The sequence below is a fragment of the Enhydra lutris genome, unplaced genomic scaffold (genome assembly GCF_002288905.1).
Source record: "Enhydra lutris kenyoni isolate GAN:26980312 unplaced genomic scaffold, ASM228890v2 scaffoldscaffold29, whole genome shotgun sequence".
Classification (NCBI taxonomy): Eukaryota; Metazoa; Chordata; class Mammalia; order Carnivora; family Mustelidae; genus Enhydra; species Enhydra lutris.
In genome coordinates, this window is record NW_019154113.1 from 2680672 (window position 1) to 2969029 (window position 288358).

At 46.7% G+C, this 288358-nt stretch overlaps 2 protein-coding genes across 2 annotated transcripts in view; one reads left to right on the forward strand and one right to left on the reverse strand.

Annotated features, from left to right (window-relative positions):
• The first annotated feature begins 3757 nt into the window (after window positions 1-3757).
• On the forward strand, window positions 3758-197643 carry LOC111152635 (amyloid beta precursor protein binding family A member 2). Its single transcript, XM_022511172.1, has 14 exons — window positions 3758-3823; window positions 72568-72621; window positions 128923-129928; window positions 151242-151322; window positions 152412-152448; window positions 174940-175085; window positions 175688-175723; window positions 178752-178838; window positions 181231-181416; window positions 184630-184809; window positions 185619-185831; window positions 187341-187460; window positions 194771-194911; window positions 197415-197643. Exons 3-14 carry the CDS (start codon window positions 128963-128965, stop codon window positions 197484-197486), a joined length of 2265 nt encoding a protein of 754 aa, XP_022366880.1. The 5' UTR covers window positions 3758-3823; window positions 72568-72621; window positions 128923-128962; the 3' UTR covers window positions 197487-197643.
• Window positions 197644-202604: 4961 nt separating this feature from the next.
• The window catches only part of LOC111152595 (family with sequence similarity 189 member A1), a 519244-nt gene continuing 433490 nt past the window's right edge, over window positions 202605-288358 (reverse strand). Inside the window, exons 4-11 of the mRNA XM_022511106.1 lie at window positions 270512-270646; window positions 228073-228180; window positions 218544-218704; window positions 217821-217956; window positions 210558-210633; window positions 205627-205833; window positions 204026-204100; window positions 202605-202927 (exon numbers count right to left, since the gene is read on the reverse strand). Coding sequence (XP_022366814.1) covers window positions 202605-202927; window positions 204026-204100; window positions 205627-205833; window positions 210558-210633; window positions 217821-217956; window positions 218544-218704; window positions 228073-228180; window positions 270512-270646 — 1221 coding nt within the window. The remainder of the gene's footprint in view (window positions 202928-204025; window positions 204101-205626; window positions 205834-210557; window positions 210634-217820; window positions 217957-218543; window positions 218705-228072; window positions 228181-270511; window positions 270647-288358) is intronic.

Genomic DNA, 288358 nt, shown 5'->3' on the forward strand with positions numbered 1-288358 from the left:
ACTGAGCCACCCAGGTGCCCGCCATCTCTGTGTTTTCTGTCTCAGATTCTTTAGGGACCAGGTAGAGAAAGGCCTCACTGAGCTCACCTGGGTGGTTGAGACTGGGGAGCGGACGCAGTGGGACTTTCCTCTGACTGAGAGGACAGCGGCTTCTGTGCGTCGTGCGCTGTGGGAGTGTGAGCAAGGGGCAGGACAGGGACGGACAGCCCAGCTGCAGCACACAGAGGGCCTCAGGCAAGAAGTGACTCTAGCAGGTTACAAAGGTTGGAGCTTCCCCTGACCCTGGGGGCAGGCCTGACCCTGTGAGTGCTGCCTTCCAGAGCTTGGCCATTCTTCTGCTGTCCAGTGTCAGTGTGGACGTGGTGGAAGTGGGTGTGACATTGCCAGCACCATGTCCCTCTCAACAGACCAGGCTGTCCTCTGACAGTGTCCCTATGCCAGTGCAGCCCTGGCTGGGCTGTTCACCGCTGGGTCACTTCTTCCCAGTGCCCACCCGTGTGCCTCCTCGTATTCTTTCTGGGGTTGGGAAGGAGCAGTGGAGGGCAGCAGCTGGGGGCTGTGCATTACTCCCTGTCCATTCATGACTAGGGATTTATGAGTTGCTGATGTGTTTGCCATTTCCTTGTGAGCCTTTTCTGGGTGAGCCGTGTGTGTGGCTGAGTACAGGGCGGTGGGAGTGGGGTGGGGAGGGACACAGTGTCAGCTGGTGCTGCCAGGGAGGTTCATGGCAGCAGACGGAGAGCTGAGGTCCTCAGCCTGGCACAGAGTTGGTTGGCCCCACAGATGGCTTTTGAATGGAGGATGGATGCTCAGCCAAGGAAGACTCCCTGGTTCCCAGCCAGCCACCCCTCTGCCCCCATGGAAGGCCCCTGGAGGACAAGTGTTGCTGGGAAGCTGGCTGTATTTTTAGCCTCGGGGACATGCTATATGTGGCAGCCTGTGGCTCATGGCAGTTACCAAGCAGGTTGATTAAAGGCAGCTTTGCAGAGTAATTATGCAGCTTTGGGGACTGGCAGGAGGCTTCCCATACTGAGTGCAGGGCCGGGGGTCACGGGGAGCAGGGAGAAGCCAGGGAGGAGCTTTTCTGTGTTGTGAACTCCTTCTGAATAGCACCATCAACATAGCCTTTGGGGGGGCTCAGTGTAGTGTCGAGCCTCTTTCTTCTCCCCAAGGGACTGTGCATTCCTTCTGGAGGCTCCTGGATGAGCCCCACACCTCCCAGGTTGTCTTGCCCCTAACCCCCTTCTACAGTCAGAAGCTTTTGATGGTCCCATTTGCCTGTGACTTATCATGGGCCTCTGAGCTTGGTGGTGGGTGCTTGCTCAGTATGGTCTTCAGTAGCCTGTTTTCTTACTTCCCTTCTGCTGCAGCTGGTGTCTGTGACCCCAGCTCAGCACTCCTGTTCAGAGTCCTTTCCCTGTCTATGTAGTTTCTTACGTTAACCCTCCCCTTTCTTTAAGCTTATGTTTGAGGCCCGGGTCCTTTGTTTGCAGTCTCTGGAATGCCCCCTTCCGGAGGCCAGGTGGGCTCCTGGAGGGATCAGGGGATAGGGTTGGGAATGAAAACTTCAGCAACAGGTCAAGCCGAGAAGAGTGTTCTTACCGCTGAAGCTCAGGGATACCTTTCCCTATTGGGTTTTGAAGAATGAATAGGAGTTTGTCAGTACGATTCTGGAGGAACCAAAAATGGAATGACTCGAACACTGGCATGAAAGGGGTGAAGTACCAGTGGCAGGGGGGCTTGGGGCATGATGAGGGCTCAGGCCTGGGAGCTTGGCTGCCTTGCGTGCCGCAGTCCAGAATCAGTGCCGTGTCCTGGAGTACCATACCTCCACGCACCCCATTGGTGTCCCTGGCTGTAGCTGGCTGCTAGTGCAGGAGTGGTTGGGCCAGCGTGTTATCTGCACAGACAGTGGTGCTCTTGTCCACTGGTATTGGAGTGGGCCCATGGTGGGGGGTGCGGGATCTGTGTTAAGACTTAGGAGGCTTCAGCTGGGTGGCCTGTTTCATGGGCAGGGAACACGGCAGGTGCCATCAACATTAAAGCTTAAGGCATGGGGGTCAGTGCCTTCATTCGACATGGAAGGGAGACCAAGGTGCTGGTGCTGGAGGTGGGGCCTGAAGCCCAATATCTCAGTGCTCCCATCCTCCTCCAAAATAGGGAAACTGAGGCACGGGTGGGTTTCCTTAGTCCTTCCAGGCTGTATGGGACAGAGTTAGGATATGAGTCAGGATGTCTCTCCATACTCGGGCTCCACGCAGAGATCCAGACAACGGCCCATGCCGTGTTGGCCCTGGTGTGCAGGCCGCCGGCTGAGCGCTGGCATCCCCAGGGCGTCAGGGAGGAAATGACGCCACTTGCACAGGGAATGGCTTGCACTGTGCACCCACGCGTCCATACGGTCGCCTTTCTTTGAAAAGGCTTGGGTTAGTGTATTTTGTTGAATGTCCCCCTATGTGTGTCACACACCATTGTAAGATGAATAATGCAAATGACACCGAGCTCTGTATCTTCTATCACATTTTGTGTCTTGGGAAAACAAATTGGGAACAGAACCTTGAAGAATGTACTTCATTTCCTGTTAGAGCAAGTGAAACCTGCAATATTAATACCACAGGGTTTCCCATACCTTCCTCCAAAAGGATTAGAGAAATACATTCCCTGCTCTCTCCAGCGGAGGCCTGGCTGCTGGTGGCCTCAAGTCATTAGCTCTCTGTGCTTGCTGACCTTGGGGAATGAACAGGAGGCATCACTTGGAAACCTGGAGAGGCTCATGATCTACTCGCAACTCTGATTTTCAGAGTGTTTGGCTGTTCTGCAGAACCCCAGAGTTCTGACCCTGCAGTTCTGAGCCGCTTTTAAAAAATTCTTTTATTTTTTCTTTTTTCCTTTCTTTCTTTTATTTTTTCAGTGTTCCAAGATTCATTGTTCATGCATCGCACCCAGTGCTCCATGCAATACGTGCCCTCCTTATTACCCATCACCAGGCTCTCCCAACCCTCCACCCACCTTCTCTCTAAAACCTGTTTGTTGCTCAGAGTCCACAATCTCTCATGGTTCGTCTCTCCTTCCAATTTCCCCTAATTCACTTTTCCTTTCCCTCTCCCCTTGTCCTCCATGCTATTTGTTATGCTCCACAAGTAAGTGAAACCATATGATAATTGATTCTCTCTGCTTGACTTACTTCACTCAGCATAATCTCCTCCAGTCCTGTCCATGTTGATACAAGAGTTGGGTATTCATCCTTTCTGATGGAGGCATAATACTCCATAGTGTATATGGACCACATCTTCCTTATCCATTCGTCCATTGAAGAGCATCTTGGTTCTTTCCACAGTTTGGCGACCGTGGCCATTGCTGCTATAAACATTGGGGTACAGATGGCCCTTCTTTTCACTACATCTGTATCTTTGGGGTAAATACCCAGTAGTGCAATTGCAGGATCATAGGGAAGCTCTATTTTTAATTTCTTAAGGAATCTCCACACTGTTTTCCAAAGTGGCTGCACCAACTTGCATTCCCACCAACAACGTAAGAGGGTTTCCCTTTCTCCACATCCTCTCCATCTGAGCCGCTTTTAACGCTTCGATGCAGGGTGCTGTTAGCCTCTCTTTTTAACGTGTGGCCTGTCGCTCAGCTAGAACGCCCGTGTGTTCATCGATGAGCAGCCTGCCCGCAGCCCACTGATGCCCTGCTTGTGCTCTCTTTCGTTCCAGTCTCCAGAAGCTTGAAGCTTTGCTGAATCCCGGGTGGGCACGCCAGCCTCTGAGGCCAGGACTGTCCTGCGGATGGCTGAGAGTCCTCTGGGGCCTGGCAACTCTGAGTGAGTAGGACCTGTGGTTGTCACTGCTGTGCTGCCCCCACCCCCCTGAGCTGTTGGCATAGACACCTCGGCTCATGTGCTGAATGGGAGCTGGGAAAACAGCGATGTGTCCTGTTACCCCCACCTCTGCGTAATGAAAGCTTAAGTGTGGTGACACGAAAATTTTTCATTGTTTTCCTTTTTTTTTTCAAATTTACCTTCATTTAAAAAAAAAAAAATTAAAGGTTTTGTTTGTTTATTTGAGAGAGAGAACATGCAAGAGAGAGCACAAGCAGGGGGAGCAGCAGGCCGAGGCAGAAGAGAAGCAAGCTCCCCGCTGAACCGGGAGTCCAACATGGCTGGATCCCAGGATCCCGGGATCATGACCTGAGCCGAAGGCAGATGCTTAACCAACACAGCCACCCAGGCACCCCATAAGTTTACCTTCATTTTGTGGAGAAAGATGGGAAGGAGTGCAGGACATGCCTAGAAATACAGTAGACTGTATTTCCTATGACTCTGTCCATTTCCTCTCAGACCTGCCAGGTCCCTTTCTGCTGCCTTTGTGTTCTGGGTGGTACTGTGTTACCTCTGAGGCAGCCCCCATTCCTGTCAGGGGAGTGGCTCTCCCTGCGAGTGCAGCCATCAGGGTCCCAGGATGTTTGAATACATGTTTCCGGTTCTTTTGTGTATAAACCTAGGACTGGAATTGCTAGATCATATGGTAATTTTGAAAACCAAACTGTTTTCCACAACTACTGTCTTATTTTACATTCTCACCAGCAGTATTTGAGGGTTCCAGTTTTCCTCATCCTTACCAACATTTGTTCTTCTCTTTCTTTCTTATTTTTTTTTTTTTTTTAAGTTATGGCCAACCATATGGGTGTGAAGTGGTACCTTGCTGTGGCTTTGACTTGCATTTCCCTTTGTCAAGCTAAGGATAGTCTCTATCACTAATGTGGTGAATGTTTCTTTTTAAATCGAGAATTGGTATTGGATTTTTGTCAGATGCTTTTTCTGCATCAATTAATACAATTGTGTATTTTTTTCTTCTTTAGTCTGTGTGTGATGGTTTACATTAATTGCTTTTCTCATGTTGAACCAACATTGCATTCCAGGAAGACATGTCACTTGGTTGTGGTGTATAATTCTTCACATACATTGTTGGATCCTATTTGCTAATATTTTGGTGAGGATTTTTAAGGGTGTTCATGAGAGATACTGGTCCATAGTTTTCTTGTAATTATCTGGTTTTGATGTTAGGGTCATACTGGCTTCATAATTTAGGAAGTATTCCTTTATTTTCTTTTTTCCTTTTTTTTTTTTTTTTTTTTTTTTTTAGAGAGAGAGAGAGAGAGAGCCAGTGAGTACCCATGTGTGCATGCAAGGTGGGGAGCGGGGGTTGGGGCACAGGGAGAGAATCTTAGGCAGACTCCCCGCAGAACAAAGAGCCTGACATGGGGCTTGATCTTACAACCCTGAGATCATGACCTGAGCCAACACAAAGAGTTGGACACTTAACCAGCTGAGCTACCCAGACACCCCATCCCTTCCTTTTCTAATTTCTGAAGTAGATTATAGAAAATTGATATCCTACCTTCCTTAAATATTTGATAGACTTCATGAGAGAAGTCATCTGGGCCCAGTGATTTTTTTAGAGAAGGTTCTTCTTGTTTTTTTTTTTTTTTTTAAGATTTTATTTATTTTTTTGACAGACAGAGATCACAAGTAGGAAGAGAGTCAGGCAGAGAGAGGGGGGAAGCAGGTTCCTTGCCGAGCAGAGAGTCCAATGCGGGGCTCGATCCCAGGACCCTGGGATCACGACCTGAGCCGAAGGCAGAGGCTTTAACCACTGAGCCACCCAGGTGCCCCTAGAGAAGGTTCTTAATTATTGATTTAATTTCTTTAATACAAATAATTGTTCACTTTGTCTTTCTCTTTGTTTGAATTTGGTAGTTTATATCTTTTAAGAAATTGGCACATTTTATCTAAATTACCAAATTTGGGAGCATAGAGTTCTTTGTTGTATTCTTTCATTATCCCTTTAATGTCCATGGGATCAGTATTTCTTTCATTTCTCATATTAGTAATTTGTGTCTTCTCTCCTTTTTCTTGTTCAGCTTGGTCAGAACCCCCCAGAATTTTGGTGTGTTGATTTTTTTTTTTCTATCATCTTCCTATTTTTGGTTTCATTGATTTACGCTCTTTTGCTGTATTTCTTGTGCTTAATTTAGGCTTACACTTGTTCTTCATCTTGTTGCCTAAGGTAGAAGCTTAGGTTACTGAATTTAGATCTTCTTTTCTAACAGATACATTTAATGTGATACATTTTTTTTCTCTAAACACTACTTTTGCTACATTCTACAAATTTTGACCAATCCTATTTTCATTTAGTTCAAAAAAAATTCTAAAAATTTATTGATACTTCTTCATTGACCCATGTGTTATTTAGAATTGTGTTGCTAGATTTTTGAGTTATTTGGGGGTTTCGTCTATCCTCCTGTTGATTTTTTTTTTAAGATTTTTATTTATTTATTTGACAGAGAGATAGATCACAAGTAGGCAGAGAGGCAGGCAGAGAGAGAGGAGGAAGCAGGCTCCCTGCTGAGCAGAGAGCCCGATGCGGGCCTCGATCCCAGGACCCTGGGATCATGCCCTGAGTCGAAGGCAGAGGCTTTAACCCACTGAGCCACCCAGGCGCCCCTATGATTCCTATTAAAAAAAAATATATTAAAGTGTGTTTTATGGCCCCAAGTGTGGTCTGTTTCAGTGCTCTGATCATAATGTTTGTATCTGCCCTCCCCTCCCCCCGCCCCCAGCAAGCCCCTTGCAAAGTCCTTTGTTGAAGTCCTACCCTGCAAGGTGATGGCATTGGGGCCGGAGGTTGGGACCTTTGGGAGGTGATTAGGCAGAGCCTTCATGGTAGTGTAAGTACCCTTATAGAAGAGACCTCACAGAGCTCTGCCATATGAGGATACACCGAGAAATCTGAGCCCCAGAGAGGAACCCGCCTCTGACCATGCTGGCTCCCTGGTCTAGGACTTTCAGCTCCTAGAACTGGGAGAAATAAAAGATTATTGTGTGTAAGCCTCCTAGTCTGTGGTATTTTGTTATAGCAGCCTAAGGATTAAGACACTTGGGTGAATGTTCCATGCAAGCTTGAGAAGAATGTGTATTTTGCTGTCGTTAGAATATTCTATAAATGTCAATTAGATGCAGTTGATTGATGGTGCTGTTCAAGTGAACTATCCTTGTTGGTTTTCTGCCTACTTGTTATATCAGTTACTGACAGAGGATGGTGACATCTCCAATTATAATAGTGGATTTGTCTCTCTCTTCAGTTCTGTCAGTTTTTGCCTCATATATTTTAATACTCTGTTGTTAGGTGCATAGCAGTTTACGATGGTAATATCTCCTTTTTGAAATTCAAATTCAAGTTAGTTAACATATAATGCAGTATTGGTTTTAGGAGTAGAATTTAGCGATTCGTCACTTACATAGAACACCTAGTGCTCATCACAACAAGTACCCTCCTTCATGCCCATCTCCCATTTAACCCATCCTCCCACCCACATTACCTCCGTCAACCCTCAGTTTGTTCTCTGTACTTAGAGGAGTCTCTTATGGTTTGCCTCCCTCTCTGTTTTTATATTATTTTATTTTAGGATTATCATATATCCCTGAAGAATTGAATAGAATTATATATCATTATGTAATTGCCCCCGTCTCTATCCATGATGATTTTCCTTGTTCTAAAGTCTGCTGTGTCTGAAATTAATATTGGCACTCCCAATTTTTTTTAATTGGCATTAGCATGGTGTATCTTTCTCCATTTCTTGACTTTTAACCTAGCAGAATCTTTATATTTAAAATGGGTTTCTTGTAGACATCATATAGTTGGGTCTGAGGTTTTTATCAGCTCTGATGCGGTTTCATGAGGAGAAGTCTGCTGTTCCTCTATAGATAAAGTATTTTCCCACTTTCTTCTGGCTTCTTTCATGATTTCCTCTCTCTCTCTCTCTCTCTCTTTTTTTGCAGTTTGCTTAGGTATTTTTTTTGTTTTGTTTTGGTTTTGGTTCTTTTTCTTTTCCTTTTTTAAGTATTTATTCTGTTTGGTGTTTTCTGAGCCTCCTGGATATGTGGCTTGCTGTTAGTAATTTAGGAAAAATTTTGAGAAAATATTTCGCAAATTTTTTCCTTCTCCATTATTTCTTTTGACTCCATTTGATATTCTAGGTACACATATGTTATATCTCTTGATAGTGTCCCACAGTTCTTGGATGCTACTCCTAACCCCCGTTCCTTTTTTCTCTTTGCACTTCATTTGAAAACGTTTCTAATGATCTCTCTTCAAGCTCACTGATTTGTTCCTCAGCCATCTTGAATCTGCTGATGAGTATTCTTCATTTTCAAGGGCATTCTTCATTTCTATTACAGGTTCTTTTCTTTTTTTTTTTTTTCTTAAAGATTTTATTTATTTATTTGACAGAGGGAGAGAGATCACAAGTAGGCAGATAGAGAGGGGGAAGCAGGATCCCCGCTGAGCAGAGAGACGGATGCGGGGCTCGATCCCAGGATCCTGAAATCATGACCTGAGCGGAAGGCAGAGGCTTTAACCCACTGAGTCATCCAGGTGCCCCCCACTTTTTTAAGAGTTTATTTATTTATTCCAGAGAAAACAAGGGGAGGAGTAGAGGGAGACAGCTAAGTAGACTCCCAGTGGAGCATGTAGCCTGATGCAAGGCTCCATCTCAGGAATCTGAGATCATGCCCTGAGCTAAAACCAAGAGTCAGATGCTCAACTGACAGAGCCACCCACGTGCTTCTACAGGTTCTTTTAAAAAAAAAAAAATTTCTGGCGTCTGGGCGCCTGGGTGGCTCAGTCAGTTAAGTGTCTGGCTCTTGATTTTAGCTCAGGTCATGATCTCAGTGTCGTGAGATTAAGCCCTGAAGTGGGCTCTGCACTGGGCATGGAGCCTGCTTAAGATTCTCCCTTTCCCTCTCCCTTTTCTTCCTTTCTCTCTCTCCCCTTCTCTAAAATAAGTAAATAAATAAAATCTAGCATCTCTTGATTCTTAGACTTTCCATCCTTCTGTTTACATTACCAGCCTGTTCTTCCCTGTTGCCTGTTTTTCCCACTGGAACCCTTAACATATTAATCACTGTTATTTTAATTTCCCGGTGTGATAACTTCAGAACCTGTGTCATATCTGAATTTGGTCATAATGCTTGCTTTATTGGTTTTAAATGTGAGTTTGAAAAAATAGATCTAGTTATATTTATATTCATATTTATTGATTGATTGATTTGGTTTTCATCATGCGTTATAATTTGTTGAAAGCCAGGCATTTTCTGTTGGAAAACATGAACTGAGGTCCTAAGCCTTTCGTGTGAGGGTTATGTAAATCTCATTAGGGGCCGGGATGTCATGTCTCCTGCAACTGTAGGTGCTGGAGGTATCAGAATCCTCCTTGGTTTTGTCTCCTCCCCCTTGACTTTGGCCTTCCCTTGGCCCTGCTGGGCAGGGACTCCGCAGCTCCTTGAGCCGTCACCCACTGGTGTCCTACTGGAGCCTTGTGGTGTGGTGGAGAGGTTTGGGGCAGAGGAAGCATTCTGTAATCCCAGGATAAACTCTCCATCTTTAGGTGGGCCTGTGCGCCTTCAGGTCTGGGAGTTTCTTCTCACTTTGCTCTTCCAGCCCCCTCAGGTGAGACAGGGAGGTCAGGGGACTGCCGTGAGTGGACCACCTTTCCACAGTGGCTCTGACACAAGGTTCTGCCTGAGTCTATCCCCCTGGACAGCAGACCTTTGTCACGGAGAACGTTCTGGGTGTGTTTCATCATGGTTACTTCCTCCTCCCTCTGCCAGAGCCAAGAGATGTTTCTTGGTCCTTCAGATTTCAGGGGGCAGGCTGCAAGCTCCGTTCACTGAGGGGTCCAAGAAAAGTCATTGGTGTTCAGTTCTTCCAACTCTTTCTTACTGTAAAGATGCAGTGACCACTTCTAAGCTCTTTACATATTGGAGCTGAAACCCAGCCCTTCCCCAGCTTCCGTTTTCCTCATGACTCTTGTCACCACCTGGAATTACATATTTTATGTGATAGTTCACTCATTTTTTTGCCTGTCTTCCTCATGAGAACATAAAACCTGGAAGATCAGTACTTAGTCAGTCTGTTCCCTCTCATCCCCAAACCTAGAAGAGTGGCTCTTTGCAAGAGCTCTCATGGTGGCGCTGGGAGCTAGGCTACCTGGGCAACCAGGGAGCACAGAAGCAGGTGGTTTTTCTCCCATCACTTCTAAATGGCCAGCTGTTTTGCCCTCTCACTCTGGATGAATCTCGCACCCCACCCTTTCCCCCTACATTCCCAGTACTTTGTTTTTGGGGTTGCCATTGTGGGAAAAACTGCCCCCGTGCTCCACATCTTGCGGACGATCTGGCCATCAGCATCGGTTCTCACAAACCGATTTTTAAACCATCGCCATCTGTTCTGCTCTTCATGCCGAATGTAAGAAACATTGTTTTCCTGATTCCATCGGGGAAGGGGGAGAATACAGATTCCTAAAGACCGGGCTCTTGTAGAGTGCCAGTGTGGCCCTGCCACTCACTCACTCCAGATAAGGTTGCTCCTGCTCCCCGTTAAGACATTCGCAGTAAAGTTAATTTACTGAAAGGATAGTATCGGCCACTGACTTCTGGATAAAAGGAAGTTAGGAGAAGGACGGATGTAACCAAGTTGGTGCTGTCAAGAAAAAAATTCCAGCGGAGTACGTTAGAACAATCTGACTGTCTTCATGAAATTATTCTTGAATCGGGCAGCATGCGTCCTGTCGAGCAAGGAGAGGGGAGCTCTGAGGAGTTGTACAAAATTCAGGGTTTTTATAGGAAGGAGGGCGGGGCAAGGAGAGAAGGGATTTTCTCTGGCCTGTCACCTTCCCTTAAGGGGAAGAGTAGGGGACCTTATCATGCAGGTGATCTTATTTTCTTTGGGGGTGGAGAGGACCCTGTGACAGATGACTTCACAGATGCCAATCAGAACATCCTTCACGGGGATGACTGGGTGGCTCAGTCATTAAGCAGCTGCCTTCTGCTCAGGTCATGATCCTAGGGTCCTGGGATTGAGTCTTATATCAGGCTCATTGCTCGGTGGGGAGTCTGCTTCTCCCTCTGTCTGCCTCTCCCCCTGCTTGTGCATGCTCTCTCTCTGAAAAATAAATAAATAAAATTAAAAAAAAAAAAAAGAACATTCCTCACAGACCGGGTAAGACTCCCATTCTTGCAGGAGGTGTAAACTGCCATTAGGTTAGATATTAAACCCCTGTTTGTTGACTTAGCCTAAGTGATGCCATTTTGGGCCTGCGGTTTTCTTTTTACACAATGCAGAGGCCCAGAAGCCATGTCCTTCCATCTCTCTGGGGTCTCAGTCCCCTGGGATACAGGGTGGGAATGACTGGCAGTGATACATTGTGGCCTCTGCTGCTGTTGGGGATGTTTCCAGAAGAAGTCTACACTTGTGAGGTTGGCCCAGGCCAAGTGCCGAGCTGGTAGGGCCAACCGCCACGCTGTAGCACTGGGTGGGCCACGTCTGTGCCCGTGGTAGACGTGGGCGTCCTGCCCCACAAAGGGACAGGGGCATCATTTTCAGTGGTTCTCCATGGGGTTTGAACCAAACCCTTTCAAAGTATGGATGTGTCCCGCCCATGTGGAGTTTTCTGCTGGAGGACACCGGGGGAATTTCATTGGGGAAGGGTATGTTCAGGTCTCCTACCCAATGTGTGATAATGCTGGTGTCCACCTGGGACATCAGATCCGGATGCCTCTACGCCCACCACGTTGAGTCGCCTGCCTTGGGTAAGAAACGAATGAGATGTTGCTTTATATTTACCCCACTGTCTCTCCGAACCCGCCACTGAACATGCAGGGAACATGCAGGGAAGTCCTAGAGCTTTCTGTTGTTCTAAGGCAATAAAATGTTCCTCTGGTCACTTTCAGCCCCAGGAATCTCATTTCAATCATCAAATGAGAAATGAGTTTCGTCCATGTGGCTGCAGCAGCCTGACCTGTCTTGGAAGTCGGCAGTGGAAGGAGGGCCGTGTTTGTGTGTGTGTTTGTGTGTGTGTGTATGCGCACGTGTGTGCTCTGCTCTCTTCTCTTGCTCTGTCCCTGCTAGCCAGGGTTAGGCCCCGAAGGGTGCAGTATCTGGGCAGTCTGACCTAAGAGAGGCTGTTGGGCACACTCGGGGCCCAGCAGATGTTGAACTCTGAGCTGTCCTCTTGAGGGGCACTTGTGTGGCTTTCCCGAGATGCTGCTGCTGGGAACTCATAACTCATGCCTGCGAAGCCTCGTTGGGCTGGTGCCTGGGACTGCTCCACCTGCTCCTGGCATTTGTGCCCCCATCCCTCACTACCCCTGGCTCCTTGGGCAGTGCCCTGGACTGGCCGTGCCCCACACCCACGGGCAGCTGGCTGCTCTTCCTGAAGCAGCTTCTCTTCCTGCCCTGGGGGGACAACTCTGGCCATGGCCTCCTGCCTATGGATTTTCATAAGACTTATGTGCCAGCCCCCCAGATGCTGGGGACACAGAAAAGTCCTTCCGAGGGTCTAGAAGCCCTGCTCCAGAGGTAAACAGAGCCCCCTGCCCCTCCTGACGATGCGAAGCCCTCCAGTAAAAGCTCTCCGCCGCCACCCCAACTTTCTCCGGGTCTCTTGTGGGCCAGAGCATTGGGAAAACTGGCTTGGGGATGGGGTCAGGGGGCATCTCTCAATGGTGGTTGTGGCCATGCTTGTCACCTCTGCCAGTGCTCCCACAGCTGGTGGCCTCCCAGGACAGAGAGCCCCAAATCTGTCATCCGGAACTCCTGGACTTTTGGGGGGGGCTGCCAATGGGAGGTTATGGTGAGGACAGAGAGTTAAAGAGCACCGTGAGTCAGAGGGCATCTCCTGCCTCCACTCAATAAAGCAGGATGGACGAGGAGTAGTCTTGTGCCCTTGTCCCCTGGCCACCGAGACCTGGTGCTGCAGCCTTAGGTTCAAGCCATTGCCACACTGTGAGCAGGGCGCTGCTGCTCCTTCAGTAGGTGGCTGGAGAAACACTCTGATTTTGCAAAGCTGAAAGAAGGACTATTCCTAGAGTTTGTGGAGGGGCTCCACCTGTTTTCAGGAACGGCTTAACTCTATGATGAGGGTTCCAGAGGGGCTGTTTCCAGGAGTTGGGTGGCGTCTAAGGGTTAATTGCGATGTTGTTGTCTGCATTTGGCTTGGAGATGGGAAAGCTTTATGTTTATTCAAATAGCAGTTAATTTAAAATTACAATTTTAGTCTTAATTGTATGTATTTGGGGATCCCATTTAAGTCTCTGGAAATAATTGCAGAGTAATATTTTGAGAAGTTATATTAAAATGCACAGATGTTCGAGGAAAGAGAGGTCCCGGTGGGTGAGCCTCAGCCCTGACAGAGACGGTGGCCAGGACAGCTTCCGCAGCAGGGGAAGAGGTGACTCCCACCCGAGTCCTCGGTCTGCCTCTGGGCAAGGCTGTGGGTGAAGCCCCTTCAGACACAGCATCAGCCAAATCCAGCCCTCCTTCTTCAATTTGGTGCTGTCAGATTGCACGAAGCAAAGGCTGTAGGGTCAGTGTCTCTGCTTCTGGGGAGGCATCTGGGGGAAGGAAGGGGAGCAACCAAGGCGGGGAGAACAGGAAGGGTAAAAGATGTGGGGCAGATGCTTAAAACCCTGAGGGGGGTGTGCGAGGCCAGGCTTTAGACGTGGTGCAGGCAGAGGGGGCTTCAGGTTCACCAGGACCTTCTCTAAGCCCTGGGGACCCCCCCAAGCCCCCCTGGAGAGCCTGGTGGTGGGTCTGCACAGTGCGGGGTTGCTGGCTCCTGGGCCCAGGAGTCACACGCATGGGGAGCCACTGACCCATGGTAGAGGGGTTGAAAATCTGAGGACAGCCCTCCCCAGAGGACGTCCCAGAGGAGCTCCAAGGGTTTCTCCTCTGCTCCTGCACAGGATGTGGGTGCTGGCTGGCTATGAGGCAGTCATGAGGGTGAGCTGCTCCTGCGACCGGTGCTCTGGGGACTTGCCGACCTAGAGGGAGTGTCCCGGGGGGGGGCCTCCCCTTTGTCCTTGTTGACTTTCAGGTATCAGTCCTGGGGTGGTCCCTGAAGTCGCCCTTCACTCTGTGCCATCCTACAGAGCAGCTGAGCAGGGGCACGCTTTCCAGTTAGGACCTACTGGGTCCTGCCGGCGTCTCTGTGCCCCTGGAGGCCTCTGCTGTGAGACCTCTGGGCTTGACTCCCGGTGACAATGACAAATGCTGGTTAGCAGCCCTTCCTGGCACAGGATTTACTCCGCACAGGAAGGAACCATATCCCCCAAGATCCCATCAATATCAACTGGACGGGTTTCTGTGGCTCCTCAGGAGCTTCTGGAACCCAGGCCGGGCTGGGCTGGGCCATAGTGTGTGGCATCTCATGAACCTTGCCAAAGGCCATGGGGATGGGCTGTGACCCCAGAGGGGCCGGAAGCTGCACTTCCTATAGGGATGGGTGTGGGGAGACCCTCTTCCTTGCCTCTGGCAGTTGTGAGAGCAGGAAGCCCCTTCCACAGAGGATCGCAGGCCCATGAGGGGAGACTGGTGGGTGGATGGTGCAGTCATGCAGAAAACGTGCCCACATGCCGAGCTGGGGGGTCTTCGGGGCGGGGTGTGTCCTTGGCACTTGACCTGCCACTGGACCACAAAGGGGCACTGGAGTTTCCCCACATGCTCGTTATCCCTCAGGACAGGAAATGAAATGCCTCAGCTTCTCACAGGCCCCTTTGGCAGGATGGCGGGCTTTCTGGTGGCAGAGATGGAGGGCCCTCTGAAGGGGGGGTTGGTCCTGGCTTGCCGGCAGAAGGGACCACAGCCTCAGTGGCCAGGCTCCCGATTTCAGTACTGGGCGGGTGAAAGCCAGGTCTCTCCCAGCCTGCAAAGGGAATGAAAACGAAGGCCCTTCCCACAATGGTTCTGCCTCCTGAAAGAGAAAGATTAACAGTCGCTAAAGTGAGTACCAGCCCTGAACCCAACTTCAGGTGTTAGGATCTTACTGTTGGAAGCCACGTCTGCGAGCCTGCAGCTTACTGGTCTGAAGTCACAGCTGTGTGGTCAGCCCCTGCAGCTGGCTGTGTCCTCCAGGGCATCCTCTCCCCTGTGCGTGGGCCAGTTCGGCTCTGTGTGGAACGGGGAGTAGGGACAGACACAGCTCTGGCCCTCAAGGAGCTCACAGTCTGGGATATGATGCTGGAGCCCGAGGAGGGGTGGCCCATGGTAGGCTGGAGCAAAGGGCACTGGGGAAGTTTCCAGGAAGAAGTGATGATTCTCTGAGGCTGGTAGGAGAAGATGGGTCCAGGAGAAGGAGAGATGGGATGGCTTCCAGACAGAGAAAGCTGCCCATGTGCTTGGACAAGACAGGGAGTGCACAGCTGTTGACAGCTGGTCCATAAAATGGAGGGAAGACAGTTCTGGATCGAAGAGACTGGGGCAGAGGTGAGGGGAACAGGCAGCTGGCCAGACCCCTGCAGCCTTGGAAACAGTTAAGGTTCTCGGATGGTGCCCCAGGGCAGTGGGGCCATTGTGGGGGAGGGGGTGGAGACCAGACCGAGCTTGCCCTTTGCGACTCTGAATGTGGGAATAGATGTGGCGGTGGCAGTTGCCTCTAGAAGCTGTGTACACCTTTCCACAGTGGGGGGACAGGGATCAGTGATTGGCTCTGATTGTGCAAAACGGGACTGCCTGCTGTGTGGACCTTATTCAGGAGGGCTAACAGCAATGCTAGTCTTTGTGAGATAACAAAGAGGGAAAAACGTCATCGTCATTGGAGGCAAAGTGAAGGCTGACCGTGACCTGTGAAGTCCCCAGGGCCCAGGTGGGTGTGGTTTCTCAGGCGCCTGTGAGGGCTCTGCCTTGGCTGTGGGCTTCTTTATTGCTGGGGCTGCTGGTGGCTCAGGGCTTTCACTTGTCCACCTCAGTGCTTTATCCTCAGAGCCATCTTCATTGCCATAGATGTTCGTAATTCTAGAAGGACTACCGGTCCTACACCTGATGGCTTGGCCACTCAGGGCTGTTGGCTCAGAGCTTTACTGTCAGAGAGTGAGGCCAGAAAAAGGAAAAACTATGTTTACTCAAAGTGCACTGACCTGCCAGACCTACCCTGTGAAATAGTAGCTTTCTCCTGTAACGTCGGTTAGGACTAAGTTTGGCTGCATAAAACCGAAAAGGCAACGTAATAGTATCTTCAACAAGAAAGAAGTTAATGTTTCTCTCACTTAAAAGAAGCCCATAGGTGTGCAGCTTCATGGGAGGGGACATGATGGACTCCTGTGTCTTTTTGTTCTACTATCTTCACACATGGATTTCGCTGCAAAGCATCTCATGGTCCAAGGTGGTTGCAGGAGCTCCAGCCATCAGGTTTGTGTTCCAAGCAGCAGAAGGAGGAAGGTTGAGCAGAAGGGGCCCCTTCCAAGCTGAGTAAACTGCCTTTTAAGGATATTTCCTAGTAGTCCCTGTTGCATTTCTTTATCTTTTTGGCCGGTCACTAGTTAACGTGGCCCCAACTAGCTAAATGGAAGGCTGTGCAGTTCCGCTTAAAATCCAAGTTTTGTTGCCAAAGAAGAGAGAGTGGAGGTGGTTGCTGGGGAGGCCGTTCCCCCAGTCCCAGCCCCTTCCAGAAGCCTCTGCCCTAAGGCATTGTTCTGCTCCAAAGCCAGACAGCCTGTTTGCTCGCCTTCTCTCTGCCTTGCCTTTCTCTGGCTCCTCTTTCTCAAGTGCTAGCTGGTGTCCACCAGGTGCTAGGCATTGGTGGCCAGAGAGGAATATGTCAGAGAGGAATCATGGGCCTTGTGGGCTCAGCTTTCGCCTGCCTTGCTGCCCAGCTGCTGCTGCGGTAGGGTTCTGCAGGTGGCAGGGGAGGCGGGCTTCTGAATGGGATGGGAGCTGAAGATCTGGGCAGAATTCCGTCTGTACAGCTTACCTCAGCTGTGTGCTCATAAAGTGAGGGCAGGACTTTGGTCCTCCTGGGGCATGGTGAGCACAGAACGGACAGCAGTGCGCTGCATCCCACACGGGTCCTGGTGCACTTGATAGAGCCATTATTGTTCTTAGAAAAGACAAAAGCAGGGATTTTCCATTTGTCCCCCAGAGGCTGAACTAGAAGTGGGAGAGGTAGTTCTCCTATACCATTTTTCTTTGAATTTTTATTTGGTTGATAATTCCCGAAATCACAGGTCTCCTTAAAACAGAGCGAGAGCCCTGCACAGTGGCGGGAACCCTCAGGACCCCCTTCCATTGTCTCATGGCCCTGCTGTCCTCTGAGCCCTGCCTTCCTTCACCTGCCTGCATGCAGCGTGAGGAGGGTGTACAGCTCTGCCCGTTCGTTTGGTAATGCGCAGTCAGGGTGGGAATGGGGCCTTAGAACCTGCAGCGTAGGGTCCGAGTAAGTGGCTTTTAAATCATCGCTGGGGGATTCTAGGGCCAGAGCATCAGCCCCTCTGGGCACAGGCAGAGGTCGTCCGAGCGTTAGAGACAGAGGGGTCAGCAGTGGGGGCAGTGGACAGTGGGGGCCGACGTTCAAGCTTGCTGTGCAGATCACAGTTGGGCAGAGTGCTGGCTGGAGGACCAGAGTTGGCGGGGCCTTCTCCTAGCCTCTGAAGTCTGTCTGGCTCAGGAGAGATGTAAAGTCTGCCCGAGGGGCAGCCCACACAGCGAGACTCAGACGGTCTCATCGAGCACGCTTGTTCCTGGTGAGGGACCCCTACTTATCTAAGAGAAGAAGAGGCTTGTTCATTTCTGTTTTGCTTAGTGTGAGGCTGTGTCAGTTCACATGGTTTGTTCACCATTTGTCATTGCTGCAGAGCCTGTCTCCGTTAACCGGGATACAGGACTCGGCAGAACTGCTGTTCCCAAGCCTGAATGTGCAACAGAGAGTTCCGAGGAGTTCTGTTCCGAGGAGTTTCTGACGTCCTGATTTTGTCTTGTTGCCTGCTGATTTGATTCCTTGTAGAGGAATGAAGGTTTGTGGCCTACCAGAAATTTCTTCCTCCGGAGATGTGTTTCAATCTGGTTGAAAATAGATACAGAATTTGGTTTTGCAGTGATCCTGGTGTCTCCAGTAGCTGCAGGGCTGGGTCTGTCGGAGGTGTGGGGAGCCTCCCGGGGTGTGCGACGTTTGATCATTTTGCATTTGCTCCTCCAGCTTTGCTCTCTGGCTCTCTTTCTGCCAGGCCTCGTATACATTTTATTTTTCGAGGAGGAGGTTTTGTGCAGAAGCTGTAGGGCTCACGGTCTCCTGCCTGCTGCCATGTGACCTTGAAAACCAGCTCTACTGGGACTTGTGGGCTCCCTGCCCACCCCAGGACATAACCCCGTAGGCAGGAAAGCATCCTCGCGGAGCGTGTGTGGACAGGGTGAGTGGCCAGCTCCACGCAGGAGGCCAGCTTATACCCCGGGAGTCTTTGACAGCTCCAGTGGAGAGATCATGACGCCCATGCATTAGGCACTGGCTGGGTGCCTGGTTTCTCTGTGTTCCTCTCCATGCCTCAGATCCCCCACAGAGGACAGAGGGGGCTCAGACAGTGGGCTGGAAATGGCCCCTGGCTGGGGCCCCTGGGCTCTCTTACTGGGCCGTGCCACCCAGGGATGGACAGTTAGACCCTAAAGAAAGTGAAAGGGAAGCAGAGGGTCCTGGACAGGACGCAAGTTGGGAGATCTGGTGAAGATGGGTGGGAGCAGGTGTTGGGGGGACAGGGGTCCCGAGAGAGCAGACAGGGAACACGGGGGCCAGAATTAGAGATGGGGCTTGACTCATCCTTTCGGTGACTGTGGTGCCCCCCGGGAATCCCATGCCTCTTTGAGCCTCAGTGTCCCCTCCTTCAATCTGTGAGATGAGCACAGTGGACATCTGCTTATGCAGGGAGAGAAAGCAGTCGACAAACAGCACAGCACTGTTCAGATCTTCCTGGCTCTACCTCCACAGGCATGTACCCCTGCTCCTGTATAATACCCAGGCCTGCCTTGTCCTGGGGGGACAGTGTCCTGCCAGCAGGGGCAGCAGAGGCTTTGCCACAGCGAGGGGCTCTGGGGGTGGCCTGGGACGCTGGGCACTTCCTGTCTCCTTCCCCATCCGTGTGGGCTTGGGCGTGTCCAAGGATGTGTGGTCATGTTAGGTGCTTTTCTCCCCGGGAGAGCAACCCCTCCTGGCGATTTTGCCCTGGCTGAATTCACGCATCACTGCATGTGCTCGGAGTGTGGCCATGGTCATAGCAGGCAGGGTCAGATGGAGGGTGGCTGCTCTGGGAGGACAGGGCCCAGAGGTCAGAGGCAGGGGGGCTCACTCTCCGACCCCGCTTCTTCCTGGCAGTGTGAAATACCCCGTCACTGAATCGCGTTTGCCCCTTCCTACAGCACACACAGCCTACTGCTGTCATTTCTCGTACTTTCCATCTCAGATCTTTTATTGGGAACTTACCCAAACCTGTATTTCTTGTCTTTGGTTCTGTGCCTTATAAAAGGTGTTGGATGTTACTGTTGTTTTCTGTGATTTTTATTCTGTTGTTTTTCTTGTAAGGAGCTGTGTTAGGTGTCCTCTGAGAGCTGGACGCCAAGGCAGGATTAAATATGTGTGGATTTTATTGGGAGCCTGGGTGGGCAGGGGGAGCCATCAGACATGAAAGAGAGGTGGGTGGGTGGAAGCTTCCAGGCATCCGTCCAAGGAGGGCAGAACTACCTGGATTCACTTTGCATGGGCAGTGCTGCTGTGGGAGTCCTGTGCCTCCTGGGGCGGGGTCTGCATGAGTGGCCTCACTGTGCTCAGCCTCTCAGAGGAGGAGTGGGGGGGCCTGTGCAGACACTGCTGTGGCGTCTCAAGGTTACGGAGCCGGTCCCTGAAATGCTGCAGATTTTGACGGATAGCCATTTTGCTTTGCAGTTTGCTTTGTCTTCTTGTGGGAGGCAGTGTGGTGCAGTGGTTAGGAGCAGGGCTCTGGAGCCACATGGCCAGGGTTCAGATCCTGACAGTGTGCCCCTATTGGCGGTATCCCCCCTACCAGGGCAAGTTATGTGGCTATGCTGTGCCTCAGTTTCTTCATCTGTGGAATGGACGTGGACCTGGGACAGGGAGGATGCCTGATTGCACAGCACTGCAGTGAAGGTGGTTCCGGAGCGGGGCCCCCCCCAGATGGCATCCCGGGCGGCTCAGGAATCATTCCTCAGATGCCTTGGTTGTAAGGCCTTTTGGCCATCCTTATGCAGATTCATGGGAGGAGCATGAATAAACTGGTATTTCCTGGGGTGGTGGCCGGTCCTGGAGCCAGTCCAGAGTTTCCCTTCTGTCTTTGTCTCTCCTCCTCCTGTCCCCAGTCAGACCCCTGATGCCTGTGGCTCCTCCTCTAGTAAGTGACTTGAGAGGTGACCTCACCCCCAAGACCGGCATGATCTTCTGGTGAAGAGACCCGATGTGCAGACCAGAAGGACAGGTCCACGTGTGCAGCCGCTCCCTCGGCCCAGCGTCCATCATCCGTGGAGCTCTTGTGGGGCAGCCCGCGGGCGACCACGCTGCCAACTGGGGCTTCTGTCGGAGCATCTCTGCGATGTTTTCCACCGTCTAATTTGTAAATGCTGTGACTCACCCAAAATTACAGAGCCGAGCTAATATGGAATCAAGACTTTCTAGATTTCCTTTTCCCTCATGCAGTCCCTTGAGTCTGGGGAAAGTTCAGCTCAGAACGAGAGGGTCCTCTAAGCAAGGCGTCAGGCATGTTTGAGGCCTTGCCTGTTTCTGCCTGGTCGGGTAGGCGAGCCCTCGGGGCCTTACACCGGAGGCCTGTTTCCTCTCCCTGTGCATCAGGTTCTGGGCCTGGCAGCCCCTCCTGCTCCGAGGTGGAGGTGGTCCTAGAGCCATGGTGGCGGGAGTGGGGGCCGAGCCTTCTGGAGCTTACTTGCCGCGGTCTGGTCCAGTGACCTCGGGGGGCTGGACAGGTGGGGGGCTGCACAAACTATTTGATGAGCAGCAGCTGTCCGTGGCACCCCCGTTCGTGCACAGCCCCTTCAGACTCCAAGAGAGCATTAGTCTTGCAAACGCTCACAAGATCTTCTTGGCATAGGTGGTCTCGTCTGTTGGGTGAGGGGACGGAGACTCAGCGTGGGGCTCTCAGTGCCGTCTTGGGAGGTGAGAGCTCAGAGCTGCAAATACCCGAAGAGTGTCTGTCGGACAGAGGTAGGCTTGTCGCTCAGCACTCCTGTGAGGCTGCCACTGACCTGAGTCTGAGCCAGGGGCTCCTTCTCTGCAGGGCACCTCCTTCACCCCCACTGTAGTGGTTAGGGACGCCCTGAGCTCCACTCACCCCTCACTTCCCATTCTAGACCCAAACGCCCATGGGCTCTTTAGGGATCCCAGACAGCCCCCTTCTAAGTTGGCCTCAGAGTGCTGCCTGGGGAGGTACGGGGGTGGCCCCTGAGGGTACGCAGCTGGGAGTACCCCTCTGCTCCCTCCGTCTGCAGCCAGGGCTCCCCCTCCCCACCATCTCCACCGCTTCTCCAGGACGTCCAGACCAGCCTCCTCCCCTAACCCTTCCATGCTTCCCCGTCCGACCCGCTCTCCACCCTGCAGCCAAGCGATCTTTTCAGTAAGCATCGCTGACCGCTGCCCTCAGCTGACCGCTGCCCTCAGGATCAAGGGCAAACCCTTTGTCAACAGTGTGCAAGAGCCTGGCTCCCCTCCTCACCCTACCTCTTGCCACCCTCCTCCGTCTAGACCTCAGCCCGAGCAGGAGGTTTTCTCTGGTCCTCCTCGAATTTCCCTGCAGGCCCTCCCCAAGCTGTGCCTTCCGCCTGGGATGCCTCCCCACGTCCTCATCACTGGTCTTTCTCTTCCGTATGCAGCATCTACTCCTTCCTGGGAGGCCTTCCCAGCTTTGAGGATCTGGGGGTACGTTATGAAAATCCCACCTTGCAGAATAAAGGGAGATAGGGACGTTTTCAGTGTGTGTTTATGGACGCCAGTGGCTAGAAATCTTAAAGTAATGATCTGTACTCATGGATTTTTGTTGTGTTGCTTTCCCAAGAAGATTGATGGAGGCAGAGAGTGTGCCCAAGAGGGCGGCCTTTTATTTACAGGCCGTCTTAAATAGAGCTGTGATCAAGGGAAGGATTCTGGCCCTATGGTGTGAGAGGTGGGAGAGGTTTTCACCTAACAAGGCTGTTGGGCTGTTGGGGCCACACTTGGTGTGGTTTGTTGAAGCCTGTAGATAATGAGTTTATCACTGTGATGCAAATGGAGAGACTCACTTCACAGGGTGCCTGCCTGCGTTTCCTCCTCAAGAGCTTTGCTTGTTAAGGAAAAGCCACTGAAGATCTTGGTTTTGTTGCAAATAGGATTCTAGTTGGAAGGGAGTGTGCTGGTCCCTTAAAGACATCTACACCCTAGTCCTGAACGCCTGTCCGTTTGTCACTTTACATGGCAAAAGGGACTTCACGGATGTGATAGATACCAGGAGGGATCCTGGCTTATCCAGGGAGGCCCGATGCTATCACGGGGTCCTTGTTTGAGAGGCTAGAAGAGTCAGAGGAGAGGTGATGGGGTGATGGGATGGTGGTCACAGAGATTGGGGTGATGGGCTTCAGAGATGGAAGAAGGGGCCACAAGCCGAGGAGTGCAGACCCTTCTAGAAGCTGGAAAAGGCAAAGGAACAGAGTCTCCCTGTGGCTTCCACCTGGTGAGACCCTTGTGAGACCGCAGGTTTGTGTCATTTTTTTTTTTAAAGATTTTATTTATTTATTTGACAGAGAGAGATCACAAGTAGACAGAGAGGCAGGCAGAGAGAGAGAGAGAGAGGGAAGCAGGCTCCCCGCTGAGCAGAGAGCCCGACGCGGGACTCGATCCCAGGACCCCGAGATCACGACCCGAGCCGAAGGCAGCGGCCCAACCCACTGAGCCACCCAGGCGCCCCGGTTTGTGTCATTTTAAGTTACTCAATTTGCGATACTCCATTACAGCAGCCACAGGAAACTAAGAAAGACCCCTGGCTGAGCTTTAAAGAGGTGTCAAGGTTGGCCAGTTGTCCTGTCCCTGTGGTGGGCTCTCATTTTGCTGAAGTCCTGACAACCTTGTCCTGCTGTTTTTAAGTGACCAGAGCCTATTTGGGGCACCAGATCTTCCTTGCCCTGCCTGGGAACACTCGTACCTTTTGGGAGGTCAGTGTTCTTCCTGCTGCTCTTTCTGGAACTACCCACACTGGGCCATTCGTGGGAAACGGCTGGTGAAATGAAAGGCAGCTCCCTGCAGGGATGATGAGCAAGGCCAGAACCTGAGCTCTGCTTACCTCTGGGTATCTGAGGTGTGTGTATCGACTGCATGCCCCCCGTGTCCGACTGTCCGTCCTCGTGGGCACAGCCAGGTGTGTGTGCAGGTAGGAACAGCTCGGTTCTCAGGGGGCAGTGCCTTCTCTCTGCTTATTCTGGAGGCAGAGCTATCAGGAGGTGGTCATCACTCTCCTGTCCTGGCCTGCCACCAGCCCCGCGTCTCTTGGGCTGCCTCTCAGCTCGGGGGTGTGGTGGCTGCCCTCAGCCTGGGCTCTGCAGGCTTCTTTGTTTCTTCTGACCAGCTCCACGACTGTGGCTGCTGAGCGAGGGGCCTGGTAGCCTGGGCCCTGGCCATCAAGTTTGGAAAGTCTTGGCTGCACAGCTGCCGTGCGACCAGACCCCCAGCCCCGTGTCATCATCGAATGAGCCTTAAAACCAGAGCTGCTTGAGCCTCAAACGTGTGCCTCCAGAGATTAAGAAAGCTCCATGGTAAATACTGCTCAGAGCTAATGATGGATTTATTATTCGGTAACTAGGATTGTACTCTAGTCTGTTTATGGGTTTTTCCTCTAAATTGCTGATGTTTGAAGTGGAAATGTTCGATGCTGATTAACGTTCGATGCTTCTGTTTCCAGATTTGCTTTCAGGCAACTTATTTATAAATATCGTAGCTTTTCAGGGCTCACGCGCAAATTTCAAGGATGATTAGTATGATGAGATGCATGGCCAAACCGGGGTGCTGGAGAGCCCCATTCTCTGTATAGGGGCATGAAATCTGGGTCCTTGCACCATCGCGAAAGGGGACATTTGCATATGTGGATTCATATGATTTTTCAGAACAGCCCGTGAGGGAGTAGTTTGTACAGAAGAGGAGAGCCCAGGGCTCACAGAGTTCAGTTTTTTCGGGGACCCCACTCGAAAGAGGGGGTGCTGGCCCTTGTGCTGAGGCTGGTGCTCCTTCCGTCTTTCCAACTCTTCCAGTATGTACGTCTCATTTCTTTGCCATCCTAGCTACTTCTCCTTCCTCCCATCTCCCCGAGATCCCTGTTCCTTTTGACCCGTGGGGATTCTGAGTAGTTTTGAAAAAAGCACTAACATTTTTGGACCCTAAGAGTGAAGAAAAGCCCCCCCGACTTTTTCTTTTCTAAGGGTTTTGGTGTGATGTTCATGCTTCCTGCCCTATGTACCTTCAGCATTGGACAGAGGAGAGGAAACTGTCTGTCGGAGAGCAGGGGGTTCCCGATTTTGTCCTTCCAGACTCCTAACGGCCAGCAGTCCCACTTGAATCAGTTTACCAGCAGCTGCTTCCACCGACGCCCATGCCCAGGGAGAGTGAACAACCATTTCCCTTTTCTCATTTCTGTCCCGTGTCCCTGTGCCATGGTCTTACTGCTCCTCTTCTCTTATTAGAGGTAGGGTGTGGTAATGGCGCCTACAGGCTGTAGCCTGTGTTCTTGGTTCTTGGAGGGGCTCACGGCACATCTGAGGATGTTCACTTCAAACCGGCAGAGGGTGGAACGATAGGAGAATGACCCAAGTTACGGGAGGGTCCCGAGTCCCCTCTGTGTTGTGCAGTTGCTGGCACGCAGCAGGTGCTTAGTAAATACTGGGGGAGGTACGGCGGGGTGGGCGTGAGGTTGGCATGGGCAGGGGCGGATAAGGTCCCAGGCTGCGGAAAGCATGTGTCACCTGGGGGTAGCCAGCAAGTCTACTTTTTAACGCTGTCGCCCAAAGTCTCTGCCTGCAAGATGGCACGGATTTGGCTTTTGTCTGTCTTGCGAGTTTGGTTTCTTGTTCAAGTGAGGAGAACAGAGGGAGAAGGGAAGAGAGGGAGTGTAGGCTGAGCGGCGTGCAGGCCAGTAAAGCTGCCCTCCTTTGCATGGCTGCGTACAGACCACCGTGTCCGGGAACCCTTCCCAGAGCTGCCACACCCACAAAGTAGCATGGGCCTGGTCGGTGTGTGCCTGTGTGTGCCTGTGTGTACGCCAGGCACAGAGAATGGAGAAAGGAATGCTTGCAAGGAGAAGAGCTTCTAGAAGACAAACATTCGGTGGAGGCAGCTGGTCAGAGAGCTGGGACAGCTTCAGGAATAAAAGCCCCCTGAGTTTCTGCAGAAGTCTTGGGGGCGGGGCTTGCACGGTTTGTGGAAGGGTGTGTGTGGCACCCAGCAGCCGCCTCTCCTGCTGCTTTTTGTTGTTGTTGACAAACTTCGACTTTTAGAACTGTTTTCATTTTGTAGAAAAGTTGCATAAATAGTCCAAAGTGCACCCAAGTATCCCTTGCCCCACTGCCCTTCTTCTAATTATTATAAACTTATTTGTTTGCTTTTAAGTAGGCTCTGTGCTCAACTGGGGCTTGAACTCACAACCCTGAGATCAAGGGTCGCACACTCTACTAACTGAGCCAATGGGGCGCCCCACAATTTCCCTTCTTGTTCACATCTTGCATCAGTGTGATACATTTGGCCCAACTAGGGAACCCACACTGGCCCATTACTACTAACTAAACTCCACACTTTATTCTGATTTCCTTGGTTTTTACCTAGTGTCCTTTTTTTTTTTTTTTTTTTTTTAGATTTTTAAATTTATTTACTTTGAGAGTGAGCAAGAGAGAGAGAGAGATGGACTGAGAGGAGGGGCAGAGGGAGATGCAGACACCACGCTGAGCAGAGAGCCCGATATGGGGCTCGATCCCAGGACCCTGAGATCATGACCTGAGCCCAAGGCAGATGCTCAACCAGCTGAGCCCCCTGGGTATCCCCCTAATGTCCTCTCTGTTTTTCCAGGATCCCGTGCAGGAGACCACATCATATTTAGTTACTGTGTTTCCTTAGCCTCCTCTGGTGTATGGCAGATTTTGGATGGTTTTGAGAAGTACAGGTCTGATGCTCTGTAGAGTGTCCCAATTTGGGCTTATCTGATGTTTTCCTCATGGTTAGACTTCATTACGGGTTTTCAGAAAGAAGAGAACTGTTCTCAACAAATCATCTCAGAGGTGCATCTATCAACAAGATTTATCACTACTGACCTTGGTTGACCTTGCTCACCAGGCTGAGGTGGTGTTTTCTCAGTTTCTCTGATGTAAAGTCATCCTGACCCCTTTCCAGAATCCTCTTGGGAAGGAAGCCACTACGCACAGTCCACATTTAGGGAGTGGGGAGTTAGGTTCCCCCTTACGGACAGGAGAGTGTCTACATAAATTATTTGGAATTTTTGTGTCGGAGACTTTCTGTTCTCCCCCACTTATTTATTTAAACATTTCTTTGTATCAATATTGACTCATGGGTATTTAAATTATTGTCCTACACTATTTTGTTGTGTGGATGATTCTAGCTTTGACCGGTGATGGCTTTTCCAGGTTGTCTCCTGTCTCTGACATGTCCCCATCCTCTCATGGCTCAGTCAGTAGAGTGTGAGTGCTTCCTGGCCTGTCTCAACACGAGTCTCCAAGCTCATCTTGCATTTTCCATGTCCCAGCCCTAGAATCAGCAGTTTCTCCAAGGGTCCCTGGGTCCTTTTATTAGTTCCTTTTATGGGAGAGTGCCACTAGAAACCAAGGTCGGAGTGTGGAGAGGGCTTGTTTCTACTGAGGTCCCACTGCTCCAAGCTCCCATTGTTGGACAGGTATAGGAAATAGAGTGTGGAGTGTGCATGCTAACCTGTGTACACCTACGTGTCTCCCTTTGCTTTTTGAGTGCAATGGCCCCACTGATAGCCAAGCCCTGGATCCAGTGTCCCGATCACCTATGAGAGCCATCCCTTCATATCCCAGAGTAGAAAGGAAATGCCTAGACTGGTGGCTGAATGGAGTAGGAACAGACAAAAGACTTGGAAGGCTGCAAGAATATTTTTGAGGTCTGCAAAAGACACAGAGAATAATAAGAGGAACATCTGGGTACTTTCTACCCAGTGTAAGAAATAAGGTATGTGCCGTTCAAGCTGCTGTGAAGGCCCTTCCCCATCACCCCCTGGGAAACCTACAAAAACAAAGCCACTTTTTAGTATTTGGGGCACATTTTTATATTTTTGTATAATATATATTTCTGTAAATTGTGTAATAATATATTTCCGTGCATACGCTTAAATGATATCTCTTATTGTTACGTATGTTGTCAGACTCCATAAAGATGATATTTTACTGTGTTTCTGCAACTTGAATTTTCATCAACTGAGAACTTTTATACATCTTTTTTCTTCTCGGCAGTCCTGAGAAACACAAGAGTATCTCTGTGGTTCTGACAGAAATAGAACTTAGGGCAACGATACGATTTTTTTTTTTTTTTTTTTGCCAACTTCAAGCAGCTAATAAAAATGGGCTCCAATTGTTATCTTCAGAGGCCAAAAGTCTGTGCTCTTGATGCCACAGAACTGTTGAAACTCATCAGCAAAGGGAAGACGGAACTGGTCTCTGTGGTCAGTTTGTGACTCAGTCCCTCCCTTTGGCCTGGAGGACCGAACATCTCCCTTTACCTGGAATCTCAGCTTCCCTCCGGGTTTTGCAGGCTCCAGAAATTTTGATGAAATAGGGCTTTCATTATGGTTGGCTCAGACCCCCACCCCCTCATCACATCCTTCCCTGCCAGCATCTGTGCCGGTATCCTTCACGCTCCTCCCGAGACTGGAAATAATGTATCCGGCTCAAAGCCACCCCCTCTCCATGTTCGCGCCAGATGCCGCCCCTGGAACTTCTCTCTGCCCCCAGCACCATTCCCTGCTCTCTATTGGATCCTTTTCTGTACGTTCACACATGCTGCTTCTCTCTCCCATCTGAGAAAAGAGAAAAAAGTCTCTTGCTCCCACTTCCTCCTCCCGCTACTGTCCTATTTTTCTGCTTTGTTTTGCTGTAGAACTTCTGGAAAGAGTTATCTCTGCTGGCTTTCTGCAGCTTGTTGTCTCCCATTCTCTGCTAAACCCAGTCAGGTCAGACGTTTGCCCCTTCTGCCGATACTTGTACCAATCCTACCAAAACTGTGCCTGTCCAAGTCACTAAACATCTCTGAGTCACCACATCCAGCTGTCACTTCTCTCTCCTCTTCTTGCTTGTCCTGTCACAGCATCTGTCCTTTCCCTTCCCCAGGAAATGCTTCATGCCTTGCCTTTCTAAGTGCCCTGTGCCTGGGATTCTCCTCACTTCACTCAGTTCCTCATCCCCCCCCCCCATCAGGGATGTTGGGGTATTCTTGGGACCCAAACCACGGACCTCTTTCCTGCTTGATCCTTACTCACACCCTTGTTGGTCTCATCCAGTCTTGTCACATTAAATCCATCCATATGCTAAAGAATTCTAAATTTATATCTTAGCTCTGACTTTTCTCCTGAGTGCCGGACTTATAACCCAAGCCCACATGGTGCTTCCCCCCTGGAGGTCTGACGGACATCCCAGCAGAACAGGTGTCATTTGTCCCCCATCATCCCTCCCAATGCTATTTCCCATCTCAGTAAAGGACGCTCTGTCCTTCCAGAGGCTTGGACCGTAGACTCTTAAGTCAACCTTGACCCCCATCTTCCTCTCAAGCCCTACATTTCAGCTGTTCTAGAATCCCATCCCCAGGCACCACCTGCACTGCCCCAGTCATGTCCTGGCTGGATTGTTGCACTAGCCTCCAGATTCGTCTTTCTACCCTGACCTCACGGCTTCCTGGCCAGGTCTGTCTCCATGCCACAGCTTTGAAACTGAAATCAGGGTGATTGCTTTAAAACTTATATCATGATCCTCCTCAATCCAGAGCCCTCCAAATGCCCTGTCTCACTCAGAGTGAAAGGTGGTGGCCCCCCTCAACTGTTTCCTCTCTGACTTATTTACTCAAGCTCTTCCCTGCAAGAACCTAGCTGGCTAACTTTATCACCTTCTTCACGTGCTGCGTCAGACATTTTCTTCTCCGTGAGGCCTCTGCGGACCAGTCCTGGTTGCCCCCTCACAAGGTGTGACTGAGCACCTCCCATATTAACTCTGTAACTTCTTAATTATTGCCTGCACCCCCTCCCAAGTGAACGTCTGGAAGCTCAGAGGTTTGGCGGGCCTCATCTCGCCCCAGGCCTGACACATGATGTAAGGGGCAGTCCCTGGCTGGCTGCTTCAATGACGGTCTACACTCAAGAACAAGGGCCTGCTTAATTCAGCCTTACAGACTGGGTACCTCACTCGCCTCCCCCGGTCCTGACCCTGCCTGGAGCAAAGTCAGGCAGCTCCGTGCCCCATTTGCCCCAGCGTCCACAAAACCCCAGAACCAGCCTTTCGTGGCTGTTTGGCCTCTGTCCATTCAGGGAGTGTCCCTCACCCTGGCCACCATGGTGGTATCCATGTGGACACTGACTGGTGGGCTTGGTTTCCTCCAAAGAGGACCGGGCCAGAGGCACAACCACTCTAACCTACATGCATGTCACCCACAGGGTGACTCAGTCCCTGGGCCTTCCCAGCAGCACTTCTCTAGGTCTAGGTCATCTGTACATTACAGATCTCAAATAGAAGTAAGTTTCAGGAAACAATTTTTTTACACTCATTAGAGGTGATGTATTCCATATAGTACTCTACTTTGTTTGGAAAATTCCCAACACTCTGTAAGCCAAGGCTCTTTCCCCCATGCTGCTTATCTTACAGATGACATATCTCAGCCCTGAAGAGCTATGGGTCTAACGAAGGTCATATCCTTTAATTTGCCAAAGAGCCAAGACTAGAACCCCATCCTCAGATTCCCATCCTGTGACTTTTTTTAGGCTCTTATAATTAATTTTAATGATTGTGCCAATGCGGTTTATTTAAATTACTCCAGGAGGGACATCAGCCCTATTAGAGGAACTTTATTGTAGCTGCCCACCTGCTCTATTCAGGGAAATGGCATCTATTGTGGGATTTCTTCTGGGTAATTAACAGAGTCTAAGAACCTGGTTTTATAGTCATTGATTTAACTGTAGATAACAATGAAGTTAAATAAGAAAGTTGGTTTCATCTACAGGAGCATAGGAGTGATTTGAATTAGAAAGGGGGTTCACCAAAGCAGGGCTCAGGTGCCTAGGGAGGCAGACCAGCCCTTGCAGGACTCTGGACCAGCTCCCACATGGTGTCCCAGGGCAGGGCTGTGATGTTGGGTAGGGGTCACAGCCCCATTCTGTGAGGTGTCCTTGGGACAGTAACTAGTCCCTGTTGGAGGTGTTAATGTTGACTTGTGACTGTTGTTAGACCCAGCCAGGAGCTGTGAGAAATGCAGTCTTGGGCCCTACCCCAGTTCTGTTGACCTGGAGTCTATGTGTTAACAAGGCCCAGGGTTTATACGCACATTATGGTTGGAACAGCTGTGGTCTGAGGATTTGAATTTTGGGTTTACAGCTGTTTATCATCCATTTGGTCATCTTCAACAACTAAGTTACTAGGGTTTGGTTCCCCATTCAGGGTACCATGCTAGGTGCTAGGATAAGAAAGAGTTATGGCAGAGCTCTCCCTGCCCTCTGGGGACTTGCTGTTGGGTGGGAATGAAGGACAAGGCACACAGTCATTAATCATGGTGTTTTCAAAGTGGGAGTGCTGTGTGCTCCCCAAGGCAGGCAGGATATGGATGCAGGAGGGAGAACAGGAGGGGAGGGCATCCCCAGCAGGGAGAACTGGGCGAAGGAAAGTATGGAATCTCTACTGCCCTGAGTGCAGTCAGGGCACACCAGTGGAGGCAGGTGATAGCCGGATTTTGGAAGGCTTCATCTTAATTCAAGATACTTGGACTTTATCCAGTGGGTCATGGGAGCCACTGTAAAAATTTTTTTTAATTAAAATTTTTTTTTCAAATTTTTATAAATTATAGTACGTCTTAGTCCATGGGAGCTGCTCTAACAAAATACTATAGATTGAGTGACTTAGGAAAAACAAACATTTATTTCTTATGCTTATGGAGGTTGGGAATCAGGATTGTGGTGCCAGCCGATTTGGTGTTTAGTGGGGGCTCCCTGGTTCATAGATGGTGCCTTCTCCCTGTGTCCTCACATGGCGGAAGGAGTGAGGGAGCTCTCTGGGGCCTCTTTTATAAGGATCCAAAGTCCATTCATGAGAGCTCCACCCACATGACCTAATCACCTCTCAGAAGTTCCCCACTTCCCAATACCATCACACCGAGGATTAGATTTTCAACAGATAAAGTTTGGGGGACACAAACCTTCCTTCAGACCATATCATATGGTCAAATAAATGAAACATGAAATTGTCCATTCAGCCACTTTCAAGTCTATGATGAATCCAGCAGCATAAATCACATTCACATTGTTGCACTGTCATCTCCTCCATTCAACTCCAGAACTCTTTTCCTTTGCAAAACTGAAACTCTGTGCCCATTACAAAAGAACTCCCCATACCCTGCCTTCTCCAGCCCCTGGCAGCCACTACTATGCACCTTGTCCCTATGAATTTCACTGTTTTAGGAAATTCATTTAAATGGAATCACAAAATTATCTTTCTGTGACTTAATATGGTACGACGTCCTCCAGGCTCCTCCATGTTATAGCATGTGTCAGAATTTTCCTCCTTTTTAAGGCTGAATAATATTCCATTTTATGAATACACCACTTTTTGTTTATCTGTTCATCTGTCAGTGGACACCTGGGTTGCTTCACCCTTTTGGCTGTCGTGAATAATGCTACTGCGGACATAAGTGTACAAGTATCTCTTCAGGCTCCTGAAGAGATACTTAGGGTATCTCTTAGGGTAAATACTCAGAATTCGAGTTGCTGGATGATCATATGCTAGTTCTATTTTTAATTTCTTGGGGAATTTCTGTACTGTTTTTCATTAGTTGTACCATTTTACATTTCCAAAGTACACAAGGGTTCCAATTTCTCCATATCTTTGCCAACACTTGTTGCTTTCTGTTTTTTGTTTGTTTCTTTGTTTTTGGTAATCGCCATTCTAGTGGGAGTGAAGCGATAGCTCAGTGAGGCTTTGATTGCATTTTCCAGATTATCAGGATATGGAGCATCCTCTTACATGGGGAGCACTGTGGGAACTTTGAGCAGTTCCGTGGTGGGGAGGTGTAGGGTGCTGGTGATACTGTACCCCTTGCACCTGCAGATCAAGCTTCCTACATGCTATTTTGGTGGGAAGTTGCTGTGTCCAGGAGGCTGTTCCCAAGCCAGGAGGGAGCACTATTTGTTTATGTATTTTATTATTTTTGAAGATTTATTTATTTGGAGAGAGAGTATGCGCGTGGGTGGGGAGGGGCACAGGGAGAGGGACACTCTCAAGCAGACTCCACATTGAGCGTGGAGCCCAACGTGCAGCTTGATCTTGCTACCCTGAGACCACAACCTGAGCTGAAACTGAGAGACACCTAACCAACTGTGTCACCCAAGTGCCCGGGGAGCATTATTTATTTTGACAGGTGGTCTGCACCAAATCCACTACCAAATCCACTTTCCTCTAGGGCTGTGTTCTCACTATTACTGGGATGAAGGCAGAGGAGCTGAGACAGGTGGGGGAGCATTTGAAGGTCATATGTGTGGCTGTGGGTGTCTTTGTGGGAGTGGTAGGCTTTAGTGCCCAGCACCATCAGGTATTTTTGCTGCCGCTCCTCCTGGGTGCATGGGAGCATTGTGCTTCCCCACTTCCTCAGAGTTAGAGATGACCATGTGACTTGCCTCAGCCAATGAAATTGGAGCAGAAGTGATGGGCAGGTCAGAGCTTTAAGAGGCTTTCCAGGCCCTCTCTTCCTCAGTCACTTCGGTCCTAGAAGCATATGTTGTGAAAGTCTTGCCATAATATGGTCTCTGCCTGGGAGTGGAAACAAGACCTGCAGTAGACATTGAGTGAACAAGACAGAAACAATTACTAAGCTAGGACACTGTGATTTAGGAGTTCTTTGTTAATGCAGCATAGCCTAGCCTGTACTGACTGATGGAGGAGGAACGGCAAAGTGTTTTACATGCAAAGGCAGGTTAAGATGAAAATGTAGCCTTTGGGGTAATTCCATATGCTTCTTAATACATTGAGGTAATGAGCCCCTCAGATGTAGCAGATATTTTGAGACAGCTAATGGGCTGCAGTTTCCTGTAGGTAAGTCTCTTGCTGAAGAGTTCATTATCAGACATTAATGGTTTCATTTTGCCAGCAGCACACAGCTCTGGCCTGCGATGGCCTGCAACCTGCCCCAGGTGGGGCTGGGAGATGTTGGGAGCTCACTTGGGAGCACTCCACCTGTGTTTAATGACTTCTGTGTTTTCTGGTGCTTAGCAAATCCAGAGCCAATTTAAATTTTAGGAGATAACCCCAAACTCTGTGGGCCTCATTATACTTCCAAAGCAGGAGGGTCATTTTTTTTTTTGTAATTATTCCCAACTGTTTTTGAAAGTGGGAATGCCTTTTTAATATCAAACATGTTCTAGACCTCTCCCACTTGGCCATAGTCATGTTTTTAGTACTATTTTGGTTGTTCAGTAACTATTCATTGAATGAATCTTTTTAACTTTTTATTATAGAACTTTTCAAATACCTACAAAAGCAAAGAGAATTATATTCATCTGTTCCTGTTATGGGATGAACTGTGTCCCCCTGCCTCTGAATTCATATGTTGAAGTCCTATCCCCCCAGTATCTCAGAATATGACTATACTGGGAGACAGGGTCTTTAAAGAGGTATGTATGTCACTAAGAGGTTATTAGAATGGGCCCCAATCCAATCTGACAGGTCTTTCCTTATAAGAAGAGGAGATAAAGACACAGACACTCACAGAGGGAGGATGATAACAAGACACAGGGAGAAGGCCATCTGTAAGCTGAGGAAAGAGGCCTCAGAAGAGACAAGCCTTGCCGACACCTTGATCAGAAACTTTCAGCCTCCAGAATTGTGAGAAGATAAATTTCTTTTGTTTAAGCCACCCAGACTCTGGGTAGTACTCTCATACTTTGCAATGGCAGCCTTAGCAGACCTCTGTGGTCCTCATGCAACATACATCAGCTTCAGCATGTTCAGTATGTAAATTATCTTCTTGGGCTGCCTCTGATGTGGCAGGAGCATGGGGCATACAGCTGAGAGTCCAAGATAGCACTTGCTCTTAGGAAGCTTACTGCCTATAGGAACTGGAAAAATTCACGAGGAAAAGTCGTAATTAAGAGCACTTAGAATTTTCCATAATTACACAACATCTGTACACCTCAGAAACCATTGCCAGAACACAGAATGCAGCCAGTCTTCCAGCAGCACTGGGGATGCAGATGAATTCTTGGAAGCTTTCAACTATGGTGCACTCCTGGGGTCAACATTTAGGGAACAAGGCTTCAGATATTAGATAGGTTTATGGTGTAAATTGGATGAAAATGGAGGAAGTCTGGCCCAAGCAGCTTTGCCCCTGTCAAGCCAAACCTGTCCTATGGATTGAGACTCAGGCTACTTCTCGGAGCAAGCTGGCCCCAAGAGGAGCCAAGATACAAACACCATTCTTATACAATAAAGAAATGAGAGAATGAAGAGTCATACTGAGAAGTGATTCATTTGCTTACAGATGGATTCTCCAGAATTCCTTTAAATACCAAATCCCCTTGTACATTTAAAAATACCCAAGTTCACTCAAAAACATTATACTGAGTGAAAGATGCCAGACACAAAAGTCTACGTACTGCACAGTTCCATTTATATGATGCTTCTAGAAGAGGCCTAATTATAGGGAGAGAAAGAAGATTGGTGGTAGCCTAGGCCTGGGGATGTAGGTGGGATTGGCTGCAATCAGACATGGGGATGAGGGGAACATTCTAAAACTACATTATGATAGTTGAGCAACTGAATATATCCACTAAAATCATTATCACTTATAATAGGTGGATTGTGTGGTATACAAATTATACACCCATGAAGCTATAAAAAAAATACACAGTTCAGCTCTGTGGAAAATCAAGGGAGTCTTCTTGAAGGAAGTAGGCTCTGAGCTGGATGTGAAGGATTGAGTGTCTTTCAGTGAGGAAGGATGGCTGGAGGGGATTTCAGATGGAAGAGCACCATTCTGGGGGAGATGACAGGCAGATGTGATTGAGGTAGAAGAAAGGAGAAGCTTGTTGCAGGTGAGAAAATCAGGGAATTGAAGGGATACTCAGAAATCTCAACTCTGTTTGCACATTCCAGCCAGCTGGAAAGCCAGTCACCCGGGCGCCATTCCTGGGGGATTTGGATCTAATTGTTCTGGGATAGATCTTAGACATTAGTTCTTTGTTTTTGTTTTATCAGATGTTAGTATTTTAAAAATATTTTTTGAGTGAAATAATATTCTAATTATAGCATTTCTTTTTCACATATTAGCCGGAATGATTCTGTAGACACTTCTCTCACCTCTGAGCTTACTCAGGGGATAATTCATAGAGAAAAGGCAGGGTGAATACATGATTCTTCCATTTCATTTACCAGTTTCAAAGACGATGAATGTGTTCCCCATAATCTTTCAAAGGTGATCAGTTCGTTTTTTAAAACTATCATCATGAACTTATGGACTTGAACATATTTGTAGGTTTCAAACCATTGTACTCATTAATCCATACTGAAATTCAGATTGTTCTATCTTTGACCAATGGGGCATCTTTGACTTGGCCCTTGAGACCTTTTGATACAATCCCAGTCCTCTTTGATAGCTTCCTTGCATTTTTTTTAAATGAAATAGTTTTATTTTTCCATCCTCTCCCACCAGCTTCTTAGGTATGCGTTCTTTTACTGTTCTTTTGGTGGTTGTCCTAGAGGTTGTGACATGCAGCCTTACTTCTAGATTCTAGTGATTATGGAGTCTTCTTTCAATCACTACTTTAACTATTTCCTGGACAATACTAAGACTTTTCATACAGACATCAGTATTTTTTGAGAGCTGGGCAGATCTCTGTGGTATTCAGGGTTGAATGGGTGGGGTGTTAGATGGAGAGTAGGTGTATTGAGGAAGTCGACAGCATGTAGGGGTAGAGAAGAAGACAGGCTGAAAGTCTTCAGTGAATAAGTACCCGTGTGAATTCCTTAGCTGGTTATCAGGTTCATATATTAAGAAGTGTTTTTCCATTTTGTTTGGTGTGGCCTGATATGATGATGTGGCATTTTCAATGTATAGGTTCTTTTAGGGCTGAGAAAAAGGAATACCCTATTGTTAGAGATGCTGCTGCCATTCGGGTGCTATAGGAAATTATACAGCCCAGAGCTGGCAGGGGGATGTATTTAAGAGTCTCAGCATGAGAGTTTGAGTGCTCACAGGCACCAACTCCTCCCTAGATGGGGGGTCCTCCCCTGTACCTGATGCATTATTGAGGGCCTTACCTGTGAGGTCAGTTAGTTCTCTCAGTATCTGACAGATGAGGATGTGGAGGATTCACAAGAGCTCCCAGACACGTACTCAAAGTCATACAGCTGGCAGGTGGCACAGCTGGGAAGTGAACTTAGGTCTGTCCAACTTCTGTTTCCAGCTGGAAGGAGTGAGAAACTCTGCTTCCACTTCCAAGGGTCTGGCTGAGACCAAGTTTTCACTGACAACACATTCTGACCAAATAGGCTTGTTTTAGAATATAGCTTGGAAGGAAGCATTGTCTTTACTGTTATCCTATTTTGGGGGTGAGTTGATATACTTTACTTAATTTACTTTTTAATTTTGAAATAATTTTAGATTTACAGGAAGGTGCAAAGAAATGTTCAGGGAGGTCCCATACACCCTTCACCTCGTCTTTCCCAGTGTTAACATCTTGCATAACTAACTACAGCAGGGTAATAGTGAAACCAGGAAATTGACATTGGTATAAGCAATAGAACTTACTCAGAATTCACCAGTTCTGCATGAGCAAATGTATGTATGTGTGTATTTGTATAGTCTGATGCAATCAAATGTATAACTAGCTTCTTGTGACTACCACCATAATCAAGATATTTAACTGTATCATCACCCAAAGACTCCATCCAGCAACCCCTTTGTAGCTAAACACACACACACACACACACACACACACACACACACACACACTACACACACACCCTCTTTCATTGTTCCTAACCCCTGGCAACCTCTAATTTGCTTTGTCCTTCACATCTGTATTATTTCATAAAAGTCATGTAAAAGGAGTCTTGAAGTATATTTATCTTTTTAAGGTTGACTTTTAGCCCTCAGCAGAATTTCTTTGAGGTTTATCCATATTATGTGTGTCAATCATTCATTCCTTTTTATTTCGAGTAGTATTCTGTGGTATGGATGTACCATAGTTTAACTCTTCTCCTATCAAAAGACATTTGGGAAGTTTCTAGTTTGAGGCTATTATGAATAAAGTGCTGTGAGCATTCATGTACAAGTTTCTGTAGGAAAATAAGTTTTCTTTTTGAGATAAATGCCCAAGTATCTGCAATAGCTGAGTCATATGGTAAATCTACTTTTAGTTTTTAAAGATGTTGCCAAACTATTTTCCAGAGTGGCTGTACCATTTTATATTTCCAACAGCAATGTATGAATGATCCAGTTTCTCAGCATCCTTGCCAGGCGTTGTTACTGTTTTTTATTTTAGCCATTTGGATACGTGTGTAGTGATCTCTCATTGTTTTCTTTACGTTTTTCTAATGCCTAATTATGTTGGACATTTTTTCATGTGATTATTTGCCATCTGTTTATCTTCTTAGGTGAAGTGTCTTTCATGTCTTTTGTCCATTTTCTGATTATATTTTTCTGTTGGGTTTTGTGGGTTCTTCATATATTCTAAATTCAAGACCTTTGTTGGATATATGATTTGCATACATTTTCTCCTAGGCTGTAATTTGTCTCTTCATTCTCTTAACATGAACTTTGGCAGGCAGAAGTTTTAAATTTTGATGAGGCCCAGTTGATCAACTTTCGTTTTATGGATACTGCCTGTAGTGTCGTCTAAGAACTCTGCCAAATCTTAGGTCTCACAGTTCTCTCCAGTGGTTTTCTTTCTAGAAGTTGCATGGTTTTATGTTTTAGATTTAAGTCCACAACACATTGTGAGTTGATTTTGTATAATCTGTGAGGTGTAGGTAAGAAAAAATTGGACAATTCTACATGTCCAAATGCTCCAGCACCATTTACTGTAGCAATCTCTCATCCACTGAATTGCTTTCACTTTTTTTCCAAAAATTAGTTGGGCATATTGGAGTGGATCATTTTTTTCTGGGTTCTATATTCAGTTCCATTGATTTATTTGCCTAGCCCTCTGTCCAATACCAAACAGTTATAGCTCTACAGTAAGCCTTAATATTGAGTAGAATGATCTCTCCCACTTTATTCTTCTTTTTTGAAAATATTTAGCTATTCAAGGGTTTTTTTCTTTCCAAATAAATTTTAGAATAAGTTTATCTGTATCAACAAAAAACCATGCTGAGGTTTTCATAGGACTTTGTAAATCTATAGACCAGCTTAGGGCAGAATGGACTTTTTTTGTTTTTCTCTTAATGTTGAGTTTTCCATTCCATGAACATAGTATATCTCTCCAATTAGTTAGATCTTCCTTGATTTCTTTCACCAGCATTTTAAAATTTTCATCATAAAGATTCAGTACATTTCAAAACATTCATTCATAGATATCTCATTATCTTTGGAGCAGTTATAAGTGTTATTGCATTTAAAATTTTGATTTCTATTTGTTTGTTGTCATTATATAGACACAAAATTGATGTTCACGTATTGATCTTGTATCTTGCCGCCTCTTAGTGAATATGTTTTTCTCTCAGCACTGTGAGGTGTATCCCACAAATTTGGTATGCTGTGGGTTTTAAAAAATCCATTTCTCTGTATTTTGAATTTTTCTTTGAGATTTCCATTTTGGCCTATGGATTATGTAGAAGTGTGTCATTTAGTTTCCAAGTATTTGGAGATTTTTCTGTAATCTTTCTGCTACTGATTTCTAGTTTGATTCTGTTTTGGTCAGAGAAGATATTCTAAATTTCAATTCCTTTGAATTTATTAAGGTTTATTTTGTGACCTACAATATGATCTGTCTTAGTGCATGTTTCATAGCACTTGAAAAGAAAGTGTTCATGCTGTAGTTGGACAGAGCTGTCTGTACATGTCAATTAGATCCTAATGGTTGATGGTATTGTTCGGTTCTTCTATAACCTTGCTGATTTCCTGTCTAGTAGTTCTTTCAGTTTCTGAGAGTTGAGGCTGAAGTCCCCAAATGTCATTGTAAATTTGTCTTTTTTCCTTTTGGCTAGATCATTTTTTCCTTCATATATTTTGAGGCTCTGCTGTTTGATAAGTATAAATTTAGGATTGCTTTCTGTTCTTGAAAGGTTTATACTTTTATAATTATGTAATATACTTCTTTGTCTTTATTAATTTTCTTTACTCTGAAGTCTATTTTTATGTGATATTATTGTAGCCACTTTTGTTTTCTCATGACTAATGTTTACATGACATATCTTTTTACCATCTCTTTATTTTCAGTCTACCAATGTTGTATATTAAGTGAATTTCTTATAGATAGCATGAGTGGGTTAGGTTTTTTAAAATCACACTTCCAATGACTTTCTTTTATTTGGTATTGTTAGGCCATTAAGCCTAACAGTATTTATTATATTTGAAGTGATTATTGATAGGTTAGGACTTATGTCTGTATTTTACAATTTGTTTTTTGTTTGTTCCCTCTTTTCATTCCTTTGTTTCATTTTCCTTCCCTTCCTGTGGGTTACCTAAACATATTTTAGCATCCCATTGGTCATATTTATAACATGTCTGAGTATTCCACTCTGCATGCTTTTCTTTGTGGTTGCTGTAGATATTTTCACGACATTCTGGTACCAGAGTTTTGCCATTTTGAGCAAAGTAGTGAAACATTTTTTACTTTTTACTTCCACTTGAGTCCCTTAACCCTCACCATTTTTAACATAACTATCTTAAGTATTTCCTCTACATTCATTGTGTACCACATCAGATGAAGCTGTGACTTTTGCTTCAGCTTTAAAAGAAGATTAAAGAAACTCCTGAAAACCTAGGATAGTTCTGGTGTTCTTCTGTTACCATTTTTTTTCTGTTTGGAACACTTCCTTTAGCCATTTTCAAAAGATGGGTCTGCTAATAACAAATTCTCTTAGTTTTTATTTATTTATTTTTGAGTATGTTTTTATTTCCCCCTCATCCCATTCCTGGGGAAATGGCTTTATGGAGATGTAATTCACATACCCTGGAATTCATGGTTTTCAGTATATTCACGGAGTTGTGATCCATCACCACAATCTAATTTTAGAACATGTAATAAGTTTTTAAGTCTGAATTTTTGTATAACATAGAGAGGAGAAAGAAAAGTAATTTACACAGTCTTGTTTCTGAACCAGAAGTTAATGTACCTTTTTAAGTCTTTTGTAAAAAGAGGTTCCTCTCTCTTTTTCTTTACTTTTTAATTTATTTTAATTAAAACTTTTAAAAGCTGTGAAATATTTATAACCTAAAATTTATTATCTTAACCATTAAGTGTACAGTTCAGTACACTTAATGTCAAGTACATTCACATCATTGTGCCTCTAATTTCCAGAACTCTTTTCTCTTGCAAGACTGAAACTCTACCTATTAAACCACAACTCCCCAGTCCCTGCCTCTGCAGACTTTGGCAACCACTATTCTACTTTATGACTGTGAATTTAATTATTCCATGTACCTCATATAAATAGAATCATTACGCTGTTTGTCCTTTGGTAACTGGCTTATTTTACTTAGTGTCATGTCTTTATAATGTTGTAGCAGAAATCAGGATTACCTTTCTTTTTAAAGCAGAATAGTATTTCATCTTATGGATGCATCATTACCATTACTGATTTTGTTAATGGACACCTGGTTTTTTTTCCATCTTTCAGCTATTGTCAATACTGGTGCCATGAACATGAGTAAACAAATATCTCTTTGATACGCTGCTTTCAATTCTTTTGGGTATATACTCAAGTGGGATTGCTGGATCATATGTTAATTCTATTTTCAATATTTTGAGGAACTGCCATATTATCTGTCCTCTTCTTTTCCCTACAAAATATCTACTGAGGATTTTGGGATATTTGACCTATAGAATGTCCCACAGTCTTATTTTGGATGGTTACACCCATGACGCAATTCACTGTGTCCCGTCATCTTCTTTCTTCTGAACATTGGCAGCTGGATCCATTGCCTGTGTCAGACTTAGATTTCATCTCTTTAACAAGGTTAATAAGCACATAATTTCTGTGAGTGTAGCAACTGTTGGTGCTCAACACCACTGTTCTAGGTTGATTTATATCCCCCTAAAATCCATATGTTGAAGTCCTAACCCCTGGTGTCTCAGAATGTGATTTTATTTGGATGAATAGTCTTCACAGAGTTGATCAAGGGTGGGCCCCAAATCTAATACAATGGTGTCCTTATAAGAAGAGGAAATACATACAGAAGAAAGAAGATGTCAAGATATAAGAATGCAATATGAAGATGAAGATGGCCATCTCCAAGCCAAGGAGAGAGGCCTGGAGCAGATCTTTTCCTCACAGCCTTCAGAAGGAACCAGACCTGCCAGCTCCTTGATCTCAAACTTGTAGACTCCAGAACTGTGAGACAATACATTTCTGTTGTTTAAGCCACTTAGTTTTAGGTGCTTTGTCATGGCAGCTCTAGCAAACTAATATAGTCACTGGTTCTTATGTCAGTGCCTTGCTGGTCATTTTGATTTTCTGATGCTTGCCTTCCAATAGGTCAGGAAGACCTCATGGGATGGAAATCATTATGTCTTTGCATTTTGGAATCAGTTTCTTTTGTCCTTCATACTTGAAAGGCAGTTTTTCCTGGATAGTAGATCCTTGAGTGTCTTAAGTATTCTGGAAGTAATCATAGTTGTCCAAAAGTCTGATAGTTATCTAGTTTACTTTCTCTTATGTGTCCTCTTTTATTTTGATATGCTCAATGGATAGTGTGTGTGTGTGTGTGTGTGTGTGTGTGTGTGTAGTAATTTTATTAGGGTATGTCTTGATGTTGGTCATGCTGGGTCAGCATTCTCAAGTACATGGTGGGCTTTTTCAATATGTAATTTCACTTTTTTTAATAATTTTTTTTTTCTGAGAGGGAGAAAACAGTAAGAGAGAGCATGAGCAGTGGAGAGGAGCAGAGGGAGAGGAAGAAGCAGGTTCCTTACTCCCTGCTCCCCACACAAGGCTCAATCCCAGGACCCTGAGATCATGATCTGAGCCAGATGCAGAGGCTTAACTGACTGAGCCACCCAAGTGCCCCACTTTTCTGTTTTCAATTTCAAGAAAGTTTCTTGAGGTTTTCAGTATTTGTTCCCCCCCCTCCCCCGCTTTGGTTTTTTTCTTTATGAACTCTGGTTATGGATGTGCTAGATCTTCTTTGCTCACCTTCAGTAGCTGCCACTTGCTCTGCAATTCTTTTTTTTTTTTTTTACCTCATTTTTGGCTTTCAACACTTTTCCTCCTCTTCATCTTGTATTTTGTAATGGGATTGTCTGTTCTTTTTCTTTGCTCTTGCATTCCTTCTAGTTTAGTCTTAATTTCTGGAATAATTGCTTTCTTTTAATGAAAACACATCTAATTCTTTCCTGAGCATCTGATTTCTGAGTATTTCTAATTTTGATTCATGTTGTTTCATGTTTTTTCTTAATTTCTTTCAGTTCAGTTTGGAACAATTTTTATGTTTTTGATTTGTGCAGGCATACATTTTTGGCATGCTTTTATTACTGGAAGGGATGTTATTTTGCTCCTCGTTCTCTCCCCCCAGCTCCTTTTTTTCTTATCAGGGTCTCATGTAATGGTATTTGATCTTAATTTTCTGTTGTTGTTGTTCTTTTTAATGTGAAATTCATTTTCGTGAACTTTTGGAAAGAGATGTGGTTTAGGAGAGCTTTTCTATGCACGTATAGTTTTGTCTTCTGGTATTTATATACCGTGTTACATAAAAGTATGACCTCCTGAGATTCACTATTTCCTTTCCCCACTTGTACCTGGACCTTCTCTTTCCTTCATCTCTGCAGTCAACGTTCTGTTTAATTTTGATGGCACTACCAGTGGGGATCCTCCATGTGGGTCCTGAATTGGAAGGGAGCCCTGGTTTCCTTTTGGAGAGCTCAGAACGCGTTGGTACCGACTGTGAACTCTTTATCCCACTACTGCTGTGGACAACACCCTTCCCAGAGTCTCTGTTGGGTTTTCCTGTGAATGTCTGTTGGATATTCTGGGTCTCCCCTGTTGTCAGGTTTCTTAGACACCCTGCTGCTTTCTTGGTTGGTTCTGCCCATGTCAAGACCCACACAGGTCTTGAGGCTGTTGGTAGTCTCTTCCCACCTGCTTGTATTTTGGGGTTTATTGGGAAACATTGTTACCTAGTTGTGTTGTAAATATTGTCTTTGGTTTTTGGGTTTTAATCTACAGTTGCTATATTTGTTTTACGTGGGCATTTTAGGAGATTTCAAAACCATGCCGCTGACAACATCGCCATCTCCCCATGCCCTGCCTCTAGGTTTTGCTTATTGCCTGTGCTCTTGATAGGATGCTGCTAATTATCTGAGCCCTTGGAGCACATCTGTTCTTTTCTGTGGTTCTGCCAAGGCACTAGTTCAGATCCAAACAGCACCAGAAGGTAGATTTGGAAGGGAAGAGTGGCCTCTGTCAGTTGTTGGTGGGAGAACACCTTGTGGGGAGCAAGATCCTGCAACTTTCCCCTATTTGTGTCACAGAAGAATATGATTTGGGCCAAAAAAAAAAAAAGGGCAGCAGGGGGAGAAGAGTAAGCAACATTTATGTCTATGTGGAGTGCACTGTTAAGATGCCAAGTGGCCAGTTTAGACATGATAGCAAAGGAGAGGCTGTGCTGGGATGCTGGTGGGCACAGGCCCTGGGAAACTTGTCTACCCTTGTTCTAGCCAGTTCCATGAATTCCTAGAGGTAACTGTGGTGAGTGGTGGTGTGGACCCGCTTGTCACCAGGCACTGCCTTGTGGCTCTGGGCAGTGTTGAATGTCTTCAGTTGTGTGGGTGAATGACCCGCCTGAGACCTTACTCACTTTCCTGGTAATGGCCATCCTAAGGACTGTTACTTTGTGATTGGCCCCTTTTATTAAGCCTTTGTCTCCAACAGACTTTCTTTTACATATGAGATGGAAATAGACACAGAGAACTACAGAATGGCACCATATTAGTCAGTCATGGCCACTATCACAAAGTACCATAGACCAGGGGGCTTAAGCAACAGAAATGTGTTGTTGCATGGTCTGAAGGCTGGACGTCTAAGAACTTCACACAGGAAAGAAGCATAGGATACGGGGGAGGTCTGCATGGCATGGAGTTTTGTCAACGTGGGTGCTGTGGCATGAACTCTTGGCAGGTCCTCACAAACTTGGGGGGTAATTATAGTTCATTCTGAGTCATGAATTGGACTGGGTCTGAAGCATAAATGGAGAGCTGTCACTGGGACCAGGGAGTGTCTGCTGGTCGAGGAGGTGGGCAGCTGTCACCTGTGTCGGTCTGAGCCCAACTGTTGGTGACTCCATGTTGGCTGTGGAACACAGGTAGCCTAGTAGTATGAGTGACAAGGATGAGTGTGTGTTTGTGTGCGCACGGGCGCATGTATTCACACACACAGGTAGCAGTGACAGGCAAAAGAAGTAAGACAGGTCATTTAAGTTTGGGTTCTGTCTTCGTAGGGAATAGGAAAACTTGGAAGGTTTGTGTGCCTGGCCTCATATGGTAAGATTGATTTTAGGACTGGACAGCTATGGTATTCATATTGAATCTATATATGTTCTGATTAGTTCCAATGAGACCTGATGACTAGATGGACAGCCCCGTGGTGCTCCCTTTGATAGTTCTGATTATAACAAGTCAGTCCTAACTGGCAAGCTGGACCAGACAGAATCGAAGCAGGTTTTTAGGCAGTAAAGCAATTTTGACTTCATTTAAAAAATAAAAATGAAATAACTGAATATTCTTTGGGGGCCCTGAGTGTAGAGACAGAAGGGAACACAGAGTAGGGTTTGAAACCTTTACATCACAGATCAAGCTACATTCTGGCAAGCAAGGTACCAGTCATTAGTCTCCTGAGCCCTGGACTGTCCAGAGAGGGATTTGAGGGGGAGTCCAGAGACGGAAGGTGGCCCCTAGTTTACACAACACCCAAAGGGTAGATTTCCCATGTGACTGAAATGAAAAGACTAAAAATGGAAAGGAATGAACGGAGCCAAAGCTTACGATATTCCAGGTGGGGATGATGACAAACGCCGGTCTGAATCATTTTGTAGTTCCTGGAACCTTCCCACGTAGGTGTCTAAGCCAGAACTGGAGAGAGTGCAGCACTTCCTCCCAAGGCTTGTCTGAGGTGTTGTGTCTGCCAAGGAAACACCAGTATCTCTCAAGTGAGGCAAGAGTTGAGGAACCTCCTAACAGCCTGCCCAGCTTTGAAAATTCACGTGTCTCAGAAACGCATTAGAGCTTTTCCCTGCTTGTTCAAGTTGAAATGTGAGTTTTGAGACAGGGTGACTTTGCATCTTGTCTCTTCTCACATTTTCCTGTACGAGGCAGAATAATATAAAACCATTCCCATTATTCTGCAAAAATCAAGATCATACAAGGCACACTTCACAGTCTGATGTGACGCCACACGTGCCGGCGGTCTTGAAAGTAAACCACAGAGACTCATGCGTTTTCTGATGGCTGTGATTATTAACACTACTACTGTTTTTAAAGGAACATTTTGGAAGCGCACTTCATTTTTTCTGTGTAGCAAAGTCCAAGCCTACAGCTTGTCGTATTTAAAGTAACCTGTAAAATCCATCCTAATGTCTTGTAGATCACAGTCAGCAGGAAGCCTGCATTCAGAAAACTTCATACAGGATGAGAGAGAGAGAGAGAAAGAGAGAGTGGGAGGGAGGGAGGGAAGGAGAGATCACCCTACCCTCAGTGGGGAGATGCCAAGAGTAGCTCTAAGATCTAGTAAATCAAGTATTGGCTATTGAGGGAGTGAAAAAGAGGGGCTTGGAAAGTGCATGGGGTCAGAGGTTCTTCTGGGAGAGGGATACAACTTGAGAAGCATAATCCCTCCTGGAGATATAAAAGGAGGAGGGAACCAGATGGAGGTAAGGAATTTAGTGAAACAAAGCATCAAAGAATGAGAATGAGAAAGACCAAATTGGGGGTGAGTAGGAGGGAGTAAAGTTTGAGGAGGGGGGTGGGGAAGGGCAAGGTGGGGAGGGGAAGAGGAGGAGGGGAGGAGGAGGGGAAGGAGGAGAAAAAGGAGGAAGAGAAAGAGGAAGAGAGGGGAGGGGAAGGGGAGAGGAAAGGAAAAGAGGGAGAGAAAGAAAACCTCTATTATTTATTAAAGAAACTATGCTTAAGAGTTGTAAGAAACGAAGATAAAACTAAACCAGGTTCCTAAGCAAGCCACAAAAATCCCACTTACTTACTGCACCCAACCCCCTCCCCTGCCAGGTCCATCTCCTGAGATTGCTGGTCCAGGCAAACTGGAGAGACTAACTAAAATAAATATAAATTTAAATAAACCTAGAATCCATACAATGTTACTGTAAGAAAAAAAAAGAAATGAGTCACAAAATATTTAGGCATATGGAGAGTCAAGAAACAAAGAGACAGAAATGCATTATAATTAACAAGTTTTTGCTTGCAAAAGTAAAAAAATAAAACACCATGAGTCAAGAAATTTAAAAAAAATAGACTGGAAATGGACAAGCACTAGGGGATATGAAGTGGAAGTTTATTAAACTAAGGAAAAAAAATCTTTTTTTCTCTTTCTTTCTTTCTTTCTTTCTTACTAAGGAAAGGAATGGAAGAAAAAATAAAATTATCTCTGAAATTAGTGGTATATTGAGGTGTCCAAGGGGACAGTAGATGCCACTGAAAGTACAGTAAGGATAGAAATGTATCCAAGATGTCCAAGGGGACAGTAGATGCCACTGAAAGTACAGTAAGGATAGAAATGTATAGAATCAAGAAAATGAAAAGAGATGGAAAGAAATGGAGAAGAGATGGAAAGTCCCCAAACATACAGACAGTTGGAAAAAGATCCAACATACCTATAGTTGGAGACCCTGAGGAAGAAAAGAGAAGCAATGGAATAGAACTAAAATTAAATCTGCAATTCAAGAATAAATTCCTGAAACATTATCTGAATCTGCCCAGAAATACAACTGGCCCTTGAACCACATGGGTTTGAACTGCATGGGTCCACTTCTTTGTGGATTTTTTTTTTTTTTGAGAAGTATAGTACAATACTATAAATATTAAAATTTAAATCTTAAAATTTTCTTAACATTTTCTTTTCTCTAGCTTACTTTGTTGTAAGAACACAGTAGATAATACAGAGAACATACAGAGTATGTGTTAATCTAAACTGCTTATGTTATTTGTAAGGCTTCCCATCAGTGGTAGGCTGTTAGTCATTTAGTTTTTGGGAACTCAGAAGTTACATGTGGATTTTTAGCTATGTGGGGATCAGCACCCCTAATGTCCTCATTGTTCAGCGACCACCTGTAGTCTACGATCATTTGGGAATGGTCAACTCAAAATTATGCTTTAAAGCTATTAGACTTTAAAGATAAATGTACCATAAATATAAGTAAAGATAAATGCACCATCAGCTGTGCCTCCAGACAAAATGACCAAGTTACTTACAAAGGAAAGAAAACCAGGTAGGCGTCCGACTTTGTGACAAGGACAACAGTGGCACAATATTTTCAAGAAACTCAAGGAAGAAAAGGGAGCTAAAGGTTTTGTATCCAGCCAACTCTTCTTGAAGTATCAAGGTTTTAGAAAAACAGTTAAAAGATGCAAGAAATAGAAGAATATTGTACCCACCAGCCCTATTTAAAAAATCCATCAGAATTTGTGGTGTGCTGGGGACAGCAGAAGTGGTCTTCCCTGGATGCAGGCAATGAGTCGCTTCATCTGCAGATAATTTAAAAACACTGATAAAACTGACTAAAAGTTGGTCTGCTTTTTATTATCACTGCATTCCAGCACTGTTAAAGAATGTTAGTGTGAAATGCCCCTCCTGAAGAAAAAAATCTCTTTTTGGTATAATTTCTAAGCAATTTTTCCTGTTATTGGCATTTTAGTAAGGTGCACAGGGTTCAAATGAGCACATCTGTATTACTTATGGTTTAATAAACATTGTTTTCTACATGGCACTGAATTTAGAGAACTCCCCCCCTTAGTCACCCTCTGACATACGTAGACTCAGGTATGCATGGATATTTTGAGAGTCAAGTTATAACCATTCAGAATCACTCAAGTTCTTTTCATGGACAGGCTTCTTCTGTGGAACTGCACATTCCCGCATTTGAACAGTAAATGTAGAAATAAACAATGCTAGTCCAGTAATTGTGAAGACAAAGAAACAGAATTTGCGTTTCTCCAATTCTGTCATTTTGTGTGACCATGCAGCATCTTTGTGTTTATTTTTTTTTAAGATTTTATTTATTTATTTGACTGACAGAGATCACAAGTAGGCAGAGAGGCAGGCAGAGAGAGGGGAGGGAAGCAGGCTCCCCGCTGAGCTGAGAGCCTGATGTGGAGCTGGATCCCAGGACCCTGAGATCATGACCTGAGCCGAAGGCAGAGGCTTAACCCACTGAGCCACCCAGGCGCCCCTTTCTTTGTGTTTAAAGTTGAAACAGTAAAACAGAGCATAGACTATGAAGTGTAATACTTCTGTTTGTTAACAAAATAGTCAATACAGGAAATACTGTACTGAATTTGAATCATATCTTTAAAATAGAAATTTTAAAAAATTGTTTGTTACAGATCAAGCCAAGCAAATAATGACAATTACTAGTTATTATTGTGATAACTCCTGCAAATATTGTTGTCGTATAGAGGATGGAGGTGTTAAAAACAACCCCACTCTGTGTCAAATATATGTATGCTGTGCAATAGAGGACAGATTTTATTCAGTGAAAAGATAGTTGGGGCAGCCTTGGCAAAAGGACTGGTAGTGAGTATTAATATGGTTTTTAATTGCATGTGTAAGAACTAAAGCAAGGGTAGGGGTAGATGTGGAAGAGTAGATAGAAATGTATGAAAATTGATGAAATGGAAATAAGGTGGACTAAGGAGAAAGGCAAGTTAGAAAAAGCTCATGGATTGCCTGCCAGTAGGAAAGTCAGAATATCGACTTTCCTAAATACCCAAATGGGAAAAAAGAACCTAAGGGAATGAAGAAAATAGACTACAAAGTGAAATACACATGGTAACTACAACACAAAAGAACATGACAGAGCCGAAATCAAACACACTGAGAAATATAAGTGGATTTATTTTTTTTAATCTATTTAAAGAGTATTTATATATTTATTTGTTTTTGCTTCTGCTTATGAGTTTTTTAACGTTTACATCTTTTTTTTCTAAGTTTTAATTAAGATTCCAGTTAGTTAATATACAGTGTAATATTAGTTTGAGGTATACATATAGTGATTCAACAAGTCCACACATCACCCAGTGCTCATCACACAAATGCTGTCCTTAATCCCCATCACCTGTTTAACCCACCTCCCACCCACCTATCCTCTGGTAACCACTAGTTCTCTGTAGTTAAGAGTCTGTTTCTTGGTTTACCTCTCTTTCTCTCTCTTTTCCTCTTTGCTCATACGTTTTATTTCTTCAGTTCCACATGAGTGAAATCAGATGGTATTTGTCTTTATCTGACTGACTTAATTTCATTTAGCATAATACTCTCTAGCTCTATCCATGTTGTTGCAAATAGCAAGACTTCATTCTTTTGGATGGCTGAGTAATATCCCATTGTGTGTGTGTGTGTGTGTATCTCCTCATCTTTATGCACTCATCAGTTGATGGACATTTGGGCTCTTTCCATAATTTGGCTACCATTGATAATGCTGCTGTAAACATCAGGGTGCATGTATCCCTTCAAATTAGTATTGTTGTATCTTTTGGGTGAATACCTGGTAGTTTAATTGCTGGTAGGTCTATTTTTTTTTTTTTTTTGAAAGATTTTATTTATTTGACAGAGAGTTAGGGAGAGAGCACAAGTAGGCAGGGCAGCAGGCAGAGAGAGAAACAGGCTTTCCACTGAGCAGGGAGCCCAGTGCGGGGCTCGATCCCAACCGGAGCCAAAGGCAGACGATTAACCAGCTGAGCCACCCGCCCCCCCCCCCCCCCGGGTAGGTCTATTTTTAACTTTTTGAGGAACTCCCATACTGTTTTCCAGGGTGCTGCACCAGTTTGCATTGCCACCAAGAGTGTAGGAGGGTTCCCCTTTCTACACATTCTAACCAACACCTGTTGTTTCTTGTGTTTTTGAATTAGCCATTTTGACTTGTAGGAGGTGATATCTCATGGTAGTTTTGATTGGCATTTCCCTGATGGTATGTGGTGATGAGCATCTTTTCATGTGTCTGTTGGGCATCTGGAAGTCTTCTTTGGAGAAATATCTTTTTCATGTCTTCTGCCCACTTTTTAAACCGGATTTTTTTTTTTTTTTTTGGTGTGTTTTGAATTTTGTAAGTTCTTTATATATTTTGAATACCAACCCTTTATCAGAGATGCAGTTTGCTAATATCTTTTCCCATTCAGTAGGGTGCCTTTTAGTTTTGTTGATTGTTTCCTTCACTGGGTAGGTAGATTTAATCCCGCAAGTAAAAGACTTTCAGACTGGTTCATGCAGTGGTGCCCAACTCTGCTGTTTAAGGAAGTCATACCTAAAACAAAGTAACTATAAAGGCTGGAAAGAATGAGAGGGTGTACAGAAATGAAGCCAGCAGAAAGAAAAAGAAATTAGGGGTTTTAATCCTGATTTCAACTGTGAAAATAAATAAAGGAAACCTGAAACAAATAACACATTATATGTTAAAACAAAACAAAACAAAGCCAGGAAGCACCAAAGGCGGAGCTCTTACATAGTACTGCCCAAATCCCTGCTGGAGGAGACTTACTCTCTGTACCTCAGCAAGAGGAAGGAAGAATTTCTCCTTGCCCAGCAATAGCCGAGCCAACGAGAAACTGCCAATCCTAGCCAATAAGAAGCTGTTGTCACTCTCAACTCTGTGAAATGGCCCCTCCCAACTTCCTCCTTTCCCCTTAAATGCAAGCCCTTCTCTGCTCTTCTCTGGATTTGCCTATGGTTTGACCTAGTTTGCTTGTCCTGCATCGTAATTCCTTTGCTATTCCTGAATAAACTCATTTTGCTGGTAAAATGGCTGGCTCTTTTTTGGGTTTTGTTTTCAAAGTCAACATTACCAAGGTAGAATTCATGCCAAAGACATGAAATGAAACAGAGGGATACAGTATAACAAAAGGCTGCAATTCACAGAGCAGATATTATAATTGTGGCTATGAGTGCCACAGTGAACATCGAAGAACCTCCTTGAAGCACCTGTGAAGTAGGAGATATGGACAGAAGCATACTCATTCTGGAGACCATGACAGCCACTTGCTATCCAAGATGTGTGAAGGAGACAAAAGACTATACCCCCAGCATACTGGAGTGAGTTTGTACCCCGATAATAGAGAATACAACTTTGTTTCCAGAACACATGGAACATTTGTGACAGTTGACATCTGTTAGGTTACAAAAAAAAAAACTTCAGTACGTACTTGTAACATAAAAATGATCCATACAAGGTTCTGTCATCACAATGCAATAAAACTAAAAGTTAATCATAAGATAAAAAACGAAAAGGCCTTTCAGCTTGGAAAATCACATGATTAAACTCTATAAATACTTCAGTCTATGAGGTGCACATAAAGTTGTGCCTTAAAATAAAAAAATAAATGAATGAAAGAACATCAAACTCACAATGTTAAAGCAACCAAATAACTGAGTGAGAGCAGAATGGAAAATAAGAGTAAAGTTGGAAACTAATGAATTAGAACAGAGAAAAGTATAAAAGTAATAAACAACAAAGTGCCAATTTTTAGGGGAGAAATCAGATGAACAAGCCAGTATCTAACCGAATTATGGGGGGAACAAATACATAAAATAAGAAATGACAATAGGGAAATAATCAACAAAATAGAACATGTTAAAAAAAACATTAAAATTTACTCTTTATAGGGGCGCCTGGGTGGCTCAGTGGGTTAAGCCGCTGCCTTCGGCTCAGGTCGTGATCTCGGAGTCCTGGGATCGAGCCCCGCATCGGGCTCTCTGCTCTCTAGGGGAGCCTGCTTCCTCCTCTCTCTCTCTGCCTGCCTCTCTACCTGCTTGTGATCTCTCTGTCAAATAAATAAATAAAATCTTTAAAAAAAAAAAAAAAAAAAAAAAAAATTTACTCTTTATAATACTGTGCAAATAAATGTGAAGTCCTGGAAAAAAGAGTACTTCTCTAGGAAAATGGAATTACCCAAATGGACCCCAGTAGACACATAACGTTTAAACAAACTGATTTTCCTTGGGGAAAGAAAATATAGAAAAACCTTCAGACCTATATAGTGTCACATGAGAAGTCCATCAAATCTTCAGATAATGGATTATCTCAGTTCTACTTAAATCATTCTAGAGCATAGAAAAAATTGGGAACCTCAAGATTATTTTGTAAAAGAAGTCAACACACCAGTCTCACTTAGAAATATTGATGTAAAATTCCTAAATAAAATGTTAGCAGAGGGAACCTTTTACAAAAATAGTTTTGGGATGACTGGATTGCTGAATGGGGAAAATTGAGTCTTTTCTCTTGAGTAGGAAAAAACGCAGCCTCCTCTCCCCCTGCCATGTGTTTCCTTTGTAGTCACACTTCTGACACCAGGTGTGTGGGGTTGTTCCACACCAAGCAACTCTCTGTAACACCAGCTGTGTGTCCTGTACTTTAACTCAGTTTTGACATTCTCTTCCTAGAGGTTGTGTCAGATCCCACAGGTTAAGAACTCAGCCCCATGAGACTGTTCCCACTCCCCTTCAGATGCCAGATATAAGTCCAGGTAATTGACTGGCTATAAATCTGAGGTTCCCCTGACCTCCTCCTTGAATTAATTCATTAATCAATTAATTTGCTAGAGTGGCTCAGGGAACTCAGGGAAACACTCACTTATGTTTACCAGTTTATCACAGGGTATGATAAAGGATACAGAGGTACATAGGGCAAGGTCTGGCAGGGTCCTGAGTGCAGGACCTTCTGTCCTGGTGGAGTTGGGGTGTGTCACCCTACTGGTGTAGTTGTGTTTACTAATGTGGAGGCTCTCTGAACCCCATACTTTTGCCTCATGTGGGCATGATGAATCACTAATTCCATTTCTAGCCCCTCTCCCTTCTCAAGAGAATGAGAATCATACCTTATACTTTTATACTTTTTGGTGACCAGCCCCCCACCCCATCCAAGAACCATCCAGGAACCCACCAAGATTTCTCTCATTAGAACAAAGACACTCCAGTCACCCAGGAGATTATGAGGGTTTCAGGAACCCTGTGTTAGGAACTGAGGTCAGAGATCAAATGATAACAAAAGATGTTCCTGGCACTCCTATCACTTAGGAAATGAGAAAGGTTAGGAGTCCCTGTGCCAGGAACTGGGGCAGAGACCAATATATATTTTCATTATCTAACAATAGCTATTTGGATAAAGATAAAATTTAATTGATATCTTTTATCATCTACCAGCATATATTTCAGATGGTTCTAGATGGATAGATAGCTACCACAAGTACTGGAAGAAAATGCAGATGAGAGAAATTATGACTCAAAATCCAAAATAACATAAAAAAGATTGATAAATTCAGTTGCATTAGGGATAAAAGTCTTTCCACTGGGGGAGGGGGATATCATAGGCAAAGTAAAAAAAATCAAATAATAAGCCACAAAAAACAATTGCAAGTTAGATCATGAAGAAAGCTTATTTTCCTAAAATATAAGGAATTAATACAAATTAAAAGGAATAGACCAAAGCCCAAATAGGAAATAGGTAAAAATATGTGAACAGATGGTTTACAGAGAAATAAATACAAATGGTCTTTTAAATGTATAAAAAGATGTTCAGCTTCTCTTGTAAGAGAAATGTAAGTTAAAATTATCCTGAGATATCATTTCTCATGGCTTAGATTGGCAAAAGTCCAAGTTTGCACTCTTTGTTGGTCAGGTTGTGGAGAAGTACAAAGTGCTCCAGGTCCTGAAGAGATGGACATTCTGGACCCCAGTGGATCTGCCTTGACCCTGACTCAGACATCCCCCCCTTCATTTGGAAGACAACACCCCAAATAAAAATATATACTTATAGCATATGGAGACCTAATTTTAATAGGTCTTTTATGTCTTTCAATAAATCAAGAGGTATTTTCCTTAAAGGTCTTGTATTTTTACATTAGATTTCTTGCTGGGCTTCTATTTGTGGTTACTGTCCACGTGGCATCTCTTTCGAAAGGACCTTTTGTGATAGTTGTTGAGTGGGTGTGTTGATCTGTTTTTCAGCAACCTTGCTGAGTGGTTTGTAGACTCTTGGATTTTCTCCATGGATGTCATGGCCCCCACAAATAACTCCAGGTGGATCTCATCCAATCCAATCCTCATTCTTTGATTTTTTTTTTCTTATTTCTTTGGTTAGGAGTGGTGGGACATTGTTAAGAAGATGCAGTGAAGCTTTGCGTTCTCGTCTTTTCCTTATTCCTGTGGGGGCCATAGCTAATGATCCACCATCAGACTGGGTGTTTGCTGTGGGCTTAGGTGCACACTCTGTTCAAGAACGCCCCTCATGGCGCCTGGGTGGTTCAGTTGGCTAAGCCGCTGCCTTCGGCTCAGGTCATGATCCCAGGGTCCTGGGATCGAGTCCCACATCAGGCTCCTTGCTCAGGGGGAGCCTGCTTCTCTCTCTGCCTCTGCCTGCCGCTTTGCCTGCTTGTGCTCTCTCTCTCTCTGACAAATAAATAAATAAAATCTTAAAAAAAAAAAAAAAGAACGCCCCTCATTTGGCTCCTCATTTGCTAAGAGGTTTTTTTTTTTCTGTCTTTAATTATGAATGCATGTTGAATTTTATGAAATGGTTTTTCTGTGTGACTGAGATGATCTTTTTTTCATGGGATGACTTATGTGATTGCATTAACAGCTTTTCTAACATTACACCAACTTGGCATTCCTGGGATAAACCTGTATTTTATCATAATGTGTTTGTTTCCTTAGAAATTGCCAGGTGCACTCAGCTAAGGTTTCATTTCAGAGTTTTGCATCTATGTTTATAAGGCCAAAATTTACCATTCTTATTCTGTCTTCCTTTGCCTTTAGTACAGAGGTTCTTTCGGACCCGTAACGTTCCGTTTTCTGAACAGTGGTTTGTATAAGACAGATGATCTGTTCCTTGATGGTCTTGTTAAAGCTCACCTGTAAGACCTTGTAGCCCTGGTGGGTTGCTAGTGGGTGGGTTTCTGACTTTAATAAAGTCTATGCAGAATGCAGAAGTAAATCTCGCCTCACTGGTCAGGTTCCTCTGACACTACTGTTTTTCTTCTTCTTTGTTAGTGTGTGACCCCACCCAGGATCCTCCCTAACTGAATGCTCAGTTTGGATGCTCAAAGTGGGAGCTTCCTGATTGCATCCACTGGGATTCAGCCTCCTGCTAACCTGTGAAGGCGGTGAATGAGGAGACCCTGCTTCATTCAGAAAACAAGCTTAGGGCACACTCAGCTGCTGGGGTGCTGGGGGCTGCCTTCAGGTTCTCTGGGTGGCTTCTGTCCAGCACATCGGCCCCCTGAAGTCTTCTGGAATTGGGGAAAGTGAGAAATCTTCCAGACAGGCTCCTGTATCAGCTTCCTTTCTGCTCTTGTCTGTGTCAGGCACATACTCTTTCTAGAAGATGCCTTGATCCTTAGCACAGAAATGCTAAGCAGCACACAAAGAATGTTACTCGCTGGCTGCCACGTGACTGCCAAATAATCAGAAACTGGGGCCATTGGACCACTTACCTGTCTGTCCCATCCCTAGTGAAGAGGAAGTAAGGTCTCAGGCAGACCTCCGTTCAAATCCCAGCTCTGACACACAGGGGCTAGATAACTGCTCTGAGCCACATTGTCCAAAGCTGACACACAAGGAAAACAAAACAAAACAGGTCTGTCTCACAAGAATATGGTGAGGCCAAGCTGTGGAGGCCTTTGGCAAGGGCTGGTGTGCTTGGTGGGCTAGGGTCTTTCTCCCTCCCTTTGCCCCCTTTCCCTCTCACTCAAAGGGGAGAGCCCTGTCCCTCTTGAGTATTTGCCAAAGGAAAGTGCAGATATGCTACCCGCTTGCTCATGCCACTAACCCAGCTTGTGTTTGCCATGCTGCAGTGTGGGACTTGTAAGCAGTCTTCTTCACTGTCACAGAGAACAAGAAGACACCTGTGGCCACCTTTGTTCAGGCTGGCCTTGGGTTCTGAGCTCTGGAGTCTTCTGGAAACATGGCTGAGTGTCTGAACTGTGGGAAAGGGGACACCATCTGAAGTTACTGGGGCCAGGGACAGCGATGGGGCTTTCTGTGCCCACTCGATGAGTAGCACTCACTTCCTAGAGGATTTTAGTGAGGGGCCCCTCCAGTCCGGTTCTTGGGCCATGAAGCCCACTCTGAGCCCACCCAAGGGAGCCACAATTGCTAATGTTCTCTAAGAGAGAGTCTGCCTTCCCACCTTCCTTTAAATCATAAAGGATTGTTGGCATCTTGTGAGATGTAACAGCATCAGCTGTGAGGATCTCTGTGGTCTCCATGGGAGGTTCGTCTTCCTTTGTGAGGGTCAGCAGGCCTGTCCCATGGAATGGAGCAGCCTGTGGTTTCCATCTCTACAACCTGAAATGCAGCGGGTGGTGGAGAGTTTTCTGGTCCCAGCAGGAGCTGGATGGAAAACACCTTGAGCCTTAGGCCTGAACTGCTTAATGGTCCAGAGCATTCTATGAGAGCAAAGGGCTCTTCACCTGCCACATCCGGGGATGTTAAGATCCTAAAATCCTACAGGTCTGACCCCACTGACCTGCAGGTCCACCCACGGTGGCTTCACTATGCCTGGTGTTGCAGCAGTAGCTGCAGCCTGCTCAGCTTTCTAGAAGTTCGAGAGGAGAGCTCTGAGCACCTGCCACGGTGCACTGCCCTCATCTCCTGCCTGGCCCCACCCCATTTCCAGACCAGGCCTCTGGATCCCCTCATACCTGCCTCTCCTCTCCTGATTGCTTCTTGGCTCTTCCTTGGTGGGTCCTGTCTGGGCCCCAGTTTTCTTTCTGCTGTTCCTCTTCTGTCACTGGCCATGCTGCTCTGCCCCCCACTCCTTATCCTTCAGCAGCAAGTGGCCCTCCCAAACCCTGGTCCATTCCTCTTAACGTTGAGAACAAACAGTGTCTCATTGAATTTCCTTTGGGCCTTGGTTCCATCTGTTTGGAGTCTGTCAGCCCCTGCCCGGCCGAGTGTGTGATCTTCCCAGCATCATTTGATTTGCCCACCTGGTCCTTTACTGCCCGCCCAGGGGTTACAGAGCCCTGCAGCTTTGCAGGACCACCAGACCTTCTCAGGGAAGCAGGGTGAGGAAGGGAGCACTCTTCTCCTGTGGGGGAGCCTCCTGACACCCCCTGTCGTCCCCATGGACAGATGACTGCATCAAGTGTCGGTCCTCCCTTGGCAGTCTTGGGCACAATCCTGGCTTACCATGTGCGCCCTTCCCTGGATGTCCTCTTAGAGAAGGTCTTGTGTTGTTGGTTCTGTGCATTTTTCCATCGAACACCAGTGGGTGGGTATGTGCTCTGTGTGTCAGGGTGGCCAACCCCGGCCTCACGCCCAGACCCCCGGTTCCCCCCAGCCAGGCCCCCTGAGGTCCCCTGGGCTACTGCTGAACAAATGTAGCATCTACACTGCCTCGGCATCCAGGAGGCCTGGGCCAGGCTCCAGTGTGGCACAAGCTGGAGAGACCTTGGCAGGGCTCACCCTCACTCCTCAGGGTGGTGAGATGTTTGCTTTTTGTTTTGGGGGAGGGGGACCCCTTCTGCTTTTCAGCAGCCAGCACCACCTTCTGCACAGCCAAGAAAGCGAGTGGCCTGCTTGTCTCGGAAATAGGATGAGCATGTCGTGAAGGCCACGCCAGGGAAAAGCTGGGACACGGAAGGGGGAGTCATACCCTGTCCTCGTTCCACCCACTGACATGGTGCAGAGCCATGGGGACAGTGGGTGACTATACTGGGTGACCCAGGAGGGCGGCACAGGCTTCCAGGCAGGAGAGGGGTGAGGCTAGAGTGGGGGGGTGGGCAGAAATGGGGCCAGAGTTGGGCCAGACCCCACCAGCCAGTTTGGACACGTGGAAGGGCTAGTGTGGTAGAGGGACCAAGTGGGTGCAGGGGGAGATCTGAGGGCAGAGAGCAGCAGGGCCCTCTGATGGAGGCTGACTCCAGAGACTTCGGGGCACAGCTAGCTCCCCAAAGTTGCTTGTGACTCTTGTGGGTTTCCAGAACCTTCAGCCTTGCTGCTGGTGGGGGGAAAAGGAGAAAGCTCTTCTGGAGCACCTTCCTCTTCCCTGGATGCTGCACATGTCTCAGGTGTGCGTTCCTCTCCATGCGGACGGCTGCTCTGTGGAGGCATGTGGTGACCACAGGCAGCTGGAAGCTTCTGCTTCCCTAATGTCATCCAGGTCCTGGGCAGAGCTCAGACTTGCCTTTGTTCATCAGGCTTGGCTGAGCAGATGGCATTCTCTGTGGCACAGTTTTCTGGGGAGGGAGGCTCAGTGCAGGGTGAAATGAACCCAGGTCTCTGACCTTGTACATTTGGCCCCAGGCTGTGACTCTGAGAAAGTCGCTTACCTCTGGACCCTTGGGTCTAAAACACACAGACAGTGAGGTTGAGACATGATATTGCTAATCCGTCCTTGGGCCTTTGTATCAGAAAGAAAGATAAAGAAAGAACCGGAGAGAGAGAGACAGAGAAGGAAGGAAGGAGGGAAGGAAGACCAATACAAACGTAGCCAACTGATCACTAGAGCCGTGTCTATTTATGAGGCTAATTAAGAGAACATTTCTGTCTGAAAGCTGCCTTGACGTTTTCTGTGAGCAGAAAAGTGTGGATCAGGGTCAGAGTTATCTTTGAGAGAGGGAGGTGCTGCAGAAATGTTGGATGTACATTGTGCTGTTTCTCTTGTATGTTTGATAGAATCCCCTCTGACCAATTAGGCTTGTCCTGTGGCTTTTAGAGAAGTACCAAAGATGTGGTCGAGTTAAATATACTTTCTGCTAGATTTTGGTTGTGTAAGGCTTGGATATCTGACCTGTCTTCACACTTGTAAAGAACTAAGGGTTTTGGGTAAATCACAATGAACACAGCCCTAGGATTTTTGACACAAGACAGGACTTAATGCAACATAACTGAGCTTGCATTCCGTTGCTCTCTGGGCTGGCAAAGTCATGTTACCTCTCTGGGCCTCAGTTTCCTCATCCATGAAGACACTTGATCTAACAGAAAACTCATCTCACCATAATATAAACTTTCTCATATTGTTGGAACGCATGGTTTCAGGCAAGGCTTGATCCAGCAGCTTGACCTTATCATGGGTCCAGTTTCTTTCTCTCAGCCCTCTCTTCTATTCTATCAGCTTCCTCTCAAGGCTGGGTCAGTAAGAATATTCTGATTGTGTATATTTCTGCTTTGGTAGTAGAGGATTTATATTTGGTTCTCCCAGGAGTCCTGTCTTAAAGAACAGTCTTGGGAAAATAAATTGGACCTAAACAAAACAGCAAATTACTATGATAAAATGAGGCTATCAAGAGGCCCTTGACAACCACCACCATCTGAAGGGCACATTGATGATGTATTGAGAGCAAGCTTCCTTACCAGGCTGTCTGAGAACATTGTATGCCTGCCTGTAGGGCCAGCATCCAGCCTGCTCCACAGAAGCAGAATTAGAGACCACCGGCCTTGGTGATGAGTCCAGGTTGTAGTAATCTTTAGGTAAAAATGAAATGGTAATGGAATGTATCATTGAACCAAAGGAGGCCTTGCAGGTGGGTTAAGGTCCTGGCACCTCAAAAGTCATGGGTTTATCAGAGTTGGGGGGAGATTGGTGAAGCAGGAAGTCATTGCATGTGCACCACCCATGTCTCCACTCTGAAAGCTGGCTGGGGATTCACAGGTATGGACCCCGGAGTGACCACACTGTTTCCCTCTTCCAGTGGGCTTGGGTTACCTGCCAGAAGTCTGAGGTCTGGGGGTGGAAACATTTCTGCAGACTTTTCCAGTCAGCCACCATCTCCCTGTATGTTTCCCCAGCCCCTGCATGGGGAGAGATACACAGGGCAATCCTTGCTTGAGGAGAGCCCTGTTCTGAAAGTGAAATTCACCTCCTTGCCTTTCTTTTCTAGATGAGAGGCTGCATATTTGTTGGTGGTGTGTGTGTGGTGAGGAGCTGGTTTCAGTGTTGACACAGATGACCCTGCCAAGGATCTTTGTCTGATACTCAGTTTGGGGACGCATGCCTGACAATTTCGGTTCCTTTCAGCTTTTGCTGATATATTATTTTCGAGAGTCTCTTCTAGAAAACTTAACCCAAGCTCACCTTTGAATTTTGTCATAGAGGCTGGTGTATCATAGATGCTGAAGCCCCCTGGGTACGTGATACAGTGAACAGGTGACCTTCAGGAGGAGTGTCACCCCGGTGTCATCCCTTTCCACCAGCAGCGAGTGAGGGAGCGAGCCAGGATGGGTTGGAGGGCCCTGGCCTGGGGGTGGCTCCAAGGCGGCTGAGCTCTTTACCCACCAGGGGGAGGACCCCCTCTAGACTCCCAAGACAGATTCCTGTCTTCTGGGAAACCTATCACTGTGGAAGGTGTGCGCCCAGGGGATGTGTTGGGAGGGGTTTCAGAATAGTTTAGAGGGACTTTGTGACCCAAAGCACCCAGGCCACTCTGCAGCCACCACCCTGGGCCAGGGTCCTGCTGACGTATATGCAGTGGCCCCGACCTCCCCCAGGACCCTGCCTCCCTCTGGCTTAGTGGCTTCCTCTCTGAAAATGCTGCATTCTAGGACGGCACCCAGGACTCTAGGACCCATTCTAGGACCCGCATTCTAGGACTCTCAGGCTCTGGTGTGAGGTGCACTGCCAGCTCTGAAAGAGTGTCTGCTGGGGGCTGCAGAGGTGGCCTGGGTTGGGGTTCTGGAATCAGGGAGTGGGACCTTGTCTATGTGCCGGGTGCTGTGAGTGCAGACCTGGGTATGGGGTCCCCTCTGAGGGGCTCACGGTGGGTGCTAAACAAGTAGCTGATGCATTCCTTCTTGGGGTGCTGGGGGATGAGGGGGAGAGAGAGTAGGGCCAGCCCCAGGGCAGCAGGAATCGCATGGCTTTATGAGAGCCAGCCTGTGTTTCTCACGAGTATCTGCTGGCAGGCACCTCTGGGAGCCACATGGCAATCCTGTGAGGGAGGTTTGTAGGAGACTCATTATCCCCATTTCACAGCGGAGGACACTGAGGCTCAGAGTCACAGAGCTATTGAGTCCTGGGCCAGCACTGACCCCCCCCCCCCCCCCGAGACCCTGAGCTGGCCTCTGATTGATTTCCTCTCGAGGTGGGCTGACTGTTGTCCTGAAGGCCAAGGAAGGACTGAGGGAGCTTTAGGATTCTGCTCTGTTTATTTTTCAGATTTTTTTTCTTTGTTTGAGAGAGAGACAGAAAGAGCACAAGCAGCAGGGAGCAGCAGGGGGAGATGGAGAAACAGACTCCCCACTGAGCAGGGAAACCAGGTGAACATGGACGTGAGGGGATCTTAGGACCGTGGGATCATGATCTGAGCTGAACACGCAGATGCTTAACCGACTGAGCCATCCAGGAACCTCTCCCCTCCCCCCCACCACCCCACCTTCTCTGCTTCTGAGGCAGAGCCTGAGTCTCAGAGTGCTGGGGAGGAACATGTTGTGGTTGCAGCTCTTAGGCAAAGGCAGGATGTGAAGTTGGGCCTTGGACTCAGAAGTCTGGCTATCTCCCTGTCTCCTGCCATCTCTGGGCGGTGGGAGAACAGCCTGGGATGCTGTGCAGCTCAGGGCTGAGCTGGTGGTGGTGGCCGGGAAGCTTGGGGGCATCGTGCCATGTGGGCTCATGTCTGAGTCGGGCCTTCACTGACTGGGAACAGAGGGAGGGCCTGGGCTGTCCTGGTCCCGAGTGGCTGAGCCTGGCTCCATTTGATCTGTGCCCACCCTTCGAGGGGACAGCTGACCATCACCGGGCATGGGAGCGTCTGTCTCTCCTGTGCCATCTCTGATGCTTTCCTGGCACCTCCAGCATGGCCCACACTTCCCCTCGCTCCTTCCAGTTCTCACCACATCTTCTTCCTCCTTTTGTCCACTGGGGCCAGCCACAGAGAGGTGAGGAATGAACGAGCACAGATGCATCCGAGTTCTCAGTGGCCATCTTCCCAACAAGTCAGGCTCAAAAGGACAGCACCGAAAGCATGGCTAGCGTTCTGTCATCTCAACAGTGCTTTGTTGTTGTTGTTTTAAAAGCAAGCGAGTGCAGAATATATTATGGGTATTGCTGTTTCAGCTGTCACTTCCTAGTGAGAAAAGTGGTTGTTTCAATTAGAGTAGATTTTGGACATAGTTCTTTGAATGAGTAAATTGCAGAACATAGCACCAGTTGTGAGATGGTGAATTTAGGCCCTTAAAGAGGATTGACAGTAAGAGTTGTGGAATAGTTACGGTGGTTCCTCGGGAATCCCAACACAGGTTGGGTCCGTCAGATTTAATGGGTTCTCACCACATTGACTGGATCGGTTGACCCTGACCAGCTCAGCGACTGGAACCTGAAGGAGAGAGGGAGACAGACACACAGAGAGAGAGACACACACACACACATGATGGTGTCCAGATCCTGGCTTCTGGGGAACCCCACCCTTCTCTGATGGCCTCAAGACTGGGGAGGCGTCGTTGAGGAGGAGGGCCACCTGGTGCTACCAGACATCCCCCTGTCCCTGCTGGCCAGCCTCAAAGGCTCAGACACACCCTCTTAGCCTAAAAGGACTCCCTGTTTTAAATATGTTGATAGAGCAAATCCTTCTGCCTCCTCTTCTGCCCACAGCTTCTCATGACTCTGCACCTTAGATGGGGTTTTTCTAAGTTCCCTATGCCCCTCAGGAGAGAAGCCATTCTCTGATCACCCAGAAGGATGAAGCGCCTGCCTGTCCCACTTCCCTGTCTTTTACTATCCACTATTTCTGACTTTTGACCTGTGTGGACCTAACTCAAGACTTTTAGATTCAATTTTTATTATGAAATATTTGACATGCGAAAAGGGAAAAAGAATTATGTGCTGAACCCCTGTGTACCCACCACTCACTGAAAGTAGAGAATACTGCTATGTTGGTTATTGCCTTCTCTGTAACCAGTTATGCCAAAACTCAGCGGCGTCAAACAGTAAACATTTACTCATGCATAGAGTCCGTGGGTCAGAATAGGGGAGCAGCTCGGCTGGATGACTCTGTCTCACGGTCCAGATGTGGGCGAGGGCCATGGTCATCTGAAGGCTTGGCTGGGGCTGGAGGATCCACTTCTGAGGTGACTTCCTGTGGCTGTTGGCGGGAAATCTTCCTTCTTTTGCCTGGAGACTTTCCACAGTCCTGCTTGGGGGTCCTCACAATATGGTGGGTAGCTTCTTGCAGAGTGAGTGATCCAAGAGAGTCCTCTTCTTCTTCTTCTTTTTTTTTTTTTTCCGAGAGAGTCTTGAGAACACTGCAGTGCCTTTTATGATCTGGTCTCCTTAGCCACACAGTGTCCCCTCTGCCTTATTCTAGACCTATGTCACTAAGCCCAGCCTGCATTCTAGGAGAGGGAAGTAGGCTCCACCTTTTGAAAGGAGTAGAAAAGAATTATTTATTTCTTTTATTAGGCTTTTTTTAATGTTATGTTAGTCACCATACAGTACATCATTAATTTTTTATGTAGTGTTCCATGATTCATTGCTCATGTATAACACCCAGTGCTCCATGCAGTCCGTGCCCTCCTTAATACCCATCACCAGGCTCACCCATCCTCCCATCCCCTCCCCTCTGAAACTCTCAGTTTGGACCCACAGTCTCTCATGATTCATCTCCCCCTCGGATTTCCCCCAATTCACTTTTCCCTTTTTCTCCTAATGTTCTCCATGTTATCCCTTATGTTTCACAAGTAAGTGAAACCATATGATAATTGACTCTCTCTGCTTGACTTATTTCACTCAGCATAATCTCCTCCAGTCTCGTCCATGTTGATGCAAAAGTTGCGTATTCATCCTTTCTGATGGAGGCATAATATTCTATTGTATATATGGACCACATCTTCTTTATCCAGTCGTCTGCGGAAGGGCATCTTGACTCTTTGGTGGACATATTTTAAACCATCATAATTAACCAGTAGAGCTAGAGCATCCCCTTGTTTCCCACCCAGAAGTAACTACTATTAGAGTTTGGTATGTTTTTTAATTTACTGCTTTAGTCAATATACTAAGCCTGTGATTTCTGCATGTCTCTGAGCATTGTGTAAACAATATCAAATTGTATGTTTTTCTTTCTGTAGCTTGCCTTTGTTTTGCTTTACTTTATATGTTCCCATTTCATCCATGTGAAAATGTGGTAGCTGTCCTTTATACCTTTTCACTGCCGTGTAGCCTTTCATTGTAAGAACATAACATGCTCTGTTCTTCATTGGTGGATGTTCAGATGGTTTCCAGTTTCTTGCTGCTACAGACAAGGCTGTTATGAATACTCATGTGTGTGTCTCTATGTGACCACGAGCTAGATTTGTTTAGAATACTTAGCAAGGATTGGAATTGCTGCGGGATAAATGTATGAATCTTTTTTTAAATTAACATATAAGGAATTATTTTCCCCAGGGTACCGGTCTGTGAATCATTAGTCTTACAAAATTCACAGCACTCACCATAGCACATACCGACCCCAATGTCCATTACCCAGCCACCCTAAATGTATGAATCTTTACATTTTCTAGAAGTGGCCACGTTGTTTTCCCAAGTGGGTCTACTGATGAGTGTTTCCACCAGCAGTGTGTGGGTACCCCTTCCCCCTTTTCCCCTGATTCCACTTGGTATTGTCAGATGTTTTAAATTTTTGTTAGTCTGATGGGTGAAAGTGGTCTCTACCTGGGGGGTCTCTGCATTTCTCTGCCTGCCAGTAATGTTTATTTCATATATTTATGTATATTTATTTCATTTTTGATTATTCTTTGAATTACTGGTTCATACCTCTTGCCCCTTTTTTGAATTTTCTTATTGATCATTGAATCCTTCATTTAATTTATATATTATAAATATCTTCTTTCCCCATTTCTTCCTCCCAACGAAATTTCTTGGGCCACACTGCCAGGATTAAGTCCCAGCTCCAGAACTTCCCTTTTTTTTTTTTTTCTTTAAGATTTATGTATTTATTTTTGGAGAGAGAGAATGAGTGGCAGGGGCAGAGGGAGAGGGAGAAGCAGACTTCCCCGCTGTTCAGGGAGCCCCTTGTGGGACTCAGTCCCAGGACCCTGCGATCATGACCTGAGCTGAAGGCAGACGCTGAACCTACTGAGCCATCCAGGCGCCCCTCATCTCCGGAACTTCTTGTGTGACCTCAGGCATACCACTTAATAACTTTTCTGTGCCTTAGTTTCCTCATCTATAAAAGGGGTGACAACAACCCCACTACCTCGCAGCACTGCTGTGAGGATTAAAAGGTGCACCTCTGTGAAATAGTGTCATCGCAGTGAGTGTGACATGGGCCCGAAGGACCCTGATGTCCCCTGAATGGTCATATCAGACCACATACATACGTCAACAACTTGTCCGGAGCTTTCTTGAGCATCCTGTCCTCATTTGAAAAGATTGGCAGGCGCTGCTTCTCTCTGGCTCTCAGCCATCTGGATGACCCTCCCTTCTGCATCCCTGAGCTGCCTGAAGAGAACATGAAATCCCCGCCTCCCTCCAGGGGACGCGGGGGAATTGGAAGGCATCAGACTCCTCGCAGCAAAAATAGAAACTTCATTTGCCTGGGAGAGAATAATAATGAAAGCCCGGCAGATGTAGGCTTGGAAGGCTCCTCTGAACTCTCCCCTCCATCCCTGGGGCCGGCGCGGACCTGCCTGAGCCCGCCCCGCCAGCGGCCCCCTTTGCCCTTCACCCCGCCTCTTACGACATCACTTCTGGCTGCAACGTGGACAGCCCTGGCACCGTGTTCTGACTTTCATCCCTCAGCGTTGCACTGTCCTTTCATTCCCCAGAGCCAGGTGAGAACTCCAAACACACACAAGACTGGTTTAATTTTGAGAATCATCATAAAATATGTCAGATGTTGCAGTGTAAACACTCGGCTAAGAAGAGCCCTGGGAGCTGGGATTCTGTCCACGGAGCTCTCAAGGACAGATCTATTGAAAATAAAGCGAGGCTGGGTCAGGGCACCTTTAGTTTCAAACCCGGCATTGATAAATTAGCTCAACACTGCTGTAAGGAACTCTCTGGCTTGTTTGGTAGGGCCTCAGAGGATTTTACATAAAAGCAAATGCAGAAAAAGTAAGTTGACGATATTGGATGTTAGAGCCAGTTGGGTTTAGAGCAAATTTTTAGTTTTTGAAATGGATCGAGATGATCCGTGTCTCTACCCCCAAATCTGCTGTCGGTGTGGCTTCACAGGCCCTATGGAAGGAAAGTCCCCATTCAGGAAACTAATTGTGGATAGAGAGTGTCTGCCTCAGAGTCTGGAGCCAGGAATGAGGATCTTCCCCAACCAAGGAGTCTGGTGGGAGAATGTGACACGTCCTCCTTGGCCGGTCACTTCCACACTTGGAAAGATCAGCTTCCAAGAATGGGGAGTTTTGACCATGCCACCAGTCACAATTTGTGTGCTTCTCTTAATAATGATGTATGTTAATAGCCTTTGTAGAAGTCCCCTTCTCAGGGGCGCCTGGGTGGCTCAGTCGGTTAAAGCCTCTGCCTTCGACTCAGGTCATGATCCCAGGGTTCTGGGATCGAGCCCTGCATTGGGCTCTCTGCTCAGCGGGGAGCCTGCTTCCCCCCCCCCCCCGCCTGCCTCTCTGCCTACTTGTGATCTCTGTCTGTCAAATAAATAAATAAAATCTTAAAAAAAAAAAGAAGTCCCTTTCTCAAACGAGACCATTGTTTTTGAAACTTTGAGACCATTGAAGACGGATTTTTAAAATCCAGTGTGTTCCCAAAACGTTTGTTCACATGAGAATTTCAAGGTTTGAGCTCTTTATTCTAAAGATGCAGCTTTCTTCCCAGGAGGAGAAAAGTAATACATACTGGTGTTTATAAATAGAGTTATTAACATTTGAAGACTCCACTTGCAGCTAGCTAGGGGACTGAGTTATCGAGAATTTTGAGATTTTTACTTGTAAAGAGCCCATTGGTGTCCACTCAAGCTGGAAGATTCCCCAGCTTTCCCATCACTGCTCCCCCAGCCCCCTTCCCACCATAACCTGAGCTGCAGCCTTTCTGTTTATCTGGCTCTGAAGACCTGGGCCCCCTTTCTGAGCCCAGCCCCTGTTTCCCTACTACAATTGGTCTGTGGCCAGTATTTGAAGTGGTTCCTAAGGGCCCTCTTACTTTCTCTTGGAATGATCCTGCTGTGCCTAACTGAGCACTGTCCTGGTGAGTCCTTCCCATCAGGAAGCAGCAGACCCACAGTAAACTTGGGGAACATTCACACACCCACAAAATCCTCCCTTGTGGTTCCAGCCACACCTGTGGGGACACTGGGCTAGTTCATGCTCCATCCCCCTGGGGCAGCTTGGCGGAGCTGTAGTACTGGCTCCCAGGAATTCTCTTCATGCAGCAGCTTCTCTGCCAGATGCTGACCTCTGTCAACTGCCCGTTCCCCTCTGGGAGACAGCCCAGTGCAGATGAGCCCCATGCCCCCCGGGCTGGCCCATGAAGGCCACAGGAGTGTGAACTCCTGTTCCAAGCTCTACATCATGCAGAGGTACTGACAATCCCATGAGCTCCTGGCTTTCAGTGTGGGCTGTAGCCACCGGGCTGGTCCTAGAAAGAACCACACCCGAGCTGGCTGCAGGGTGCCACTCATGGGCCCTGCCTTTGATGCATCCTGACTGTTCCCCCATCATTCTGGCCACTGTTCTCTGCGCAGACCCTTCCCAGCCCTGTCCCCAGACCCTCTGCTCAGTGTGGCCAGAGCCTTTCATCAGCAAGCATTTCACTGAATCTGGGTCATTATGGCTCATCAAATTCTTCTACTTATTCTACAATCCAGTTGCAGCCCCAAACCCCCGTGCCCAGGGCCCAGCCTCTTATAAAGCACAGGGCTGCCTCTTTGGTTCAAGGAAACGTGCTTCCCGCTGTGCAGGTCCCCGGCCACTTTGTAAGGCTGTGAGATCAGCCTTCTGGCCTCCAGGCAGACTTCCTGCCTGGGCTCTGGTCGCGTCCATCTCTGTCCACCTCTGTGCCAGGCTTCCTCCCAGGACAGCTTGCAGGGCTGGGAGCCCATCGAACTGCAAGTGTTGCATTCACTTTGCCAAGAAAATGCTTATAAATTCTGGTTGTGACCCCCACGTCCCCTGGCACCGCACCGTCCGTGCTGCAGGGTCCCCCTCTCGCGGTCTGGGTGGAGGCTTGCTTGAGCTGCTCTCTCAGAGCCCATGTAGGTTCTCTTCACCTCTGGGGTTTCCTGTCTCGGGGGCCCCCTCCTCAATCATGTGGGCCGCTAATGGGGCCCCGAGGATGGCTCTTGGAGTTGGGGCCTCCCAACGTGTCCCCTGACCTAATACCAAAGGGAAGCAGCAAATTTATGAACCGTCCACTTGAAGCCATGTTTAGGATTTCTGTTTACCTCCCAAGTGTCTGGAAAGGCGGCCTTTCAAAGGCCCTGTGTGAGCAGAGCTCCAACTGATTTGCCAGAAATGTGCATGTCGAATAACAGAGAATCTACAATGGCAGTTGCAGTGGGCATCATGCGGGAGAGTTAATTAATCCTGACACCAGATACCGACGCCGCGGCAACAACAGTCGTAAGCGAGCTGAACCGTGTGGTGTTTCAAGTCAGGCAGCTGGAGGGCTGTTCCCTGGCAGGATTCTCTGGGCCTGAATTCTGCTGTGGATTCAGTGCCCCCGCGAGGGCCTGCCCTCCCTTCTGTACTGGTTCCAAAGGCAGTGGGGGAGGGGAGCTCTCCGGACTCCGGGGAATCCAGTCCTCAACATGCTGGCAGAAGGAGCCTTCGTGGAATCTTCCAGGCTCCTGGGGCTCTGTATTTCCCGCCTCCCCTGGGAAGCTGCAATACAGGACAAGCTACCCTCCTTCTTCCCCAGATAACTTGTGGGTGGGCCAGCAACTTGGAAAGCAGAGGGTTTAAGTCTTATGGGGACACTTGTCTACTTCATTGTGTACCAATCCTGGGGCTTGGTAAGGACGAGGAGGTTATTCCAAAAAGGGCTGTGTAGGGGTGCCGGGGTGGCTCAGTCATTAAGTGTCTGCCTTCGGCTCAGGTCATGATCCCAGGGTCCTGGAATCGAGCCCCGCATCAGGCTCCCTGTTCTGCCGGAGCCCTGCTTCTCCCTCTGCCACTCCCCCTGCTTCTGTTCCCTCTCTCGCTGTGTCTCTCTGTGTCAAATAAATAAAAATCTTTAAAAACAAAAAACCAAAAAGGGCTGTGTGTTACCAGAAGAGCAGGTGCTGGGATTTCTGTCACAAGTGGCCATGAGAAACAGGGGAAGTGACCTGGCCCTCGATGCCTCCAGAGAGGGCAGAAAGAGGAGGGGGACATGTGTGTGGCAGAAATAGGAACAGCCAGGCCATACCTGGCTGAGAAGAGAAGTCTGGTTGTTCCAAAGTATAGGTGATTCTGTGTTCGTTCGAGCTGCTGGAACGGGAGCGGGCCCTCCCTGGATGTCCGTGGCTAGGTTGGGGGACTCAGGGCCAACAAGAACCAGCTGACCCCCAGGGGCCTTCCCAGGTCTCTGTGCTCCATGACTTTGTTGGTTTTTTTGAAGGTGAACTGTCTGTCCAGAGGCACAGTTCACCAAAAATAACACAACCCTGCTTTTGCCAACGCGAGTGAGGGGCCCCGAGAGGGCGGAGAGAGGGCACTGCTGCATGGCCAAGAAAATTCATATTTTTCTTTGGAGGAAATGGAAAGTGGTGCTGGGTCTAAGTGGTAGGTGACCTTGCTATTGAGTTAAAATGCTGCTGGGGAAATTAGAGAAGACAAACATGAAAAGAATGCTAATGAGTAGTGGTGGACCAGAGCCCGGAGCCCTGATTCCTTCACCATCCACGAGGGGTACTTGTGTGCTGCCTATAAATAGACACTTAAAAACCGATTCTAAATTGAGTTAAGATGTGGGCCCGTTTCCTCCTATGGAAAAGCATTATGTAAAGTGCAGAGCTCTGCCCTTTCTCCCAAGGCAGCGTGACGATTCTGTGCCTCTGTGGGGAATCTGTACGGGGCATGTTAGGGACACTCAGGCTACAGATGAATGAGACTCTTGTCCTTTCAAGAGACTCGCAGACTGAGGGCAGGGAGAAGAAGAGCTGTGGCTCCTTCCTCCAGATGGAGCAACAGGGCAGGCCTCCCCTCCAGGGCGGGGAAGCCCAGCTGAGCCTGTAGACTAGCTCTGAGTTTCCCTCGGGTGCTTCTGGTTTGGGAGGAAGTGGGAGAAGCTAGATCTGTGGGCACGTGGTCATTTCCTTGGGCCCACCGTGGCTCTGGGTGATGCGGGTGGCTGTGGACCTGAGAGAGGAGGGGAGAACACAGGGGACAAGTGGGGAGAATTCTAGCCTATGCTGGCAGTCCAAGGCTTCTGGGCTCTTCCCTGCAGCCCCCTTGGTCAAAATTGCCCAGAGCTGGAGTAGGGGATTCTGGGAGAGGACAGAGGTCCTTCTCACTAACCTGCTTGAGTTCATAAGAGTAAGGAATCGAGGCCCTGTCTTAGGACCACCAGGGAGGGGTTCTTGCCTCTGGACATAGCATTTAGGGTGTGTGCCGACCCTGACATCACTTCTTTTTGGAGGTCCTGGGATGGTGGGGTTTGGGGATAAAATTTGGGGATAAAGAAGGAAATACTGTTTGATGCTAGTGAGTTCCCAGGCAGTGTTTTGGAGGCCTTGTGGCATTCACCTTCCCAACCAACTTTGAGAATGATCTTCTTGTCCATGCTTTACATGTGATAAAACTGGGGCCAGTGGTGTAAAGGGATTGGAAAGGCAACAGAAGCACCGCACCTTTGGAAGAAATTGAACAGCTATGTGGATGGATGTCAGTTTGCCCCTGAGCAGAGGCAAGCAGATTACACATATACAAAAGGCTTGGTCAGGATGGAAGCATCTTCAACCTTCTAAGGGAGAGCCAATCTTTTTTTTTTTTCCCCCCAATCTTTTTTTAATTATCTGGACTAGAGGTGTCTGTAGCGGGCCAGTTTGGGGTGGCAGGAAACTCCCCCAAATTCCCTGATTAAAACCCACTGTTAGCAATGTCTATCTAGGGAAATGAGAGCGACTGTCAGGTTTCGTTAAAAAAAAGTGTCAACACTGGGTTCAGGAGAGACCTGTGTGATAAAGTAGAAACCTTTGTCTGCCTGTGCCAATAGCAAGACCATATTACCTTCCCCCCAAGAATGATGTCATTCCCTGTGATTTCAGACCCCAGGACCAGACTGAAAATGAACTGTCCAACCAGCACAGCTATTCATGAAATGCTCTTAGACCTTCTGTTCCCAGTAGCTGAGGCCCCTGGGAGGAGGCCGCCATTGGTGTGGTTCTGAAAAGAACAAAGACATTCCTTTATAATGCCTTGTGTCTTTGGCCAAATTGGAGGGAGAAAGGAATTTTTTTTTAAATTTAAATTCTATAGTTAACATACTGTTTTATATTGGGGAAAAAGAGGAATTTGGATGTGATGTTTAAGACCAATAAATCCCCCTCCTCTTCACCACCCCAGGCTTCCCGCTCTCTGGCCATCGGCTGCCCCACCTCGAATTCCTGATCTAACCCAGGGTCTCACCTTGAGCCCTGGAACATAGAATATAAGGGACTTCCTCTTCACTTTTCATCTGCAAAGCTTTTGCTGTCCAAGTGGAGTACGAAGCCTGATGGCCTCTTTTCTGTTCTCTTTGTGAAGCCCCCTTGCCCAAGAGGAAGGGTGAGAACGGTGAACTTGGGCAGAGGAAATGCACGGTGGCCCGGTTTTCTTTCTCTTTGCTTTAATCTCTCTTCACCCCCCTCCAGCTCCCACAAGCACACCCACCTCCTTCTGAAAGTGTCCCAGAATACCGGCTCTGCACACTGGTGGGGTCAAGCTTTGTTGTGGGGAAATACATATTCATGAGGGCTTTGAGGAGCTTCATTAAAATGCGGAGAGTCTCTCCTTCCGGAGGGATACACAAGCCATGGCTTTATTTGCCCAACACCACACTCTTAAGGCAATCATTATGTGAGGAATGGCTAAAGAAACATTTTAATTATTTGTTTCTGGTAATTTGTGATCATCTCATTAGAATTATAATTGGTTCACTTTTCCAGGTAATTCAAAACCTCTCACTCCTTCAGATGTCTGTATTTGAAAGGGCTCTGTATGAACACCCATGTGTTTCCGGAAACCCAAGTAATTTCTTCTCTTTCCTTCTGTTTTATTCCAGAAAGATTTCGTCACCAGAAGGTTTGGGGGGACATTACGAAACCACTTGTTTTCGGTAAGAAATCTTACCTTGCATGGAGTGAGGTTTTGCTTCGGACATGTGTGAAATGGAATTGTTTTACTCGAGGGACGTGACCTTTCAGGTGGAACTGGGCATTTGCCACAGTTCCTTATTTTCTGGGAAGCTGTGGATGTGTAATTCAGCGCTCGTCTGCCCACAGGGGGCCTGAGGCTGGGACTTGATTCTCAGCCAAGGAACCCGTGAGCACGGGGCTGTCTGCGGGCACTGATGTTGCCTGGAACGGGCACCTTTCCCCGCCGCCACCCCCAAGACAATGGCAACATCCCCCTCTCCCGTACGTGCCCTCCTCTCTATACTAGTGCTTGTGAAAACCGTAGTCCTCACCGGATTCAGGCACTTGTTTGTGTAACTCCTACCTTGATTCCGATTTATACCAAAAGTAGCTAGATATCACCAACAATAAATGCCGTGCACAACCCACCTTGCAGTATTAAACTGGGGGAATGTTTTGAGCCTAACTAGAAGTGCACCCCCGTGAGATACCAGGACACTGAGAGGAAGAATTTAACTTGGATCAGAAAGAACCCTCCGAAGCTGCTCAGGGAGGAGGGACAGCCGGTGTTGCTGTTGCCCCCCGGGGGAAGCTAGATTGCAGTCCTGATCGAACTGGCCCACGGTAGGCACTCAGCTTGCTCTTGTGAGTAGGACCTACAGCAGCAGATCTGCATGGGTCTTTGTAGCCCAGGTGTCCCCTGAGTGTCTGCGATGAGGGACGCTTGCAGGAGGCGTGTTCTGATTGAAAATGAGTAGGTGCTCTTTCTCCTGGGCTAAAGAGCCCCATTGGCTTGGTTGTGGGGTCACTGGTGTTAGGAGATGGGGTATGTTTGGAGAATGGCGTGGAGGGTAGACTCTTGTTGGAGGTGAGGAAGCCGGGCCAGGAGTGGTCTCTGTGTCTCCATGCCAGAGCAGATCTGAGCTTCTGATGGATTCCCTGGGTATATGCGTTTGTGGGAGGGAGTGCTGCTGGCCTTGGCTAGGCCTGCTCTGGGAGTCAGCAGTCCAGAGCATCACAGATAGGAAAGTGGCTTGGGGACTTCCAAAGGAAAGGAAGATTTGGGGTTTCCCAGTGGGGAAGCTCTGTGCCAATTCTGAGGGTAAAGATGAAGACTAGCAGGGGCAGGGTTGGGATACCAGAGCGTCAAAACCTGGGTCTCAAACCGCTGTCTTGCCTCTGGGGTGGCAGAGGGGTCCCAGAAGTAGTTGGGACTGCTGTTTGGGCTTCCTGCAAGAGGCTTCTTTGGTAAGTCGATGCAAATGCATTGATCTCAATTTCTAAAGCAGCCTCTGTCCTACCTGTAGGTCCCCGCCCATGAGCACGCTGCTGTGCATGGGCAGGAATTCACCTGCCATCGTACTGGGGGGTGTTCTTGTCACAGATGTCCTGGATGCATTCTGCAGTGGGTTTACGGGTAGGGAAGAGGACGCATTCCTAAGACATTTAAGAGTTGGAACAATCAGCCCCTCTCCAAGGAAGCAGAGGGTGAAATGTCAGTGGAGTTGCTTGACTGTTAATGTGTTTGGGCATAGGAATAAAGGAGCAGTTTTCTGAACTTGTCCTCGGCTGTTGGTCTTTAAAGTTCATGAATTTACTTCGGTGCCCTCAACGAGGCCTTTTCCATCCTGTTTAATTTTAGACTCGTAAACATTCGTCGGCCTCAAATAGAGGAGGTGCGTCACCTGCCTTCAGCTGTGACAATGCTGAAGAGTTTGGGGGGATTCTGGGAAGGGAGGAGATTTCGTGGGTAACCAGCAGTAAGGATAGCTTGTAAAGAGGGAGGTTCTTATGGGGAAGGGGTCTCACAACTGCAGTGAAATTCCCATCTTCTGGGAGCCCCCAGTCAAAGGGCTGGTGCAGTCCGTAGGTCCTCTAGGAGCTGTCCACCGTGAAATTGGCTTCTTGAAGTTTATCTAAATGAAATTGGCATTGTCGTGGCTTTCTGATGGAGCCACGGGGCAATTCTGTGTTGTGCCTCTAAGGTATAAGGTATTTTTTTCCTCTGAGCCCAGAAAAGACCTAGTGGGATCTTTATGTATCCTGAAATACTATTAGAGTATCAAAATCAGCTGCAGTAGGCAAGCCGTCTCACTCTCTTTCCGGTTGCGCTCACCCGTCTACGGTGTAATGGGACTGCCGTTTAAGTGAATGTACTCATCATAATTCTCACCAGCTTCCCTGCAGAAGAGCATATTTCTTCTGTGAGAGAAAAGTGGCAATGAGATGGATATTTTTAAATGTCAATTATGCTAGAATGGATCTGTGTGAGGAGAGCTGCAGAGAGAAGAGACCCGGGTTTATTAATTTATTTTTTCTACTGCAAAAGAACTATTCTGTAACATCAGAATACCAATACCCAGAGTCTGTGCCTGGCATTTCCTCATAGAAGAACTTGGGGAGTATGCTTCCACCCTCGGGAAAAGTTTGGGACTGTGTTCTATTCCCCCCACCCCAGGAGAATTAAATCCTTCGCCTCACTATTGTATGGTATCAATCCTACAGGATGTGTGACTTGGAATTACAGTCGACCCTTGAACAATGGGAGGTTAGGGGTACTGACCCTCACATAGGTGGAAATTTGATTCTACAGAAACTTCACTATGAATCCCCTACTGGTGACTGGAAGCCTTTGTGATAACTGAAACATTCGATTAACAGATATTTTTTATGTTATATGTGCTATATACTATATCCTTATTATAAGCTAGATAAAAGAAAATGTTACTAAGAAAATCATAAGGAAGAGAAAGTACGTTTACAGCACTGTGGTATATGTATTTTTTAAAAACTACGCATGTGAGTGGTCTCCCATGTTGTTCAAGGGCCAACTATATATAAATTTAGTGATTTCCTGAAGAAATGGTGGGAGAATTAATAAGCTATGTTTAAATCATGGGACGTCTCAGAAAATATGTTAAGTTAGAAGACATTGCGTTCATGGAAATGGCTCCCTGATATGTCAGCATGCTCTTACACGGAAAAGTGCTATGTAAAATCTGACCAAGAGTCATCCTAAAGTATAAGATCCAAAGAAGGCAGTGAAATTCCCAGCTACTAGACCTTAAAAGAAAACACAATGCTGGAATGTTAAGGGGAAGCTGGCATAAGGGTGAGACAATGAGATTCCTGATGGATGTTATTTGTGTAGGGTGGTATTTGTGGTATTTGTGTAGGGAGGACAGAGGGATGGGTGGGACAGGATAGTGAGCCTAATAAACTCGCACATGCAGGACATGGGAGGTGGCAGAGATGTGTTATTGATCCAGTGGGGAATGATGGAGGACGAATGGTTGTCCACATGGGAAGAGAGAAAATGAGATCCCTACCTCACATCATACACACAAGTAAATGCCAACAGAATTAATGACAACGAAGGACAAGATAGTAAAATGTATAGAAGAGATTTTCTGTATGCCCTTGAGGTAGGACAAGGTAAGGCACCCACACAGAGGTACAGAAAAGGCTGATTAACTAAACACCAATATTAGCAACTTCTTTAAGAGCAGACACACTATGCAACGTTAAAAGGGAAGTATTACCTGAAGTAAATATCTGAGATAACTTTACTATACGGGATTAGCATTCTGTCTGTATAAGGAACTCTTTCAAATCCATTAGAAAAGAGACAATGTAATTTTAAAAATGAGCAAATAATATGAAGAAGAAGGAGGTGGGATGATAATGATGGGGAAGCCCGAAGGGTGTATCCATGGATGTTAAGTTACTGCCTACGCTTGCTCCTGTGTACTTGAAAAAACTGATAAAGAAGAGGGTCTGTGACCCACCTCGCTCTGTGCCCACACAAACCTCTCTGCTCTTGTGTTGTGTGTCCCTCTGGCAAGGGTGATCCTGCTCCTACTTACTAGCTAATCCTCTAACTCAACTGGAGTTACTGGCTTCCTAGGCTCACCTTTTTATAGATGGTTCTGCATTCGTGTCATTGAAATGGTTAAGACTTCTTTTTTTCTTCCCAGCTTTATTGAGGTAAAACCAGTAAGCAAAAAAACCACATCGTGTACACAGTTTGTTGAGTTTAGACATAGGCGTACATTCATGTTACTATCACCACGATTCAGGTAATGAACTTATGCATCACCTCCAGAAGCTCCCTTGTGCCCCTTTGTTTTTTGTTTATTTTGCAGTAAGAGCACCTAACCTGAGATCTGCCTTCTTAAACATTTTCTGAAGTACAGTCCTGTACTATAACTGTAGGCATTACAGTTCGCAGAGGTTCTCTAGAACTTAGTCATCTTGCCTAATGGAGACTTCCCACCCATTCAGCAGCTCCGCACTCCCCCCTCCCCTCAGCCCCTGGCAGCCACCATTCTACGTCTACTTCTGTTCCTTTGAGGACTTCAGATATAAGAGGAATCACGCAGTATTTGTCCTTCTGTGATGGGCTTACTTCACGTAGCATAATGTCCTCCATGTCCATCTGTGGTGTTGCAAATGGCAGAATTTCCTTCATTTTAAAGGCTGAATACTATTTCCTTGTGCATATATACCTCATTTTCTTTATCTGTTCATCTGTTGATGGACATTTGGGATTTTTCTGTATCTTGGCTGAACGAGGCAGGGTTTGTACACTGGTCTGCCCTGTTGTTTCAACAGAAGTGTATCCATGGGTCCTTTTTTTGGCTCTGTGTGGCCAATTGCTCTTCTGTGTGCTTCTCCCCATCTTGACAGACAAGGCTTATGGGCCACCTGCTTTGGGGTCTTCGTTGGACATTGAAGCCCCATATGCGCCTGCTCTGTGCTTTCCAGCTGTGCTGCTGATCTCTCTGTGGACTTGCAAGCCCGCTTGTTCTGCATCCTTCACGATGTCCTGCCCAGTGCCTAGTGGGTAGTAGATGTTGTGGAAGGCTGTGATCATCATATAGCTCTAGTTTCGTAAACTTCCAGAAGCTCCTTGTCCTAACTGTACCCATGGTTTTCGGGGGTGGTTGTGAGAATGAACCACATCACGGGTGGAGAGCACATGGCCTGTAATAGCTCCCCAATATTGTTGGTGTACCTCCCTGGAGGAGGCAAAGGGAGGGTCTGGAGCTGGTCATTATTTGCTTTCAGGCTTGGTATGTGTGTTTTCAAATACTTGAAAATGCCTGCTCTGACACCTAACTTTTTTTTTTTTTTAAGTTACACGTTAAGAGAGAAAAAATTTCATCAACACCTTTTTTAAAAGATGAAAAATGTGTTAAGAAAATAGCAGGATGAGCTGCTGCTAGGTTGAGCCCAACATAATTAGTGTGATTAAATTGAAGGAAGTTAGCCATTACTGTATGTAACTTTTTATTAATGACATTCAGATCTAATTAATTAGACCCAGTTCCAATTATAATTACATGAGTATGTAAGCTGGCGTTCTCAAACTGTGTTCTGTGGACTCCCCTGAATGTTCCTGAAAATAGTAATCTGCATTCAGATCAGGCTGGGGACGCGCTGTGTGTACTGCCCCCTCTTGGAGAGTCCCAGAGCGCCATCATAAAGCCTTTTGAAGTCCTGCAAGCAAAGAGCTTACTTAATTCTGCTTAACTCATCATTTTCCAAACTGATTTGGACCACAGGTGTTTCTAGATACACAAGGAAGTGCTAGTTGAAGTCAGAACAATTTTTATACCATAGCTTGTGCTTGGACTGGTTGAAAAACAATATCTATGTTTATGGAATGGTTCCCTAAGTCTTCCAGAGGAGCCCTGCGGGGGTCTCCTCTATTGTGGCTGAGCAGGGTGCCACGAGTGTTGCTTTCATAGAGTCTGGAACCACCAGAGATTCACCTCCTTTCTTGGACAACTCACTTAATGTCCTTTGGTCAGTCTGCAGGGAAATATGGTGGTGGCCCACTAGTCCTTCAAGGTGGCTGTCAAGGTGAAAGTTAGCAATTAGAAGTGCCTGGCTTGGCTCCTGGGCTGTGGAAGGGCTCCTGTGGTTGTTAGCAGCCTTGGCAGAGACCCTCACTTATGAGGAAGGCCATGTCATTGGCCATACCCTGGTCTCAGGGGTCAGGGAGGAAGCACCACTCATGCCCTGGCAAGGTGTTTATAGGAGATTTGAGAGTGTTCATTTTCTCTGACCCCCACCTGCACCGTGTGGTTGAAAATCTGTGTATAACTTTTGACTCTCCAAAAATTTACCTATTAGTAGCCTACTGTTGACTAGAAGTCTTACTGGTAACATAAATAGTTGATTAATGCATATTCTGTATATGTACTATGTACTGTATTCTTACAATAAAAAGGCTAGAGAAAAGAAAATGTTATTAGGAAAATCATAAAGAATGGAAAGTACATTAACAGTACTGTACTGTATTTATTGAAAAAAAGTCTACACATAAATGGACCCATTCAGTTCAAACCCATGTTGTTCAAGGGCCAACAGCAGTTTGACTGGCTTGACAGAGGAGCCAAAGGATGAGGTAGCAGAGGCCAGACTGTCCTGTTCAGATGGCCACAGAGAACTCTGACAGGACTTCTCCAGAGGGCTGACACATAGGTGTCTGTGGAAGGCAAGGGGAAGGGCGAAGGCTCGGGTGCTAGAGGCTCCTCATATGGTTCCTGAGGAGAGATGAGGTATTTTGAGGAAAGGCTGGTAGGGTGTGGAGGAAGAGCTGGCAGAGCCATGTGGTGGGAGCAAGAGGTGGGAATTCAGAGGGAAAGAAGACCATATTTGAGGTGGAAAAAGAATGGTTGAATTACTACTTCAGGGAGGGCCACAGAGCTTTTGAGGGGGTGGGGGTGAGGCTGAGGAGTCCTGCCCTTAGCCAGGCTGGCTGAGGCCACGGGTGGGGGTGACCTCCATGAGGAGTGGAGGACTGCAGAGGGGAGTGAGGAGCCTGAGAAGAATGGCGGAAAAGTGGGTGGGAACCAGGAGGGAAGGGTGTTGAGGATTTTCAGTGATGAGGTGGGAGTCGCTGGACCACAAGGATTTTTAAAAAATGGAGAAATTGGCTGTGGATTTTTCTTTTGCATGAACACGGACAAAGGAGGGGAGAAGGGAAAGGGGTGGGCACGGAAGGGAGCAAGGTATTTTTCTGTGGAGATGGAAAATTGTTGAGTGCATTTCACGGATCAGGAGAGAACAGATGCAGCATATAACAGACAAGCGAGGAGGGAGAATGGAGCCTGGGTGCCCATGAAAATAGCTGCTTTCTGGAGGGAGCTAATGGAGGAGAAGACTCTGAGGCCTTTCTGGCCATGACCTCTGTTCTCTTTGGGAGGTGGGAGTCAAGTCTGTGAGGAGCAGAAAGGAGTCACCACAATGGATGTATGGTAAGCACCTGCGTTCGTCTTTGAACAAATGTCTCCAATAGTGGCAAATATACTTTGGGAGGCTGGATTTGACTCATCCGGCTTCTGAAAGCAGTTCCCAAAGACAACCGACCTCCACCACCATTTTGAGACCCGAAAATGTGGACTATCTGTGTGGCCTCCGCAGGTCCTGCCTGAGGAAAACGACACTTGTCAGGGTGTTTGTCTGGCTTTTTTGTCTATACCCGGCCTTGACAGTCTTGACTTCGGGTCCGGTAGCGACGTGGGGACGTAGTGTGACAAGAGCTCTGGGATGTTGTTCCAGGCCGAGAGACTTGTCCGTTGCCAAGGAAAATCAGCTCCTGCGCGCGACACAGTGAGACTTCATGTCAGAAAATCCATCAGCTCTGGCGAGCGATTAGCTTTGAGATAAATCATAGCTTCCTTCCCTTCCTCAGGCTTCTGTGGGGATGGGATGGGGTGTAAGCTGGAGTTCACCAACCTTAGCTGTGCCCATATTCATTGCTCTGTGGGCGGCTTATTGAACCCAGGGATTCTTTTAGGCTCTGCAGCCACCAGGCTGCCTCTGTTTTCTCTGGGAGGTCCTGTGTTGGCACCGGGCAGCCCCCTGCATGGAAGGTACCTTGCAGATGGTTTCACTTCTTCTGCCTGCACACTCCTTCCCCGTCTACCTCAGACCCAGAGGCAACAGGAGCGGCCTGTGATTGAGCACAGTGGTGTGCCAGACATAGAATCAGGCTTCATCAGAGCTCCTTAAACTGTGTAAGCGGATGCGGTGATTTCCATCTTACAGAGAAGAGAGGCTTCTGGGCGCGATGTCTTAGGCAAGGCTGGACAGTATGCCGCTGAGCTGGGTGCTGTGGGGCACAACAATGAGTGAAGCATTCGGCTCACCCCTCCTCACCCTCCCCTGCAGACTTGGAGGCGCCTGCCTGCCTCCTGCCCTTGGTGCCCACAATCTTGGTTACCGCCCCTCCGCAGGGGGAGGACACCCAGATGGCCCCGGAGCCCAGCCCTGCTTTGATGGGAAGGTTGCTTTGTGACCTGATGCCTCTTTGTTTTCTCATGCAGCAGAGGACTTGGGGAGGGGTGAAGGGGGAGTGTAATGCAGAGAGGGCAGATTTCCCAGAGAAATGGGTTCTGGGGATGGATGGGAGTGGTGGACCCATGACAGTGTGAATGTGCTTAATGCCACTGAACCGGACCCCTAAAAATGGCCTAGATGGTAAATTTTATGTTCTGTTTATCTTACTGCATTTTGAATAACAGAAGGAACGCAGCACTATATTAGTGAATGTTATTAAAAGCACAGGGCTGGTCACAGAGACACTTAACACATGGGGAGGTTCTATCTACAATTAGTCTTCACGGTCCTGAGTGCCTGCCTTCCCATCTTTGTGGGACTTGGTGTTCTGTCTCTCCTCTTTCCTGTCACTCAGCTCCACATGTCATCAAGACCATGTCTCTGTCCTTCTCCTGCCTGGCCCAGGTGGGAAGCTGTTCTCTGTGGTACTTTCATCAGGATGGAATGTGTGTGAGAGTGTATATAAGTCTTTGGGTGAGTGTATGTGTCTGTGTGTGTCTGTTGTGTGTTTATGTGAGTGAGTCTCTGTGTGAGTGCGTACAAGTTGAGCATGTGTCTGTATGTAAGTGTATATGAGGTTTGTGTGACTGTATGTATGTGTGTGAGTGTGTATGAGTCTGTGTGTGTATGCGTCTGTGTCTGAGAGTGTGTGAATCTGTAAGTGTGAGTCTCTCTCTGTGTGTAGAAGTCTGTGCATGTTTTGTATGTGAGTATAAGTCTGTGTGAGTATGTATGAGTCCGATTATGTGTCTGTGTCTGAGTATATGTGAGTGTCTCTGTGAGTGCATGTGAGTCTATGAGTGTAAGTCTATGTGCACATGTATGTGAGTGTGACTCTCTCTGTGTGTATAAGTCTGTGTGAGTATGTGTGTGCATATGAGTGAGTATAAGTGTATGTGAATGTGTATGAGTCCGATTATGTGTCCGAGTGTATGTGAGAGTCTCTGTGTGAGAATGTGTGAGTTTGTGAGTGTGAGTGTGCATGCATGTATGTGGGTGTGAGTCTCTGGGTGTGTGTGTGTATGTCTGTGTGTGTAGGGGAAGTAGGCTGGAGCTTCCTTCCAGATGCTGGACTATCAGAAGTAAGACTAGCCTGGGTGCCCTCTCCAGGGGCCTTACCCCTATGGAGCACCAGGGCCTCAGAGAGAAGGCTCCAGGAAGCCTGACTCACAGAAATGAGGGCAGTGTTTACACAGTGTTTACACCTGCCTGGACATCAGGCACTGGTGGCTCAGAATGGAATCTGAAGGAAAACCTTAAAAGATGAGCCCCTGCCCATAATATGGTGGCTTCTCTAGTCTCATCTGAATTGCATTCCTCTTCCTTCCCTATAACAGTCCACACCCCATAATGACCACTTGGACTTACTAAGAAAGTTGACAGAAAGCAGGAGGCGGTGCTGGAGACTCACCTTGTCAGAGCCTCTGTTGATTGCCTAGTGCGCAGGACCAGCAATAGAGACCATATTATTTTTTTCAAATATGTTTTTCAACTTGGTTAAATGAACAGAAAGTATAAAAATCCTGTGTTTATTACCGTGAATTTTTTCAAAGTGAATACATCTGTGTAACTATCATCCCATGAAGAAAGGAAAGCATCTCTAGAAACCAAGAATCCCCCCTCGCCTTCTGTCCTTACCCCCTCGCCGTATTCCCACTTACCCAAAAGTAACCAGAATCTTATCACCAAATACTATTTTTGCTAATTTTTGAATTTTTGAGTAAATGAATTTCTACAGCTTGTACCCTTTTGTCGTAGCTTCTTTCACTTAATGAGAATCGTGCCTGGTGTTGAGTGGGCAGTAGCTGATGGCTTTTCACTGTCATGAAGTTGTATATTGTGTAAATATACCGGAATTTACCCACTCTACTTTTGATGGAAATGTGGATCTTTTCCAGTTTTTGGTCATTATTGCTGCTGGGAACATTCTTATATGTTTGGTGCACAAGGGTGATGGCATTTCTGTTGCTCTACTTAGGGGTGGAGTTGGTGGGTCATAGGGCATGGGTATGTTTATATTTTAGTGAACACTACCGATCAGTTTTCTGAAGTGGTTTTAATAAATTTCACCCACATGTAAGTGTAAGAGTTTTAGTTGTTCCACATCCCCATGGGTTGCCATTTTGACATTGATTCTGGTGGATGCAGAGTGGGATCCTGTGGTTCTAATTTGCATTTCACTGAAAACTAATGATGTAGAGTATGTTTTTTAAAAAATATTTTTGTAGTTCCTCTGGGTGTCTTCTTTTGTAAAGACTCACCTTCCTGTATGAGTCCTTGGCTCGTTTCTCTGTTGGGTTTTCTTTCTCTTTGTGCTTTGTAGGATTTCTTTGCACGCTCAGTGCCTGATGACGTTGTTCGATGCCAGCATTCCATATATTTTCTTCGTCTCCCTTTCCCACTTTTAGTGGTATCTTTTGGTGAAGAGAAAGCCTAGCTTGTGAATCATTTCCTTTAAGGTAATTTCTTCTTGTGCCTTGTTTAGGAAATTTATGCATACCCAAGAACATGAAAACATTCTTCTCCTTCTAGAAGCTTTATTGTTTGAACTTTCACTTTAGATCTAAGTCCACTTGGAGTTGATTTTTTCATATGGTGTGAAGTAGACATCGAGATTCAGTTTTCTTCCAGTGGAATAAAGGTCTGACTCTGCCTTTTGGTGTTTGACTGCTGGCTGCTTTCAAACCCCACCTCCTACTTTTCTTTCTGCCCACCTGTGGGAAAGCTAGTAAGAAAGCTGGCATATAATCTTGAGTGGTTATGGTGGGAAGTTTAGACAACATCATCCTAAGCCTCTGTATGCACACTCCTCTGTGGCCTAACCACCATGGCCACTCAAGACATTTTTGGACTGGCTTTTGTGCCTGCCATATTCTCCCCAGAAAGACCAATCTGTGAGTAATTCATCTCTTCATACCCTTTTGATAACTGCTGAATCACCAATCTCAACACCCAAACCAATTTTGTATGGGAAGGTAGATCCCATGCTCCGTGTTGTGATCACAACACACTACAATATTCCAAATTGTGTGTGTGTGACTCTGTTCAGCTCTGCAGGTCTGTTGGTCTATCCTTGTACCAGTACCACCAATACCACAATATCTTAATTACTGTGATTTTATAATAAGTATTTACTTCGCTCCTTCAGTTTTTTTTTCTAGATGATCTTGTTGTATTGGGCCCTTTGCATTCCTGTATAAAATTTAGAACCAACCATTCCATCAATTTCTATACAGACATTTGCTCACAAAATCCGACTGAGATTTTGATGTGAGCCCTTTGAATTATAGATTCTTTAAGAGGAAGTTGATACCCTTATAATGTTGTCTTCCAAACTGTGAACCTGTCATTTATTTCTCTTTGAGTTTACATTTTCCTGATACATTATATAGTTTTATATGTACAACATCACAACATCTTCTGTTAGATTTCTTCCAAGGTATTTGGGTATTGTTTTGTTTGCTGTTGTTATTTCTGTCAAAAGTGTTTTTTTTTTTAATTCTGTATTATAATTGCTTTCCACAGGTGTTTATAAATGTGATTGTTTCTTATGTGTTTCCCTTATATTTAGCAACTCTGTTAAATTCATTTATTAGTTGTAATAATTTATTTGTAAGTTCTTTTAGATTTTCTAATGTATAATCATGTTGCCTCTGAATAATGAGAGGTTTTTGTTTGTTTGTTTTGTTTTTTTCCTTTTTGTACTGATTACAAGCCCCTGTTCAATAATTCCCCTCTTAGGGGAAAATCTTTCAGTATGTCACTTTGAATTAAACTGGTTTCTCTCAATTTTTTTGTGAATAGTATTTACAAGGGTAAGAAAGTTTCCTTTTATTTCTAGCTTGCTACGGATTTATCATGAATGGGGTTTGAATTTTATCAAATACTTTTTCTGCATCTAACAAAATCTACAAATATTTTCCCTTTAATTAATGTGGTGAATTATCTGATTGATTTTTGAATATTAAACCAACCTTGCATTTCTGGACTAAATCCCACTGATTTCTGTTATCATAAAATTTTTATGTATAAGTCTTTTTGATTTAATAATTTCTAATAGTTTTTTTTTTGCAGCTGTGTTTAACAGGGATTTTCTTGTAATTTTATTTTCATATAATGTCAAGGTCAGGTTTTGGTGTCAAGATAATGATGACTTTATGAAGTGAGTTGGGCAGTATTTCCTCCTTTTATGTTCCCTGGAATATTGAGGGGCAATATTAATGTTTTCCTTCCTTTCTTCCTTTCCCTTTCTTCCTTTCCATTTCTCCCTCCCTTCCTTTCCTTCCTTTCCTCCTTTCTTCCTTCCTCTCTTTCTTTCTTTCACATTTTTAAATTTATTCATTTGAGAGAGCGCTCCAGCACACAAACAAAGGGAAGGGTCAGAGGGAGAAACAGACTCCCCTCTGAGCACAGAGCCCCTCATGGGCCCTGATTCCAAGACTCTGAGATCATCACTCGAGCCGAAGGCAGACACCCAATTGACTGAGCCACCCAGGGGCCCTCTTTTCTTTCCTTCCTTCCTTCCCTTCCTTTCCTTTCCCTTCCCCTTTCTTCCTTTTCCTTCCTCCCTTCCTCCCTCCCTTCCTTCCTTCCTTCCTTTCTTATTTCCTTTCTTCCTTCCCTTTGAATTTTTTTTTTTTCATCTGGTGTCAGTTTTGCTAAGTTGTGTTTCAGGAAGCTGTACTTCCTGAATGTATAAACATTGTCACAATTGTTTGTGTAATTTATAATGTCCGTCATTATCTTTTACAAATGATAGCTACCTTTTCATTTCTGATATTGTGATTTGTGCATGCTCTCTCTTCCTACCTTCCATTCCCACTTTTATCAGTCTTGCTAGGGATTTATAAATTTAATATTCCCATGGGGCACCTGGGTGGCTCAATTTGTTGGGTGCCCAACTCTTGGTCTTGGCTCAGGGCTTGATCTCATGGTCCAGAACCCCACCTCAGCCTCCATTCTCAGTGAGGAGTCTGCTTGAGATTCTCTCCCTCTTCCTCTGTCCCTCCCCCCACCTGAGCTTACACTGTCTTTCTTAAATAAATGGATTTTTTTAAAAAAGAAAGTAAATGGATTATCTAGATTATTTATGTTTACATCTTTTTCATTTTCTAATAAAGGAATTGGAAGTTACAAATTTCCCTGTAAACCTGCTTTAGCTACAATCTACTACTTTTAATTATTATGGTTAAAAAACACATAAGAAAGAATTTGTCATTTTTAAGTGTATAGTTCAATAGTATTAGCTATTCACATTGTTGTGAAACTTATCCCTAGGACTTGTTTTATCCCTTAAATCTGAAATTCTGCACCCATTAAATAGTAATTTTTCCCCTTGTCCCCAGCCCTGGCAACCCCCATTCTACTTTCTCTATCTATGAATTTGACTATTCTAAGTGCTCCCCATATAAGTGGAATCATTCAATATTTATCTTTTTTACTTGCTTTTTTTTAGCTTAGCATAACATTTCATACATGCTGTACCATATGTCAAAATTTCCTTCCACTTTAAGGCTAAATAATATTTCATTGTATGTAAATGTCACATTTTCTTTATCCGTTCATCCACTGATGGACATTTGGATGGCTTCCGCCTTTGGTTGTTATGAAAAGTATAGCTATGAATATGAGTATGTAACAATATTTTTTGATATGTTGTATTTTCATTAATCTGTTCAAATGTTTTTAAATTTTTTTAAAGATTCTATTTACTTATTAGAGAGTGAGAGAGCATGGTGGGTGAGCTAGGAGTAGCAGAGGGAGAAGGAGAAGCAGGCTCCCTGATAAGCAGGGAGCCTGATGCTGGGCTCCATCCCAGGACCCTGGGCTCATGACTAAAGGCAGATGCTTAGCTGGCTGAACTACCCAGGCATCCTAAATATTTTTAATTTTTATAACTGTTTTATTCTTTGATATGTGAGTTATTTCAAAGTGGTTTATTTCCAAATGTCTGCATATTTTCTAGGCACACTTTTATTGTTTATTTCTTGCTTAATTATACTGTAGCCAGAAACATATCCTTTATGATTTTTAACATTTAAATTTTGCTTAGACTCATTTTAGATTTGCCCACCATATGATTAATTTTGATAAAATTTTCTGTGTGTACTCGTGTGTAGTTTCTTGGTGCAATAATTTACATACATCAACAAGGAAAATCTTGGTAATTATGATGTTCACATCTATTTCCATTCTGACTCTTTTCTGCTTGTTATATCATTTACTGAGAGAAGTGTGTTAAAGTATCCCACTGTGATTTTAGATTTGTCTTTTTATAGTTCTGTCAATTTTCCCCTTTATACATTTTGAGAGCATATGACTAAATACATATAAATTTAGAATTTAAATTTGGAATTTATTCCTAGGAGGTTACCCTATGTTTTATTATGAATTACTTCTTTTTCCCTTAGAGATGTCTTTTTCCTAAAGTCTACTTCGTCTGTCATTATAACTACACCAACTTTCTTTAAACTATTTTTTTAACTTTAGAATAGTTTTAGATTTACAGAGAAATTGGATAGATAGTAGGGGGAATTCCTATGTATCCTATACGCACTGTTCCCTCTTGTTAACATCTTATACTAAAAGGGTACATGGCAAGCAATAAACCAGTATTAATACATTATTATTAACTACAGTTTGTCCTTCATTCAGGTTTTCTTAGTTTTTACCTAACATCCCTTTTCTGTTCCAAGTTTTCCATTTAGGATACCACATTGAATTTAATCTTCATGTCTCCTTAGGCACTTTTAGATTGTGATAGCTTCTTAGACTTGGCTTTTTTCTGATGACCTTGACAGTTTTGAGGAGTACTAGTCAGGTATAGAATATGCTGCAATTTAGGTTTGTCTAGTTTTTTCCTAATGGTTATACAGGAGTTGGGGCTGTTGGTCAAAAGAGTGCCTAGGGAAAAGCAGCCTTTTCATCATATCAAATCAAGGGCACATAATGTATCACTCTTATTAACCTTGATCACCTGGAAGTTATTTTGCATCTCCATGAGGGACAGTAGCTAACAAATTATGTGGAATTATTACACACAGATTGGTCTCTTCTCCCTTTCTCATTGATATGTTCATTTATTTAATTTGTCTGTAACAGAACCTACGTTATGTTTCCTAACATATCCAACATATCCAAATATCAGACTCCTTTTTCTTTTCCCCCTTCTCTCCAGGAGTTTGCTTCCTCAGGTTCTCATTGTGTTAGTAGCCCTAAACTACAATTTCTTGTATCCCCAACCTTGTAAGATTGCCAAAAGTTCTGTTTAGTCCTTTCGCTTCTTAACCACCACTTCCTGCTCAGTTTTTAAGTCTTTTGGCTCCTACCAGTTATGAATCCACAAAAATGCCTTGGTGAGAAGAGCTGCACAAAATGCCGAGATTAGTTCAGTTATATTTTCTTGCTTGTCATGGGGCACCTGGGTGGCTCATTTGGTTAAGCGGCCAACCCTTGATCTCAGCTCAGGTCTTGCTCTCAGGGCTGTGAGTTCAAGCCCCACATTGGACTCCACACTGGGCATGGAGCCTAACTTAAAAAAATTTTTTTTCTTGCTTGTCAGGATCTCAGCCCCTCAAGTCCTAGTTGTCTTGGCATCTCTCTGATGTTTCCATAGAGATTTTTTTAAATGTCATCAAGAGTTTCTGGTTTTGCTTGGTGAGTGAATTAGTCTGGCACAAGCTGGTGCATCATAGACAGAAGTAGGATTGATCAGGCATCATGCTTTTTGCTTTATCCACTATGTCATGGTTAATGATGCCTCATAATATTTGAAGATCTGGTGCTTTGCTCCCAGCCATCAAATATCCTAAGTAATGCAGATTTTATATGTCACGTAGGAAAATGAATCATTCTGTACATATCCTTTATCTATACCCTTAGTCACAAGGGCTATCAAAAAGGATGTCTGCTGACTTCTTCTCAAAGTAAGGGGGGGAAATAATGACCTTGGAAGAAGATAGATTTCATCATAGAAGTTTATGGTGAAAGGAACAGATGGGGAGAGCTGTGTGAAATGAACTTTCAGTCTTGGGGACCTAGCAACAGTGCAATTACTGATGCAAATTTTTGGTTTAATCTTAAAGACATTAAGCCTCTCTGTATGATTAAGAATGGATTAGTGTGCGGACATCACTTCCAAGATGAAGTCTGTGCCTCACATTAGGGTATCTGGCAATGACAGTGTATGTTTCACTAGATGAATCTTCACTATGTGAGATATTCCATGTATGCTCTTGCCAAGCCTTGCCTCTGCCACCCCTGTACTTGGGCTGGATATTTTCCCACCCTTTCAGTTTTGCATATTCTGCGGTTCTGAAGAGCAGCTGTGTTCCTTATTTTCACCCACAATGGAATACAACCAAATCATTGAAAAAGTCTCCACAGATTGAGTTATCCACGAACTGATGCCGTTGTAGTATGATCATTCAGTTAGGCACAAATCCATCTCACTTTGTCACATCCAATATAACATAGTTCGGTTTGACCCACAAGAATGTTGGGAAGGACCTGTCATGTATCTTGTTGAAACCCAGGTGCATTCTCTTTTCAGGATCTTCTTTGCGTATGTCTCTATCAGAGAGAGAAATGGGACTTATTTCACAAGCAAATGGTTAGCTCTCGCAATGGCTACTTTTCTTAAAGGTAATCACAAACCAACCCTTTAATAAGTGCATTTTAGAACTTCGCTGTCCAGTATGGCAGCCACTAGCCACATGTGGCTATTTCTATTTAATTTAAATTAATTAAAATGAAGCAAGTTAAAACATCAATTTCTCAATGAACTAGCCACCTTTCAAGTGCTCAAAGCCTACTGTATTGGGCAGCACAGATAAAACACTTCTATCATTGCAGAAAGTTTTATTGAACAGCTGTTCTAAATCTTGATTCTAGAATCAGATTCAAGTCCACCAGCCTACACATTGCCCTGTCAGGATTTGATAGTGTCACAGACAACTGCATGGTACTTTCCTGTAGACACTCTTTCTCACTGGTCTTCTTTCTCACATTTCCTCCAAAACTCACCATCAACAGTAACTCTGTTCCTCTGTTGCCCAGATCTGTCTAGCAGGCGGGACTTGGATAGCTATGGACAACCTTTTTGGCTTTCAAGGAAGTTGCATAAAAAAATGAAAGTAAGTCATGTCTGATATTCAAGGATATGTGCCTGATTTGTGTCCTGCTGGTGTTTATGTGACTGTCACTCTTGTTAATAACTATATATTACTTGTCCAGGATGCCTATTTCTAATCAAAGAGAGGGGAGATGCATGCTCTTGGAGAAATCAGCCACGTTGTCTTATTCTGTACATAGATGCCATCGAGGGCAGGTACAGAGGACCCTGTAAAGTGAGTATCTGGGGTTCCTCAGTTATGTCTTCTACAGCGTCCTTAGTAAAAGTGATTTTCCTGTTTTAAAAGGCAAAATGTCACCAACTGTCTTGGGGCAAGGACCTCAACTGCTAGTGGGTAGCGCCTCTCCTGTCCTGTGCCTCGCTGCCACCCCAGGATCGGCACTCACCAGTTTGGTTTGCTAGTGGATGGTAAGGAGGAGAGGGGCGGATGGAAATATCTCAGGACCCAGACCCTGGACAGCATTGTTAGTGGTAGAACTTATTTTCATATCAGGAAGAAGAAAAACTTTCTTAATTGAGAGAATACATTTTTTTTTTTAAAGGAGTCATCAGGCAAGCTCAGGAAGATCCACCCACTGTTTGGAAGACTTGCTTGCTCGGTGATGTCTGCACCCAAGTAGCAGATCGTGAGTCAGAGATGTGAGGGGACAAGGGTGTAGGAAGACCTGGAAGGAGAAGCTCTGGGCTGGGAGGCAGGGACACCCATGGTGTGACCTTAGGCAGGTCATTGCAGTGCAGAGTCTCGATTTCCTCCCTCACCCCTTCTATTTTCACAGAGTTATTGTGACGACAGGGAGCACTGTCAGACATCTTACCCGTATCTCTCTGATCCTCAGAATACACATGTAAGCTCATATTAGCCTTCATTCTAGACGAGTCACCTGGAACATAGAAAGCATGACTGTCAGCGTGAACTCTTAGTAGACATTCATGCCTGTTCTTTTTTATGGGATGATCCCTTGGTTCCTGGGTCCAGACTTTTCCTCCATAGGATCTTAGATGGGTGGGGAAGGTCTCTTAGCCTGTAGCACTTCCCAGTGATGTGGAGATGGCAATTCCAGCTTCTAACCTGAAGGTGGCGCATGAGCACGTGATGCCAGTGGCAGTGTGCCCTGCAGAGGACTGGTTGGATTAGTATGATCGCAGCTCCAGGAAAAGTATCCGTGGAAAACCGGGAACCACTGAAATGCATTTCCACTCTATGGTGGACACTGTGGCTCAGGTCGTGGGTTTGGTGGCAGAGAGAAGTGGCTCTTCTTTCTGTCCATGGGGTCCCCATCCCCCAATGTGCTGTTGGGTTTCAGTGTCTCCTCTTACCCTCCCTGGACTTCTGTCCCTCCCTGGTTTCCTCTTTGCCTGTGTCTCCTCATTCTCTGTTTCTCTCTCCATGCGTTCTATCTCCCTGTCTTTCTCCCACTTCCCTCACCCTTCAGACTTCAACAAGTTCCTTTCTCCAGGTTATGCTTACTAAATAAATCCAGTGGTTCATATACTTAGGTTTCTTTCCAAGAAAGACAATCTAAAGGTCTGTAAATTCTGACTACAAGAAGAGGATAAGGAACCCAGGCACACAGCACTTCTGAGGAAGGAGGGTTGGGTCCTGGAGCAAACGGTTTGGGTGGTGTGTTTGCGCAGCGTGGTGTCTTACCTGCCTACAACTGAGAAACCTGGGAATTCGATGCTCTGGCTCCCTGAGCTGGGGCATCTCAGTGGCTGAGCTAGAAAGAGAATCAGAGCCCAGAGCGGACTCACCCAGCCCTCGGTTAGGTTCTGAGAAACTTCCTTTTATTTTCTAGTTGATAATTTCCTTCTCTCATTTCTCCCTTTCTGGAATTCCCATTTCGCTGATGTTGGACCTCCTAATTTCATCCTATGGATCTTTGTCTTTTGTAGTTTTCCGTCTCCTTTCTGTTCTGTTTTTTGGGCTATTTCTGACTTTATCTTTAAATTCCTGTAGTGAGATTTTTATACTCTCTCCTACTTTTAATTGGAAATTAAAGAGGTCTTTCTGCTCTGTCATCATTTCTTTTTTGTAGCACCCCACTGTAAGTTTTGGGGAGCAGTATCTTCTTATATTTGTTGATGGCATTAATTACTATTTTTTTCTTTTTTCTTTAGAGAGGGGGAAGGAGAGACAGAGGGAGAGGAGACTCTCAAGCAGACTCCCTGCTGAGTGTGAAGCCTGACTCCAGGCTCGATCTCATGACCCGAGATCATGCCCTGAGCTAAAATCAGACACTCAACCAACTGCACCACCCAAATGCCCTTATTTATTTATCTTTGGCAGTTTCTCCTGTTTGCTGCTTTCTCATTGTTTCATTTGGTTTCCTTGCACTTGCTTATCTGGATTTTTCTTTTCCTGTGTGAAGCCTTCCTCCCAAATCTGTGATCCTTGATCCCCAAAAGTGGATTGGAATCTCTGTTTGCACCCGTGGCTTCACATTATAAGCCAGGGAGCATTAAAAAGCACCGGTCCAGCGGTGGGGGCGGGGGGGTCCTGTCCCAGGCCAGTTGGCTCAAGATCTCATGGAGTGGGGTATTGATAGATTGATGGATAGAGATATACAGATGAAGACATAGATTTCAACTCACCAGTCATTCTGATGTTCAGCCAGAGCCAAGAACCGCTACTTCACTGGATGCCCTTTGGGGTGAAAGTGCTGGTTCTTTCAAGAGTTAGCTCATTTACCACGTGTTCAAACCAGTCTAGAGCTTTTTAACGCACTGGGTGCCTAGGAGACTCTGATGGCATCCACATGATTTTCCGTCTTTCTGCACCTTTGGCAGATTTCAGAGTGGGACTGCTCAGTGCTTTAAGTTTCAGGGACCTGTGGGCAAGGAGGATAAGCTCCCGTGTCTGGGGCAGGGGACAGGCAGTCCCTCTGCCAGACATGTCTGTACAACTGCAGTAGGAAATACGGGAAGGAAGCAGGTCAGTCCAGCTGGGAAGAGTGGGATATAGGTAGGGTGATCTGAGGCTGATGTGGCCGGGGCATGGACCAGGATCTGTGAGGGAGGCTTCTGCAGAAGCCAGAAGTTTTGGTCTTTAGGCTCTGGTGGGACGAATCCTCCCTGTCCTCAGTGCTGGGAGAAGAGTGGAGGCCAGGAGTAGCGGGATATGGTATATCAATGTCAATTTATCTACATCAGGAGTAAAAAGATGCCATGGTTTGAGAGTGAAGACACAATGGAAGACTGGACTGTGGAGGATTGGTAAGATAGGTGGCCAGGCCTTGGGCCACCATCCCTCACTGTCTTGGGACCTGGCCTCAGCCATGCCTCTTCTTGGAGCCTGGGCTGCTTCATCTGGGAAGAGAGGGTCTCCTGATGGTCCCTGCCTTTGCAAGAGAGTAAATGGGCTGGTGCATGTTGGGGGATAGGGTTATAGGCTGGGATGCGGCTACAGATGAGGCTGGATCACAAGAAGTTAGTTGGTGTTTTTTGTTATCTCAGTGTTTGTGGTATAACCCTCCGTCATGCAGTAGAGATCAAGTTTGCTCTTGAACTTGCAGACTGGATGAGGCCTGAAGATGGAGGGGAGAAGGAATAAGCAGAAGACAGGGCGCTCTTAAGGCTGCCCTCTTACTCACGGTGAATTGGGCAGGGGGATGCTAGGTCCTTGGTGAGAGGGCCCCAGGGTGTCCCCTGCCTTATCCTCCTCTCTCCCTTTACCTGTATGGTTCTCCTGGGGGTGGGGGTTATGTCGTTCTCTAAGGAAGAAGGTGGTCTCCTGCATTTCCTTTTGGCTCAGGACAACTTATTTTTGGTTTAAGGATATTATAGAAAGGCCAAAATTACTGGTATTTTCTTTGTAAGACACTTGAAGATCTGCACAACACAGAGGTACATTCTTCAACACAACGGAGATGTCACAGATAAAGCCAGACGCTCCCTTGGCGTATTCTCCCTTGTGTATTTGGACGAGCATGTGGCTGTATTTTGTTTTTACACGAATGGAGGGGATCTCAGAGTCTGTGCATTGTTCTGCTACTTGACTGTCTCACTGCTCCCTATTTCAGAGAACTTACATACAGCGCCTCCAAGGAGAGCTACCTGCTTTGGTTTAACCACCGTGTAGGGTTCCAGTGACCCAGTGACTACATGTACTGCATAGTGTTGCATGGACCCTCTCCTGCGATGAACGTGTGGGTCGTTTTCTAACATTTGCTCTGCAAGTGGTAACGTTCATGGGCTCATGTTTCTCTAGAGTGCGTGGCAAGAGGTGGGATGGCAGGGTGATAGTTGCTATGAGGTTTCTTTTCAAAGTGGCTACAGTGTGGTTTTGTCCCTACAGTGAAATCAGCTCTTGATACTACAATTTTGCAGATATAATGGGAGGAAGATCACAGTCTTACTTTGTCATTTCCCTGATGATTTGTGAGGCTAAGGATATTTATATTGTCCCCTGGGTCAATTCCCATTTGTCATTTTTGCTCTTTGTCTCCTCCTGGGTTACTTGTCTTTTTCTTATCGGTATGTAGGATATGTTTCGGTATTGGTGTGAGTGTTTGGATCTGTGGTGTACAAGCAAATGTTGTAACACATCCTGTATACGAATCTTTTGTCTCATATACTCCCACTATCTGTTCCAGTTAATTTGTCTTCTTTGTTTTAGGTGGTTTCTTTTTTTTTCCTCCTGTGGGTTTAAAATTCTGATTTAGGAAAAAGGTTACTAGTCTTGATGATTTTTTGTTATGTCTTACTTAAGAAACCTTCCTTGCATGGACTGTCCACTACTGTAGAGTCATCTCCTTTATACTGAGATCATGAATCCATCTAGAATTTATTTTCATAAGAGGTGTGAGGCAGGGATGTCTTGTTTCCTAAATGGGTTGCAATGATTATAGCCCATTTCCCCCCCAATGATTTGAAATGTTACCGTCATTGCATATTATGTCATTATAGATGTTGGGCTGTTCCAGACACTCATCGTTCCTTTTGGTTCATGTATATATTCCTATGCCAATAAAAAAAAATCACTATTTTATTTTTATATCTTTCATTGTTCTACAGGGTTTCTACAGTCGTTTCTTCTGCCACCTGGATTTTATTATTCTTATTGAGGTTCTGCTGGAATTGTGTAGATTTTATAAATTGATTTGGAGCAAATAAAAATATTTGTAACACTGTTATAATATATAAGTATTATCATATTATATATGCATATGCTTATATATTTATGTTTATGCTATATATAATTTTATATTATTATATTACCATATTTACAATCTTATCTGTTGTCTCCATAATATGTTTCTCATAAAAGTTTTATACATTTTTGTTAGGTTCTTTTCTTAGATGCTTCAATTTCATTGCTGTTGTGTCTGAAGTCTTGCTCATTATTATATTTTCTCAGTCGTTATTGCTAATGTTTAGGAAAGCTATTGAGTTTTATATGTTGAACTTGCACATAGTCACCTCACTGACCTTTCCTTTTAGTTCTAGTAATTGAGCTAGAAAAACGTGTTTCACCCAAAGATAACCATATTGCCAGCAAAAATGCCTCTTCTCAGCTTCCCACCTCTTAAGATTTTTTCTTGTGTTTGTAGCTCTGTCTGGGATTATCAGTACATGATGGAACAGTGACAGTGATAGCACACATCCTCCTTTTGTTCCTCAGGCCAGAGGGAATGCGTTGGTTGTTTTGTCATAAAATGTTCACTGCTAAACATCTATTATCAAGTTAAAGAAATCTGCCTCTTCATCTGCTTCTTAAGGTGATTTTCAATCAAGAATGATTCATTGGATTTCATCAAGCTCTTTTTCTTTTTCTTTTTTTTGGGGGGGATCATGATCATATGACATCATTTAGCATTGATAAATTTGGGGAGGAAGTGATGGTAGTGGAAGTTTTATTATATGACTGTCATAATACTTTTTTCACTGAACTAAGGATTTTATAATTCACAGAAGGAGAGAAAAACCATAATAAACAGGCATATCCATTGCCGTATTTGCTTAGTTTTTATTTTTGATGATTGGTCACATTTGCCCTCCCCCCTTTTCTTTGCTGAAGTTTTTAAACTAAAATAAATGATGATAGCCATCATTATTTTCCCATAAAAAGTCAGTATATACTTTAAAAATAAGCACATCTTCCTATCTTCCACAATACCACTATTATGTTAATAACATCAGCATTAATTCCTTAATATCGCCTCACCCCATCTATATTAAACATTCAGTCATCCCCAGAATGTCTTCGAGAGTTGGTCTTTTTACTGGGACTCAAACAAGGACCCAAACTGTGCTTCCAGTTGTAAAGGTTCTTAAATCTCCTCTTTAAACTAGGATACTTCCCCTGCTTTTTTTTTTTTTTTCCATTATATTTACCAATTGTAAAGACTGAACTGGACCAGTTGCTGTGTATCGAGTCTCATCTTCAGCCTTTGACTGCTTTCTTGTCGTATCATGTAACTTTCTCTCCATCTCCTGTGGTTCTCGTAAACTGGAACTTAGGTCCAAAGACTGGTGTATTAGTCAGTTTGTGCTACATAACGACAATGACAGAATCTAACTGACATGTATCTGTGAGCATTTTTCTTTATGTTCACAGGCTGTGGGACAGCTGGGGCAGGTACAGGTTAAAGGTCTGCTGAGGTGGCTCTGTCTTTCACCTGCTTATGCTGAGAGCCAGGCTGGTCTGAGACAGCCTGGTTATTCTGAGACCCAGACCCCAGGGGCTGCCTAGGGCATGCATGGCTCATGGTAGATCCTGGGAACAAAGAGCAGTGCATGGAAAGACGGGATAGCCCTCAAGGCATCGTCTTGGAAATTTTGCATATTGTCATTTTGTCCACATTCCATTGGCAAGTCACATTGCCAAACCCAGTATTAATGGAGTGGGAGGTACCCTTCTCCCAGGGAGGAAGGCATAGATTGTCAGTGATAAAGCTAATTTACCAAAGCATACTTAGATTCAGATGAAAATTTCTTGGCAGGAATATTTTATCAGAGAATGCTGTGTGTTTCATATTGCATCGTATCACAGTTCACACATGGTATCTGGATGTCTCATGGTTGCTAATTCATCTGACGAGTTATGATTAATCCCTGTGTTAAGATGGCGACAGCTTGGTCATCTGTTGCAAAGCTGTGTGTTCCCCTTGAGACTTACACGTGATCTATGAAGAGCTCTTTGGTGCTGTGTATATTGGGTGCTCAGTTAACTTGGCATGATCCGTGGACGATCCTGGCCTGAATCAATTAATCCGTTAGTTGCTATAAATTGGGTTTCATAATTCTCTCATACCATTTGGGTTCGTTACCTGGCATTCTCTGGAAAAACATTGGTTTCTCCCATCAACTGGACCATGCTGTAGTATAATTTCTACTGTTTTTTAATTATTTTTTAAATTATTTATTTATTTATTTATTTTTAAAAAGATTTTATTTATTTATTTGACAGACAGAGATCACAAGTAGCCAGAGAGAGAGGAAGAAGCAGGCTCCCTGCTGAGCCGAGAGCCCGATGCGGGGCTTGATCCCAGGACGCTGAGATCATGACCTGAGCTGAAGGCAGAGGCTTTAACCCACTGAGCCACCCAGGCGCCCCTATTTTTTAATTTTTTATTTAGAGAAGAGAGCACATGCTAGCAGGGAGGAGGGGCAGGGTGAAAGGGGGAGAGAGAATGTAAGCAGGCTCTATGAAACAGGGCTTGATCTCATGACTCCAAGATCATAACCTGAGCCCAAACCAAGAGTCAACTTAAATGACTGAGCCACTCAGGCACTCCTAATTTCTATTGTGAAAACAGAATAAAAGCTTGACTGTTTCCCTTCAATTATTAATTTTCAGAATAAGAAGTTGGTGTAATAGCCAATTTTATCGATATGGTAGATTTTCTGAGGCCAAACCATTTTCCCTTTTATGAAATAAACTGTTTTTGGTCATAGTGTATTAGTCTTTTAATACTCATACTGTACATATTTGTTAAAGTTTTATTTAGAGTTTTTGCGTCCCTGTTCATACTGGAGACGGAATTTGTTTTCATAAAAGGAGTTGCTTTAGGGAGGCCTGGGTGGCTCAGTCAGTTAAGCTTCTGCCTTTGGCTCAGGTCATGATCCTAGGGTCCTGGGATCGAGTCCTGCATCGGGCTCCCTGTTCAGCGGGAAGCCTGCTTCTCCCTCTGCCTGCCACTCCCCCTGCTTGTGCTGTTTTTCTCTCTGACAAATAAATAAATAAAATCTTTTTAAAAAATGAGTTGTTTTAGCTTTCTTTTTCTGGGATCTGACATGATGATGATCTGTTCCTTAAAAGTTTAATAAATCCCACTTTGTAATTTTATCTGGATCTGTTGCCTTTATTAAATTACATGTGCTGTTAATTTTTAAATATATAATTATTGATGTTTTATACTTATTCAGCCAGTTGTGGTAATTTTTGTTAAGAAAAATCTTCCTTTTCATTCAGTTACATTTGTAAGTTTATCAATATAAAATTCTAAAAAGTATTTCCTTATCACTTTAAAACTTTTCTGCATTTGTAATTATGGCCACCTTTTCAATTACATTTGTTCCTTTTTTTTCCTTGATCCTGTTTGCTTTAGTATATATTCTTTTTATATTAAGCCAACTTTTGATGAATTTTGTCATTTAAATTTTTTATATTTTACTAATTTCTGCTTTCTAATCTTAAATTTTTACTTTTCTTTTCTTTAGACTTTCTTTATACTTTTGACCATCTTTCCTACTTAAAAAAAAAAACCAACTCTCTAATAAATGTATATATTTCCTAATGAGTACTAATGCTGCCACATTCCTTAGCTGTGAGCTCCAATTTTTTATTCATTTTAAAAAATGTATAATTTACATTTTGAATACTTTTTACACCTAAGGCATATAATCATTGTTTTTGTTGTTAACTTTTCCCTGTAGCAGTCTGCATCCCAACAGGAGATAGAAATCATGCCATAGGCTAAATAGGGGGAGCTTACTGTACAGAATGATTAAGTCTTTTAAAGCTATAAAGCTATAAGAGATCAGAAACCCTCTATGGTACCCTAGGGATGGGGGAGAGCACCCAAAGAAGGATAAACCTGAAAGAGATCCGAGGACATGCTCTCATTGGAGAAGGCACAGATTAGCCACCAGGGAGCAGGGACGTTTGTATTGTAATGCTAGGCCACCCTCCAGGTGCAGGCAGGAGCAGGTGATGGGCAGCTGGTATGGGCCCACCGTGGGATCTCAGGTGCCGGCAAGGGCAGAAGGCATGTGGGTCATGCGGAAGTAATGAGTTCTTGGTATGGGTCCCTCCTGGCTGCGGGTGGTTGCATGTGGGCTGTCAGGGGCTTGCCAGCAGAGCCCAGACAGGTGGCTGTGCAAAGGATCTGTAAGGGTGTTTGCTGAGGCTACACACAGACAGCTCTATGTACCAGGCTACACAAGGCCTTGCCAGTGTGGTCTGGCAGGTGTCTGGCTCAGTGGGGTTCTGTGTTCTGTGTTGAAAGAATGGCCTGACCAAGCGCTTGGGGTTCTCCCTCAGGAGGACTCAGCCTCTTCTTCAATCAAGGGGCCCTAGGAGCGTGAATTGACTTACTTTAGAAATTTGAGTTGGAAACCATGATTTTCTGCTTTGGCAACTCAACTCACATATCTTGAATTCTTCCTATCATATAAGATGAAGCAGTACTCCAGAAGGCTATCCATCTGTTTCTTTCCTTAGAGACATCATGACCAGTCAGCCACCACAAAAGATCTTTGCCGGCCAAAGCTTTCTGATTACTGGCACTTTCCTACTTTTCCGTATGGCTAACGTGCCCGCCTTTGCCACTTGGCCTTGGCTACTCTGGGATCCCATCATCCCCATTGCATCAGGGAGTTCATCTTGGTTGGAAAATCCCCTACAGTCACACTGCAATCTGAGTCACATTTAATCATCATCCTCATATTAAAAACTCCTGTTGGAGGAGGGGTCAATGGACACAGTAATGTACAATTCCACTAACTCTCCTAAAAAAAGAGGAGGGTACTCCCTTCACTAATGTATTTATCAATACTGTGGTGAATGGAGTATGTTCTGGGCCTTCTCATGGAACCTAGTGGAAGGGTTGAATGTGCAGGTCACACACAATAAATCCAGTCCAACATTCCTATCTCTCTGAGGCTTTGGGTTACCTCCTCCACGTCATGCTGGGGAAGTTCTGACATTCCAACTTCAGCAAATGTAGACCACCTTTGTGTCCAAGTTTCAACCAACCAAGTAGCTGTCAGGGTCTCATCCAACTGCATGAGCTCATACATTGAATCTAGAATCCCTAGCAAGTGCCCCTGCCTCAGTGAATTGGACTTATCTAGTGTTATATTCTACCTTTCTTGGTCTAACACCCTCAGGATTCATTCCCATATGTGTTTCCCTGGTATCTGCCTATCTTTGTCAGCCAGGTCTTACAATGCTTTTGTTATGGAGGCGGTTTCCTCCTGGAGCGTGCACATCTGTCCCCTGGGAGGTGTTGAGATTTGTCGCTGGGTATAGGTGTCATGGCAGTGAGGGGGTGGTTTGGGGTCAGGAGTATGAGCATCCCCTTTTGAGGCATCTGCCCCAGGTAAAGTTATGACAGGTTTCCGAGCTAAGGAAGCCTGGTCTCCTCAGACAGCAGAGGCAAGCTACTTCTACTGACAAGAGACTCTCAGAACAACATTTCAAGATTGTCCGTTTCCTCTGGAGCCAACCAGATGTTCCCACTCAGGTCTCAGGATCTTGTTTGTTCCCAACGAATGCCCTGACTGGCCCACGAAAACTTGGCGAGACTGTGCATACCGTTGTTGTTATCATTCAGCAGGTGCACAATTATACTTGTGTGTGATTTCTGCCAATAACAGTAATATTCCTGTGGCTACCAGAGTGAGTTCTTTAAGGGATGTCAGGGAGGCTGTCTGACTCTTAGAGCATGATGGGCCAGGAGTTACCAGACCTCAGTTTGGCATTTTCTGTCTGTAGGCACTCAAGGGCACTCAGAAGGACCTATTGCCCATCACGGCCCATGTAGTTGTCCTTAACCGCCACCAGAGTCAAATGTGGCAGCCACTCCAGTTCCCAAATTACATGCTTCTGTTGCCACTTCATCTGTCAACCACTGCTCTTACCTTGATTAATTGCGATGCTGCTGTATTCCACGGTTGCTAGCATCCTACTTCCCACCAGTGGAGAGGAGTTCAGCATTGTACTCAAGGTGAAGGGCATCACCAAACCCATTCCCAAACCCCGTCTTTAGGGGTCTACCTCCTGGGACCAATTCTGTCACATTCTAGGTCTAATCAAGAGGTAAAAGAGACACATTAGTTTAAATGGGGGAAACCTAGTAAAAGGAATTACTAACTATGTTAAAATAATAACTAGGAGATATCGGGAAACTCTATGTGGTACCTTAGGGCTGAGCAGGAGTACCCAAGGAGGACAGTCTTAGGAGGGCTTCAGACTTTATTGGAGGAGGAGTGATTCAGCCAGCAGATAGCAGAGACATTCAATGGCTTAGGCAGGCCAGAGCTGGTTTGGAGTTGCTGTTGAAACAACAGGTTACCCCTCTAGAGCACAAGCAGGGAGCAGGCAATCAGCAGCTGGCAGTGTGGGCGTGCAGTGGGAATTCAGGCCCCAGCAGGTAGGAGGAGAAGGCCTGCAGAGTGTGCAGACCCTGAGGGAGACCCAGAGGGGCCTGGCTGTGTAAGTCTCTGGTTTCCCCCTTGGAGGGGTGGCCAGACCAAGGCTGCCAGGTTACAGAAGAACTGGGGTCTGGGCCTCTGGCGGGAGCTGGAAATTGCAGGACGCTGCATTCCTCTTGCAGGGCCCCTCCGTCGCCCTCTATCCAGAGTGCTTACTGTTGTGCTCACCTGCAAGGAAATGAACTTGAGAGAATTCTGTGGTCCATCACACAGCACAGAGTGACACATATCATTCACACGTGTCACAATGGCTGTGTTCAGAGCTGAGAGGCAGTATGCTGATACCTGACACAGGCTTTCTGTCTTTAATTTCTAATTTTATCCCATTGTAATCAGTGAGTAGAGGCAGTACAAATTCTCCTTTATAGAATGTAAAAGTTCCTTTGTGGCCTTATACTAGCTACATAGTTTTTATTAAAACACAGTATATCTTTTTTTTTTTTTTAACTCTGCTTTCTCTATTTGTTGGGTACAAAATTCTAAGTAAATCTCTGTCAAGCTTATTAATTTTTACTTAAATCTTTATATCCTATGTCCTTGGTATCCTTATGTTTAGTTATTTTTACCTCTGTTAAGGTCTCCCGATATGATCATGACTATGGACATCATCTTTTATTGTCATTAGTTACTTTGTTTATATTTTGAAGGAATGCTGTTAAGTTGATATAGGTATGTGATGCTTTTGGTGAATTATTCCTCTCGTTAATCGGAATTTTTCTTTTTGTCTCTTTCTATACTTTTCCATTCATATTTATTTTGTTCCATCAGTATTGCCATACCTACTTCTTGTTGGCATTTGTCTGGTGTATCTTTTTATCCATTTTTTACTTTGAGTGATCCCGTATATTTTGTTTAGGTATAGTCATGTAAGAGATGCTGTGGTCTAAATGTTTCTGTCCCCCCAAATTCTGATGTTGAAATCCTAACCCCTCAATGTGGTGGCGTGAGGAGGTGGGGCCTTTGGCAGGTGGAGCCCCGATGAATAGGACTCGTGCCCTTAGAAAGGAGACCCCAGAGCTTTCTCACCCCATCTCCCAGGGGAGCACAGAGGGAGAAGACACAGCCACCTGTGAACCAAGCTTTCTCCAGACACCAGCTGGAGATGCCTTGATCTTTGACTTTCTAGGCTCCAGAACTGTGAGAAATAAATGTTTTTTATAAGCCACCAGGCTATTGCATTTATGTTATAGCAGCCTGAATGGACAAAGACTTCATAGTTGGATTTCCTCAGTTTACCTGAAAATCTACCTTTTTCAAACAGACAGACTAAAAGAGAGTGTAAATAGCATGCTACAAATTTCCCTGGGCTGTCATAATAAAATACCACAGAAGTCCAAGATCAAGGGGCTGGCCAGATTGGTTTCTTCTAAGAGCTCTTTGGTTTGCAGATGGCTGTCCTGTCCCATCCTGTGGCTGTCCCTCTGTGTCTGTGCATCCTTTATGTCTCTCTGTGTGTCCAGATTTATCTTCTTATGAAAACTCGGGTCACTTTGGATTAGCCCATGCTAATGGCCTTGTTCTGACTCAATTACCTCTTTAAAGGACTTATCTCCAAATAATATCATATTCTGAGGTGCTGAGGGTTACAACATCAACGTATGAATTTGGGGGCACATGATTCAGCCCAAATAAACACATAACTAGATTTTGTGCTGCTTTTGCAGACTAATCTGAAAATCTCTTTTATTAGGTAAATTTAATGTGATGATCCATGTTCGGACTCCTCTTGACATTGAAGTTTGTTCATATTTTCTTATTGTGTCTGTTTTGTCTCATTTCTATCTTTGGTTAAGTGGATTGTGTTTTCTGAGTTCCCTTTGTTTTCCCCTAACGGTTTAGAAATGATGCATTCTATTTTTCTTAGACATCAGTGAAAAACTTGCATTTTTGTGTTGCCATCTGGAGTTAAGGAATATGTCCTCCTTTCTCATAAAAACGACATGGATGGAACTAGAGGGTATTATGCTGAGCAAAATAAGTCTGTCAGAGAAAGACAGTTATCATATGATTTCACTCATGTGGAATTTAAGAAACAAAACAGAGAAGCACAGGGGAAGGGAGGGAAAAATAAAATAAGACAAAATCAGAGAGGGAAACAAACTATAAGAAACTCTTAACTCTAGGAAACAAACATGATGAGGGGAGGTGGGTGGGGGGAATGGGGTAACTGGGTGATGGGCATTAAGGAGGGCACCGAGTATATAGAGAGCACTGAGTGTTGTATAAGACTGTATAGGACTGATGACTACCTGAACTCTATGTCTGAAATTAATGATATGCTGTATGTTAATTAATTAAATTTAAATAAAATAAATTTTAAAAAATACTGGCATCCTCCTACTTCCCTCTGCTTGCCCTCTGCCCTTTCCTCCTGTGTGGAGATAATTCCTGATTTTAGTTCTAGAATTCCAGACTACCAAACTATTTCACAGTCATCAGGTATTTATGATGAGTTATGTTTCACCATCACCCTCCCCATCACTGTAGCTCCTCATGTACTTATCTTTCCGCTTTGTGACAGTACCATCAGGAATTCATGTTCTGTTTGCATGGTTGGATTTGTCTGCGTCTTAACCTCTCCCATGAATGATAATTTGGCTGGATATAAATTCCGACCAGTTCTCTGTTACTCACACCATCTTTTCCCGTTGTCTTCTTGCATTCAGTGTTGCTGATGAAAAGTCTGCAATCAGTCCAATAAGCTGGTTTTTGCTTCTTTGTATGTCATCCCCACCACTGCCTTTCAAAACTTTTAGGATTTGTTCTTGTCCTTGCTGCCCTAAAAGTTCACCATGATGCGTGCAGCAGAACTGTTAGTTGGTCTGACATCCGTTCCCTCCACACTTTTTTTTCCTTGCTGCCTGGCCCTAGAGATGGAGGCAGTGGGCCCCCAGCTGGTCTTATTCTGGTAACTCCACCTAATCACCCTAGTTTGCTCAAGGCCCCTGCTGCCCCTCAGTCTGCTACATTAGAGCAACCTTGGAGTCTTGTTCACTTTTCCTAGAATTTCCTCTTTTGGGCATATATTTTGGCACACATTTCTGTCTACTTTTGAGTTATTTTAAGAAAAAGTAGTTTAGTTGCTATGGGAAGACAGAGAACTCCACAGGGCTTGGGATAGATAGAAAAGACCCAGGGATATATGTCTAAATGTCAATATATGATACATATTACAATTTTTTTTATAATTCTGAGACCCAACCCCCAAATTATGTATGTATTTGAATTTTCTGGTGAATTAGTCGTAGTGTATGGATGGCAAGAATTTCTGAGTATACTAGAAGAGATGATAAGAAAATTGATTTCTGATAAAGACCCCTGGTTTGGTGTCGGGAAGGTCCTTCAAGAAATATCTGAAGGAGAGACCCTGTTCCTTAGCAGGTGTGCCTGACATCCAAGCTTGGGATAGCCAAGCTGCTTAAGACTCTGCCAGCCAGGCTACAGTATACCTAAGTTCTGAATTCCACCCAATATGTCCACAACTACCCCAGGAGAGGTCAGCCATGAGATCATGGGTAGGGACCATCAGTATGTGGCAGAGAAGACTCTCTTTGGGAGGGCCATAGAGAGGAAGAATGTCTAACTCCTGGCAGAACAGGAAGAGGTGACACCTCCATGAGAAAAGGGACATTGTCTTGTTTACTTATGTTTCCCTAGTACTGGTGGGGGATATGTGTTGAACAGAGTAATACTGGGCAGTCATGATGGTTAGTTTTATGTGTCATCTTGGCTAGGCTATGGTACACACTTGCTTGGTCAAACACCGATCTGTTGCTGTGAAGGTTTTTTGTTTTGTTTTGTCTTTTAATTTGTGATTAACATTTAAATCAGTAGACTTTGAAAGCAGATTACTCTCCATAATGGGGATGGGCCTCATCTAATCAGTGGAAGGCCTTAAGGGAAAAGACGGACTTCCCCTGAAGAGGATATAATTCTGCTTCCAAACTGCCTTCAGACCCAAGACTGCAACATCAACTCCTGTCAGAATTTCTAGGCTGCTGGCCTGCCCCATACATTTAAGACTTGCCAGGATCCGCTGAGCCAATTGCTTGAAATAAATCTCTCTCTCTCTCTCTCTCTCTCTCTCTCTGTGTGTGTGTGTGTGTGTGTGTGTGTGTGTGTGTGTGTCCTGTTGGTTCTCTCTTTCTGGAGAACACTGACTGAGGCAGCAGTTTTTCCATTTGGGGATCCATCTGGTTCTCTTACTAACTTCCGACTTGGGACAGCCTCAAATTCAGAGACAAACCATCTGTCTCTTGGACTCTCCATCCCTAGTGGTGGTGTTGCCCATCCCTTCAATTCTGCCTTCTATTTAGTAGAGCTGACTGGTTCAGTTCTGTGCTCTGTGCTCAGTTCACACAGGACCAGTGTTCAGCACTTGGCCTCCTGTGGTGCTGGGCCCTGTTCTGTGTCATTTCTATAAATCTTCCCTCCAAAAACAGATCATGAGCGCTGAGGTCAGGGAGCATTTCTCTGTGGGCTGCTCCACCCTACAGTGGGACTCATGTAGAAGGCAGGCAATACATACAGACTAGTCCAGTTGGAAGGACAGATGCACTGAAAGTCCAGTCATAGCATGGGCAAGCATCACTCCATGGGCTGCTAGGACAAGATGGGTCAGCAAGAAGGCTGGCCTTCCTGTCCAGTGTGGATTGGGAGTGATTTCCATCCTTAGCCAAGCTGTACCACTTGGGGCTGGTGCCTCCTCCAAGACAATGCTGTAGGTTCCATCCCAATCTCTCAGAGTCACATAGCATAATGCCCAGGTGGTTGGTGCACTTTACAGGTTGTGAAGATCTTTGCAGGAAAACATGCAGAAGGATGACCTGTGACCAAGGACTTGACAAGACCTATACCCACTGTTTGGTCTTCTCCTATTTCACAACTTTCCTGACCTGACATTGCTTCTCCATGGTCTCTTTCCTTGATTTATGTGGTAAGATCTCTCTCCCAGCATCTGGAATGGTCTTACCAGTCTTCTTCACCAACCACCTCTTTCCCTGCCCCTAAATCCCTGGTTCTCAATGTGGAGGAGCGTTGGCTGATTGGGATGCTGGAACTTTCTAATCAGAGGGTTCAGGGCCAGTGATATATATCCCAACTGGATGTATGATCTCAATGCCTACTCTTGATCCAGAACTGTTCCCTTCGTTGTTGGTGTCACTGGCAGACCAGCTCAGCCTCCTTGCCTCTCGCTGCCTACATACTCCCTGCAAAGTTGTATGCACTCTTTCTTTCCAGCGCCACCTCTGTGGGGAGGGCTGCCCCATCTGTCATGCTGTGCCTGGGACGCATGTCTTTCAGGGAACACCAGTGCCTGTGAGGTTTGTTTCAGACCCATTGTGACCCAGGTACCCCTCAGAGTGGTCAGTCCTCAGGGCAAGGACTCCATCCCTAGAGCAGTTGGCCCGGGTGCATGGCACAGGAAATGCTGAATCTGAATTAGCGAAGGAATCAACAAATTATTCAAGAAAGCTTTTACATCATTGCCTTAGGAGATTCATAAGTATTAGGGTTTTCTAGAGAAACAGAGCTACTAGGACACACACACACACTCATACTGAGAATGTCATGGTCCTCCATCTGCAAGCTGGAGACCCAGGAAGGGTCAGTAGAGTAGCTTGAAGGTCTGAGGGCCAGAGACATAATGGTACAGATTCCAGCCCAAGTCTGAAGGTTCGAAGGCTTGAGAGTCAAGAGCACTGAGGGTAGAGAAAGATCAGTGTCCTAGCTCAGCAGTCAGGCAGAGAGCCAGTACAACCTTCGTCTGCTTTTTTGTCCTGTTCAGACCTTCAACAAATTGAATGATGTGCACCCACGTTGGGGAGAGCTGTTTACCCAGTTCACCAGTTCAGATGCTAATCTCTTCTGGAAACGTCCTCACAGACGTAGAAAGAATATTTAACCGGATATCTGGGTGTCCCATGGCTCAGTCGAGTTGACACAGAAAATTAACCATCACTGTGTGTTTGTCATCAAACATTTGGAAGATGCAGAAAAGCACAAAGGAGAGAAGAGCCTCAGTGATCACCAAGCTTCTTTGGCAGGAGGGCAGCGGGGGTTGGGAGAAGAGAGAGAGAGAGACAGAGAGGAGAGCCGTATCCTGTACAGTGTTCCTCCCTCTCTCTACCTTTTTCTTTTTTTCCAGTTGACACTTAAATCAGATGCTCTACTGTGGGGCCCTGGGTATTGGTCCATTTTATTTGTTTAATTTATTTGAGAGAGACAGCAACAGATAATGAAAGAGAGACAAGTGGGGAAGAGAGGGACAAGCAAACTCCATGCTGAGCAAGAGCCTGACGTGGGGCTCGATCCCAGACCCTGGGCTCGTGACCTGAGCCAAAGGCAGATGCTTAACCCACTGAGCCACCCAGACGCCCCGGTATTGGCCCATTGTAAAAACACTACCCAGAGACCGCTCATGTGCATCTGGGCCTGAGATCTTCTACCACTTTAAATGGCTGCACATGACCCATTGCATGGATATTACTGTTAACCAATTTGCAGATGTTTAGGATTTTGGGATGTTGTTTTGTTCTTCTTTGTTTCACCTCCTCCTCCTGTCCTATCTCCGCAGCGAAACTGGACGCTCCTTGGGGGCCCTGGCCTTGCCTGAGGCCTGTTTTTGTTCTGCACAAGCTCTGTACAGACAGAGCTGTTTAATCAGCTCTGACCCAGAGTTAGCCACATTTGGTGATCCTCAGGTACCCAGGACCACTCTCACTTCTTACCAGCTGACTACAATGTCGGAGGGTTCCCAGGACCACCCTGAGGTTTGGGAAGTTGCTAGAATGACTCCCACGACTCAGGAAAGCATGCTGCTTAACAATGACACTTTTTTTTTTTTTTAATTTCTTTGACAGACAGAGATCACAAATAGGCAGAGGCAGGGAGAGAGAGACGGGGAAGCAGGCTCCCCCCTGAGCAGAGAGACTGATGCGGGGCTCGATCCCAGGACCCTGGGATCATGACCTGAGCTAAAGGCAGAGGCTTTAACCCACTGAGCCACCCAGGCGCCCCAACAATGACACTTTTATGACAGCAAAAGGACACAAGCCCTAAGAGACCCACACAGGGCCAAGTCTGGGAGGGTTCCAAAACAGGACGTGTTCTCTTCCCAGCATGGAAGTGTGGCGGTCATCACAGGGTAGTGCCAACAGGGGAAGCTCACCTGATAAGACATTCCTATCACTTAGGCACTTAGGTATCCTACATGTTGAGAGGCTGCTTCTCAGGAACCAGGGACACAGGCCAGCCATGTTCTTTATTACACACCCACCAATAGCTACCATGCTTAGCTATTAACAGAGAAGGGCTCAGGTCATATGGACGGCCCCTATGAACTCTTGGGGCCTAGAAGCACGAAGTCCACCTTCACAGTAATGAGAGGTGGTGGTTCTCAGACTTGGATGTGCATCAGAATCCCCTGGAGGCTTGGGGAGACCCAGATTGCTGGGCCCACACTGAGTTTCAGTCCATCTGGGGCCAAGAGGTTTCACCTCTGACAGATTCCCAGGGGAGGCCCACAGGGCTGGTCCAGGAGCCACCCTTACAGAATCACTGAAGTGGACCCTCTGCTGGGTTTTCACATGGGATCCTTGGCCATCGTTTTTAAACTGCAGTGATGGAATAGAAAATGTGGCTGGAATAAAGATTCCTTTTTACACACAGGATCTCAAGGGGGTTGTTCCTGCTCTGGCGCCTCTGTCCAGCCCCTGGCTACAGATCAGACCCTGGATCTTGTGACTGGGTTGACCTTAATGGAAGCTGCTGGACTCAGGCATAAGATCCTGTATGGACTGTGGCCTCAGACTGCTAGAGGGTGGCCGTGCGTGTTTAGCTCTGGATGGAGGTGTCAGTAAAACTTGGTTCTCGAGCCCCTGACTTCCAGGAGGGCATCTGACCCCCATTCTACTCTTAAAGCTCATTGTGAGGCCCAGGCTGACTCCGCTTGGGTGGCTGGGCCTCGTCACTGGGGGACACTGACCTTCCCTCATTGGTAGGAGCCCACCAGCCAGACACGTGGAGCTGTGTGGACTTGCCGGTGGAGTAGTGAACATTTTAATGGGTTGCAACTGAGGGCTAATTAGGATAATTGTAGTAAATAGCCATCAGGTGTTGAAAAATAGTTTCATCAACAGCCTGGTAGGGCAGTTAGGTGTATCTGCCCAGATTTTGGCAGGAAAGGGTAAATCTGCTATTATCTTCAGCAGGGGTTCCTGTGAGCTCTGGACCCTGCCCAGGCCCGTTGAATGGGTGAGTGTGGCTTTGAAATCCTGTTTTCTTTTTCATGCTTAGTGAACGAGGTGGGACTCGGGGGAGAGGCTTCAGGGGCCTACTGTGATGATTGCATTAGTCCCTCTCCCATCTGGAACCTGCTAAGCTATTTTTCCTGGAAGTCATCGTGGGATCTTTATTACTGATTCCAAAGAGGTGGCCGCTGAAGGGTGGACAGGGGCACCACATTTGGTCCCAGACCAGCAGCGTCACCCTCACCTGTCATCTGCTAGAGACGCTCATTCTCAGTTCTACCCCAGATCCCCTGCAGAAGAAGCATCGGGAGTGGGGCCCAGCCCTCTACATTTTCACAAGCCCTGCTGGTAACCCCAATGCCCTAATGTGTAAGGCCCACCCTGCAAAGGGGCTGTTGGAAGGCAGAGCAGGCAAGAGATGCCGTGAGGGAACCAAAGAAAAGAGGCAGGTCCCTGGAGCCCCCAAACCCAGGGCAGCTCTGAGGTGTTTGTCTGCAGGTGGAGGCCAGAACGCAGAGGCTGCATGCAGGTGGCAGGAACCCTTCTCCTGCCCACTTGCCCCAGCTGCACCATCTGGGGCAGACAAAGGGCCCCAGGAGGCTGGAAAAGGGCCCGGGCTCATTGCCAGAGGCTGCCCCGCCCCTAACACCTGAGGCCTGCCAGGTGAGCCTCTGCCCCCAGACGTCTGCATTCCCTGCCAGCCAGGCATCTCTGCTTGGCTTCAGTCTCAAGGACCACTGGTTATTGTGTTTTATTTTGTCTTGAAAAGCCACAGCCAGGGCCCTAATTTGAAAGTATGCACTGTCTCTCCCCTTACCACCCTTTTCTAGGGGAAGAAAACGTTACTTATGGGAAGAAGGCAGTCCAGGTCTCCTGTGGTGAGGATCAAAATTGTCCCACAGACTTCGGCTAGGAGGGTGAATAAGAGCTGAGCCCAGGGGTAATGGGAACCCCTCTGGAGAAATCTGGTGGGCTGCCTGTCAGCAGACCCCAAGAACTGGGGTATGAGATGGAGCTGCCTTTTCCCCAGCAAAGGATGAGAGGCCTCCCCAACTTGAGCTAGAGAGCCTGTGCGGGGGGAGGGGGATGTGGAGACCATGTGCCCTCCAGAGGAAGGGTGGCCACAGGCCCGCAGGTGACCGAGCATCTTCTACGTTGCAACACCTGCCTGTTCCTGCCAAGGACCCCAGAGTTCCCTGCTTCTCACAGTGGAAACATTTGTAAAAGAGTTATACATAAATAAAGTTAAGTCATTTTAAATGAGCCAGGAGGAGCTGGCTATTTAAAGAAATCCTGTGGGAGATCTTTTATTCAGAAGATAATCATTTAACAAAGTGATTGAGTAGCTGACAATTTATATCCATTTCCGGAGCTCTGTCTCCACAGCTGAGTTTTATTTACACTCATTGAGACCCTTCTTCTAGGCCCTGGAAGACCCCCAAACATGAGACCCAGCCCCTGCCTCCACTGGCTTACGAACCGGGTGGGTGTGTAGGCACCATCTGCGGAGAGTTAAAGAATGTTCCAGAAGACCAAGCAGATGGCTTGGGGTGACTCGCCGGAAGGCTGAAGCGAATGAACGATTGTGTGAGATCACAAATTGGCCATTACTGTGAGCCAGTGCCTCCCGGGGTGGGGGTGTGTATGTTAGGAATTGGGGGGTGGGAGTCGCACAGGAGAGGAAGGTCTGTAGGCATCTCTTGTGGGTGAGGACCCAAGGCAGGTAGGGAGATCTACCTCTCTGGCTTGGTTATTTCTTGCCTGAGTTAGCTGGGGCTGGGGAGACATCAGTGCCAGAGCAAGTGGGACCCTTGACTCTCCCTGTTGGAGTGGTTGTCCTTCCCCCTGGATCCCCAGCTCCTACGTCCTGGGATGGGTCCAAGCTCCAGCTGTCATCTCTGGACCAGCAGCTGAGACCCTGTGCTCTGGCTTGGGCTGCTGGCACTGTGATGGCTCAGTGCTTCTGCAACTTCTGCTCACTGCTTTCTGAATTCTAGGACCCCTTACATTTTGGTAGTGGTGAACTGTGGCTTCCCACAGAGCTCTTCTCTGGGCACTGCCCCCCTCAGCAGCCCTGGGAAGCTCTCTTTTCCAGCTCCAGGTGACCCAAGCTTCAGAGGGATACTTGAGAACTCAGAGGACCCCAGCTGTGGAGGAGTGCAGAGATAAATCTAAACCACAGGCCACACTCGCATGGTGAGCTTTGGAAAATGACTACATCTTCCCCTGATAAAGGTTGGTTTCCTATCCTGTTTACATGATGCTGAACCAAGTCAGCAAAGCTGTACTTGGAAAATTTGACAGTCTGGCATCTCAGTCCTGCGATTAGAGCCCATAAGCCAGTGCTAAAACAGTATGTTAAATGTGGAGAAGGGAGCCCTGGACCCCCATCTTGTAGAGGGGCCTTACACATGCATACCTCCCTCTTGGCCCCTTTCCTGTCTGTGAGCACTTCCTAGAAGGACCTGGAGATGATTGTACCATTATTGATCAAAGTAGAGGATGGAGGCAGGCAGATGCCCAGCCTTAAGGCCTTTGAACATATCACCTTTTTCCTTACTTCAGCTTCATGCTGGGGTGTAAAGAGGAGAAGGCCACTAGGTGTGAGTCAGGGCCTGTGCCAAAGGGCAGCATGGCTTCCCTGAGGCCCCCGGGGAAGATATCTATGAAGGACCAGGATCAGGAGAGCCCTAGAGGTTTCATGTGCTGTTAGATGAAGACACCAAAGACGTCAGATGCGGGCAGGGGTGGATGATGGAGGAGAGGCTGCTTGGCCAGTGCTCAACAACATGAAGCTCTCATTCCCTACACAGTTGCCCCCTTTTCTCCTGGCCCAGAGCTGCTTATCTGGAAACTGTGAACCTTGGGGGATTATAGGATCTTCCTTGAAGGGCCCGTGGCTCTCAGCCTTGGCTGTATTTCAGAGTCACTGGGATAGTTCAAAATACTGATATCAGGGCCCCGCCAGAAACTCTGACTTCATGGGAAGCTCCCCAGCGGTGATTGTAATATGCAGCTGGGACTGAGGACCCTGGGACTGGTAGGAATTTTCAGTTTGCCTCCAGCATAGCTTCTGCTCCTGCTGTTGCTGATGATGCTAGCAGGCTTGAGCCCAAGTCATCAACGGCAGTTATTTGCGTTTGATCAATTGAACAAAATAAAAATAAGTAGGTTTTCACTTAATGTACCTTTTAAAAACCTATGAACAGATCAATGGAGGACATTTGGTGCTGGCCAGGATTAAATAAACCCACTAGGGCTTCCTCTCTCATTCATTAAAACTAAAAACCATTGTGAGGGAAGTCAAAGTTTGGATGCCAGGTAATTTGACATAATTATGAGTATAGAGGTTAAAAAAAAAACCCTCCATAATATGTTAGCAAGGTACATCCAGCAATACCTAAAGACAGTACATTGTGTCCAAGTGGGGTTATCCCAGGAGTACAAGGTTGCTTCGAAAGTCAAGCATTAGTCAATGTGTTACACAGAGTAGGGAAGAAAACCATAGGAGTATCACAGTGGGGGTAGAAAAAGCATTTGATGAAAGTCAACATTCATTCATGATTAAAAAAAAAAACAGCACACATGAATAGAGACATCTTCAATCTGAAAGAAGACATCTACAAAATATTTACAGCAAAGATCATAATGAATCAAAGACTGAACATTTTGCACCTAAGATCAGGAACGAGACAATGTCATTCCTGTTTAGCCCTTCTACGGGACATCCTCACCAGAGTGGTAAGGCAAAGAAAAGAAATAAAAGGCATATAGATTGCAGAAGTGTACGTAAAACAAATCTTTTTCTTTAAAGATTTATTTATTTGAGAGAGAGGGAGAGCATGTGCATGAGCAAGGGGATGGGCAGAGGGAAAGAGAAAGTGAGAGAGAGAAGCAGACTCCTTGATGAACATGGAGCTTCATCTCAGACCCTGAGACCATGAACTGAACTGAAATCAAGAGATGAATGCTCAACCGAGCCACCCAGGCACCCCTAAAACCCATTCTTATTTGCGGACTTCATCATTGTCTGCAAAATCCCAATGGCATCTACAAAAACTCCTAGAATTAATAAATGGATTTATTACTACACCAGTAAAGCAATTCTGAGGAAAAAAAGAGAACATTTACAGTGCACCAAAAAAAGAGAGAAAAGAAATACATATAATTCTGACAAAGTATGTGCAAGATCTGTAGGTTGAAAGCTGTAAATACTGATAAGAGAAACCAAAGAGGACCTGAATAAATGGAAAGATATTCCTATTTATGTATTGGAAAATTCAGTGTAGTTCAGATGTTAATTCTCCCCAAATTGAGCTACAGATTAGAGGCACTCCCGATCAAATTCCCAGCCAGATTTTTTAAAAATAGGTATTGACAAGATGATTCTAAATTGTATGTGGTGGAAAGGCAAGGAAACTTGAGTAACTGACACAATGGTGGAAACGCACCCTGATTACATGCTGGGGAATTCTGCAGAGGATAAACACAAAGGAACTCCCTTGAGTAAATACACATAATCCTTAGGGATTGTATTAGTTGGCTAGGGCTGCTGTAACAAAGCAGCCCAAACTGGGTGGTATAACCAACAGAAATGTATTGTCTCAGGGGCTCCTGGATGGCCCAGTTGGTTAAGCAGAGTTGACTTCAGCTCAAGTCCTGATCTTAGGGTTCTGAGATCAAGCCCCCGAGTCTGGCTCCATGCTCAACGAGAAGTCTGCTTCTCCCTCTGCCCCTCCCCTGACTTGCATGTGTGTCCACACACTCTCTCTTTCTCTCTCAAATAACTAAATCTTAAGAAAAAACAAATAACTGTACGGTCTCACAGTTCTGGAGACCAGAATTTTGAGGTCGAGGTGTTAGTGGGATTGCTTCCTTCTGGGGGCTGTGAGGGAGAATCTGTTCTGTGCTTCTCTTCTTGCTTCTGGTGCCCACCGTCTTAGTATTCCCTACCTTGTAGAGGTCTGCTCTCATTGTCACGTGTTATTTTCCCTGTGTGAGTCTGTCTTCACATTTCCTCTTTTTATAAGGTCATCAATCATATTGAATTAGGGCCCACCCTAATGACCTTATTGTAATTAATTACACCTGCAATGTCCATTTCCAAACGAGGCCACATTCTGAGCTCCTGGGGGTTAGGACATCAACATATAAATTTGGAGAAGGAAGGGGCACAATTCAGCTTGTAATGGTTTCTTTTATATCTGCACGGGGAGTGATGCATGCCTTTGGAAGTGATGGGAAAAATATGAATATTGTTGGAGAGCCAGCACAAACAAATCCATTTTACCCCTCTAGTCTTGTGGTTGCTTTCTTTGGAGTGACTGATTCCTTTGTCTTAGAGGATGGGTTTGGAGAAGAATGTGTTTAGAGCATCCTTCCTGGCACAAGGCCTTGGCAAATGCAGACATGCCTTTTTCTCAAGCATGTTGAGAAAAAGTTCAGTGCCGATAATTCTTGTGTTGTTTAGTTGTCTTCTTATCTGGACCCTTGATTTCTTTCTTTTTTTTATATCTTATTTTATTTAAATTCAATTAATTAACATATCATATCATTAATTTCAGATGTAGAGTTCAGGTATTCATCAGTTGTATGTAACATTACATCACATGCCCTCCTTAATGCCCATCACCCAGTTACCCCATCCCCCCACCAGCCTCCCCACCAGAACCCTCAGTTTGTTTCCTAAGAGTCTCTTATGGTTTATCTCCCTTTCAAATTTTGTCTTCTCCTTTCCCCTATGATCCTCTATTTTGTTTCTTAAATTCCACATGAGTGAAACCGTATGATACTTGTCTTTCTCTTATTGACTTATTTCACTTAGCCTAACACCCTCCAGTTCCATCCACATCATTGCAAATGGTAAGATTTCATCCTTTTTGATGGCTGAGTAATATTCCATTGTATATCTGCACCACATCTTCTTTATCCATTTATCTGTCAATGGACAATTTGGGCTCTTTCCATAGTTTGACTATTGTGGACATTGTTGCTATGAACATTGGGATGCAGATTTCGCTTCAATGACATTTGTATCTTTTGGGTAAATACCTAGTAATGCTATTGCTGAGTTGTAGGGTAGCTCTATTTTTAACTTCTTGAAGTCCATACTGTTTTCCAGAGTGGCTGTACAAGCTTAAATTCCCACCAACAGTGTAAGATGGTTCCCCTTTCCCTGCATCCTTGTCAACATTTGTTGTTTGCTGATTTGTTAATTTTAGCATCCTGACTGGTATGAGGCAGCATCTCATTGTGGTTATGATTTGTATTTCCTTGATGCTAAGTGAAGTTGAGCATTTTTTCATGTGTTTTTTGGCCATGTGTATGTTTTCTTTGGAGAAATGTCTGTACTTCTGCCCATTTCTTGACTGCATTATTTGTTTTTTCGGTGTTCAGTTTGATAAGTTCTTTATATGTCTTGGATACTAGCTCTTTATCTGGTAGGTCATTTGCAAATATATTCTACCATTCCATAGATTTTTTTTTTGCTTGCTTGTTTTATCTACTATTTGCTGTGCAAAAGCTTTTGATCTTGATGAATTCCCAATAGTTCATTTTTGCTTTTGTTTCCCTTTGGAGATGTGCCTAGTAAGAATTTGCTGTGGCTGAGGTCAAAGAGGTTTCTGCCTGTGTTCTCCTCAAGAATTTTGATGGACTCCTATCTCACATTGAGGTCTTTCATCCATTTTGAGTCTGTTTTGGTGTGTGGTGCAAGAAAATGGTCCAGTTTCATTCTTCTACACATGGCTGTCCAATTTTCCCAAAACCGTTTGTTGAAGAGACTGTCTTTTTTCCATTGGACATTCTTTCCTGCTTTGTCAAAGATTAGTTGACCATAGAGTTGAGGGTCCATTTCCAGGCTCTCTATTCTGTTCCATTGATCTGTGTGTCTGTTTTTGTGCCAGTACCATACTGTGTTGATGATGACAGCTTTGTAATAGAGCTTGAAGTCTGGAATTGTGATGCCACCCACTTTGGTTTTCTTTTTCAACATTCCTCTGGGTTTTCGGGGTCTTTTCTGGTTCCATACAAGTTTTAAGATTTGTTCCAGCTCTGTGAAAAATGTTGATGGTATTTTGATAGGGATTGATTTGTGGACCCTTGATTTCCTCCAGGAGGCAAGTGGGAACAAGTCACTGAATTTGGTAAGCTGCCAGTATCTTCAGGAGTTCTTGTGGGTGAAAGTTCACTTCTTGCAGTTAGGGATAACTAGTAAGAAGAGAAAGCATCTGCTGGACCACAAGTATGATACTTCCATTGATGAATGCTGGTTTCAGGTGTAGATGCCATTACAAATATCAGTTCCTGGGGACTTGCTATTGGTGAAGGGCTGATAGCATTTTTAAATTGTATTTCAGGGTCAAATCATTCCCTTTGCTTATTCTGAGATGAAGATTCAGTGGGAAGATATGCAGGCATATTGGAGCCCCAGATGGAAAAAATCCTATCCCAGGACCCTTTCAAGAGATGCTGAGACCTATGTCCTTTCTATGCAGAAGCATCCCTGGGCAGGTGTGGCTGCAGAGGGCTTACCCTCCCTGGCACTTGTCTTTTTCTATGTTACTTGTCTGTAGAAATACCATACTCAGAAATGAAGAAGGAAGGGAAGTAAATAACATTATTGTTACTTAAAGGAAACCCTTACTGGTGTTTTAATGTAGTTCTTCACAGTTTATTCTATGTTTATTTGGTTGTGAATAAATTATAAAAATGCACTTTATGTGATAAACTCTTTGTAAATATTTTAGTCGCTGCATAATTGTCTTGTGGATGTGTTGACACTGGCTTAACCAAGACCCTGTTATGGAAGGTTTGGAGTGTGCTCAACACTTTTTGCCTTTTTTTTTTTTTCCCTTTCATTTTCCAAAGAGAAGCATATCCCACTGTGAGCTAAGCTAGTGTCTTGTGTGATAATGTTGGAACTCAGCCTGGTTTTGGGGGAGATTATTAATGTCCCTTCAGAGCCTTTGGTTGTCTGATCTTGGAGCAAGCTACTTAATGACTTTTGTCTGGGATGCTCAAGCTGAGTATACAGGTGTACTCCAGGACCATGTAAACCCAAACTGTGTGTGGTCAGAGCACCTAAATTATATTTGAAAGGAAAAAAATTATATTTGAAAGGACAGAACTGAGGAATATGATCATGGGCAGCAGCAATCTGGTTGAGTACATATCTCATTTGTATGATGATATTCTTACCTTGCCTGTAGTTGGCCACCAAATCTCTCCTTCTCATCTTGGGCTGCTCTATTACCAGCCCTTCTAAGAGCTGGCTTATGCTGTTTTCCCATGCAGAAGAAAAATGTGGTTTAGAATAAGGACACTGGGGCTCTTGATTGTTGACAATGAGCCTTTATTTCCCACATCTCATTAGGATGTTTCAGGAGGAGACTGGTGAGCCCTGAGTCAGGGGCCGCATTTACTATTGATTTATGTGCTGTTCTAGAATTAATTGAGTCTGGACACAGAGCCTCATTTTCATTTCTTGGATGCATAGCAGGTAATCATGTTTCTTCTGTATATTTGAATTGCTTTCCAGATGGTCTGTTGTGAAGGATTTATCTTTAATATGATTAATCAGAAGCAGGGGACCTCAATATGTTTGCTCACAGGCTTGCATGCAAAGCTTCTCAGTGCCACCGGTGTAGGAGTGCTTAACTCTCTCTTGGCCACCGCCGTCCAGGGGCTTTTCTGAGCACCTGGATCTTGGATTGAAAGAAAGTTTAAAGGGTCCTGGATAAAAGCCCTGGAAAGGGGCAGAAGGCCTAGAGTAGATTCCCAGGGGAGCGTCAGGACATTATTTAGTGTGCAAAAATAGGACACAATCCATGTGTCAATAGGGAATAGTTAGATTATGTCTATTGGGCCAGGAAATACTATGTAGCTATTAAAATCATAATTATAGAGAGTTCCTACTGCTTATTCTATTATTTTAAAAGAAGAGAGGGGAACATATTCTATTATGTTAAAAGAAGAGGGTGTTTACCGCAAGACTTCAGCCATGCGAAAGTGATGTATAGAGGAGAATGGAAAGAAATACATCACAAAATAACAGTAGCCATCTGTGGACAGAATAGCTGTGAGGGGGTGTCTCTTCTTCTCTGTATCCCCTGTTACATAGGCAACAGAACAAATCATAATCCTTATCCCTAGGAGGTCTTATGCCCTCAGAAGCAGTCACCTCCCGGGTGCAAAAATCTGCCCGCATTCGCTTAACAAATGATGTGCTAAGATTAGTCACATGTCCTGCCCTCTTCCAAGGCAGGGAGTGAAGCTCTTCGCAGCCTCCTACAGGGCAGCTGTCCCCTTGTCACAGCTGTACCCCCAGAAGGAGGATGCGTTGAAGTCACTGCAGATCTTCCCAGGAGATGCTGCCTGGGAGCCTTGCAGCCTGGGAAGGTGAGATTTGACGGCTGTGTGGGACCTCCCTGCAGACACGAAGGGCACCGCAAAAGTTGCTTATAACTGAGGTGTTGTATGTGGAATCCTTTATCGTCAAGCCCTGAGCACCTCTGCTGCAAAGGCAGTGAGTTAGGCCCTTGAGCTTGCAAATGCACCTTTGCTGAGTTGCACTGGGTGTTATGAACTCGGAACTCTTTCTTGGCAGGAACCACTTGGCTCTACCAATGTTTTATTTTTTTATTAACATATAATGTATTATTTTTTGGGATACAGGTCTGTGATTCATCAGACTTACACAATTCACAGCACTCACCATAGCACATACCCTCCACAATGTCCATAACCCAGCCACCCCATCCTTCCCACCCCTTCCCCTCCAGCAACCCTCAGTTTGTTTCCTGAGATTAAGAGTCTCTTATGGTTTGTCTCCTTCTTGGGTTTTGTCTTGTTTCATTTGTCCCTCCCTTCCCCCTGATGAGCCCCCGCCCTACCTCTCAAATTCCTTATATCAGAGAGAGCATATGATAATTGTCTTTCTCTGATTGACTTACTTCACTTAGCATAATAGCCTCTAGTTCCATCCACCTCATTGCAAATGGCAAGATTTCATTTTTTGATGGCTGCATAATATTCCTGTGCGTGTGTGGGTGTGTGTGTATCTATATCTCACATCTTCTTTATCTATTCATCTGCTGATGGACATCTAGGCTCGTTCCATAGTTTGGCTATTGTGAGCATTGCTGCCATAAACATTTGGGTGCACGTGCCCCTTCGTATCACTATATTTGTATCTTTGGGGTAAATATCCAGTAGTATGAATTGCTGGGTCGTACGGTAGCTCTATTTTCAACTTTTTGAGGAACCTCCATGCTGTTTCCCAGAGTGGCTGTGCCAGCTTGCATTCCCACCAACAGTGTAGGAGGGTTCTCCATTCTCCACATTCTCACCAACATTTGTCATTTCCTGGCTTTTTAATTTTAGCCATTCTGACCAGTGTGAGGTGGTATCTCATGGTGGTTTTGATTTGTATTTCTCTGATGCTGAGTGACACTGGGCACTTTTTTATGTGTCTGTTGGCCATTTGGATGTTCTCTTGGCAGAAATGTCTGTTCATGTCTTCTGCCCATTTCTTGATTGGATTATTTGTTCTTTGGGTGTTGAGTTTGATAAGTTCTTTATAGATTTTGGATACTAGCCCTTTATGTGATATGTCATTTGCAAATATCTTCTCCCATTCTGTCAGTTGTCTTTTGGTTTTGTTGAATGCTTCCTTTGCTGTGCAAAAGCTTTTGATCTTGATGAAGTCCGAGTAGTTCATTTTTGCCTTGTTTTCCATGCTTTTGGCGATGTTCCTAGGAAGAAGTTGCTGCGGCTAAGGTCAGAGAGGTTGCTGTCTGTGTTCTCCTCAAGAATTTTGATGGATTCCTGTCTCACATTGAGGTCTTTCATCCATTTTGAGTCTATTTTTGTGTGTGGTGTAAGGAAATGGTGCAGTGTCATTTTTCTGTATGTGGCTGTCCAATTTTCTCAACACCATTTGTTGAAGAGACCGTCTTTTTTCCATTGGACATTCTTTCCTTCTTTGTAGAAGATTGGTTGGCCATAGAGTTGAGGGTCCATTTCTGGGCTCTCTATTCTGTTCCGTTGGTCTATGTGTCTGTTTTTGTGCCAGTACCATACTGTGTTGATGATGACAACTTTGTAATAGAGCTTGAAGTCTGGAATTGTGATGCCACCCACTTTGGTTTTCTTTTTCAACATTCCTCTGGCTATTTGGGGTCTTTTCTGGTTCCATATAAATTTTAGGATTATTTGTTCCATTTTTTTGAGAAAAGTTGATGGTATTTTGATGGGGATTGCATTTAATGTGTAGATTGCTGTAGGTAACATAGCCATTTTCGCAATATTTATTCTTCCAATCCATGAGCATGAAACATTTTCCCATTTCTTTGTGTCTTCCTCAATTTCTTTCATGAGTATTCTGAGTACAGATTCTTTGCCTCTTTGGTTAGATTTATTCCTAGGTACCTTATGACTTTGGGCACAATTGTAAATGGGACTGACTCCTTAATTTCTCTTTCTTCTGTCTTGTTGTTGGTGTATAGGAATGCAACTGATTTTTCTGTATTGATTTTATGTCCTGCCACTTTACTGAATTTCTGTATGAGTTCTAGCAGTTTTGGGTTGGTCCACCAATATTTTTGCCTCACCTATCCTTCTCCCCGCCCTTTGACCTCACCACACTTACTGATGTGGGAAGTGTCTGCTGTTCTCTGAATAGCCCTTGTGTGCCCAGGCCACTCACCTATGTCCTGCTGGGAGTATAGGTAACCAAGGACCTAGATCTCTGAAAGGGATAGGGAGAGAAGGTATGGAATACGATGGCCTAGGCATCTAGGGAAGGGTCTTGTGTTTCTTGGCAAGGAGGTCATACCCATTCTGTAGTTAGCGGAAAGCCCCTGGAACCTCCCTGAGCATCTATTTAGGGCGGGGTTTTCAAGTACAGTCCAGAGCCTCTTAAATCAGAATCCCCTGCAGCTCTAGGCCTAGCTTTTGGCTCACCACTTCAGAATCTTGGGCCCACGAACCTGCATGCTCCCTGGGTTGGCCTTGCACGCAACAAAGTGAGTGAACTCCTGCTTTGGGGGAGCAATTCTTAGCTTTCCCCAAGACCTCTGCCTGCCCTGCAGTCCCACCTGGATGCACCCCTATCCCATTGCAGAGATGCACAATTAGGGCCCCAGCACTGTCTACCTGTGTTGGCGGAGTTCCCATCTAAGGGAACGTAGATTCCCATCTAAGACACGCATCTAGTCAGGCATTCTCTCTCTTCGAATTTCATTTAAAATTTTTCTCGACTCCCTGTATGTTGTAGAAAAAAAAAATTATAGAGTTGAGGTCTGTGTGGGTATTTCCTCTATTTAACCCATGTCAAGCCCTAAAGGCAGGTACTATCATTTCTAATTTACCAAGGGCAGAAGGCCATCCCTCTGTTAAATATCTTGCCCAAGGCCTGACAGTAAATGGAGGTCTGAATTTAAACAGGACCTTCTGTCTTCATCTGTAATAGAAGGCTCTTTCTCTTACACCCAGAGTGCCCCTATAGGTTAAATGTAATTCTGCAAACCTTTAAAGACACGGCTCCCTGCCGCCCAGGGTTCTGCTGTGGGTCCCTTTCCATCTATATCCATGGAGAAGAGAACCAAATCAGAAGGTCCACACTATTAAACTCTAGACAAGCCAACAACTAGCATTGTATTTAATGGTGAAAACTTTTTTAAAAAATAGGATCATTCACAATGTCCAACCAGAGCCCTATGGGAACCTGAGACAAAAGAAAAATCAATAATACTGATCTTGTCTTTACTTAAAGCTTCAATATTTTGTTTACCATCTATTCTTGCATTGATTTTTATTTTTTAAAGTGTAGCATTTAAATATTCACTCTTTAGGGGCACCGGGGTGTCTCAGTCAGTTAAGCATCTGACTCAATTTTGACTCAGTTCATGATCTCACAGTGGTGAGATCAAGCCCCACGTTGGGCTCCATGCTGGGTATAGAGCCTGCTTAAGAGCCTCCCTCTTCCTCTGCCCCTCCTCCCATCTCTTTCTTTCTCTCTCTTTTTTTAAAATTTTATTTATTTGTTTGACAAACAGATTACAAGTAGGCAGAGAGGCAGGCAGAGAGAGAGAAAGGAGGAAGCAGGCTCCCTGCTGAGCAGGGAGCCCGATGGGGGGCTCGATCCCAGGACCCTGGGACCATGACCTGAGCCGAAGGCAGAGGCTTTAACCCACTGAGCCACCCACGTGCCCCCTCCCATCTCTTTCTTAAAAAAATCTCTGCTTTGATTTCTGAGTTTGTTGGTGCCCTTTTTTTTTTTTTTTTAAAGATTTTTATTTATTTATTTGAAAGACAGAAATCACAAGTAGGCAGAGGCAGGCAGAGAGAGAGCAGGAAGCAGGCTCCCTGCTGAGCAGAGAGCCCGACGTGGGGCTCGATCCCAGGACCCTGGGATCATGACCTGAGCCGAAGGCAGAGGCTTTAACCCACTGAGCCACACAGGCGCCCCTGTTGGTGCCCTTTTAAATTTTGTGACTGAGGTGAGTGCCAACCATGCTTCACCTTGGACCAGACCTGCTAAGAAGTAAAGACAGTTTTGTCGCCATTAGGAATAAGTCAAGGATGTCGCTTTCATCACTTAATTGTGTAGTAGCAGCCCAGGGCAGTACAGTCAGACAAGGTGATCAAATGCTGGAAACGCGAAGAACAACATTTACCAGCTCAAAGTTATTAGAATTTAAAAATGGACTTTTACAAGCTTGTATGGATTTTTTTTCTATGTACCAGCAATGGCCAGGTACACATGTAATGGGAGACACACAGCCACAAAATTATATATATTTAATTTTTTCTAAGAATAAACTCTCTATGAAGCATCCTGTAATGCTGTTGAGAGACATTTAATACTTGAATAAACGAGGAGCTGTTTCTTGAGTGAAAAGGCTCCGTGTTGTATGTAGAAAAACGTCTCATTGTACAGGGCTGGAAGGTTCCGGGGGAGAATGATTTTTCTGGTGAGCTGACGGCAGTTGCTTTGACTGTCTAGATCTTGACACTGACATGTGAGAAAGGAGGCGCCTGTTTATTTTTTTTTTTTAAGATTTTATTTATTTATTTGACAGAGAGAGAGATCACAAGCAGGCAGAGAGGCAGGCAGAGAGAGAGGAGGAAGCAGGCTCCCCGCCGAGCAGAGAGCCCGATGCGGGCCTCGATCCCAGGACCCTGGGATCATGACCTGAGCCGAAGGCAGAGGCTTTAACCCACTGAGCCACCCAGGCGCCCGTGCCTGTGTTCTTTTTAAAAGGTCTTTTGTGTATTTATCTGCCAGAGAGAGAGAGAGAACCCAAGCAGGGGGAGCAGCAGCAGAAGGAGAGGCAGAAGCAGACTCCCTGCTAAGCAGGGAACCCGACTCGGAGCTCGATCCCAGGCTGATCATGACCCGAGCTGAAGGCAGACGCTTAACCAACTGAGCCACCCAGGCCCCCAGGGCTCCTCTATTTGTAAAGTGTGGACAGAAATGGGCTGTCCTCCTCTGACTGTGCTGCTTCGAGGGAAAATGTCCACACCTCCCAGAGCCACGGGACATTAAGTGCTTCCTCTGACACACCCTGGGTCTGTGAGCTGCACCCCATCCCCAGGACCATGGGTTCCAGATTTCCTAGGGGAGGGGCCATTTTCCCTTGAAGAAAGCAAATCTAGCCACATCCTCTGGAAACCTTGATTCTTTACATTTAAAAATCTACTCCATCTGGAAAGTATATACCATAAGGTAGGAAGCAACTTTGTTTTCTCCTAAATGGTTAGCCCAGTGGGTTTCAGATTTTGCTCTACATTAAAAATTGTTTTTAAAAATTTATTTTATTTTTTCATTGTTCCAAGATTTATTGTTTATGCACCACACTTAGTGCTCCATGCAATATGTGCCCTCCTTAATACCCACCACCAGGCTCGCCCACCCCCACCCTCCTCCCCTCCAAAACCCTGTTTGTTTCTCAGAGTCCACAGTCTCTCATACTTCGTCTCCCCCTTCAATTTACCCCCATTCACTTTTCCTTTCCTTCTGCTAATGTTCTCCATGTTATTCCTCATGCTCCACAAGTATGTGAAACCATATGATAATTGACTCTTTCTGCTTGACTTATGTCACTCAGCATAATCGTCTCCTGTGCATGTTGATACAAAAGGTGGGTATTCATCCTTTCTGATGGCTGAGTAATATTCCATTGTATATACTGACCATATCTTCTTTATCCATTCATCATTTGAAGGGCATCATGGCTCTTTCCACAGTCTGGCAATTGTGGCCATTGCTGCTATGAACATTAGGGTACAGATGGACCTTCTTTTCACTGCATCTGTATCTTTGGGGTAAATACCCAGTAGTGCAATTGCAGGTCATAGGGAATCTCTATTTTTAATTTCTTAAGGAATCTCCACACTGTTTTTCAAAGTGGCTGCACCAACTTGCATTCCCACCAACAGTGTAAGAGGGTTCCCCTTTCTCCACATCCTCTCCAACACATATTGTTTCCTGTCTTGTTAATTTTGGCCATTCTAAGTGGTGTAAGGTGGTATCTCAATGTGGTTTTGATTTGAATCTCCCTGATGGCTAATGTTGATGAACATTTTTTTATGTGTTTGTTAGCCATTTGTATGTCAAAAAATGGGCAGAAGACGTGAACAGACACATTAAAAGTCTTGATGCCTGTTCATACCTCATACCAGTGAACTTGGAATGCCAGGCATCAGCACTTGTAAAGACCCATCCCTCCAGGTGATCCCAGCATGCAGCAAAGTTTTAGAACCATTAGTTCAGCTAAGGATCTGCATACCTGTCAGTGAATTAGAATTTTTTCCACCTGCCTTAGGGTGACCACCCATTCTGGTTTTAGCACTGAAAGTTCTGTGTCTTTGGAAACTCCTCAGTCCCAGGCAAACTACATTTTATGGATAAAACTATGTAAACACAGATCTGTTTCTGGGCTTCTCTAGTTTGTACCAGTGCTGTCTGTCTGACAACGATACCATGCCATTTTAATTACCATGACTTCAGAGTCTATTTATATACTTGATGAGGCAAGTTCTCCTTAATTACTCTCATTTTTAGATCTTTCTCAGCTATTTTCACGTGTGGATTCTTCCAAATGAACTTAAGAATCATCAGGTCAAAGTTTCGATAGCCTTACTTTATAGATTGCTTTGTGTGACTCGTTTATAGGACCAGGGACTGTTCCATGTGACCATCATATATGCACTTTAGTCCTTGAGTCTTAGATTGTTCTGGAGGGCGTGATGTGTAGGTATGGGTGTACGTGTATCTAGGTATGCATGTAGATTTTTTCCCTCAAATGACAGAATTTGAATTTAAGCTGGAATTTGAAGTCAAGAGGTTCTGTGTACCTGAGTTTGTTCTTTGACAAGGGTGTAGAAACATGCAGTGTGCATGGCCTGAGGAGGAACAGAGACAATGTAGGGATAGTGTCACTTCCAAGGAATAGGAGCCAAATGTTGAGGTGCAGCTAACTGCCAGGCCCATTTGCCTTCGACCATCCTGACTCTCGAGGTGTGGGAGTCTGGCTGTCTCTCTGCCAATGCATTCAATGCATGCTTTGGGACCATTTGGGGGAATGTCGTTACTAGAGAATGTGTCCACAAGAAGGTGACTGCCAGGTTCTGTCAGTCAGTGTCCCAGGCATTAGCTATCCTCTGTAAAAGTAAGAGATCTGTTGTAAAATGGTAAGTGGCTGTGAGGCAGGTCAGAGCCTTTGATGCACCCTCTGGGCATCTATGCTTTAGTGACCACTGAGCCCCTTGATCCCTACCTGGGAATATATCTCTGGAATCAGTTTTGGGTTTGGGGACGGGGTAACCTGTGAGGACATTCAGCCTCTATGGGTTCCATCTCAGTGATAATATTACTGGTGTGGGGTATCTTGCTATTCTTTGGAATGCTCTGGAGAGGAAACACTGTGCATCTCTCAGTATCTAATGATTCTATTAAGACATAGCTGTCCATAAGCCCCTTGTAAAGGAAACTTCCTTGGACTGATTCACATGTTGGAAGCATGTGGCTCAGCCAGTAATGGTGCACACACTCTTGAGTGGATGGATGAAATAATTGTCTCCTCCATTCTTTTGGGAATATGCACAATGCTGTGACCGGCCATCTGGTAAACCCAATGTCACAGCAAAATGCGTTTAGGACACCACTATAAGCAAAATGCTGTGTGGGTGCTCTAGGGAATACAAAGCACAAAGGGTTTTGAGTTTAGGACTTTCCTGGGGAGATACAGTGAAAGAAAGAAAATGTAGCTCCTGGGTCAGAACTGCCATGAGAGCCCATGTCTCCGACCTCCACTCATTCTCTACTCCTGCTGAGCCCACAACCCACTGCTTCCACTGCCTGAATACCCCCTGAGCCGTGTCTCCTCTTTCATTCCTGTTGCTTTAGTTTAAGCCCTCATTTCTTTAAAAACAAGTTTTCATTGTGATAAAATATACATATCATGAAATCTAACCTTGTCAACGTTTTCATGGGCACAGGCTCTCATTTCTTCTCTCTGGACACAGGAATAAGTTTTTAAAGAATAAATGAACTGTGATGGAAACAAAAACAAGACGTATGTAATGTAAAAGTACAATTTAAAGAATAAAGCAAACAGGGGAGCCTGGGTGGCTTAGTAGGTTAAGCATCTGCCTTTGGCCCACGTCATGATCCTGGAGTCTTGGGATCACATCAGGCTCCCTGCTCATTGGGGAGTCTTCTTCTCCCTCTGACTCTCCCCCTTCTCATGCTCTCTCTCTCTCTCTCAAATAAATAAATCTTAAAAAAAAAAAGAACAAAGCAAATACCTGGGTAACCACTCAGCTGGAGAAACAAAATGTTAACCAACTGTTTGAATATCCTCTATGCCTTGATGCGGGATACCAGCCCCTCACTTGCCCTAGAGCATGGACAAGGAATAGACTTTTCACTGCCTCTCTTCTTCCAGCATCTCTTCTATGCTGGGTTTAGACAGATGAGCCTAAAAGAGAAATCCTGTGTCACGCACCTGCTGAAATTTGCCCGATGACTCTGCATGGTTTATGGGATAAAAATGCAGAGTCCTGGGTGGTTGGGTAAGGACTTCCCCAGTTTGGAGGCACAGGGTCTTCGAGGTGCCCTGTGATACCACGACCCACCTTCTACAAGCTACAGCCACACCCTCTGCCCTCTCCTGGGTACTCCCCTTCTCTCCGTGGCCAGACAGGCACTGTCCTCCCCTTTGTGTCCCCCTCCTGTGCCCTCACCCTGCTGAGCTCATGAGGCTAGAGCTCAGGTTCAGCTTCTCTGTATGGTGCTCGGCCTGGACAGGTCCTTGCAACTGTGGTCACTGAGGGAATCTGTTTGAGAGGGAGGAGGAAAGAGAGGCTTCTGTGCACTGGGGAGGGCAAGACAAGCTGATAGGGGAGGGAAATTGAGTGGGCCTTTGGGGAGCATTAAGGATTCAGACTTGGAAGTTAGCGTACCTCCTTATCAGACCTCATTATGTCTTCTGAATGCAAGCCTCTCTCTCTCTCTCTTTTTTGAGAACAAATAACTTGATCTGATGACCCAAACTGGGTGAGCATTTTCAAGAAGTCCTAAATGAGCTGGTGAGATTCTGGGAGAGAGGCAGTCTTCCCGGTGAATGTCAGGTGCTCCGCCTCTGCCCCTTTCCCTCCAGCCGTGCACATCCTCTCTTCTCTTTGATGTGGGCATGCGCAGCTGTGGTGGGGATGTTGCATTATCGGAACAGATGTGTCTTACCGTTGCCATTAAACAACATGGTGGCCAAACACTCCAGTGGGTCCCGTGTGGCTGGCAGCCCATGGCCTGGCACGATTCTTGGGGTGGCCATGCTTGGTGGGGTTCTCACTGTCCTCTCCAACATTCCTCCCCACAGTGGCTGCCTGCAGGTGACCATGGCTGTGTGAGTGTCTGCCATGGCCAACCGGAAGCGTCAGAGCACGGCGAGCAGCATGCTGGACCACAGGGCGAGGCCGGGCCCCATCCCCCATGGCCAGGAGCCAGAGAGCGAGGATGCAGAGTTGCCCCTGGAGGAGTACGTGCCCAAGGGCCTGGAACTGGCCACCCTGCGGCCTGAGAGCCCCACGCCCCCGGACCAGGGGTGCCACGACCACAGCCCTGATGGGGACTCCAGCTCTGACTACGTGAACAACACCTCCGAGGAGGAGGATTACGATGAGGGCCTCCCCGAGGAGGAGGAAGGCATCACCTACTACATCCGCTACTGCCCTGAGGACGACAGCTACCTGGAGGGCATGGACTGCAACGGGGAGGGGTACCTGGCCCACGGCACACGCCACCTGGAGACGGATGAGTGCCAGGAGGCAGTGGAGGAGTGGACAGACTCGGCAGGCCCCCACCCGCATGGCCACGGGGACGAAGGCAGCCCAGACTACCGGGACAGCCACCTACCCATCCCGGAGGACGAGGCCTCCGTCCTGGAGGCCCAGGACCAGGAAGAAGGTGTCCACTACTGCCCCAGTGAAGAGGGCTATGAGGACTACTACCCCACAGAGGCCAACGGGAATGCAGGCAGCGCCTCCCCTTATCGCCCGAGGCGTGGGGACGGGGACCTGGAGGACCAGGAGGAGGACATCGACCAGATCGTGGCTGAGATCAAGATGAGCCTGAGCATGACCAGCATCACCAGTGCTGGGGAGGCCAGCCCTGAGCATGCACTGGTGCGGGGGCCTGAGCCGGGGCCCGGGGACTCCACAGAGGCTAGTCCGCCCAGCGAGGCCAGCCATGGCCCTAGCAGACACGAGGGAAGGCCCAAGTCACTGAACATCCCTCCAGAGGCCAAGCACTCCGGAGACCCCCAGAGAGGCTTCAAGACCAAGTCCAGGACTCCAGAGGAGAGGCCGAAGTGGCCCCAAGAGCAGGTAGGATGCTGGTTATCACAGGGACGAGGGTGGGGGTGGGCAGAGGGACCTAGAGAGTAAAGGATGCTCTCCTGTCACCCATGTGGTTGCCAAAGCCTATAGTTCAAATATGCATTTAATTCTTCATCTGTTCCATTACGTAGCAGGTGTGTGGATGTTCTAGTGCCATCCCGAAGATGCCCCCCTCCCACTAGGGGGCCAGTAGGCCTCCCGCTAGGGTCTCTAGCCTGCATGCCCTGTGTCTGCTCAGGGTTGGGGGCGGTCCGTGTCACTACCATCCCCCCACCAGCTGGTTTCTTCAGGCCGACAGGACGTTGGCAAGGATGTGAGGCTGCTGGCTCGTGCAGGGTCCTGCAGCCAGTGATAAGGGACAGTGACCTGAGCACATGTCACAGGGGCCACTGTATTCTGGTGACACTCTTCCAAAAGCTCAGGGGCTTGGCCTTATGGGCTATTAACTGTAAAAAACCATTTTGAAAATAATTATGTGAAGGTTTGACAAAGGGGTGGAGAAGAAATGCTGCTGATGCGGCCAGTGGATTTAAGCATGACCGTATTCCTCTTCATTATATCAAAGTGAGCGTGTGTTCTAACAGTTGCCTTTGAAAAGCTGCTTTTCAAAAAAAAAAAAAACCCTCTGTGAATATATAAAGAAGATGTGATGATTGCACTTGTGTAAAGGAGCTTCTCGTTGGCCAATTCTGTGGGCAAATGAGAGCGAAACGCTTTTATATTTTTAAAGCCTTAATTATTATTTTTTTTCCCCAGAGGAGTCCATGAGTTTAAAAAATACATACATATGCTGAGAACATGTCTTTGGGACATGAGTCATATTCACTTGCTGCTAGATTTCTGGCACTGGCTTATTGATGCCTTTTGTTCTTTTTAGAGATTATTAAATGTGGGTTGACTTCACTGACAGGTGTTCCTGGAACTCAGGGCAGCTGTGCCTGCACGGGGGGCTTTGGGTTGTAGAGAAACTGCTGTTCCACCAGTGGATTTGGGGAGCTCCCCCCAAGGATGGGTAGCTCAGGGGCAGAGGTCTGGGCTTTAGGCCAAAGTGTCGCTGGCCATCTTCACTTCAGCCGAGTTGGACTCATGGCCCAACAGTGGCTATGACCCCGCAGGGAACTCATGGGGGCTGCCTGGGGCGGGTGACATAGTATGTTTGTTGTGGTGACTTTCCTGACAAAGTTTTGGTCAAGAGAACATAATCTTTAGAGCATGAAGGGGAGGGGGCACTGAGGGGAGGAGTGGGTAACTTCTCTCCCTAAATAGATTGTCTCCTCAAAGCAAATGCTCTTATTCAAGATACAGGAAAAGCTCATTTAGATAGGTTAATTATTGCATAGCTTTTTTTGATTTACTTATTCATTGGTAAATGACTTCCCTCAAAGAGAAAGACTGCCTGGTGATTCCCAGCTTAGGGCTGACAAGGGTCCTGGATGAATATGGGGTCTGAGGACTCCTTTGGAGGGCTCTGCCTCGTCTAAGCGAAGATCACGTGACCTGGGTCTTGACATCTCATAGACCCAAGTGACCCCTTCTCCAGATGAGGAACCTTTTGAAATTTGACCCAAAACAGCCACTATGCTAGGGTCATCTTGAAAGCAAGATTGTGTGAAGCAGTAGGTACAGTGGGAAACATGGGGACTCCTTGCTTCAGATCTCAGCCTACCTTCCTCCTGGAATCCCTGACTCCCCACATCCTTACCCCACCGCCCCTGCTGGGGACAGCCAGGCTATGCAGTGGGAGCCAACCAAAGAGGGGCCTCAAACGGGCTTCCAGGGTGCATGAGTCCCATGCTGGCCTTTCCTTGGGCCGTCTGCAGTTAATGTGGCATAGCCTGGGTTAAGGCTATGGTAAATAAAACCAAAAAACTCCTTCCAAAAGCTCAGTCTATGGGCCAGCCGCCTACCGCAGGAGGCTTCCACTGGGAGGAAACTATACAGCAGAGTGGCCCTCTTCTCTCTGACATTTCTTTTAAAGCTGGAAAAGTTATGTCGTGGCCACTCTGAAGAATATTGTGTAGCATTTTATTTCATCCTTGCATGGACAATGCCACAGTGGAATTAGAAATGCGAATAGGAGGAAGTTCCCACCATGGCTCCCACTGCCCTCCCAGGTGAGCTCTTTCTGTTTCCCTGTGTTCGCCTTCAGACTCCAGCACTGAGCATGAATAGCATACGTGGCTGTCACGTAGTCCAGACATAATTTTGCCATCCTCCTCTTAGAACCTGACACCTTGCAAGTATTTTTCCGTGTTCCCGTGTAATTTTCATCATCATTTTTACGGACCTTTGTCCCATTCAGGCCATGTGCCATCTCATTCATGCGTCTGCACAGACCCTGCTCCTGAGCCTGCAGGTTGCACATAGCTTTGTCTTCTATGCGTCCGACCTCCGGGGACATCTCCCTCCAAGTTTTCCTGCTGGTTTATTACGTGAAGATAAATTCCTGGAGTGGACATGAATGCTGATCATCTCCCCATATTTGTCTTGCCTCCTTATTTCTCCTTTTCTATGAATGTTCGATGTATGCCCTTTATTTTGGGGGAGGTCTGGGTGATTTTCTATTTCCTAGGAGTACTTTGTATGCTCTAGATGTTACTTTTTTATTAAAAGATTATTTATTTATTTATTTATTTGACAGAGAGAGAGAGAAAGAGAGAGAGATCACAAGTAGGCAGAGAGGCAGGCGGGGGGGGGGGGCAGGGAAGCAGACTCCCCGCTGAGTGGAGAGCCCGATGTGGGGCTCGATCCCAGGACCCTGAGATCATGACTTGAGCCGAAGGCAGAGGCTTAACCCACTGAGCCACCCAGATGCCCCAGATGTTACTTATTGCTACAGATATTTCCTTCAGTATGTTTCCTTTATTTATTTATTTATTTATTTATTTATCTGACAGAGAGAGAGAGAGAGAGATCACAAGTAGGCAGAGAGGCAGGCAGAGAGAGAGAAGGAAGCAGACCCCCACCAAGCAGAGAGCCCGATGCGGGGCTCGATCCTAGGACCCTGAGATCACGACCTGAGCCGAAGGCAGAGGCTTAACCCACTGAGCCACCCAGGCGCCCAGCATGTTTCCTTTTGTAAAGGTTCTGGTTTGCAGGCAGACCTCTCCCCTGCATGATGCTGGGGAGACCAGGACATCTATACTGGGTGGGGAGGGGGCACTATTATGAGAGAACCCAAATGAGATAGGCTCAAGTTGCCAAAAGACAGGATGGGATGGTGGGGGACAAGGGTCTGTGCGTTGAGTGTTTTTACAGAAGAAAGAACTATTTCAAAGCAGTGCATGATTATTGAGGGACATTTGGAGAACAGAAGCAAAAAAAAAAAATTTATATATTTTGTCACGTGGCAGGGCCAAATTCTATCGCTGAGTGTTTTTAAATCAAAGAGGCGAACTACCTGACAGGATTTCCCAAAGCATCCTGTTAGATGTGTTCTGTAAACAAAGCCAGGCAGATCCTTGTTATTCGTGGATTCCATTACCCGTGACCCGGCCTCCTCGCTAACATTTACTTGTGTAAGCTTCAAATCAGTTCTCGTCGCACCTCTGTGAGCATTTGTGGGCATGCACAGAGAGGCAGAAACGTGTGAGGCCCTCAGCGTGCACAATCCCAGCCGCATGTGAACAAGGAGACCCTTTGCCTTCTCGTCTCAGCTCTCACACTGCAAGCAGGTGTCCTACCCGCGATCCTTGTAGTGCCAGGGTATTTTTTGCATTTTTGTGCTCTCTGTGGGATGACGCAGTGACCCCCACGTGCAGTGCTGGCGTGCTGTCTGTTGCTTCTGAGCACGAGAAGGATGCGATGTGCCTTATGGAGAAAATACGCTGTGTTCAATAATTCATGTAGGTGTGAGTTGCAGAGCTGTTGGCCATGAGTCAACAATATGGTACAGCCAGAGAGAGGGAGAGGAAATTCGCCAATCCGTACACAGGGTTGCTCTGGGAAGTGCTAAAGTAATACGGATAGTGTGTGAAGAAACATCGGAGAAGTGGCTAACTTTGGGGGTTCACGAGATGACCCGCTAATAAAAAGAGCGCAGAAAGGTGCTGTGATGAGGCCAAGAGCCCGAGAAATTTACAGTCTTATTTTCCGAGGTCAGGGAAGTGTGAGACTCTTTGCAACCAGTTTTATTATAAAGAAATACTGGATATAATTACTTGTAAGGAATGCACGTTAAAAAAAAAGTGTCTAAATAGGAAAACACATAAAACAGGTGATGCGTTGATCGTCCAACAAAAATGACGACCAGAGGCTTTACAGGAACCTTATCCTGGATTTCTCCTCGGAGCTGGGTCAGTATTCACACACATGGAGATCACAGCAGGCTTACAGACAAGAACTCACACGAATAAGGAGAACCGACTGCATCTGATTGGCCAATGAGTTTGAGAAACTTTACTGCAAAGGTTTCCCATGTCTTTCGTTGTACATGTGCCGTGGGGCAAAGTCCCAGACTCACTATGACAAAGACACCTCCAGGCCCCTTGGCTAGTGTTGCCCCCCAAATCTGGATTATCAGGCCCTTTACTCTCCATGCAAGGCCTATCAGGAAAATACAGGCCAAGTTGCTCATCTTCAGGGATGGAGAGCCAGATCACACGATTTCCTGAGGTCTCTCCCTTCTTGGCTGTATCCCAGGATGACTCAACATCCACCCAAAATGCTGAGGACGGGAAAGGTGTTGCCTTTGTCACCCTTGGGGCCCTGGGCTTCTGAGGAGTTCATGTTTCTTGTCCTACCATTTGTGGAAATCCGTGGGTACTGGTGGAGGTGATGCCGGTGTCGGTGGTCATGGCCAGCATGGGGCTCCGGACTTCATGTGGACGATCTCAGTGAGTGCTGGAACATTCAGGAGAGGTAGAGATGAGGGTTATTCCCATTTTACAGATGAGGCCGTTGAGACTTTCGTGGGCTCAGTACCATACCCGTGGTCACACAACTCCAGGGCTAAATAGTCTGTGTTGCACCAAAATTCATGCTTCTTACCACCGCCCCCTGCAGTCCTTGAAGGGCTTCTAGAAGAGGTGACGCTGACATCAGGGGCAGGGAGTGTTTGAGTCTGCCTGCTGGTGAATGAATCGGGCGATCTTCCTCCCGGAGAGCGGCTACCCCTACTACTCTGTCCTTACTGACTTGGTAACCACAAGGCCTTGATGCACATGTCCTGACACCCATGTGGTGACCAGCATCCAACAAGACTTCCAGGCCATGAAATTGTCTCCACATCTGGCTTCGTGAGGTCTCAGGCCGTGGATCAAAGTCATCAAGTAGAGATGATCTATGAGTCACTTTCCTTAATTTTATTGAGATTTGTTGATACGAAATATTTTAATTTTTACATGCGGCCATGAAGAATATGTGAGTTTCATCCAGCCTAGTTCGTATTGAATATCTAGATTGAGTTTCCATTCCTGCACCCACCTCTGCTGTGAGCCGAGGGAGGACCTCAGTGGGACCCTGGTCCCACAGCTCAGGGGTGGGCCTTGGGGACTTGGTGTGTCATCGGTACAACTCCTGTGAAGAGAGGCTTGCTGACCGGAGCTCCCAGGGGCTGCTCCTCCAGGTTCCTGGAAGACATGTTTGCTTAGCACCCGAGAGGGTTCCGCAGATTTGCGGGGTGGCCTGGGATAGTGGGTTCTTGTAGTCTCTGGGTGATGCACTATGCGTCTGGGTTTGACAAGGACAGGGTTTGATTTGGACCGATTCTTTTGGGATCCCCATCTTTTTCCTGTGTTACCTTGAGACATCTAACTTGAGAAGAGGTACTCTGAAAATACCTGCTCTATGCCCGAGGGTCCCCCTCTCATAAATGTCTTCCTTTGGGCTCTGGAGGTTTCTGGAGCTGCAGGCATTCCCGGTCCTGTTCCATGTCCTCCATGGGCTGGGCGCCTGTCAGGACATCTAGTTCAAGGTGTTTGATTTCTGCGGCCACTGTGTCCAGAACAGCTCTGCATGCTGGACGGCACAGCCCACCCCTGTTGCAATTATTGGGGGTTTTCAAGATTTTTGTTTATCATCGTTCCAGCCAGTGCTTTCTATAAAGAGCCCTCTAACAATAGAAAAAGAAGGAAGATCAATGCATCATAGCCAACTTAATATAGCAGTTAAGTTGAGGTGAGGTACCCAGCCCTGAGACCACGTCAGATGTACAAGCGTTTGTCATTGCTCCTTGTGGAGAAGGCTTTGCTGTGATTTGGCAATCAGTGGAGGCCTGCCTTGTGGAGGACCTTTCGAGATTGTGATAGGAATGCTGGCTCCACATACGGAGGGAGGATGCTCGGTGTGTGGGTGACCTCGGCCCGCCTGGGCGTGGGGTGGGCAGTGGCTCTGTGAGCGCTCCCTCGGGGCCGGTGTCTCTCAACGTGTGTCCTGTTCAGCGGCATAGGAAATTAAGTCTGGGCACCTGCTTTATACGAAAGGGAACCACGCCCTGAGGGGCTGAGAGGAGTATCCTGAGGTCGCTATCTCCCGGGTAACCTCTGTTGGCATGCCACAGGGTAGCAGGTGCGTGAAGGGATCTGATGCTTGCACTGTGCCTGGGATGCGAGCAGGTACATTCTGTCCCAATCTAGGACAGAGCTGGAGAAAGCCTGGGGGCAGGAGCTGAGGGCATGGCCTGGTCAGGGGAAGGTCCTCGCCCACCTGCTGAGCTTCTGTGGAGAGTAGGTCTCTGTCTTCCCATAGCCCTGCCCCCGATTCTGCCGGCAGCTCCCCTCCCCTACCCACCTGTGACATCGGGTCCTGCCTTTCTTGTGCACATGGGGAGGTGGCATGGGAGAGTTCCCAGGGGCTCCTGTGCCCCTCTCCAGCCTCCTGTGCTCCCAGTGCCTGGATGGGTCCCCATAGCATCTGCCGTGACTGATTCCTGGGGCCACCCTGAGAGACAAAATCCAGGCTGTTCCAGCCTTGGTGTTCTCAGCCCCTCGCTCGATCTGTTCAGACTCCCAAACTTGATCTCTCTGGGGCTGTTTGTTGAGTCAGCACAAAGGCCTTATTTGATTTCTGTGAAGCCTCTTGAAGACATATGACTGCTGGTGGCTATTGTTGTCACGGACCAGCTTATTCACCAGGATCCTGGGATTGCTTCAGCGCTTTTAAAATCTAGTTAAAGCCAGGGTCTCTAAAACACTGTTTTGTTGTCTAAGAAAATTATGTAGAGCCCTTCCACTAACAATAATCCAGACAGATATGTCCCCACCTCTAGGCCTTGAAGAGAGAGCAAGGTGCCTGTCCCCTGGGGCTTCGGGGAGCAGCGTTGGTGTGGATCGGAGTCTGCAGTGGATGTCAGGTGCATGGAACGCTTGCCCCGATGGTGACGGTGATGATTTCAAGTCTGGGGAGCCTTTTTCAGGATGTGGGGGAGGCTGCTGGGGGAAGCTCTGCAAACAGTTTGGGTGCAGGGCCAAGCTGTGCAGGGCTGAGGATACCCCCGAGCAGGTTGGCATCACTAACTTCTGGAAGGCCGTCAGGGGAGGGCTGAAGCCAGAGACACACTGGAGTTAGGGCGGGGGTTTGTGCGGCCTGAGTGAGAGCTGATAGGCTAGAGGTGCCCGATGAGGGAGGGGCTGCTCCGAGGTGTCTGCGGGATCTCCCCTCTGCAGGCCTTCCTCGGGTGGACCCTCTCCCCCTGCAGGGCCACCCAGGGTAGACAGCTCTCACATGCCTTCTTGGGGACATTCTCAGTCCCTTTCTGCTCTGCAGTCTGATTTTGGGGGAAACGAGGTGACACTGACACGTCTCCAAGGGCTGCTCTGGTTTCCCACAGTGCGTTCCTAATAGGAAATTGAGAACTCCACTTTCTGGGCAGATGAGCTGGGCTCTGGGCCACTGGTCTCTCACTAATTCCAAGTGGCCTTCTGAGGCGCTCTCCTCAATCTGGAGTTTCTGCACATAACTCCCACTTTCCTTCAAAGCTGACTGTCCCTAGCCAGGCTGCTCAGATTCCCTGGGCTGCTGGCACCTGCCTTCCTTCCCCAATAGCCCATACGTCTTGGCACCTGCAACGTGCCAGGCAGTGGGGGTGCAAAGATTTAAAATGATGTAAGCCCTCACGCAAACCTCATTCTAGAGGGAGATAGACACACAGAAACCTCCCAGTCACGGTGGGGCTGGGTGCTCAGGAGAGGGACTGGCTGCAGCAGGGGTGATGAGCTGAGAGGCTCTGGGTCTTTGCAGGGCTTGGAGGGGGGCTTGGGAAGTGAGCCAACCAGGAGATGCTGAACGTGGAGGGGCCTGGGGGCTGGGATTGTGATGGGGACTGGGAGCCCTGAAAGAGAGCCAGGGCGGGGGGCAGGACGTGGGATGATGATGGTGACAAGGGAGGTAGAAGGGCCATTAGTTGGGAGGGGAAAACCAGGAGGGAGCTTAGGGGCAGGGGCATCTGGAAGGCCAAACACAGCATGGCCGCTAAGGGAGGCCTTGCTGAGAAGCCCCCGTGCCGCTCTGATGGGCTGTAAGGGCAGAGGGTCACGTATGGGAACCGAAGGAGGTAAATGGGCAGTGTATTATAAGGACAAGAAGGGAGGGGCCCAAGGAGGTGCCAACAGAGAGAGGAGGCCCAGCACCGGTGGGGCTTGAACTGAATTGCGTTGTCCTGAGTCACACCCGTTTGTCAGCCGTGAGCGTCTCGGGCAGATGTGGGGGAATGGGAAGGGACCGGGTACGGGACCGAGGCGGCGAGTCAGCCCACACCCAGCTCCCATCCTCAGGCCCCTGCGGCACCTCCCACAGTCCCTCGCATGTCCCAGCTGCTTGAGACGCAGCCGGCTGACAAAACTGCTTTGTCACGTGACATTGCCTAGGAAGCGCAAGGCTCCGCGGAGGAATTTTTAGAAACATCTTCTGTTCAGGGAGAAAGGCCACATGGCTGAACACGAGACTCAGAGACGTGTAATGTCACTTGTGGGGCCCTCTCCTGAGATGGGACCACGTGGCCGTGGCCGCCATGGGGTGGTAAACCCAAAGCATCCAGATTGCGGCCAAGGCTAGTCAGTTACTTAAGAGGTGACAGGACTGTTGTAAGAGGAGGCGAACAAAGACTGCCTCCCAATCCTATGTGGATAACACCACAGGCAATTCAGGAACACTAAGCACATCTCAGAAACTTCGAGAAGGAGGTGTGGGACAGAATGGTGCCCCAAGTCAGCGGGTGGACTCCAGAAGCTGCCAGGTCCAAGAGTGTTTGCTGATTCCACTGTCACACCAGAGAAGCTGATCTCTCTCCGCCTGAGACCAAGCCCCGTTCCAAACTGCTGGAGCTGAAGGATGTTTGGAACTGGGCTTACAGAATCTCCCTGTCTGGCTCCTCTGGTTTCAATCAGGAGCACGTGGTCCAGGCTTGCGTCTGGTTCCTGTCTCCATCGAAGAGACGTTGAATGAGATGCCATATGCCGTCTTTGGTGCCAAAGCACTGCTGGACCTGACCCCACAGTTGGCCACCTTGTCCTGCTGTGACAGCAGTCGGGCCGCACAGGTTAGGTCAGCGAGCCTGAACTGGACTCCGGACGTGGGGCTGCTGCTTGGTACAGAAGCTTGGCACGTTGTAAGGCTGGAGGAATGTTACTGTTTGGGGAGGTTGTCCATTCACCCTCCTTGGCCAGCCTTCCTCTTCCATGGTCCAGACACTTGCAAGTGGCCTCTGATTTGAGACTTGTTTGCCCACTCTGAATCCTAGTGCAGCCCTACTCCTACCCCAATACTCCCCACCCAGCCTTTGAGTCTCTTGCTTCCCCTCAAATCAGCCCTTGGTAGCAGCGGGGAGACATCTGTCCCTAACTTTCCTTCCCAGAGTTTCTGGGTCTGCTGACTTTGATCATTATGCCGCTGACACAGACTCACCTGCCCGAGTGTCTTCGTCAGACAGGCTTAGACCTGGACCATGCCACACCCATGCCAGGTGTCTGGGTGCTTCTGGGATCTTTTGATCACTCCCGCTGCTGCTTCCTTTCTCTCTCTCTCTCTCTCTTTAAAGATTTGTTTATCTTAGAAGAAGAGAGAGAGCAGGGGGAAGGGGCAGGGGGGAGAGGGAGAGAAAGGATCCCAAGCAGACTCTGCACTGAGCACGGGGCCCAACACGGGCCTTGATGTCACAGCCCTGAGATCATGACCTGACCCAAAACCAAGAGTCAGGTGTTCAACCACCTGAGCCATCCAAGCACCCCTGCTTATTGAAATGACCCCTAGTCATTGAAAATAGAAGCTCTGCCTCTCTGTGGTCTGTCACCTGCTTCATTCATTCATTCATTCATTCATTCATTGGGACCCAAGCATATAAAGGTAGCACACTAGTCACTTCAAGAAATATGAATGTTAATCTTCAAGAGAAGACAGGTGATCTAGCCACTCACCAGTCCTTAAAACCTGCTCCAGGAACAAGACCAATATCAGGTCAAGGCTCTTTTTGTGGAATCGAATTTGCAATTTATGAGAGATATTGTGGAGTGAAATTGCTGCCCAAGGTTATTCTTGCCTAATATTTAATCTCCAGCCCTCTTTTAAATGCCAAGAAGAATGAAACAAAATGAATGAATCCAAAGAATGCCAAGTCATCTAAACTATGGGCAGTTTGGCCCATATTCAGAGACCACAGCATGGTAATTTTTTTTCCATATTGGTAGGAGCATTGTTTTTTTCTTCTGTGCCACACTGATAGTCATAAAGTACAAAAGAAAAGAATTTTGGGGTGCCTGGATGGCTATCAGTTAAGCGTCTGCATTTGGCTCAGGTCATGATCCCAGGGTCCTGGGATCGAGTCCCACATCAGGCTCCCTACTCATTGGGGAGCCTGCTTCTTCTCCCGCTTTCTCTGCTGTCTCCCCCACCCCCCACTCTCTCACTCAAATAACTAGAATCTTAAACAACAACAACAACAACAACCAGAAGGAAAGACTTTTACGTGTAGTGGAATATTATTCAGCCTGAAAAAGGAAGGAAATTCTGACCTCTGCCACAACACGGATGCACCTTGAGGCCACTATGCTCAGTGAAATAATCCAGTCCCAAAAAAACAAATCCTGTATGATTTCCCTCATGTGAGGGTCCTGGAGGAATTAAATTCAGAGAGACAAAGCATGGAATGCTGGCTGCCAGGGGCTGGGGAAGCAGGAATGGGGAGTTAGTGTTTAATGGGTGCAGAGTTTCTGTTAGGGAAGATGAAAAGTTCTGTGGGTAGTGATAATGGGTTGCTCAACAGTGTGAATGTATTTCATGCCCACTTACCTGTCCACTTAAAAATGATTGAAAGGGGGGCTCCTGGATAGGTCAGTTGGCTGAGCATCTGCCTTTGGCTCAGGTCATGGTCCTGGAGACCTGGGATTGAACCCTGCATCAGGCTCCCTGCTCAGCGAGGAGTCTGCTTCTCCCTCTGCCCCTCACTCTGCTCTTGTGCTCTCTCTTGCTCTCAAATAAATAATCTTTTTAAAAAAATGGTTGAAATGATACATTTTATGTATGTTTATGATAATAAAACAAAAAAAAAGGAAAAGAAAAAAGGCTCTTGGCCTATTTATTGGCCTGAGTCAATTTGAATCATCTAAAACCAAGTCGAGCCAATCTGAACCCTTGTAACTAGTATCAGACACCCCCCCTCCCCGACACACACACACACATTCTGGGCCAATCAAAACCAGTCTGGTGTAGTCACAGTAGAGATGAGTGGACTGCATGCATTTGGCCCTGTGGTCACTGCTGTGAGTGGTCACAAAGCAGTGGGTCTGTTCATCTTTAAGTAAGATTGTTGAGGTCCTACTTTGTTGGTATCATTCAAATAAAAATGTATTGTCAAATATATCATTAAAATAACAGCTAGTTCTGGGGCACGTGGGTGGCTCGGTCAAGTGGCTGACTCTTGATTTCGGCTCAGGTCATGATCTTAGGGTCCTAGGATCAAGCCCCGTGTCAGGCTTCCCACTCGTTGGGGAGTCTGCTTGTCCCTCTGCCTCTCCCCGTGCTTCTTCTCTCTCTCTCAAATAAATAAATAAGAATATTTTAAAAAATAACAGCTAGTTCAACTCTCTCTTCTTATCCTTAGTGTTAGGAAAACCAAATATTCTACATTGTATAATCATAGAAGTTGAACAGGTAGATTTGTAGAAGCTAACTGGGTCATTGGTATCTTCTTTACATATTAGCTGACTAAATGTATTTTTCAAATTATGAATCATAGGACTTTGTGTTAGTGTTTACAGGTTTAGACAGTTCAATTGAGTTGTTTATTACTTAGGACTAATAGTATTGACCAAAAGAGAGAAGTCCTCATGTTAGAGAGCTGGTCATAGCAATTCCATATTGGGAACAGTGACCTCTTTAGATGTGTACAAGTCCAATACAGAAAAACGCCCCTGGAAATGGAATTCTAACATTGACTTAGTATCGGTCATTTGATTTCCTTTTGATTTATGCACCTTCGTTGCCTTCCTTTTTCAGATGTCAAGTGCTGGGCTCTAGGCTAGGTGGGAGAGGCCTCAGGTCTCCCAGGAGAATGCAAGAGCCTGCCATAAGGCCAAGAGACCATTCTTCTGCTCTGGAGAGCCGCTGTCATTAAACTCTGCTCACACAAGGCTTCTCACCTTTAAGTTGGCAGGATGGGAAAAGATGCCAGTGTTTGCTGCCAACCTGTGGAACCTGTGGGAGAAGCGGCCACGTTGGCTCCCCAGCCACAGATTTAGAAAGGGGGCGGTGTCAGTTTCTTCCTTTGAGAACTGAACGAAACCAAATGAAGTTTGCTTTGCATGCTTTGCTTTAAGAGTTGGAACCCCTTTCTTTTCCACAACTGAATCCAAGTGTGATATCCTGGTGTGTGATGCAGGTGACTGGGAGGGAAGAGCCTCTGTGCCACCTGGACAACCCACCTCCTTCCCTTGGCCTTTGTGTCCAAGGAGAGGCTTAGTCCTGCACAAGCTGGTGGGTGACCTTCAGCTAAACTAAAGTGAATATTACAGGTAGGGGTAGTAAGTCTTAGGTTCTTAAAGGGCTCTGGTTATTCATTCTTTCCACATTGTTTAAAAATAACTTTTAAAGATTTATTTATCTATTGGAGAGAGAGAGAGAGCACGTGCAAGAGCAAGGGAGGGGCAGAGGGAGAGGGAGAGAAATCCTTAAGTGGATTCCCTGCTGGGTGAGGAGCTCAACACCGGGCTCCATCCCAGGACCCTGAGATCAAGATCCGAGCTGAAGTCAAGAGTCAGATGCTTAACCAACTGAGCCACCCAGATAGCTCATCCACATTATTTTTAAACTGTAGTGATATACACATAAAATAAAATGGACTATTTTGATCATTTTAATGTGTAGCGTTTGGCGACATTTAGTGCAGAGTTGTGCAAGCACCTCTCTTTGGTTCCAGAACATTTTCATCACCCTAAAAGGAGAGCTCATGCTTATTCATCAGCAGTCACTCCCCATTCTCCCCTCCCCCTCCAACCCCTGCCAAAGACAAACCTGCTTTCTCTGGGTACAGATTTGGCTGTTTCTGGACATTTCCATCTAAATGGGATCACACAGTATGTGACCTTTTGCGTCTGGCTTCTTTCACTTGGCATGCTGTTTTCAGGGTTCACCCATGTCCTAGCACATGTCAGGACCTCATTCCTTTTCCTGGCTGAGTGATATTCCATGGAAGGGATACACCATCCTTTGTTCATCCATTCAGTTGTTGACAGACATTCAGGTTGTTTCTGCCTTTTAACTGTTACAAATGAGGCTGCCACAAACATTCAGGTACAAGATTTTGTGTAGATAGCTGTTTTCAGCCCTCTGTGGAGTGGCGTTCCTGGATCACATAGGCATTCAGTGTGTAACTTCCTGAGGACTCCCATACTGTTGTCCACAACGGCTCAACATTTTACATTTCCCCCAGGGATGTACTAGGGTCCTGGTTGCGCTCAGATGAGAAAGATCGAACCACCCCCAAGACTTTAATGGTTCAGCCTTGGGACTCCCCTCTTCGGCCCCTCAGGCCGGATCACACAGGAACTGCCATTGTTCATATGTGTATTTGTTTGTCCTCTGGCTTGCCCCACAGAGGGTCTAAAGCCAGCAGGGCTGGTGAGCTGTTCCACACTAGATGGGGAGCTGTCTCTGGTCAAGATTTTTGTTGTGTGTGTCTTTGGGGTCAGTGTAAGACACCCAAGATGCTTGCTTGGGACCAGTCATGTGGATGTGACCTTTGTTTTTGTTTTTTGTTTTTTTTAATACATTTTTTTAAAGATGTATTTATTTGAGAGAGAGATTGAGAGAACGAGTGGGAGGAGAGGCAGAGGGAGAAGCAGACTCCCTGCAGGGCAGGGAGCCTGGTGTGGGACTCGATCCCAGGACCCTAGGATCATGCATGACCTGAGCCGAAGGCAGGCACTTAACCAACTGAGTCACTCAGGCACCCTAGGTGCAGCCTTTGGACAGTGCTTCATAAGGGATTGAAATGCAGAGGTCAGTTTAGGAAAATTCGCTTCTGCTCTGAAATGCTGGGCCAAGCACCCCAGGCACCAGTGAAGGACAAAGTCAAGGACATGCTAGGTGGTCGTGGTGGTCAGTGGTAGGGGAAGTTTTAGCAAACCGGATGCCGAGAACCAGGCCAGGCCCGGAGTGTGCCCTGGGGGAGCTCAGTGCAGGTGTCGGTCTCTCAGGCCCCAGGTAGGGCTGCCAGATGGAGTAAATAAGAGGACATGCAGTTAAGCTTGAGCCTTGGACAGAGGATGCAAAATTGCTTAGTATAGGTATGTTTCATGAAATATCTGGGCAGGGGATGGAGAGAGTGTGGGGGGAGAGACTCTCCTTAACCCTCCTGTTCACAGGCCCGCCCGGAGATGTTAAAAGATAGACTGACCGGCTGGTTTCCCTAATGGACTTTGTCATGATTCTTTGAAGCCACAGATTGGCTTCAAAAAGATATGATCACCCCCATGGGGATGACTATTATAGGAATAAATACTTCATCCCTAAGCTCTCATTCTCCTCCAGACAAATGTCATATGAGTGATCAGAATTCTAAGGGGGCAGAAGAAAAAGAACAATATTGTCATTTTTCTGAGCCACCCGCCTGGCAGGGGACAGGTTGAAGGGCTTGTGAAATATGTTCAGGACGCAATAGGCAGACCTTCAGTCAGCCCACGGTGGCCGACGCTCTCAGGGTGGCCCTCCATGAGCCCCCGGCAGGCTGTGGGTCCCGGCTGACCCCTGTTGTGTGGGACAGAGGAAGGCAGCTTTGCTCCATGTCTGATGCCTTTGGAAACAGGGAGCGGGAGGTGATTCCCGGAGAAGGCTGTCTCCAAACTGAGCTGTCTGTAAGCCTGGGATGTGTCTGACAAGGAGTCACATGTGAGGGGAGACAGCATAGTTCAGTGTGAAGGTTGTGGCTTGCCTGGCTTTGAGCTGACGCTCTGTCCCTCCGTGTGTCACTAACGTGCTTTTCATTCAGGAGACTGTTTGGGAATGTTTGGTGTTTATTACAGATGCCGTGAGGGCGGGCATGCTTGTTTGCTGTTGTTTCTTGTCAAACCATGTGGGTTACGTTGCTGTATTTTCCATTTAATCAAGCAGACAAAATCTAAATTGACACTTAAAAAAAAAAACAACTCCTAGCTCAGGCTTCACCAACTGGAACCAAGATACTTATTAGAACAATTTATTCAGATGAATATATTTTTATTACAGGCAAATCATCCCGAACCCTGAACAGCTGTCCCTGGTCCTGGCATGTCCTGACCAGTCTCTGCCACACATTTCTGTTCTGTTCTCAGGGTGCCGGCGAGGGGGTCCTGCCCCATTTCCTCCCACTAGATTTCACTTCAGTTTCACTCACCATCCTTCTCCCTGTGGATGGTTGGTGCGGCTTCCAGCCCCGGGGCGTCGAGAACAGCCCTTGGTGCTGGACTGCTTCCCTGTTGGCTGGGAAGGACTCAGGTATCCTGGCTGGCCTCTCTTGCTGAGGTGTGGCTGCCTGCTGTGGTTTGGGGGTACCCAGAAGGGTGAGAGAGCATCTTCCGCTCAGATGCTGGGAACCCCCAACCCACGTGGGCCTCTATGATGTTAATTTCAGATGCTGCACCCCATGTTGCCAAGCGCGCCCCCGCCTTGCCCTCAAGATGAAAATCAGAGCGCCAGATGGGCTCTCCTAAGCCCACCTCTCTGAAAACAGCCCCGGCTGTTGATGATGAGATGTGGTTGTCATGGTGATGAGTGGAGAAAATGCTGACATGGAGGAAAGGGTCGAGACTGTAGAAGCTCTGGGGAGAAATCTCCATTATAAGTGGATCTCAGACCCTGTATTGCCCATGGTCACCATGAGCTGTGGCTCCATGCCAGGCATTCCAAGGATGGGCATGGGGGCACAGCACCCAGCCTCTGCTCCCTACCCAAGCCCTCACCCCGTGGGGGCTGCCTCCCCCAGAGGGACCCCTCTTCACCCCGTGTAAGATGAACAACAGGCCCGACATGGCCTCTGCCCGCAATGCATCTGGCGCCCTGACAAGAGTCTGTTGCCCTACATCCATGGCAGAAAATGTAGATTCCACCCCAAGCTGTAACATTTGTAGATGTGGTGTTATCTTAGTCCGTTTGGGCTGCTATAACAAAAATACCATAGACGGGGTGCTTATAAACAACAGACATTTATCTCTCACAGTTGTGGAGGCAGGAAGTCCAAGATCAAGTCCCCAGCAGATCTGGTATCCAGATCTGGTATCCTTTTGGCTGTGTCCTCACATGGTGGAGGGAGTGAGGGAGCTCTCGGGGGGCTCCTGTTCATGAGGCTCACATCCTTAGCTCATCTAATACAAATTATATCCCAAATGTCCCTTCTCCTTGAAGGTTAGGCTTCAATATATGAAATTGGTGGGGACAAATTCAGTCTATAAAAAGTGTGGTTGACCCGTTTTCATCCATCAGTTGGCTGGTTTGTTTCTTTAGGCGTTTTGGAGATTGCTGTTGTCCATCCAGCGTTTGGTAAGATGGTGCAGGCCTTCCGGAAATGAAGTCCATGAACTCAGCCTAGGAAAAGTCACCAGATTAGAGCTCTTTCAAACAAGAGGGGAAACACAGATGTGCTCTAAATGGACTTTGAAATAGCCAAGAGTATAAGACAACAGAAGGTTTTCTGGGAGGATGTGGCAAATTTGGGTTTAATTAAGGTGGATGGGAATAGCGTTTGAGGTAAGAGTTCCCATTGTACTCTTTAGGAGATATTGCCTGGTCTACTTTGGCCACAAAGGGAGGTGCAGAGCCAAGGAAGCAGAGGGAAGACTTAACTCAGAGGCTGGGAAACCATCCTGGCTCCCTGAGGACCCTGGCAGGAGTCATTGCCAAGTCATCCTCAGCCCTACAAGAAGGGGCACTGTCCACTCAGCTTGGTCAGAACGGGTTCTAATGGGGTGGAGACCCCAGATGAATCACAGTCTTCTCCTCTAGGAAAGGATGGGTTCAGCTCCCAGAAAGAGGGCTAGGAAGGACAGAGGAGCATGCCAGTGTTCCTGGACCTGCCCAAGCCCCAGAGCCCTGCCTTGGGGCATACTGGGACAGCAGGATGAAACCAGGACCCATGTGAATTATCTGAGAGTTCACAGGGCTTGGGGTGCAGACAGTTCTTTGGGCTTCCAGCAAAGGAAGCAGAGACCAACTGACATCAGAACTTCCTGGGCCCCAGCTGCAGCTCTGCATCCCCTCTGTTTCAGGAAAGCCTCATTTCTTCCTGTAGCTTGAGTTTTAAATTTTTCTTGGTATATGGTGATTCCCTCCTTTCTTCCTCTGTACTCAATCTTCCCCATGCTTGAAGCCCAGCCCCATTTTTCCCACCTCCCATATGAGCCCATCCCTGAACTCCCCACCCACCCCCATCCCTGCCTTTGAGATGCAGTAGTGTTTGTAGTCATGAAGGGGATGTTCAGCTAGGAATCCATAGTCTTCTAGGTGTCATCAGTGCCTGGAGAGTGGTCCCATGTCCCTTCATTCTTCTCTAGCCCTGCCAGAGAGACTGAATGACATCAAGGAACACAACAGTAACAGTCTAGACAAGGAAGAAAACCAGCAGCGACATCTTACTATGCTATCTAGACCTGTGGGAACCTAGCTGTTATCTCCAACACGCGAAGCCTCAGTCTTGTGAGCTGTAAAGCAAGAGTGGAAATAGTGTAAATTAATTATTTCTATGTAAACATGAGTGTAGTATATATTTATAATATAAATTTATTTATTTGTAAGTATAACTTATCATTAATATCATCATCATCATCATTATATTGTTATTGCTTGATAATTTATTTCCAGAAAGTTCTGAAACTTCGCATGATGGCTTACTAAAACCTCCCTTGGGGTTTGTAGAGTGATTTTGGTGCTATGGATCTGGCCTTTACATTCTGGATGGTGCAAAGCACCACATACAGATACTCAAACTTTAAATTTTGTTACTTGAGATTTTGGTTTGATGTCCTCTTTAAGAGAAGACTTATGACATGTCCTTGGAACATTTTGTTTTCCTTAGTAGTAGATTGACTAATTTGCATTAACCAAAGAATTTAGATTATAGAGTTTAGAATTTGCATTAAACTAAGAATTGAGGTTTTTTAGAACTATGATTTTAAACTCTTGGATATTGCTGGGGATATAAAATGGTACAGTTGCTGGAAAACAATATGGGGGTTCCTCAAATATTACAAATAAAATCACAATATAATCTTGCAATTCAATTCCTCATAAGGGTGTATATCCAGAAAATTGAAAAAGGAACTCTAAGAGATATTTGTACTCATGTTCAGAGCAGCATTATTCACAATAGCCAAAAGGAGGAAGCAACCCAATTGTCTGTCAATAGATGGATGGATAAATAAAATGGGGTATATGCAAATAGAAGAGTATTATTCAGTCTTGAAAAGGCAGGAAATTATGATACATGTTACAATATGGATGAACCTTGAGGACATCATGCTAAGTGAAACAGCCAGTCACAAAAAGATAAGATTCTACTTATATGAGGTTCCTGGAGATGTTAAATTGACAGAGACAACCAGTGTCTGGGGGGAGAGGGTAATGGGGAATTAATGGTTAATGCATACATAATTTGAGATGAGCAAGATGGAAAGAATTCTGGAGAGGGATGGTGGTGATAATTGCAGAATGTTAATGTACTTAATGCCTCCAAACCATCCACTTAGAGTGGATAAAATGGTAAATTTAATGTTATGTGTGTTTTACCACAATTAACAAATAATAAATAATAAAATTAGAAAATCTGATTCAGAATATGAAGATGACACAAACAAATGGAAGACATATCATACTCATAGAATGGAAATTGATGTTGTTTAAGTGTCCACCCTACACAAAGCAATCTATAGATTCAGTGCAATCCCTATCAAAATACCAAAATATTTTTCATAAAACTAGAACAAATAATCCTAAATTTTTTACATAAACACAAAAGACCCCAAATAGTCAAAGCAATCTTGAGAAATAAGAACAAAACTTGAGGTATCACAATCCCAGGTTTCAAGATAGACTACAGGGCAGTAATCACCAAAACAGTAGGGTACTGGCACAAAAAGAGACACACAGATCAATGAAAGAGAATAGAAAGTCAAGAAATAAGCTCCTCGGGGTGCCTGGGTGGCTCAGTGGGTTAAGTGTCTGCCTTCAGCTTGGGTCATGATCCCAGGGTCCTGGGATCGAGCCCTGCTCAGCGGGAAGCCTGATTCCCGCCCCCCCCCCCCGCTCCCACTGCTTGTGTTCTGTGTCTCTCTGTCAAATAAATAAATAAAATCTTAAAAAAAAAAAAAGAAAGAAGCCCCTCCTTATATGGTCAAATATTCTACAATATAGGAGACAAGAATACACAACGGGAGAAAGATAGTCTCTTCAGTAATGGTGCTAGGAAAACTGGACAGCTGGCTATATGCAAAGAAAGGGAAACTGGGTCACTTTCTTATGCCACACACAAAAATAAACTCAAAATGAATTAAAGACCTAAATTTGAGACCTGAAACCAAAAAAATCCTAGAAGAAAACACAGGCAGTAATTTCTTTGGCATTGGTCATAGCACCGTTTTTCTAGATACATCTTCTGAGATAAGGGAAACAGAAGCAAAAATAAATGGTTAGGGCTTCATCAAAATAAAAAGCTTTTGCGCGACAAAGGAAGCCATCCACAAAACAAAGAGACAACCTACTGAATAGCAGAAGATATTGACAAATGATATATCCAGTAAGGAGTTAATCCCTAAAATATATATAAAGTTATGCAACTCAACACCAAAAAAAAAAAAAAAATTAAATAATGAGCAGAGACATGAATAGACACTTCTCCAAAGAAGGCAGACAGATGGTCAATGGGCACATGAACAAATGTCCACCATCTCTCAGCATCAGGGAAATACAAATGAAAACTACAGTGAGATATCACCCCACATGTGTCAGAATGGCTAAAGTCAAAAAAGATCAGCAATAACAAGCATTGGGAGGATGTGGAAAAAGGGAATTCTTTTGCACTGCTGGTGCAAAATTGATAAATTGATGCAACCACTGTGGAAAAGAGTATGGGGGTTCCTCAAAAAATTAAAAAATAGAACTACCATATAATTCAGTAATTCCACAGCTAGGTGTTTACCCAAAGAAAATGAAAACACTAATTTGAAAAGATATATGCACCTCATGTTTATTGTAGCATTATTTGTGATAGCCAAGATACAGAAGCAGTCCAAGTATCCAGTAGTAGAAAAATGGAGAAAGACGATGTTGCCTACATACACACAATGGAACATAGCTCAGCCATAAAAAAATACGATATCTTGCCATTTACAACATGGATGGACCTGGAGGGTATTATGCTAAGTGAAATAAGCCAGAGAGAGAAAGACAAGTACCATGTAGTTTCACTTATATATAGACTCTAAAAGACAGAACAGATGGACAAAAAACAAAAACAGACTCATAAATACAGAGAACAAACTGGTGGTTTCCAAAGGGTAAAGAGTAAGGGGGCGGTGATGGGCAAAATAGGGTAAGGGGATTGAGAGGTACAAATATCAAGTTATAAAATAAGTCATGGAGTTGAGAAGTAAAGCGTAGTAGAAGTAAAGCATAAGAGAAGTAAAGCATAATATTATAATCATGCTGTGTGGTGACAGATGGTAAAAAAATGATTCAAAAACATTTTATAAATATAAAAGAATACATGTTAATTGCAGAAGAGTTTAAATTACACATATACACGCACATACATACACGGGCATTTCATAAAGTTGTGTCATATCATATCTTGGTTTATTTCTCTAACATACAGAAGCACCATCTTCATCTTTCACTTCCCGGTTTCCAGGTTTGCAATGGCTTGGAGCAGCCGAGGAAGCAGCAGCGCTCTGATCTCAATGGACCTGTGGACAATAACAACATCCCAGAGGTAATTTTTTCCAAGGATAAGAGTTGTGGCTTAAGTTCCTAATATTGAAGTTACCACACCCCCATGGTCTGCTCACCCTCTCCACCATGTTCTTATCCCAGCCAGTGTCTTGGAAGTGGGGATTCAGTCAAGCAAAGTTGGGTGTCCCTGCAGGAAAAGGAAGGAAAGTTTCTTTCCTTCTGATTCAGGCTCATACCACTGTGGGTTCATATGTTTTCAATGGCGCGTGGGGTTGGGGGTAGGGAAGTTCATTTATGCTCCCTGGTTTGACAGAAACTTGTTCTACTCCATTATCTTACAGTTATGTTCTAAGTTAAGGTTACTCAATAATGGCACCATTGACATTTGGGCCAGAACATTCTTTGTTGTAAAGATTTGTCTTTTCCACTAAAGGATGTTTAGAAGCATCTCTGGCCTCTATCCACTAGATGCCAGTAGCACACAACCTCTTTGCCAAGCTGTAACAGCCAAAAGTGTCTACAGACATTACCCAATGTCCCCTTGGGGACAAAAAAATCATCCTGATTGAGAACCACTGTTTTAAACCCACAGCATGGTTTTGAAAAACAATCTTATATAGATTAACACTGCCTTGATGGAGGTTGTTAAAATGAGGCCTTAAACCAGTTATTTCCATTTTCTGGATGACATAGTTTGGATAGAATTTTCTAGCTTTGATGAAATAAGTCTGGCCACCCATAGAGTGGTGTCCAGTATCCTTTATCTTGCTTTTAAAGATGGGCCCTGGTAATTCTCATGCCCACCAATTGGAGAACTATTGGTTGTATGGTCTCTAGCCTCCCTTCTAGCAATGACATACTAATCTGGAGTCCCTAACTTTAAATGATGGCCCTTTGTACCCCAAGTTTTCCCATGGGAATGTTTCCATGTGTCCTGCCTAAACACCATGGTGCCTGAATGCCATTGGTTTGCTTTCTGGAGCTGACTTCTTAGGAACATCAGACACTCAGTGGGGTTTAGCTTTTCACATACAGTACTCTTCTTAGCCTAGATTTTTCAGGCCATCTACTTACACTGTCATGTGTGTGTTTTCTTTTCTTTTCTTTCTTTTTTTCTATTTCCCAATAGACAAAGAAGGTGGCATCATTTCCAAGTTTTGTGGCTGGTAAGTGACTTTGAATTTACTCTTAAAGAACAGTTGCATTTTTATCTCAAAGCAAATGGTATTTTTACCTTTGGTTTTCTCCTGCAAAGCTTGTGCAGAAAGCACACCTTCAAGGTAAAAACAGTGTTATAATAAGCAAAGGTGCTCAGGCATTTGGTTGGCGGAGTACTTTGTAAGCCCGTATTGTTGTGGAAGGGGGTGGTTCAGCTGATTAGGGAACAGTCAGCCATCCCATTGAATTACATCCCTTGACACTACTGATCAGGTTAATAGACTGAAATGTGTCTGTATAAGCAGCTTATTATGATCTAACACTTTTGATTAGGGTGGATATACTTGCATCCATATTCAGGCTATTACTTCTTTATTCTCCTTTTTTGAGGGGGTTAATATTGGATTTCAGCATTCAGTGTTGAGCCAACTTTGCACTGTCTGGCCTCAGGGAAACTTGGGCTGCTCCTTTCCAAGGTCCTCCAACAACACCATAAAGAGCCTCTTAAATAGGATGTTTCTTTAGCCAGGAGGCTGTTTCCTGCTGTTGCTAATGTTACAATAAAAAGTGTGGATTTTATGAATTCTTTCAGTAAGCTGGTAATTAATTTTTATGAATATTTATGGGAGTAAGGTAAATCACTCACCGGAGATAAGTAACTTTAAAACCTCTCCTACCCAGGGCGCCTGGGTGGCTCAGTGGTTAAAGCCTTTGCCTTCGGCTCAGGTCATGATCCCAGAGTCCTGGGATCTAGCCTCACATCGGGCTCTCTGCTCAGCAGGGAGCCTGCCTCCTCCTCCTCTCTCTCTCTGCCTACCTTTCTGCCTACTTGTGATCTGTCTGTCAAATAAATAAAAATCTTTAAAAAAAAAAAAAATAACCTCTCCTACCCTGGTTTTCTTTTTTAGTAAAGAGCTGACATCTGGGAAACTGAGACCCCCAAATCCCCTTTCAAGGGACTAGTTTGAACCAGGCTAACCCAATTCAAACTGGTTGAAAATGAATTGATTTGCTCAACCCAGTTTTGGCGGGTTCAACATTGTATTGGCTCAGTGTTGCTCAAACTAGATTAAAAACAGTTTCAGACTGTTGGAATCCATGTTATATTGTTCAAATAAACTTGATTCCATTTTGACCAACTCAAGTAGGCTCAAGTGGGTTTTGCCCAGGTATTTACATGTGGTGCTTATGGTTAAAACTGGATCAAATTGGTTTTCATCAGGTCACAGTAGATTGCGATAATTCCAATCTAAATGGCTAGTTGTAGTATTTTTCAGGAACTAATTATTGGCAGAAAGAGACAACACCTACTCCATGCCCGCATCGTAGGGTTGATTAGGTTTCTGATTCAGAGGACTGGACATCTCATAAATAGGGAAGACACACCACTTTCCTGGGTGGTGGGAATGCCAGGATGGCTTGTACCAGTCACACTGTTCCAGTGAGGTAGGCTCTTGTGGATCCAAGAAGCTCACTTTTCAAAGTATCATGGTGTCATTTGGGCAGGACTCTCTCAGACTGCCTAGGGGAATGGTTTGGGCATTAGACTCCCCTGTCTCTTGAGTCTGCCCCCTAACTAGAGGGGAAGGTAGTGGAGAAGGATCAGGAAGCACTATCAATGCCTAGGTGCTCTGAGAAGTACCACTCACTTGCAGCATTCCAGAAGTCTCACTTCCCTAAACCAGCTTAGAAATGTTATAAACCAAAATCAAAACAATGTGGGATGCCTCAAACCAGTTATGATGGGCTGAAACTGCCTGTCACCAGCTCAAACCAATGTGGATAGCCTTAATTTAGAATTTCCTGGGGCACCTCAGTGGCTCAGTTGGTTGAGTGTCCAACTCTTATTTTTTTGTTGTTGTTGTTTTTTTAATTTTTATTTATTTATTTGACAGACAGAGATCATAAGTAGGCAGAGAGGCAGGCAGAGAGAGAGAGGGGGAAGCAGGCTCCCTGATGAGCAGAGAGCCCGATGTGGGGCTCGATCTCAGGACCCTGAGATCATGACCTGGGCTGAAGGCAGAGGCTTAATCCACTGAGCCACCCAGGCGCCCCCAACTCTTGGTTTTGACTCCGATCATGGTTTCAGGGGCCTTGGATTGAGCCCCACGTCTGGCTTCACGCCTAATGGGGAGTCTTCTTGAGATGCTCTCTCTCCCCCTCTGCCCCTCCCCCTGGTTGCTGTTTCTCTTTCTAAAATCGGTGGTTAAATCTTTAAAAAAAGAAAAAAGAATCTCTGTTAGGCATGCCCATGGAGTATTTGTCAGAGATATTGGCCCCTGAGAACATGAGGGTCTTAAACTGGGATGGCTCCACACATCCTTCTTCAGGGGTGTTTCCTACCCTCAGGCTCCCTCTAGCTCCTAGACAACTGTGTGGACACTCCCAGAAGAGTCCAGCTGGAAAGCTGTATTTCCTGCCTTATTCTTTCTGAGGAAGCAGACTCATGTCTACTTGTACTTAGGAGGCCTTATGAATCTGAATGTTTAGTTGAACCTTAAAACACCTTGAAGACCAACTCAACAGTCTTCTCTTTGTCCCTCATTGACCAGACCTGTGCCACATGACCAGTGCCATGGACTTCAGGGTTGACTGGAGAATCAGATATTTGGCTTTCCGGGAAGGCAGGGGAGAAAGTCTGGAGATGAGGGAGCAGTTCCCCAATGTCTGCCATACCCCACCCATCCGGCAAGTGTTTCAAGGATGAGGGAGCCCCTAGGACTTGTTCAGTCCTCCAGCTGAAAGTCTGAAAAGTTGAGAAGACTTCGTATAACTGACAGGAAAGCAGGCTTTCCTCCTCCTCTGGGTGAGAAATCACACTGGAAGAAAACCTCCTTGGAGTTTTAAGAAGGGATGGCCTTCAGTCCCAGCACATGCCTTATTTCATACCTTGTAACTCTTAATAATAATGAAAGATAACAGTAACAGTCATAAGGACATAGGGACACCATCCTAACTTTTATTGGGCATTTAGTGTGCAAGTCCCAGGGATATGTGCTGTGCCCCTACTTCATGTCAGCCATCATAGGAGGGCTGATGCTTCTCCCCATTTGAGAGGTTAGGAAAAGTGGGGTTCAAGTAACTCATCTAAGGTCTGATGGCTGGGGGCCGGGGGCTGTGTCCTGGAGTGGTGAGGAACGGCGGGACCTGCAGGACCTGCAGTCCTCTACTGCAGGACATGGAAGCTGGCAGTGGCATGAGTCCAGGTGGACCAGATGGTTGTCTACCTCTGAATGAGTCTTTGTAAAAGTCTAGCTTTTCCATAAAACCAGAAATGGGTTCATTAAAACCAGAAGTTTGGTGCTGGTCCCAAGCAATGAAGCCTAACAGTGGCAGCTTTTGGACAAAACCACAAGGGCTGATAGAATTCTGCTCCTCATACTGTTCTAATCCAACAGCCAAAGCTTATGTGAGATGTCCTGAAACACTGCCCACCCCACCAACAGCTCTTGCCCTGTGCTAGAATGTGGCTTGTCCTCAGGTATCAGGGCCCTGGGATCCCTTACAACCTATCTCTACTTTGTAACTTCCCACCTTTGAGAACATGGGGACCCCCATCACTGCCGAGCTTGCCCCTCACACCTTCCTTCTCTTGGGGGTCCTCTTAGTGATAAAGCCACTTGTTTATTATCACGCAGTGAACACCTATGATTGGACCTCTTGAAAATGGGCAGTTGGGATGAACCTGTTCAGATGAGACTGCTGAACTGAAGGCTGCTCCCATCTCTTCCTCTTCAGCCCATCAGAGGGGCCAGGCTCCTGAGCCACAGAGCAGGCCTGAGGGGATGGGTCGGGCATGGGTCTGGGGTGCTATTAGCAGGAGGACCGGAGTAAGGTAAATCCCCAGCACCAGCGGGGCCCAGAGCGTTCCAAAGGGAGTTTATGAAAACCAAAATGACTTTCCTTTTTTACAAATAGTGTTTGATCTTGTCCAAATGGAGTTGTGAATAGGGATTAGACAGATTTTAAAATAGGAATTTTTATTCACTAGAGGTTTGTTATTTCTGAGTACTTCTTAGAACAAGTCAGAAGCCATAAGAATTAAAAATGCATTCTACCCTGGAAATCCTTATTTCCCTTCTCTGTCTTCATATCCCTGTACTTCTCCCTTTTCTGCCTACACATCCCCGACCCCTAATCCCTCTCTGCAATAGAAGCTACTGTTGAGTCTCTGGTGACTCATCCCAGAAGTTTCTTGGACATATACAAAACCATAGATCTTTTTCTTAAAATAGAGATTACACTTGGACACATGAGTCCTTACTTTTTCTTTTTTTTCCCCTTTTTTGAGATTTATTTATTTATTTGACACAGAGAGAGCATGTACACAAGCAAGGAGAATACAGGTTAACAGGAGAGGGAGAAGCAGTTTCCCTGCTGAACAGGGAGCCTGATGTGGGACTTGATCCCCGGACCCTGGGATCATGACCTGAGCCAAAGGCAGACGCTTAACGACTGAGCCAGGCACTCCTGCTTTTTCATTTCTCACTTCCCCTTGGAGATAAGCTACTATAGAGCCTCCTAATTATTAAGTGGCTGCCCAGGATTCAGGTTCATGGACATATGATGCATACTAATCAGTCCCCAGTGGACCACTTGTTTGGTTCTGGTCAGTGCAGCAGTGAGCAGCCTCATGGATGTGTCTCCATGATCATGTGCTGTGTTCCTTCACAGAAGCTGTTCCTAGATAGAGCAAGGTTGCAGGCCAGCCAGAAGCAACTTGGGTAGAAATGGCCCAAGAGGGAGACGGTGTCACCAGCTCTGTCAGCCATCTGGCTGTTTGGCCGTAGCCAAGCCAGTGGATGGAAAGTGGCATATTGATGGTTTTACTCTCAACATCCTCCATTGGAAGTGAAGCTGGGATGCCTGAGTGGCTCAGTTGATTAGGTGACTGCCTTTGGCTCAGGTCATGATCCCAGGGTCCTGGGATCCAGTCCCACATCGGGCTCTTTGCTCGGCAGGGAGCCTGCTTCTCTCTCCGATTCTGCCTGCAACTCTGCTGGCTTGTGCGCACGCTCGTGCTTTCTCTCTCTCTCTATCTGACAAATAAATGAATAAATAAAATCTTTAAAAAAAGAAGAAGAAGAAGAAGAAGAAGTGAAGCCAAATGCTGTTTCAAGCCTTTTTGGATTATCTGTTTTGTGTGTGTTGAGTTTGAGGAGTTCTTTATAGATCTTGAATATCAGTCCTTCGTCTGTATTGTCATTTGTGAATATCTTCTCGCATTCCGTGGGTTGCCTCCTTGTTTGTTGACTTTTCCTCTGCTGTGCAGAAGCTTTTGATTTTGATGAAGTCCCAAAAGTTCATTTTTGCTTTTGTTTCCTTTGCCTTTGGGGACATGTCTTGAAAGAAGTTGCTGTGGCCAATGTCAAAGAGGTTACTGCCTATGTTCTCCTCTAGGATTCTGATAGATTCCTGACTCACATTGAGGTCTTTTACCCATTTCAAGTTTATCTTTGTGTACGGTGTAAGAGAATGGTCGAGTTTCAGTCTTCTATACATATCTGTTCAAGTTTCCCAGCACCATTTCTTGAAGAGACTGTCTTTTTTCCATGGATATTTTTTCCTGATTGTCGAAGATTATTTGACCATAGAGTTGAGGGTCCATATCTGGGCTCTCTGCTCTGCTCAACTGGTCTGTGTGTCTGTTTTTGTGCCAGTATCATGCTGTCTTGGTGAACACAGCTCTGTAGTAAAGCTTGAAATCAGGTAACATGATGCCCCCAGTTTTATTTTTGTTTTTCAACATTTCCTTAGCAATTCGGGGTCTCTTCTGGTTCCATACAAATTTTTGGATTATTTGCTCCAACTCTTTGAAGAATACCGGTGGAATTTTGATCGGAATGGCATTAAAAGTATAGATTGCTCTAGGCAGTATAGACATTTTAACAATGTTTATTCTTCCGATCCAAGAGCATGGAATGGTCTTCCATCTTTTTGTGTCTTCTTCAATTTCTTTCATGAGTGTTCTGTAGTTCCTCGAGTACAGATCCTTTACCTCTTTGGTTAGGTTTATTCCCAGGTATCTTATGGTTCTTGGTGCTATAGTGAATGGAATCAATTCTCTAGTTACCCTTTCTGTATTTTCATTGTTAGTGTATAAGAAAGCAACTGATTTCTGTACATTGATTTTGTATCCTGCCACATTACTAAACTGCTGTATGAGTTCTAGTAGTTTGGGGGTGGAGTCTTTTGGGTTTTCCATATAAAGTATCACATCATCTGTGAAGATAGTTTGACTTCTTCATTGCCAATCTCAATACCTTTCATTTCTTTTTGTTGTCTGATTGTTGTTGCTAGGACTTCTAGTACTATGTTGAACAAGAGTGGCAAGAGTGGACATCCTTGTTATATTCCTGATCTCAAATGGGAAGGCTGTCAGCTTTTCCCCATTGAGGATGATATTTGCTGTGATTTTTTCATAGATAGATTTTATAAAGTTTGGAATGTTCCAAACATAATCAAGAATGGATGCTGTATTTTGTCAAATGTTTTTTCTGCATCAATTGAGAGGACCATGTGGTTCTTTTCTCTTCTCTTATTGATTTGTTCTATCACATTGATTGATTTGTGAATGTTGAACCACCCTTGCATGTCAGGGATAATCCCACCTGGTCATGGTGGATAATCTTTTTAATGTATTGTTGGATCCTATTAGCTAAGATCTTGTTGAGAATCGTGGCATCCATATTCATCAGGGATGTTGGTCTGAAATTCTCCTTTTAGGTGGGGTCTTTGCCTCATTTGGGGATCAGGGTAATGCTGGCTTCATAAAAAGAGTCAGGAAGTTTCCCTTCTATTTCTATTTTTTGAAGCAGCTTCAGGAGACTAGGTATTATTTCTTCTTTGACTGTTTGGTAGAATTCTCTGGGGAATCCGTCAGGTCCTGGGTTCTCATTTTTTGAGAGGTTTTTTTTTTTTTTTTTTTTTTAATCACTGCTTTAATCTCGTGACTAGATATTGGTCTATTCAGGTTGTCAATTTCTTCCTGATTCAGTTTTGGAAGTTTATAGGTTTCCAGGAATGCATCCATTTCTTCTAGGTTGCTTAACTTACTGGCATATAACTGTTGATAATATTTTCTGATGATTGTTTCTATTTCCTTTGTGTTAGTCATGATCTCTCCCTTTTCATTCATAATTTTATTAATTTGGGTCCTCTCTCTATTCTTTTGGATTAGTTTGGCCAGTGGTTTATCAGTCTTATTGATTCTTTCAAAAAACCAGGTTCTAGTTTCATTGATGTGTTCTACTGTATCTCTAGTTTCTATCTCATTGATCTCTGCCCTAATCTTGATTCTTTCCCTTCTTGTGTGTGGGGTTGGCTTAATTTGTTGTTGATTCTCCAGTTCTTTAAGGTGTAAAGACAGCTGGTGTATTCTGGATTTTTCAGTTTTTTTTTGAGGGAGGCTTAGATGGCTGTGTATTTCCCCCTTAGGACTGCCTTTGCTGTATCCCATAGATTTTGTACGGCTATGTCTTCATTCTCATTGGTTTCCATGAATTGTTTAAGTTCTTCTTTGATTTCCTGGTTCATCCAAACATTCTTAAGCAGAGTCGTCTTTAGCTTCCAAGTGTTTGAATTCCTTCCATACTTTTTCTTGTTGTTGAGCTCCAGTTTCAAAGCACTGTGGTCTGAGAATATGCGGGGAATAATCTCAGTCTTTTGGTATTGGTTGAGCCCTGATTTGTGACCCAGTATGTGGTCTATTCCATGTGTACTTGAGAAGAATGACTATTCTGTTGTTTCAGGGTGGAATGCTCTGGATATATCTATGAGGTCCATCTGGTCCAATGTGTCATTCAATGCTCTTGTTTCTTTATTGATAGTCTGCTTGGATGATTTGTCTAATACTGAGAGTGGCGTGTTAAGATCCCCTACTATTAATGTATTCATATCCATATGACTCTTTATTGATTAATTGTTGTCGTATGTAGTTGGCTGCTTCTGTATTGGGGGCATAAATATTGACCATTTTTCAATTGTTAGATCTTCTTGGCGGATAGGCTCTTTAAGAATGATATAGTGTCCTTCTTTATCCCTGACTACAGCCTTTAGTTTAAAGTCTAATTTATCAATCTGAGAATTGCTACCCCAGCTTTCTTTTGAGGCCCATTGACATGAAAGATGCTTTTCCATCCCTTCACTTTCAGTCTGGATGTATCATTAGGTTCCAGATATGTCTCTTGTAGACAGCATTAGGATGGGTCCTGTCGTTTTATCCAATCTACAACCCTGTGTCGTTTTATGGGAGCATTTAGGTCGTTTACATTGAGAGTAATTATTGAAAGATATGTTTTTATTGACATCATGTTACCTGTGAAGTCCTTGTTTCTATAGATTGTCTCTGTAAAATTTCTGTTCTATGTCACTCTTGGTTCTTTCTTCTTTTATGGAATCCCTCTTAATATTTCTTGTAATGCCTGCTTGGTGGCTACATGCTCTTTTAAACCTTACTTGTCTTAGAAGCTCTTTATCTCTTCATCCATTCTGAATGTCAGCCTTGCTGGATAAAGTATTCTTGGCTGCTTGTTCTTCTCATTTAGTGTCCTGAATATTTCTTACCAGCCCTTTCTGGCTTGCCAGGTTGCTGTTCTGACAGGTCTGCCGTTATTCTGATGGACCTTCCTCTGTACATAAGGACTCTCTTCCCCCTAGCTGCCCTCAGGAGCTCTTGTCTAAAATTATGATTCATCAGTCTCACAATCAAGTGTCTTGAGGTCTTTCTAGATTCGTTGATCTTGGGGGATGTCCTTTCTGCCTCAGGGACATGAATGCTGGATCCATTCCCCAGAATGGGAAATTTTTCATCAAGAATTTGTTCAACTATATCTTCTAGTCTTCTTTCTTTCTCCTCCCCCTCAGGGATCCCAGTAATTCTGACGTTGGAACGTTGGAACGTTTCATGGCATCATTTATTTCCCTAATTCTGTTTTCATGGTTTCCAAGGTGTTTTTTCCATCCTTCCTCCTGACCCTTTTTCTCTATCAGTTTGTCCTCTAGATCACTAATTCTTTCTTCTGCCTTGGTTTACCTTAGCTGTTAGAGTATTTAGATTAGATTGGATCTCATTGATAACATTTTTAACTTCTTCCCGAGGAGACTTTCACTTCTGTCCTTAGAGATTCCATGTTGTCACTAATGGTTTTCTCCAACTAGCCATTGCCTGGATAAATGTTAAGTCTGAATTCTCTTTCTAATATACTGTTTACATCCATATCCAGTAGTTCTGATGGAGAGGGCACAGTCTCTGAATTTTTCCTCTGTTAGGTGTTCCTCCTCCTAGTCATGCCACAATCTAGGCAAGGTGCACCCTCTCCACTGATGTCTTCTGCCCCATACAGATCCTGAAGTGTATAATCTTACATCTCAGGCTGATTTCATGGGTATTTCAGAGCGTTCTGGTAGATAATTAGATCACTTTAGCGGACTGGTTGAAATCCACCTTGCCCCTCCTCAAGCCATCAGCTACTTCTTCCAGGAATATATACACATTCATTTCTTTCTAATTTTAGGATATAATTCCATCAGTAACGAGAGGGGAGAGTCAGCAGCTTAGATCTGATGGAGACCCAGTGTCCCCAATAAGTGGCTGGTGACATCTACAGAGTCCACAACAGGAAGTAGGCCATGCCTTGCAGAAGTCCCTGCTGGCAAGCACCGCGTATGTCAGGAAGGCCTCTCTGCCCTTCAGGGAGCTAGTAACACACACCAGCCAGGCCTGGCCCCAGCGTGTGGTCAATCAGTGGCCGACCCTGCCCCAAGGCCTTCTGGACAACACCAGCCAGGTGGAGCAGGAGACTACCATCATCTTTTGATATTTTTGCATTTTTAAAATTTTCATTTAAATCCCAGTTCGTTCTCACACAGTGTTACGGGTATTTTCAGGTATGTAGTATAGTGATTGAATACTTCCATGTATCACCGAGTGCTCATCACAAGTGCCCTTCTTCATCCCCACCACCTGTTTCCCCCATCCCTCACCCCCACCCCTTCAGTAACCATCAGTTTGTTCTCTCTATTTAAGAGTCTGTTTCTTGGTTTGCCTAACTCTCTTTTTTCCCTTTGCTCATCTGTTTTATTTTTTTCTCATTCCACATATGAGTGAAATCATATGGTATTTATCTTTCTCTGACTTACTTCACTTAGCATACTATTCTCCACCTCCATCCACATCATTGCAAATGGCAAGATTTCATTCTTTATTACGGCTGAATAATATTCATCTGTGTGTGTGTGTGTGTGTGTGTGTGTGTGTGTGTGTGTGTGTGTGTCTACTTCATCTTCTTTATCCATTTATCAGTTGATGAACACTTGGGCTTCTCCCAGAGTTTGGCTGTTGTAGATAATGCTGCTATATACATTGGGGTACATATATCCCTTTGAATTAGTATTTTGTATTCTTAGCATAAATACCAGTAGTGCAATTGCTGGGTTGTACAGTAGTTCCATTTTTAACTTATTGAGGAACCTCTATACTTTTACTTTTTTAAAAATGCATTTTATTTTACTATTATTATTATTATTTTAGAGAGAGGAAGAACATGAGAGTGAGCATGAATTGGGGGAGGGGCAAAGGGAGAACGAGAGAGAGAATCTTAAGCAGACTCCATGCTCAGCACAGAGCCCCATGTGGGGCTCAATCTCATGACCTTGAGATCATGACCTGAGCCAAAATCAAGAGTCAGTCGCTCAACCAACTGAGCCACCCAGGCGCCCCTCCATATTTTTACTGTGCTGAACATTTTCTATCATCAATTGTATCTGTCTTTTTCCTTTGAAGCTACTAAGTTTTTGAGATTAGTATGACCTTAACACTCTTTTTAAAAAAAGATTTTATTTATTTACTTGGAGAGAGCATGCAGGAATGGGGGGAGGGGCAGAGGGAGAGGGAGAGACAGCACCTCAAGCAGACTCCATGCTGAGCGTGGAGCCAGACGCTGAGTGTGGAGCCAGACGCAGGGCTCGATCCCATGACCCTGAGACCACAATCTGAGCTGAAATCCAAGAGTTGGACACTCAAACAACTGAGCCACCCAGGTGTCCCAACCTTTACACTCTTACTATTATTTTTTTTCCTTCTAGAACTTTTATGATTTTTTCACTTGAGTTCCATATTTAATATTTCTGGAATTTATTTTGGTATATGGATCCAGAAAGAATTACATTTTAATCATTTTCTTGCAAACAGCTAGTCATTTGTGCCAAAACCATTCCATAAATTTTTCCCTCTCTGATTTGAAATGCTGCCTTTATCATATAATACATCGTCCTTTATACTGAGGTCTGTTTCTGGATCTCCATTGAGGGTCCAGAACCAAGCTGCTTTATTTAATTGAGGATTTAGAGTGCATTTTATTACCTGGCAGGCCAATGTCTGCCTTCTGTCACTGTCATTTCTGTTCAGAACTTCCCTGGATCCTCTTGTGTATTTTCTTTTCCATAGAACTTGAGAATTAGCTTATCAGTTACACAATAAAAATTCCTATTGGCATTTTTATTTGACATGCATTACATTTATCTTTATGTTAGTATATGAAATGGCAGAAGCCTCCATTTGAAACCCCATTTGGGAAATCTAGGCCCTGCTGATCTCTCTGTCTCTGGCCAACAGCCTCGTAAGTGAACTTGGAAGTGGATCCTCCCTTGTTCTGAATGGCTGCAGCCTTGGGAGAGCCCCTGAGCCAGAAACACGGAGCCCAGGGGCACCAGTGTCCCCCTGCCCACAGAAACTAACAAATCCTTATCATTTTCAGCTGCGAAGTTTGGGACAATTTGTGATGCATATATAGAGATAACTAATATCCCATGTTTTTAAGATAAGCATGTCATGATTCATACTGATTTTAAGATAAAATGCACCATGATTCATATTGTCAGGACTGTAGGGTTTTTACATTTGTACCTTTTCCCCATCCTCAAGGACACCCACCTAATTCTGCATTTGTTTTATTCTATCAATCATACGATAGTCTCAGAGTAATAAGACCAACATCACCAAGGACATGTGATTATAGATACAATTCAGGATTCATTTGCATTGACTTTGGTCTTCAGAGGATAGCCCAGGAGGGATGTACTGTTAAATTACTGCATTTTGAAATCATTCAGAATAGTTCTCTTCATTACCATGTCACGACTGCATTCACATTTAGATGCATTTTTTTTTCTTTAGGAATTTGTTTTTTTCATTGAATTTTGTCTTATAATTATATAAAATACTTACATGGTTCTGAAGTCAAGTATAGAAAACAGGATGTCTGTGAAGGCGTCTAATTTCTTACCCCATTACCCCACCTCCCAAATCGTTTCCTCCCGCTGGGGATTACCAGTTTTAACATTTCACCTATTTTTAGTATCTTAGGTGGATCTTCCCCTTTCTTAGATAAATGGTAATGAGTTAACACGCTTTTCTCCATCTTCCCCCCCCTTTTTTAAAGAGATTTTATTTATTTATTTAACACAGAGAGAGAGTGTGTAAGTGGGTGGGGGCGGGTAGCAGAGGCAGAGGGAGAAGCAGGCTTCCCCCCAAGCAGGGAGCCCAATACTATGTGGGGCTCGATCCCAGGACTCTGGGATCATGACCCAAGCTGAAGGCAGGTGCTTAACCCACTGAGCCACCCAGGTCCCCACCCCCCGTATTGTTTTTTACACCTAACTCCAAGCCCTGGAGATTATGCCGAGTTCTACCCACTGCAGAGCAGTACATGGAGGTGCCCTGTGCTGTTTGGACGCCTGCTACGTGGATGGATGTCCCCTAGGCTGGAACATTTGGGTGGTTTCCAGGATTTTGTTCTTAGAAATAGTGCCACAGTGAGCAGCTTTATGCCTGTGCCTTTCCCTGTTTTTGGCCAGTTTTTGCATTCATTCTGCTTTTTCTGGGATGTCATTCTCAGGCCCAAGTGTGTGTTTAGGACCTGACTTGGGTAGATCTGTCCACGGAATAGCTTGGCCTTGACCTTCCTTGACTCTTTCTCTTCCTCTGACCGCCGGTGACTTTATCTCACTTGTTGGGGGTCTAATGATCCATGCTGTGGAACTTTCACATCCTTTCCTTTGGTGATGACCCAGCCTGTCCTGCAGCCCCAGGCAGACCCTCGCCCCAGTGAATGTTCCGAGGCTCTGGTTTCTCAGACGGCATCTTCTCTTTTATTGTAGCCCCCTTATGGAGGTCCCCTTTAACAGGGGCTTCTGGGAGGCCCAGCTCAGCCCACGGCAGTGGTAGCTATCTGGCTCTGGGACAGGCCGGTGTGTGTGGGGGGACTGGTATTCAGGGCAGGTGGAGCCCTGCCAGAGCCCAGAGACCACGCCCCAGGTCTGTCGGCAGAAGGCCTGACCTGAGGTCCAACTTCATGACTCTGAGGTTCATCCCCTCCTGCCTCAGCCACTGTTGACACAGCTTCCCTTCCCCGGACCAGCTCTCGCCCTCATTTCAGTGGCTTGCCTGGCGTGTGGCCTCAGCACTTGGCCTGCTCCTAGCCCCTCCTCCCTGTCCTGTCTCCTCAGAGCCACGGCCCCTCCTCCTAGCTGAGACCAGTCCCTCTCTGTGCTTGTGAACCTCACCCAATTTGATGTGTTTTCTCTCCCATATCTTCCACTCTCCCCTCTGTGGGCTTCTGAAAGCATCCGTCCTGGCCCGCATGTGTCCATAGCCAGCACTCCACCACACGCCACAACCCTCTGTCTGGCTCTCCGAGATCACTGCTGGCCTCCTGGTCACTGTGCACAAGAAACGCAAGGGCTCCTTTCTCCTCCTGCCAGCATGGGCACAGCTGAACCTGCCCCTGGGCACAGGGTGCTGGAGCTCAGTGGAGCTGAGTCCTAGGACCTCTCCCCACCATGTGCCCCTCCCCTGATGATTCTTCTGTGTCTGCACCAACACGCAGTTTATCAGGACCCCTGAGTCCAGCTGCCTCCTGAGCGCCTTGGAAGATTCCCAGTTTCCTGCATCTAGATGTGCAGAATACCCACCCCCAAGGCCAGTCCCCTCCCCAGCATCCCCTTCTCATAGCTGCAGCTTTGTCCATCCCATGGTATAACCTGCTTCCCAGCACTCCTCCTGTGGAATTGAATCTCCAGAGTGGATCCAGTGTGTCGCTGTCTCTGACACCATCATCATGCTGGTCCACACCGTCAGTACTATCACCGCCACCACCACCCACCACCACCACCACCACCGCCATCATCATCATCATCATCATCATCACTCATTCACTCACTTGCTAGGACAGCTGCAGTAGCCTCCTGGATTCTCTCCCTTCTTCCCTTCTGTGGTTTGCCTCTCTGTGGCCAGAGTTGCTTTGGAAAGATAGAGAGGTTGGGCCACGTCCCTGACCAGTACTCTGCAATGGCAGTCCTTGGTGTAGCCCCAGGATCCTTGCCTCCAGCTGGCACTCTCTCTGCAGCCTCAGTTTGTTGCAAATGTTGGCCCGCTCCGTGCACCCAGGCAGTTTGCATGTTTTGTAGCTTTTGAAAGGTGCTATACACTGTCACCCCAGAGCCTTTGCACCTGCTCTTGCCTGAGCCTGGAAAGCTCTCTTCTCTTTTCCCTCTATGATTTTTTAATCCCTTTGCATCCTCCAGGTCTCAGCTTAGAGAGCAGCTACCCCCAGCTTCTCAAGGTCATACTCCCCTGTTGCTCCTTCACAGGTACAGCGTCCTTCCTTCATGGCTTCACCACATGCCATCCTGATGTGTTTATTCGGTGACTGTGGGACTGATGTTGGCCTGTGAGCTCCACATTTTCTGTCCTCATGGGAGGGCTCAAAAATCCTAGTACCTGAATCAGTGGCAGTGGTCTTGTGCAAAGTCATTGACCCCATGGGCACTGTCCTTATTTGTAAAATTGGGACACCGAGATCTGCTTCATGAGGGTGTTGAGGACCAAGTAGAACTAGACCTTTGTTACACACAGAGGTCTGGTGTGTCAGGGGTGAGGGCTGTTCTCAGAGACCTTTCAGATACACACTCACACGCCCGTCCTCTGCTGTGCTCTGGCTCTACCCATCAGTCCCCTCCCCAGAAGACAAGCAGAAGCAGGCACAGGTCTTGAAATTAATGAGATCACCTGGATCCAGGCCACTTGTGGGAAGCCTCTGTTCACCACCCACCTTCAAGATAATTTCCCCCAAAGGTGTCAGGGATAGAGGCTCCAAGGCATGACCCTGTTGGACCTCTCACCCCTTTCCCTGCTCAGAGAGGTCTGCAGGGCTTAGGTTTTCCAACAGACATTTCAAACAGAAGCTTCCTTCAGGAGGAAGGAGCCTGGAACAGCCTATTCTTCACGTCCAAACTGTGCAGATCCATTCTGCATATGCTGACGTTTGTACGGTCACAACAAGAAACTCACAACAAGAAAACAGAAGTCAGCGATCATTCTCTGAGGACACAGGATGGCCTTTAAACCTCTTTTTATTCTTTTGTCGTTCTGTCTCCCTCTGGTGGTCTTGGCCTAGGGTTAGTTCAAGAGTTGAGCCAAAGAAGAACAATTTATGCCCAGCCGTAGAGGGCCCGCTGCTTTCGTATCGTCATGAGGCTGTGTGATTTGTGGTTCTGCATTTCTTGATCGGAGTTGAGAGCGGTGTCTGTGAGCCTGAGACGCCCGCCTCCCCACACCGGCCACTCTTCTCTGCTTCCTAATAAGTGTGCAAGTGCGAGTGGGTCTGACAGGCGGGCAGGAAGCTGAAGGCACCGTTTTTGTTTTGTATTGTTTCCTTTTTGAAAGAAAGAGCAAGGCAGGGATGACAAGAGCCTCCGGCGGAGGTGGGCGTCTTTTGGAGTTGTAACAAAGACCGGAATCTTTCTCCGGCCTCTTCCCAGGGAGCAGGCGCCCATGGGTGCTGGCGGTGGACCCCACTGCCCAGGATGGGTGCCCTTCGTACCCCACAGCAGTCTGGGTTCCCAGATCTGCTGGGGCTCATTCCGGGCTGGGGGAGCAGCTTTTAATGTATCTACTCAGGGACGTAGACTGCAAGAGGATGTGAATTTCAGAAAGGTGTGGCGAGCTGCAAGGAGAAAGACAAAGGACATTGGCTTAGAGGGTGGGAGTCTATTCAAAAGGCAAGGCCTAACCTCCCACCCCCAGGGACGGGTTCCACAGAGAGCCATTTGACTCCTGCCCCATAGATAGGGCGTGAAGACCCTTGTCCAGGCCCAGGCCATGGGTGCTGGCTGAGGGTGTGGGCGCTGTGGGCCAGCAGTTACCTCATGGCTGCTGGGACCGCGGGACTTTCCTGCAGAACGTGGCACCATCTACTGGTCAGTAGTGGTCATTGCAGGGAGGACGAGTGGCTTGGCCCTGCTATGTATGGGGTGACCATCGCAAATGATGGGCACTTGGAACTACACTTACTGGAAAGAATGAGGCCTGAGGGGAAGATGGCATAAGATAGCAAAAATGGACACACTTCAGTCAGAAGCCCTGAGGGGCAGGGTGGGAAGTTCCACCGTGGGACTGGCCATCCTCTTTCCCTCTGTGGGGGTGGCACCTGCCTTCCCCTAGCGAGTGACAGGTGCCAGTGGGCCCACAGTGCACACCAGGGCTGCTGATGGATGGACAGGGAGGGGTTCCTCCCTCCATACCCCTTCCCATTCTGCAGCTGTCCCCTCCCATCTCTTACTCTTTTACCATGAGGTCGCCAGCTCTGGCCAGCTGGAGGGGGGTTGTCATCTCTAGAGGTAGGACCAAGGTGCCTGAGATGGAAGGAGCCACCAGGAATCCTGCCCTTGGGACCTGGCGCTTTGTAAAGAGCCAGCCCTGCCAGGGAAAGCAGGTGCTGGCCTGGCCTCTCAGCAGCTTTGCTCCTAAGATGACAGGGGAGGAGGAGGGCTGGTGTGCTGAAGGTCAGGTTTGCCCAGAGGGGTGCTCTTCAGTGTCACTGGGGCGTGTATGTAATGTGAAATCCCAGAACCCACCCGATGGGACTGGGGCCTCTTCAGGCCCTTGGGCTCTGAACACGATTCTGGACACAGAGGAGCTGCTTGGGATCTTCTTCTGTCCCTCCGTCCCCTACTTCAGCTCCAGGGGTTTTAAATCTGGCACCTCCCCCTGCCTCGTATGGTACCAGGTTTGGAGAGGTTTGTACCACTTTGTACCTGCAGCGTGGGGACTCCCCACGTCAATGACAGTGGAGGTCATTGTGCCAGATGTGGCTGCCTTTGAGTATGGCCCCTGCTCTGTCCCTTAACATCAGTGTGACCATGGTGTCCTTTTGTCGTCTGAGCCTCGGTGGGCTGTCAGGCCATGTGCCCACAAGACCATGTGAGCGCACTCACTGGCCTTGGACCCTGCCCGCTGGCATTGCTGCTGCCCCCCTCATCTGGTGCTTGAGGCCCTGCCTCGGCTAAGTGCTATGACGTGTCTTTTGACTTACGTAGAAATGAAATCTAAGACTTCGTTAACTAATGACTTGTACTTTACATGCTTTTAGCATTTATGAAGCTCATCCTATTAATCTTACCTTTGCAAAAACCTAAGAAGATAGAAATCAGGAGTTCCCCCTCACCCCATTTCACTGGTGAGTAAATTGAGTCCCCCCCCAAAAAGAGAGAGAGAGAGAGAGAGAGAGAGATGACTGTTCCAAGAGCACAAAGTCTTTTCGAGCAGGACAGTTGGAAGAGCTCAGACTCCCGCCATGTCCCTGGATCCATGGCAGGCTCTGTGGGACCCTAAAGGGCTGTCCCCACCTCCCTTCAGACCCCGAGAGGGGTCCCAGAAAATAACACACTCCTTTTCAAGGATTTCCTTTTGCATCACGCAGGTCTGTGCTCACCGTGGCTTCTGAGAGCAGCCTTCCCTTTCTTCATCAGATGCAGGCTGCACCCCTGTCCCCCTCACACCGGGGTTTGCTTCCTGCCTCCTAATTCTCATTGTCTGAGAAGACCTTGCTTGTTTGTTTGCTTTTCTTACTCAGCTCTCTAAGAGAGGGCACCTCCTTGCCTTAGTTCCAGTCCTTGTTGTGGCTGTCCCAAAGCCCCCACGGAGTGTCCCTCAACATTGACAGTGGGAGGGGGAGGGGCAGGTGCCTTCCTTCTCTGCAGAACTGGGAGGGGTGGCCCATTCCGCACCCCACCTGCACAGATACCCCAAGTGCTTGTTGCCGTATTAAAATGCTCATGACTTTAACATGGCTTGCTGAGCCCTTCTTCTAAGCTCCGGCCCGGCCCTCACTGCATCCTGCATGGGCCCTGGGGTGGGTGGTCCTGGGGTCAGAGGCCTGGGGAGTTGTAGGCTCCAAAATGGGCCCCCTTTCCTAGACAGCCCTTCTTGTCCTTGGTTCTCTGAGAGTCCTGCCTGCTGCGGGGGGCACGGGGTGCCGGGCCACCCGCTGCCAGGATGGCCTTCCTCTGGGGTCTCCACAGTGTTCCGAACTCCTCTTTCTCTTGTGTTTGGGCTTGTGGTCATAGAGAGGCTTTATGACCTTGATAGTGTAAGGTGCCTGCCCGCAGGGGCGCCTCATTGTATCTGCAGGCCCTGACGTCATGGTGGGCACTTGGTCTCGGACCTCCCAGTGGGTGCACAGACCTGCTTCGGAGGGGTGGTTCTGTGGGCTCAGGAGCCATGTGAGAAGCTCTGTGGACACTCCTGTGTACCTACATGGGTGTGGGCGCTTGTACACACATGCACGTGTGTGTGTGGAGGGGTGAGGGCTTGTTGACCCGTGATGGACTCTCTGTGAAGTGAGAAGCTCTGGGAGGAGCCCTCAGAGTCCTCTGCACTGAGGTCCCACCACCCAGGTCTCTGCGGGCCCCACCAGAGCCAGCACCAGCTGGAGGCCAGAGTGGGCAGCCCGGGAGGCGGTGGGTAGGCTGGGCTAGAAGGGAAGGCACCGTCATTCCACGTGGCCACTTGCACGGACCTTTGGGGAAGGTAGCAGTGATGACGGTTCAGATCAAGGAATGCTTGATCTGAACATGCACGTGCATGTGCTTTTCCGGGGTGTCTTTTAAATACTGGAAAGGTGAACTTATAAAACTGCCAGAAGCTAGGGTACCCCCTGGGCCTTACAGCCCACCTGGCCCCAGCCCCCAACCTCCACCCCTAATCCCTCCCACCACCAGCCCTCAACCCAGAGTTCACCCCCCACCCAACCCCTGATACCCTCTTCTCAAGGCCCCCTGTGCCCACCCCCCTCCTTGGCTTTCACACCCCCGGGGCTGTGGAGCACTTGGACCACCACCTGTCTGCTGCCACAGGCAGTGTCCAATGGATCCAGAAATGCCAGCTGTGTGGGAAGAGCTTTCCCAGAGGAAAGGATGTGGTGGGGAGACCACCCAGAGGGGCAGCTCTCCCCCTCCAGACCTAGGCCCCACTTTCTCCTGTCTCCCCTCCCCCACCCAAGGCTCTTGAAAGGACCTCTTCACTTGGTTCTGGAACAGAAGATGCTTCTTTCCTCCAGACGCAGATGAGGGGCTGGGAGAGGCACTTGGGGAAAGGCTTTGCCAGCAGACTGTGGGAGTCACGGGGGTGTCCATCCTGGGGGGAGGACCAGGTAGGCTCTGTGAGAGCCTCTTAGAGAGGGCTGGGGGGCTGAGGGGTGGGGTTTGTTCCCTGAGGGTTTGGGGGAGCCTCCCAAAACTTATCCGAGATCCCTAGAACAAACATCTGAGCCCCCAAGAGGAAGGGGTGCATCCTCTGGGCGCTGCTAGGGAGGCTGTCAAGGTCAGTGGGGAGCAAGAGAGGGGGTCCCCAGGGCAGTGGTGTCAGGATGCGAGGGCCCCCACAATTCTGTGGTTCATGACCTGGGGCGTTCCTAAGGTGGGACCTGCCGGGCCCATTATTACTAACAGATTCCTTTCAAACTTCAGAATACTTGACCTTGTTCTAAAGCACGTTATAAAAATTGCCTTTAGTTCAGGAGCTGTGGTGCTGGCTTGAAAGAGAGGGGAGTAGGTCCCCTGCTGTCAGTCTGACATGTGAGCCCCTGGGGAGGGGTCTTCAGGCAGCCAGTTGAGGCTAATGGACACATGCTATGACCAATTTTGGAGCTTTAATGGCAAGTCCACAGGCTGAGGCTTGTTCCAGTGAAAGCCTAATGCACGGGTCCCCTCCCAGACATCTCCCCGTGGGTCAGTATCTCCTGTGGTTTGAAGAGAACTAACGTTTCAGAAAGTAATTTGAAAAACCCGCCCTGAATCCAGGGTCGGCCTGGTGTCAGGGCAGCCGCACGTTCCCATCTCGGGGTGACAGCCTGCTCACAGTGGGCCCCTCACTGAGCCCCAGCGCCCGAGCAGCCGGGGGTGGGCATGTGGGCCGGAGCTGGGGCCCCAGTCTCCGGGGGTCTGCTGACATCGGGATGACAGAGCCCAGTGAAACTGCCCTTGTCCCCTCACATGCACAGACCTCTGAATGGGAGCACTGGGTTTTGGGGCTCTCAGGACATTCTCCTGAAAGAATGAGGGGCCCCATGCAGTTTGCAGCAGGGGAGCTCTAAGAGGACCCTCTCGTGGCAGCCGGGGAGTAACCTGTGGGTAGAAGGTTCAGGTCTTAGTCTTGCTGCTCTAACCAAGCACCAGAGGCTGTGGGGTTTATAAACCATGGAGGACGGAAGTCCCAGTTCAGGATACCCATGTGGTCGAGTTCTGGTGAGAGCCCCCTTCCGGGTGACAGACGGCCTTCTCTCTGTGTCCACGTGTTGCAGAAAGCAGGCAAGGCTGCTCTCCAGGGTCCCTTTTATCAGAGCACAGATCCCATTCCTGAGGGCTCTGCCCTCCTTGACCTCCTAGATCACCTCCCAGAGGTCATATTTCTAATCCCATCATGCAGGGCGCGGGGTGGGGGGTTGGGGGGGTGAGGGCTTCCGCATCAGGATTTTGGAGGGACACAGGCGGCCCACTGCTATTCACACGGTCTAGTTGAAAGCCATCCTCACGTCCAGGATGGAAGGAGGCAGTGGCGGTGGCAGAACTGGAGAGAGGCCCACTTGGACTGGGAGGGACAGCCTTCGGGGGTAAGTTGGTTATGAGGGAAGGATGAAATGGTGCTTATGTAGAGGGAGAGGGGGCGCTCCTCAGGGGCACCTTTCAGGGTCACCAGCATGTTCTGAGGGTATTTGGGGCTGTCAATTTGGAACGGAACCAGTCTGCCTTGTTGAGCAGCTCCGGCTCTTTCCAGCTGCAGGCTTGCAGGTGGCTGGAGTTGTTCCGCGGCCCTGAAGCCCACAGGTGGGACGTGGGGCAGGGAGTCGTGGGTGTTGGGCAGATGTTATGGGACTGGTAGACAGTGGCATCCAGGCTTTTGGCAAGTCGATGCTTTTAGCAGCAGAGAGGGTCAGAGGGGAGAACACGGTTCCCCACAGCTGGCTGAGGGTTGGGGTCCGGAGAGAACTGCGGGCCACGGAGACCAGCCAGCCAGCCCTGTGGACCCTGGAGTGAGGGGGAGCCTGAGAGTCAGAGCCAAGGTCCCTCAGAAGGAGGGGTCTGGCCGAGAGGCAGGCAGGGAGAAAGAAGGCAGTGACTTGGAAAGGAAGGTAGTGGGTCTCAGAGGAAGGCCGCATGATGGTCTGTGGGTTACAGGCTGTGGACCCGGGGCCAAACGCTCCCAGCCACCCGGGTCCATGTATGAGGTTTTCCAGAGCCTGCTCATAGATAGACAGACGTGCCTGCTCATAGACAGATGGCCTGGGCCTGCTTTTGTCCTCTGGATGCTGAGGTGACTCGTTGGACCCAGACTGCAAAGCCTAAGATATTTTCCATCTAGCTCCCTGCAGAAAAGTTTTGCTGACCCTACCTATCGCTGCCTGTCCAGGACAGGAGTCACTAGCCACATTGGCAATTTCTGGGTAAATTACTTAGATTGCATGAAATTTAAAAATTCATTTCCTCTTGCAGTAGCCCCAGATCAAGTACTCCAAAGCCACACATGGCTAGCGGTCCCCGTATTAAACAGCACCAGGATAGAACATTCTACATCATGGCAGAAAGTTCCATTGACAGCACTGGTCTAGAAGCAGCAGAGGAGAGCAAGAGCTGCTGAGCTCCCTGAGCTGCTGAGCAAGAGCTCCCTACACCTCAGATCCAGCCTGGATCTGAGGTGTAGGGAATGAGAGGACCCACCCAGGCAGGCATGTGACAGGACCAGAGCCCTACAGCACAGACGCGGAGGAGAAGGCCCCAGAAGAACTGGAGGATAGTGGGCAATTTCTGCTCCCTGTCCTGTTTCCAGAGGGCTCAGGGGTAAGCATGGAAATGCTGTCCAGTTTGGGAAAGTGCGTCTCTGGGATTGCAGCATATGGTTGTCACCTTAGAGGCTGAGATGCCCTGTGTGACAGTTGCCCAAGGTCCCGGAATTGTCCTCCCGAGCCATGCATGTGGACTTTTCTGGCCTGAGCATTGCATTTGCTTTCTTCCGTGTACCACACACGGTGTGGCGATGAGGGAAGGAGACTGGCCTTCCTCTGCTGACTGCGGATGGGCCGTGGGTCAGCCCTTTGCTTTCGTCCCCTGTCCCTGCGACCTTATTCCTTGGTCCTCTGGGAGAATGCTAACTGTGCCCTCATCAGTTCCAGGGCCCTGTGAACCAGAAGACCTCATTGATGGAATCATCTTTGCTGCCAACTACCTGGGGTCCACCCAGCTGCTCTCAGAACGTAACCCTTCCAAGAACATCAGAATGATGCAGGCACAGGAGGCCGTCAGCCGGGTCAAGGTACTGGTGGGCTCAGCGGTGCGCCGGTTTGGCCAAGTCAGCAACACTAATGGGGTCTGGCGGGAAGGGTGGGGTGGTCCGAGGAGATGCCCCCTCTGGGCAGGATAGGGTCTGTGGATGCTGCCAGCCCCTGGGGGCTGAGAAACCATGTTGGGCCCCTCGTCTGTCCTCGCTGTCCCCTGACCTTCTTCATGGAGGCACAGGGACACGAGATCATGGTGGTCTGAAGAAGAGAACACAGTACCCCGGGCCCTCCTGCTCCATACCTCAGTCCTGCTTCTCTGCCCAAGAGCCCAGTGCTTCTCTGCACTTCCCGGCCAGTGGCATCACTCCGTCCCGTCTCACCCCCTCAGATCCAAGCGGTTGTTGGTGATTCCCAGCGCCCGAGGGACGCGTGTGGGGGCCTCTCGTGGTCAGCGTGCGTGCTCGCTGACGTGGTGGCTACCCACCCCTCCTGCCCCCGTGGGGGGGCTTCCCCTGAGCACAGGGTCGGAGTCCCGGGGGCTTGACCCCAAGACCAAAATAACTTGGCTGCCCTTCCTTCTCTTCCTTTCTTTCTTCCTTCCTTTATCCGTTTTTCTTTTCTCTTACATGCTGCGCAGAGGATGCAAAAGGCCGCTAAAATCAAGAAGAAAGCGGTGTGTAGGGCTGAGGGCTTTGCCTGGGTTTCTGGGCCTCGTCCTGTGCAGTTTGGGAGGGTTCGGTGCTGTTTGCAGGAACACGCATCATGTGGCAAACAGCTTTTTCCTCGTCCCTGGGTGGATAAATGGTAGACTTTTGAACAAACTACAGACACTGGTGTGTGGGTTTTTTTTGTTTTGTTTTGTTTTAATTTTTAGCCATCCACTTACAGAAAAATCTAATCATTGCCCTTTTTCCAGATTTCTTGTTTATTCTCTCTCATGCTAGAACACGGCTAATGCCGCGACGTTCCTGTTTCACGCAGATGTTTTTACAGGTGACATTTGACACGGCCATGTGATGCATTTAGCACTTAGGTCCCCCGTACAAAATCAATTAAATTATTCTGATATTTAAAAACTCATTAGGCTTAATTTGTTAAATCAGGATGATGATGAGAAGGTCACTTTGCCCTCAAGATGCGTTCCCCACTGGAAAGGAAGGGTTGCTGCGGGGTGTCTGGGAGGCTCAGTAGGTTAAGCATTTGACTCTTGGTCTCCGCTCAGGTCTTGCTCTAAGGCTGGTGAGCTGAGGCCCCACATCGGTCTCCACGCCCAGCAAGCAGTGTGCTTTAAAAAAAAAAAAGGGTTGGGGGCACAGAGTTTCTGGGCATGAGCCAACTTAAAAAAAAAAACAAAAACACGTTGACCTCCAGTCATTTGTTTGTGAGCCTGGTCACTTAGTAAACGCTCGGTCCTCTTAATATAGGAAATCTCAAATGTTCAGTGTTAAAAGACACTGATTTGCTGCCCTTTAAGCTTGTCGCTTAAAGGGCAAGAGATTCAATCCTCTTTTCACCACCTGAACAGCATTTTCTGGGTCTGGGCACTCACTTCCTCCTGTGATGAGACTTCTCTCCCTATGATGATATTTGCTCTTTGCCCGGTGGTGTCTCCTTGGATTCCTTGAGCTGTAGGAGAGGAAGGAACTCACCTATCTCCCTCCTCCCAGCGAGCCTTCTGCTAGGCGCCTCCAGGCAGTGGAGATGGGCCTGGCTTTGCAGAGCGCTAGCTGGGGTATGCTTCCCTCCCAAGGGAAAGGGGCTCCCAGCCTTTGGTTTGTCCAGGGCAACTCTGGGCTGCCCAAGCACCAGGAGGCTGGAGCGGGGCTCTGGTCCTCAGTATGCCATTCAGGGAGCCCAAAGGGGCTCCAGGGAGCAGGCGGGTCTAGCCCAGAACAGCCTCCAGACTTGCTGAGGCGAGCTGGTTAGATCCCTGGAGAGCTGTTCTTCCCAAACCCAGGGCTCCTATTCTGGTCTGCTCACGTCTGGCCAGGCAAGCGCTGAGAGGAGGATGCGTCACGAGTCTGGGACCAGGAGGAAGCAGCGTCCCCCACACAGCTAACCTGGAGTGACTATGGGGTCATGGCTCCCCATCCACAGACATACCCACCCCGTTGTCTGGTGGCCTCTCTTGGATTCCTGCTGTTGACACACCCCCTTTCTTCTAGCAGAGAGCGTGGCGGGACGAGCTTTGCTATCGTCTGATACCGATCTGGTTTTGGCTTTCTCCATTCACCCCCAGTTCGAGCCCAGTCCCCTGCACGTTTGTCCCTCTTCTCCCATCAAGGGCGCAGCACTCGAGCTTCCTCCAGAAATTGTCACTAAAACCCAGTCCACCTGCAACTTTTCTTCTTTTTCTTCTTCTTCTTCTTTTTTTTTTTCCCCTTCTGGCCAAACCTACTTTTTCAAGCAAGAGGGTTTTGAGGAACAATCCCATAATATGTAAAGTTTGAAAGCATGTGGACATACGTGCTTAGACATACATGTTAGAATATAACCTGGTTTTTCAAATCAGAGGAAAAGTAGTTCCTCTACGTTCTTGCTATTTTCTTTTTTTTTTTTTAAGATTTTATTTATTTATTTGACAGAGATCACAAGTAGGCAGAGAGGCAGGCAGAGAGAGAGGGGGAAGCAGGCTCCCCGCTGAGCAGATAGCCCGATGCGGGGCTCGATCCCAGGATCCTGAGATCATGACCTGAGCCGAAGGCTGAGGCTTAAACCACTGAGCCACCCAGGCGCCCCACGTTCCTGCTATTTTCAACTGCATTATTTTGAACTGTATTTTTTTCTTCTTTTAAAATCAATTGAAAGCAGTGTCACCTCAGGGTGGGCTGATGACCATGAAGTATTTCTTACCTCAGTGGGTAAACTGAAAGTATTTGTATTTCATTGCCACTGTGCAGTAGTAATTAAAATTCCCATGGTTGTAAAAACCAATGAAAAGCTGTCCTGGTTTAGAGCAGACCCTGAATAAATAGTTCACCCAGCTTCTAGAACATTCCATGGACACATAAGCAATGGCCATAAGATGAACACACTCCAGGAGCTGACAAAACAGGGGGCATTTGTGTGACAGCATCTTCTGGTTTTTCCCATGTTGCTGAGAGGGCAGCACTGAGTCCTACTGGGGTCTTGCTTCCCTTAGGGTTTTTGGAAGATCAGCATTAAGCCTGCTGGGGGGTTGACATAACTAGGACTATTTAAATCAGAAGAAGATGCTGATGATCTAATCCAATGCCTTTGAAAATTTCTTCCCCATTTCTGGGGATATTTGGAATCCCAAATCCCGGAAACGTGTGCAGCGCGAGTACACAGACCCTGTGCCTTTACCGAGTTTGATAAGCGTCGGCAGGCAGGCCTACTTTTTAGGGAGTGGAGGGGCTGCGCTTTGGATGCTGGGACCCAAGACCCCAGGCGTCCGGCCCCCCTCCATGCTCAGGCTTCCGGAAGCTGTCTCCTCCCTCCTTCTTCACGCCCTGTGCAAACTGCCTTCAGAACTCAGTTCGCTAGAGATTGTGCTGGAAGGCGGCATGCAATTGAGATTTCCCAGGGCTGCTTCCAGCCGGAGAGGCATTTCCCTCTAGGGGCGCTCAGGGTCATTAGTAAAATTGTCAGGCCTTTGTTCAAGTTAGGTTTTTGGTTTTTGTTTTTTGTTGTTTTTTTTGTTTCATTCATTTGTAACAGTATCCACTGTCCTTTCTTAGAATTCCGAGGGGGATGCCCAGACCCTGACCGAAGTGGATCTCTTCATCTCCACCCAGAGGATCAAGGTGTTAAATGCGGACACACAGGTAAGCGCTTTAAAGACCGTTGTTTAAAATCATGTCATTGAACCCCTAACGTCCCACCTCAGGAACCAGGAGAACGAGGTCTGGCTGCGGGAGAACTTTCCCTCTGGGAGTGAGCTGAAGGGCTGTCCCCGAGGATAGTCGCTGCGGACCTCGCGGCTTGAATGGGATGTGGCTATGAAATCTGGGGCGAGCTGCGGGGGCCGAGAAAACCCTGCGGTGTCCTGTGGTGTAGGTGTGCTGCAGCCCGGATTAAGGAGGCAAAATGAAGGGGAAGGTGTGGGGAGTCGGAAGCTGTGTGCTCACCATCAGGGTTCTAGAAGGGCCTTCTGGAAACCTGGGCATGCCAGGCCTGGGGAATGGAGCAGGAAGGTGGAAAGGCCGTGTGAGCCCTTGGCCTTCTGAGAGGGTGGTGCTCCACCAAAGGGGTGTTTTGGGGGGAACTGTCTTAAGATTTTTCTACCTGTGAACCATTGTGCCCTGGCCAGCTTCTGCTCATTTTTCCTGGGCCTTCATCACTGCTGTTGGTGGAGAAAACAGATCCGTGAGGAACAAGTGAGCCGTGCCAGATAGAAAGGCCCACGTGCCGAAGAGGAAGAGGGCAGGAGGCCAGCGGCATGGGGCAGAGGGCGGGAGGGGTCGGGAAGGCTTCGGGCAGTGCCCTGTGCCTGAAGTTTGCTGGGGAAAGGGAGGCTCCACTCACGTCCATTCCTAGGCCCGTGGGAGGAGGGCCAGATGCCGGGGTAATGACCCCTTTGCTTCTTTGTCCTCAGCGAGTAATCTGTGTGCTGACTGTCCGGATGTGTGGGGACCCTGTTCCCTGATACCCATTTTGCCTGCAGGTTTTGGCACAAGGGATCATCTTGCTTGTGTTGGTTCTAACACCGGAAGTGCAAAACTGGTGCATTTCCTAATTATGTCACGTTCTCCACTTTTTATTATTGCACCTGACCCGAGGCAGACCTTTTGTTTCTTTCTCTCTCTCTTCACTGTGGACCGATGGATTTTTTTTTTTTTTTTGTAACTTGTGTTATTCTTTTTGGGGCTCTGGTGATCCCCAGTTGGACCTTTAAACTGGGTCCTGGGTGGTTTGGACATCTTCACTTTAGTCGCTGATCACGTCCTTGCTTTCTGAGGCAGTGAGCTGTTCCGAGCTCCCCTGATGCTTCCCCAGCCGCAGACCTGGGATCGGCCGTTCCTTTGAGGAGTCCCACGCACTTTCTTTCTGTGGGGAACAATATTACAGAAACAAAGATCCGGGCACTGGCCGCGCCCATGGTCGCAGGGGTCTCATTGTTTCTGGGGCTTTGCCACGAGCGGAGCTAGACAGTATATGTGTTCTAAAAAGCCCAGAGTTCACACTCGTCCCTCTGTCTGCCCGGGATCTGTGGCCACAAGTGCTGAAGAGCACCCTCGGCGATTTCCAGACCAGTCCCCCTTCCTGAAAAGTGGCTCTTGTGGCTTGAAACCCCCACCCCACCCCACCCCACCCCACCCGGCCTTGGCCAGGAAACAAATCAGCTCCTGGAAGACAGACGCGGGGTAATATCTGCTGTAAAAGTAGATTCTGTGAGGAAGAAAAGAGGCTTCCAAGGTTGCAGAAGCAGCCAAATCTTCTTTTGTGGAAAAAGCACAAAGGCATAAAAGACCAACTGATTAGTTTCTCAGAGCCTTTGTGTGCAGCCTTGTTACGTAGGGGTCACGAGCACGATGCTCAGGGGAGATTCCTGGCAGATGACAAAAGCCATCAAGAGTAATGGACCTGCCAGGAGCCGAGGGAATTGAATGGCCAGAGACCCATCAATCAGTCAGGGGAGCTGCCTCAGTGTCCCCTGACGGGGGACTGCCCTGCTTGGGCTCGCCGGGAAGAACTCATCCGTGGAAAACTTTGGCCTCAGAGCCTTCCTCAGCTGCTAGGGAGAAGCACATGGCTTGCGGAGAAGGGACCCCTCTCCAGAGCCACAGATTGCCTTGCCAGCTGCCCCCCTTCCCCCAGCAGGGACAAGAGTGGCCCCTGACCTCGTGCCTGCAAGAAACAGTGGGAGGGTGCTGTGGGGCAAAGGCAGAGTCACCTTGACTGTGCATCACTGCCCTCGAACGCCATGTTCCCTAGAGCAGTGATTGTCAACCAGGGTGATGTTGTCCCCCACGGGGGCATTTGGAAATATTTCTGGTGGCCACAACTTAGCAAGGGGGCGATGCTACTGGCATCTAGCCAGGAGAGGTCAGGGGTGCCACTAATCATCCTACAGTGTGTGGGACAGCCCTTCACCATACAGGAGGACCCACCCCAAAGGGCATCAGCGTCGAGGCCAAGAAATCCCGAACTTGAGTGTGTTGTGATGGCTTGTTCTCCCTAATGTTCCCTAATGTGGATCCGCCCCGCTCCTGACAGGAGACTATGATGGACCACGCCTTGCGCACCATCTCCTACATCGCAGACATTGGGAATATCGTGGTGCTGATGGCCAGGCGCCGCATGCCCCGGTCGGCCTCGCAGGACTGTATCGAGACCACCCCTGGGGCCCAGGAGGGGAAGAAGCAGTACAAGATGATCTGCCACGTGTTCGAGTCTGAGGACGTAAGTAACCGCACGGGCACACAGGGCCCCTCCCGGCGGACCCGACCTCACCAGCGCCCCTGCGGCATCCCAGGCTCTTCGGAAACTGCGCCTCAGGTGGAAATCTGGTGCACTGTCATTGATGTCTCCGGTGGAATCAGAATTTTGGGGGTTTTTTTTTTGTTTGTTTTTCCTAACATTCAGAGTTTGCGAAGAGAGTGAACATAGTTTTATTTCACGTCGTGAAATAATGTCCTTCAGGGCTGTTTGTAAATTGAATGTGGTTGAACAGGCCAGGGGCGCTAACAAATTACTCCTGACTTTTTGGTGGTTAAGATGTGCATTTTCACACGCCAGGCTTGCATACAAGGAAGCAATGTTTGTGCCCAAGGAACGGCTCTGCTTTTGCTCATGGCCATTTCATGTCATAATTCAAAATACTTCACACTCACTAAGAGACCATGAACCCCTTGACTCTTTCCTTCAGTGGGATGAGAGCATCTTTCTGAGCCTGGAGCTGGGAGAAGGGAACCGGAGAAGGGAGCAGGGGGCCAAGTGGTGAGCACAGGAGACTTTGGGCTAGGTCTCTCTGCTGCCCCCTGGCGGGCAGATCTTGTGGGTGTTGCCAGAGGAGAATTTTGAAAGCCAATCCTCCCTGGATTTTTGGAAAGGGGCATTCTTGTTCACATATGGGCTTGCAGGGCAGGGACCTGAAGCGGAAGGGAACGGCCCCCAGATTTTTGTATGTGAAGGCAAGACTGAGGTAGAGTCCTCCTTTTGCTAAGCAGTTGAAGTCATCTAGAAGTGCTTTGAAGCAATGGTATGTTGATGGGAGAAGAAATTTAAACACAGACCCGCTGGTGCATACACAGATTCTTCTCCCCATGATCCAGATCCCCTTGGGCACCTGGATGGGCACTTCCATGGGACTCAGGGCTAGAGGACGTCTTAGAGATCTGGTGAGGAGAGATGGGTCCTCAGGAAGGGCTGTGAGTGATGGGCAGGGCAAGGCCAGTGGCAAATGGTGAGCAGCCTGCTGGCAGAGAAGTCACAGGAGCAGGGAACACCATGGGGCTCCGAGCTGCCAGCCCCTGTGGATGGCTGCGGGCCGAGGGCTAGAGTCAGAGGTGCTCTTGTCTGGAGGTGAGCATTAGTGGGACTCTGAGTGGTCCTTAAAGGATTGAGGGCAGGACCCTCCTGGTAGGGTGTGTGTGGGAATACTCAGCAGTTGCCCAGAGCATAGAACCTGGATGGTAGCTCCATCCGGGGGGCTGCTGGGGATGAGTAAGGGGTCTGAGGGTCTGCTGGCAGCAGATGGAACACCTGGAGAAAATGAAAAGTGGCAGTAAGGATACCAGGGGCTCATTCTGAGACTCAGTTTCCCTCTATGAGATGGAGCTCAGGCACTCCAGGACTGAAGCCAGGGTATATGACCCACACAGGCGAAAGTGCTAAGGCAAAGGAGTGCTGAGGTATGGCAGCTCCCATTCCACTCACCTCACCTCCTGCAGGAGGCCGCCTCTGAGTGCCAAGCTGCCAATGCCAACCCTTCTCTGAGCCCCTTATACTCCCCGCTGCCTGAGCAGGGCTCCTGGCTTCACAGCATTGAACACCCACAGGCCCTGGCTGTGAGCTGGGGTGGGGGGGAGACAGGGGAGCCCCTTGTCTGCAGGGTTTCCAGTGTGGCCCCCAGGCCGGCTGGGAGGGACACTAGGACATGGGGCAGATGGGGAAATGGGAGACTGCCCCCAGCTGTTGGTGGGGAAGTGCCTAGAGTTCCTGGATTGCACAGTGAAGGGCCTCACTGTCCCCAGGAGCTTCTATGGGTTGGGGTGGGGCACCAAGGCAAAGCCCCAGGCAGAGCCCCAAGGCATCAGACAGCACCACCAGGCGATCACCAGGGTGAAGGGAGCAATGCTCTCAGAACCCCTCCCTGTCAGAGGACTACAGTCAGGTGAGGACAGACACGGAGGCCTGGGGGCAGCCGGCAGCAAGCCTTGGGACCCCAGTGGGGCATGGCAGGTCCTGGGCTCTCATTCATCCCCCCACCTTCTTCTGGCCTCTTCCCGAGGTCTCACTCCCAGATTCTGCCAGAGCCCCGGCTGTTGCTCTGCTGCTCTCCAGTGCACCATCTCTGGGCTCTCCACCCTTTAGTCCACATGTGCCCAGGCTGGGGTGTCCCCTGGTGGCCTCCAGGGAAGGCAGCTCTGGCCAGTCCGCCCTAAGCAGCCCAGCCAAAATGCTGGTTTTGGGAGCGATCAGGGCTTATTCCTGCCAAGTGAACATTGCCTGTCCTTCCTATAAACTATTCTGGGCCCAGTGTGGGAGAGCAGTTCAATCTAGACTCCTTACCTATTTCAGGAAAGCTTTCCACACTCCAGCTCAGCTTTTATTGTCCGGCCCAGCCCACATTGGTGCAAAGACATACTCATCTGTAGCACTTAAAGCATGCAGTGCTTTAAGTATAGAGGGAGAAAGAGATTTAAGCATTTGGGTCAAAACCGGAGGCAAAGCCTGGCCATGACTTTTCAATGTCCAGGACTCTGCAGTGTCAGAGATTCAATGATGTCCACACAAGTGGTTCCTTGTAGTGGAACGACATGCTTTGCTCTGTAGGGTCTGTACTGGTGTCTCCAGGTCTTGTGCTTCTCATCGGTGTCAGCCTGAAACAGCCACACCGTCCCCCACCCCCAAGAACAGCGGGACATACACCCTGCCTCCCCAGTTGACATTGGGTTCTGTTGCTAAAGAGACATAAATGTTGGGGAGACAGCTCAGTCTCTGTGACCTTCCTCCAAGAACACACACCTCAAGTCTATTTTTGGAATAAGATGGGAAGAAAGAAAATATAGTACGTTTTCCAGTTAAAGCAATGAAAATAAGATATTTAGCAAACAATCCATAATTTTTCTGGACTTTATTTGAAACTGTGCTTTGTCCTGGATGGTCTGGGACTTAAACGGCTCAGGTGGGAGCAGATAGGATCGGGCCCTGCTGAGTTCAAGGCAGCAGAGAGGCTCCCCCTAAGGTGGCTGACCGTGGGGTGTTGGCGGGAGGACAGCCATCACCAGAGGAGGGCCTGCAGTTTCTCTCTTGTTGCTTTAAGCCCAGGCAAGGGCCTATCCCAGGCTTACACGTGCCCCTGCACCCAGCTCTGTCACAGCCTCTCCTCTCCTGGATGCGTGGTGCCTGTGGTCCTGTGCTGGTCCCTAGTGGGCTTCTCCCTGCCCACAGGCCCAGCTGATCGCACAGTCCATTGGCCAGGCCTTCAGCGTGGCCTACCAGGAATTCCTGCGGGCCAATGGCATCAACCCCGAAGACCTGAGCCAGAAGGAGTACAGTGACATCATCAACACCCAAGAGATGTACAACGACGACCTCATCCACTTCTCCAACTCTGAGAACTGCAAGGAGGTGAGACACACACACCCTGGGCGGGCCACAGGATGCCACACTGCTGTGGCCCCTGCCGCCACCCACGCTGGGCCCCTGCACACCAGAGCCCCCTGACCTCCCACCACGATGCCCCGGAGCAGCTCACGCGAAGGGCCCTAGTGTGAATCCCCATCCTCACGGCAGAATGAAGCACTCCCCGGAATGTACATTTGTGCCTGCCTTTGGAGCTGAGCACTTGTGTGTGAAATGAGGTGTTGTTGTAACAAAGGAGCTGATTACAGTCAGTCTTAATGACCTTGAAAATGTGCCTTTTAATGCCGCTATTATCATCTGCTGGAGCTCAGCACCCAGGAGGTGTTTCTGAAAAGCATATAAGAAGCATTTTCAAAATGGGGAACTTCGGGGCACTGCTCAGGGGAAGGAATAATCAGACTGCTTGTTGAATGAATGAGTGAATGAATGAATGAATGAATGACTATTCCAGACTTACTGCTGAATGAATGACAGGCAGCTTTCTGAGGGTGATCCTTGGAGTGGAATGAAGGTAGGACTTCTCTAGATCAGAGCAAGAGCCGGGGGCAGATTTGAGCCCTGGAGTCTATCATTCTTCTCGCCTCCATGGGTTGGTGGGAGGTGAGAAGAGCAAGAGATAGGACCCTGGAGCCCCTCTGGGGCCTGGAGGGGTCCGTGCTGGGCATGGGCAGGAGGGCGTCTGTGTTCCTGGTTCAAACTTGGGAGCTAGAGCCAGGTAAGGCTGGAGTGGGGTGGTAGGTGCACAGGTCCCCGGCCCCCATCACGGGCACCTCTCACCGCTCATGTCCTTACAGCTGCAGCTGGAGAAGCACAAGGGCGAGATCCTGGGCGTGGTGGTGGTGGAGTCAGGCTGGGGCTCCATCCTGCCCACGGTGATCCTGGCGAACATGATGAACGGCGGCCCGGCAGCCCGCTCAGGGAAGCTGAGCATTGGGGACCAGATCATGTCCATCAACGGCACCAGCCTGGTGGGGCTGCCCCTTGCCACTTGTCAGGGCATCATCAAGGTGTGTACGCGGGCCCCCTGCCTTGTTTTATTCTCATTGCCTTGTCCTTGCCCGCTTGACACGTGAGGAAACAGGTCTGGAGAGACCCCAGCTGCCCTTGGGGGTGATAACGGGACATTTGGTTTCACTGATGCCATTTCTGAGGGACATGGACCCTAGGCAAGGGCTGAGGACCCCCAGATGCAGGGTGACCCAGCATGCGTGGGACTTTCGCAGACTAGCACCAAGAGTTCCATTTCCTGGGCACATGGGGAGGGTTGGTCCCCCTGCAGGGGTCTGAGAGCAGGGCTGGCGGCTCTGACCATCTGGCCGGTGAGCCTGCAGCTTTGGAAGATGCTGAGCTCCCGGTCCCTGCTGGGGGGTCCTCGTGCCTGGTTGCTCTGGCTCGAGAAGAGCCTTGGGACAGGAAGCTCAGAGAGGCGGCCCAGAGGCCTGGCACTCCTGTGCCTTTGCCCTGTTCAGGGTCTCCAGACGGTGGGTTCTGCCTGCTTGGGGGCAGCCCTTGGGCGTCCGTCAGCATTCTGCCCCCAGCCCCCTGTGGCTTGTTCCCTCCTCACCCGCTGCGGTCTTGGTGCTGGAGGACAGGCCTGTGTCCTCATCAGCCTGACAACTGAAGGGTGTTCAGAGGTTGCCTGCTGGGCGACCACCTGAGAAGACAGACGGTAGGCACAGCAGAGCCCTCAGCCCATGGGACCAGAGACTTCGTCTGCGGGGACTTAACCTCACAGCCATGGCCTGGGGCGCCTGCTGACAGTCACAGCCTCTCTGGGGCCTGAGGTCCCCCTTGGCTTCAGCTGGCCTAGTCTCGCTGTGGACACTGGGTCCTCTTGCTTACAGATTTTCACTGAGCCCCTCACTTCCCGTCCCCACCCCTGCCATTCGCACATTTTGTTTGGAGGAAGGCTTCCACCTGGTCCTTCCGTTTTTATCTTTTTTTTTTTTTAAAGATTTTATTTATTTTTTTGTCAGAGAGAAAGCACAAGTAGGAGAGAGGCGATAGAGACAGAGAGAAAAGCAAGCTCCCCGCTGAGCAAGGAGCCCAATGTAGGATTCCATCCCAGGACCCCGGGATCATGACGGGAGCTGAAGGCAGCCACTTAACTGACTGAGCCACCCAAGCATCCCCCTCCTGGTCCTTCTAAACAGAAGGTGCTCCTCCTGCATCCAGTGTTGGCTGGGGGCCCTTCCTGTGACCCCGGTGTTGTCCCACTGGTCATGCACGGTGGTGGGCAGGGCCTGGCCCCTGTCTCCACGAGCAGCTTGGTTTCAGCTGGGTCAGATGGCACATCAGAGTGCAGCGGGCCATGGCCTGCACTGCTGCCCAGGGTAGCCAGCCGCCCCACACACGGGTTGCACAGAGGGACCTGGAGGCCGAGAGGGGGCTGACCCACCGGCCTTGTTCCCCTGCATCCCCCACCCTGCCCGCCGACTCAGCCTCGGTGTGGGCCGGCGAGCACGTGCTCGTGGGTGGCATACGAGGCTCCCTGTGACTCCCGCCCCGTCCCGCAGGGTCTGAAGAACCAGACGCAGGTGAAGCTGAACATCGTCAGCTGTCCGCCGGTCACCACGGTCCTCATCAAGCGGCCTGACCTCAAGTACCAGCTGGGCTTCAGCGTGCAGAACGGGATTGTGAGTCCGCCCTCTCTGCCTTGGCCACCTCTACGGTGCATGTGTGGGCCTGGATGTAGGGAGCCGGTGGGGGGATGGGGCAGCTCTCCACCCCCCTGCCTCTGCAGCTGCTTCTGACGGCGCAGGCCCCGGTGGGTGGGCACCGCTGGGCGGGAGCTTTCAGCTCTTCCAGGAGCAGGTCTGGCCCGACTAGGGAGGGAGGGCTGGTGTGTGTCAGAGGAATGGGTGGGTCCCTCTAGGCCTGCTCGAAGCACCCTTGTCCCCGTGATGGCTGTTCCCTGCTGTTTCCAACCACTGCAATCTGGACACATCTGGCCGATGGCAACATCCTACTCTCTATGTTCAGCAAACAGATATTTACTCATTCACTCATTCATTCACCCATTCAGAGCCATTTATGAGGTGCCTGCACTGGGTAGGCACTAAGGAAGCAGAGGGCTTCCAGGAGGAGGTGATTCTGGGCTCAAGTGAGTATTAGTCTGCCCAAACATCTGTGCCTATTCCTCAGGCCGAAGCTCGTAGTTCAGGGTTCCTGCCTTTTCTTTAACCCGTCTTTGGCTGAAGTGAATGTTTCCTTGGTCCTTTCTCGTGCAAAGGTCCCAGTGGGCAAAGATGTGGCCACAGATGGAGGACAGAAGAGGTGAGGCCGGTCACTTCCACATTGCTTAAGCCAGCTTTGAGTCTTAAAGACCTGAGGAAGAGATCGTGCAGTTGGTGGGAGTCGTGTCAGGGGAGGGGAGATATGTATGGGTGCCCATGAGCATGGAAGAAACACAATGGGAGAACATTCTAGAAAGACAACTGTCAAGGAACAAAATTTTCCCTGTTGCTATCCAGGGCAGAAGTCTGGAGAGGTACTTGTGCTGGGGAGAGTCACAGGGCCATTTCTGTCCCTTCTGTGTTAGTGTGCCCTTGCTGGTGTAACAAATATTCTCTAAATCTCAGCATACTGAATTGGTTCCTCATTCAGGTCAGTCTGCTGTGGGGGAGGGGGGGTGGTCAGGTCAGTCTGCGTGCCCTCACCTGGGATTTGGAAGCCCGCACTAGCTGCTCTGTTTCTGGCCAGTAGCTGCAGGAAGATGGGGACATAGGTGCGGTCCTTGCCATTTCTAGCCACCCCTCCCTGGCCCGACAGGACTCAGTCCCACACCGCACAAAACATGGCAGGCTGGGAAGGTGGCCACCTGCTGCTTGTGACAAAGAGGGAAAGGGTATGGGGGCATCTAGGCAGCGCTGGCCAGACCTTCCTCGCTGTGTGACCCTGAGTGTGTCAGTTAACCTCTCTGGGCTCTTCTCAAGATGCGGCTGTGAGGGTTAATGGAGAAAATCCATAAAGCACACGAGACATGTAAAGAAGGCCCGGATTCTGCAGAGGAGAACGCCCCTTTGGCACTTGCACCCAGGCCTGGGGCTAGGTTGTCTGCAGCCCTCTGGGGACTTCTGTCCAGGTCAGGACCTCTGTCCCAGGAGCTGGCCGGGTGGGGGTGTGGCCTGACCCTGTCCCGCCCAGCCAGTCTGCTTACAGCGGGTGCCCTGGGCATAAGCAGCTGCTGGGAGCACGGTGTGGATGAGCTTGGGCCCCGTGATCGGGGAGGCGCCAGGTGGGGCCTTCTGACCTGCGGCCGACATGCTAAGCACTCACACAGGGCCTGCCTGGGAGCCACACTGCTGCTTCCAAGGAGCCTCCCTCCCATGTGGAGGAGGCTGCCGTGTGGTGGCAGAGAGAGCTGCCTCTTCTCAGGGACTGTGAGCCCAGGACAAGCCTGACGCCACCCCCTCCCCAAACCCCTGCCTCTCTTCAGCTTGTCTCATTACACCTGCCTGAGAAGGAGTGTGGGTCCTCTTGAGGAGGTGACCGCCACACAGAGAGGCTTAGTAACTGGTCCCAGGGCCCACAGCCAGGGAGGCCATCTGGGACTGTGGGGGAGAAGGTGGGGGCAGGGGGAGAGGAGAGGCAAGGAAGGAGCGCGGCTAAGTGGAAGCAGCAGGAGAGGAAGGGGACGCTGTGAGGTGAGGTGAGCAGCGGTGAGGGACAGGTACGGGGGTCTGAAGGGAAGCGTGAGGCTTCCTTCCCAGAGACAATGGAATGGAGGTGGCTGGGAAGAAGGCAGGATGGCTGACGGGGGGCTCTCCTGGGGAGGGTGAAGGGGGGTGGTCTCTGCAGGTGGGGACAGGCACGCTGGTCCATGTCAATGACTGCGAAGCTGAGGGCAGTGAGGCAGGCAGAGGCGCTTCTCTGAGAGCTTGGGAGAGGTGGGGAGAAGGGAGCAGCAGATCTAGGCTTTGGGGGTCTCAGAGCTGGGGGGGATGACACCCAGTTCTGCAGGCAGCATCGCCTGGGTTGTGCCTCCCTGGTCACTGACGTGCAGACAGGAGTCCTGAGGCAGAGTGCCGGTCACTTCTTGGTGCATTTGCCACGGGTCCAGAGTGCGTGTGAAGCTTGGGGCCTGGGGGTGACACCCCATGGATGAGAAGCAGCGGGGGGCTCGTGGCAGAAAGCTGGGGGCTGGGCTGGTTCTTGAGGACTTGCTCCCAAGTATGTGGCAGCTGGCCCTGCGGGCCCCCGGTTTGCTGTAGGTAAAGCAAACAAATCCGCAGGGTCTCTCCTGCCACAAGGCAGCCCCCCGGTGACCCAAAAAATGGGCAGCAGGTGGCTGCACAGATCAGTCCCCCATCTCCACTGGGCCCTGCAGCAGTGGCCTTCGGGTCAGCGGTGCCCAGGCTCTTCCTGCGCCTGCTCCGTGGTGTGCCCGTGCCATGGACAGGTGTGGGGTGTGGGGGCTGGCTGTCCAGGGTCAGTTCCCTGTGCGCTCAGAGGCCCTTGTACCAGGCAGCTGCTGCCACAGCCACCGCTCAGCCTGTGTCCCCTCATCTGTGGTGGCTGACGAGGGCCACAGGCTCGGTCATTCAGCGGGGGCCTTACGGGAGGAGTGTGTTTGGGAGAATGTTCAGGAAGCCCGAGGGTGCTGGCTCTTCTCAAGGGCTTGCTCTGGGGACAGAAGAGCTGGCTTTGCCCTTCACAGCATGGTCAGGGTGGACCTCGACTTCCTGCCCACCCAGCCTCCCCACAGGGGCCTGGCCTGGTCACTCTCCCCTCCCCTGTAGTCCCCTGCTGCCTCACAGTAGTGGAGCTGTCCCCTGGCTGGCACGTCTCTCACGACCAGTGGCCTCCCTGTCCCCATTGTCCTTGAGGCTCTCAGAGTTCCCCTTCGACCCTCACCAAGCCCCACACTTGGAGTCCCGGCTCCCGGGAAGCCCTCCACCTCCACCCTGCCTGACCACAGCAAGACTGGACGGTGGCAGGACGCCTGACTGGGAGATGGCATTAATCAGCTCCTGCGCACACCCCCTGTGGTTTTCTGCCCGATGACTATAGAAGCTTTTCCCATGGCAGGTGGCCAATGCCAACGTGCAGGGTAAGTGGTTAGAGGAAGGATGTCCCAGCACTGGGGCGTCTCAGGAAGTCTGGGTGCTGTCACGTGAGAGGTGAGAGGGAGGGGTCCTCTGCACAGCTGTCGGCATGTACATACGTATGTGTTTGCATACAGGTGTGCATTTACACACGTGCATGTGCACATACTGTGTACATGTGTGCACGCACACGTGTGTGTGTTTGGGAGAGGTGCTAGCCTGGGCACTGACCGCCTTCTGGAACTTGGCACAGCCTGCCTTTTCTCCAGAACGAGAGGCCCCGTGTGGCTAAGAAGCTGTATTGGGTTTTAGAATCGGCCTCCCTCACTTCAGCCCCAGCTCTCTCCTAGGACATCTGTTTCTTCTGTTTGTTTCAATTGTGGTAAAATCGATTAACATAACATTTACCATCTTAACCATTTCTAAGCGTCCAGTACGTTGTACAACCCTCTCAAGAAGTCTTCATTGTGGGAAAGGGGAACTCTGCGCCCATCAAACACCGACTCCCGTTCCTTTCTCCCAAGCCCAGCTTCTGGCAGTCAGCGTTGTACCTTCTGTCTCTCTGAACTTGACCGCACTATGTGCCTCGTAGACATAAGTGGGATCAGACAGTACTTGGCCTTTGGGGACTGGCCTTCTTTAACTTCCACCATAATGCCTTCAGGGCCCATCCACCTTGTAGCCTATGTCAGACTTTCACTCCTTTTCAGGGCTGAGTAATATTCCCATAGATGACTAGCCCACATTTCGCTTTTCCATGAATCTGTCAGTAGACACTGGGTTGCCTCCACCCCTGCCCCCCGCCCCATGGGAGTGAATCGTGCCGCGGTAACTTGGGTGTGTGGGACTTCTGTTTTTCCAGTTCTAGTTTCACTGTTGCAAATACTCCTAGGCCTCCTTATCCATCTGTCTGGGGCATCTGGCCATGCATCAGTTCTAGCAACCAGGAAATGCAGCTCTTCCCACAAGCCTCGGGCATCCTTGGGCCGCTGGTGTCTGCAAGGCTGGTCCTGTTAGGAAACAGCATTTTCTGTTACCATTTCACAGAGGACGAAGGAATAGGGAGGTCAAGGAACTTGCCCCGAGGCTCCCAGCTGGGAAGTGGCAGAGCAGGGATCAGGCCCGAGGCCAGCAGCTGTGAAGAGCGTGCCCACAGTCCCCGTTCATGCGAGGTGCCGGGAGGCAGTGGGTGAGCGTGTGCACGGTCTTAGCAGCCCTTGTGAGCAGCTCAGAGACTGAGACATTTGTACCGAAGGCTACAGCGTTAGTGACTCCCGTAAGTGTCCGCTGGGCCCTGATTACGGCTTCGGGGCTGGGCCCGCCAGTCTCTCCTCTCACTAAGAGTGCAGAGACCACTGTGCCTCCTGGCGAGTACGTGCCACACAGCCAAGTTCCCCCGAATCCTCCGGAAAAGTTTGCTGACATCTGAGTTAGTCTCGCACAAGTGCTTTTTCCATTTTCAACTCCATTACACCCAATGTACAATGCATTAGTTTGCAGACAGGCCCCGGATGACCCAGTTAGCGCTATTTCTAAAAGGATCCTTCCTCTCTCTTTCCACACCACCATTCAGGACATCAGAAAGTCTCCGCTGGGAGACACCGGCCTTCTCCCCCGCAGAAGTGCACCCCATGAGGTTGGAACACACCTCGGTTCCTGTGGACATGCCTCGTCCGGGAAGGCCAGGACCCGTGTGTGTGCGTGCACACGGCCTTCTCCTCAGCATGTCCTGCCCCGCTTCTGTCCTCTCCCCCTGCCTGCCCCCCAGATTCCGGCTGGCCATTCCTTCTAAAGGTGCAAAGCCATTGTTTCCTGCTGCTTCTCACTTTCTTTCCCTGAATCTCATGACTAGGGAGGAGGCTGCTGGCAGGGACAGAACCAAGATTGCAGCATCCACGGCTGTCCCGGCTTCTTTGCTGGGGAGCGCGCGGGGCCCTGCCTGACACTGGTCAGGCTGGGAAATGAGCTTGGTCACCGTGAAACACCTTCCTTGGGACTTTCAAAGAGCCAGTTTCAGTGGGCACAGAATGCCCTCGGATCGTCTCGGGGCGGGGAGACAAGGAATGGAATTCTCCTTAATTCTCGTACGGAGAACTAGGCAGTCAGGCCACCCTGCGTCCCTCTCTCTGCCAGTCCCCTGGTCGACCCCAACTGACCTGAGTGCTCAGGTTCCAGGACTGTGGCCTGCTCTGCTGCAGGAGTCCACTCGGCTGGGCCTGTGACCTCAGACTGCACATATGTCCTGTACTGGAAAGACAGAAATCCCGAGGGATGGGAAGGATGCAGATGGTTGGTTGAGAAAGGCCTGTGGCATCAGTGATGAGGCAAAATCTGCAAAACAGAGGACAGATGGGAATCCTGCATACGGTGCCAGGGTCAGCCTGTGGTCAGTGGCCTTGTGAGTCTGTCTCAGCTTCAAACGTTGCCATGCCAGGTCCTGAGGTGGGGGGAGAGGAGGAGGGAGAGCTGTACTGTCTAAGGGGGAGCGTCGTCCCCCAGCAGCCCCGGAAATCAGAGGCCCTAGCTAAATGAGCAGGCCAGGCCAGGGGTTGGATGCGAGGTGGCTGTGACACAGGCCGGAGTCCCAGGGATGCAGGCAGGAGGGCATTCCCCAGGAGGTCCAGAGGAGAGTCCTGGATAATGACAAGACTTGCCATGGAATGAGAAGAACCGTGAGGCAGAGAGAGAGGGCTTGGCTGTCCTGCCTGCTTTGAACACCCCCCCTGGTTGTGCCTCCTGCGGGCAGGCTGACCTTTGATGTCTTAGGGCACTGACCCGAATCACCCTTCCTGATTCTGGGCTAGGGTCCCCTGCCGCCTCAAGTATGAAGATGTCTTAAAAGTGACCAAATCCTCAAGGAGACAGGGGCTGTAATCATGGTGCTTTCAAATTAAGGAAACCATAAGGACAAGGCCCAGTTCACCATGAATTTGGTGGGGGCTCTAGATGACATGGGGTGGCTCCCGGGCACCTAGGGGACAGGGTCCAGACAGCCTGGCTCCGGGCTGGGCCTTCCTCATTCTCTAGCATGGCTGGTGGGGTGCGGCCCTCTGGGGCTGCTGCGCTGAAGCTGGGGAGGGGGCACCCGGGGTCTGGCCAGTGCTGGCCGAGGGACCCCAGGTCAGAAAGAGACCTCCGGCAGTGGGTGGGCCCTCAGGAAACCTCAACCCCAGGGTCCCTGCTGTTGGACCTATTTCTGCCCCTGCCTTGGGTTGTTGGAAGCAGCATGGGGTTCAGGGACCTGGTGTCTCCTCTGCTCCCTCCCACCACAGCATCCCCAGGACTTCAGCATCGGGGTGCAGCTGGCCCCCTTCTCCCGTGAGCCGGCAACTCTCACCCTCCAGGGTCCGCTGCCATCTCCCCGTTGTCTGGGCAGGCATCCACCCTTCTGATGGCCTGATAGTTAGTGAATTCCACACATGGGTGGATTTCACAAGCTCAAAGCCTTCCTCGTCCTTTCCCCAAACTCTTTCCATTTGTTGGCTCGTGAATTCATCACCTCCTTGTGAGATGGAGACAGTGACTTCTTAGCTTGTAAGAGGAGCAGAAGGGAGCCGGTGGGGAATCTTCCAGAATGTGCTCCCGCTGTACACACCACCAGCCCTCCACACTCCCCTGACACAGGAACTGAGGCCCTGGGATGGCTGGAGGGGTGGGGGGCAGATCCCCCAAGGGCCTGCAAGGTTCTCCCACAGGCCATGCTGTTGATTTGTGTGTTTTAACCTAGTCCCAATCATAGATGTCCCTGACGGTAAGTCAGCAGTGGCATGCAGAAGCATTTGTCCTGTGGGCCTCTCCCTCTGCGTGCTCAATGTCCCTGCTTCCAGTTTGGGGATGGCGGTGAGCTCCTGGCAGGTGTGGTAGGGACTCGTGTGCTGACTTGACATGTGTCTGCTTAGATCTGCAGCCTCATGCGAGGGGGAATTGCAGAGCGAGGAGGCGTCCGAGTTGGCCACCGCATCATCGAGATCAACGGGCAGAGTGTGGTGGCCACGGCCCACGAGAAGATCGTCCAGGCTCTCTCTAACTCGGTGGGAGAGGTAAGGCCATGCCCCGTCACCTTGCTGGAGCCAGAGCCGGAGCTGGGGCCGTCTGAGCCCTACGTTTCCGTGACCAACATCTATGCCCCCGAGAGGGTTTCCAGGAGGTGCTCGGGCAAGCCACTGACCCCTTCCTAGGAAAACCTTCCTTCTCAAGAGAGCCTGTCCTTGCTGGGAACTTGGAGCATGCCTCTGCTGGTCCTGCGTGCCCACCTTGACCTCTGCCAGTCACTCCCTGTGCAGGGGGCCCTGGGCATCTGCTGAGCCGGGGGCTGTGTCTCTCACCCAGGGCGCGCCTGTGACAAGGCTGAGCAGATGGTAGGCGCCATTCGGCTGTTCGTTCCGGCTCTGTGCTGTGGATGGGACGGCGAAGGTGGTTGACACCAGCTCTGGAATGGGGTCTTGCACGCTCCATGCGGAAGCCCTGCCCTCTGCAGGACTTATCCTCCCGGGCACAAGGCTCTGGTCCAGGGTTCGCCCCTCTGCCCGCTTCCTGCCATCTTCCTGCCCATGGAGCAGGCCAGTCATGGCTGCTCCCTTTCCTGCATTGCTGGCTTTAAACTTTCTCCGTTTCCACTTCTTTCTGGCAGCCAGCTTGAGGTGGACGAGGGTCATAGCGGAAGGGCCCAGGTTTCCTCAAGAACTCATAAGTGAACAGGGTAATTGGGGATGAGAAGATGCTGAGTCCGTGCAACCAGTGTCTAGAAGGAGGACTCCCACAGAGGCTAGTGTGTGGGGGTATTAGTGGCAATGGGGGCATGCGAAGAGGAGAGTCAGGACAAACGCGGTGAGGGTCTCCGCGGGAGAAGCGTGGGAGGCCAAGACCATGGCAGAGGTGGGTGGGAAGAGGGACCAGTTGCAAAGGGCCTAGGTGTTGGGTGGGAGTTCACATTTGATTCTCAGGGCGGTGGGGGGGCCCCAGGTGGCAGTGGGGAAGAGGGTGTGGCTTCCATCTTGGTGGCCATGGCGGGGGGAGGGGGGAGGGGGAGAGAGATGGAGAGCTTGGCCCCTGGGTGAGTAGGTGGGTGCTGTTTCTGAGGGGGCTTTTGGCCACATTTCCTGGGTTCCTACTCTGTATTTTGTAAAACTACCAGGCTTAGGGAGGAGGCCTGTTTTCCTGGGGTTCAGTGGTAGCAGATGGCTGACTTTCAAGGTTGGGGTGGGGGGCAGGTAGGCACCATTAGCCTCCTTTTACAAATGGCTTCAAAGAAAGGAAAATCCAATTTTCCTAAGTGGATGTTTGAAATGGCCGCCCCACTGGGGCGATCAGTCTCACACGCCTACAAAGAAACCAGTCGGGCAGGGGAGAAATGTTTCCAAGTCTTCAGACTTGGACCTGAGATGAAGTGGTACCCAAAAAGGCAGAGAGGCAGCTGAGGGTGTGGCTGGGCGATGGAAGTGTCTGCCTGCTGTCTCCCAGCATCCCTGAGCACATGTGCAAAATCAGTCCCTGATAACAAGACATGGGGTTTTCGATGGTTTTCAGATTGAGGAACGACACAGAATGTTCTGATGGAAGAAACCATACTGGGCAGTGATGGGGGCATTAAAATCTAAATTGAGTATGTGGATCTTGGTGGTGGGGGCCGGCCGGGAGCACAGGACATTGTGAAAACTCCCTGCACAGCTGTCCTCTCTCTGGGTTGGTCGGATGGGGGCCTGAGACCCGCTTGCTGGAGGAGGGGCGGTCCTAGGGCGGCCACACCATGCCCCCCGCCGCCACTGGCTACCTCTTGCTGGGTACCGGGGGTGTGAGGCCCGCAGCGCCCAGGCCATCCAGATGTCCCAGAGCTGCAAGGCCTGAGTCTGGCATAGACCTGGGAACAGGGTACTAAGAGGGGAGCAGAGCAGCAGAAGCATGGCCCAGCTCCTGGGCTTCCACTGGTTTAACTCTTCCTTCTAGAACCATCACGGTGGGGGGGCGGGGTGATGGAAGTCCCACAAGCTGAGTCTCCCTGGAGAGTTATCTTGAGCCATGCCTGGCTACCCAGCTACTTGGTGCCAGCGAGTGATGGCTCCGATGGCTCATTTGCTAACTGACCCTGGAAGGATAAGGTGAGAGCAAGGCCGCTGGCCCTCAGTGAGCAAGTTCTCCGACCCCAGAACACTCATGTTCCCAGGCTTCCTGGAAGCTCTTCAGAGGCCTGGGCACCCCTGGTTGAGTGGGCAAACCATAGTCACAGTTAAAAGTCCAATTTTTTGCCCCTCAGCTGTCAGCTTCAGCTGAGGGAAAAAACTAGCCCTTTTTTAACGTGTGTCAGACACCCTGAAGACCCAGCTGGGGAGGCCAGCTTCGAGTCCGCCATATCAGGATGCGCTTTCTGAATCTCCGTGGAGATGCTCATTCCTCCTTCACTCGGCGAGCTGGTACTTAGCGCAGAAAAGCCTCAGGGGGTCCCAAAGTGAGCTGGTTGCCACAGTGTTTGCTTTCTGTTGATGGCATCAAGGGGCCGGGGGAGGCCAGTGTGGGCCAGCCGGTTCAGCCCCTGTCTCTCGTTGACAGATCCACATGAAGACCATGCCGGCCGCCATGTTCAGGCTCCTCACGGGCCAGGAGACCCCGCTGTACATCTAGGCCCACCCAGCCTGCACTGCCCAGCCTGCCTGGGTTCAGAGGAGCCGGAAAGGCTGGACCCGGGACCTGACCCCTGACCCCCACAGCCCATCCAAGGACACTGGCTCCTCTGAAGGGCCTGCCCTCACCACCCACTTTTTTTTTTTTTTTTTTTTTGGACAAAAAGGGGTATGTCTTCATCAAAGGAGAGTCACAGGAAGCAATCTCTGTACAAGAGTCACGTGTTTTGCCCATTCTGACCCGTTTTCTCGTTGCAACCAGCGGACAAGGGTGTTTCTTTGTAGCTGTGTGTGGTGTGGAGTATGTCTTCCCTCCCTGAAGCCGTGGAGAGCGGACGTGAAGGGAGCCCCGCGAGGACAGCAAGCTCTGGGGGGCAGCAGTCGTCCCCTCCTGCCCCCCTCCTCTGGGGGGCCCTGGGGTGCTTCGGGGGAGGGCGCTCTGCTGCAGCCCGGCTCCCGGGGTGTGACTTGTAAGTGAGGTCCGGGAACATGTGATTGTATTGAACCAGAGGGGAGACGTTCCTGAGTTCAATAAATGATGATGGCTACAACATCGCAACTCCATATTTATTTAGACAACGTCACGGTGTTGACTTTTACTTTGAGAAGCCGATCTTCGGAACTGAGGGTTCTCGGATGACCCGCCATCGCAGCCGCTGCTCCTGTCCTCCCCTGAGGCTCCGTGGACTTGAGAGGGCACCCCCCTGCCAGCCGCCTCTCCTCTTCCCCCAGCCCCCCTCACGGGGCGGGGACCGCTGGCTCCTCCCCCCAGGGACAAGGGACACCACGGAGGCCCTCAGTTTCCGATCTCTGTCTACACACACGCATCCACACGCCAGCTCCCCGACCCCCAAAAGCCAAAACCCTCTCTGGACGACTCCGCCACTCCCAGGGCGGCCGGCAGCCGGCGCGCATCCCTGGGCCTGCCAGGCGTCCCCGTGAGCAGTATTAGCGTGTGTAGATAAAGTGAAACGTAGTCTAGTTCGGTTCATTAGAGGTCATTGTTAACCGACGTCCTTTTGTCTGGAAGTCTCTTTTTTTGGCCCCGGCCTCGGAGAATACACTGTGACTTAAGAAGCCTTACCATGCAGTAACTAAAGCTTTAGGATTACTGTATTCAAGGAGTGACCTGTGTGTTGCATGCAGCCGACCCTAGGAAGACTCGCTAATATCACTAATAAAGCTCAAGTCATGACCAAAGCGGTTTGTGTGGCTGGTTTGTTAATGCAGGAGCAGATGCCAGATTTCCCCTCACCTAGGTCGTTCACACAGTGCCTCTGGGATGGTGCCCTGTTTGCTGATGGCATCCCCTCTGGGTCTGGGGTTGCGGGGGTGGGGCTCTTTCTGGGGAGGTATGGGGGTGGGTGCTCCAGGCACCCGGTGTCAGCCTCCTCCTCCCCCAGTCCCCCATCCCCAGGGAGGAGACGGGCTGCTAACTGCCTAAGGGAGAGAAGGAGCCTTGTCATTCTCCTCATTTAAGACTCGATGATTCCTGGAGAGGTGAGTCGTATGTGTGTGAATCTATGAAACAAAGTGGGACTATCCATCCTAGTGGCATCTGCTTACCTGGAGGGTCCTCTGTGGCCTGTCACCTGCCGGAGGGAGCCAGGGGTGAACACGGGCTTTGATCAGAAGGCCGGGGCTGGGGTTCTCCCCGCGCCCACCCCCATTGATCTGGGGAGCTTGGCCTGGTAGGACCCACTGTGGGTCCTCCCACAAGTCATCTGCTCTCTGCACTGTGAGCTACTGACCAGGCCCTTCACCCTCGCCCTCGCCCTCGCCCTCACCCTTGGGTGATGAGAGGGAATGTCACATGAATGATAGCTGGAGGGAAAGGGCCCCCCCACTCAGGTGAGCCAAGGGGTATGCCCCTGCCTTGCCGGGAAAAAGGCTCCGGAGACGAAAGCCGTGGCTAGCAAATGACGCAGCGGTGGGGATGGAGGTGGGAGTCCCACCAAATAATTCACATAAAAAATCCAAATGAAAGAGCCCTTGGAGCCGGTGGCCTGCATCCTTCTGGGAAGTCTCCGACGGATGTCACATGCGTGGAGGCGCAGCTGTGGGCCAGCACAGGCGGGCACCTGCCCTCCACCTCTCAGCCCCTAGGACCTGCCCTTTTCTGGAAGGATGCTGGGAGACACGCTTGGGTGGCCGCGGGGGCCTCACGCTCCCCGCCGGCCGCTCGAGCTCCTGGTCTTCAGAGGCACATGGGCTCTCTGCCTCTCTGTCCCAATTAGACCCGGAGACACAGAGGCCAGAAATAGTATTTATTAAAACACAGATCATTATGAAAACACCTTGAGGTACATTAAATAAATACAACCTTCCAGTTGTACAAACAGGTCTCCTGTGGCTTGAAAACAATTTCCTATAAATTCTGCCTAATAGCAGCATCTGTGAGTCAATAGAGCTGAGGGGCGGGGGTGGGAAACACGTCCATTTGAAAGAAGCTTTCTGTGACATGGTTTGTTACAAGCATTCAATTGGCATTTTTGTCACCAGCGGAAGGAGAGCTTAGGTTCTTGTGAAGGATGAGTCCCCCGCCTGTTTGCCATGAGCTGGGGTCCAGAGCTCACCCACCTCAGTGTTCTTTTGCCACTCCCCCACGCCCACAGGCAAATGGCAGTGTCTGGACAGGCTCTGGCTCCCATGCCAGCTGACCCCATTTGGGTTGTGGGAAAAGTCTGGGAGAGTGTCCAGGACTCAGACTTCTGCAGGTGGGGGGGTCCCTGCAGGTGGGGGACCCATGCCTTAGCTTCCTGGTGCAGCCCGTGGGGCTCTGCCTTAGCCTGCTGATGCTTTATCAGGAGGAGAGGGGGGAGGCAGTGCACCGGCAAGGGGAACCCACTTTCCTTCAGTCATGCGCTCATAGTGTCTGGACTTGGGGTGTTTGCTGCTGAGCTCCGCTGAGCAGAGCAGGGTCCCAGGTACTAGAGCTGGCTTGTTCCTAGGGGTTCTAACTGGTGCTTCTCTCTTCCTGGGACCTTTCAGGGAAGCCAGGATCCTGGGCCCTGCTGGAGCCCACATGGGCTGCCTGGGGCCCCGAGCAGATGGGCAGAAGGTTCTAGCTCAGTGGTATAAAACTGGGTACGATCTCCTCAACTGCGAGATAGAGTTGTTCTGAGAGCAAATATGCAACTGAGCGTGGAAGGGTGCAGGAAGGGCAGGGCCCTTGAGAACATCCGGGACTCTGGGCTTTAGCCAGAGCTCCCGCAGATACCCACGTGGAGGCTCAGGCTGCCGGAGGTGCCCACGATGGCCGAAGAAACACTGTCCTACTGCAGGGAGGAGAAACAAAGGACACAGACTGCCAGGGTGGGCTCCCAGTGGCCACTCACCCTGGCCACCCATACAATGAAAGGACTGATGGTCAAGCCCCACCCCGAGACACTGAAAATGCCCAGATTCAGAAGCCACGAATGCTGTGCTGATGGGCGCAGGGAAGGCTACTTGGGAAAACCATCAACTAACTGGACCTGCGAAGGGATCCGCTCTGGGGGAGAGTTCAAAAGCCCTCAGCTGAGAAAAACGAGAGGAGAGCTTCCCCATTTTGTAGTCTGAATAAAGTGCTCATAATTCACCTCTGGGGTTCGCCGGTGGAAGAGTTCCTGTTGGCATCAGAAGGAGGAGGATCCTTCCAGCTGTCTCACGTCACCCAGACGCAAGGGAGGCGACGACCAAGAAAGCGGACCGTCACTGCAGGCTCCCTGGACTGCTGGCATCTGGGCTGCAGAGCCTCCCTGCCAGCCCCTGCCCAGCCTCCAACCACACAGACGCATCCCCAACACTACAGGTGGGGCGCAGAGCAGAGGGAAGGGCAGCACACAGCCCCTAGATGGCCGGACACCCAGCAATAGTGGGCAACCATCAAATCTTCCCCTTGTGCTCCCCATGCCAGGCCCTTGGGCTCTCGCTTGAGAACTGTGGTTTGTGGGCTGCCTTGTTCGTTGCAGGGCCATGGCATGGGTGCTGGTGGCCGCTGTTGTGGATGGCACAGGTACAGGCGTTCCCACAGCTGCAGAAAGTTCTCGAGGACAGTGCTGCTCCAGGGCCGTGGTGGGAAGTGGCTGCTGTTTAATTTTGCCAGAACATGGAGGGGGAGGGTGGAGAGGGAACCAAGAAAGGCAAAATGCCCAAACTGCCACTACAGAGGGTCTGGGCCTGCCCCCTTCCACATACCCAACGCAGTGGGTGTTGTCTGGAAAGAAATGATTTATAGCCTGCGTCTTCCCGCGCAGATGCCCAGCTGCCTGGCTGGGAGGGGAATGCTCTGGGTTGGCAGCGACCCGCTTTTTGAGGAGGTGCACAGGTCCCAGGGTCCAGGCCTCTTCCCCCAGACCTCCACTCGTCCAGGCCATCTTGGGGAGAGCAGACACAGGGGAGAACCTCCAAAGGGGCTCACCAGCAGTGTCTGCAGAGGAGAAGAGAGTAGACAGCCTGAGAGACAGCGGGGAGGGTGTCCCAGGGAGGGAGGGTGGAGAGGGGAAGTCCGGGAGACTGGTGACCATCCGGGGTGTGGTGTCCAGCAAAGCTCCCTGCCACACCAGCTTGTGTCCTGGAGATGGCCAGGCCACACGTAGGTCCCCTATTGTGATTTGCACGCACGACAGCCCTGCCTCCTGTGGGCGAGAGCTGGGCCCTGGCTCAGAATTACCCATTTTCTTTCAATCAGCATATGACAAAGGTAGATTACTGATACACACCATAGAAGAAAATGGTCTCATTTTACTTGATATCCTCTACCTGCTCAACACTCAGCTGACGCAGAGGTGGGCAGAGTCTTGCTTTGTGACGGCCCTGACTCTGAAGACACTTAGAGTCTCTGGTGTCCCCGTCACTGGATTCTCAGAACGCTGCCTAGGTGCTCCATGCCTGACAAAACCAAAGAGTTCACGGTGACCACGAGAGTCATTTTTCTGTATTAGTGGAATAAGTAGGAAGGGTCCTCCCCAAGACAATGACGGACTGGATCCTCCTTGAAGAGAGGGACAGCAGTTCCCCGCCTGGGCCACCCCGAGATTCTCCTGGGCCACAGGCCCCTCTCCACAGAGCACAGTGACCTCCAGCAAGGATGGTGAGTCCAGGCCCGTCCGTGGCCCTGTCAGGACCCGTGGGCTGGTCACACCTGGTCCAGAACGCCAGCACTGACCACGGCCTCCTCCATGTGGGCCTCCTCAGCAGGGACCACCGTGCTCAGGGTGCCCACCACGTGCTGCACCTCAGGAGGGAGGGCACAGTTCGAGTGTTCCAAAAACTTAGCCACCAAAACCCTGGCGTCTGCGTGGGCCTTGCTGTCCACTAAAGAATGTGGCCGCTCTTTGAAGACCGTCTGTAAGGCCTCTGGCTTTCCCCGTGGGTCTGTTTTCCAGGTGTCCCGTGGCCCAGGGGGCGAGAGCGGGTGCTGCCCCGCACAGGCAGCCGTGACAGAGTGAGCTCGGGAAACTAGAAATCAAGGGAAAAGATAATATCTGAAAACAACCAAAACAAAAGGCAGCTGTTAAATGAGTTCTTGACAAAGCAAATGTGAGCCTGCTTGGGACATGCTTTCGGCTGGAATTTCCACGTCCCCATTTCCTGTGTCTCTTCATCCCCACTGTGGCCCCTCTCAGCCCTGCATTGAGCTGGGGTTAACCTAGAGGGGCCACAGTTCCCTGGAGCTGAGGGGCTGGAGATGGGGGGGGCAAGATGCAAAGCGGGAGGGGAGAGACGGGCCGTTGCAGGTAGGGGTCCCCCTGGCCTTTGTCTCTCTGCTAGAATTCCTGCGCTCACAGGGGGCTGGCCCTTCTCAGCCTTCTTTGGCTCAATGACCTTTGCCCTTGTGGGTCTGATGGCATCTAGAGAGGGGTCTGCCTGAAGACCAGAGCTGGGGGTGACAGAAGGGCAATGAGAGCACCACACTGCCACCAAGTCAAGGGGTGACAGCTGCCACTTCTCACTGGCACCAAAGCTCAAAGCACGCAGACCCTGCTCCCAATACCCACCCGGCCAAGGCCAGGGGCAACAGCGCTAGCTCCCAACAGGGCCCACGGCTGCTCTGGATAACCCAAGGGTCAAGCCATGGTCTGACGGTGCCTGCAGAGAAAGCCAGCTCCAGGCGGTCTCCTGGGACCGTCGCCCCAAGGACCAGGTTAAGGCCTGACCTGTCCACAGCATGTTTCAAGTCACACAGAAGAAACACATTCTGAGTGGGCTGCCATATTTTTGGTGGTGGAGGGGCAAGCCTGACCACGAGGCATGAGGGACTGTAAAGACCTCACACATGAGGTGCCTCTCCCCTACGAAGAGCATCTCACAAATGCGGTGAAGCCAGCAGCCACGGGCCTGGTACAGCAGCTGTACCTTCTAACACATTCTCTGGAGACAGCAGGGGAGGCAAGGCCGTTCTTTCAAAGCCCTCAGCGCCCAAGAGCCCGTGCTTCTGGCCAACACTGTGAGGCCAGGTCTCGGACAAAGGCAGCCGAGCACCGGGAGTCCCGGCCCGCCCCCTCTCCCCCCATCTTGCAGCAGGTGTCAAAGTGCTTCAGAAAAGGAGTGTCTCACCGGTCCCCGGAGCAGCCCTGGACAGTCCTCCTTCCAGGTCCTGGCTGCAGGACGGGGTGTGTGAAGAGGCAGTGCCTTGATCAGAGAAAGAATTCAGTTAACAGGTGGCAGGGAAAAAGGAGAGCTCCTGAGGACAGGAGCGTCACTCTCCTGTGGCCAAGAACTATCTTTTTGATGTAGGACTCACCGACACACGTGCTTTTCACCTGCGGGACAGTAACTGCTTTGCTGGCTGAGGAGAGGCTGCGCCAAGGGGCTGGTGTGGGGACACGGAGAAGGCCCCGCGACAACTTGTAATCAAACCACCACTTCTCATCCCCACCCCCCAAATGTCACGGTTTGCAGAGCCCAGATTTCCCTGCAGCGGGGATAGGCCAGAGGAAGCCATCAGGGGCCACACGTGCATGGGATCGTGCCCCAGACATGAATGGGTAACAGCCCTCACGGGGAGGAGAGAAGGGCTGAGTCTGGCATATGCATGGGGGAGGTGGGGGTCTGATGGAGTCCTGCCTAGTGAGCTGGCAGCCGGATGTGGGAGGGGAGGGCAGCGAGACAGAGGGATGTGGGCCAAGGAGCCTGCAGGGGCAAATCTGGCATTTCCACCAGGAGGCCCCTTGTAGGCAATGACCTTGGCGGGTTTATGGTTCCTTCTGGGGATACAGTTCTCCTGCGGCACAGATCCTGTCTATTTGAGGTTCAGCCAGACAAGACCACTGAGTCCAGGCACCCAGCGGGCCCTGCAGCCCTCAGTCGCACTTGACTTTACCTGCAATGACACCGCCGCCGACCTCCCCCTCCCCCACTCCCACTCAAGGCAAGCACTGTGGGAGGAAGTGTGGGTTCTCCGGCTTCAGGGTTTACTTAGGGCCCCTGGGAGGTTGGTGTGAAGTGCAAATCCTGGGCTGCTGGGCCACGAACTCTGATGCCAGGTCAGAGAGCCCAGGGAGGGCGCCGCCTCTTCAGGGTCACGTAGGGGCAGTGTGGACCCAAGCTCCAGGCCACACAGGGAGTGCTACCAACGGGGCCCGTGACGCGCTATTGGAAACACCCTGTGTCTGCCTGGGGCGGCTTCGGCTGGGAGGCCCCACCAACCCACTGTTGCCCCTGAGGCACAGCCTTGCCTTACCCTTGGTAAATAGCCTTGCCCCTGGGTCCCACCAGGCCACGAGCAGGCACTGGCACTTTCCACAAGTTGGAGCCCACACTAGTCCTGGGTAGAGAGCCACCAAGGCCGATGGGTGGATACAGCCTGTGGTCACCTGCCCGAACTGAGTCTCCACCTGGGCCCCAGAGCTGGTGTGTAACTGCCAAGCTAATGTCAGGGGCTAGCCGACCCCGGGGGGGCTCTCATCACCCCACACCTTCCCTCCCTCCTCCCCTTACTCCCCAGCCAGAAAGTAGAAAGCCTGCTGGGTGCTCAGCAGGGGTCCCTGACTGTCCGCCCCTCCCTAGGGCTCTCGGGCATTAAGGCCACTTTCCCAAAGTGGCCCCTGAGCACAGGTCCCAAGGCCTGGCCTTGACTCTCAGCTCACTGAGGTCTGCAGTGTCCAGGGCAGAGCAGGGCACATGTTGGGGACCCAGGGGGACTGGACTAGCCATACCTGTCACAACAGATGAGCACGAAGTGGGGTCGCTGGTAGAGCGGGCCACACGTCCAGGACCTGGCGCCGCCCTTGTGTCCTGGTCAGGGCCCTCTGGGGACTCGAGGCCAGGTGGCAGGGGCTGCAAGGCACCCACAGGGCCTTCGGGGCTCGGGCCCGGTGCAGTGGCACTCTCGGATGCCCGGAGGCTCGAGCTACCTGCAGGCTCTGCAAGGCAAGGGACACTGTTAGTACCGGTGCTGAGCCACCACCGCGCCACCCAGGACGGACCCTGTGCCCGCCCACACTCCTGTTGGAGAGCAAAGGTCTCAGCCTCCTGCAGCCCTCCCAGGAGGCCAGCGCCATCCGCCCTTCACTGCCCAGTCTAGACAAACCTGTAATCCCAAGGGCGTGGAAATACGGAGCAGGTTTACAAGTGCTTTATGGTATAGGAAAGTTTGGGGGGACACCAGATGATCTCCCAAAAGTGATCCCAGAAGGGGTGTGGGATGCAGGGCACTTATACTCTTCACACTGCACAAGAGACTAAAAGTCAGAAACCAGCCCCATCTCCCATCCAGGGCATGGCTTCGTGGGGGGTGGTCTGAAGTCCAGGAAGGGGGAGGCCACAGTGTGCTCGAGGCACACACCCCATGCAGAAAGAGGCAGGCCTCAGAGGGGCAGCACGGCATCCTAGCCGGGTCCTCCTGGGCCTGAGAACATGCCTGCTGCCCACAGAGGGTACGGCCCAGGGCCTGGAGTGCAAGCCTGGCCCTGGTCAGGCAGAGGCGGGAAGCTGCCTGGGGAGACCTGCCTGGTTCTCAAAGCGTGGACCAGGCCAGCAGCGGCAGCACTGCCTGGGAACGTGTCCACGTTCAGACCCACTGCATCAGAAACTCAGGGATGGGCCCAGCCGTTGGGGTTTGAACAAGCCCTCAGGGGATTCTGATGCCCCCCCAAAAGCAAGTGTGCAACCCACTCTCTATTCCCGAGATGCTGGTCAGGTGGGGCTCAGCCCCTCACCACTCCGAGACCGGCCACTGAGGGGGACTGCATCAGAAACTGTCTTAACAAGATCTCAGGGAGCCTATGTGCACATTATCAAGGCTCGAGAAGCAGTACTCCCTCTGCTCTTTTATCCCATTAGCAGACAACGTCAGAGCTGCCTTCCGTGAGGCTCCTCAACCATCAGGCTCCACAGATTTTTGAGGTGAGCGGCCCACCCGGGGGACCCTTTGTAAGAGTCAGAGCAGCCTGAACAACTCGGGGTGGGGGGAGGGAAGCTTTGGGGTCTGACCCTTCCATTCCTTTCCGTGGGTCTTACGGGAGGCCTCTTTGTTTCCAGGGCCCCCATATCTGCAAGCTTGGGTTTCCCGGTGACCTCCCACTTAATCCTCACAGCTCTCCCAGGCTACCACTCAGGAAACACAGCTGAGAGGCCTCGGAGGGAGAGGGTCACGAGGTCACGGGGTGGTGGAGCTGGTCGGAAGCAGCCCCGTTCTAGAGCACTCCGGCTTCATCAGCCCTCTGCTGTCTACCCTTGCCCTCTCCATAGATGCTTTGAGACAATTAGCAGTCCATCTGGAAAAACAGAAGGATGAACTTAAACTCTCAAATCCTAGCAAAAAAAAAATCTTCAGGACGATTAATCTTTCTATTTTGTATTTTTTCTAGAGACGGAGGAGGCATGGGGAGGGGCGAGGGACAGGGAGAGAGAGAATCTTAGGCAGGTTCCATGCCCAGGGCACAGCCCAACTCAGGGCTCGATCTCCCGACCCTGAGATCATGACCTGAGCTGAAATCAAGAGTCCGACATCCAACCGACTAAGCCAGCCAGGAGCCCGAATCTTTTTCTTTTTCTTTTTTTCCCAATCATTTTCTTTTTTAAGATACTAGAAGAATAGTGGCAGAAAATACAGGAGAATAAATCTAAAACCTCGGAGTGAAGAAAGACTTTGTAAACATGATAGATACCAGAAAGGAAAAGCTTGATGAATCGGACAATAAGAAAAATCGTTAAAAAAAATTGTAAAAATTGTATGGCAAAAGACATCATTAACAGGGAGGAAGCTGAGCACAAACTGGGAAGGTGTCTCTGCAATGAACAGCAAAAGGGAGAAAATGTCTCCATTTAACAAATATTTTTCTGACAAATTTATTTAAAAAAATAACCCACAAAACACTGCAAAAAAGTGGATCCCAAACTGACATATAAGTAGGTAACAAACACGTTCGGTGCTCACACCCCGTCTTGTGTGTGTATTGGTCATCTCCAGGGGTGATAAGGATCATCAGGAATGATGACGTCTTGGGGTGTCATAAACAGCTTTTGTGGGTAGGGACACTAGCAGTAAAACCCTTCCAGAACGCCATGTGGCCAACACACCAAAACCTAAAATACCTATTTCCTTGGGCTCCGCAAGTTCACTCGTAGGAACTAAGGGACTGGTTGGGCAACCACTCAAAGCTGAATGTATCCATGAATGTATCCACTTCTCTGTATCCTTAGAAGACCTCAAACCAGCAAGTGGCATTATTAACTGTATTAAATCACAAAGGGGCATACTAGAAATATTCTGAATCATGTTCATCCCTGCTGATTCCTCTTGATCTCCGTTTTCTCTCTTTTTTACAGCTTTATTATGGTATAACTGATAAACAAAACCCCATGCAATTTTAATATGTAATATTTGATGAGATTGGACATAAGCATATCCTTGATCCCGATTTTCTTAATGTCAGAGAGAATCCAATGGCTGAGTTCTTCAGGGAAACAGAGTCAGAGAGGGAAATGTGACTTAGTTCCAAACAGTTGTCCTTAACAGAAACACAGAATTAGGGTAACATGACCAGGAAAGCTCATAGGTCAAGACACTCTTGTCCCCGCTCACCAGCTTTGTTGTTAGCCTGTTTACAGAGTACCACTCGTCCCAGCTTCCAGCTTTTCACCTAACGGATCGCAAGCATTTTTCCTAAGTAATATAAAATGACATATTTAATGTACGTATCATATTTTCCTTGACTCTTATCAACGGACATCATTATCCCTGTAAGTTTTTACTCTTATGAAAAATGCAAGTGATCTTTATGGGTACGGTTCTCTTTTCTTTTTTCTTTCTTTCTTTCTTTTTTTTTTTTTTTTTTGCTTTTTTCCCCTAGGGCGGTTCCAGAAGTGTGATCACCACATCTAACGGCATAAACATTTTTATGGCTCTTTATCAAGATGCTTTGCCAAAAGGAGTGGGTTGATTTGCAAGCTGTCCATCAGGGCTGGGTGAAACAGCTTCCCTCTGGCCTTGCCAGCCTCCATGTCCTCATTATTATTTTATTTCAGTAAGTGAAAAACAATTCCAGCATCTACCCCCTTCCAGGCACCTGCACCCCCAAAATTCTAGAGCTCTTACATGAGTCCAGCAAGGTTGTAGGAGACCAGATGAACACACAAGAATGAATGACGTCTGTACTGCCATTGGTCACGTGTACTAACAACGAGTGTGCAGAAACCCAAGTCAAAGAAGACCCAAATCCACGGGGAGACAGACGGGGTAGAAGGCTCAGATTTGCAAACATAGCGATGCTACCCCAGTTGCTCTGCGGGCTTAATGCCATTCCTGCTCAATTCCCAGTTCGCATTTTTTGTGGACACAGACAAGTGGGTTATAAAAGGGATATGGAAACACACAGGCCCTAGACTAGGACCTGGAACAATCCTGACGAAGTGGAGCAGAGTGGAGGTGTGGCTCCCGATGGGAACGCTTCCCGCAGAGCGCCCAGTCATCAGAGCAGACGGACTGATGCACAGATGAAGAGAACAGAATACAGGGCCCGGAAATACCCCCATGCCATTCTGCCGGGCTGACTTTTGACAAAGGTACCCAGGCAACAAATGATCTGGAGCAGCTGGATATACATAGGCCAAAAACATGACATGGACCGCAACCTCACCCCACCCAGAAACTACTCGGCAGGAGGCATCTTTTCCAAAGTGAAACCAGGTTGGCCTGCTGTCCCATGAGTGTGTCTGTCCGTTCTTCTCCATATAATCCTGCTCACTTCCAGGCCTGGCCCCTGGGCCGGGAGTCAGTATTGGAGGCAGCTCTGAGCTTCCCAGTGGAGCCCAGTTAACTGCTCAGATCCTGGGCAGTGAGGAAGGCCCTGCTAGGATAAGTTCCTGACCCTTCTGTCCATCTCTACCTGCCCTGGGCTCTGGGAACGACTAGGCTGCTTGGTCTTCCCTACCATGCTTTCCTCCAGAATTTGCATTTTTGGGAGTGATGTGGTTGGAATGGGGAAATAGACTTCCATCTCTGAATAAACCCATTCATCTGAGCCCACCTGAGGGCCCAGCCCCTGCCATTTGCTCCCTGTCAACCAGGGGTTGTCCGCTTTCCTGACACCTCAGATGGCCTCCCTGCCTCTGGCTTCAGACAGCGGCTCCCACCTCACATCTGAGAGATGACCTTCCGCATTTTTCCTTCAATGTCCACTAGGATACAACTTCCAGCATCCTTCCCCCAGCCTCTCCCGCCAAAGCCAGTGGGCCCAGGGGCCCAGGCCTAGCTCCCTCCTGATGGAGGAGCCCTGTAGACAAGAGCCTGCTATGGTTTTAGCTCCAGAAAGGGTCCATCCCAGATCAAGTCAAGCTTCTCTTCAAACCCATATCCCTCAAGTGGAGGAGAAAGGGTGCTGGGGGAGAGGGGGCAAGTCCCCCCAGAGAGAGCATGATGCCCCCCAGGTGTACTGACTTATTTATTACTGCATGTGGCTAAGGGGGGAGCTTTGGAGAACATACATGGTCTTGAACAGCAAAGCCTGTAGCAAATTCCAACCCCTTAAGTAAGCAATGGAGGGAGGGCAGGAGCAGGAAGGAGAGAGAAATAGGAGGTTGAGGAAAGGGGATGTGCTTTGAAAAATATACACTTACTTCAAATGCTGAAAAAGGTTAAATTTACCTTGTGTGCTGAAGCCAGCGGTGGCATCTGGGTCCCCGGGGCTGGACTCGGTCACCTGCTGATCCACACTTGTAAGCTACGGCAAGAAATGAGGCATCAGATGGGACATTGCAACAGGCCCCAGAAACCGAGGCTGACTTCAGAGCTCATCTTCTAGAAGACATGTACGTACATTTCTGCTTTTCTCCTCTAAATTTATGGAGTCAGGCTGTGAGGATGCCAAGGCCAAAGGATCACTGCTAAGGCCAGAGCCCGTCTCTCCGACCTTCTGAAAGCCAAGTGCCCAGCTCTTCCCAAGAGCCCAACCGGGCCCAGGCGCCAGCCACCCTGAGCCCACTCACCTTCCACTTCTGGGGGCACTGTTGGGAAATGATCAAGGCCACACGGGGTCCTCCAGAGTCACTAGAGGAGGTAGGACAGCCCCTGGCCTTGCTTCTAACCGCTCCCTCCCAACTGTTCTCCTCCCTGCTTCCCCAGCAGGAAGAATAAAGCCCCGGGGGACAGACATCGTGAGACCCGTCATGCTTTGGGCCAGCACAGCTTGTATACAGGGTGGACTTTTAAGAAACAATCCTGACCTCCGTGAGCCCCTAGACTCCCCCAGAGTTTGCATCAGCTCCCTTCCCTTTTGCCTTCTGCAGATGGAAGCCAGAGGTTGCTCCCACGGCTGCCCGCCCTGCCTGAGCTCTAGCTCAGAGCCCAGGTCCACTTAGGCCGTGTGTTTGGTTGAACGTGGGCCCCATGGCTCCGGGCACACTGTCCAGTCCTGGTGGAGGGGGTGGCCGTGAGGACTGCATCATGTTTGGAAGTCGTCATGCTCCTGCAGATTTCTTCTTGAACGGATCATTCTGCCCAGAAAGGCCTTGGGGAGCACTGGGTGGGGGGTGGTGTTCTGGGAAGACCAGACCTCCTCTGTTGGTGGGGGATGGGTCATCTCTGCTTTCTGGCCCTGACTTCACCTGCCCATCCTCTGCTCGCACACTGGGTTCTCACCCCGGGTGACCACATCTGTTCCATTGCTCCTTTTACAGGACAAGGGCCCCACACAGGCCACATGCCTGAATGTCATGAACACCGCACGCGTGTGCCCGTGTGCGATCTCCAAAAGGAATTTCTGCATCCTTGTGTTATTTCAGTATGGCTCTGGGGACCCGCTTGCAAATAATGAGCTCTGGGGGAGGCCCGGGAAGGTGAGGGGGGACCCTGCGGCTTGGTCCCATTCCAGCTCAGGTAATTACATCCCTTCCTCCCTTGTCTCCCGCCACTTCAATCAGACAGCTGCTCGTCTTCATCTAGTCTTTCCACCAGGCTGGAGCTGTGGCAGGTGCTGGGCGGCAGCCCTCCCACCAACACAAAGCGGGGGAGGCATGCCCATGCCGGGGACCCGCGACAGGGTTTGGGGGGCAAGAACAGCACCTGTGGTGAAGACCCAGGGCCGCCTAACCGTTCCCTTTGATCCCGCTTCCGTGTAATACCGCACACGCTATGTTCCTTCCTCAGCGCACCCGTCCCGCGGGGGAGGGAACCGGGGGAGGGAGAGTCCCATGGCCATCAACGCTCACCTGCTTTTTCACTGAAATTGCTATTATCTGCCTACAAACTGATGTTGGAAATCTCTATCCAGAATATTCTGCTAAATCACACGAAAAAGAACAACGGCCTCAAGGTTCATTCCCTTCCAATACTCTTCCTGACTCTTCAAACACTTTTTTTTTTTTTTTTTTTTTTGCAGGCATGGGTGGCCACTCGGACACTCAAGGCCTGAAGAAGAGCTTCTAGTAATAAAGAAATATAAATAAAACAAGAGAAATAAAAGGCACAGTGGGACAAGGTCAGGAGGAAATTGGATTCATTTCATATTTCACAGCCGCGTTGCTGGCTTCCCTCTGGCTCCCGGTCAAATCAGGTTTTGAGAAGAGACAGCTCCTGGCAGCATATCTATCACATCTCATAAGCGGGGTGTCAAGGGTTTAATTTGAATTTGGCTCTCCCTGATGGCCAAGGCCACCTTGCCTCCCAAAAGCTGGGGACGGAATAGCTCTGAGGTCTGCACGGCATTTTCTATTAATTATAAAGGCAGCAGAGAAGGCAGGAGAAGGCATAATTTAAGTTGAAATCTGAGTTTAGGAATAAAGGCTTATAATAGCTCTTGTAGGAGAGGGCCGCTGAGAGGTGAGGCTGTGCCTATGGCCTCGCGTGGGACACCCAGAGGCTGCCTTTGCTTGTACCCAGACACACTATACTGACCAGTTGTTTTCATTAAAAACTCCGTTGGGAGGTGCCTGAGTGGCTCAGTCTGTTAAGGGTCTGACTCTTGATTTGGGCTCAGGTCAGGATCTCAGGGTTGTGAGATTGAGCCCCACTCTGGGCTCCACACTGGGCATGGTGCCTGCTTGAGATTCTCTCTCTTCCTCCCCCCTACTCCCCTGCTCTCATGCATGCATGCATGTGCTCTCTCCCCCCAAAAATAAAAATAAAAATAAAGTCCATTGGCATTGAACAAATAAGCCAAATCTCCCTTTCTTTTAGGAAGCTCGGTGGCTCAGACCCTCACATGGAAATTCTGCCCTATTTCTGCAGTAAATTTCCTACCCCCAGGGTGGGTCAACCTGCAAATATCAGATTTTCTTTGGAGGCAATTGTCTGCAATCACAGAAAGTGTGAATTAAGATCTTAGGCTAGGGTCCCGAGGCAATCTTTGAAGCAGCTGTGCTATCCAGATTTTTAAATGTAAAGGTGATTTCATTTGAAATTACAAATTCTAACCTTTAGGACTTGTGGTGGGCTGCACCTTGGCCATGTCCACTGCCTTTCTCACAATTTCTAGTCTCCTACCTCAGGTTTCCCTCCTGCCTGCCAGATGGCCAGGAAATTAAAATTCTTGAAGTACTGCTGGATCACGTCAACTCCAAACGCCGAACTCTTCAAAGGCACTGCTGTAGTCCAACATCCAAGGTCATAAAATCTATACCCAAATTATTTCCGTGAACCTCCTTCATTATCTCAAGCTCCCCAGCCAGGTTCCACGCTGTCCCACCACGGTCTCTGCCCAGGCTGTCTCTTGATGAGCTTCCCCGTTGTTCACATGCCCAATCCCACTCAAACTGTCAAGGTTGGTTCCTCCTTGGAAGCCCCAGAGAGGTTTCTTGGAGTCCGTCCTGTCACTACACCAGACTGCTAGTTCCGCGAGGAAGGGACTCTGCTCTGTTCACGGTTCCGTATCCCACAGAACATGGCACAGTCTTCTGTGGTCCCTGGAATGTAAGCCTGTCATCCCTATAGGAAGATCAAACTGGCAAATTCTCAGGAACTTTCTTGTTATAGAAAAGAATGCACCCCTTTTAATCCGGCCCTACAGTTATGGTCTTGAGCCAAGGGAAAGAGAAGGTCATCACAAACGAAGTCTCCAGTCTGCGAGAGTGAATGGGTCAACGTGAGTGTGCTTGGTCAAGGGGTGTTTTTTCTTCCTGTATTAAAAATCTCCCCCAAATGAGTGGCCTCCTGCCCCTGTACAGACCTCCCACAACACATGTCCTGCTTTTCCATCTTCTATCTTCCTCTCTCTACCCAGATGAGTCCTGATAGGCAATTTACATGCCATTTGTCCACAAGGGTAAGTAATTAACCTCTCTCTCCCCCTGGGAGAAAGGATGGTGCTGGAAAGGGGGGTGGTTCCTTGCTGTCTGCAGGTGGGAGGGCTGCCCTGGGGGAAGGGGCAGCTGGCCATGCAGCCATCCCACTACGGAGGGGAATGGGTTTTTATTGGCTTCCAGACTCCCAGAGGTGTCTGTGGGATTGAAAATTGCTGCCAGACCATGGGGTCAAAGAGGACAGGCCCAGTGAGAGGAGAATGGAGGTGGCCCTTCAATCACCAGCTCCTCCCCCACCCAGAGGGGCCGGCCCAGAGAAAGGCCATGCAGACCCGCACTTCTTCCGCAGATCACATTTGCGGAGGGCCGTGTAAGCTGGTGGTTTCTGAGCTGACACAATGTGAGACGGGCCTTATCAGTGCATTTCAGGTGGGCTGGGCTAAGCTATGATGGTAGGTTACAGGTATTAACGGTATTTTCAAATTACAAGGGGTATTTCTGGTTGTAACCCTATCATAAGTCAAGGAAGATCTGTATTCCATGTTCCAGAAGAAAAGAGTAAACCAGAGATAAAACACTCATCAGTATCCTTGGGGTGTGCAAGTGTAGGGTGGATCCAATGTCACACGCAAATCCGGAGGCCCCTTTCCACCATCTAGGGTCCTTGATGGGCTGGAGGGGTGTTTCCCATTCCCATCATAAGGACAACTGTTGGGGGGTTCTCACCATCAGGACTGGGAAGCAAAGGGCTCTGAGAAGTCCGGCTGCTCCCCACAGGGTAGTGGGCCCAAATCACTCATCCTTCTGTGGCATTCTGTGTTCTGGAAATGGGAATGACACCTCACAAAAGGGAGGACAGAGAGGCGGGCCAGAGCTGGTCCCCAGAATGGAGCTAAATTTCTGTGATGGCAATTAGCAGCAGGTGGAAGGGTGACAGCAGAGCTCCTTCTTCTGCCCAAGGCAGCCGTGGAGAATCACACACCTCTGGGCTTGTTGGGGTCTCTGCCTGGTGCCCTGCCTGGTGCCCCTGCTGGTTACAGGGCAGAGCTGATCATCTAAGGCTGGGTCAGCCTCCCTCTCCTTGACCTTCTGTGGACTTCCCTCCCCAACCTTGGCTCAGCTGCTCCCAACCCCCAGGCCCTTCCAAAGCCCCTTGGTAAGCCCTCACGCCCCAGGCCAACAATCCTCCTAACTATCTCCTACCTTCTCTCCTCTTGGCCAAGCGTCTCACAAGAGTGAGCTACTCCAGTTCCCAGGGTGTCCCTGGAAAAGCAGCCCTGCAGGAGCAGGAGCTAGAGCTTAGGTAGGAACACAAATTCTTAGCAGGATCCCCTTCCCAGCCACCGACTCAGAAACTCCCGGGGTGGGCTAAGCCTGGGATGCCCACCGGAGTCCAAAAACTACTGGCTCACAACCCTCCTATAAGTCCTCATGTCCCATCCCCTCCTCTGTCCTTGTAGCTTCTCGAAGTATTGCCATTCTGTAGGGCTCTCCTGCAGAACCTCCCAGTTCCCCAGAATTGGTGACCATCTCAGTGGCTAACGTGGATCTCTCCAAGGCCCCAAGCTATAGATCCTGTCACCTGGTGGACACCTGCATTGATGTTCTGATGATCTCAGAACCCACTGGGCTGCCTGGGTAGGTCACCCTCTACCCATGTCATCCTCCTTGCAGACTCATCCTGAGCTGCTTTCTGTTTGAGGATATGCGTACTGCACTGTCCCTCCTTCTGAGCCTTGCCACCTGCCACCCACTTAGCCTGAGCCCTCAGCTCACATAGACTTCCTGGAATTCCCCAAGTAGAGATGGATGTCCCTGCCCAGTGTCCTCCAGCAAGGCTTGGGGCTCCCCTCAGAATACTTAGAACTTCCTTCACAGGAGACAGTTCCCCTTGATAATACTGATCTGAATTATTTTTATCATAAAGAGGAAAATAAATCACTTCAGAAAGGCAGAATTTTCCACTCAGTTTTTTACAGAATTCAAGAGAAGTTCAATTATTTTAAGTTTAGAAATAAGATTTCACAGTCACACTTTGCATCTCCACTAATGAATCCCACCCCCACCCCAACCCCAGGCAGCTCCTACACACCTGCTTCTACTGTGGACAGGAAAAAGGTCAAGAGTCCTTGGTCACTCCCTGTCTGCCATCTGCAGCTTGATGAGCTGTTCCAGGACATTTCAGGGCAAGAGGTGGTGGAGAAGGAAGGCCCAGGGGCTCAGGTGGTGAGCACCATCACCTGCACCAGGGTGGGCTGGGGCAGCCTGAGGAGTCCCGCCCAGGTGACCCTCAAGGAATATCTTTCTTGCAAAAAATGTATAGCCAACGTCCTGCTGGGCACAGAGGTAAGCACTTCTTGCCTTTTCTTCCTGTCCCACAACTGTCCGGCCTGCAGAATGTGATCTCCCTTGTGGATGTGATTGTCTGAAAAGCCATCGTGTAAAACCATTTCTCCACCCACAGAGGTCCCTTAGGGCCAGGAGCTCCTCAGTGGGTGGCTGAGGAAAGGAGAAGCACTGCCTCCTGGCCTTCTCACCACATGGCCTTGAGATCTCAAAGGGACAGGGAGGACATCAGAAGGTCTGGGCTAGATGTGAGACCCGCACTCCATCCTGGTAGGTGACTTGGGATCCTGTCTGAAGGTTCTGTGCTGCTGAGAAGCCCATAGGTATGTGGGTCCAGATGGGTTAGAGAGAGCTCAGCGGTGCCCTTCAGATGCTCCTGGTTCTTGTTTGCATACCCTCTTCTGCCCAGGGCTCAGGGCCCAGAACTGGCTGCAGTCCCCGTTCTTGACAGGATTTCTCAGTTCCCCTGAATGTGCCCCTTCTCGGCTTGACTGCTGTGCTTCCCATGGGCCCCCAGTTCTGGGCCTTCCCCAAACCCTGACCTGCACTCAGGTGCTGTGTGAATTTTGAGAGTTCACATCTCTCTGCTCTGGCTTGTGGCCTTTGATATTCAGGAGTGACAATTGTGATGACGACAATCATGATGACAATATCATAAAAAGGGGCAACTGATGTTTGCTGAATCAGAATCTACTCTATGTCAGGTGCTGTGCTGGGTCCATTCCACACATTCCATTCCATCCTATGTGCTTGATACTATTATCGGTGAGGAAACCGAGAATCCACCAACGTATCCCCCCAGTGCGTGCCCATTGTGGGTCAGGGACCCCAAGGCAATGGGACTGCCTGACTCACCAGGCTCAGAGGAAGCCTGCTACACCTTGCCTGGTGGCTCAGGCACTTTCCTGGCCTATGGCTGCCCGGCCTCATGCAGGATCAGGGATCTGGCACGGCTCTCTCAACTCCCCAGTAGACAATGACAGAGTTATGTCACTGACACAGGCCAGAGTCCCCTGAGTACTCAGTTCATAGCCTGAGCTCTATCACTGGGGGCCTTTGCTCATGGTTTTGAACCTGTATCAGCTCCTTCTGCACCATGACCCCAGACATACCAGCCAGACTTCAGCTCAGGTGCATCTGAGAGGAGCCAAGGGAGAGAAGCTCAAATACTGGGACTGGCATCCTTGGACCTGGGGTGGGGTCTCTGTAGGTCCTACTCTCTGAGCCTGCTGCCTTCTCTCCACAAGATCACAGAGAGAAATACAAATGCAAGGAGTGTGTCTTAGTACAGGGAACTGGCTTGTCTGGGGTGGGCGGGGGGTCTCACCTGGCTGGTGGTGGTCGGGCCCACCACGGCCTCGTAGGGCGGGGGGAGCTCCGTGGGGTAGAGCAGGCCAGGACTGTTGATGGCAACATCATACAAAGTGCTGAATGGAGAGGGAGCAAAGTCCAAGTGGAGGCCCCTGAAAAGGCAGAACCATCCCATTGTCACTCCTGGGATGGGGGAGGGGATCCTGAACTGCTGACCTTTCTCTTAAAGGCAATCAGAATGTCTTTTGTCAGGGTTTCCTTTGGTCGAAGAGTCGTTGTGTTTGTGAAATAAAAGTCTCAAGTCTTAAGTTTTACCTTTTTTTTTTTTTTTTTTTTTTTTTTCCTGGAGAGATGTCGACAGGCCCTGTCCACTGAAATTAAAATAATCACAGAGCCGATTAAATCTTTAATTAAATTTTACAGGTCCTCTTAATGACCGTAACTCAGAGGCAGTTTTGTGTTTCATGAGAACGTAACGGAGCCGCTCTTGTGGGGCTAGGTTTGCTTTTGTTGTTGCACAGCGGCAATACCAAGAGAAACGTTCTCTCTCAAAGCCAACATTCTCTCTTTTCACTCTTCACGCTATGGTCTCTAATCAAACATGCTCTCTTATGTTCACTCTCCTCTGCTCAGCTGCCCCACTGAAAATGAGTGTGGCTGTTGCAAGTTCCACCTCCCCTACTGCTCCTATCTTCCTGGTGTCTGCATAGGTCACCTATAGATCACCAGAAAGATCCACCTGTGGGCTTCGGCTGTGGGCGTGCAGGTGTACTCTGGCGGGTAATAGGGTGGAGGTGGGAGTGGGGGTATGAACTCATCGAAATCCAGGGTCTGGTGGAGCACGGTGCCATGGGGGGTCACGCAGGCCGGGCTGGCAGAATGCACCCTTTGTGGAAGGAACTGGAAAACAGAGAGATTCAGAGTTATTTGGGACATCTTGTGTGGCTTGTGTCTAATTAAGCTAATTATACATAAGCCTTAATGATTCGTTTGGAACTTATGTAATTTAAACTGTCGGACTGTGACGGCGAAACACACACTTAAAGATGATGGCTCCGTGAAGAATGCCTCGCCCCCACAGCTTCTTCTTTAGGCTTTGTTTCTCACAATGCTACACAGAATGCCTCCATTCTAAGGAGAAATGCAGTCTGGGAAGTCTTTAATTCCACCCCCACCCCTAAATCTTTCTCTTTAGATTATACTACTCAAAGCCTGTGGGTTAAAATGGTGCCTGATGTCCATGATTTAAGATAGCACTTCCTGAAGTGCGTTCATGAGGAAACACCAGACCCTCAAGATGTTCCTCTACAGCCCCTCCCAAATTCCTACAGTGAAATAAATTTGGGAAATGCTACATAGTGTTGTACTCCCTTTTTGGTGCCTTGTAGTGCATGTTTGTGTGTTAAAGCTCCTGAGAAGGTCTGCACCAATAAATAAATTAATTAATTAATTAAATAAAATCTGTTTAATCCATTAAAGGAATATTTCTCAAATATTTCATTATGGGTCCTTTTGGACACATGGTATCTATGAACACTTCTCAGTCCTAGAAATTCATACACTCTGTAAAACACTGCTCTGAAGGAAAAGAATCATGAGCTCCAAAACATTCTGTGAGGCGACCTTAAAACCAAGACACTGCTTGAGCAAACTGAGTTAAAATTGCTTAAACAAAAAGAATCCTGCCTCTGCCTAGCTTTCCATTTCTGCCATAGGAAGCACTGGCCAATAACTTCCCATCTCTGGTCACGGCTGCCAGAGGTTACCTATAGCAGGGAGATGTCTGAGCCATTGCTCCAGTTCCAATCAACACCTCACTGTGAGTGCCTACAAGTACAAGGAGCTCTGTGCTACTCAAATGCTACGCTCTGGGCTGTCCACCACATGAAGAGTGAGACAATCAACTGTATATGGCCAAGCAAGAACAGTTCTGCTAGTAAACAAGCTCTCCAAGCACTGTGTGGGGGCCTGGAGTCTACAAAGGGTTAATGAAGATGACATTTGAACAGGTCTGAAGATTGGGAGGTAGGCTTACAAGAAGGTGCTCTAGGCTCAAGAAGAATAGGTGAGCTAGTGAAAGATGTGTTTAAGAAAAGCAAATTTACATAAGACCCTAGAAGTTAATTCTGGAGGCACTAGAGGGGCTAGGGAGGGTGCTAGAGCTGGGAAGCAGTGCTATTAAATCTGTGTGGTAGGAAGAACCTTCTGGCAGCCGTGCTTAGGGTAGTCTGGACTTCTTAGGAGGCTGGGATGGTAGGACAGTTTTGCATGAGCAAGGGTGAGGTCATGATTCTGAATATGGTCAAATACCATGAAATCAGCATGCTCCAGACTTACAGAGAAAGAATAGTGACCATGTCCACACATGTAACGCATCAGACTGAAATCATCTCATGTGGCTTTTTTTTTTTAAGATTTTATTTATTTATTTATTTATTTGGCAGACAGAGATCACAAGTAGGCAGAGAGGCAGGCAGAGAGAGAGAGAGAGGAAGCAGGCTCCCTGCTGAGCAGAGAGCCCGATATGGGGCTCGATCCCAGGACTCTGGGATCACAACCCGAGCTACAGGCAGAGGCTTTAACCCACTGAGCCACCCAGGCGCCCCTCATGTGGCTTTTCTTAACACACAGAGCACATTCCTTGCCTTTCCAGCAGGTCTGAGCTGTGGCTTTGTTTAATTGTCTGAAATAGAGGTGAGTCAGTGACTAGGAGCTGGTCGAATGTGTGTCTGTCATCCTGTGCCTTGGAAAGCTGTCAGCCCTGATGTGCATTGCACAAAGCTGAGCAGTTAAGACAAGGCCAAATGTCCTTAAGGTCTAATAGGGACATATTTTGAATGAGTCTCTATCAGAAATTAGAAAAATCAATAACATACTCAAGCATGAAATGCAAAAGTCAAAATGCTTTCTTACTAAAGGTACAATCCCACCAGGAGCGGGAACAACAAGCATTTTCAATGAGAAAGGCAAGGCACTTCAGATGATCCTATTAGCCGGTTTAAATGCGTAGATGCTGTCATACACCAGAGGTGTTTTAAAAGCTAAATGACAGCTTTAAACCACTTCTGCTCTAAACGCCAGATCACCTTTCCAGTGGTGTGTTGGCTCCATTTTCAGGGAAGCAACTCAGACTCAGCTTATTGTGAACTGAGCTTTCACCTAGGTTCCTTAACCTTCCCAGGAGGAAGTCTGCAAGTAACACTTGACATACACCCTCCTCCCCAACAAGGTGGGGTCTGTCTTCAAGCCCAAGGTTACCTGCTTGGGACTCTGCTCTGAGATGTTAGAGTTAGAAGTCTGCAAACCAAGTTTCCCAGACTCCCTTGTCAGTTGGCTTCCCGTTGGGCTCTGCCTACGAGGGGCACTAGAGGGAGAATGGAAGAAGAGAGCTACTGGTCTGCTCTTTCCCCGCTCCTACCCTTGTGTTCCATGGAAGCTGCCTCCGTGGCTGCTCATTTCTGTGTCTGTTCTCTCTTCCTGGATCCCCACTTCCCTTTCACCTGGCAACCTCCTAGTCATCCTTCAGGACGGACAGGAATGCCTCTTGCCCAGCCCACACCCCACCATGCTGCGTGCTCTCATGTCTACAGATCAGTGGCCAGGCTCAAAGACTGAGCCTGCACTGGAGTGTGGTGGGTGGAAAACCGGCTCTCAACCCCACTTCTTCCCCAGGTGGTCCTCCTTGTTCTGGGCCATCTGCAAATGTTTTGTTTGTTCCATGTGTAGTGGAGTGGTGCTGGTACCCGGCTGAGGTGTTCCCACACCTGATGTGAGCATTATTATTGCCCAGCACTCGTCATCCACAAAAGAGGAGTGTGCATTTTTTTTAAAGACTTTTTTTTTTTTTAATTTGACAGAGAGAGAGATTGCAGGTAGGCAGAGAGGCAGGTGGGGGAGGGGGGAAGCAGGCTCCCCGCTGAGCAGAGAGCCTGACACGGAACTCCATCCCAGGACCCTGAGACCATGACCTGAGCTGAAGGCAGAGGCTTAACCCACTGAGCCACCCAGGCGCCCCAGGAGTGTGCATTTCAGACCCTGCTGGAGACAAGCCCCTCCTCATCTGTCTGCTCTGGAGAGGGAGTCCCAACTTAGGGGGTACTGTCCTTCCAGGTGCATTGGAACCAGGGAAGAGGTCTGGGGGTACACGAGCCTACAGCAGCTTCCCAAGGCCCACTTAGGAAGACCCTAAAATTTGGTTCTATAAGAACAGTCCATACTCTGGGGTCTCAGAGGGGATGTGAAGAGGTCAGTGGGCCTTGGATGGCCCTGCCTGACCACTGAGGGCCCATGAGACTATGAGCACATTACTGACCTCTTCGAGTCTCGAACCCCCTCTCTGACCTCACCCGGCCTGACAGGGTCACACTGGAAAACACCATTTCTGTCACAAACCCAGATGGCAGTGTTGTGTGGCTTAAACAAAGGACCGTATCACTAATACTCCCTCTGCAGTCCCTACACCTCCCTCTCCTGCCATGGCGGAAGGCAGAGGAGTGAGGAATGAAGGGCAGGACAAGGGGCTGGTATTTCCAGGAAGTCCTGTGAGTTCTGAGCAACTTCTTCTCTTCCAGGCTCCAGGACAGGTCTGCCAGCCTCTTTTCACACCCCTCCCCAGACTCCTGAGCAGAGGCGGCCTCTCTGGTTCACTGGGGGGGCAGAGCACACTCTCCCGGCTTCCCCACCACACTCGTGAATGGATCACACACATCTCTGAGATTTCCCATAAAGACTAAGAAATACAGGGCAATAGCTCTCTTCCTCTACCCTTCCTGACACTTGGGAGAAATATGCTAATATTCCTTAATTGACCTCTTGTCGCCGACCGACTAGATGAGCTGGGCTCTGTCTCCACACTCCAAACGCCAGAGTCATGCCCACCAGAAGCACGTTGCTGCTCTCTGGTCCTGCTACCACCCCAGGGGCGTTCCCTGCCAATCCAGGGCACGGGGTGCCTTCCCCAGCGGCCAATGACTAGGTCAGTTACGACCGTAATCTATAACGAACTACGAATGCAGGCAGAAAAACTGGCTTGTTCTATGAGAACCAAGCTGAGTGCTTTGGGGAGACTTGACAAAGGAGCACAGCTGAGTATGAAAATGCTGCCAAACCAGGTCCTGGCAAGGCAGCCCTAAGGGCGCGGAGAGGAGTCAAAACATCCGGGGGAGCTCTGCGTTCTGCTCACTTTGCAGGTGTCACTCCAATGTAAAGGAACGGAATCTGGAAATTACAGATGGTGCTGTTTTCCATAAGTTTATACAGGAAATATAACTTGGTACACTAATACCCAGACCCCCAATCAAACAGAAGGTCTTGGCCCCAGATCAAAACCCTGGTAGACAAATGCTCATCTGCGTATTTAAAGTCACAACGTTTGCAGCATATACACGTTTCACTGTTAGGATTGTCTGTTGTAACTAGCTTTTTAAGACAGATCAGGGAGTGCCTGGGTGGCTCAGTCAGTTAAGCATCCATTCTTGATTTTGGCTCAGGTCAAGATCTCAGGATTATGAGATCCAGTCCTGCATCAGGCTCCACACTCAGCACAGGTCTGGATGAGATTTTCTCTTCCCCCCACAAAATAAATAAATAAAATCTAGAAGAAAGAAAGAAAGAGACAGAGAGAGAGAAAGAAAGAACAAAAGAGGAAAGGGAGGGACAGAAGGAGGGAGGGGGACGGAGAGAAGGAAGAAAGAAAGATTGATTAATCAGACATCCTTTGGTCTGACAGATAAGTAGCATCTCCAGATAAATAAAATCTTTAAAAACAAAACAAAACAAAACAAAACAAAAAAAAGGAAGACATGGAGATGTTTCTGGTAAACCCAGACCTCAAGGAAGGTCACTATGGGTCCAAGAAGGGCCAGCCTCCATGAGGCGCTAATGAACTGGGGTGAGCTGGAGAGGTGAAGATGCTGGTGAACTTGAGTGATTCTGGGAGTTCCGGGCTTGGGGGTGTCCCTGACCGCAGCACCCTTTGCTAGCTCCATGGGCAAGCCCACAGTTAGCACACCTGTGAAAGGCTTGGCACTCTGTCTGCACTTTCTGGAGGCCTTCTGCTTGACAGGGCACACGACTTGTGTTGAGAACATAAATGGCAATAATAAAAGATAAAGTTCACAAGCAAGTGCCTAATGGAGATGCATGTAATAGCAGATGATGTCCCTTAGGGTAAAGTGGCTGGTAATAAAGTTCATGGGGAGGAAAAGAGCTGAATGAAGAAATGGAGAAAATGAGATTACACTCAAGAAATAAAACTAAAAATGTGAGATCAGAGGTACTTTGGAGGTAAAAGCTTTCTCCGCTAAACTGTATCAATAAACTGAGTTTTATCATCAGTTTGCCTTTTATCACTATTTCCAAAACGTATTAGAGTGCTTTAGCTTTATAAATTCTGATGCTAGGCATAAAGCTTTGCATCTCATGTATACATGCATTCATGACGAGTTTCAAAAATGGTTAATTATCCCAACACGCAGACCCTCAGAAGCAAGGAAGGAATTATGGGTTCCCTCCATGCTAGGCTAATGCCCTTGCTGTGAGTCACTCTGCAGTCTGGGGTGCCCCGTGGTCTTTGGTGCATAAATGAATTCTCTTGCTTCCCGTTTCTGTGTTTTGGGAGCAGAGCTGGAACTTAAAAGTACTAGTGAAACAGTGTGTGTGCAGACACCTCCAAGATCTTTAAAACTTTGTATCTCAATCCCTCATGACTGTCCCATCCACACTGAAATAGAGAGCAATTGATCTAGGGACCCTCTTTCACTGAATCTTTCCAAAGCACTCATTTTTTTTTATTTATTTCTTTTCAGTGTAACAGAATTCATTGTTTATGCACCATACCCATGCACTCATTTTTTTCATAAGAGAAACAATAATCCTTTTTGACACTTATATTTCATTGGCTTCTATAATAGTACAATATGCACTTATAAGCCAAATACCACTGGCTTAGACTGTTTTGGGGACAGCTACAACTGACACTTAGAAAGCTTGTAATCCAACTGCTGGGAGCAGAGATGGCATGTGGGTGAACCAGAGAGGCTGCCGGTGGGCAGGTATGCTGTGGGGAGCAGGCAGCACAGCTTACATGTGGGATGAAGAACCGTGGCTATCCGGCCAGTGGGTTCAGCACAGGTGGACGAAGGGAGCTATAATGTATACAGAAGGAGCTTACTGTAGTGCCATCTGCACGGGACTATCAAAACCAAAATCAAAACCAAGAAACAACACAAGCATCCACACATAGAGAAATGGCTCATTAACGTTGCACGCACAGTATGGAGCAATATAGACATGAAGACATTTTTGTGTATATTGACCTAGACGGATGTCCTTTATCGTTTCAGGTTACAAAATCAAGTTGCAGAGCGAAATGAATGGTATGATCCCCTTTGGTTAAAAGGAAGGCATAACATGGGGTGCCTGGCTGGTTCAGTTGGTTAAGCATTTGCTTTCAGCTCGGGTCCTAATCTCAGGGTCGTGGGATTGAGCCCTACATTGGGCTCCCCCCTCAGCAGGAAGTCTGCTTCCCTCTCTCTCTCTCTCTCTGATAAATAAAATTTTTGAAAACAAAAAAAAAGGAAGACATAGCAGAAGGAAGAAGAGAAGGAAGAATGGAGAGAAGGAAGGAAGGAGGAACAAGGAAAATAGACTATTTGTATATGTTAATATAAACACTAAGAAATCAAGAAAGAAATGGAAGGATTCGCTGCAGTTTCCTCAGGAGAATGAGGAGGAAGAACGTAGCTTATTAACTTTGTCTTTATATATCTCTGCATTTTACTTGTTTCAGTGATCATATATTACTTCTTTAATTCAACAGTCTAATGAAATAAAGTAAGGAAATTAAAGTCAATTACACCTGAATAAAGCTGAAAAAAAAAGGAGAAGACTTTTCTAAAAAGTTAAAAAGAGCATCTGAAGCATGCTCATGAATAACTCGATTCCAGGTTCCATCCCTCAGGGCAAACCATGAGTCCCTGTGCCTCCTCACTTCTTCTTCCAGGGTGCAGCCTGTGTAGCCAGCCTTGACCGGCCTCTGACCCATGTGGTAAAAACCAACCTCCTCCAGGTGGGCCACCAGGGTTTTTCAAAGCCCATGCACATGGATTATCTGATTCCTCTCTCAGCGGCCACTGAGGACAGCAGAGCAGAAGAGTCTTGCATAGAGCAGAGGAAACTGGGATGAAGAGGCAGCAGTACGCCCAAGGTCATACACGGGTCACACAAAGCACCACGGTCATATGACCCCAGTTCCCTTTTGCACCGCCGCCTCACCCCCGAGACACTGCAGGTCAGCAGCACAGCCAGAGACTTGCAAGGAGAGTATAGCCTTGTCTGGTCCCACAGCCCATAGTCACAAAGGGAAAAAGACTCGCCAGCAGGAATTTAACTGATTTCTACTTCTATGTCAGGAGTTAGAAGCAAAGTTACCCTCAGATACTCAGCAATGGAACAACCATGGGCTCTGAGGGCAACTGTTGTCATGGTGACCACACCTTACCTCCCTGTGGTGTTTTACAGTCAACAGAGTACATCAAGGACCGTGGCATTCACAGTCATGGCTGCAGGACATTCCCAGTAACAAACCAACATTCCCCCTGCATTTAAGAGTCAAGTAGGTCACACTTCTTGAATGCTCACCGGGTATGCCATTCGGTCCATCTCAGAGGTGAGGAAACCGAGGCTCAGGCGGGTTCAGTGACATGTCCAGAGTCACTTTCTTCATACACAGAATAGGTGGGACTCCGATGCAGACACGGCTGACGCCAGGCCCAGGATGGCAGGCCCGCGGGCGAGCCACATGGCGGAATGATAGCGTGAGCCTACATCAATGCGATCATAACTGCATCACGGCTACCACACGCCTCCTTCGGATTTAGTTGGTAATTTTCATTTTAATGCTTCAAACCGGGGAAAGCAAACTTTTATATTTACAGCCCTTTGGTTCTGTTAGTTTGGTCAAATTGGTATGATGTTTACAGATCAACGGTAAAATCTGCAGAGGTGAGTAGAACCCCACGGTACTTAACCTTTTCTTTATACAACACGCCGGAGAAAATCACCAACATGAGGCCTCGGTGAGCGAGGCCAAAAGTTCATTGCCGCTGAATAACTGTTTAATTAAATCCCTTTCAGAAAACTGCCACCCCTCTGAAAGGTCAGGCACGGCTGTGACAGCTGTGTAGATATACACTGGGACAAAGGGACGGACGTTGCATGTGATTAGAACCAATGAATTTTTAACGTCTTGGTAATGATGCTTTCTGGCCCTGTAACTTGAGAAACTGATGTATTGCCATGCGGTAGATGAGAAAAAGTAAATCAAACAGTCCACTGCAAGAACAGCTTGCTTTTTCATTCATGAGACACATAAAACATTGAGGGGGAGGCAGGACGGCTCTTGAAGAAGCAAAGAGAGAGAGAGACAGAGGCAGAGATAGAAACACACACACACACCCACACATGATTCCTACCCTTAGCCTTGGAGAACCATGTCTTCCCATCAGTTTCTCTTTATCGTGCTGACTTTAGCGGTAACATACTGAGAACTGTGGGCTGTTTCATTCACGTTGAATAAATGAAGAGCCTTCATTATTAATCAAGCATGTACTTATAGACATGTATTAATAAGTGCGTGACCCTTGTTCCTGGTCTCATTTCTCTCCCTTGGGAGCAGCAGTTCTTCAGCTGTAAGGCTTTGGCTGGTTGGGGGTGGGGGCGGGGAGCAAATGATGGCCAGCCAGTCACTCTGCCACTAGATTATGAGCTCAGGGTTAATTAGCAAATCTAAAAAGCACAGATGAGCAGGGTTGTTTTTTTGTTTTTGTTTTTACTTGAAAAGGACTCATTTTCTAAAAGCAACTTCCTTTTATTAAAAAAAAATTCCAAAGCTGGAGGAAGGCACCTTGCTCTGGAGGTCCTAGACCCAGAGGATGTCTAGGGCTGTCTAGGACTGTCTCTGAAATTACTCAAGAGCACACACTGGGGGTCATCTAGACAGGTATGACGGTGGCTGGACTCCGTTAACACACAGTTCCAACAATGCCTAAAATAAATACATTAATGGCACCAAATGTACAGGTCCTCTGTCTTCCAGAGGACAGCATGAGGTGACCACCAAGCTCCATGGACTCTCAGAGCCTATCATCCCTGGGGCTTCTGGTTGGAAGCCAGGAGAGTCCACTCTCCTTTAGTTTCAAAAAGGCTGGAGGAGAAGGGGGTCAGTCTCACTATTTTGAGTGTGCTTGGGAAGGAAGGGGCCCACTCACCATCTGGAGGACATCGGAAGAGACCATCTGCATGCAGCACATGGCCGTGGCCAACGCACACACGATGGTGGAGAGGACATTGAGGGCACACACGCTGAAGAGGAGATCCTGGGAGAGAAAAATGCAGCAGAATGTCAGTCTCCTCTCAACAACCCAGATGGCAGATCCTTAGCATTTCCATCAAGGTCCAGAACGAGTGTGACCAATTGCCCTCCACTTCCCGGAGGCTTTCTTTTGGAGTTTGTTTGTTTTAATAATCAAACTGGCCATTAATATAGACACATCTGTTTACCCTTCTACAATGCTGACTGAATTATTCTTAGATACTGAATGATGTATTTCACACTTTTGGTCATTATTAGGCACTCACTATCTACGAAAATCTTGAACTCACCAACATTTAAGTAGGGGGGCAATCGTTATCAATTATACAATGTAACTTAAAATCTTGAAGACTTTAGTAAAATGCCAAGTTTTAAAATTTTTTTTTTAATTTTTATTTATTTATTTCACAGAGAGAGAGAGAGATCACAAGTAGGCAGAGAAGCAGGCAGAGAGAGAGGAGGAAGCATGGTCCCTGCCAAGCAGAGAGCCCGATATGGGACTCAATCCCAGGACCCTGAGACCATGACCTGAGCCAACGGTAGAGGCCCAACCCACTGAGCCACCCAGGCGCCCTGCCAAGTTTTTAAATTAAACTGTTTGCCTTCAGGTAATGGCAGATTCACAAGCAGGTATAAGAAATAATACAGAGAAGCCCTGCGGACCCTTTGCCCAGTTTCCTCCATGGTAGCATCTTGAAAAAACCGTAGTGAAATATCACAACCAGGATTGATGGTGATGCCGTCCAGACACAGAACATTTCCATCACCATGAGGATCCCCGCCCCACGTTGACCTTTCAGAGACACACGTACTTCTCTCCCCTGCTCCAGCTCCATCTCCCATTACCAACCCTTATCAACCATTAGCCTGGCCTCCATTTTTATAATTTTGTCCTTTGAAGAATGGTACACAAGTGGAATCATATAGCATGTAACCTTTCAAAATTGGCTTTTTTCACTCATAGTAATTCCATCAGGATTCATCCACACTGTTTCATGTGTCAGCAGATCATTCCTTTTTATTGCTGAGCTGTATTTCATGGTGAATGTACCACAGTTTGCTTAATCAGGCACCAGATGAGAAATATCTGTGTGCTTTTCAGTTTGGGGCTATTACAAATAAAGCTGCCATGAATGTTTGTGTACAGGTCTTTGTGTTCACGTAAGTTTTTATTTCCCTGGGGAAAATGTCCAAGAGTACAATTGCTGGGTCATAGGGTAACTAAATGCTTGGTTTTATAAGAAACTGCCACATTGTCTTCCAGAGTGACTGAACCATTTTATGTTCCTACCAGAAATGTATGCATGATCCAGTTTTTCTGCTCTCTTGTCCATATTTGGTATCACTATTTTTATTTTAGCCATTCTGATAGCTGTGTAATGATATACTAATATCATTTTTTAATGATACTGGTTTTAATTTGAAGTTTCTTACTGGCCAGTGCTGCTGAATATCTTTTTGTGTGCTTATTTGATCTGTATATCCTCTTCGGTGAAGTGCCTATTTGTATCATTTGCCCATTTTCCAACAGAACCATTTGCTTTTTTATGAATTTTGAGAGTCCTTTATGTGTCTTAGGTCTTGGTCTTTTGTCAGGTATGTTTTTTGCAAATATTTTTCCCAGTCTGTAGCTTTCCATCCTCTTCACATACGTTTTCACAAAACAAAAGTTTCATATACATAAGGTCCAGCTTACCAATTTTTGTTTTTATGGCTCATGCTTTTGGTGTCAAGATTTTCTCCTATATCTTTTTCTAAAGTTTTTATAGTTTTACATTTTACATTTAAGTGTGTGATTCATTCTGAGGTAATTTTTGAATAAAGTGTGGGTTAGGTTGAGGTTTATTTTTGTGTTTCTATTTTTAATCTTGACATGTTCATTGCTAGATGTAGAAATGTGGTTTATATTTGTATATTTATCTGGTATCTTGTGACCTTGGGATTTATGTAGACAATGAGGTCATATGCAAATATTCTATTTCCTCTTTTCCAATTTGTATGCTTTTTAATTTTTCTTGCCTTATAGCACTAGCTAGAATTTCAAGTTTATGAATAAGAAGATGAATGAGATGGTGAGAACAGCTATCTTTGTCTTGTCGAATTTCGTGGAGTTTTAACTCTCCAAGTACAATTCATTGCTCTTTAGGAAATTTATTCTCTAAAAATAAGCATGATTCACAAAAATATACAGGAATACCTTGTAGATATTTGAGGTTGTGTCCCAGATCATTGCAATAAAACAAATATTGCAGTAAAGTGAATCAAATGCATTTTTTGGTTTCCTGGTGTATATAGAAGTTATGTTTACACTATACTGTTGTCTATTAAGTGTGCAATAGCATTATATCTAAAAAATGTACATACCTTAATTTTAAAATACTGTATTGCTAAAAAGTGCTAAACATCATCTGGGGTTTCAGCAAGTTGTAATCATTTTACTGGTAGAGGGTTTATCCTCCCTCTTCATGCCCGCTGACTAATTAGGGTAACAGTTGCTGAAAGCTGAGGTGGCTGAAGCAATTTCTTAAAATAAGACAACCAGTTGCTGCATTGATTAATTCTTCCTTTCATGAAATATTTCTCCGTAGCATGTAATGCTGTTTGATAGCATTTTATCCAAAGAACTTCTTTCAAAATTGGAGTCAATCAATCCTCTCAAACTCCATCTCTGCTTCATCAGCTAAGTTGATGTACTATTCTAAATCCTTTGTTAACGTTTCACCAATCTTCACAGCATCTTCTCCAGGAGTAGATTCCATCTCAAGAAATCCTTTCTTTGTTCATCCATAAAAATCAACTCCTCCTTCACCCAAGTTTTTTTCATGAGAGGGAAGCAATCCAGTCCCATCTTCAGGCTCCACTTCCAGTTCTAGTTCTGTGGCTGTTTCTACCACATCTACAATTACTTCTCCTCTACGAAGATCTGAACCCCTCAAAGTCATCCAGGAGGGCTAAATCAGTTTCTTCCAAACAGATGTACATATTGATATTTTGACCTCTTCTTGTGAATTATGGATGTTCTTAATGGTATCTAGAATGGTGAATTCTTTACAGAAGGTTTTCAGTTGACTTTGCGCAGATCCATTAGAGGAATCATAGTCTATAGCTGCTATATAGAAGCTTATGAAATTTCTTTTTTTTATTGTTCTGAAAGATACTTTATTTTTTATTGTAATTCTAGTATTGTTAACATACAGTGATATTAGTTTCAGATGTACAATATAGTGATTAAAAATTTGATACATCACCCAGTGCTTATCATGACAAGTGTCCACCTTAATCCCCATCACCTCTTTCACCCATCCTCCCACCCACCTCCCCTATGGTAACCATCAGTTTGTTCTCTAGAATTAAGAGTCTGTTTCTTGGTTTGTCTCTCTCTTTTTTCTTTGGTCATTTGCTTTGTTTCTTAAATACCACATATGAGTGAAATCATATGGTATTTGCCTTTCTCTGACTGATTCTTTAGCTTAACATTACACTCTTCAGCTCCATCCATGTCACTCCAAATGGTAAGATTTCATTTTTTAATGGCTGAGTAATATTCCATTGCATATATACACACACACCATATATTCTTTATCTATTCATCTATCAATGGGTACTTGGGCTGCCTCCATAATTTGGCTACTGTAAATAATGTTGCTATAAACATAGAGCTACACTAATGAATTGTGTATCCCTTTGAATTAGTGTTTTTGTATTATTTGGTTAAATACCCAGTAGTGTGATTACTGGGTCATAGGGTAGTTCTATTTTTAACTTGAGGAACCTCCATACTGTTTCCCAGAGTGGCTGCACCTGTTTCCATTCCTACCAAAAGTGCAAGAGGGTTCCTTTTTCTCCACATCCTCACCAACATTTATTGTTTCTTGTGTTTCTGATCTTAGCCATTCTGACAGGTGTGGGGTGGTACCTCACTGTGGTTTTGATTTGCAGGAAAAGTATTTCTTAAAAAACAAGACTTGAAAGGCAAAATTACTCCTTGGCCTGTAGGCTGCAGAATGGATGTTGTGCTAACAGTCAAGAAAACATTAATTTCATTGTACATCTGTATCAGAGTCAGTCTGTCTTCTGAATCTTTGAAGCCAGGCATCAACTTTTTTTCTCTAGCTATAGAAGTCCCAGATGGCATCTCCTTCCAGTAGGAGGCTGTTTTGCCTATATTGAAAGTCTACTGTTGAGCGTCACTACATTCATTAATTATCTGAGCTAGATCTTCTGGATGACTGGCTGTACCTTCTCCATCAGCACCTGCTGCTTCACCTTGTACTTTGATGTTATGGAGATGGCCTCTTTTCTTAAACCTCATGAAGCAACTGCTGTTAGCTTCAAACTTTTCTTCTGCAGCTTCCTCATCTCTTAGCCTTTGCAGAACTGAAAAGATTTAGGGCCTGGCTCTGGATTAGGCTTTTTGCTTAAAGGAATGTTGTGGCTGGTCTGCTCTATCCAGACCTCTGGAACATTTGCCATATCAGTAATAAGGAAGTTTTGCTTTCTGATCATTCATGTGTTCACTGGAGTAGCACTTTTAATTTCCTTCAGGAACTTCTCCTTTGTATTCACAAACTGGATAACTGGTGCAAGAGGCCTAGTTTCTGGCCTATCTCAACTTTCAACATGAGCTTTTCACTAAGCTTAATCATCTCTAGTCAAAATGAGCCGGGGAATGGCTGGTCAGTGGAGCAGTCAGAATACATATATACTTATCAACTAAGTTCACCATTTATGTACGGGCATGGTTTGTGATGCCCAGAAACTATCATAATAGTAACATCAGAGATCACTGCTCATAGGTCACCATAACAAATATAATAATAATGAAAGTTTGAAGTATTGTGAGAATTGCCAAAATGTGACAGAGACATGAAACGAGTGAATGCTGCTGGGAAAATGATGCCAATAGACTTGCTCGATGCAGGGTTGCCACAAACCTTCAATTTGTAAAAAACACAGTATCTGAGAAGTGCAATAAAATGAAGCATAATAAAAGAAGTTATGTCTGTAATGATATGTTCTCTAATTCAATCTTAGTCATACAAACTTATTCAGGCAAAAATATACAAAAATACTCAAAAAAATACTCAAAAAGCTATCAGGAAAAATGAATCTTTCACCTAAAGACAGTGGTATTAAATAGGCTAGTTTTAATAATCTAACCAAGGGGTTGACAAATCCTCAAGAAGAGATAGGAAATATCACTGTATTTCCTCACTGAATGCTTCATAGATACATTAGGTATGTGTCCAAATGACTTTCTTGTCTTGGAGATCCCCAGGATCTATTTACTCATAGATACAGGAACCCATATATTCTAATCTATACCATCTTTTAAAAAGGTTCCCCAATCTCCTGTAAATTATTGTGATCACAAAGTCTCTGCAAGCCCTTTCCCTGTTCATTTGTTCTCAAAGTTTCCTTGTATAATAGCCAAGAGGAAGATGATTATGATAATATTATAGGGGACAAAGTTAACATAGCATGTTTAAATACATCCCCAAGGTTAAATCATTCAGTGACAATGTGAAGACACAGAAGAGTCTTGTTTATAAGATTTGTTAGGCAGAACCGAGCAGGGTTCAGTCTATGGCTAATTATTCCCCACTCCTGAAGTAAGAGCGTTCTGGGCACTCTGAACAATATGGGAACGTGTGCTACTCTCAGACCTGCATCACACACTGTTTCTAAATCTTTTTCCGTGGTTCTTTTCTAAGACAGTTTCTTCCCATGCATGCGCTAATCAATATCTAGCTGAATACTTCAGAGGGATCCTCTGAAGATCCCAGAGTTCTCTCCCTTCTATTACTCAGTCCTAGGAACTCTAGTCTCCAGGTTTTAGTCTCCCTAGGACTCTTAGCTCTGTGTTCCCAACTCTGGGAGTCTGTAGGGATCCTCCTGAGCTCTCTGTCCCTGTGCTGTGACCTGGAGGCTTTTGAAGCTATAAGTTGGGACTGCCATAGGGCTCACCTCATTTGTTGACCATATCTCAGAATCATTGTCCCTAGTTGCCTGATATGTCTTCATATTCTGTCTATTTTGGTTTCTTTTGGCTGGGAAAGTGGGGAGTTGTTTCAAGTGGGAGTCTAAATCTAGTTCCTATAATTCCATCTTGGCCAAAAAGTCTTGGTAACTTTCTGGTTTCCATTTCCTAAGTGGTTGTAGCAGGGCTTAGACAACTGCTTAAGTAATCTGTGTGATATTACTGCGGCCATCTCAAGTATCCTCCCTGCTCCTGTAGCCATTAAGGATGGAGCAGGACGGGAGCTCAGCTGTGTTAAAGCACATGCACAGATATGGCTGGAAAGAGTCTAAGGAGCTTGGGTTTTATTTTCTAAGTGATGAGATACCTCTGAAGATGTGTTGATGTTGGGAAAGAGAATGCAGCCTATTGTCACAAATGATTGAGAGAGACACCTTTTGTAGGGCCAAGCACAGAGGCCAGGATTTAACAGGTGCTCAGTAAATATGTGTTGAAATGAGAGACTGGCAGCATGGGGGTGATAATCTCACCACTGCTACAGAGGGTTGAAACCAGAGCACATGGAGGAAGCATGGAGACTGGGAGTCTGAGAATGACTTGAAAGTGAAACCAGCAGAGCATGGTCATTGGTTGGGCACAGACGGGGATGAGGGAGAAGAAAGGAAATGACTCTGAGGCATAAGTTGTAAGTGGGAGCATGATGCCAGCAGTGTTCCAGGGGCCTGAGGGAAAGGGGCAGTCTTCACAGGTGAATAACCAATGTGGTCTGTGACATGTAAAGATGGTTGCCAGAGACCTGCCCACAGAGATGTTCATGACCAGTTGGAAAGGTGGGTCTAGAGCTCATGATGGAGGTCAGGATGGGAGATGCAGACTAGGTGTCATCCCTACAGAATCAAGATGTTCCTTCCCCTGTGGGTGCCCCTGATATATCTGATGGCCTGGGTTTACTCATTTTCTTCTCCCCCACCAGACTGCAGAGTATTAGGGTGCTCTAGACTTCCTAGAGAAGAGGGCATTCTTGGATGAAATTACAATTCTCACCTTAAAGACACATCAGAGAATAACCTGAGATAGTACATAGAAACTATATATATAGATATATATGTATGTGTGTGTGTGTGTGTGTGTGTGTGTGTATACACACATGGTATCTCTCAGGGGGCAATTCAAAACTAGAACCAATATAGTGACATCTCTTAAGGGACCATAACCAAAAATATAATCAATACCCTTAATTTTTTCCTCAATCTAAAAATTTCAACTTTATTGACCATATATTCCACTGTCATTAAAACAAATGCCTTTCCAAAAAGAACATTAATTTTGTATATACTTTCATTTGCAACCAAATAAAACTACTCACAGAAAAAAAATAAACACAACACAGATCACAACTTTTTTTTGAATATGCCTCATGAGGCGAATGCTGCTTTATGTTTCATGGAGTGTATTCATTTGAAATACACACCAAAGACTTTTTTTTTTGCCCTTCTTCCAGCTGTTAAAATGCTTGGCTTTTCTTTCTTTCTTTTTCTTTTTTTTTTTCCCTAGATAATGGTACACCACCTGAAATTATGCTTATGTGTTTCTTTGGAATTCTCTTTCTGGCTTAAATAATGCCTTTACTTCTGCCCTTTGACAGCTTTATCAGAGAATCTTCTGCAAGTACTGAAATCCATGTTCTATAAAATATTTTATAAGGTCATTCAAAATGGAAAGTGTGAAAACAAGGCAGGTCTTCACTGTGGATGCTAACTTTTGCTGCCAGCCATCAGGGATACTTACACTAATAAAATTTACTGTTGTCCAGAGGATGAACTGTCTTACATTCATTTCATTTACATTCATTCCAGTTTTTTTTTCCCTATGTGTTTTTTTCTTTCTTTGCATAAAGAAAGAAATCCCATAGGAGACCATTATCAGTCAAAGTGTAATGATGGAAGGTGAGGAAACGCCCCTAGCACAAAAACTAAGTGATGAGACCATAGCCAACAGTAATTTTGTGTGTTGTAATTAAGAGATGGCAGTAGGGCTTTATCAGAATTATCCTATTGAAACTTATCAGTTACTCAATGCAAGGATGTTTGTCTTAGTGGGTCTTTCATGGCAGGAATGGGACTCCAATGTAGAAAAACAGGATGTTAGAAAAGGCGGGTGAAAGCAGTGAGGAGTATAACAAAAGAAACTATGCTTGTGGACATCCTGCTCTGTGTTCCAGGTGGGTAGGTCCAAGATTGGTGACTTCCAGAGCTTAGAACCTCCTGAATTAAAACACAGGATACACTCACAATTGGATTGTTCTGCTTTGAACATGAAGCAATTATATGAAGATTTCAAAATCTGGACAGGTTGTTCTCATGTCACCAGCTTGAACTGAAGCATCCTCTGTAGGTCTTTTCCATGTCCCTCCCCTCCCAAATCCAGTGCCTGTCCAACTCAGGCCTTCATTAACACACATGTTCTTGGATAACTTACCCCAGCTTCCCAACCACTCATTCTCTGATCCACCCTACCTAGTGGAGTATTTAAAAGTCTCCTCTAATTACAATTATTTCTTATGCTTCTTTGCCTCTTGGATCCAGATGTGACTCCACTTTCAAGGTTCATGTTGAATCTCATTTCCTTCAGTGTCTTCTCCAACAGCTGATATCCCAAGGAATATTTCCTCCTTTGAACCCACAGGGTGACCTGCACCATATATTCTTTATTGCACTGTGATGTTAGACCCTGGTCATGGACTGTTACCGGGCATTTAATGCAGATCTATATTTGGAGAGGCAATCTGCCATAGGCCCTGAGCATGCCTGTAAGTTCCTGCTGGGCAGGTTAAGAAAATAAACCTTGACTGCTCTTTACCCCACCCATTGCTCAGTGTTTTGTTTACAAAAAGCAACCTTGAGGAAAGAGGTAGCATTGCTCCTAGACAAAGCATAGGCTTATTACAGATGCAGCAAATTCTCCAGGCTCAGTGTTTCTCTCCCATAATGTGGCCCACTGCATGTGCAGGCATCTGTGATGGGCCCTTAGCATTGTCCCAAGAGACTTGAGGAGCAGAGGGAACTGACAAAATCCAACATAAATCTCTGGCAATACTTTTGCCATGAGTAATACTGTCCTTTGTCTCTGAACCAGGGGGTCTCGTGTCTTCTACCACAGAAGTAACAGTAAACTCTAACAGGCCACTTTGTTAGCTTGAAAGCAGGTAAAAATCTCAGACCCTGCACAGTTCCTGACAATGTATTGGCATCATCATTTTGAGAGGACAGCAAGAATAGAGAACCAGTCTTCTGTTATTGTCTATAGTAGAATACCTCATTCAAAATAAGCAACTAGTAAACATTTGTTTGAAAATGTAGGGGATATTTCATTGTTCTCTTCTGGATTTTAAATTCAGACTGGAAGGGAATGATATGTTGACTTTCCAAATTTCCAACCACATCACCCAAATAAATTAATGGATAAGCAAGATTCTGTACAAGAACTCTTGATGGTAGTATGGTGTGTGTGTGTGTGTGTGTGTGTGTGTGTTTAAAATTTGTGACTTCTATTTTCCATAAAATTTCTCAAGTGATGAGCACATCCTGGAACGTATCCCAGGCCATTTAATTTGTCTCCATAGAAAGTAGTTCTTGCAGACAGAGGTCTTCATGGCTGGCTTGAATACTGATCACAGTATTCAATACTGTGATCTGTGATATACTGATATCTGTGATATACTGAATACAGCGAAAATTAGGCTGTCATATGGAGAAGGTAAGTGATTCATGGAGGAATCTGTGAAAGTTATTATTTCAAGATGCAAACATTCTACTTAGGATCCCTACAAATTTAAGTGAATTTTGGCTTTGCTTTGGTCTCTCAGGCACCATCAATAACACAAATGCCACTAGAAGAAGACAGGTTTGCTTCTCATACAATATGTGCTGTTTGTTCAATGGCACTTTTAACTTTGAGCAAGGACTTATGAAGAGATTTACAGTCTCCACAATGGTACAGAACTGCACCTTATTTGGTAATTCAAAACTGCTCCTCTGCCCTCTGAAGCAACTGCTTTTACTTTCTAGTTGGTGGATATAAATTGCTTAGATAACTATATAAATAACTGTAATTCGCAGACTAATTATTTTCTTACAATTCTATCAAATTTTAAGATCAAGAAAACAATCTTCAATGTTCCTGAAATTCAAGAAAGCGTAATCAGGTAAAAAAACAAGTTTCTCTACCTATGTGTGTGCATGTGTGTACATAAGCACATACATGTATCTTTGTATGTTGTATTAATTTTTTCAAAATTTCCTTTTAGGATTTTTCTCCTTGACCCAGTGTTTGTTTAAGAGAATGTTAGTTTCCACATATTTGTGAATTTTCCTGTTTTCCTGCCATTACTGATTTCTAGTTTCATTTTATCGTGGTCAGAAAAGATACTTGGAAGGATTTCAATCTTCCTAAGTTTGTTAAGACTTGTTTTGTGCCCTAACATGTAATCTCCTGGAGAATGTTCCGTGTGTTCTTGTGCTGATGAATGAAAAGCTCTGTATGTGTCTGTTATGTCTATTTTATTCAAATCCACTGCTTCTTTGTTGATTTTCTGTCTGGATGTTCTTTCATTATTGAAAGTGATGTATTGAAGTCTACCATTATTGTTTTGCTGATTTCTCCTTTCAAATATGTCAATATTAATTTATAAACATAGGTGCTGTGATGTTGAGTGCATTTATATTTACAACTGCTATATCTTCCTGTTGAATTGACTTTTATCAATGACCCTTGTCTATAAACAGTTTCTGACTTAAAGTTTACCTTGTCTGATATAAGTATAGCCACCCCTGCTTTCTTTGGTTGTCATTTGCATCCTTTTCATCCCTTCACTTTGAACAGGAGAGCCCAGATACGGATGTGTGTCCTTGAATCTAAAGTGGGTTTCTTGCCTAGCACAGAGATGGATATTCTTTTTTTTTTTTTAAAGATTTTATTTATTTATTTGACAGGCAGAGATCACAAGTAGGCAGAGAGGCAGGCAGAGAGAGAGGAAGGGAAGCAGGCTCCCTGCTGAGCAGAGAGCTGATGTGGGGCTCGATCCCAGGACCCTGGGATCATGACCTGAGCCGAAGGCAGAGGCTTTAACCCACTGAGCCACCCAGGCTCCTGGGATATTCATTTTTTTTATCCATTCACTCTCTACCTTTTTATTGGGGATTTAGTCCATTTAGATTTAAAGTAATTATTGATAGGGAAAGATTTACTAATGCCATTTTGTTAACTGTCTTCAGTTTGTCTTAAATCCTTTGTTCCTTTCTCTCTCTCACACCCTCTTCTTTTGTATTCCAGTCTTCTGTTTTTTGTAGTGATAGGTCTTGATTCCTCTCTCTCTTTCTTTTAACTTCTATAGGTATTTTCTTTGTGGTTACCAAGAGGCTTACATAAAATGTAGTTCTAACAGTATGTATATGTTTTATAAAATATATCTTTCCTATATATTCCTTTATAACATATATTTTTCCTATAAATTCTGGATTTCTAAAACTTACTGTGATTTTAATTAACCTCTAGCTTTAAAACAATGTCAAACAAAACATAACTGTATATTTATATGAAAGAAAAAATAAACAAGTGTTGTCAAGAAATCTTTGGTGAGTGAAATAAGTCAAGCAGAGAGAGTCAATTATCATACGGTTTCACTTATTTGTGGAGCATAACCAATAGCATGGAGGACATGGGGAGTTAGGAGAAGGGAGTTGGGGGAAATTGGAAGGGGAGGTAAACAATGAGAGACTATGGACTCTGAAAAACAATCTGAAGGGTTTGAAGAGGTGGGGGGGTGGGAGGTTGGGGGAACCAGGTGGTGGGTATTAGAGAGGGCACGGATTGCATGGAGCACTGGGTGTGGTACAAAAACAATGAATACTGTTATGCTGAAAATAAATTTTAAAAAAATGATAAGAAAAAAAAGAAATCTTTGGAAAAGGAGAGGGGCTTTGCATACCTCAAAACATACCATACATTTACAATCACAGAATAGTGTTGCACTGATAAGGGAACAGGAGAGCCCAGATACGGATCCTTATTATAATGATGGTACATTACATAACTTGTGTTGAGATAACTGGCTGTTAAAAAAAAAACAAAACGAAGAAAACAAATCTGGATATGAAAAGAACAAAAGAGGAAAATTCTTCCTTGTGAACCTAAAGATAAAAATGCTAAGCAAACTACTGAAAAACTAAATCCAATAACATATTAAAAAATGCATTATGAGGGGCACCTGGGTGGCTCAGTCAGTTGAATATCTGACTTCTGATCTCAGAGCAGGTCTTGATCTCAGAATTATGAGATTAATTTCTGCATTGGGCTCCACACTGGGCATGAAGCCTACTTAAAAAAAAAAAAAAACAACATTATGACCAAGTTTGTTTTATTCTTCTATTATAAGGGTGTTTTAACATAAGATAATTAATGTAATTCACCACATTAAATGAGAAAAACCATATTTAATCTCAATAGTGCAAAACATCAGTTGCTATTTCAACACTACTTTAAAAGCTCCCAATAACTAGAAATAGATGAATGCTCCCTTAAGTTAAGAAGCCCTATAGCAAATATCAGGAAGGAGATAAGGATGGCTACCATTATCACTTCTGTTCAACACCATTTAGCAGATCTCAACCATTAGAATAAGACACTAAAAAGAAGTAAATTGAACAGAGTTACAAAAGAAGAAAAACTGCCACTATTTCCATATGATATGATTATTTACATATAAAACCCAACATTTTCAAATGTTTAAATTAAGTAAGGTCGTTGAGCAATGTTGCTGGATATAAGATCAACACACACAATTATTATTGTATTCTCATATGCCAGCAACAAAAAGGAAGAATAACTTTTTTACAAGATGTGATTTAAGGGCACCTGGGTGGCCCAGTCAGTTGAGCATCTGACTCTTTGATTTTTAACTCAGGTCATAGTCTCAGGATCATGAGACTGAGCCCTGAGTCGGGCTCTATGCTCAGTGGGAAGCCTGCTTGAGATTCTTTCTCTCCCTCTCCCTCTCCCTCTGCCCCACCCCTGCTCCTGTGTTCTCTCTCTTGCTCTCTAAGAACACCAAATAAATAAATCTTTTTTAAAAAGTATGATTTTATAGTAGCAACAAAAAATACTCAAGAATATAGAAAACTGGATGAAATGATAATAAATTGAGAAGTAATAAATGGTGTGATAGGAAGACTCATTAACATGTTAATTCTCTGCAAATTAATTTAGAAACCTGATGGAATCCCAATAAATACTGCTACAAGGTTCTGTGTATGTGTGCACAGACTGACAGGATGACTCTAAAATCCAGATAGCAGAGCATAAGACCAAGAATAGCCATGGTAGACTTCCACTTCAGGTAGTATGGTTAGCAGATTTCCTGGGATGGGGCCCTCCTGCTGCAGACAGATTCCAAACAATGTATGGTTCTTGATGCATTGCTGACCTTGCAGAAAATAGAGGAGATCTCCAAAGACCTCATTTCCACTCCTCTTTCCAAATTTAAGTACCAACCTATGAACCAAAACTGGAGCTGGAAAATGTGAGCAGAGAGCAAGATTGTGCTAAAGGTAAGTGCTAACACCAGCACTCAGATTTGGTTCTTTGGGCTAGCAGTAAAAAGGGTCAATTGAATAGAAACTCCAGAATTAAGCTCAGACCTTGAAAGAAACTAAAATGTGCAGCAGTTCCAGGCTTCTAGAACAAGCAAAGATGAATTGTTTTTGGAGGAAATAGTCCTCAATTTAGGTCCGCAGGATTCCTATTCATTAAGATCAAGCAGAGTGGCTTTCTTATACACTAACAATGAAAATACAGAAAGGGAAATTAGAGAATCGATTCCATTTCCTATAGCACCAAGAACCATAAGATACCTGGGAATAAACCTAACCAAAGAGGTAAAGGATCTGTACTCGAGGAACTACAGAACACTCATGAAAGAAATTGAAGAAGACACAAAAAGATGGAAGACCATTCCATGCTCTTGGATCGGAAGAATAAACATTCTTAAAATGTCTATACTGTCTATAGCAATCTATACTTTTAATGCCATTCCAATCAAAATTCCACCGGTATTCTTCAAAGAGCTGGAGCAAATAATCCAAAAATTTGTATGGAACCAGAAGAGACCCCGAATCGCTAAGGAAATGTTGAAAAACAAAAATAAAACTGGGGGCATCACGTTACCTGATTTCAAGCTTTACTACAAAGCTGTGATCACCAAGACAGCATGGTACTGGCATAAAAACAGACACATAGACCAGTGGAACAGAGTAGAGAGCCCAGATATGGACCCTCAACTCTATGGTCAGTTAATCTTCGACAAAACAGGGAAAATATACAGTGGAAAAAAGACAGTCTCTTCAATAAATGGTGCTGGGAAAACTGGACAGCTATATGTAGAAGAATGAAACTCGACCATTCTCTTACACCGTACACAAAGATAAACTCAAAATGGATAAAAGACCTCAACGTGAGACATGAATCCATCAGAATCCTAGAGAAGAACATAGGCAGTAATCTCTTTGATATCAGCCACAGCAACTTCTTTCAAGATAGGTCTCCAAAGGCAAAGGAAACAAAAGCCAAAATAAACGTTTGGGACTTCATCAAAATCAAAAGCTTCTGCACAGCAAAGGAAACAGTCAAGAAAACAAAGAGGCAACCCACGGAATGGGAGAAGATATTTGCAAATGACAGTAGAGGCAAAAGATTGATATCCAGGATCTATAAAGAACTCCTCAAACTCAACACACACAAAACATAATCATATCAAAAAATGGGCAGAAGATATGAACAGACACTTCTCCAATGAAGACACACAAATGGCTATCAGACACATGAAAAAATGTTCATCATCACTAGCCATCAGGGAGATTCAAATTAAAACCACATTGAGATATCACCTTACACCAGTTAGAATGGCCAAAATTAGCAAGACAGGAAACAACATGTGTTGGAGGGGATGTGGAGAAAGGAGTTCTCAATCAGAAATCATCCTGTATATGAGGACATGAGCCACCCACCAGTGGGAGGCATCAGAAAGAATAAACTACAGATTTAGATTCTAAAGGAGTTCAAATACCAGACTTGTTAGAAACATGGAGTACAGAACAGCTATGTATATGTTTAAGGAAATATTAAAAAATGGAAGCACAATTATGAATGATGAATAGAGATGACTGAATGAACAGATTTTTTTTAAACATTTCTTTTTTGCAGCTGGAGGTCAGCTTTTGGTTGCCTAAACCGTCTCACCTAAGGGCCAACTCTTATAAAGGTACAAATTTGGACTTTACTTCTTTTATCTCCCCTTGTATGGAAAAATAGCATAATTACTCAATCGTTGATTTGGAGTACACTGGTTCCTTATTAGTTTTTTAAGAGTCATTATCCAAGTATGCTATTGGCTTGTGAAATTCACACAGTAAAACTGCATTAATATGCAAAGACAAAAAAATGAATAGGTAGACCTAAAAATTATTTAAAAGGTTCAACAGTTTTGCCTAGTTTTGATAGGTTAAGGCAGATGCGAGATTTCAAAGATTTAACAGCTGGTACAACTTGAGCACAGCCAATGAGATGGAGCCCAGCATGGGCAGGGTGCCGGCCATAATGCCCTCGAGGCTGGATCCTGGAAGATCCTGGGATCCAGAGAAAGGCTCAGGGCAGAAGGAAGAGGTGAATATCAAATGTAAAGACTACATATTAGCACTCATGGAAGGGAACAATAGCTTTACTTTGGGGTACATTTATAAGTTTAAATTCCTACCAGCTATCAAGACTTATGATGAAACTATAGTCATTGAGACAGTGTGGTACGAACAGAGGAAAAAAAGAAAAAGATTCATTCATATAAACAAAATAATGAGCCTGAAAGAAGATGAAAATAAGTATTAGAACTTGAAGCATGACAGATGGAACAAAGAAGCTTTTTGTGAAAAGAATGAACTATTCAATAACCAATGTTAAAATAATTGGCTATTCATACATCATACTCAAAAATCAATTCTAAATGGATGAAGAAAGACATAAATATGAAAGGAAAACTTAAGTGAAATAAATATATGAGAACAGCTTTATGTCTTCAAAATAGGGATGGATTTCTAAAATGAGACAAAAAACTAATCTCATACAAATCAATTAAAAAGACAATCATTAGAAAAATAGGCAATAAACATAAAAGATAATTCTCAAAAAAGGAAACATAAATGACAACTATCTAAAAACATGATCTACTTCAGCAATAGCTGAGAAATCAAACTGAGATCATAAAATACCTTTGTATGTCTGTTAGATTGGCAAAATATATTGAAAAATGCCAAATGCTGGTGATGTGGATCAATGAGGATTCTAACAAATTTCTGATGGGAGTAGAAACTGATACAATCACTTTGGCAAATAACTTGGCACCATCTCCTAAAGCTGAATATTTTCAACAATCCTATTCCTGCAACTATTGTAAGAAGCTCTTACCATGTATACCATGGGACATATGCACATGTGTCCATTCTACTAACAGCAAACAACTGGGACCCACTCAGTGTCCTTCCACAGGGGAAGTGATGAATGTGTTGTGTTATGTTCACAGATAGAATGTTCCACAGCCATGAGAATGAATGGATTACAACTATACACAACAACATGGATTAATTTTAGGAAAATAAGTAGTAAATGATTATGCAACATGTCACCTATAAAGCTAAAGAAAAAGCACAAAACTAAACAATATTGTATATAGGCATATGTGCCTATGTGATTAAACTATAAAAAAACAACAACAAAGGAACAAAAAGTGTAAAATTCAAAATGGTAGTTCCCTTCGCTGGAGAAGCACACAGGTAGATGCCAAGGACTGGTGATATTCTAGAGTTCCAAGTGTTCATTTTATTATTATGCATTATAATCTAAAGAATACTTTATTGTAGTATGCATTATTTTTCAAATATTTATTTTTTTATTTGAGAGAGAGAAAGCATGAGCAAGAGCATATGAGTGGGTGGAAGAGGCAGAGGGAGAAGCAGATTTCCTGCTAAGCAGGGCCCCAAAGCCGGGCTCGATCCCAGGATACTGAGAGCATGACTTGAGCCAAAGGCAGATGCTTAAGTGACTGAGCCACCCAGGCACACCTATTGTATCCATTATTGCATTAAAAGATACTAAAGGGATATTAAAGAAAGCAAGGTGGAAGAATATGCCCCCACAAGATATCAAGATCTATCATAAAGTGATAGAATGATAGAGTGATAAAATGCAGAAAAACAGGGGCACCTGGGTGGCTCAGTGGGTTAAAGCCTCTGCCTTCAGCTCAGGTCATGATCGCAGGGTCCTGGGATCGAGCCCCATATCGGGCTCTCTGCTCAGCAGGGAGCCTGATTTCCTTCCTCTCTCTGCCTGCCTCTCTGCCTACTTGTGATCTCTGTCTCTGTCAAATAAATAAATAAAATCTTTAAAAAATGCAGAAAAACAGACTAAGGGAGCAGAAGAGTTCACAAAAAGAACCACATATATGGAAAATTGACATATGACAAATCAGTAGGAAAAAGGATAAAAGCGTGATAAATGGTACTAGGAAAATTGTTTATCCATAAAGAATGATGATTTATTATACAACCATTCACCAATGGGAATTTAAAAAATCTAAATCTAAAAAACAGAACCCTAGAACTATTAGAAGAAAATGGAAGAGACTATATCTTTTTAACTTTGGGGAAGGTAAGTATAGTCAATCCTCATCATTTATAAATTCCACATCTACAAATTCATTTACTTGCTAAAATTTATTTATGACCCCCCCCCCAACCCAAATCACCCACAGTACTTTTCTGGTCATTTGAGGCTATGCATATAGCGGGAAAAAAATTCAAGATGCCTGATGAGCATGTTTCCCAGCTGAAGTTGAACAAGGACATGTTCTGCCTTCTTATTTCAGCTCTCAAATCTGTAAACAAGTATCCTTTTCATGACCTACTTAGTGCCATATTTTTTGTTCGTGCTTTTTGTGGGCAATTTTGCTATTTAGAATGGCTCCCAAGTCTGGTGCTAGAGTGCTGTCTGCTGTTTCTTAAAGTTCAGGAAGGCTGTGATGTGCCTTATGCAGAAGATACGAGTGCTAGATGAGCTTCAATCAGACATGACTTCTGGTGCTGTTGGCCTTGAGTTCAAGGTCAGTGAATCCAATAAATATTAAATAGAATCCATAATATTATATTAAATAGAAAGACACATACAGCAAGGTTCTGTGTTGATGGGTTGATGAAAATTTTGTGACCAGAGACTCACAGGAACCTAACCCTGTATTTCCTCTAGGAGCAATGGTTCAGTATTCGCTCATTCAATGTCTGCAATGACTTTACAGAATATCAGTACTGAGAATAATGAGAATCAACTGTATTTGCTACACAAGACACCTGCCAATGCCCTGGAGGGACTAGGACCCCAGGAGGAAAGGACGGAGTTGCCCCAGGCCTCACCTACAGCTGTGAGCATAGAGAGAGTAGAGAGGGACCACCACAATGAAGGGGGCACCTGACCTGCACGTGGAATGAAGCTCTGAAGGAGACCAAACTTAATGTCAAGAGCTGAAGGTCACCAGAGGTGCAAGAAACTCCCCAAGCATGTCGTTCCAGAAAGGACCGTCCACGAGGCTGGACACAGTGATGGCTGCCGACCCCCAAGCTCTCAAGTCACATGGGGGAGCTCTGTAAGGCATGGGACCCAACGCCCTTGAAGGGGGCACAAGGGGCAGCGCGGGGAGGGTGAGACAGAATGTCTCAAGTAAAATGACAGTGCGCCATGAGGTGTTTTCTTTGTTTTCATGTAAAATGGTTTGCAAGAGAAATCTCAGAAAAGAAAAATACTAACAACAACGCGGCTTCCGACATTACATGTGTACTCATTGGAAAGCCATTTAGAGTCTTCTTCTGTGTGAAACCACTCTTGTCAATTATGAGCCTGACTGTGAAGGTCTGGAAACCAATACTGACCCAGTGTAAGAAAGGCCCCTGGCGCGGAGCTGCCGGGCACATGTTGCTTAACCTTGATTGACTTCAATTACTGTGTCTCATCTCCTATGGCAAAATAATTCTCCAAGGAGACAAAGAGCAGTGGAGGGTTTTTGCTCACGAAATTACCCTTAATGGACCTCTTTTGCTTTGGAACTGAAGACCAATTAGATTAGAGCCTGCTTAAAAGAAAATCTTTTAGGAATCAATTAGTTGGCCCTATGTATCCACACAGTCACAAGGGCAGGGACCGATTGGGACTTTAGGAATTAGATCAAAATGGCAAATTGTGACTCCATCATTATTTATTGATTTAGCTTTGATTATGAAGGACAGTAACTGATTGAGCTACTTCTCTGGGCAAGCGCCAGACTAATGCAGTACCTTCTTGGTATCTCTCTTGTTAAATTCCATGGACAGTGGCTCCACAGCCATCTGGAGGGTGTGGGTCTAGCTGAAGAGGGAGGTCAGCAAGTGGGGAGATTTGGTCACATAAGGACCTAGACTATAGTACTTGTCCAGACATCCACACCCTTGAGGAAGGGCAGTGAGGTCACAACTGGTACAGGCTGATGGGGAAGGAGAGAGAAAAGAAGTAGGAGCCCCATTACCAAGGCATGGACAAGCAGAGTCTGTCGGGGGAGAAGGAAAATGGAGTGTGGAGAGGATCATAGGAACACAGGCCCTCTTGCCTTTCTACAATGGCCTTTATTCTTGCTTAATCAAAATGCCATCTGCGTGGTTGGTAAAGCCCAAATCCTAGCGGCATCCTTGATGCCACTTGTCCCGAATACCTCATGTCCGAACCTGCCATGGTAGCTGTCAATACAGCCACCGAGGTCCCCAGAAATCTGTTCTCTGCTTGTCTTCCAGAAAACCCTTGATCCTAAGACTGGTGTGTGGTGGGGGGTGGGGGTCTCCTGATTCCCCAGGATCTATTCCTGCTACCTGCAGTGCCCACTCCAAGAGTTTCCAGGGTACCTGCTTCTGGTCTCTTCCAGCTTAAAATCTATGAAGGATGCTTGCAGCAGTTGGACAAAATCTACACCTGTGGTCTGTCCCTCTCTCCATCCCCCTTTCTACTTCATCACCATGAGTGAGCTCTCCACCTCACAAGATCTCTACCAGCCAGCTCCTAGGTAGCCATGACCAAAATAAGTAAGTTAGTCATCTGTTAACATTATGAAGCATTTCCAGGTATTTAACACTTAGACTAATCACCTGTATTTATGCTACTTTCTAACATTAATTAAATTTTTAGTTGCTTTATTTTTTTAAAGACTTTCTTTATTTGACTGAGAGAGAGACAGCAAGAGAGGGAACACAAGCGGGGAGAGTGGGAGAGGGAGAAGCAGGCTTCCCGCAACAGGAAGCCAGATGTGGGGCTCGATCCCAGGACTGTGGGATCATGACCCAAGCCGAAGGCAGACACTCAACACCTGAGCCACCCAGGTGCCCATGTAGTTGCTTTAAAATGTTTTGGAATCTCTTATTTAGCAAGTACAGAAGCAATTGATTTTAACTATTCGTAAGTGAAATCTCTATAGTTAAAATTAATCTCTTCTTAGCTGAAAAAGAAAAAGAAAGAAAGAAAGAAAGAAAGAAAGAAAGAAAGAAAGAAAGAAATGAGGGAAGGAGGGAAGGAAGGAAGAAAGAGGGAGGGAGGGAGGGAGGGAGGGAGGGAGGGAAGGAGGGAGGGAGGGAGGGAGGAATTTAGTTTCATTCATTTAGGTGAATGGAGAAATATTTAGGATTCAGAAAATATAGCAGACTTTATTTCAGGCATTATTTTAAAAGGAAAATAGGATAATCATAACCCTCAAAGATTTATAAATGAGGGCTTGTTAAGATTGTAATTTCCTGAATAAAGACATCTACAGATATGACTTGGTTATTAGCACTGCCCCTGAGTTTTGGGATGTGACCTCACTCACTAGAAGAATCCCACGAGTCACACACATGTGTCAATCTTGATTTCATGAGGATGACACATCATTTTCCTCCTATGTATCAAAATGACAATTTATTCCTTGCATGACAGGAGAATGGAGCTGCAAGGTAACATCACTGACATTTTATTCAGCTGGTAAGGAAGGGACAAACTGCCTTCCTCAGGAGTCTATCAAAACCAGAACCACCTCATACCCGGAGCCCTAAAGCTTTGCTTGTAAAGCGAGAACTTCTCTTCACAAACTAGTTCAGAAGGAGACCACACAACACACTAAAGCCTTTCACCTGGGCTGCTTGGTAAAGGGAACTCGTGCAACACAAAATATTCTGTTCAGAGGGTATAATTTCATGTGTGAACCAGGAATTTGTGGTTTATCAATTTTCACAGAATTTTTTTAAAGGCACTCAACATAAATTAGAATGTGCATCACTTAGTTCTTGGTAATTTAGAAAGTACTGGTTTGTGGGGTGCCTGGATGGCTTAGTCAGTCAAGTGTCCCACTCTTGACTTTGGCTCAGGTCATGATCTTGAGGTTGTGTGATTGAGCCCCACATCGGGCTTTGCGCTGAGCATGGAGCCTGCTTGAGATTCTCTCCCTCCCTCTGCTCCTCCCTCCTCAAATAAATAAATAAATCTTAAAAAAAAAAAAAAGGAATTGGTTTCTTGTTGAAACTTGTTCTGAGCATGTGTGTTCACTGTCCTGTGGCTAAGCCATGGTCCTGGGTAGCAGGTCTACTTGTCCCCTGAAGATGGCAGTGAGAGCCAGGTGTCTGGAGCTAACTGCCTGACCAGGGATCCTTTAGGGTCTGCACGACCTTGGGATGTTGTTTCATGTCACGGTGCCTCAACGTGCTCTTCTGTAAAATGGGAATAATGATACTCACACCTCACAGGGCTGTTGTGAAGGTTAAGTGAGTTCATAAATGCCCAGTACTGAGAACAATGCCTGGCACACAGCAAGGTTCAGTCAACACTGGCTATGATTTTTACACGTGACTGGTCACCTGAGTGCCTCCATTTGATTCAAAACACAAGCACCAGAGGATAAATTCACCAAAGGACTTTTCAGCCTTGTCCATGAACACTTTAGAAAAACAGTACCAAAAATTATTAGACGGCCACCCAAGAAGATACTTCTGCATTCTAAACCGATCCTATACTGTAGCTCTTTTTGTTCAATCGATGGGAAAGAAAAGTCCACTTTTCATTGTTCTGCTATTTTTCTGTGTCCTGAAAGTTCCATCCCATGGCGGCTGCTTTGCCACCCCGCCTCTCCCAGCCCTCAGCCTCGAGGTTAAGTGTGAGAGAAAGCCGTTTGATTAGAGCCCAGGCAGATCAAGATGAAGTTAAAAGGAATGGAGAGACTCGTGGGAAATACTGAATAACATGCAGAAGTAATTTAAATGATCTCATTAGCCTTTGCCTCTTGTGTACTTGGATCTATTTATAACCAGAAGTAACATTTCTGATCTGTACTTACCTGATATTCTGACATTTCTTTAAAGGTGTAGGCATGCCACTTTTCCTATCTGGCCAGACTAGATACTTTTCCTTAAATCCCAGAAGCATGTTTGGAATAGAACCCAGAATCACGTCCTAATTCTGGAGGAGGAAGAGGACTCCATCAAGATGGGAATGGCCAGGGCACCAAGAGCAGCTGGGAGTATAGGTGGACAAAACCACATGCCATGGAGGTTTTAACACACCTGTCTTGACATGTCCAGCAGACAATTAGTTAGTGAGGGAGGACAGAGAAGAGCCAAACAGGCCATATCTAATACACCTTCTAGAACCTTGTTCCCAACATGATAGGTGGGACTTTTACAAAGACTCACCACAAACTTGGGCACAAAGTCAAGTTCAACCAACGAACGCCAAAGGCACAGGCTCATTGGCTACCTAACTACAGTGCAGTTACATTTGTTATTGATTTCAGAAGAGAAGCAAGAAAACCCTCCGTATGTCTGCACAATTCAAAATACACTGCTAAGTAACTCAGGGATTGAAAAAGAAATCATAATGAAAATCAGAGCACCCTGGGAACGGGAAAAAAAAAAAAAAAGCCGAAACATCAGAATTTGAAGTGTGCAGGTAGAGACATCAAAACCTTACATCCTTATAGGAGAAAAGAAGACTGAAATTTACTAACAAAGCACACAACCTGGGAGGGGAACAAAAGGGAAAGGAATTTGGAAGGAAGGAATCAATGAGGAGGAGAGCAGAAATGATGGAAATGTGAAAAAACAACAATAGGATCAATAAAACTAAAGCTTGTTCTTTGAAAAATAAAACCTAATAAAATGGGCAAGTCTCTGACAAGGCTGAATAACAAAAGAAAGAAAAGGAACAAATTACAAACACCAAAGACATAATTATGGGCATAGTACACACGTGTCAATGACTTGAAAATGTGAACAAAATGGACAGTTCCAGAAAAATAAAATATACTGACTATCTCAGGAAGAAGGAGGAAGATGGTATCGGTAATAATGACAAAAGCTTAATGAAATATAGCAAAGTGGGTTTGCATAATCACATAAGAGATTGTGATTGGGTTTTACCCCAGAAATATAAGAATTCACTAATGTAATTCACTATATCAACAGAACGAAGTTATATATGTGACTACATATATATTCACATATATGTCTATAGAATACATTAAATATATCAAAGAGTTTTAAGTCTTAGTCTTAAGAGTCTTAAGTCTTGTGTCTGAGCATTATATTGTATTGAGATAAATATGCATGTATGTGTTTGTATATTCAAATGTGTGTGTGTGTGTGTGTGTGTGTGTGTGTATAAAAACACACACATATATATTTATCTCTAGAGATGTAGCACTTGATAAATTTTAAAACTCCTTAGTGGTAAACTCTTAGCAAACTGGTAATAACTTTAACTGGAAGACACTATTTAATACCAGAAAATTTCAACAAACATTACTAAATATATTATACTTAATTATTGAATATATTTCCTCTAAAATCAGGAAGAGACAAGGATGCCTACTGCTTTTATCTCCCCTCAATAATGTACTAGAGCCATCACAGCAGTAAGAGAAAGGATGAGAATCACAGGATAATTTTAATACATGCAGAAAAAGCATTTGACAAAATACAACATGTATTCATGATAAAAGCCCTCAACAAAGTAGATATACGGAGAACATACTTCAACATAACAAAAGCCATATATGAAAAACCCACAGGTGATATTATCTTCAGTAGGGAAAAACTGAGAGCTTTTCCCCTAAGGTCAGGAACAAGATAAGGATGTCCACGGTCACCACTTTTATTCAACATAGTACTGGAAGTCCTAGCTGCTGTAATTAGACAAGAAAAAGAAATGAAAGGCATCCAAATCAGTAAGGAAGAAAGTAAAACTTTCACTGTTTGGACGTGATACTCTATACAGAAAACCCAGGGATGCCTGAGTGGCTCAGTCAGTTAAGTGTCTGGCTTCAGCTCAGGTCATGATCTCCGGGTCCTGGGACTGAATCCCCTGTTGGGTTCCCTGCTCAGTGGAGAGTCTCTCTCTCTCTCTGTCCCTCCCTCCTGTTCATGTGCTCACTCTCTCTCTCTCTCTCAAATAAATAAATAAAATATTAAAGAAAAAAGAAAACCCAAAATCCTCCACCAAAAAACTGCTAGAACTGATAAAAATTCAGTCAAGTTGCAGGATACAAAATCAATGTACAGAAATCTCTTGCATTTCTATACACCAATAATAAAACAGCAGAAAGAGAAGTTAGGAAAACAACCCCATTTAAAATTGCACTAAAGATAATAAGATACCGAGGAATAAACCTAACCGAAGAGGTGAAAGATTTGTACTCTGAAAACTATGAAAACACTGATGAAAGAAATTGAAGGTGACACAAAGAAATGGAAAGATACTTCATGCTCATGTATTAGAAGAACAAATATTGTTAAAATGTCTATACTACCCAAAGCAATCTACACATTTCATGCAATCCCTATCAAAATACCAACAGCATTGTCACAGAACTAAGAAATCACAGAAGTAGGAAAAAAAATTCCAAAATTTTCATGGAAGCACAAAAGACCCCCAAGTAGCCAAAGCAATCTTGGAAAAGGAAAAGCAAAGCTGGAGGCATTACAATTCCAGACTTCAAGTTATATTACAAAGGTGTAGTGATAAAAAGAGTATGGTACTGGCATTCAAAATAGACACATAGACCAACAGAACAGAATAGAAAACAGAAATAAACTGACAATTATATGGTCAATTAATCTTCAGCAAAGCAGGAAAGAATATCCAATGGGAAAAAAATCTATCCAACAAATGGTGCTGGGAAAACTGGACAGCAACATGCAGAAGAATGAAACTAGACCATTTCCTTATACCACACACAAAAATAAACTCAAAATGGACTAAAGACCTAAATGTGAGACGTGAAACCATAAAACATCCTAGAAGAGAACACAGGCAGTAATGTCTCTGACATCAGCCGTAGCAATATTTTTCTAGATATGTCACCTTCTGAGGCAAAGGAAACAAAAGCAAAAATGAACTATTTGGACTACATCAAAATAAAAATCTTCTGAACGGCAAAGGAAACAGTCAACAAAGTTAAAATAAAATTGACTGAATAGGAGAGGACATTTGCAAATGACATATCTGATAAAGGGTTAGTATCCAAAATATATAAAGAACTTATAAAACTCAATGCCCAATAAACAAATAATCCAAATAAAAAATAGAAGGAAGACATGAATAGACATTTTTCCAAGGAAGACATCCAGATGGCCAAGAGACATGTGAAAAGATGCTCATCGTCACTCGGAAATGCAAATCAAAACTACAGTGAGATATCACCTCACACCTGTCAGAATGACTAAAATAAAAAACACAAGAAACAACAGGTGTTGGCCAGGATGTGGAGAAAAGGGAACCCTCTTACACTGTTGGTGGGAATACAAACTGGTACAGCCTCTCTGGAAAACAGTATGGAGTTTTCTGGAAAAGTTAAAAACAGAATGACTCTCTGATCAAAATCACACTGCAGGGTATTTACCCAAAGAATACAAAAACACTAATTCAAAGGGATACATGTGCCCTTATATTTATAGCAGCATTTCTTACAATAGCCAAGATAAAGCAGCCAAGTGTCCCTCAGATGATGAATGGATATAGAACATGCGGTTTTATATACAACAGAATACTGCTAAGCCATCAAAAAGAATGAAATACACAGCAGAAGGATAAATAAATGAAGAGATGTATTAAAAGTGACCATTCTCACCAAATTAACCTAAAAATGCAATGCAATTATGAACAATGACTTTTTTTTAATTTTTTTTTATTTTTTATAAACATATATTTTTAACCCAGGGGTACAGGTCTGTGAATCGCCAGGTTTACACACTTCACAGCACTCACCATAGCACATACCCTCCCCAATGTCCATAATCCCCCCCAACCCCCCTCCCCCCATTAACCCTCAGTTTGCTTTGTGAGATTAAGAGTCACTTATGGTTTGTCTCCCTCCCAATCCCATCTTGTTTCATTTACTCTCCTCCTACCCCCTTAACCCACCATGTTGCATCTCCTCTCCCTCATATCAGGGAGATCATATGATAGTTGTCTTTCTCCGATTGACTTATTTCGCTAAGCATGATACCCTCTAGTTCCATCCACGTCGTCGCAAATGGCAAGATTTCATTTCTTTTGATGGCTGCATAGTATTCCATTGTGTATATATGCCACATCTTCTTTATCCATTCGTCTGTTGATGGACATCTAGGTTCTTTCCATAGTTTGGCTATTGTAGACATTGCTGCTATAAACATTCGGGTGCACGTGCCCCTTCGGATCACTACGTTTGTATCTTTAGGGTAAATACCCAGCAGTGCAATTGCTGGGTCATAGGGTAGTTCTATTTTCAACATTTTGAGGAACCTCCATGCTGTTTTCCAGAGTGGTTGCACCAGCTTGCATTCCCACCAACAGTGTAGGAGGGTTCCCCTTTCTCCGCATCCTCGCCAGCATCTGTCATTTCCTGACTTGTTAATTTTAGCCATTCTGACTGGTGTGAGGTGGTATCTCATTGTGGTTTTGATTTGTATTTCCCTGATGCCGAGTGATATGGAGCACTTTTTCATGTGTCTGTTGGCCATCTGGATGTCTTCTTTGCAGAAATGTCTGTTCATGTCCTCTGCCCATTTCTTGATTGGATTATTTGTTCTTTGGGTGTTGAGTTTGCTAAGTTCTTTATAGATTTTGGACACTAGCCCTTTATCTGATATGTCATTTGCAAATATCTTCTCCCATTCTGTCAGTGGTCTTTTGGTTTTGTTAACTGTTTCCTTTGCTGTGCAAAAGCTTTTGATCTTGATGAAATCCCAATAGTTCATTTTTGCCCTTGCTTCCCTTGCCTTTGGCGATGTTCCTAGGAAGATGTTGCTGCGGCTGAGGTCAAAGAGGTCCTTGGTAGGTGAACTTGGTCCTGGCTGGGCTTCTTGTTGATCTTCTGGGGGAGGGGCCTGATTCTCAAGTGTCTTTGCCCCAGGTGGAGTTGCACCGCCCTTACCAGGGGCCGGGCTGAGTAATCTGCTCGGGTTTGCTTTCAGGAGCTTTTGTTCCCTGAGCGCTTTCCGTAGAGTTCCGGAGGGCGGGAATGAAGATGGCGGCCTCCCGATCTCCGGCCCGGAGGAGCCGAGAGCCCGGGGCCCCACTCCTCAGTGCGCCCTCAGAGAACAGCGCTGATTTACTCCCGTCACCCTGCCTCCGGCCACGCTCCGAGCTGACCGAGCCTGCGACCTGTTCAAGGTAACCCCAAGCTGAGAGCTCACTTCTCGGCTCTGTCTCTGTAGCCGGCTTCCCTGTTCTAATACCTGTAAGCTCTACGACACTCAGACACCCCCGATCCTTCTGTGACCCTGCGGGACCTGAGGCCACATTGACCCTGCGTGGGCTTCACCCCGGTTAAGCCTCTGGAGCGATGTCCCTCAGCGGAACAGACTTTTAAAGTCCTGCTTTTGTGCTCCGTTGCTCCGCCGCTTGCCGGGAGCCGGCCCCTCCCCCCGCGGTCTATCTTCCCGTCGCTTTGGATTCACTTCTCCGCCAGTCCTACCTTTCAGAAAGTGGTTGATTTTCTGTTTCTAGAGTTGCTGTTCTTCTTCTCTTCGATCTCCCGTTGGATTTGTAGGTGTTTGCAATCTTTAGATAAGCTATCTAGCTGATCTCCCGCTACCTGAAGTAGTCTCAGTCTGCTACTTCTCCGCCATCTTGACTCCTCCCCCTGAACAATGATTTTTTGTACAGGTGGTGAGTGAGGGGGAAGGGGAAAGGGAGGCAGGCAAAGGGCCAAAAAGAGACAAGACAACTTTGAAGAACAAAGTTGGGGGCTTATCCTACCAAATACAACATTAATAAAGAAATAGCATTTAATACAATGTGGTTTAGACAAAGAATGAAGCCATACGCCAATGAAAAAGAAAAGAAACCTCAGGAATAGATGTCTTCAAATACAGAAACTTGATACATGACCATACAAATAAATGGCTCCAGACCGGTTCTGTTCTAACTGGTGTTTATATGTAAAAAATAAAATAAAATTGGATCTATATCTCATACCAAATGCATAATTAAACCCCATGTGGTTTCATGAACTAAATGTGAAAAGCCAAAGACTTCAAACTTACAGGAAAAAAAAAAATACAGGGTATTTATATGACCTCCAGAGAGGAAAACAGTGCTTAAATGCAACACAAAAAAGGACACATCATTCTGGAAAAGAATTTGAACTGCATTAAAACTGCAAACTTCTCTCTGACAAATGCCACCCAAAACATAACAAAATGACCAGTCACAGACTGCACGCAAGAGGTTTATGGCTAAAGGTATCATTTAGAACAAAGAACAAATTGCCCAACAGGCGAACACACAAAATAGGCAGTTTGCTGGTGAGAAACCCAAAGAGGCAATCATCATATGAAAAGTCTGAACCTCAAGGATTTTTGGCACCCACGCGAATGGAGCAAGGGCACCCCTCCCGTCGGCAGTAAGAGCGGGCAGGTACAATTTCTTTGTAGAGAAATAGGAGATGTCCTCTAAAAGTGCAGGCACACCCCCCTTACACCCTTGGAGTCTGCATGCATGTCAATGAGTGCACAGCTATCCCTTACTGTTTGGACAGCGCCAGACTGAAAACACACTAACGTCCATGAACATGAGACAGATAAGCGAGGTGCAGAAATTTAAAAGACAGAATTAAGGCTACCTATACCCATGATCCACGTGGATAAACATCACGTTGGTGGGTGAAGACAGAAGATGGCTTATGGTACTGCTTCTGTCAAATTTTAAGGAAAACTTTAGCCCCGTATGGGAACATATATGGGACCAGCAAAACACTAATCTCAGGATAGTGGCTGCCTCTGGGCACCTTCTCGTTTCAGACAGACAGAGGGGGAGACCGTGGCTGGGAGTTCAGCTGAGTTTATAATAATATAGAATAACATGTTTCTTATTAAAAATATTGGAAGAATTATTATAAATCTAGGAAGATTGGGCCAGTCTGGGTGGTATTTGCTACATTATTCTTGGGCTTTTTGGTACCTTGAACTGGACTAACTTTGCAGGGTGGAGGGGCCACTCCCACATGAGCCATCTGATGAAGAGGACAAGGGCCTACCTAGGACATTGCTGTTTGAACAGAAATGACCCCGTGCCAGTCACTGCTCTGTCTCCACCTCCTCCCGGTGGACCATAGTGGTGGTGGAGGAAGCCCCAGATGTGGCATTAAAAACAAAAATCTGGATCCACCACCAGGTAAGAGAACACAGCTCGGTCCCTGCACACGCTGGAGCCATTTTCTCATCTCTGACATGTCCACGATCAAGTCAGCCTCTCAGACCTCACTGTGCCTGGAAGAAGGGTGGAGAAAACAACATGGCGGACCTAAAGAGGCTCTTTGCCAAAGAGCCCAACTGGGACCAAATGTAAAGGAACACGATCATGCAATATTCCTCTGCTGGGCGGTTTCCTTCTCCATATGTTCTGCTCCTGAGCCAAAGGCTTTCTGTCCTGGGTCCCCTCTCATCTTGCCCATCTCCACTATGGCTCCAAACAATTTCGCTCAGCCCTGCCATGATCACACTATTCCAAGTTTCTGCACCTAGTTGCCTATTGATTTCTGGATCAAATCAAATGCCCTAAACCCAGCTTTGGGTTCCTGCATCATCCTGTCTCTTGTTTCTTGGCCTTTAATCCCTTTCTTTTGTCCTAAAGACATTTAACGGTTGTATTGAGGGGCAACTGATGTATGACACAGCACACATATTTTAAACATACAATTTGCTGAGATCTGATACACATACACACCCATGGAGCCGAACGATGATCAAGACAGTGAATTTATCTCCTGACCTCAAAAGTTGCCTCGGGCTCCTTCATGGTAAGTACTTCTGTGCTTTCATGTTCCCTTCTGTCATTCCTTTGCATTCGTTCTAATGGCCTCATCATTGGGTTAAACTGAAAAATTTCCCATACTGCATATTGCCCTGTTCATACCCTCCTCCTCCCAGCATCCCTGTATTAATTTAGAGTCCTGAAAATAACTGAAGTCTTTAGAAATAACCTCTCATCAGCAGTGGTCCCCATGCAGTCTCCTCTAGTTCCCTTGTGTAAATCTTGAGTGTTTCTACCACTCTGTTTGTCACCAAACAGGGCAACAGCTCTCCTCCTGGAGTCCCTGATTTTATTTGGACACCAGAATGGGACGCTCTTAAGAGTGAAACTGCTGTCTATTATTACTTACACTGCGATCGGCCCAGACAAACCAGCGTGTTGCTAGTCCTAGTCAGAACGCTCTCCCCAGATCTTGAAGTCGAGGCTGTGTGACCTTTGCAGACATACTGCAGCCTGAGGGAGGAACAAATTGGGCCAATATGTCTTTGCGACGCCTTAGCTGAATGTGCCAAAGACTCTGGGTCCCAGTGTGGGGGTGGGGTGCAGAGGCATCCAGGTCCTGAAGTCTCCCCGAGAAGCTGCCTGTAATCCTGCTTACATCACAGCCACCAAAGGACCCCAAAGGCAGCATATCCCTTGGTGATGGTTCTAGACTGTCTAGGAGGCTCAGGGCAGCAAGCTAGGTGGCACTGGGGTGGGGTTGTGGAGTGGATCCTGATGCTGTGTTTACAAAAGCACATTGCTTCAGACCTTTAAAATGTCTGCTGTCCGTTTCAAAGAATGGGAGTGCCGCCCATGGAAATGATGGGAGTTGAAAACACCCCTTGGCATCACAACTGATTCCAAATCTGCCCCACCACACCCTCAGCTATCGGTCCTTGCTTTTCAAAATTAGGACACATTCCTAAGGTGGAGGATGGCTTCCAGTGACTTCTCAGAAGACCACACGGAGATGAGCTACAAGCTCAGTTGTAAGCAGCGCCCCTCTATCCATCTTTTCTGGGACTCACACCAAAAAAATTCTGAAACCTTCTAGATAGGTTGGGTTGATACCCTTCCTTCATGTCCCATGTGATGCAGGCTTTTCCCTACTATGATGGTTAATTTTATGTGCCAACTCAACTGGGCTCAGGGATGCCCTGAAGGCTGATAAAACAATATTTCTGGGTGTGTCTGGGAGAGCGTCTCCAGAAGAGATTAGAATTGAGAAAAGATGATCATCTTCCCCAGTGTGAGCTGGCATCACCCAATTCACTGAGAGCCTGAGTAGAACACAAAGGCGGAGGAAGGACGAATTCGTTCTCTCTGCTTCCACTGGGATGTCAGCATCTCCTGCCCCTGCCTGCCTCTTGAGCTTTCAAACTCAGACCACAGCTCACAGCATCGCCAACCCAACCCCCACAGAGTCTCAGGCCTTTGGACTTGGACTGAATTGTCCCATGGGTTTTCCAGGCTCTCTGGCTGGCGGATGACAGACTGTGGGATAATATACCTCCATACCTCTGTATTTATGTCTATACCTATGTCCGTCTCTACCCTACTGGTTCCGTGTCTCTGGAGAACTAGTCCAATCATGATTATAGGTCTTCAGTCATTTCTGTCAGGAATAGGTGGGGTATGTGTGTGGCCAAGCAGCTGTGTGGTGTATGTTTGGGATCATTCAGCAAAAGAAACCAAAATATTTGTTCTCTCTCTGCACTCCCCCAGTTTCTTAGATGTCACCAATTCTGTCCTTAGAGCTTACCCACCCCATGATCTGCGTGTACCTAAAATTTTATCCATTACGCCACTCAACAAATCCATTACGCCCTCCCTTAGGACAGAGTGGAGGATTGAAAATTCTTTTATAATTTAATATTTTTATTTCCTTTCACAGTGGAAACAAGACAGTGCACTGAAATTGCTGTTCTGCTTGTGATTTTTCTCCACCAGACCTGGTGGGAAGAGTCTGTCTTTTATTTTTGTACACCCAGGGCCCAACTCAGGCATGAAAAAAAAAAAAAGGTGCTCAAAAAACTTCCTGAATAAATGAATTAAAAACTCACCGATTTCAGAAACATTTAAGAGTATTGATCATGTTGTGCCCTTCCCTGGAAGCCACAGCAAGCCAAAGATACCATTCTGCCCTTACTGAGCTTACTGTCTGGGGGCGGGTGGGTAGGAATTAATAAATACATCACAAAAAGGCACAAAAAAACTGTCACATGAAGATAAAGTACAAGGCATTATAAGAATTTAATGCAAGGGTGACCTGGTCTAGTCTGAGAGTAAAGGGGAGCATTGCAGGGTGGGGAGGAATAAGTTCATTGAAATGGGGAGGTGGAATGTTCTGGACACAGAGAACATCATGAACCAAGATTATGGTGCAGAGACCTTTCTAGGGTATCTGGGAGGCTACCAGAGGCCAGTGTGACTGCGGGAAGGGGAGAAGCAAGAATGTCACAAGCTGAGGCCAAAGAAGAGATAAGGACTCTATAAGACAGGCTCAAGATTTAGGTCTTCACCCTAAAAGCAAGTGGTGACCCAATCAGTTGTGGAATTTTAACATCAGTATGGGATGGTGTGATGCAGGGGATAGAAAATGCACTGGGACCAGGGTGGAGGAGAATGTGATAGTTAATTTTGTGTGTCAATTTGGCTGACATGGTACTTGCATTTGGGGTCAAACATTCTGGATGTTTCTATGAGGGTGTTCTTGTGTGAGACTAACATTTAAGTCAGTGAACTCAGAGCATAGCAGATTGCCTTCCAAAATGTTGATGGGCCTCGTCTAATCAGGTGAAAGCCAACTAGACCAAAAGACTGACCTGCCCAGAGCAAGAAGAAATTCTTCTAGTTGATGGCCTTCAGTCTTGAACTATAACAGTGGTCCTTCCCAGGGTCTCCAGCCTTCTGGTTCCCCCTGCAGATTTGGACTTGTCGGCCTTTACAATCATGTGAGCCAATTCCTTAAGATCTCTCTCCCTCTCTGTTTATGTGGTATGTATATATAAATAGTATGTGTGTGTGTGTGTGTGTGTGTGTGTGTGTGTGTGTGTCCATTGCTACACACATCTTAGGAGGTCTGTTTTTTGGGCGCAACCTGACAAATACTGGGGAGATTTCAGAGTTGAGGAATGAGATGGCTAGAGGAGTGCTGAGCAGCACAGACTGCCAGGTGAGGCAGGTGACCCCGAGCATAAGGCCTCATGGCAAGGTCTGCTGGTCTTGTTGGTCAGGGTGTGAGTGTGAGCTGGCTGTGCTAGCCGGAGAGGTGCCAGGAAAAGCCAGAGAGGGTAGGACTGCTGGGGCCCCGGTCCCTGTGGCTTGACGCAGTGGATACAGCTCAAGGATGGGCAGAAGGACGGCATCGCACAGTAGAGTCTAGCTGAGACTGAACAGCAGGCCTGGTGGGGGTGAGAGGTGGACAAACTGAAGGCAACAAGGCCTGGACCAGAGAAACTGGGGAGCCCTATCAAGCCATCCTGCGGGTGGCAGGGCTCAGGGAAAAGCCCGGATCATGAGGTGACCTCAGAGGGGGCTACTGGGCTGTATGGAGAAGGTGGGTTTGGAGAAGGAGTGTTCAGAGCCAGAGATGCCAGAGCTTTCCATGAGACATCTCCCTGGAATGCCATGTTTCTCGGGAGACCAGAAAGAGAAGGTAACTGAGGGACAAAGGCCAGGGACTGGCACCACAGAACATGCCCTGACCCCCGGCAGTGAGCAAACCCTTCCCGGGCCTGCCTTTTCCATGCTTGGCCTGTCACTGGACTGACCACCCAGGGGGGTGTAGGTGCTGCTTTGCAGCTGCCAGTCCCAAGAGACCCTGAGAGGGAACCAGTCCAGTGAGGCCATGTCCATGGGATGGGACTGCTATGAACAGATCACTGAAAATACTTGTTCCTCAATATCTGAGCATCTTGGACCCTGTTCCAACTCAGCAGCGGGGGAGGAGTTACTACCCCCTTGTGCAGAACCTCTGATCTGGAGGATTATTTTAGAGGTTGTTAAGTTGAACGGAGGCTACATGTGTCTGTGTAGACGTGCCACCAAACCCAGGATCACAAGAGACCTCTAGAATCAGAGGGGGGCAAGGCAGGGTTTCAAGGGTGTTGGAAACCAGGGGCAGACATGCCACTCAAGGCATGGTGGGCACCCCCTTCTCCATAATGAGGGGGCAGTCCTGACAGACATAGTTGTGTTCAGTGGCCAAGAGAACTTACTATTTCTAGCTATTCCTTTACATGGGTCCCATGGTTGCTAGTATAAGTGGGAAAGCACAGAGGATCCCACCTGGCCAGAGGAACCATTAGTTTCCCTTAAGAATCCAGGGGTGAGAAGAAAGCTGTACAGAGATAGAGACATCTGTCTTACTCTGGGTAGCTGCCCACTTCTGAAAATGTCAAGGTCATGTCTAGCAGGTGTGTGTGTGTGTGTGTGTGTGTACAATGCTGCACGCTGCCAGTCCAGGCTGGGAGTTTTGTCACAAAATGTTGACTATTTACTTATGCTCAGAATCATTTTTATTTCTTTAGCATGGTGAAGAACGTGTGGAAGAACAAAGGTTAAATGATGAGTTCATCTCCCAAGTCTCTCGGTTTTTTAGGAAATGATCTTGCCTTTTTTTTTTTTTTTTAAGAGACAAAGATAAAACATCTGTAAGATAAGACAAGAAAGCACATAAACTCGATAACTGATTTCTTGGAAACTTTTATCTCCTTGTCCATTGATAATGTTTCTTTGGGTAATTTGGTTTCCTATGGCTCAATAAATTAAATCCAGATAGATGAAGCAAGAAATAGATTTTTAACTCTGTTCTGAATTAGAATTGCATCATGATAGTAAAACCATCAGGACATTCTGGGATCTAGCAAAGAATTAAAGCTGGGATGGATATCATATCAGCATATGATGAAGCATATTCCTTCCACCAGTTAATCATTCTGAGTTTTGTAACCTTTTAAAAATTCTGTTAATACGGATTGAAAAATATGTCACAATCTTGTGCTGGGTTTGACTTGGCACAGGGGACCATTCAACTACCCAAATATCTTTTATCATTTATTTGATCGTTTTATCTTACAAAAGTCTAGACATTATTTTATCAGGAGAAGGGATCTGTAGACTTGCTCCTTTGGGAAAAATTGCCCACCAGTGTCTATTGCTTTGTTAGAGCAGAGGCTGAAATCCTCGAGTTTTAGGCCCTCTTTATGGATCATTCATAATGGGATTCCCATAGCCAGGTCCCATCATCAGGGAGCAGAAATGGGAATCTTGGAGAATCAGACCCTCCGAGGAGCCCTGCCCATCACTGAACTTGCTCAGGGACCGGCAAGGAACCATCTGACCTCACTCTACCTACACAATAGGCTGCGGAACAACAGGGCGCTCCATTCCTCTGGTTCTGCCATCCTGGGATCCCATCATGGCCCAATGGAGTTCTAGATCCCTGCTATCCCCTCTGCCCTGCCCTCACCCCTTGAGGGGGCTGTAGCAAACTTTAGCAGAGCGTGAGGCATTATGTTGAAGTGGCAATCAATATCCTTAAGAGAGAGGCTTGTGTGTCCCCAGGGGTTCTCTGGCTGAAGAATAGGAGAATCCAGGAGTGGGGGTGGCTGGGAAGGATAGGAAAGAGACCAAGGGAGAGGGGGCTTCCCAGGCCCCCAGGCCATGGAAAATAATCTTAGGGCTGCATCATCTTTTGGATTCCAAATATATTCTTCATTAGCCAGGAAACATTTTGGTTTCTGCTTGTTTTTCCTGATGATAGATTGTGTGTGTACAACCTTCCAGGATTAGGTGGGTAGTGGGGTGGGGGGAGGAGGGTGGCCCATTGGTAAATGAGTAGTTAGACCAATCTCATTAAGTCACTATCAGTTAACTCAAACACAACTGAAATGAAAGAAGTGTTGATTCCTAAACAAATTGCATGAGATTTTCCCAGCACAAACTAATTCATTAGATACAAAGTATGGATAATCCATAATTTAATATGGAAATTTAGGCATGGAGTATTACTAATCAGATAACTAGAGCCTCAGATCAGACTATTAAGAGACCCAGTGAACCTGCTCTAATTGCTGACTAAAAAAGAACAGGCGAGGGAAATGAATGAAAACAATATTCCCCTTTGCACCTCCTTTGGCTAAGGGTTGAGAACATCTGTAAGCTATAGGAAGGTGCTCCCATGGAAATATTTTCCATTTTATAAGAACACTTCCCGTGTGTATTCTGAGAGCTTTTTTTTTTTTTTAAGATTTTATTTATTTGAGATAGAGAGGGGGTGTGAGAGAGAGCAGGAGCAGGGGGAGCGGCAGGCAGAGGGAGAGGGAGAAGCAGGCTTCCCGATAAGCAGGGAGCCCAAAGCAGGACTCAATCCCAGGACCTGAGGTGAAGGCAGACGCTTAACCGACTGAGCCACCCAGCTGACCCTGTTCTGAGAGTTTTAATGCCAAGAAACACCAAGTCCTTGCCGCGGAGGCTTTGACTGCGGAAATGTCACCAGGCACAGCGTGGCTCGAATGACTTCAAGAATAATGAGCACATTAAAAATGACTACACCAGGGGCACCTGGGTGGCTCAGTGGGTTAAAGCCTCTGCCTTCGACTCAGGTCATGATCTCAGGGTCCTGGGATCGAGCCCCACATCGGGCTCTCTGCTCAGTGGGGAGCCTGCTTCCCTCCTTTCTCTGCCTGTCTCTCTGCCTACTTGTGATTTCTCTCTCTCAAATAAATAAATTCTTTTAAAAAAATGACTGCACCATTAATTATAAGAAAATTCGAGAATGTGGCACTTAGACCTATATGAATCTCAGAGGAAGCAGTGCCTATATTTATGAGAAGGAAGTATACATTCTTAATTACGCTGAAGCCTATTTAGATAGAGCACAGCATTTAATACAGGTTAGGAACCGGCTTTTGTGGTTTGAAGTATCCATATGCATCAGAAAAGATCTAAGAAAGATACAGACTACACTGTAAACGCCACTGTAATTAACTGGCTAGAGACATCTGTGGTGACAACTGGGAGCAAATAGAGAAGGTTCCTGTCATCCAAGGGCTAAAAGCAGAGACACAAGGGCTCACGGAATAAGTGATAAAGAAGCAGAAACTTGCAAAGTGACCTACCAAAGCTCAAGACCACGTCAAAAGCAGAGAACAGAGATACCACTCGCTGCAGAAAACGAGGTAGGAAGAGAGCCTTAAGAGAAACTTTGGAGCAAAATAAGATGGAAAAGGAAGAGTTTAAACAATGAGAGGGAAGAAAATGGTAGTTACAAAAGATGGGTAAAAGTGGTCCAAGAAAATTGATGCATCACTGGACTCCACCTCTGAAACTAATAATACACTCCATGTTCGTTAATTGAGTTTAAATTTTAAAAAGTGGTACAAGAAATGCAGTTATCCTAAAACAAAGAGAACGGGAAAAAAAATTCAGATTTCTAGTTCAAGGAAACTTTGCTGAAATAAAGCAAGATGCAAACTCACTGTGCAAAAATTTACCACAGAAAGCTTGAGAAAGGTTGATTAACATCAAGACGTATCACAGTGAAGCAAATAGACTTGATAATTTTAAAAATATTGGCACCTGGACCAAAAGAACCCATTGCCTTGCATCAGACAGAATGGGCTAGGTTATGGTGGTAACAAGTATCCCCAGATCTCAGTGGGTTAAAACAATAGAACTTTATTTTTCACTCATGCTACACTGTCCAATTAGGGTGAGTTATGGGGCTCTACCCGTCGCAGTCACCTGGATTGATGGTGCAGTCTTCATCTACAACTTGCCAGTTACCATGCCAGAAGGAACGAGAGCTCTGCACAATGTCTCACTACAGGAACGACTCGGGCTTGGAAGTGATACATGTAAGTTTTGCTCACACGGCCCTACACAACCACAAGGAGACTCTGGAAAATATAACCTTACCACATAAAGGGAAGTTGGAGAGCTAGAAATATTTTTAAGCAGCACTAATGACCACCACATATCAAAAAGGGAGAAAACATTAGGCTGACTTTGGGTCTTTCTGTACAGCAATATAATATTGAGGCAGAAAGCTAAAAAGAGCCCTGCCCCTACCATTTCAACAACCAAAACACTGAACGTTGCAAATTCACAACTTAATATGAACCCATGAGACAGCTGAGGTCCCAAGGCAACCAACCCACTGAAATTCGAAGGACATGAGAATTTCCATGTTGAGAAGCATGAGCACCTGTTCACCTGGGCAGATGTTTTAGTGGAAGAAAGGTGAACAGTGTGCAGGGTCACGTAGGTAATTCAGCAGAGAGAGGGAGGAGGCTATATGGAGAGTCAGATGGCTAGGCACAGTCACAGAAATGAAGGATGTCTTTGATTGGGGCATCAGCAGGCTCAGCAGAACTGAGAGAGAGCTGATCAAGTGTCATTTATGTTGGGAATGCAAGGCTGGCCCACCATTCAAAAGTCAACCATTGTTTTTCATCACATTAGCAAACTAAAGAAGAAAAGGCAGATGAACATCTAAGTCAATGCAGAAAAAGACAAATTCAACATCCATCCATGATTTAAAAATGAAACAAAACAAAAATTCTCAGAAAACAAGGAAAAGGAGGGAACTTCGTAACCTGATAATGAGCATCTATGGAAAACTTAGAGCTAACATATTTAATCCTGAAATCAGAAACAAGGCAAGGATGTATGCTCTCAGCATGTCTATCCAACATTATACTGGAGGCTCTAGTCAGTTCAATAAGGCAGAAAGAGAAAAAGAGGGAGGAAGGGAAGAAGGGTGGGAGGGAGAGAAGGTAGAGGGAGAGAAAAAAAGAATTAAGAGGCTCCCAGACTAGAAAGTATGTAACCACCTCTCTTTGCAATTCTCATGACTGCCTACATAGAAAACCCAAAAGAATCTACAAAAGAGCTCCAGAACTGTTGAGTTTAATAAGAACACAGGATACACGGTCAGTAACAAAAACCAAATTTCTATATACTAGCAATGAACAAGAGACAAGTAAAACTTTGAAGTACCATTAAAATAGCACCGAAATTAAAAATAGAGTTTCCCTATGACCCTGCAATTGCACTACTGGGTATTTACCCCAAGGATACAGATGTAGTGAAAAGAAGGGCCATCTGTACCCCAATGTTTATAGCAGCAATGGCCACGGTCGCCAAACTGTGGAAAGAACCAAGATACCCTTCAATGGACGAATGGATAAGGAAGATGTGGTCCATATACACTATGGAGTATTATGCCTCCATCAGAAAGGATGAATACCCAACTTTTGTAGCAACATGGACAGGACTGGAAGAGATTATGCTGAGTGAAATAAGTCAAGCAGAGAGAGTCAATTATCATATGGTTTCACTTATTTGTGGAGCATAACAAATAACATGGAGGACATAGGGAGATGGAGAGGAGAAGGGAAATTGGAAGGGGAGATGAACCATGAGAGACTATGGACTCTGAAAAACAATCTGAGGGTTTTGAAGGGGCGGAGGGTGGGAGGTTGGGTGAGCCAGGTGGTGGGTATTAAGGAGGGCACGTATTGCATGGAGCACTGGGTGTGGTGCATAAACAATGAATTCTGTTATGCTGAAAAGAAATAAAAAAAATAGCACTGACACACATGAAATAGTATAAGCATAAATATTATAAAATATGTTAAGACCTATATACCGAACATGGTACAATACCGACGGAATGTAAAAAGGCCCAAGTAAATGGAGGTCTATACCATGAATATGCCAATTCTCTCCAAATTGAGATATAGAGTCAGTGCAATCCCAGTCAAAATCCCAGCAGGATTTCTCGAGAAACTGATCAGCAAATTCCAAAATCCTTGTGGAATGCAGAGGAACTAGGCTAGCCAAAGCAATGTGGGAAAAGAACAAAGTTGAGGGCTGGCAGTAAACAGACTCTCATTTCAAATGTTCTCTCATCCTCCTGACCCCACATGAAATTCAGCTCCCCACCCCCTACACTTAAGGCCATTGTTCTCCCCACAGGCCCTCAGCAGAGGGCCAGGCTGCTCACGTCTTGCCACTTCCAGACCATTGGCCCCCTACCTCAATCATGAATCCTCTCTCATCCGACCCTCATGCCACCAGCTCTGTTTGTCCTGACCCCTGCTCAAGTTTTTAAAACAAACTTATTCAGAAGTTTGGTGTAGTCTTCTGCCTTCAACTCTTACAACCATATTGGGCACTCTGAACACCCACAGGGATGAGCCATTCAAGGAGACTCCCCAGCATTGACTTGAACTGTTTAAGTATCCTTCACCTCCTTCCATTTTAGCTAGCTCCTCCCAAGTGGCTTCCTCATTAGGACACTAGAGCAGTGGGTCAGGAGGGACCACAAGCTCACTAGCTCAACCTAGGCCTTCTTAGAGGGAGCACTGTTGTTCCAACACTGCCTTCCCAGCCATAGCCACCTCCTCTGGGGACAGTCAAAGAAACAGGTCCTGGGAGGCTCCCACAGAGTGCAGGCATCAAAAAGGACCCCAAGGCCTTGGGACAGCAGGTCAAATACCACCAACCCATCAACTGAGTGAGATATAGCTTAGATGTTTGACTGCCTCCGTGCAGTCATTGAGCTTCCAGAACTACAAGATTCCCCGGGGATTTGTCTGCTTCACCAGGGGTAGTGGTTGCACTGTGATTTAATTATGATTACCTATGGTCTTTTTATGTGTTTTTAAATATGGAAAGAAAAGGGGCCCAGATTGAGACAGTGACTTAGGAGCTGTCACAATGAGATCTCAGAGTTAGTGCTGGCTGCCCATGCTCCCCATCCCAGGAAGACTATACAAGGCCACAGCTGACCCTGCACATGCCCCGTGACACCAGAAGAGAGAAATCATGGTTGTATGCACCATGAGGCAGCAAGACACACCTTGCAGGTAGGATAGGCCCGTGAGTGCTGCTGTCTGGGTTACCCAGAGCCTGCTGGATCTATCACTCTGGAGGGCTGCTGGACGACTGAACTTGGCCCATTCCTCCCTGCAAAATGAGGCAGGTTCTAGGGTGCCGGGCCCAGTCCCACCTTGTACTTTAGGTGTATCTTTTATCTCTCTACGTCATTTCCCATTTGCCACCTGGTTTCACAGTGCCCTGGACCACCATCAGGGAGCTCACCCAGCCTAAGCTGTCATGCTGGTCAGCCTTCGACAGGACTCTCAGGGAGGACTAATCCCAGGAGCCCAATTCCAGAGGGCGATGTTTTTCCCCCTTCTTCGCAGACGCCAGGGTGGATCTCCAGTCTCCAGATCCCCATATACTGTGTTCCTGATGCACATTCTCTAGAGATCCCTATACGGTACAAATACAATTTCATCATCCACCAAGGATCCCTTTCACCTTGCTCGCATCCTTTTGGAAAGGTTTTCGCACACCTTTGTCCAGGGAAAAGAGAGAAACCAGGTTCATTGTTCATTTGCATTTTTAAGCAGCCAATTTGGGTTTTGGAAGAAAAAAAACACTTGTTGGAAGAAAAAGCAAGGAACAATATAAACAACTTTCTATGTCACTTTAAAAGAAATCAGATGCTGTACACGAGAATAGACTGCCGTGGGAAATTGGAAAATGTCTTTCTCCAAATATCTTTAAAAAGGCAAAATAAATACCCATCTGTTCCCCGATGGCAGAACAGCAAAAATGTTAGAAAAGCAGTAGAACGCATCACAGCCACATTTGTAAAGACCTCTTTCAACCATGCATATCCTCCTTCACATATGTCAGAGGTGGGAAAGTGGGATGGTAAAAATGGAAAAGGAGGTCCAGGAAGCAACACCTTTACAGGGAAAATCTATAATCCTATAAAACGTTCTCCGGAAAGACAGTCCCTCTTGCATTGAACCTAACCTGAAGTGAATTAAGGACCGGGACTATATACATGAATAAAGTCTCCCGAAAATGTCTGTAAATGCATGGGATGGAATGCATGAATCAGGAGTGCCCTTGCCGTCACCTTCAACGTGAGCCTCACAGCGTTGCAGTCCTCCTGCAGCGGGTTCAGCTTCAGCGTCTCCCCAAGGTTGCTGCAGCCCGACGACTGGTGCTGCCTTTCGCAGCAGACACACACCTCGACACTGTCAAACTTAATCTAGACAGAGGAACACAGACAGATCTCACAATTAAAACGGCATTCTGCCCCGGGCGGGGGTACACTTGAGCTACACAATTCAGATCGTGTGAAAACGCACCCCACTTCTGTTTTCCTTAAGTAATCAAGCCAAAATGACTTTTTTATGGACAAAAAAACGGGACCAAAAAAAAAAAAAACAAGAAACAAAAAAAAACCAGCCCACACCCCAGTAGGAATAATTTCACGTTCCGATTTAAAAAGTGATGAATTAAAAAGAATGCATGTGGAGTGACCGAAGTTATGAAGTTACAATTTTGGGTGAGCTGCAGAAGGAGATTAAAGCAAAGGAACGGAAAACTGCTCATGCTGAGGTATGCATGGAGATGTGTTCTCATGGCTCTGTGCCTTGGTTTACCAGTGCTGCTCCCGTGGTTAGCAGTTTCCTGACTCACTTCCTGGCCTACCAAACTCCTACTCATCCGTTAAGACCCAACTCCAGCGTCATCCTTGAGACCTTGTCTGTTTTTCCCTCTCTGGAGCTGCTTGCCTCTCCCCTGGACAGCACACTCCCACCCCAGGTCTGCTGGAGACTTTTTTTTTTTTTAATTTTTATGTTTTTTAAAGATTTTATTTATTTGTCACAGAGAGAGAGAGAGAGAGCACAAGCAGACAGAGCAGCCGGCAGAGGGAGAAACAGACTCCCCACTGAGCAAGAAGCCTGATGAGGGACTCGAACCAAGAACGCTGGGATCATGACCTGAGCCGAAGGCAGATGCTTCACTGACTGAGCCTCCCAGGTGTCCCTGCTGGACACTTGTGTTGTCCAGCTGCAGATTCTGTGTCCTGCGTGCCCCCTGAGGACAGTCACCACACGTCACCATCATAGCGTTCATAATGCAATGAGGTGTGGCATTTCAATAAATGTTGAATAAATAAAAATGTCTTGGAAAATTACAAACCATGGGAAGAAAAAAAAAGGCAATTTGAGGGTTTTAAAAAGCCTGGAGCTCAGCAGGAGCCCCTCAGAGCACACGGCCGTCCTCCCCCGGCAGCCTGACGTGGGACGGCTCAGCCCAGGCTGCAGAAATGAGCAATACTGCATTCTTCCATTCACTTGGTCCTGCACGCACCCCCCCCATTTCCTCCTTCCCACTCCTAGTCGAGCCCTCCTCTGCACCTAATCGTTATCGCATGCACACCCAACTGCTCACAAACACAGACTTCCAGAAAGGAAAAGGAACAGCCACAGGTCAAGGGTATTGTCCACGCCCAAATTTTCATCTATTCTCAACCTCTGGATAGTTTGTCCCTTATTTGATGCTTCAATTTTTGCTCTTTTAATTCGATCTTCTAACGTAATGAGTGACGGGCTGGTAGAAGAGGCTGGAGGGCTGGAGGCCAGCAGCAGAAGAGCTGTACCTGCATAAACTATCACCCTGGGCCTCCAGCAACCCGACTGACAGCAGGGGGCCTATAAAAGTCACCTTTGCCTTTCATGCTTTTGGTGATGTCTCCAGACTCCAGAGCTGGAGTCCACGCTGAGCACGGAGTGTAGCCCGCGAGCCTTAACAACACACCCGTAACAACAAACACCCCTCAGAGAAGGTACAGCCGGCACCCACTCTGGGTTATCTGCAGGGCCAGGCTCCTGGGTACAAGCCCTCCCACGATTCCCCTCCTTTGTGCAAAGCAGCCTGTCCTGCCGAGCCACAGAACACACAGAACTCTGGGCGCCAAATGGGGACAGCTGGGTCTGGACCCCTGAATCCCACACACTCAGATGTGTGCTCTGGGCAAGGCCCCTTCCCGCCAGCTGGTCAGGGCTGAGGTGGCTGCAGGGACACTGTCCCATAACACACCCCTCGGACTGCAGGTTCTTCTCCAACTAGAGATGCCACGAAATGAAGAAGGGGTGCCTGCGTGGCTCAGTCGGTTAAGCATCTACCTTCCTCTCAGGTCATGATCCTGGAGTCCCGGGATTGAGCCCCACATCGGGCTCCCTGCTCAATGGGGAAGCTGTTTCTCCCTCTGAACTTCCCCCCTCTCATGTGCTCTCTCTCTCTCTCAAAATAAATAATAAATAAAAATCTTAAAAAAAAAAAAAAAAAGGAATGAAGAAGTACATTTGGAAAGTACAACAGTCATTCCTCTTACCTGGGAAAGTGTTTTGTGTTGGTCTCAGCCTATTGAGAGTGATGCTACCGGCTAGGAGAGGCTGGGGGCATTCACCTGCGGGGGGCATTCACCTGCGCCTGTTACCTGTGATGAGTCCCCAGAGACAGGACCCTGACTGGAGCTAATGTTGTGGCTAGACCAGCCCTTACGGTTCTTAAAACAACTGTAAGACGGTCCTCAGCAATACTCATCAGGGAATTTTGATAGAATAAAGCCTATTAGTCAAAGTTTCCGGAGGGTACCCCGTACACCCAGGGCCACTTAGGGATGCCACAATGGGGTGGGGGGTCGGGGGAGAGGCCACCTGTGGCTTTGCCTTTGCTCTGATTCAGGGTGGGGTAGGTGCCCAGGATTTCATAGGTTCACTCTTAAAACATAAGAGCAAGTATTAGGGCACCAGAAGGGAAAAGCAGGGTCACTCAAGAGGTCAGTTCTTTGGGTCACCCAGGGCTTTCTAAGAGGGAATCTTCAGGGCTGGGGTGGCCTGGCTCCTTATCTCATCATGTAGCTTGTAACTGTGGGCAGTGTGTTTATTCAGGATGGATGGCTTTGAAATGAATGCCTTGATAATCAAAAGCTTAATGTCAGGCACATACACCATAGAGACTCTTTCCCCAGAGCCCATTCCCCTTCCCCTGGTGTCCCCTGCATTTTCCAGGGCTCAACTGCTCAGGGAGGCCTCCCAACACCTTCCTTAATGCCTTCTGCCTTCCTCTGTTCTGTCTATGGGGCCCACTCCTGGTCCCCCTCACTCTTCTGCTTTCTCCTCTGACCACGGCATTTATCACCTCTACACATGCCCTAGGACTGGTTCATTCTGTTCATTTTCTGTTCCACGCATCAAGAATATAAGGGGGCGCCTAGGTGGCTCAGTCATTTAGGTGTCGGCCTTCAGCTCAGGTCGTGATTCCGGGGTCCTGGGATCAAGTCTGGCATCGGGCTCCTTGCTCAGCAGGAAGCCTGCTTCTCCCTCTCCCACTCTCCCTGCTGGTGTTCCCTCTATCTCACTGTCTCTCTCTCTCTGTCAAATAAAAAAATAAAATCTTAAAAAAAAAAAAAAAACAACCCAAAACGAGTGTAAAGCTAAGATTTGGCTCTGTGTTATTCGCAGATGCACGGGAGAACCTACAACAGCTCTGACTGGGAATGGCTTTCTCTCTCGATCTCTCCACAACCTGCCTGCTACCCCCGCTGGAACAATATGAAAAGATCCTAGTTCTCATATTTCCCCTGAAAGGGGCAACACATTACACTGTCCACTAGCCTCATTGGCCTAATTAGCTTATCGTGTCACACTCTTAACTGTGGGCATAAAATAGCCTAATGCTAGAAGAGGAAGGAGAAGATAATTTGGGGGGAGCAGGCAAGGCTAGCTAAATCTTCAATGAAGCAAAAAGGCCTAAAATAAGATTCTCACGGCGCCCATGGCTATGTCTGCATAAACTTGAAATGGTGTCCCATGTTAGATATCTATTTAAGTATTCCCGCTCTGAATTCAAAGCCACAGCCCAACACTTTCTACCGAGCACACATTTTTTCAACTGAAATTTAAGATTCTATAATAAGGGAAAATCTATTTAAAATACAGGAAGTACCTAGTACCTCAAGGAACGCTCAAAACCAACCATCACCCACATGAGTAAATGCACAGCCCAGTGATTTACTGAGACCAATACTGTCATGGTGTGGCTGGGATTTGATTTAATTTTAATGTAATTTAATTTTAATTTAATTTAAATGTAAAAAAAAATTCCTACACAACCTTTAGAAAAAAACACTGGAGAAGATCTTTAGGATCTAAGGCTAGGCAAAGAGTTCTTGGAGCGACACCAAAAGTATAAGAGCAAAAATGGAATTTTATGCTATAAATGACCAGTTACGAGGATGAAAGACATACTATAGGCTATGAGAAAATATTTCCGAACTACATATTTCAACAAAACCATAGACCATATATGATTTCTTTTATTCTAAAGTTTTAACTGTTTTGTTTTATTGCTTGCTTAGTGTCCTCTCTGACCATCTCTAATTCACCCTCGATCTCGCCAGAAGAACTGAAAATATCCTGAGTATGATCTTACACATCCGAGGTTCTGTTGGCTTTATTTTCTTCTTAGAGACTGCTGCACTGAGCCCCTATCTTCTGCTTTAATCTGGACTAGTTAATCCATAGGCAGTCCATACATGCTGGTCATGTACATGTTGGGAAATCCTTCTGCCCCCGTCTCTCGGGGCACCTGGGTGGCTCAGTCCTTAAGTGTCTGCCTTTGGCTTGGGTCATCATCCCAGGATCTTGGGATCAAGTCCCACATCAGTCTCCTTGCTCAACGGGGAGTCTGTTCTCCCTCTGCCTGCCTGCTCTCCTTGCTTGTGCTCTCTCTCTCCCTGACAAATAATTAAATAAAATCGTTTTTTAAAAAAAGTCTCTCTCTTTCCTGTGTTAGATCCCCTCTTCTCCTGTTTCTTGGCTTACAGTCTCACTGTGGGGAAGTAAGCTCCTTCAGGACTTTTCTGGCTAAAATTAAAGACTGCAAATCCCAAGTAAGCCAGGATGGGGAGCACTGGGGACCCTCATACAAGTCTAGTAGGTGCGTAAATTGACACAACCCCTTTGGAGAAGGGCGAGACATTATCTACACTGTAGTATGAAACTTAGGATGAGCTTGATATTTCTACCCATAGATATCTAACTGCTCCAGTACCATTTGTTGAAAAAGGCTATCATTTCTCCATTGTTTTTGACCTTTGTCAAAAATTGGCTGAGTATATTTCTGGGTTCTCTAATTTTGTTCCTTTTGTCTATTTGTCTCTCTCTCTCTGCTTTGATTAATGTGGCTATAAGTCTTTAAATCAAATAAGCTGATTCCTGCCCTTCATTCTTCTTTTTAAAAATCGTTTCTTCGTCTGGACAGCTGGGTAGCTCAGCTGGTTAAGGCTGGACTCTTGATTTTGGCTCAGGTCGTGATCTCAAGGTCATGAGATAGAGCCCCACCTCAGGCTCTGTGCTGGGCGTGGAGCCTGCTTATGACTCTCTCTTTCTGGGGGACCCTCCTACACTGTTCATGGGAATGCAAGCTGGTGCAACCACTCTGGAAAACAGCATGGAGTTTCCTCAAAAAGTTGAAAATAGAGCTACCTTATGACCCAGCAATTGTACTACTGGGTATTTACCCTAAAGATACAAACATAGTGATCTGAAGGGGCACGTGCACCCAAATGTTTATAGTAGCAATGTCCACAATAGCCAAACTATGGAAAGAACCTAGATGTCCATCAACAGATGAGTGGATAAAGAAGATGTGGTATATATATATATATATATCTATGTATATATATATATATATATATACATATACACAATGGAATACTATGCAGCCATTAAAAATGAAATCTTGGGGCACCTGGGTGTCTCAGTGGGTTAAGCCTCTACCTTCAGCTCAGGTCATGATCTCAGGATCCTGGGATCGAGCCCTGAACTGGGCTCTCTGCTCAGCAGGGGGCCTGCTTCCCCCTCCCCTCAGCCTGCCTCTCTGCCTACTTGTGATTTTTCTCTCTGTCAAATAAATAAATAAAATCTTTACAAAAAAAAAAAGAAAAGAAATGAAATCTTGCCATTTGCAATGATGTGGATGGAACTAGAGGGTACTATGCTTAGGGAAATAATCAATCGGAGAAAGACAACTATCATATGATCTCCCTGATATGAGGAAGTGGAGATGCAATGTGGGGGGTTTGGAGGTAGGAAAAGAATAAATGAAACAAGATGGGATCAGGAGGGAGACAAACCATAAGAGACTCTTAATGTCACAAAACAAACTGAGGGGGGCCGGGGGTGGGGGGGAGGGAGAAGGTGGTGGGGTTATGGACATTGGGGAGGGTATGTGCTATGTGCTATGGTGAGTGCTGTGAAGTGTGTAAACCTGGCGATTCACAGACCTGTACTTAATTAATTTTTAATTAAAAATTTTAAAAATTTAAAAAAAAGACTCTTTCTCTCCACCTGCCCCTCCCCCACCACCCATGTTCTCTCTTCTCTCTCTCTCTCTCTCTCTTAAAAAAAAATTGTTTCTTTCCCTTTCCATATACATTTTAGCATAAAATTGTCTACAACATCTACAAAAAAACTTGTTGGGGTTTTGACAGGAATTGCATTAAGCCTGAATATCTATTTAGGGAGAATTGATATCTTTACTCTGTTGTATCTTCCATTTCACGAATGCAGTATGTCTCTCCATTTATTTAGAATTCACTAATTTATTTCATCATCATTATGCAGTTTTCAGGGTATAAGTCTTGTATATATTTTGCCAGATTTACTCCTATGCATTTTTTTATATTTATATTTTTTCTTTTTTAAAAAAGATTTTATGTATTTATTTGACAGACAGAGATCACAAGTAGGCAGAGAAAGAGAGGGGGGAAGCAGGCTCCCCGTTGAGCAGAGAGCCCGATACGGGGCTCAATCCCAGGACCCTGAGATCATGACCTGAGCCGAAGGTGGAGGCTTAACCCACTAAGCCACCCAGGTGCTCCCACCTATGCATTTTTTTAAAGACAGTTTTATTTATTTGAGAAAGAGAGAGGAGGAGTAGAGGGAGATGGAGAGAGAGAGAATCCCAAGCTGACTCCTCATTCAGTGTGGAGCCTGAGCAGGGGTTCGATCTCACAACCCTAACATCAGGACCTGAGCTGAAATCAAGAGTCAGATGCTTAACTGACTGAGCCACGCAGGTACCCCACTTTTATTATCTTTTTGATGGCTGTAGAGTTTGAAATGACATCCCCATTTGATTTAAAACATTAGCAATCTGTGCCTTCTGTTTCTTTTTCTTATCGTAGATTTGTCAATTTTATTGGTCTTATCAAAGTATCAGCTCCTTTTTTCATTGATTTTCTCAACTGTTTTCCTGTTTCCAATTTCACTGAGTTGTCTTTTTTATTTCCTACTTGCTTTGGGTTGATTTTGTCTTCCTTTTCTAGTTTCTTAAGGTAGGAAATGAGGTTACTGATTTGAGGCTTTAGTTTCTTATGTAAGCATCTAGTACAACAAATTTCCTCTCAGTATTACTTTAGCAGCATCCCCCATATTTTGATATGACATCCTTTCTAAATATATATGAATTCCCCCTGAGACTTTTTCTTTGATCCATGGATTCTTTAGAAATGTGTTGTTTAATTTCCACATGTTTAAAAATATTCCTCCTAACAGTCATGAAAACCTACCATATGGCCAGAACTTCCATGTTAAAGACGAGTAAGATGGAAAGACAACATTTGGCAACCGCACAAATATCTTACAGCAGGAAAAGGGAAAGGGAATGAGGAAATAAAGACTCATAGCCTATAAACAGGACACCTCACTATTACAATGATTTTAGAAAACAGAAAATCTTTTCTTCCTGTTTTTTTTTTTTTCTCCCCGTAGGTAAATCATCATTTTTCTATGGCTGCTTCAAGATTTTTTCTTTGTCTTTATTTTTCTTAAGTTTGACGATGATGTGTCTTGGTGCAGATTTCTTTGGGAATAGTCTGTTTGGATTTGCTCCACTTCCTGAATTTTTAGGCTAACATCTTTTTACCAAATTTAGGGAGTTGTCAGCCATTATTTCTTCAAGCATTTTTCAGCCTTGCTTTTTTAATCCTCTCTTTCTGTAACTCTAATGACATGAATGTTAGTCCATAAGCCGCTGAGGCTCTGCTCATTTTTGTTTCCAGTCAATTTCTTCTCTGGTGTTCAATTTGGGTAATTCCTATTGTTTCATCCTCCTGTTCACTGATTCTTTTCTCTTTCCCCTTAAGCCCAGCCACTGAGCTTTTTTATTTCATTCATTTTGAGTTCTAAAACTTCCCTGTGGTTCTTCTATATTTCTTCTACTTCTTTGCTGAGGTTTTTATTTATTTATTTTTTTATTTCAGGAATGTTCATAATTCCTCATAGAGGCATTTTTATCAGGGACTACACATGAACATATGAAAGTCAAAACAATAAAACTGTGAGAAGATAAGATAGGAGAATACCTTCATGTCCTTGGAGTAGGAAAACACTTCTTAAACATGACTAAAATGTGCTAATCATAAACAGATGACTGATGTATCTGACTATTTAAAATGAAGAATTTCTTTTCATCAAACAATACCCACATTAGAGTAAAAGCAGGAGATTTTGCATCACAGGTAAGTACAGAGGATTTATATCAAAACAAAACAAAACAAAACAAAAAACAAACAGAAAACCCTCTCTAAACATTAAGAAAAAGACAAACAACCCAGTGTGAAGCATGTGATAAGAAACCCCACCACAACCTTAATCTGAGAATCATAAATCAAAATTACAATGAGATATCTGTTACACCCTCACTAGAATGGCTAAAATGGAAAAATAATTATAATAGACAATACCAAGCTATAATAAGGATGTGAAACAATAGGAACTCTTACACACTGCTGATGGGGGTATGAAATGGTACAGCAACTTTGGAAAACAGCTTCTTGTTATCTACTTACGTTAAAGATTACTACCCAATCTCATGTAACATCCAAAAGATATTCTAATTCTAGGAACATATCCCCAAAATGCATGCAATGGTAACAAAAATCATGGGCTAGAAAGTTCAGAGCAACATTACGCAAAATAGCCTCACACAGAAAAAATGTTTGAGGTCTATCCACAGTGAATGGACGAATGAACAATATTATACTCCCAGTATGCACTATTACAAAGCAGTGAACATGAGTGAACTATGGCTATATACCACATGAATAAATTACACAACATAAAGTTGAATGCGAGAAGCCAGACACAAAAGACATATAAAGTGTTTTTGTTTAGATGAAGTCCCAAGAAATAAGCAAAATTACACTATGGTGTTCAGAGGTGCATACACAGTTGGTACAACTCTATAGAAAATAAAAGATGGGAATATCCTAAAAATTAAGATGGTGATCATTCTCAGCGGGAATGTAAAGGCAGCAAATTGGGAGTACCTAGGGAGAACCTTGGATTACTGGCGAAGCTCTTTTTCTAGATTTTACTGAAGGTCATGTGGATAGTTGCCTGATGATAAATGTCTGAGCTTTATATTTTTGTTTTGTGCACTTTCTGAAATATGTTTTACATTTTCAATGAGAAAGGTTGAAAACAAATGGCTTACCTGAAAACAAATAAAATACAAAACTTAAATTAGGAAAAGAACAAAACCAAATTAACAGAAAATAGGGAGAGATAATTTGACATAAAAAATGAAACAAATGAAATGGGAATAAAGATAATAGCATAATAAAGCCTAAAGATGACTCGTGACCAAAAACAAAACAAAACCAAAAAAAAAAAAAAAAACAAAACCAAGAAACAAAACAAACAAAAACAAACCAAAAAAAAAACAAGACAAATGCCTGGTAGGATTAAAAACAAACAAACAAATGCCTAAGCAACTACATTGGAGACAAGAAAGGAGATTTAACTATACACATGTTAGAGATTTCAAGAGTATGAGGCGCTTTCCAGCTATAAATCCAAAAATCTAGAAAACATGGATAATTTCCTAGCAAAATATAAACCACTGCACTAAGTCCAAGAGATGCAGTAAACTCAAAGTCCAATCACCATAAGAGATAATCAAAATTCCAAAATGGTATTTCAGGCTCCGTTCATTACAATGTTTTATGAAAAGATAACTCCTACATTTTAGCTAATGCAATAAGATAAGAAAATATTATACACTGTGTAAATATTGGAAAAGACAGCATTGTCTTTCTTTCCAAATGATATGACTGAATATCTTAAAAACCTAAGAGAATATACTTAAAAACAACTGGAATTAAGAATATTTGCTCTATTGAGTATAATAAATATGATATTAGTAACAATAAAATAAAAATAAAAATGGCAGGGCACCTGGCTGGCTTAATCAGAGGAGCATGCCACTCTTGATCTTGGGGTATAGAGATTACTAAAAAAAAATAAGTAAATAAATCTTAAAAAAATAAAAATGGCAAACATATTGAACTCAAAATTAATACTAATACAGAATACCTAGAAATGCATTAAACATGAAATAAATTAAACATGAAAATTAAATGACCAATGTGAAGCTATGCATAACAAATAAAAACAAAGCCATGCATTGTTATTAAATAGCAAAAACTCAGGTATAGTAGATCTGGGTCATTCTATCTGGCTACCCACTGCCATTAAGTCTTCCTCCTCGGTTTGGGGAATCCTCACCTTATGAGTCTTCTACCTTCTCCAGAAATGCTTTCTAGGCCTGCCTTGTTGAGATGGACACCTTGAGGGAGGGCTCCACCCATGAGACACCCCACACCAGACTTTAGGTGGGAGCTTAGGACACAGAGGTATGTACTGAGCTCCATTTTGAAATGGGGGGGAGCAGACACACACAGTTTCCAGAGAAAGCAGGAACTGAGGCTCTAGAGACAGTATCCAAAGCCAAGGGTCAGCAGGGTGAGTAACAGGCTACTTGTGGGGTCACAGCCCAGTGATGATGGGGTTTTCCTCAAACCATTCCTTAGTATAATTTGGAGTATCATTCCTTTCTTAGCCTTATAGCTTCCAAACTTGGTTTCTGGCCATCCTGGAAACTGTGAGCTCCTTTGGTTCTTTCTGGGTGAAAACTAGCTTGAGCTGGTTTCCTCACAACTTAAAACCAGACTGACACCACAGCCTGAGTCAGCAGAGGCGCACAGTCTGCTCCTAAAGGGAAACATATAATATCCGAAAAATTGCCAATTCCTTCCCAAGGAATGCTCAACACACGTGCTGGCATTCCAGTCAGAATCCCAATGGAGTGACTGGAACTGGACAAAATCATTTTAAAGATTTGTAGAATAACAAATGTGTAAGAATTACCCAGAAATTTTGAAAAAAAAAAAGCGATAATGGGAAGAGCGAATGTCATAATAGATATTTGTGTTACAATTAACACACTGAAGTCACGCCTTAAAATAGGCAGAGTTCAACCAGATAGAACAGTTTCAGAAATCAGAATGATAATTTATAGGAACTTAGTATGTGGAAACCATGGCATCTCAATTCAGTAGGAAAAAGATAGTTTGCTTAATAATGGGTACCGGCATCATAAGCTATTCATGTCTGATTTTCTCAAAACAAATCAAAACAAAATATATTTGACTAAGCTTCTAAATTAAAACAGTAAAAACCCAGAAAAATGTAAAAGAATCATTGCATAAACATGGAGTGTAGAGTCCTTTGAAAAGCAAACCAAGAATCCCAGAATGTTAAAAAATTATCAAGACAAAAGACAGACCAGGACAAAGTCTCTGGCCAGTGAGGTCCAGAGTAGAGCCATCACTACACACATATTTTCCACCAAGGCTGCTAACCTACCAGGTTATGGGTCTGAGCTCCCAGATATGTTTTCAGGGCATAGGTAAAGAGTTAATATCCCTAATAACCTTAGGAATGAGGAATAGAGCATAAATACAAATACAGAGGGGACTAAAAATGGGAAGAAAATGTGAGGAATAACTTTGTGCCAGCGAATTTGAAAATCTAGAAAAAACAGACCATTTTCTATGAAAATGTCAATTAATAAAATTGGCAACCTGAAAAGCAAAACAAAATGGAACAGCCAGGTTTAAAAAACACGGACCGACTACGAACCATGGAAGGAATCTTACAAGGTGGCACTTGAGGACATCTAGGTGGCCTAAAATATGTGCCACCTTCTTTAGAGGCACAGCAGGGATGAAGTCCCTCAGTTCCTTCACCTATCAATGACTCTACCAAAGATTCCAAGTCCTGGAGAAGAATTCCGGTTGGAACAGTTTGGTTCACAGGCCTGCCTCGTGGCTCAGGGAGTGCTGGGCACCAAGAATGCACATAATGGGGAGATGGGTTGCCCAGAAGAAAGTGGGCCAAGTGGCCCTCCAGAAAATCTCATCTGGTTTAGAGACTAATCAACTCACAAAAAGAAGCCATAAGAAATGCACCAAATGGTTGTTTTCCTTTTCTTCTTCCCACGGAATCATATTAATACACGGGGTCAAATTACCCTCTGGCAAGTTCTCGTCATGCCATGACCACTGGCAGGCGGGCATCCCTGGCAATTCACCAGCTCTGGATCTGGGAGCATTGCCTTTGGCTTTGGTGTGTCGTTCTGTTCAACTGGACAAAGCGTCCAGAGTTCTCATCTGGTCTGCTCTCCCACATATCAAACCCCGCAAGGAATTATTTCACACAATCATGCACGATCATGCCATTACCTTGGCATGAAGACAGAAGGAGCTGGTGTAAACCGCAAGGCTGTTTCCTCAGGGGGAGATAGGAAGGGAGAGACTAGGCTTGGCTGGGAAGCAGAGTTTATCACGTTAAATAACCCTTCCGTGACCCCAGGGAATAGACATCAAAATAAATCTTTTCCATCAGTTGTTTCACTGAGTTTGTGATTAATTCTAAGAAAAATTCTGGAAACCTCCTGATTAGTTCTCTGACCTCAGCATCTTGGGTGTGCGGAAGGCTGACAGATTTATTTCGGGAGTGCCCCCTCCGTGTTCGGGTCACTGGGAACGACACAGCAGAGACTTTGCAAATGAAGCTGCAGTAATTTTTCATGAATCTCTTTGGAGCATTCACCAGCTAGCCGACCCCCTTATTTATGGTCCATCAGCCTGTCTGGGAGTAGAAAGGACTTATACAGTAGAGAGGGATGCCCCGCGATTCTTTTAAGAAGCACAAACGAGACAGCTATATGACCTTCAGACACTCCCAAAAGGAACGCAGCAGGGGAGGCTGAACCTAGGGGGCAGCCCACGGTCCCCTGGGGATGCTCAGTGGGCAGACCATCCCTGAGGGTGATGAGCCTGCTGAGACCTGGAGAAAGCAAAGTGTGGAGGACAGAGTCAGACCCACTTGGGGTGCTTTCTGCTAAGGAGTGACCCAGGAAAGCCACAGAACCTCTCTGGCTTCCCGGTCCTGGGGTACAAGTGCAAAGTGCAAAATATTGCTGTTTGGTGGTGTGTCTCATTGTATTACTTTAATTGGAGAATAGGTTTGCCAAAACTCGGCCCTCGTTTTGAATACTTCTAGCATTCTACCGTTTTCACAGACATTCTCATTAATCTGTTGACATCTGCCAAAATCGCTAACTTGGCTCATCCAGGCCCTGCCCTGCAAATTCTGAGTGACCCCTCTGTCCTGCCGTATCCCTGATGCTGGCAGTGGAGGGTTCCTAAAACACAGGCTCTGCTGATGTGAGACTAGAGAACTTAAACGCTGGTGGGACACTCAGGACACTGAATGACACGGGGCAGACCCCAGAAATGCCTGTAATTGCATGACAAACTCTGAAAACCTCATGCTGAGTGAAGGTCACACAACATAGGATTCCATGAAATGGGATGTCCATATGAAATGTTCAGCCCAGGAAAACCTAGAGAGGGAAATATTAGTGGTTGCTTGGGGCTAGCGGTGGAGGTGGGAATAGGGTGTATGTGTGGGGGGTGATACCTAAAGGGTATGGGTTTGTTTGTTTGTTTGTTTTTGGTTTGTTTCTTTTTTGGGGGAGGTGATAAAAATGTTCCAAAATTGCCTGTGGTGGGACCCCTGGGTGGCTCAGTTGGTTGAATGTCCGGCTCTTGGTTTCAGATCAGGTGCTGATCTCAGGGTTGTGAGATCAGGCCCCCCGTCAGGCTCTATGCTCAATGTGGAGCCTGCTTGAGATTCTCTCTCTCCCTCCCTGCCTCTGCCCGTCCCTCTCCCCGCCAAATAAAAAACAAAATCTTTTAAAAAAATAGAATTGACTGTGGTAATTGTTATGCATATTGGTGGATATACTAGAAACTACTGAATTGCACACTTTAAATGAGTAAATAGTATGGTGTGTGAATTATAGCCCAATAAAGGGGTTTAAAAATAGAAACAATTATCATCACTGTCTTAGCTTTAATGTTCTGCCAATATGTTTGATATTCACAAGTATGCCAAAAACATAGAAAGTTTAAAACCAATGAACTCTACCTTCTCCATCACGATCTCCCCAATGTGACGCTGCTAAGAGCTCAGTCTTAGCCAGACTCTCTGGACTGTGGAGAGAAGGCCACCTCTTCCTTCCCAAGTACCCCCTTCCTTTCTTGCCACAGCAGCCCTTGCAACTGGCACCTTTCCGGCCTCCGGCTCTTCCTTGCTCTGGAGGCATTAGGGACTGGGGTACCTGCTCCTGCCAGAGAGGCAGTGGGTTCCCACCAGGCTTGGGGATGCAGCCAGCCAGTCACTAGGAGGACAGGGCACCCCGGCTTCCCTGCCAAGCCGGAGACACAACCCCACGTGCTAGCCTCTCCTGGCCTCGTTCTCCCCCAAGGGCCTACATCCCCAGAAGGAATATTCTAGGCAAGCTGTTGCTCAGCAGGGATGGGGGTGAGAGGGGTTGGGGAAGCCTGTCCTGGCAATCATGGCCTGACCTGTGACTCTGACCTTGAAAATACAGAAGTAGCTAAGTCTTTGCTGTATTTCTTAAAATGGAAATACATTTGACATGTAACATTGTGTAAATGTAAGGTATACGACCTCACAACAGTAGTTTGGGTATATCTAAGACTCTGCCTCAGTGGGTCACCCACCCTGGGGAAGAGAGAAGTAAGAGATTCTGCAGAACATTCTTGCCAGCCAGGCAGGAAACGTGGACAACAGCCTCATGAGACAAAGTTACCAGACGCTGTTCCATGCAGAGAAGCCGGGAAGGACCCCAGGTCCAACCCGCAGAGCTGGGTACATGGCTTGTCTGGGAATTTAAAAAGCAAGTTTCTTCCACTGTCATCAACTTATAAGGGCCCAGGCAAAAAAATAACAAAATCTCTGAGAACAGGAGCCAAGTAAACAACTAATGTCCTAGAGGAGATGCCAGGACACACAGAACCGTGTCCCCCTCCACAGCCCCCTGCCTATATTCCAGATGTGGACGGCTTCAGTTTTTCTATGATTTAGATGTCATGTAGGGGGGTCTTGGTTAATATTTTTTCTTTCAAGAGAAAATGATCCTTTTAAAAAGTATGCATGTCCTTTAACTGTTGTTTTAGAATGCTTTGCCAAGACTGCAATATGTCAGTAATGATTGATAATTAGTTATAGATTATCCTACCACTTTTTATTTCTTTGGAGATGTTTGGGATTTTATTTTTTTTAAGATTTTATTTATTTATTTGACAGACAGAGATCCCAAGTAGGCAGAGAGAGACGGAGAAGCGGGCTCCCTGCCGAGCAGAGAGCCCGATGCGGGACTCGATCCCAGGACCCTGGGATCATGACCTGAGCTGAAGGCAGAGGCTTTAACCCACTGAGCCACCCAGGTGCCCCGATGTTTGGGATTTTAAAAATTTCACAGTCTGATTCATTCTGAAGGAAATATGCAAAAAAAAAAAAAGTCAAATAGGCAGAGAGACATATGGATGAATTAACTCTACCCCATCTTAAGACTTTGAAATAGGAAACACCTTTTTCATTAGAGAAGTTAACTCTTAAACTAAGATACCGTGATACACAGTAAAGATGGATTTATCCTTTGAAAAAGTTTTCAAGTACGTTTTTCAAATCATCTAAAAATATGAAAAGTTTAGACATTCCTAGATTCTTAAGAAATATAAAGTGAAATTACCTGTGATCCCTACAGGCTTTAAAAAGGGAAAATATAGACCAAAAAGGATAGGGAAAAAAAAATGACTTTGGTTCTTCACTAAAATAAACATTATTCTCAGGTGAAATTTTCTATTGGCCATATCTGCCAATACATACACATGTATATTTACATTTAACTATAAGTGGACATAAAATCACTGCTTTGTGATGAACAATTGGGGCTGCTACTAGGATGTGACAGTTATCCAAGTCTGTGTGAGCCAGAACTGTGTTCAGAACTTTCCATCTCTATTACCTTTAAAAATAGGAAACCGAGGTTCAGAGAGGTTAAGTGACTTGCCCGAGGTCACAGAGCTTGTCTGGAGCCAGGACTGAATTCAGAACTTGTATTCAGAAGTTTGTACCACCTTTTCTTCACTTCACCTGTGTTTTCAGACATGCCAAATTGTTTACATTCCTGGGACAAGCTGAGAACTTTCCACTCTCGCCTTTATTAATAGTGTTCCTTCCCTGGACTGTCCCCCTCAAACAACCCCGTCCAGGAATCACGTTCCTCAAGGCCCAGCTCAATGCCCTCCTGTGTGTAAACTTTCCTGATCTCACATTTAAAACTTTTGTCCTCTCTTCTCCCATTTCTTAACGATAGCACTCAGTTTATTTTGCTTTATGATATTTTAACTCTATCCTTTTTTTTTCTTCCTAAAAAGCTGTTGTAGAATTCTTGAGAACTGGGACTTACTTTTGTGTCCCGCGTAGAAGGGATGGCAAACACAAGACACATATCCCCTCATTTCCTCCTCTTTTGCTCATGGTAAACACAGTTTTTGTACTTCTCCCCCGTGGAGTGCAGACACAGCCTCAGAATCCTACTTAACACACTGCTTGCTCTCAGCAGCTACTACCAGATGATGGAAATCGGCACCCAAGGTAGAACCTACTTGGCATGACAGATATGACTACCAAAAAACAACAACAACAACAAAACAACCCACAAAAAAATAAAACAACAATAACAACAACAAAAACACATGCTTCCAACTGAATGTACATAAGGATATTCTAAAACATTGATGCTTAACTAAGGGACAATTAGCTTATTTCTTATTTCACTTTGAAATGATTAAGAAATGTTGGCCTATAAGCAGGCTTCTAAGTGCTCTCCTTGCCTCTGTCCAGCAGCTGGGAGAAGCCATTCTCCCCCTCTGCCCCAAGTTTCAGTCCAGGTTTGGGGGAGGCACCAGCACACAACAGAGGTCTGATCCCTAAGCAAATGGGACACAAATACACTCCTGGTGGAAGTGAAGATCAGCCCAGACCACTTGGAAAACTTTCAGCATCCACCAAAGCCAAGCACATGTGCACCCTAGGATCCAGACACTCCCCTTGACCAACAGAAAGGCATAGGGACGTTCATCAGAAGATGTGCACTGCGACATCCACAGCCTCACCATCTTCAATAGCCTCTCTGGGAAGAACCCAACGTCCGTCAAGAGAAGAAGGGGAAAATAAACGGTGGCGTGTCCCCACAGCGAGAAGCCAGAACTACTTGTAGTGACCGACTCCAACAGACACGGAGAATGAAAAAAACACTGTTCTCATGTGTGATTCTATTATCACATGTTGAAAGCCAGGAAAGCTGATGAGGTTAAGTCAGTGGTTGCTCTTGGGGAGGGTGAGCCCCAGGGAGAAGGAAAGATGGGGACTCCTGGGGATGCTGGCCCCATCCTCTTTGCATCTGGTGCTGGTTCCCCACGTTTGCGAAAAGTCACTTAGCTGCACACTTCCAGTGTGTCAGGGGGACAGCTGCAGGTGATGGAGGGAAGCCAGAATGTTGCGCGTTGACACTGTTTCCCCTATGGTGAATATCCGTGACTCATACTATTGCCGTTGTACTCAACGTCAAGAATGCAAAGAAAGGATCATGTTTTCCAAGTCTTGGCCAAAGCATC

Excerpts from the sequence above, each read along its gene's own strand:
- LOC111152635 (XM_022511172.1), top strand. The coding sequence starts at position 128,963 with ATGGCCAACCGGAAGCGTCAGAGCACGGCGAGCAGCATGCTGGACCAC. Across the intron at positions 185,832-187,340 it reads CTTGTCAGGGCATCATCAAG|GGTCTGAAGAACCAGACGCA; the intron begins GTGTGTACGCGG and ends CCCGTCCCGCAG. Across the intron at positions 194,912-197,414 it reads TCTCTAACTCGGTGGGAGAG|ATCCACATGAAGACCATGCC; the intron begins GTAAGGCCATGC and ends TCTCGTTGACAG.